At 44.3% G+C, this 260,909-nt stretch overlaps 5 protein-coding genes and 1 pseudogene across 7 annotated transcripts; 4 read left to right on the plus strand and 2 right to left on the minus strand.

The window, feature by feature from the left end:
• Nucleotides 1–6,060: 6,060 nt before the first annotated feature.
• Nucleotides 6,061–8,215, minus strand: LOC121584117 (annotated as a pseudogene).
• Nucleotides 8,216–12,144: 3,929 nt separating this feature from the next.
• On the plus strand, nt 12,145–14,438 carry LOC121584116 (P2Y purinoceptor 2). Its single transcript, XM_041899948.1, has 2 exons — nt 12,145–12,584; nt 13,096–14,438. Exon 2 carries the CDS (start codon nt 13,145–13,147, stop codon nt 14,171–14,173), a length of 1,029 nt encoding a protein of 342 aa, XP_041755882.1. The 5' UTR covers nt 12,145–12,584; nt 13,096–13,144; the 3' UTR covers nt 14,174–14,438.
• A 2,215-nt stretch (nt 14,439–16,653) lies between these two features.
• Nucleotides 16,654–24,563, plus strand: LOC121584115 (arrestin domain-containing protein 1). The gene is made up of 8 exons (XM_041899947.1): nt 16,654–16,835; nt 19,091–19,201; nt 20,976–21,026; nt 22,160–22,314; nt 22,430–22,615; nt 22,835–23,011; nt 23,129–23,714; nt 24,048–24,563. The coding sequence occupies exons 1-8, from the start codon at nt 16,718–16,720 to the stop codon at nt 24,089–24,091; spliced, it is 1,428 nt and encodes a 475-aa protein (XP_041755881.1). The 5' UTR covers nt 16,654–16,717; the 3' UTR covers nt 24,092–24,563.
• Nucleotides 24,564–29,677: 5,114 nt separating this feature from the next.
• Nucleotides 29,678–39,007, plus strand: LOC121584696 (histone-lysine N-methyltransferase EHMT1). 3 transcript variants are annotated; one of them, XM_041900743.1, is made up of 23 exons: nt 29,678–29,826; nt 30,384–30,841; nt 30,927–31,056; nt 31,239–31,309; nt 31,417–31,672; nt 31,990–32,135; nt 32,324–32,467; nt 32,616–32,932; nt 33,078–33,161; nt 33,335–33,423; nt 33,634–33,740; nt 34,015–34,137; nt 34,721–34,822; nt 35,297–35,401; nt 35,924–36,078; nt 36,363–36,530; nt 36,642–36,786; nt 36,931–37,008; nt 37,158–37,273; nt 37,491–37,577; nt 37,842–37,920; nt 38,303–38,478; nt 38,596–39,007. In XM_041900743.1, the coding sequence occupies exons 1-23, from the start codon at nt 29,694–29,696 to the stop codon at nt 38,765–38,767; spliced, it is 3,441 nt and encodes a 1,146-aa protein (XP_041756677.1). In that variant the 5' UTR covers nt 29,678–29,693; the 3' UTR covers nt 38,768–39,007. The 3 variants fall into 3 exon arrangements, with proteins under 3 accessions (XP_041756677.1, XP_041756678.1, XP_041756679.1); XM_041900744.1 differs by having other exon boundaries at nt 32,616–32,929; XM_041900745.1 differs by having other exon boundaries at nt 30,507–30,841.
• Nucleotides 39,008–49,583: 10,576 nt separating this feature from the next.
• On the plus strand, nt 49,584–211,174 carry LOC121584695 (voltage-dependent N-type calcium channel subunit alpha-1B-like). The gene is made up of 49 exons (XM_045225721.1): nt 49,584–50,507; nt 54,034–54,139; nt 56,341–56,480; nt 90,886–90,977; nt 91,185–91,337; nt 93,201–93,388; nt 130,068–130,171; nt 148,570–148,685; nt 149,022–149,111; nt 150,204–150,285; nt 151,563–151,783; nt 152,011–152,123; nt 152,245–152,357; nt 152,479–152,610; nt 163,943–164,015; nt 164,135–164,252; nt 171,258–171,325; nt 171,755–171,861; nt 173,050–173,112; nt 176,658–177,404; nt 177,610–177,803; nt 177,892–178,018; nt 178,592–178,721; nt 179,231–179,290; nt 180,696–180,802; nt 186,019–186,115; nt 186,261–186,421; nt 186,829–186,966; nt 188,174–188,375; nt 189,202–189,366; nt 189,617–189,727; nt 189,863–189,946; nt 191,032–191,037; nt 191,430–191,546; nt 191,721–191,786; nt 191,959–192,050; nt 192,959–193,109; nt 193,479–193,606; nt 195,062–195,158; nt 196,635–196,740; nt 198,319–198,426; nt 201,348–201,475; nt 201,683–201,858; nt 202,092–202,227; nt 202,432–202,548; nt 204,129–204,167; nt 205,269–205,473; nt 206,686–206,906; nt 207,551–211,174. Exons 1-49 carry the CDS (start codon nt 50,266–50,268, stop codon nt 208,121–208,123), a joined length of 7,110 nt encoding a protein of 2,369 aa, XP_045081656.1. The 5' UTR covers nt 49,584–50,265; the 3' UTR covers nt 208,124–211,174.
• LOC121584024 (cytolytic toxin-alpha-like) lies at nt 135,109–136,726 on the minus strand. Its single transcript, XM_041899856.1, is given in 4 exon segments — nt 135,109–135,992; nt 135,995–136,108; nt 136,469–136,558; nt 136,720–136,726. Coding segments are annotated over 4 exon segments (1,095 nt in total).
• Nucleotides 211,175–260,909: the final 49,735 nt, after the last annotated feature.

Consider the following 260,909-nt stretch of genomic DNA (forward strand, 5'->3'; position numbering starts at 1 on the left):
CAGAAACAGACTCCATGAGGGTGGTATGAGGGCCCGACGTCCACAGGTGGGGGTTGTGCTTACAGCCCAACACCGTGCAGGACATTTGGCATTTGCCAGAGAACACCAAGATTGGCAAATTCGCCACTTGCGCCCTGTGCTCTTCACAGACGAAAGCAGGTTCACACTGAGCACATGTGACAGACGTGACAGAGTCTGGAGACGCCGTGGAGAACGTTCTGCTGCCTGCAACATCCTCCAGCATGACCGGTTTGGCGGTGGGTCAGTCATGGTGTGGGGTGGCATTTCTTTGGGGGACCGCACAGCCCTCCATGTGCTCGCCAGAGGTAGCCTGACTGCCATTAGGTACCGAGATGAGATCCTCAGACCCCTTGTGAGACCATATGCTGGTGCGGTTGGCCCTGGGTTCCTCCTAATGCAAGACAATGCTAGACCTCATGTGGCTGGAGTGTGTCAGCAGTTCCTGCAAGAGGAAGGCATTGATGCTATGGACTGGCCCGCCCGTTCCCCAGACCTGAATCCAATTGAGCACATCTGGGACATCATGTCTCGCTCCATCCACCAACGCCACGTTGCACCACAGACTGTCCAGGAGTTGGCGGATGCTTTAGTCCAGGTCTGGGAGGAGATCCCTCAGGAGACCATCCGCCACCTCATCAGGAGCATGCCCAGGCGTTGTAGGGAGGTCATACAGGCACGTGGAGGCCACACACACTACTGAGCCTCATTTTGACTTGTTTTAAGGACATTACATCAAAGTTGGATCAGCCTGTAGTGTGGTTTTCCACTTTAATTTTGAGGGTGACTCCAAATCCAGACCTCCATGGGTTGATAAATTTGATTTCCATTGATAATTTTTGTGTGATTTTGTTGTCAGCACATTCAACTATGTAAAGAAAAAAGTATTTAATAAGATTATTTCATTCATTCAGATCTAGGATGTGTTATTTAAATGTTCCCTTTATTTTTTTGAGCAGTGTATTTTCCCTGACACCCAACAGTACTCGTTACATTTTGACTGCTTAGCAGGACAGGTAAAGGGTCCAATTCACGCACTTATCAAGAGAACACCCCTGGTCATCTCTACTGCCTATGATCTGGCAGACTCACTAAACACACAGTCCATTTGTAAATTATGTCTGAGTGTTGGAGTGTGCCCCTGGCTATCCGTAAATATATATATATTTTTTTATGATGCCGTCTGGTTTGCTTAATATAAGGAATGAGATTATTTATACTTTTACTTTTTATACTTCAGTATATTTAAAACCCAATACTTGACTTTTACTCAAGTAGTATTTTACTGGGTGACTTTTACTTGAGTCATTTTCTATTAAGGTATCTTTACTTTTACTCAAGTATGATAATTGGGTACTTTTTCCACCACTGATGTCGAGTGACATCACTGAAGAACATGGACTCGAATCTTGCTGTTTTCAGGAAGAGGGTGGCTTTTGGAGGACACTCTTTATCATCTGCTCATTTGTGTCTTTAAGTGTGAAGGTGACTTTAAGCTGGCCTGGAACCCACTCGTTAATGATGAAAGAGTCTGTCGTGTCCTTCGAACTGTCCTCTTTACTTGTGTCCTCTATTCTCCTGCCACTCGCACACCCTGTGTCCTTATGGGAGTCATTTGACACAATACTCTTGAAGAAAGTCTCTTTTACTGGGCGACTTGTAGGTAGTGAGCTACACTTCTTACCCCCACCCAGCTTCATTTACATTTACATTTTAGTCAATTAGCAGACGCTCTTATCCAAAGCGACTTACAGTTAGTGAGTGCATACATTTTTCCTACAGCTGGCCCCACTCCCCCTGCAGACACAGGCCCTCTAGCTGAAGCTGCAGGGCGTCTGGGTTGCAGCTAGGGACCTCCAGGCAGGAACCTGATGTAGCATTCTCTAGGTGTTCATAATCCATGTGACCTCTCAACATTCCTGATGTGTGTGTGCAGATCTATAGGAGGGAAACAATGATATCATGTTTGAGGGAAAGTGAAAATTACCAGTTAGCTAATCCTGCGAGCCAAACAAACTGTGACAGAGTTGTCAAAGAGATGTCAGTGCTTGCCTTTGCCTGTCTTGACGTCTCCTCTGTGGCTCCTCAAGCATCACCTCATAGAAGCGCCTGAACACAGGAGCTGTGTTGTCACCCTGGTGGTATTTCTCTTGCACATTCCTCGTGGGGTCTGAGGGGGAGATGTGATTATATCATCACATATCAAAAGGTGAAACAGTCTTGAACAACTACATTTTGTATCAATGGTTACAGTAGAAAGTCTGAAGAATGTTCCTGTTCTTTCATTTAAAACTGAGCAATGCGACTTTACCTGGAGTTATGCCAGTACACTGGAATATACTTGGTCTCTGTGGGCCAACAGGTCTCAAAGTCTTCAAACCACCGTTCCTCATATGGACTGATTTCCTGTACCGCCTGAGATCAATGCTCTTTAGGCTGGTATCAGCTCTGAGCTGACTCCGGCTGTCCTGCAGTGTGTCTGTCTTAGAATCATGAGTGTTGGGTCCTAGCAGTGGTTGCCCGTGAGACATTGGCACTCTAAAGGAAGAAACACATCATTGATGTTATCTTTCCTCTTTCCCCTCCATACTCATTAAAGAGTTTGAGTTAGCAAGAGTCAACTCACCCGTGATGCTGTGGTTGGTATTCTAGAGGGCTTGGACATTCGGGAATTCCTGATCCTCAGTGGCGGCTCTAGGCTGGGGCAAGACGGTGCTGAAGCATTGTCAAAAATAGGCCTAGCAACACCAAGAAAAAATGTAATAATGTTTTAATTTCAATATATATAACGAGTCTCCATATTTCTGTCTCAAAATCCTATTCTCACAAAGGGTCCCACCTACATAACACCGTGCCTCCTCATTGGCTCAGCCAGAATCTCTTGAATTTGAGTGGTTGAAAAATCCTGCTGATTTGACATGTCTTTGAACTATGTAAAATGTGCCTGTAGCTATCCCCTGATCCAGAGTCAGATCTTTTAAATCGCAAGCGAAATTAGTTTAAATCAGGATGTGTGGGTATCTGATCATTGATCTGTTTTTACAGGCAATGTGTACCGACCCGAGTCCTATCATTTCAAAATTGTTGCTCTTGACTTTTTGCAAATTGGTAAATGATTTAGCTAGTAGCTAAAGATTTGCAGATACCTGTGTTTCCTATAGCTATAACATTAGGCTACTAGCTGTAAAATATTGAACCCAAGCTGTTTTGGCATTGGAGTAATGGAGGGCTGTTGTTTGGGAGTTAAGAGTTGGTTTCTTGCAAACCCTGACATGATTTTCAATGACACATTGAGTACATGTGTAGATTCGACAATATGTTGTGTTTGAGGTCGACATCCTTCTCCCTTACCTCACTGGCGTGACCGCGTGTCTGCATGTAATCCACCCCTATGCAATGAACAAGCTACCCCATAGCTACCCCAGTGAAAAAATCCTGGCGCCGCCACTGCTGATCCTGTTGATGTCCCATTCAAACAGCTCACTTTGACTCCACTTCTCCACATTGACTGTCCCCGACCTGTTACAATGGAACACTTAGAACTCATCATAAAGAACCTTGAACTCATCGGAATGAACCGACATCACACATCCCCTGTAGCTGTGTTCCAACTGGAAAGGTGACAGCATCAGTTCCAGTTACTATCTCACACTACGTCATGTCTGGCCAGACTTGCATAGGCCTTCTCAAATGTACATCTCAAGCATTATTATATTTTCATCTGGTGTGATTGTTAGTCTCTAATAGAATGTACAATTTTGGTAGCCTACCGTGGATCAATTGAAAGCATTGATGTGTTCTCATGCTTTGAGGATGGCTTTAAGCATGCTGACCTGCTTCTGATAGTATATCTTATCTGCATAACAAAATAATATCAGAGGAAGAGACATGGCTATATATTTGCAGTTTAGTGCCTCTGACATCATGATCCCCTACCTGTTTCCTTCTCACTTGATTTGGAGTCTGTCTTGCTGTGTTGTTGTGTCTGGCTACTTCTGAGCTGGGCTGTAGCAGTGCTTTACCAATGCACTGTACAAAATGCAGGGGCGTTCCAGAGCTTTTTGCTGGTGCCAGTGGAATGGTTCGTTTGAGTTTCCACAAACTGGACATTTTTATCTGTCAAAGCATTGAATGTGAGATCATTTACAAATGTGTCTTTGTAGTGGGTAGGCTACATAATTATCCAGAATGAACAAACTTAGTGTATCTTTTATTGTCTCAAATCTTGAAATTATAATAAAATAAATTATTATTGCTGCTGTATTCTTGTGAATTCTTTGTCCAATTACCATAGCGACACCTATTCATTTAAAGTTCCTTGGCATTGCTATGGTAATTGGACAAAGTAAAGAATTTGGAATTCACAATGTAGAAATACTGATTCTATTATAATTTCAAGACATTAGAATCAAAATAGGGTACAACAAATCTAAATGATTGGACCTATAGGAAAGACATGAAATAAAGCTAAAGTTAGGATAATTGTTAAACATGTATTTAATTAAACATTTTTTCACTGTTTATTTATTTAAATCCATTACTCAAGAACTGTTCCATCAGCAAGTTTTACACAATGACGATGACCAACTGGGGTGGTCTTGAAAGTGAAAGTTTGTATGTCCTTGTTTGAAAATGCTACAATAAGATTTCAAATAAATTCATGTAAGCATTCAGTGAAGTGGTGTCACAACCTGGCTATAATAAGGTTAGGGGTCATGACTCTTATAACCACACAGGAAGAATAATTTGGGACTAGCGTCTGGTGATGCTCTGCCTGTACTGCAGCCATCTTCAGTTCCTGCTTGTTTTTCGGGGACTAATTGCCTTAAAATGCATGTTCAATTGGATTCAGATCCGGTGATCGACTCGGCCAGTCAAGGATTTTCCACTTTTTGGCCATCAAAAACCCCTTAGTTGCTCTAGCAGTATGTTTAGGGTCTTTGTCTTGTTGCATGATGAAGTGTCGTCCAATGAGTTTGGAGGCATTTGGTTTTATCTGAGCAGATAAAATATTTCTGTAGACTTCAGAATTCATTGTTCTACTTCTGTCTGCAGTCACATCATCGATGAAGACAAGTGAGCCTGTTCCACTGGCAGCCATACAGGCCCAAGCCATAACACCCACTCCACCATGTTTCACGGATGAGGTGGTATGCTTTGGATCATGGGCATTTCTTTTTTTTCTCCACACTTTCCTCTTTCCATCACTCTGGTACATGTTAATCTTTGTCTCATCTGTCCACAATACTTTTTCCAGAACTCTTGGGGCTCTTTTAGGTGCTTTTTAGCAAACTGTAATCTCGCCTTTCTGTTCTTCAGGCTTATCAGTGGTTTGCATCTTGTAGTGTACCCTCTGTAGTCCTGCTGGTGTAGTCTTCTACGTATGGTAGACTTTGACACATCTACACTTGCATCCAGGAGAGTGTTTTTGATCTGTTGGGCTGTTGTCAGGGGGGTTTTCTTCACCATAGAGAGTATTCTCCGGTCATCCACTACAGTGGTCTTCCTCGGTCTACCGGGTCTTTTGACATAATTTCGTTCACCGGTTGTTTTTTTCTTGTTAATGATGAACCAAACTGTTGACTTGGGCATGGCCAGGGTTTCTGCAATGTTCCTGATTGATTGATTTTTCATTTCTGAGCCTTATGACGGCCAGCTTCATTTGCATCGACACTGCTGTCTTCCTCATGTTGTCACACACCAACAACAACCTCCAAAGGCAATAGCAATGTCTAGAATCAATACTATTCATCAACAGCTCTCCTGCATTCACTAACGACACAAATGAATACACCTGCCTGACGACACTCATCTGTGAAGCCAATTTAACAAATACTTGTAGTACCTTAAAATGGGGGGACCATGTACAAAAGGTGCTGTCATTTCTAAACAGTTCATCCGATATGGATGAAAATACCCTCAAATTAAAGCTGACAGTCTGCACTTCACCCTCATTGTCATTGTATCCTTTCAAACTCAAAGTGCTAGAGTACAGAACCAAAATAACAAAAAAATGGTCACTGTCCAATGAATTATGGTGCTCACTGTACTTTGTTTCCCTCATTTACTCAAGTGTTTCCTTTATTTTGGCGCTTACCTGTACATTCTTTCTTCACAGGTCCCATGTCAATGTTATAGATACTATTTATATAAAAAAGAAAAAGACACTGAGCAAACACAATAAACAATAAGCCAATGTGATTATACTACTATGAGGTTCCTTATTCAAGATGTGTTAAAATGCTGGGTGTGGATGTCTTCTAAAACAATGGAGGGAGAATCAATAGCAGTATCGTATCTGATCTGGTCATTTGTGGCCAGGTCTTCTTTGAACTTGACATCAAATGTTCTTAGAGACCTATGAATAGCCTTGACAAAGTTGTGTGATCCAAAACAATAAAGCAATTGGTCCAGACAGCAGTTTGCTCCAGCCAAAATCCAGGAGACATAGTATGCGGTCTCCACCTGCAGGAGAAGACTGCATTGTTCTGGAAAGTACTTCTTTAACACAACAGCCACAGTTCGTATCACGTTCAGAGGCGTGAAGCACAGTGCAAATATCACCAGACACATGGCCACCATTTTACGTGACTTGGCCTATATACCACGGCCCTTAGACGTGTTGATATTGATGCGAGACATTGATCTTGCTAGCTGAACATAGGTCACTGCCACTGAGAAAGGCAGCAGGAACCCAGGGATGAGCAAAAATAAGTTGATGTAGACGTTAATGTAATCTTCCTGATGAATGCTGAGACATTGTGTGCGGTTTCCCATTGGGCTTGTATTTAATAAGAAGAAACAAGTAATCCCTTTGGCCAGCAAAACCAGCCAGACTCCAGCACACAGCTTCTGAACAAACGCCTTTCGTTTCATACAGGAGTCCCTTTTAAACTGGACAACTGCCATGTACCGATGAATGCTGTTGAATGTGAGGAACAGGATACTGCCATAGAAGTGAATGCTCAGCAGGGCAATGTTCAGCTTGCACAGAAAAGCTCCAAAGGGCCAGTGGCTACCCATAACAAAGTATGTTGCCATAAATGGTGCAACTGGTGTGACAATAGCATCACTGACAGCCAAATGAAACTGCAGGACAGTACCAGAGCTCCACTGTGGTATACGGCAGCAGAAGACCCACAGACTGAAACTGTTGAGGAAGAAACCAACTAGGAAAAGCAGGAGGAAAACAGTGATGGACACATGTTGGGGTTCCACTTTACAGGACTCAGGGAGACTGCGGTTATCCATAGGCAGCATGGACGGAGACACTGTGCTGTTCATCTTAGGATGGGATGTATGGGGGATGCAGGCTATAAACACTCACCTTAAGAAAAAAATTAGAGCAAATTGGAACAGATTACTAGTCAGACCACAAAGAATCTGTGAAAATGTAACAAGGATGTAACACATAATGCAGACATTGTGTATTACATCCTTGTTAATTCTTATAAGGTGGTGTTCAGTGTAGTCAGACAGTAGAACTGAAAACACATTGAACAGGATGTAAAACTTAGAACTGAAGTGAGAACAGATCTCACCATGAGTCAGCTACCGCAAGGACATCACGACTGTCACAAAATAGCTTTTATTCTAGCAAAACAAATAAAACTCCCTGATTTAAAGTATAAATATATTTGAAAATGAACATTCAATCAATGTCTTAACTGAGTTAGGCACAATATATGATTTAAAGCAACATCAAGCTTACATGTTTACATTTGTCTCCATACAAATTTTAGCTTCACTGTCCAGATAAATACAGAGGGAAGTGTAACTGAACACAACTGTGTAAAGTTTATCAGAATCCAATGAGTTGTAGGTTAAAATATCTCTACACAATGAAACTTTTAGAGGAAAACACTGCATTATGGAGAAGCTTGTGATCATGATGAAAGGTCATAAAATCTAATTTTGAGTAGGCTACTTACTTAAGCTTGCACTTGCAGTCCATCAGTGGGACAAGACCTGAATGACAAACTAGTTATAACTTCCCCTGACTTCTATGTGAGGATATGGACTGCTGTAAATCGCCCACAACCATGATATGTAATATATACAGCCAGAAGCAGAATTGGTCTTTCTCATAACCACATGGTGAAGCACAAATATGGGCTAGTCCCAAATGATTCTTCCTGTGTGGTTATAAGAGTCATGACCCCTAACCTTATTATAGCCAGGTTGTGACACCACTTCACTGAATGCTTACATGAATTTATTTGAAATCTTATTTTAGCATTTTCAAACAAGGACATACAAATCAAATCGCAGACTTCAAGCAGTCATTGCATGCAAAGGATATTCGACCAAATATTAACAATGATTACTTTATTCTACATTATGTTAAACTGTCCAATGTTTTTTGATGCCCAGAAAATTGGGGGGACCATGTACAAAAGCTTCTATAATTTCTAAACGGTTCATCCGATATGTATGAAGATACCCTCAAATTAAAGCTGACAGTCTGAACTTCACCCTCATTGTCATTGTATCCTTTCAAACTCAAAGTGCTAGACTACAGAACCAAAATAACAAACAACTGGTCACTGTCCAATGAATTATGGTGCTCTCTGTATATTGAAGCAGGTGCTTCCACACAGGTGTGGTTGCTGAGTTGAGTTAATTAAGCAATTAATATCCCATCATGCTTAGGGTCATGTATGAAAATGCCCAGTTGCCCATTATTTTGGCTACAATGGCTAGAAGATATCGCAGTGACTTTGAAAGAGGGGTCTTAAAGGAGCATAAGGGGTTTTAAAGTGTGTGTGTGTGTGTGTGTGTGTGTGTGTGTGTGTCAGTCACCAAATCTCAACCCAATTGAAACCTTATGGGAGATTCTGGAGCAGCGCCTGAGACAGACTTTTCTACCACCATCAACAAAACACCAAATTATGGAATTTTTCGTGGAAGAATGGTGTCGCATCCTTCCAATAGAGTTCCAGACACTTGTAGAATCTATGACAAGGCACATTGAAGCTATTCTGGCGGTCAGTGGTGGCCCAACGCCCTATTAAGACACTTTATGAGGGTGTTTCCTTTATTTTGGCAGTTACCTACAGTACCACTCAAAAGTTTGGACACACCTACTCATTCAACGGTTTTTCTTTATTTTTACTATTTTCTACATTGTAGAATAATAGTGACGACATCAAAAATATGAAATAACACATGGAATCATGTAGTAACCAAAAATGTGTTAAACAAATACAAATATTTTATATTTGAGATTCTTCAAATACGCACCCTATGCCTTGATGACAGCTTTGCACGATCTTGACATTCTCTCAACCAGCTTCATCTGGAATGCTTTTCCAACAGTCTTGAAGGAGTTCCCACGTATGCTGAGCACTTGTTGGCTGCTTTTCCTTCACTCTGCGGTCCGACTCATCCCAAACCATCTCAATTGGGTTGAGGTCGGGGGATTGTGGAGGCCAGGTCATCTGATGCAGCACTCCATCACTCGCCTTCTTGGTAAAATAGCCCTAACACAGCCTGGAGGTGTGTTGGGTCATTGTCCTGTTGAAAAACGAATGATAGTCCCACTAAGCCCAAACCAGATGGGATGGCGTATCGCTGCAGAATGCTGTGGTAGCCATGCTGGTTAAGTGTGCTTTGAATTCTAAATAAATCACAGACAGTGTCACCAGCAAAGCACTCCCACACCATAACACCTCCTCCTCCATGCTTTATGGTGGGAACTACACATGCGGAGATCATCTATTCACCCACACCGCGTCTCACAAAGACGCGGCGGTTGGAACCAAAAATCTCAAATTTGGACTCCAGACCAAAGGACACATTTCCACCGGTCTAATGTCCATTGCTCGTGTTTCTTGGCCCAAGCAGGTCTCTTCTTATTATTGGTGTCCTTTAGTAGTGGTTTATTTGCAGCAACTCGACCATGAAGGCCTGATTCACACAGTCCACTCTGAGCAGTTCATGTTGAGATGTGTCTGTGACTTGAACTCCGTGAAGCATTTATTTGGGCTGCAATTTCTGAGGCTGGTAACTCTAATGAACTTATCCTCTGCAGCAGAGGTAACTCTGGGTCTTCCATTCATGTGGTGGTCCTCATGAGAGTCAGTGTCATCATAGCGCTTGATGTTTTTTGCGACTGCACTTGAAGAAACTTAAAAAGTTATTGAAATGTTCCGTATTGACTGACCTTCATGTCTTAAAGTAATGATGGACTGTCGTTTCTCTTTGCTTATTTGAGCTGTTCTTGCCATAATATGGACTTGGTCTTTTACCAAATAGGGCTACCTTGTCACAACACAACTGATTGGCTCAAATGCATTAAGAAGGAAAGACATTCCACAAATTAACTTTTAAGAAGGCACACCTGTTAATTGAAATGCATTCCAGGTGACTACCTCATGAAGCTGGTTGAGAGAATGCCAAGAGTGTGCAAAGCTGTCAAGGCAAAGAAAGGGTGGCTATTTGAAGAATCTCAAATATAAAATATATTTTGATTTGTTTAACACTTTTTTAGTTACTACATGATTCCATATGTGTTATTTCATAGTTTATGTCTTCACTATTATTCTACAATGTAAAAAAATAGTAAAAATAAAGAAAACCCTTGAATGAGTAGGTGTGTCCAAACATTTGACTGGTAGTGTACAGTCGTGGTCAAAAGTTTTGAGAATGACACAAGTATTGGTCTTCACAAATTTGCTGCTTCAGTGTTTTTAGATATTTTTGTCAGATGTTACTATGGTATACTGAAGTATAATTACAAGCATTCCATAAGTGTCAAAGGCTTTTATTGACAATTACATTAAGTTTATGCAAAGAGTCAATATTTGCGGTGTTGACCCTTCTTTTTCAAGACCTCTGCAATCCGCCCTGGCATGCTGTCAATTAACTTCTGGGCCACATCCTGACTGATGGCAGCCCATTCTTACATTCTTGTCAGAATTTGTGGGTTTTTGTTTGTCCACCCGCCTCTTTAGGATTGACCACAAGTTCTCAATGGGATTAAGGTCTGGGGAATTTCCTGGCCATGGACCCAACATGTCGATGTTTTGTTCCCCGAGCCACTTAGTTATCACTTTTGCCTTATGGCAAGGTGCTCCATCATGCTGGAAAAGGCATTGGTCGTCACCAAACTGTTCTTGGATGGTTGGGAGAAGTTGCTCTCGGAGGATGTGTTGGTACCATTTTTTATTCATGGCTGTGTTCTTAGGCAAAATTGTGAGTGAGCCCACTCCCTGTGAAGCAACCCCACACATGAATGGTCTCAGGATGCTTTACTGTTGGCATGACACAGGACTGATGGTAGCGCTCACCTTGTTTTCTTCGGACAAGGTTTTTTCCGGATGCCCCAAACAATCGGAAAGGGGATTCATCCGAGAAAATGACTTTACCCCAGTCCTCAGCAGTCCAATCCCTGTACCTTTTACAGAATATCAGTCTGTCCCTGATGTTTTTCCTGGAGAGAAGTGGCTTCCTCGCTGCCCTTCTTGACACCAGGCCATCCTCCAAAAGTCTTTGCCTCACTGTGCGTGCAGATGCACTCACACCTGCCTGCTGCCATTCCTGAGCAATCTCTGCACTGGTGGTGCCCCGATCCTGCAGCTGAATCAACTTTAGGAGACGGTCCTGGCGCTTGCTGGACTTTCTTGGGCGCCCTGAAGCCTTCTTCACAACAATTGAACCTCCCTCCTTGAAGTTCTTCATGATCCGATAAATGGTTGATTTAGGTGCAATCTTACTAGCAGCAATATCCTTCCCTGTGAAGCCCTTTTTGTGCAAAGCAATGATGACGGCACGTGTTTCCTTGCAGGTAACGATGGTTAACAGAGGAACAACAATGATTTGAAGCACCACCCTCCGTTTAAAGCTTCCAGTCTGTTATTCTAACTCAATCAGCATGACAGAGTGATCTCCAGCCTTGTCCTCGTCAACACTCTCACCTGTGTTAACGAGAGAATCACTGACATGATGTCAGCTGGTCCTTTTGTGGCAGGGCTGAAATGCAGTGGAAATGTTTTTTTGGGATTAAATTCATTTTCATGGCAAAGAGGGACTTTGCAATTCATTGCAATTCATCTGATCACTCTTCATAACATTCTGGAGTATATGCAAATTGCCATCATAAAAACTGAGGCAGCAGACTTTGAAAATTAATATTTGTTTCATTCTCAAAACGTTTTACACAACTGTATATGTCCCCTGAGAGTGATCTTAAATGTATTCTTTATTGATGTGTTATAATATAATTAGATACTGTCATAAGGCATACTGTAATTGTAAAGCAAAACCTATAAATATGCTCTGTTTTAAACTAATTAAAGTGTATATTGTATGCATCTTTTCCACAGTCTTAATTTGTAATAAGTCCATTTTAGTCAGTTGTTATACTGGAAGGTTTTCAAATTTTTTTATGGCTTAATGATTGCACTGCTGATAAAGAAAATACTAAATTCCCCTATCAGTAAAATGTTGTCATTACTGTCCCTGCCTCATACAGGAAGTTACTAGAGGTGTTGTGAGAAGAGACGTTCACGTAGTCCCATTCTGAGAGCAGCAAGTGTGACTGAGGTAATGCTTTACAAGTCTTGGTAAGTTCTCTCTTCTTATGGACTTATAATAACAGGTTGTCTCTGACAAAGGCAGATGGTAGAGAGATACACATATTTGCTTACTGTCAACGATTTAGAGTTATAAATTGAGAATTGCAGTCTTGATCTTAAAATCATTGTTCATAAATGTTTAGTTTTAGGCTACCTTTTCTCACCTTTCGGATGTTATTGTTTAAATCCAGATCTGTACCTGGGTTTGTGAACTGGATATTCTTAGACAATCTTACAATTGTGAGATATAATTGTTGAGAGGTAGTGCAAAAAATTTGGCAACACAGGAAGAGTAAAATGCAATATCATCCTTTGACATCACCCCATGAAGTATTGCACAATACAATTGTTGAAATGCATGAAAATGAGAAACAACAATTTGATATATATATATATATATATATATATATATATATATATATATATATATATATATATACACATTGGTAATAATTTCCCCATCCTAAATATGACTCTTCATATGTTTTCCCTTCAAAAGGTGTTTTAAGCAGTAGTGTATTTCCACTCTACATCAATTTCTTCTCAAGATGACCAGCACAGAGTCACCCTCTATGTCCCTCCAGTCCCTGACCATCATCCCAGCAGACATAACCACCATACCAGCCAACCGCAGTCACATTGAGCTCTGTACAGTGGAATCCCAACATGTTTCCATCCCTGTGATCCTACTCCTGGTCTTTGTGGTTGGCTTCCTCCTCAACAGCTTCAGTCTGTGGGTCTTCTGTTTCCATATACCATATTGGAGCTCTGGCACCATCCTGCAGTTCAATTTGGCCCTGAGTGATGCCCTTGGCACCCCTGCAACTCCCTTGATGGCTGTATACTTAACCAACGGCAGCAAGTGGACATTTGGACCGTTACTGTGCGTATTCAAGATCGCCCTTCTAAGTGCACACTTCTTTGGCAGCATCCTGTTCCTCATGCTCATCAGCATTCATCGTTATGTGGCGGTTGTCCAATTCAACAAAAGCTCCCGTATGAAACAAAAGGAGTTTGTAAGGAAGTTATGTGGTGGAGTTTGGTTGCTGCTTCTAGTAGAAGCTCTTGTCCTATCTTCCCTTCTTCCACCCAGTAAGGAGGGAGGTAGTACCCAATGCCTGACCATCCATCAGCATAATCTGACAGATGTCTACTTTGTCATTAACTTCTTCTTATTCATTTTAGGATTCCTTCTGCCTTTCTCAGTGGCGGCAGAAAGCTATCGTCGTCTGGCAAACTCAGTGTCTCAACTCAATATCAACTCAGCCAGGGGCCTTGCCATTAAGATAAAATCACAGAGGATGATAGGTATCTGCTTAGTGATATTTGGGCTCTGCTTTCTACCACTCAATTTAGTGCGTACACTAGGGGTAGTGGTAAACAAATACAGTAAAGCGTGTACAATGCTTCGACATTTGGATACGGCATATTATGTGTCATTCATCCTGGCAGGTGTCAATAGTTGCCTGGATCCCCTGCTGTATTGTTTTGGGTCCCAGACGTTTAGAAAGGTATTTCAGGGTGGATCCTTCAGGGTGGGTCAGACGAACACTCAAAGAAGTACAACTGAACTTTGAGTGAGTTGGAGACAGAGGTTGTCAATAACACTGCAATGTTATTGAATATATCACATTCTATGTACAGCATGCTGCTTTCTCTGTTTCATATTCATGTCTCATTGATCATTTTTAACTGTTAAACTAATAATTGTTTTTTTATTTTCATTGTGTATGAATTGTTATCATATTTTGTAATATAATTATTGTTTCTGTGATCTTTTGCTTTTATTTGAGAAAAAAGCCCTTGCACTTGAAAATAATGTATGAGGTCAATACATGTTCAAAATCCAGATTAAAAGATAATGTACCTCCTATTTGTCTATAGTTGTCATTTCACAAACTCACTTAAGGTGGGAGTGTTGACTATCCACACAGTAGGCATATCAGACACCCTAATTTGTCTCAGTCCTGTAACCAAAAACAATGTTTTACTGAGCCAATTTCAATTTGATGTATGAAAATTACATTGAATTCAAATGGATTTACCCCAATCACTTTTTGACAGCACCCCTTTTTGATTTGAACGAAACCTTCCATACATACACACAACCAAAAGTATGTGGACACCTGCTCGTCGAACATCTCATTCCAAAATCATGGGCATTGATATGGAGTTGGTCCCCCTTTGCTGCTATAACAGCCTCCACTCACTGGGAAGGCTTTCCACTAGATGTTGGAACATGGGGACTTGCACCCATTCAGCCACAAGAGCATTAGTATGGTCGGGCACTGATGTAGGGCGATTAGGCCTGGCTTGCAGTCGACGTTCCATTTCATCCCAAAGGTGTTCGATGGGTTTGAGGTCAGGGCTCTGTGCAGGCCAGTCAAGTTCTTCCACATCGATCTCGACAAACCATTTCTGTATGGACCTCGCTTTGTGCACAGGGGCATTGTCATGCTGAAACAGGAAAGGGTCTTTCCCAAACTTTTGCCACAATGTTGGAAGCACAGAATCGTCTAGAATGTCATTGTATGCTGTAACGTTAAGATTTCCCTTCACTGGAACTAAGGGGCCTAGCCCGAACCATGAAAAACAGCCCCAGACCATTATTCCTCCTCCACCAAACTTTACAGTTGGCACTATGATTTGTCTGTTGGACTGTTAGATGGTGAAGTGTGATAGTCAGTCCATTGGCGGCAAGCTTTACACCACTCCAGCCGACGCTTGGCATTGCACATGGCGATCTTAGGCTTGTGTGCGACTGCTCAGCCATGGAAACCCATTTCATATATTTCCCGACGAACAGTTCTTGTGCTGACGTTGCTTCCAGAGGCAGTTTGGAACTCGGTAGTGAGTGTTGCAACCGAGGACAGACGTTTTTTATGCGCTACGTGCTTCAGCACTCGGCGGTCCCGTTCTGTGAGCTTGTGTGGCCTACCACTTCGCGGCTGAGCCCTTGTTGCTCCGAGATGTTTCCACTTCACAATAACAGCACTTACAGTTGACTGGGGCAGCTCTAGCAAGGCAGACATTTGACAAACTGACTTGTTGGAAAGGTGGCATCCTTTGATGGTGCCACGTTGAAAGTCACTGAGCTCTTCAGTAAGGCTATTCTACTGCAAGTGTTTGTCTATGGAGATTGCATGGCTGTGTGCTCGATTTTATACCCCTGTCAGCAGTGGGTGTGGCTGAAATAGCCAAATCCACTAATTTGAAGGGGTGTCCACATACTTTTGTATATATAGTGTATTTGCCCATTGTAGAAGTGCTCAGAAAGTGACCTTTTGGACTTGAATGCCAATACATTCAAGAGATAAAAGGTCTCAAAGTTGACCCCTTTGGCGGACATCTTTGTTGTAGTAATTAGAAGTTACAATTTCAGTTCAATTAAAATGTAAATGGTGTACCAGATAAATTGCAGGGGTCTGAAGGGATAGGTCCATTATATGAATTATATTTCTATGATTAAACTGACACCCACCCTGTAATCAAGAGCATGCGTCTCAACCAATGGGGGCACATCACAAAAACCTCAGATGATGTAAAATAGGGTCTAAACTACAACATATGCGAATATTTAACGTTAATAGATAATTGACGTTAAAGGTAAAAAAAAATAATGGCATCATTTTTATTAGAAAACGTTTTAATGATATTAAACTCAAACGTTTATATTTTCCAGTGATGAAGACATGGATGTCTCATGCTAGGGTGAAGTATGCAAAATGGGTCAACTTTGAGCACCTTTATCTAATTCAGGTCCAAAAAGTCACTTTCTGACCACTTCTTCCATGGGCAAACATGTAAGGAAAGTTTAAAACAAAAGGGATGCTGTCACAAAGTGATTGAATTCAAATGGATTTACCCATTGAAAAATAATATGATATTTTGTTTACAATACAAGACCCGTATGTATAACATTTCACTAGGTATTTAATTGAGATATGTGAGATACATTTTATGTGAGATATATTTAGATATTTTGTGTTTAAAATGTATTTAATACGAGACTGCTATATGAATAAAAAGAGCTGTTTCCTGTTAGTGACGTCACGTCGAGACCACTGCGCAGTGCGCACAGGTGATAGAACAGTCGGTGCCACCCGCTCGCGGTGGAAAACATGGGAAAACTCCAAGAATTCGACATAACTTTGAAAGACAATAAAGTTGTTTATAGTCCCGGGGAGTCAATTTCAGGCACTCTGAAAATCACAACCACCGAAGCGCTGCTATGTAAAGGTAAGGTTCTGAAAACGTCACCATTTAACAGTCATTGGCAACTTTCTTTCACCTGTCGTGAATCCGTCGTCTCCTCGGACAAGGAAGTAACATTAGTGTTCCACTGAAGCAAACACAATGGTCATGCCATGCAATTGTGATTTGTGACACGTTTTATTTACAGTAGCCTACATTGCATCTTTTTATATTTTATTATTTTCTGGTGATGAATGTGTACAACAAATGTGTAAATAATTCAGTTATGGGCGGCAGGTAGTTTAGTGGTTAAGAGCGTTGTGCCAGTAACCGAAAGGTCGCTGGTTCTATAATAAATAATAATAATATGCCTTTTAGCAGACGCTTTTATTCAAAGCGACTTACAGTCATGCGTGCATACATTTTTGTGTATGGGTGGTCCCGGGGATTGTACCCACTACCCTGGCGTTACAAGCGCCGTGCTCTACCAGCTGAGCTACAGTTCTAATCCCCGAGCCGACTAGGTGAAAAATATGTCGATGTGCCCTTGAGCAAGGCACTTAACCCTAATTGCTCCTGTAAGTCGCTCTGGATAAGAGCTAAAATGTAAATGTAGGTAGACTGACTTCTACCAATGTTCTTGGTGGGCTATCACTCGAACAGACACTATTTCTTTAGATATGTGTTGAAGGAAAAAAATAGGGTGATCAGTCTCTCGTGTTAGTGTTGTCAGAGAGGCAAATTCTACCCTCATTTTTGGGGACTGTTGATTAACATAATTTGTTGTAATTTACCATATCTTAAAGGTAAAACAAAAAAACAAACAAGATTTGTCTAGCTATTAACATTTATACCAAGGATTAAATGGCAATTGGCAAGTATATAAGTAGAAATGATAAGCTCAGAATTGTAGTAGGATATAACATTGAATTGTTCAATGGGCCAGAGCTGTGTGCCTTATGAAAGGATCTCAAAGTGCTGCCCCTGTCCCAAGTATCAAATAGCTATTGACAGCTGGTGGACACCCTCATCCCTATCACCTGTTGTTATAGTAGAACAAAAACACTAATCTAGTCATCAAAATTGCCCTGGGGGTGATCAAACATGTTTTGAGGTAAGCCCATTTAATTTTTTTTCATTGCTGTTTAGACAGTAGGTGGTGGAGTTAAAGAACAACCCCAAACAATATTCTCTGTGTTCATGGTAAAACACAAATAAGATACATTTTCTCTGAACCTTAGTGAACATGAAAACTAAATTGCCCTCTAAACACACTAAAGACGTTTTGTGTCATGGGAGTTTCGGCTCAATGTCTTGTGTTAAAGCTCCGGTTTGTTTACATTCCAGGTCAGGAATAGCAGATCAGGCTGAAGCAGCTTGAGTCATGCATTTAGATACTGAACACAGTCTCACTGGCTGCACTGTTATTGTTAACTGATGTCTTATGAACTTCATAACCTTCCCAAGTTACCACAGTATTGGTTATCTGACCCTTTGTGAGGACTTAACATTCAATTTTCACAACAGGTGGTACTCTTAACAATATCACATTTTTAGACTGTGTAAAGTGGATCCTCTCTCATGTTCTTAAGAAGTCTACTTTTTTCAACATTATATGATTGTCGTTATGAGAAGTTATAATTAAACTTATCTTGTATAATTTTAGCCTGAATATCTAGTTGAATATCAGAGTACTGAAGTTTATACTTCCACAGGGTTTGTTGATTAGTTTTTACTTGGCTGTCCTCCTCCAGGACTGTCAGTGTGTTTTTGGGCTCCATCCAGAATTATGATTGATTGAACTATGAATTAATGTGGGTGATAACCCACTACTGGCCAAGAGCTGTTTCCCCGCTAGGACTCCCATTTAGCACCCTTTAATTGATGTGCTCATTGGCTTGTGTGACTTTAGTGTGTTTGAGTTTCGCTGCCAGGTATATGACTCACATAACAAAAACAAACTGATCAAGTGTGTCACATTATGTCACGCCAGGAAAACTGTTTTGTCTGTTTGACTTTGTTTTAGGATCCCTCATTATTTGAGAGTTTGTTTTTTAGTTCTGTTTTTAAGAATATATTCTGTGTGACGTGTTAGGTGTTAACAATAGGTGGGTTGGGGCTTTGTTTGCAGGAGAATATCCCTTAGAATGTAAACTCTCCTAAAAGGGCTATCAATAATTGATTGATGTGGTCTGCATCTGTTTGTATCTGCCATTTGTTTGGCAATCTAAGGACCTTAAGTTATCTTATTTTCTTGTGAAGTTAATAGATCTGTGTTTTGCTGTGTATTATCCCTGCAGATATCAAAGTGAATTGCCAAGGCTTCTGTGGTGTCACCAGCAAGAGCAATGACACAGCCTGGACAGATGAAGAGCAGTACTTCAGCAGCACTCTCTCTGTGGCAGATAAAGGTACTGTCAACTGGGTCATGACCTGCTCACCTTTAGTTTTAGGCCACATATTCACCTCCCTTTTCCACTTCTTACTGACACACTTCAGTTATAGTGTAACTGTTTCCTTTGAAATGGAGATGTTATTTTATCACATACATACAGTACGAGTCAAAAGTTTGGACACACCTACTCATTCAAGGGTTTTTCTTTCTTTTTACTATTTTCTACATTGTAGAATAATAGTGAAGACATCAAAACTATGAAATAACACAAATGGAAAAGTAGCCTTTGACGGCTTTGCACACTCTTGGCATTCTCTCAACCAGCTTCACTTGGAATGCTTTTCCAAACAGTCTTGAAGGAGTTCCCACATATGCTGAGCACTTGTTGGCTGCTTTTCCTTCACTCTGCAATCCGACTCATCCCAAACCATCTCAATTGGGTTGAGGTCGGGGGATTGTGGAGGCCTGGTCATCTGATGCAGCACTCATCACTCTCCTTCTTGGTAAAATAGCCCTTACACAGCCTGGTGGTGTGTTGGGTCATTGTCCTGTTGAAAAACAAATGATAGTCCCACTAAGCCCAAACCAGATGGGATGGCGTATCGCTGCAGAATGCTGTGGTAGCCATACTGGTTAAGTGTCTTGAATTCTAAATAAATCACAGACAGTGTCACCAGCAAAGCACCCCCACACCATAACACCTCCTCCTCCATGCTTTACGGTGGGAACTACACATGCGGAGATCATCCGTTCACCCACACCGCGTATCACAAAGACGTGGCGGTTGGAACCAAAAATCTCAAATTTGGACTCCAGACCAAATAAAAAATTCCACCAGTCTAATGTCCATTGCTCGTGTTTCTTGGCCCAAGTAGGTCTCTTCTTCTTATTGGTGTCCTTAAGTTGTGGTTTCTTTGCAGCAATTCAACCATGAAGGCCTGATTCACATAGTCCACTCTGAGCAGTTGATGTTGAGATGTGTCTGTGACTTGAACTCTGTGACGCATTTATTTGGGCTGCAACTTCTGAGGCTGGTAACTCTAATGAACTTATCCTCTGCAGCAGAGGTAACTCTGGGTCTTCCATTCCTGTGGCGGTCCTCATGAGAGCCAGTTTCAACATAGCGCTTGATGGTTTTTGCGTTTGCACTTGAAGAAACTTTAAAAGTTCCGTATTGACTGACCTTCATGTCTTAAAGTAATGATGGACTGTCGGTTCTTTGCTTATTTGAGCTGTTCTTGGTCTTTTACCAAATAGGGCTATCTTCTGTATACCCCCCACACACACCTTGTCACAACACAACTGATTGGCTCAAACGCATTAAGAAGGAAAGAAATTCCACAAATTAACTTTTTAAGAAGGCACAACTGTTAATTGAAATGCATTCGAGGTGACTACCTCATGAAGCTGGTTGAGAGAATGCCAAGAGTGTGCAAAGCTGTCATCAAGGCAAAGAATGGGTGGCTATTTGAAGAATCTCAAATATAAAATATATTTTGATTTGTTTAACACTTTTCTGGTTACTACATGATTCCATATGTTATTTCATAGTTTTGATTTCTTCACTACTTTTCTACAATTTGAATGAGTAGTTGTGTCCAAACTTTTGACTGGTAGTGTATGTAAGAAGGAAAAGGTAAACAAACATTTAATCCCTATTCTGAGAGGTTCCCCTTCTACCCTGAAAGTTGAATGTGATTCATAGAAGAGGAACAACACAGCCATTGTTAAATGGACAGAATGTTTTCCAGCCAGCTGATCTGATGCTTATCTTTCTTCCTGTGTCCCAGGAACCCTGAAACAGGGAGATCACAGTTTTCCATTCAAGTTTCTCATTCCAGGTAAGGCCGCTGAGTGATGGAGCTTTGCACACTTGTTGCACCACATAAAATCGGTAATGCCCTGGCATGTGAATAGTTACTTTAGTTTTGACATGGCACGTTCATTATAAGCTGAAGTAATGTGAGAAATGTAGTACAATGCCATTTCCTGAGTCTCTACATGAATGATTATGAGGATGAGGATTACCATGGGGACCGTTGCCATGTGTCTAGAATGGAAATTGAGCTACAAATGACTGCACATTGGCAGAGTAATTGATGTGAGCCTCTAAAATAACTTACTCGTGCCAATGAGTTTATAAGAGGTTGAGGTAACACTGTACATAAAGGTATAGAAGGGTTATAAGTAGTTTATAAATGTTTCGTTATTAGCTTATATATATTAGTTAATCTGTAATAAACCATTTTAATGCATTAGTTGAGATTGTGCCCTTGTCATTAGCCTCCTTTTCCCTTGTTGACTAGTATGGTAGGGACTGAGAGAGAGCATTGATGCCCCGAGGTGTGTAAGCTGAACTGCTTAGTTCCCAATTCCACCTGTTATCATTGTTATGCTATCCCCTGTACTGGTATGGCAGTGGCTTCCTCCCTTATGTTATGTTTTGTCTCATGGTCATTTATGCTAACAATCTGTCATGGCCTACTTCTCTTTTTGTTTCAAAGTATGACTCCTGATTATTGAACCGTTACACTTTGCATGCTAAGGAAATTAGTCCGATAGATCATTATATAAACTATATCACGTATTCTGCCTTATCTATGCAATAGCTCACAGGGAGGGGAGCCCCATGATAACATCATAAACCCTCCACTCATTACTTATCGTTAAGATCTGACAGACTGCCTTTCCAGTTGAGAAGGGATTCCCTTTCACTCTGACAAAGCTGTCTTTCATAACAACGTATGTGAAACATACCACAGAAACACAAACCAACCTGACCAGAACTGTTCATTCTGATTTAAAATCTGTCATTTGAAACTTGCATCTGCTGTTCAATTTACACCGTCAAGACTTTCAATTGTAAAACAATTAGATACAGGCCATTTGTGTTGCCACTGTTTTTGCCAATATTCTTGCCACCGTGAAAAGACATCCTGTGCTAAATAACTTTACTCCTTCCACCCCCATATAGCCTCTGTTCCCACATCCTTTGAAGGAAACTATGGAAAGGTTATGTACAGAGTGAGGGCTTTCATTGACACTCCTCGCTTCTCTAAGGACTATAAGACTGAGAAGCCTTTCTACCTGCTGAGTCTCCTCAACCTCAATGATGTACCTGACATCAATGTGAGAGCTTCCCTGGCAGATTTGATACCTTTTCACTTTATCAGAGATATCCAAACCTCAGACACTGGACATTGGTGAATCTGGTCTTAACCTTATCTTTCCCATCTGTTTCCAGGGACCTAGTTCATCTTCCGTTACTAAGAAGTTCACCTACCTGCTGGGGGTAAAGACAGGAACTGTGGTGCTGAAGGCCCATAGTGACATGAAGGGCTACACACCTGGTCAGGTCATCCAACTGACCACAGAGATCCACAACCAGTCTGGGAAAACCACAGGGACTGTGATAGCCTGTCTAATGCAGGTATAGAGTACTGACCTAGAGTCTACAGTGCTTGAAATAAAGCAAGGCTAAGGATGTACAAGAGAAGAGCGTTTCAACAAAGTATGTTTGTGTCAATGGTGTTATATAGCTGCAATGTGGTAATTCTTGCCTCAATGTGTAGGTGAGATATAAAGGGATTGCTTTATTTTAGTCACTCAATCATTATCTACCATATTTCTGTGTGCTCATCTCCAACAGAAAGTGACTTACCAGACAAAGAAGCCTACCATTGACTTGAGGACTTTAGTGCAGGTGGAGGGTTCTGGGGTGAAGGCTGGCAAACAGGTTGAGTGGAAGGAGCAGATTATCGTACCTCCTCTGCCCCAGTCATCTCTGGCTGGCTGTGGTCTAATAAACATGGAATACTTTATTCAAGTAAGTAACTTTTCTCTTCATGATAACATTCCTCTACTGTTTCCTCTACAGCGAAAACCTTTGGTCCACAGTTTAGTGCCCATGTTTTGATAAAACCTTCTATCCCTGGTACTTTAGATCTCTCTGAAATCTCCTGAGGCTTCGTTTTTGTTGCCCATCCACATTGGAAACATCTCAGTGGATACCACGTCAGCACAACCCTCCAGACCCCCTCCGACCACCGATCCTGCTCGCTCCTCCGCAAAGCCTACCAAGCTAGAAAACAGCAGACGCTCTGAGCCATCCTCCCAATACCAAGGAACTCCTACTACTACCCCTGCCCCCCGCCCAGCCCCAAAACCTGTTCCCAGGATCAGAGTCTCCACTTCCGCCCCTGCCTCCCCCAGCGCCCCTCCAGCTGAGATGGACTATCTGGCCATGGGGGCCAGGGGGCAGGCGACCGAGGCCCTCCCTACCGAGAGCCACTCCCAGCTAGCTGCCTTGAGCCCTCAGGCCACTGTCTCCCCCAGTGCCTTCAGCTATGCCCCAGGCCTCACCTTCTCCCAGAACCAGTCCCGGAGTGACGCCTCAAACACATCGGGACCTTTGTTCTGTGTGTCCACAGGGGCCACCATCCCATTCTTCTCTGAGGGCAGTGCCAACCCCATGCCTACCCTCTACCCACTCCTGCCTCCAGAGTACAGCCCCTCAACACTCCCACATGGTCAGTCTCACACGCTGTTAAATAACCTGTAGTGACTGGCGGTGCTAATGCTATTTACTTTTTATCTTATTGCAGTTTGATATTAGTATTTGGGTAAGGTGTTTCTAGTATTGTATTGTCATCTCAATGTATCAGTTGTGGCTGGTTTGAGAATATTGGCTAATATCCAATATGAATGAAAGTCTAATTGCCACACCTTAGACAGTTATGCCTTTGCTTTGTAAGTTTTGCCGTGACCTCATGTCCTTTCTGATGGAAAGTATGTAGTTAGGTGGGTCTTGTGTAATAATGTCTCTGTCTGATAACTAATATCCTCTGTCCTCTCTGTTACAGAGGCTCTTCCCAGCTATGTGGAGAGCTGTAGCAGCAACACATAAACAATGTCATGACACGGTACACTGAACATGACAACCAACCTCTCTACTACTGGATCATGCTGCCAGATAGCCCTCTTAAGTACATCAGCCCAGGTTAATCAACACCTTTTTATGACTACTGATTGCTTTCACACAATTTTTGCACTTTCAGGACAGTAATGTGTTTTTACGTAAACAGTTTTTATAGCTGGAGACAAGTTTTAAAAGTTAAGTCAGGGTAATTTAGAATTAGTTTAGAATATGTTGAAATGGCATCTGTGATGTTTGAAACCAAGTGAAGATCCATAAAGTCCACTAGCAACTACCCAGGCTATGTTTTATGTAACCTGTATGTTTATTTGTTTTCACTTAACTGTCTATTCATAGTGAATTGTCTATGTTCTATATCAAATAATGTTGTATGCATAGGAAATACAGTACCTTGATAATCTACAATGCACAACCTAATAAAATTGTGTTGTATGTTTCACCATTTTTGTTTTGCTTTGTTTTATTATGCCAGGGTAATTGTACATCTCTAGTTTTAGGCCCATTTGTCAGTTGTAAACATGAAGGTTCTTGCAGTCCAACATAGAAGAAGATGTCTGCTCGACAGGGATTCTTGAAAGTCGGGACAATTATTGTCCGGCAGGGAAACTTTATTTTTATAGTTTAATTTTTTTAAGCTTGTCTGGAGCAGAGCATCCCAATTTCAAACTGTCCCAAAAAGTGTATAAAATTCTAAAAACGTGCTATTATGTATACTAACTGAAAAGGGATCTTATGTAGTTTCTTGAAATGGCCCTCTATGACTAAAGAATATATTTATTTAAACAGTGATTTTTTTTTTTTTTATGGAGATTTGGTCAACACCGTCAGATTTGTCTAAAATCCTAAATGAATCAGGAATGAGCAGGGTCAGCTATGCAATAAGGACCCCTTAATGTCCTCATTACATGTAGCCTCTATTTATGGTCTGTAAAGTGATCTACTTTTGATAGATTTAAACAAACAATATTGAAGTCGCCATGGTCACAACTATAAACTGCCAACTCCATCTTCCTGATAGAATAGGAATTGTGATTCAAATGTTTTTTTATTTTTTATTAGGCTTTCAAGTCAAAGCAACTGAGGAACAACTAAATTGCTACTTTGTATACCACTTGAATTAAAAAAAAGGCTAGTTTTGTCAACTCCATAAAACATCAACTCCATCAGATTTTTGTCTAACGTCAACTCTGTCAGAGTGCTGAAAGATCTGATAGAATGGTTGTTTTTATTGGGGATTTTCAAATGAATAATTGTTTATATTTTACAAACATTTGTATTGAATTTTTAGAGGCAACAATGACTGTTTTGAGTATCTGTTGTCAACTCCGTCACTGATGGCTAAACCTCTTTAAAATGGATTATTTTGATGCTCCCGCCTGCTGTGTACTGGAGTCCTAGCTAGCTAGCACACTGTGTTCTTCGCTCCTGCCTGCCAAACACCTGCTGTCTTTAACAGAACTGCGGGAAAGCAGTACCGGGGTAGTCACCAATTATTTATCCACTGCTCAAAAAAATAAAGGGAACACTAAAATAACACATCCTAGATCTGAATGAATGAAATAATCTTATTAAATACTTTTTATTTACATAGTTGAATGTGCTGACAACAAAATCACACACAAATTATCAATGGAAATCAAATTTATCAACCCATGGAGGTCTGGATTTGGAGTCACCCTCAAAATTAAAGTGGAAAACCACACTACAGGCTGATCCAACTTTGATGTAATGTCCTTAAAACAAGTCAAAATGAGGCTCAGTAGTGTGTGTGGCCTCCACGTGCCTGTATGACCTCCCTACAACGCCTGGGCATGCTCCTGGTGAGGTGGCGGATGGTCTCCTGAGGGATCTACTCCCAGACCTGGACTAAAGCATCCGCCAACTCCTGGACAGTCTGGGGTGCAACGTGGCGTTGGTGGATGGAGCGAGACATGATGTCCCAGATGTGCTCAATTGGATTCAGGTCTGGGGAACGGACGGGCCAGTCCATGGCATCAATGCCTTCCTCTTGCAGGAACTGCTGACACACTCCAGCCACATGAGGTCTAGCATTGTCTTGCATTAGGAGGAACCCAGGGCCAACCGCACTAGCATATGGTCTCACAAGGGGTCTGAGGATCTCATCTCGGTACCTAATGGCAGTCAGGCTACCTCTGGCGAGCACATGGAGGGCTGTGCGGCCCCCCCAAAGAAATGCCACCCCACACCATGACTGACCCACCGCCAAACCGGTCATGCTGGAGGATGTTGCAGGCAGCAGAACGTTCTCCACAGCGTCTCCAGACTCTGTCACGTCTGTCACATGTGCTCAGTGTGAACCTGCTTTCATCTGTGAAGAGCACAGGGCGCCAGTGGCGAATTTGCCAATCTTGGTGTTCTCTGGCAAATGCCAAACGTCCTGCACGGTGTTGGGCTGTAAGCACAACCCCCACCTGTGGATGTCGGGCCCTCATACCACCCTCATGGAGTCTGTTTCTGACCGTTTGAGCAGACATGCTGCTGGAGGTCATTTTGTAGGGCTCTGGCAGTGCTCCTCCTGCTCCTCCTTGCACAAAGGCGGAGGTAGCAGTCCTGCTGCTGGGTTGTTGCCCTCCTACGGCCTCCTCCACGTCTCCTGATGTACTGGCCTGTCTCCTGGTAGCGCCTCCATGCTCTGGACACTACACTGACAGACACAGCAAACCTTCTTGCCACAGCTCGCATTGATGTGCCATCCTGGATGAGCTGCACTACCTGAGCCACTTGTGTGGGTTGTAGACTCCGTCTCATGCTACCACTAGAGTGAAAGCACCGCCAGCATTCAAAAGTGACCAAAACATCAGCCAGGAAGCATAGGAACTGAGAAGTGGTCTGTGGTCACCACCTGCAAAACCAGTCCTTTATTGGGGGTGTCTTGCTAATTGCCTATAATTTCCACCTGTTGTCTATTCCATTTGCACAACAGCATGTGAAATGTATTGTCAATCAGTGTTGCTTCCTAAGTGGACAGTTTGATTTCACAGAAGTGTGATTGACTTGGAGTTACATTGTGTTGTTTAAGTGTTCCCTATATTTTTTTGAGCAGTGTATATACACTAGATGGCTTGTTTTGAAGCCACTGTGCCTCCATCTTGGTACTCCCCCACATTTATTTTTGGAAGCAATAGAAATGCATTTATAAACGTCTACCTTTTTGTTTTTGCCACGTTTATTCTATTACAGACACATTAATGCATACTTTAACTATATTGTGAGCTAAACATTTTTTGTTTGTATAAAATATATGAAAACATTTTCCTTAAAGTATATTTTTAGTTCTAATGTTACTGTCGCCACTACAACAACAACAATACTTAAATACATGTAATTTTGTCCTTAACGTTTAAATGAAATACTGTAGAATTCCAGTCATTACTATGGAGGACTGCGCCTTATGGGGCATGCCAATGTGGCTTCAAAATCTCTCATTGGCCAATACATAGCATCAGCAATCCAGGGTTTATTTCCATCTGTTGCTTAGTTTGTAAATCTGGAGGTGCCGGATCAAAAAGTGAGCGCTTGAGGGGAAGTTCTGAGGTACCGGAAAGCATGAGGAAATAAAATCACTTTTGTAAAAAGCATTGCATGCATATCATCGCTTTGCGTCGTGGTGTAGAGTAGAGGCATTTACCGAAGTTGCACACATGGGGAACATTAATAGTAGCCTAGGGTCCGAAAACAAATATATAAATGAATATAAACGCATTTCATGCTTTTCTACGTCCTTTTACATGACTGGAGACTTTGGCAGAATCTTTTTTAATACCACACAAATGATCGAAATGGCAGGCTACTTTGACACTGACAAACTGAGAATCTGAGATCAATAACAACGACCTTGTCTTGAATCCATCAATAGCCCAGGCCTAGGTGTGTGGAGACATATTGTAGGCTACAATATGACGAAATTATAGTCCTAAAAATGCTTTCCAGTTCACTGACTCACCCAATGATGCGCAGCTCACTCGCTGGTGATGACCGATGCGCTAGTGTCAAAAGCCTATCTCGTTTTACTTTCTAAAACAATATTTGGAAGTTGATCAAATATTTTGGTAGCCTACAGCATAGTCTGTGTTTGAAATATTGCGAAAGGCCTGTTTTGTCTGCATGCTGTTTGTTCATTGACATACTTGTCGCTCATTCCCGACCGTAGGCTATTCTTTGTTATTGGGCTACAATCCACAGCTAGGCTATTTAAAAAAAATAAGCTATTGATCCTCTGTAGTTAAATTATAGGCCTTCTCATGGTGTAGTAGGCTATTCTGATGATTTAATGTATGTCTGAACAGACAGCTGTAATTCCATAACTTTGGCAAATGTATTTCAATTTATCAGGAGTGCTGCAGTTCCTTCAGAACCCTTAGCGTGGCTATGATTCTATAACGAAATAAATGAAGTGTAACACTGGAGAGAATACATAATTGGTCGTCCCTAGTTACCACAGCCACAAACCTTAACTCTAACCACACTGCTAGTCTTATTCCTAACCTTAAATGAAGATCAAAAATATAAATTTTTGTTTTCATGAATTTTTATGATGGCCAATTTTGACTTTGTGGCTATGGTAACTTGTGACAACTCAGTGCCGCCCTTCTTCTGCTTCTTCTTCATTCTGTGGATGTCAACCGCCAGTAAACCACGAAGGTGCATTACCGCCACCTACTCTACCGGAGCGCCGCCGCGTCCATCATGTGTACTGGAGTCCTAGCTTAAAAATGGACCAATAGAAGTATAAAGAGGGGTTCCTGCAGATGCAAGAATACCCACATGCAAGAACGCCCCGAATTCCAGGCCGCAGTTAAACCCTTCTCGGAAAATCAGGTTTTTGACTGCACTGGGCCTTTAAGAGTTTTAGTTTTTTCCCCATTCCCACTTTTTTAAAAAATAGAAATCACAAATATCAGGCACAAATATTTGTTATACAAATAATCAGCAATCAACAAGTTACATCAAACACGTCTACAGCAAAACAAAACACACAGGTAAAACAAGAATACCTTAAATACATACACATAAAAATAAAGAGGGCAATTGGATTTACTCAGGAAAAAATCTAATTATGATTCAAGATGTCAGTATTTTTGTTATTAACTAGTGATGATATTTTAACTAGATGATTGAATTCGATCCGAAATATTTGTACTTACTTCTGGAATTTTTGTTTGTGTATAAAGTATTTGGCAACAAAAAAATCATACATTTCAATGGTCTTGTCATCATTGCAGTAGTATCATATTGCAATACGGATTTCCCCCTTTTAGTTTTCCAGTAGTGGGCGGCAATACACCTTTTCAGGATGTAGTCCGCTCTAAAACCCCACCGAAGAAGACAAATACATTGTTTAATGTGGTTGTAGAGTGAAAGGTCTTTGCTGGAGCTATACGGGTTTCGTTACAAATCGTTGGCTATATTACCCAATATTTCCATGGTACTGCTGTGCCACTCTCTGGCCGGCTGATGCACTGCTGCTTCTGAAAAGTAGCCACACATGTTGACTGAGCATGCTCCATCTGGGCTGTGCAGAAGGAACCAATAGAACAGCAGCTATTGTCACATGATCGTGGCTGAACGTGTGCGCCGGGTGGGGAAAGGAAGTGGAAGCAGTGTGCTTTGGTTCGGTTTTCTTTCTCTGCCCCCCCCCCTCCCCCCTTACTCTCGCTCAACAACTAAGGCCATCGAGAAAGCAGGTATAAAGCTACTCTATTTTTCTAAACTTTTTCAAGGGCCTTGTTCTGGATCTTACTTGTATTTGCATGTACTTTTTGGAAATATTTTCAGTGCTTTCCTCTGTGTGTTTTCCTAGTAGGTTGAGCTTTGTTTTTGTTTTGTTTTTCTCAACCCTTTACCTTCCCTCTTTTGTGAAAATGTGGTTTACGGATTTGAAGGTTGGGTTCCTGTAGTACAGCATCATTTTGTAGAAGTATTAAACATGGATTAGAGAAGAACTTGTCCAGAGGGACTGTTGAGTTCTGCCTATTCAGTAATCACTCCCACACTGGCCTCATTTACCCCTACCACTCTTTTACATTATGTTCTTATCCAGAGTAACTTGGGTTAAGTGCCTTGCTCAAGGGCACATCAACAGATGTTTCACCTAGTCGGCTTGGGGATTTGAACCAGCAAACTTTTGGCTACTGGCCCCACACTCTTAACCACTAGGCCATCCCACTCTTCCACTTAATGGTGTGTGAATGTGATTAATGTAGCATGTTATTTGATGGGACTAACAGCTGTCATCTTTTAGGTGACGATTTTGGATTGGCGAGGCCAGAGCCTTCCTCCAGGACAGCCATGGAGCGCAGGGGAGTCAGTCAGGAATCAGAGGCAGGGAAAATACATCCTAACCCCCCCTCTGTCATACCCACAGGGGCCAAGGGGAAGAAGGCTCTGAGTGCTAAATCACACGTCAACAAAAAAGCCAAAACCAAGATGACATCTGTTCACGGCTCAGTCGCTGGCTCCAATGGTTTTATTCTGCATAAAAAACAAGCGAGGGCAACCCCTCAAAGGAAAGGTGGTTCACCCCATGGACTGACCAAAACCCCTCCAACTCCTGCAGACAGTGGTAGAGAAGCTGTTATAGCAGGGATCTCAGATGTACAACCTCCTAGCAATCCATCTCTGGTCCCTGCCCCAGCATCCAGTACACAGTGTGCATGGAAGACTATGGGCAAACCTGCCTCCAATCCAGCAGCACTGAAGGTAATGTTCATCCAACCCCAGTCCATGGTATTTCATGCTTTTAAATGATGACTGGTGTCTGAACTCATAAGAGTCTGTTATGAAGCGTTTAACCAGGGACGGAGCAGAGTCGAGCATGGAAGTCATGGGGATGGAAAAGTCAATGGCACCTTCCCACATCAAGCTACCTCCGAGCTGTAAAGGAAAGAGAGTTGTCTCTACCAAGTCACAGCCAGGTTAGTCGTCTGCCTTGCTGGTAAGACTTCTTCTATCTACACTGTCTCTTATGTCCACTCTGTAGTGATGGCACTTGGAGTTAGTTGGCACCTGTACTAAGTTGGGACTAGTTATGAGTGACATACTGTACTTGCCTGCTTGGACCACCTTCTGCCACTTCACCGTCCCTATGTATCTGCAGGGTCTAGGAAGAGGAAGAGGAAGATGGGAATGTACAACTTTGTCCCTAAGAAAAAAACCAAGGTGTTGAAGGTAAGAGACCCATCTACTCTATTGTAAAGATTTGTGTAGAAATGCACTGTTGATGAACTTTGTTTTGCTCTAATAGTGTCTGAATGGTTATCCCCTTCTCTCTGCAGAAAGAAAGCTCATTTGTAAAGGCAGGGCAAGAAAGCGGCAGGGAGAAGAGAGTAGACCTGACGCACAGAGAGATTTGTGAAATAAAAGAAAGCCAAGCACTGTTAGCCAAGCAGTGTGAAGAAAAGGCAACTGACTTAAGCAAAGGAAACAAAATGGAGGAAGAGGACAGCAGCAGTAAGCAGGAATACACTGAACTGACTTTAGAATCTCTGGATCTGAAAGCCCAAGAGGAGCTGTTCTCTCCTCCTCTCTCAGGTAAGTTTTTATTTTATATTTTTTATTTTATTTTTATTTCACCTTTATTTAACCAGGTAAGCCAGTTGAGAACAAGTTCTCATTTACAACTGCGACCTGGCCAAGATAAAGCAAAGCAGTGCGATAAAAACAACAACACAGAGTTACATATGGGGTAAAAAAACATAAAGTCAAAAAATACAACAGAAAATATATATACAGTGTGTGTATATAGTTTACCCAGAGACGAGTTACACATTGCATCATTAGTTATTAAATTATACTTGTACAATGATGTACATTCAATCTGTTGTTGATCTGGATGTATTCTTTTGCAGGCTTTCCAGTTGATGGTGAGGTGACAGAGACAGACCTGTCTGAAGAGCTGCCTCTGTGCTGCTGTCGCATGGAGACCCCATGCAGTTGGGAGAGCCTGTCCCAGACTGAGCACACCTGCATGGCCACAGAGAGTGTGGATGGCCTGGTAAAGCTGACCTGCTCTGAAGCAAACTTTCCCTAGTCTTGCGCACCAGATTTTCTCCCCAAAGGGTGAAATAGCCTGGGGATGAGGTTAACCTTTCCCAGCCTTTGTGTGTTGAGCTAATGTCTAAACAACCCTTATTTCTCTGTTTATTCTTTCTATCAATCTCTCTGTTAATCTCTTCCCTATAGGTGAGTCGGTGTCAGAGGAGTGTGCTGAAGCATGAGATGATGCGTCCCTCCAACGCAGTGCATCTGCTGGTTCTGTGTGAGGACCACAGGGCCGGCATGGTCAAGCACCAGTGCTGCCCTGGCTGTGGCCTCTTCTGCAGGGCGGTAAGTGGAGGGATACAGCAGGGATCAACCAAAATAGACCTGGCAGGCTGGCACACCTGTCCCATTGCTTTATGATACATGTTCGTTGTTCATTCTTAAAGCACTCCTTTGCCATTTAATATCTGACTATTTAATGTATGTTATGCAGGGGAGCTTCATGGAGTGCAGACCTTATGGCAGCATCTCTCACCGTTTCCACCGTGGCTGTGCTTCAGTCATCAAGGCCCAGAGCTTCTGTCCCCACTGTGGGGAGGATGCCACCGGGGCCCAGGAAGTCACTGTTCCCAAAACGGTCTCCAATCATGTCACTGTCCCCAAAGCTGAACCTGTACTTCCTTCTGTGCCAGCTGTTCCTGCTGTTTACCCTGTGGCCCCTCTTCCAGTTGTGTCCACCAGGCCCCTCATTCACAGGGCTAAGAAGACCACTGAGCTTGAGAGGAGGCTGGACACCTCCCCCAACAGGCAGTTCAGACTTGACTCTTCCATTCTCAATATTATCCCCCTCTATCCTAATGTGTCTCTTGTATCTTTTTATCTCTGCATTAGTGCTAGCTTGGGTATTTAGCTTAATATGTAATGCTAATGATTGCTGTATGCTGTTTTGCACTAGCCTGAAGAGGGAGACGTTAGGTGATGGAGAGGAACCAGCTAAAACATCACTGGAGAGCATCCTAATGGCCCTGGATGATGAAAAGTAAAGTTACAAGGGAGCTATTTTAAAGTCATTCCTTAATAAACTTTTAACAATTTGGATGAGATAATACTATATAATGAACATAGCAGGTCATTATTGTTTCATGTCAATGATTAATGTAATAGGCACTCTACCCACCCCACCACACCACCCTCTCTCTTTTGTGTATATAGTATGAGGCCGAAGAAAGTGAAGTATCACACGAAGCAGCTGTACATCTCTGCCCATCACGGAGAGCTCCAGAAAGTCATCCATCTGCTGGGTATTTACACACCACATCTCTCCAGGGCTACTTTATAAGCCTAGTTAGTTCCTACATGGAGGCAGCTCTTCTAATATTTTAACTTAAATGAAAAAGGTGACAGCAACTTATTTATTTATTTTCATGAATGATATTAAATTATATACTTTAGTGTCCCTGAGGAGAAAGTTGTCAACATGACTCAAAGGGTAATTAACAGCTTTGTTCCAGTGGATGGAAAAGACCCTAACTACCTGATGGACAGCCAGAACAAGAGGACCCCTCTACATGCTGCAGCAGCTGAAGGACACCAGGAGGTCTGTCACATGCTTGTCCAGGTGAGGAGATGTACTCTGACATGTAGCAGGTATTGGCTATCTTTTCACAATATAATCACTTGGCATACAAGTGTAGCAGATGGCTAAGTTAGCTTCGCTACAACAAGAACATGACTTTGCTTTTCTGGGTCGGTATTGACTGTGCTTCTTGAGTACGTTGTGTTTACTGTGCAGAGGGTTGATGTTTTGCGTCCCAGACAGGACAGAATTTCCACTCTATTATACTGTGTAAGCATACATGTGGGAAAGGTTTCTGATTCCCCATCCCCCTTAGGCTGGAGCTAACCTGGACACGTTTGATGAGGAGCAGAGAACCCCCCTGATGGACTCCTGCGAGAACAACCATCTGGACACAGTCAAGTACCTGCTGAGGGCCGGGGCAGCGCTCAGCCATAAGGTCAGTGTGTGGAGCATAGCTCATTGATCATCCCATGGATAGGCCATGATCTTCTGTTAACCCAACCAGCATTGTTACCGTTCATATAATCTTCCGTGGGCAGATTCTGTGTGTAGACCGAGAGAATCTGCCAGGAATTAATGGAATGTGTGAGATCCGAGCAGCATTAGTTCAGTTTATTTATTTTTTGTCACTGGTTATTTGGACGTATTAGGATTGGGGAAGGCGGTGCTTAAACTGTTATGCGCGTGTGCCCACACGGATTGGAGGGGGAGGGGGGAGTTTCCTTTTGCGAGGGTGGAGACTTTGTTTTTGCAAGAACTCTCAATTTCTAACACATAAGAATACAGAAATTAATCATGCAGCTGACCAAATTACGCAAAATTGACAAGACCTTCGCTAAATGAGCTGGTTTTCTGGTGTACTGTAGATGGAAAGTGATCAAACTATTTTAAGTCCATGACACGCTCACGTCTTAAACTATTAACCAGATACTGTAGCAGCTCAAGATCTGTGCTTCTTTAAATAGTAATTAATAAAAGGAGTGACTAACATTTTGATTTTGATCTTCTTCTCCTGTCAGGATATCAAGGGCTCAACCTGTCTGCATTTGGCTGCTAAACTGGGACATTATGACGTAGTTCAACATCTCCTGTCCAAGGCATCCAAGCAGGTCAACTGTCAGGTATGTACCTATCCATGCTCTGCTCCCTCTTCTACTGACAGGTCCTGTTGACATTTTAACTGCTTAATTCAAACCGCCACTCTTTTATCCATCCATAATTCATGTGTACTATCAGCAAGGGTTTGGGAGGATGAGTTGGAGGTCAGTGCAGTTGGAAGTCAGCCCAGTTCAACAGTGCCTATTAGGATGTTAAATATGTTGTGGGTAATATTAAATGGATTGTAAAAGTCCTGACCTTAACAGGAAAGAGAGACTGAGATTGCTCCTATCTGTTATCATGATTCCAGGGGATTTACCATGTTTTGCCTTTCATTTTAATGCCTACAAACTGTTAGTAAATTAATGCCTTTTCACATAGTGTGTACAATAAGAGAATCTACAGCCACCTTTTTAGAACCATTGGTAAAAGCATACCTCCAAATATTAAAATGGGTAGCAGAGTTCAAAGCAGCGATTGGTTGTGCTTTGTTTCAGGATGACGGTGGGTGGACCCCCATCACCTGGGCTATAGAGTACAAGCACAGAGAGCTGGTCCTCCTGCTGCTCTCCAGAGGGGCTGATGTTAACATCCGAGACAAGGTCAGTACTGTATAGGACGCATACTGTTCATCACATCTCATCGCAACACTTTACACCTACCTTCTGTTCTCACACCTCTTACAGCCTGGGGAGGGGAGGCTAGACCCAGGCAAGGTTACAGTACTCACTGACAAGTGGGATGGATCCCATGGGGTGCATGTGTTTCACCTACAGTACATGGTGTAATCCAAGTTAAAGGGATGTTTCGGAATGTCACCTTGGGAGCATACTTACTAGTCCACTAACTGTCTTGAGGAAGAAACGACTTAACTCATAGCAATAACTATTGTATGTTTGAAAAAGGAGAACATATCAATTGGTCTGTATGAGGATAATTTCTTCCTCAGACATTTGTATACCGTAGGTGACATACCTGTATATTGTTACGCTTGACATAAATGCCTAAAAAACTGAAACATTTGCCTTCAAGATAGCTTTTAGATGTTGCGCTTTCTCTGTGGTGTTTGGGGAAGGTATTCCTCCTGGCTATGTTTTCCACGTTGACCTATGACCCCTGCCCAGGAAGAGAACATTTGCCTCCACTGGGCAGCCCTGTCTGGCTCCGATGACATTGCTCAGATCCTGCTTGATGCCAGATGTGACCTCCATGCAGTCAATGTCCATGGGGACTCACCTCTACACATCGCTGCCAGGGAGAACCAACTGGAATGTGTGACGTGAGTAGTACACCAGTCTCTGTTCTCCCAGAGCTGCAGCTTGACACCAGGTTGTTCTTGAACGATAGCCTATCCCACCTGGATAAGTAGATAGATTATCATAAGCGCACTAACCTGCAATGAGCCCAGTTTTTTATATATATACAACACATCATAGATACACACATCCAGAGACTGTGACTGCTCTAGCCTGGCCATTGGGTGGCAGTCATACTGCTGAACCATAGCCATGCTGGGGGTGTAAGAGATCCTAACCACATCCAGTATGATGTCTGCTCCTCCAGACTGCTTCTGTCCCAAGGAGCAGACGTGAACCTGAAGAACAGAGAGGGGGAGACCCCTCTGGACTGCTGTATCTACAACTCTAAGGCGTGGGTGTCCCTGAACACCAATAAGAAGCTGACAGATGCCAGGAGAAGCAGGGACAGTCATAGAGAGAAGGTCCTTTGCAGGTAGAACAGCATGGTCTAGCTTACAGAGGAAAGAGGGAATATGAAGGGGTCTAATACATTGTAATTATTGTAGATGTGTTGATTATTTGTCCTCCTCTCTGTCCTCTTCAGGGACATCTCTCGGGGGTATGAGGCAGTCCCCATCACCTGTGTGAACGGGGTGGACAGTGACTCCTGTCCTGATAACTACAAATACGTCCCTGACAGTTGTGTCACCTCCCCAATTAATATAGACAAAGACATCACTCACTTACAGGTGAACCTCCAGTGCTCTGTGAAACACAGTCAATGTCCAATCCCATCTTGTTCTGCTTCATAAGTTACTGTGGGCCAGAACAAGTGACATACTTACTCTCGACAAGTGTTGTTTAATAAAGATCTCACTCTCCTCCTATTTCAGCATTGTGTATGTACAGATGACTGCTCTTCAAATACCTGCATGTGTGCCCAGCTCAGCCTGCGCTGTTGGTATGACAAAGTAAGTACATAACTACATCAAGGCAAAGTTCACATTAGAAGGCGAAGTTCACATTACAAGGGAAAGTTATTGCTTTCATGTATTTCAAATGGACGTTATGGACTCTCGCAGCTCCCATATGTGATGTGTTACCTGTGTTGGTTGCTCAGGAAGGGCGTCTGCCTCTGGAGTTCTGTCAGAAGGAGCCTCCGGTCCTGTTTGAGTGTAACCACGCCTGCTCCTGTTGGAGGAGCTGCAGGAACCGTGTGGTTCAGAATGGACTTAGGTAACAGATCCTCCCTAACCCACCAGCATCTAATGTCTACCTTTCTGTTGAATACAGTATTTCAGCCAAGCACGATAACATTCGTTTCTCTGTACACTTGATCAAATATGGCTTCAGTGTGACACTGCACAGTCATATCTGACAATTGTATTTTTGTCTATTTCCTGTACAGTATTTATCAGTTAGTTGGACTGGATCTTCTCTTCTCTGTTTTCAGGGCTCGGCTGCAGCTCTATAAAACCCAGAGGATGGGCTGGGGTGTGAGGGCACTGCAGGATATTCCTCAAGGAACTTTCATTTGCGAGTGAGGCCCTGAATGTTATGGAAGACATGCTTGAATTGAAGTGTTTGGAAAAGTGCCCAACCATAACTATAAAAATGTCTTGTTTTATTGTAGTTTCAGAATCAGGAAGAACACTTACGATTTATGTTTTATGGTATACAAATGACATGAGCTAATATTGATGTCATGAACAGATAATGTTAAAACAGGAAGTATGTTTTTCACTTCATTTTAATGTTGTGGTTACACAGATTATATACAGCAGGCTTGCTCTTTATTGTGCAGGTATGTGGGTGAAATCATTACTGATGCAGAGGCAGATGGCAGGGAAAATGACTCATTCCTCTTCACCCTGGACAATAAGGTGATTTTTAAATTACGTCTATGAGAAACTCACATTTTTATTGGCCAATGGCGTATTCTGAAGTTGACAGTAGTATTGTTACTGTGGCATAATGTTTGTACAGTACTTTTGTATACCAATGGGAGGTGCCGCAGAGAACACAATGCCACAGAGTCCGAGACAACATTATTTTCATACATGTTCCTCTTACAACACTTCTCTACTGCATTCGCTCATAGTTTGCTTGATGGCTATTTGTTACACTAAAGCATATTGAAACTTGTACAATTTAATGACTGTCTATGCTACTGCCTCACAGGAGGGATCAACATGACAGCCTTAACTAATGTGTGATTCTATTCAATTATTTTAGTGAGTGATTGCTTCGTCTACTGTCTTGCAGGTGGGTGATGTGCACTGTATTGATGCGCGACTCTTTGGCAACATCGGCAGGTTTATTAACCACCTGTGTGAACCTAACCTGCTAGCAGTCCGAGTGTTCACTATGCATCAGGACTTGCGGTTCCCACGCATTGCCTTCTTCTCCAGCAAGCCCATTCAGTCAGGCGATCAGATTGGGTGAGACGCATAAAATAATTATTATTTTTTATTGTTAGGCTATAGAATCAATCAACATACTCAAGGAATAGGTTCCAGTACATGTGCATTGATGGCTACCCTGTGTTCCCCATTCAGGTTTGACTACGGTGATCACTTCTGGAAGGTCAAGAGCAAGTATTACAGCTGCCAGTGCTGCTCTCCAAAGTGTAGACACTCATCAGCCGCCATAGCCCAGAACTTAGAGAGGGTGGCCAGCCCAGCCCCAGCCCAACAGTCAGGTGCTCATACTGCCCAAACACAATCATAACACCCCCATGCCACCTCTGTCCTCCCCCAGCCATCGTGGGGGTCTCTCACTCTCCCTGATCACCACTATGACTCCTTTTTTAAATGTAGACTGATATTAAATGTCATTTTAATGGATTTGCAGACAGAAATCAAATGCTATGGGTAGCCTAGCCCTAGACTGTGACAAATGCTCACCTTTTCCATGTATCTGTTTTTATTAAGTGCTCAATATAGTAATAAAGTACATTTTAAAACATGATTTATTTGTCATTTGTTGATGGTTATTCCAGTTTACAAGAAAGATAGGGGTAGCCAATTAATAATGGCCTAAAGTAGGATAATGTAGGTATATTATTTTATAAACCGAATCCTCTATTTTATCAATAAATAATGTAATATACACTAGCAGTCAAATGTTTGGACACACCATTCAAGGGTTTTTCTTTATTTTTTAATATTTTTTACATTGTAGAATAATAGAGAAGACATCAAAACTATGAAATAACACACACATATGGAATCATGTATTAACCAAAAAAGTGTTATACAAATCAAAATATATTTTAGATTCTTCAAATAGCCACCCTTTGCCTTGACGACAGCTTTGCACACTCTTGCATTCTCTCAACCAGCTTCATGAGGTAGTCACCTGGAATGCATTTCAATTAACAGGTGTGCCTTCTTAAAAGTTAATTTGTGGAATTTCTTTCCTCCTTAATGCGTCTGAGCCAATCAGTTGTGTTGTGACAAGGTAGTGGTGGTATACAGAAGATAGCCCTATTTGGTAAAAGACCAAGTCCATATTATGGCAAGAACAGCTCAAGTAAGCAAAGAGAAACGACAGTCCATCATTACTTTAAGACATGAAGGTCAGTCAATCCAGAAAATTTCAAGAACATTGAACGTTTCTTCAAGTGCAATCGCAAAAACCATCAAGCGCTATGATGAAACTGGCTCTCATGAGAACTGCCACAGGAAAGGAAGACCCAGAGTTACCTCTGCTGCAGAGGATAAGTTCATTAGAGTTACCAGCCTCAGAAATTGCAGCCCAAATAAATGCTTCACAGAGTTCAAGTTACAGACACATCTCAACAGCAACTGTTCAGAGTGGACTGTGTGAATCAGGCCTTCATGGTCGAATTGCTGCAAAGAACCCACTACTAAAGGACACCAATAAGAAGAAAAGACCTGATTGGGCCAAGAAACACGAGCAATGGACATTAGACCGGTGGAAATGTGTCCTTTGGTCTGGAGTCCAAATTTGAGATTTTTGGTTCCAACCGCCGCATCTTTGGGAGACGCGGTGTGGGTGAACAGATAATCTCTGCATGTGTAGTTCCCACCATAAAGCATGGAGGAGGAGGTGTTATGGTGTGGGTGTGCTTTGCTGGTGACACTGTCTGTGATTTATTTAGAATTCAAGGCACACTTAACCAGCATGGCTACCACAGCATTCTGCAGCGATATGCCATCCCATCTGGTTTGGGCTTAGTGGGACTATCATTTGTTTTTCAACAGGACAATGACCCAACACACCTCCAGGCTGTGTAAGGGCTATTTTACCAAGAAGGAGAGTGATGGAGTGCTGCATCAGATCACCTGGCCTCCACAATCCCCCGACGTCAACCCAATTGAGATGGTTTGGGATGAGTCGGACGGCAGAGTGAAGGAAAAGCAGCCAACAAGTGCTCAGCATATGTGGGAACTCCTTCAAGACTGTTGGAAAAGCATTCCTCATGAAGCTGGTTGAGAGAATGCCAAGCGTGTGCAAAGCTGTCATCAAGACAAAGGGTGGCTACTTTGAAGAATCTCAAATATAAAATATATTTTGATTTGTTTAACACTTTATTGGTTACATGATTCCATATATGTCATTTCATAGTTTTGATGTATTCACTATTATTCTACAATGTATAAAAATAAAGAAAAACCCTTGAATGAGTAGGTGTGTCCAAACTTTTTACTGGTACTGTATGTAAATTATATATTACCCTAGGGATTGAACAGTTTTGACAGCAGCGATGACAGAGATACAGGTAGGCTATCGGCTGGTACTGAATTTGATGTAACCCCTACCCCACCCATTTAGCTATATATTTAAAGGCTCTTGAAGCACCACACAAGACAGTAAGCAGGCACTTAGTAAATTGTGTGTTCCTTTTTGCATATTGAAAAATAACATTATACAAGGCAGATTTCAGCTGAGTGTTTTGGGTTTACCAAATAATAAACATCAGTCATATTCTGCTGTAGCCTAAGCTACCCATATGGTGCGATTTCAGTGCCTACAAAAATTGTATTTTAATTCCATAATTTTGCATTTGTATTAGTGACATTTTTGTGTAACATTTTAGAATATGTAATGCACAAATTGTATCATAGAATTCATAATTTGAACTGAATTTAAGTGAATATTGAAATTCAATATTTATATATTCAGTTTCAATATGGTAGATATTGCGTTCAATTTATGAATTCAATTATTCCATTTGTGCATTAAACATTCAAAAATATGCCATTCTAATTCAATATCCTAATACAAATTCAAAATTATAAAATTCAAATGAAATTTCAGTTGGCACTGAAATCGCGCCATATATCCCACCAGGTCCAACACTCATGATAAGCCTAAATGCAGTGCTACTTGAAAGGGAGGGAGGATGCCCTCTATGATGATCACAGGCCTGTGATCATCATAGAGGGGAACAGAAAGCATATACATGCTCCAGAGAGTCGTAGCTTTCAGGAATGGGGTCATAATAGCTTATAGCCAAAGCGGTTCAAACGTTAGAGCCAAATTCATAGTAAGAAAATAAATTAAACATGCCACATTGGCTTCAGAAACCGCCAGAAGCTTCTGTTCACCACAGAGTGTTTGATTCTATCTGTTCTCCTCTAACTTTCCTGGCTGGCAAAGTACCAGGATGTTGTTTCTAGTTTTGATTCTGTATTTAGAGAACTGAATTTTAAAACGGAATCTGAATTCATCTGAAATGTTTAATAAATGAATGTTGATTAACTTGAAATGATGGTTTGCAAACTTGATACACAGACTTGAATGCAATATCTACCATATTTAAACTGAATATATAAATACTTAATTTTAATATTCAGTTCAATTGACATTACATTTTAAAACAAATACAATATTAATTAAATTTCTAATCATAAAATACATGTTCAATTTATGAATTCAATTATTCAATTAGTGCATTAAACATTCAAAAAATATTGCATTCTAATTCAATATCCTAATAAAAATGCTAAATTACAAAATTCTAATAATTTCTGTTGGCACTGAAATCGCAATATTAATTCAAAATGGGAAACATTTTCTGTGCAAAATTTCTAAATTACATCAGTTTGACCAGTTGTAAGGAAATAGATAGCTGTGAATACGTCCCAAAATGTTTCTGATAAGATTTAAATTCGGATTGGATGCATATTTTATGTGGTTGAAATACTATCAGCTTTTATGATGCCGAAAAGATAGCACCTCTACAGACGCATTCACATTCTCTAAAAATACTGAAATAAATAAATGATAATTCTCCTCTCCTCTTCCCGAGTCAAAATATAAATTTGGTGTATAATTTTACTGCAAGAAATGCTTAATTCTGCAGGAGTTCATATTAAGACTATGTGAGAAGTTATAGAAATACAGTGTCCATATTTCAGTTTTCATTTCACCTATCTGAACAGTAGGCTACAGTTCCCTTGACGTGCCCCCTAGACCTATTTGAAGTCCCGGTCTTGTGACTGTCGAATTTGTATAGCGCCTCACAATCATCACACATAACATAGCGGGCACTGCTGTCATGTTTTTTTTTACCACTTCACCAAATCTTTCCCGAACATTACTTTTCTGGCCCTACCTTCTCTTTATTTTCAACTCCATTTCGTATCTTTTCTCTTATTGAATAAACTCCGACTTTGTCCTTTTTGCCTCAGCGGATCTACATTAGCTTTTTCTGCCAGTTCCCAAAAGCGATTGGCGTGTAGGCTATTAATGCGCGTGTAAAGTTATGCCCTTAAGTTTAGGTTCTATATCGTGGAGCTCCGCCCCATAGGGGAGCTCTGCTCCTATTGGTTTACCCACTGCCCTAAGGCAGCATCAGCCTGAGACAAAATTATGCACACACCTGCAGCCAATAGGAGTACAGGTGTCCCTATAAGAGGGGATGCCTCCCCTCAATCAGCCTCCCTTTATCTTCAGCGACTGGACTAGACTGAAGAAGCCAAGAAGAGACGAAGAGAAGACTCAGGACGAAGAAAACGCCGTCGATTTTCCAGTCATCGACGTCGTCCTAAAATGAGCACACCAGGAGATTTTCCACCCCCAAAAGCTCTTTTCAGAGCTCAATGCAGATGCTCCTCCATGGCGGCCGGCGACTCCCACGACTTATGTTTCGTGTTTCTAGGGTCCCAGCATGCCAAAGAGGGCGTCTGCAGTCCCCCTAACTGCACCTCCTGCGCCCTCCTTTCTACAAAGGAGAGGAAGCAGCGCTGGGTGTTTTTTAGGGAGGATATCCCCCTAGAGGATGTGTTGTCAATACTAGCCTCTGGTCGTCTGACGGCGCAGACTCAGGGGATGATAGGGACTATGAGGAAGAGGCTGACATTCCTATGGAACAGTCAGACCCCGTCCCTCATACATTCAAGCCCCCCTTTCCTTTGGTTAGCGAGAGGGCTTGTAGTTCCTATGGCGATGACGACACGGGCGCTGAGAAATCAGAAGCCCTGTCCTTCGCCGCAGCGTCTCTGAGGACGGACTTTCCGGGTCTCATTGAGAGAGCTGCCAGACGGCTGGAGATACCGCTGCCCCCTGTTCCCTCCGCACCGGAGGTTGATTTAATGGAGGGCGGCCCGTATTCCAGGCCAAGAAGAGCGGCAGAGCCACTGGCTCCTGCCATGCCGCCTTTGGCTAAATACGTCGAGGGCTCATGGGAGGCACCTTTAGCGGCGCGTTCGCAGGTTAAATCGTACCTCCCATTCACTAGAGTGGAGGGAAGGTTCCAGGGCCAAGTCAAGGGAATCCCCAGGTTAGAGAGCGCCATGGCGGCGTATCTCGTACCGGGTTCGAGTCCCTGGCCCTCTTCCAGAAAAGCCACGTTGCCATCTCAGAAGGACCGTCTCACAGCACAGCTGTTAGAGAAGTCCTTCAATTTGGGAGCCCAAGCTGTAGCAGCAGCTAACAACATTGCCCTCTTGGCAGCCGCTCTGTCCCGTTTAACCACGGGTAAGACAGAGCTGGAGCCAGAGGAGGTGGAGGAGGCGTCCAGGATTTCTGGCGCCATCCTACACCTAACACAGGCATCGGCCGTCTGCTCGGGGAGGTCCATGGCCACCTCGGTGGTCGCGGAGCGACACCTCTGATTGTCCCTGACAACCATGAAGGAAGCAGACAGGACGTCCCTTTTGAACGCCCCCCTCTCTGACGACGGGCTCTTTGGAGTCGCCGTCAAAGAGGCGACTGAGAGGTTTTCGAAGCTGGACGAAGAAAATAAGCAGTTGGCCAGACACCTGCCATTTGCAAGGGGGTTAGGCCCTGCACCGTCACCATCCACTTCCGCCCCCCAGAGTAGACAAGGGTCTACGGTGAGGCGGCGTATCCGGCGCCAATCGGCGGCCGCAGGAAGCAGGGGAGCGGGCCCAGCCCCCCCCAGCAGCCACGGTGGCCCCGTTGCAGCCGGCGAGGGAGGTGGTGAGGACGCCGACTTGGGCTCCTAAGGGAGGCCACAAGAGGAGGCGCACATGACGGGACGCGGGGGAGCGAATGGAGGACACGTCGTCTTCGAACGTGACCACTGTTCCCCCCCACCCTTCGGTTGAAGGGATGGGTGATGATGGTATTGCTTTTGTTGATGTGTTTAATAAAGAGTTGGCTCCACCTGACTTTGTCAAAAAAGAGCCCCTTTTCCATAATACGTCCGAGAGCGTTCAAATCTCACCCTTTCTACCCTACCACTCTAAGCGCCGTTCAGCCCACCAAGGGTGCGTTGCTGGACAGGCATTCAGAGTAGGTACACATAACACTTCAGGTATAAGAAGTGCTTCACATAGCAGACAGCAGTCTCGGTCAAACTCTGACATGATGACGCAGTCGCTATTTGGGGATGGCGCACTATCGCAGACTAAGGTCTCGGTTAGTGCGATTCAGACCCATGCTGCGTTCACGGAGGGCCCGATTACCACGGTCACGAAGGTGCCCAGTGTATCGGCGCCCCCGCTTCTTTCTGAACGCGCCAATGCTCACCACACTGAGTGTAGTTCAGCCCACCAGAGGTGCAGAGCTGAACGCACACAGGAGGTGAAAGGAGGAAAGAGACCAAGACGCCGTCTTGGTTTATCTCAAAGAGACCTCATATTACAGACTCCTAGGAGTATTGTAGTGAGTGGCTCTAATAGCGGATTGCAGTCACCTACGATGACGCAATCGCTTGCTGGGGATGGTGCCCTGTCGCAGGCTGTGGCCTCGGTCAGTGCAATTCAGACCCGCGCTGCGTTCACGGAGGGCAGGAATACGACGGTTACGGGTTTAACTGACGTCTCTGCCCCTCCTTCTGGTTCAGAACGCACTAATGTTTCCTCTCCCTTTCATGGGAGGCCCGCCTTGGGCTGTTCCACCACCTCAGTGTTGGGGAACAGCGGCGGCAAGGGCCATAGAGGAATACAGGTCCTTCCTACTGAATGTACCACAGCTTCGCGCTCGGCCGCTTTCTCTGTATTGCTGGCAGTGGCAGCGAAGCTGCACCCTCTCACGCTGGCTACAACAGACATTGCAGAAGGGTTATGCTATCCAATTCCATCGGACTCCACCCCCATTCAGGGGAGTAGTGGAGACGGTGATGAAAACGGCCGAAAAAATGGCCGCTCTGGTTTCAGAGATCACTGAACTTTTGGCGAAGGAGGCGGTCACAGTGGTTCCCCAGGAGCAAAGGAACAAGGGGCTATATTCGCCCTACTTCCTGGTGCCCAGAAAGACGGGGGGAATGAGGCCGATATTGGATTTACGCATTCTCAACGAGAGCGTAACCAAACGGCCCTTTCGAATGCTAACGACAAAACGTCTGCTGGAATGTGTCCAGAACGGAGACTTTTGTACGAGCATAGACCTAAAGGACGCGTACTTTCATGTGCCGGTACAGCCGCGTCACAGGAAGTTTCTGTGATTCGCCTTTCAAGGGGTGGCGTACGAATACACGAGGATGCCATTTGGGTACGCCCTGGCACCTCGCACGTTTTCCAAGTGTGTGGAGGCGGCATTGGAACCGTTGCGTCGTCAGGGAATACGGCTACTAGCCTACCTAGACGACCTACTGGTTCTCGCCCCGTCAGCAGAGCTGGCGATCACTCACACAACACAGACAGTTATTCATCTCACACGTCTGGGGTTCGCTGTGAATTGGAAAAAGAGCACGCCCTGGCCCAGTCATCAGATTGTCTACCTGGGGATACAGCTGGACACTGTAATGATGAGGGCTCGAATTTCGGACCCCCGAAGGGTAGCCTTGTTGCTAGCCCTGAGGAAGTGTCGTCCGAATCACACGATGACGGCGCTGTCGATCATGTCACTCTTGGGTCTCATGTCGTCAGCCCACTCTGTGGTTCCGCTGGGACTCCTGCACATGCGCAGGATGCAGCGATGGTTCGCCCAACTAAGACTAGACCCATTGCGTCAACGTCATCGGTTGGTGGTGGTTCCCCTCTCGCTCAGTGCAGATCTGAACTATTGGAGAAACCCGCGCGTTCTCACTCACGGAGTCCCGATAGGCAAAGTGTCCTCTTACATCCCAGTGTTCACAGATGCGTCTCTGACGGGATGGGGAGGGACATGTCAGACCCAAGCGATAGGAGGTGTGTGGCCTCTTTCGAGTCGCCACATCAACCTCTTGGAATTGGAAACGGTTCGACTGGTTTTGACCCACTTCGCGTCTACCCTTCGGGGTCGCGATGTGTTGGTCTGGTCAGACAACCGGACCACAGTAGCCCACATAAATCGCCAGGGAGGAGTCAGGTCTCCTGCTCTCCATCGGGCGGCAGAGGAATTGTGGCTGTGGGCTCACGAGCACCTTCGCTCATTGAGAGCAGCACACATTCCGGGCTACTTGAACGTAGGAGCAGACCTCATGTCAAGAGGGGGTCCTCGAGACGACAAGTGGTGTCTGCATCCGGACATTGTTCTCCAAATTTGGGAACAGTTCGGGAGAGCCGAGGTAGATCTATTCGCGTCACGTGTGAACGCGCAATGTCCCCTATGGTTCTCTCTGAGGGAACAGGAAGAACCGCCACTAGGAAGAGACGCCTTTGCGCACCACCCGTGGCCGAGAGTTCTTCTGTATGCATTCCCTCCGCTGTCCTGCATTCTCCCACTGTTAGCCAGGGTGAGGTCAGGAGGGCTGTCAGTGATACTGGTAGCCCCCGATCGCCCAGGGGCTCCTTGGTTTGCGGAGATGAGTCAGATGTTGATTGCGCCACCTTGGCCAATTCCACATCGACGGGACACGTTGTCTCAGGCGGGGGGCACGATAGGGCAGTTGCCCATAATCGGCCAACCACTGAAGGCCTGGCTGCTGAGAGGGACAGGCTAGAGCGCCGTGGGTTATCTGATGCGGTGATCAGGACCATACAGGGTTCACGCGCCAGTTCCACTTCTAAGATGTATGCCAGTAGATGGAACGTGTTTTCACAATGGTGTGTCACACAAGGTGTAGACCCCATGAGCTGTCAGGTTGAGAGTATTCTCTCTTTCCTACAGCTTATGTTTGACGAGCAGAGATCGCCCGCCACCATTAAGGTGTTTGCAGCGGCGATTTCAGCTTGTCAGGAGGGGTTTGGCAGAGACAATGTCTTTAGCCCCCCTCTAGTGAAACGTTTCCTATTAGGAACGCGGCGGCTTAGGCCAACACCTAGAGCCACGCTTCCTCAGTGGGATTTGGCTTTGGTACTCGAAGCGCTATGTAAGTCGCCGTTCGAGCCATTGAATCAAATACCCCTCAAGATGCTGTCTTTGAAGACAGCACTGTTGCTCGCTTTGACTACGGCTAAGCGTGTTAGTGATTTGTGTGCTTTTTCGACGAGACCTGACTGCCTGGCCATTAATGGCGATCTGAGCAGAGCGGTGTTACGTCCTAACCCGGCATTTGTGCAGAAGGTTATTAGGAGTTCATATAGATCACAGACCGTGGAGCTATGGGCTTTTTCTCCATCGCCTGTGCCCAGTACGCGCCTTGGCGTGTTACGTTGAGCGCACAGCAGCGATTAGGTCATCGCCTCAGCTGTTTGTGTGTCATGGTGCTGCTGCACTAGGTAGACCACTTTCGAAACAGCGTCTGTCTCATTGGCTCTGTGAGGGCATTGAGACAGCGGGGCGACAATTGCCTCAGGGTATCAGAGCTCACTCCACTCGTGGAGTAGCAGCTTCTACTGCCCTTTTCAGAGGAACAGGGGTAGAGGATATATGTAGAGCGGCGTCATGGTCAACACCGTCTCCATTTATCAGTTTCTATCTCTTGGATGTGTCTTCTAACTCTTTGGCTCAGTCTGTACTCAGCGTGGCTGAAGGGAGACTTTGAGCTAGGAGGAGAGGAATGCAGGACTGTGGAGACAGGGTCTCTATCAGGTCCGCTTCTGATAGAAGGGCATATTTTTGGCATGACTCCTGACTGACAGGTTCAGTACAGTAGAGGGCATGTATTGATCTGCCCACCAGTGATTCACTGGAGTGAGGCGGGATGATGAGGGATAATAGTAGTAACCTGGGTTACGATACTATTAGACCGGTCATGACAATTTGACGGAATGTGACGTCATCTATCTGCTTGTTCAGATTAGTATGAATCATGTTCTGGGATCTGCCCACTAATCTCTGGGGTTCCATTGATTGAGTGAGGCGGTCTACCGTATACACAATGTAGAGTGACACTTTGTGTCATTCCATTAGTGGTCGGTAGTATTGTAACAGGATATTGAGGTACCATCTATCTGCTAGTACAGATTAGTATGGCCTGTATTCTGGTGATCTGCCCACTAGTCATTGGTGTTGCCATTGGACTAGGTGGGGTGGGTTTTTAACCGATGACGCAGTATATTGTGACACTTGTAGGGTGACAGTGGTTACAGTATTGCGGGAATTGGTTGCAGCCATTGCTAGGCCTGACCTTTTCATTTTGATGGGAAGTGTTGGGCTCGGCAGGGAGTACATTTTGGAGCGCTACGCTCCGCCTTAAACCAATAGGAGCAGAGCTCCCCTATGGGGCGGAGCTCCACGATATAGAACGATTAGTTACCGGAGTGTAACTCCAGTTCTATGAGTGGAGCGGAGCCCCATAGGACTTAAGGCCCTGCCGACCCTCTCTAGTCTCGCTGAAGATAAATATCTTGGGAGGCTGATTGAGGGGAGGCATCCCCTCTTATAGGGACACCTGTACTCCTATTGGCTGCAGGTGTGTGCATAATTTTGTCTCAGGCTGATGCTGCCTTAGGGCAGTGGGTAAACCAATAGGTGCAGAGCTCCCCTATGGGGCTCTGCTCCACTCATAGAACTGGAGTTACACTCCCGTAACTAATCGTTTACGCACTAATGCCAGATAGGGGAAGGGGAGGGGGGGGGGCCTTCATAATTTCAAAATGGTGCATTGTTTGACGCGATTTCTCAAGCAACCTCCTTGATTATTCTGTACAGAGAGAGAGGGGAGCTGCTTCCCTCCTTCTCCCTGGTGCTATGGATACAGAGACCGTACAGGTGGAGCCAGTGCCTGGCGTCTTTTTAGTCACGTGTGCCGATTCATAAGGAGCAGTGGCTGGAGAAAGTGGTTACAGTATACATTGCCAGCGTGTGATTTAGCGGAAGCAGAGGTGCCAACCCCGTCATTTTGTCGTTACACCGTGCACGAATTAATAGGGAGATTAATGGAACGGATTATATGAGGTACCTCGTTTTGATAAGGAACGTAGGCTGTAATAAAAAAATAGAAACTTGAACGCGCAATGACAAACCAATCGAGGCGGAAACAACAGATAAATGCATCTATTTTATTTGGACCGTATTTTAAGTCAACTATGCAGTCATAGCCCGCCTTATGTCATGCGTTATGCGAATGAGGCGAATTGTTATTGCTCGACGTGTTAAACTGGCTGTTTTTAAAGCTTATAGCCCAGTGAAAGAGGATATAGGCTATATATATATATATAGATATATGTGTGGCCATTCAGCCAGAAGAACACCAATGGACGAATATGTGACATGGAAATATAAACGTTCTCCTTCATGTTTCATATCATTTGGACATCTGGACAATTGAAAGTATGGGAAGTAACAAGGCGGAGACAACCTAACAGAATCTCTGAAGAAAATACTTCCTTTTATTTTTGAATGTTTGTTGAATATTCTATTGAACATTACACACACCGAAATGATCTCGTGGCTGGAACAACTGTGTGTGTTGTGATGCTTCTTCTCTATCTTTTATCTAGTGTCAGTTTAGATTTTTTGAGTAAGATTTGTGCGATTCTAGAATGGCTCGCTTCGAAGAGGAACTATCTAACCGGCGTGGAGGGGTCTCAAGAGGGGCAGGTAGGCCGGCAGGCCCCCCAAGCGGCCCCAGGGTGTACAAACAATCAATGGCCCAAAGAGCCAGGACAATGGCCATTTACAACCCCATCCCTGTCAAGCAGAGCTGTCTTACTGTCAACCGGTCTCTATTCATCTTTAGTGAGGACTGTATCATACGGAAATATGCCAAAAAGATTACCGAATGGCCATATCCTTTGTTGCTTAAAACAACCTATTTCTCGTACCAGTACATTATTTGATTATAAGCTTATCAGTGGGATTTAATGTCTTGACGTGATTGTGCAAGGTTCTAGACTATAGGGCATGGTTTTCATAAGTTAATTTGCTGTATGCTATGATATGGCATGGAAGACAACCAGCTGTTGACTTTGTAATACAGTATAATATAACCCCTCTCAGTATGCCTATAACCACTCCCGGATGAGAGGACCCACTACAATGGGGTAATTGGTGATACTGCTCAGTTTTTGGCAATAGTCCGGTTTTCTCCAGCTTTTGGCATAATTCTCTCTCTCTGGTAGGCCTACAGCTGCTGCATTTCCTACCAAGAACCTGTCAGGGTGTTGTCCCTTATCTATGGCATCAATTTGCAAGGTATAAATATAAAGCACAAATGCAGGTCTACAGTACAAGTGCTGTACCATGAAGGATAGAGGTGTGGTTTTTAGTTGTCTTTCTCAACCCGATCGGCAGTGTAGTGAAAATATTGTCAGCAGGATATTTTGATTGGTTTTTGTAAAGCACCATAAATCATAGGTGATTAGCCTACGCATTTTACGTTCTACTTGCCTAATGCAATTGATTCCGGTATATGGGCTAAGTAAACAAACCTGTGTAATAGCCTGCCCAGGGGACTATGCCACTGTTACATATCAAATAACTGCGGCATCGCTCCATTTGTTTCTGGGACCAAGTCTCTCCTAGCAACCAAAACAATTTTGGTGTTTTATATCACGTTGCCTACAGTAGCTACTGTGTACACGTTTCAGCACGAGCGCTCTCCAAGGTGCTAAACTTACCCACGCGCAAAATGCTGCTCAACAGTAAATGGGAAGCTAGCGGGAAGGCTGTCTATTAAATACAAACAGACAGGCTATTCTGCGTGGGTGTCCTGTCAAAGCAGTGATCCATAAGAATTCAATTCTGGTCGATTTCTCTCACAGTAAAACATAGAACGATCATGTTTAGACACTTACTCAGGTGTAGGCTATTATTGGTAGGAATTGGAACAAAATAGGGATAAACAGAAGCTTGGAAATTAGTTGTGTATGTAGTTTAGTTTTCAAAACCAATTGATTTCATGGCTAAATTGATTAATATTGTCCTTTATGTCCCATAAAATGCTATGGCAGTGTTGTCCACCTGTTGATATTAGATATTTTATATCATTTTCCAAATGAGGGATACCAATATCATCTGCAGCTTGTCAAAACTATGCATAGGCCTCCTAGAGAAGCAGTCACCCCTGAAGCACTATTTCATGAGATTTGGTTAATGAACCTTTGAGGTATTGCAATTAATTTGCATCCATTTGTTTTATGGCATCCATTACTTGCATAACTGCTTGGTTAACTCTGGTGCTGAGTAAACACTTCTCAGCCTTTAACTTACCTGTGCATTTCCAAACCACAAATGCAGTATTTCTCTTTTCTCCCTTGAGTTAGATTCTAGGGTCATGGGGCCATTGTAGCAGCCCTAGACCAGTGAATGATGTCACATTGGCTGTTGATGTACTGTAGCCCATTGGCTGAGGTGAGGTGCTAGTCCTCTGTGCACCAATGTCTCCTGAGGAGATATATAGCCTCCATAAACAACCATACAATTACAGGAACAGGAGCAACTGACAAATCACTCAGTTTCTCTCAGTTATACATGTTTAGTGTTGCATTCTGAGATCCAGTCCAACTCAATTAAGTTTTGGTAGCTTTTTACTGCATTCATTGTCATTATGCTTCAGTTCTTGTATAATTTATGGTACTCTTCTGTTGAGCAGCTTTTGAATGTGGTAATTGCAGAATACAGTGGGGAAAAAAAGTATTTAGTCAGCCACCAATTGTGCAAGTTCTCCCACTTAAAAAGATGAGAGAGGCCTGTAATTTTCATCATAGGTACACGTCAACTATGACAGACAAATTGAGAAAAGAAATTCCAGAAAATCACATTGTAGGATTTTTTATGAATTTATTTGCAAATTATGGTGGAAAATAAGTATTTGGTCACCTACAAACAAGCAAGATTTCTGGCTCTCACAGACCTGTAACTTCTTCTTTAAGAGGCTCCTCTGTCCTCCACTCGTTACCTGTATTAATGGCACCTGTTTGAACTTGTTATCAGTATAAAAGACACCTGTCCACAACCTCAAACAGTCACACTCCAAACTCCACTATGGCCAAGACCAAAGAGCTGTCAAAGGACACCAGAAACAAAATTGTAGACCTGCACCAGGCTGGGAAGACTGAATCTGCAATAGGTAAGCAGCTTGGTTTGAAGAAAACAACTGTGGGAGCAATTATTAGGAAATGGAAGACATACAAGACCACTGATAATCTCCCTCGATGTGGGGCTCCACGCAAGATCTCACCCCGTGGGGTCAAAATGATCACAAGAACGGTGAGCAAAAATCCCAGAACCACACGGGGGACCTAGTGAATGACCTGCAGAGAACTGGGACCAAAGTAACAAAGCCTACCATCAGTATCACACTACACCGCCAGGGACTGAAATCCTGCAGTGCCAGACGTGTCCCCCTGCTTAAGCCAGTACATGTCCAGGCCCGTCTGAAGTTTGCTAGAGTGCATTTGGATGATCCAGAAGAGGATTGGGAGAATGTTATATGGTCAGATGAAACCAAAATATAACTTTTTGGTAAAAACTCAACTCGTCGTGTTTGGAGGACAAAGAATGCTGAGTTGCATCCAAAGAACACCATACCTACTGTGAAGCATGGGGGTGGAAACATCATGCTTTGGGGCTGTTTTCTGCAAAGGGACCAGGACGACTGATCCGTGTAAAGGAAAGAATGAATGGGGCCATGTATCGTGAGATTTTGAGTGAAAACCTCCTTCCATCAGCAAGGGCATTGAAGATGAAACGTGACTGGGTCTTTCAGCATGACAATGATCCCAAACACACCGCCCGGGCAACGAAGGAGTGGATTCGTAAGAAGCATTTCAAGGTCCTGGAGTGGCCTAGCCAGTCTCCAGATCTCAACCCCATAGAAAATCTTTGGAGGGAGTTGAATGTCCGTGTTGCCCAGCGACAGCCCCAAAACATCACTGCTCTAGAGGAGATCTGCATGGAGGAATGGGCCAAAATACCAGCAACAGTGTGTGAAAACCTTGTGAAGACTTACAGAAAACATTTGACCTGTGTCATTGCCAACAAAGGGTATATAACAAAGTATTGAGAAACTTTTGTTATTGACCAAATACTTATTTTCCACCATAATTTGGAAATAAATTCATGAAAAATCCTACAATGTGATTTTCTGGAATTGTTTTTCTCATTTTGTCTGTCATAGTTGACGTGTACCTATGATGAAAATTACAGGCCTCTCTCATCTTTTTAAGTGGGAGAACTTGCACAATTGGTGGCTGACTAAATACTTTTTTTCCCCACTGTATTTATATCAGAGATGCTTCTTCTTCGAATGTATTGCAGATGGTAGGTATGTCTAACATTACACAGTCTGTTTTTCTTAACCGTCTCACTCCATTTGAATACCTGATCCTGGCCACCATTATAGCAAACTGCATCGTCCTTGCCTTGGAGCAGCACCTACCAGCCAGTGACAAGACCCCCATGTCAGAGCGCTTGGTAAGCGACCATCACATGGGTTACATGTACCATACCAATATGATATCATATTTGGTTGATTATTGCTTAACTACACTCCTCTCGCCAAGTGAATGATACAGTGCCTTGCAAAAGTATTCATCCCCCTTGGCTTTTTTCCTATTTTGTTGCATTACAACCTGTAATTTAAATTGATTTTTATTTGGATTTCATGTATTGGACAAATAGTCCAAATTGGTGAAGTGAAATGAAAAAAATAACTTGTTTCAAAAAATTCTAAAAAATAAATAACGGAAAAGTGGTGCATGCATATGTATTCACCCCCTTTGCTATGAAGCCCCTAAATAAGATCTTGTGCAACCAATTACCTTCAGAAGTCACATAATTAGTTAAATCAAGTCCACCTGTGTGCAATCTGTGTCACATGATCTCAGTATATATACACCTGTTCTGAAAGGCCCCAGAGCCTGCAACACCACTAAGCAAGGGGCACCACCACGCAAGCGGCACCATGAAGACCAAGGAGCTCTCCAAACAGGTCAGGGACAAAGTTGTGGAGAAGTACAGATCAGCGTTGGGTTATGAAAAATATCAGAAACTTTGAACATCCCACAGAGCACCATTAAATCCATTATTAAAAAATGGAAAGAATATGGCACCACAACAAACCTGCCAAGAGAGGGCCGCCCACCAAAACTCACGGACCAGGCAAGGAGGGCATTAATCAGAGAGGCAACAAAGTGACCAAAGATAACCCTGAAGGAGCTGCAAAGCTCCACAGCGGAGATTGGAGTATCTGTCCATAGGACCACTTTAAGTCGTACACTCCACAGAGCTGGGCTTTACGGAAGAGTGGCCAGAAAAAAGCCATTGAAGAGTGGCCAAAAGCCATGTGGGAGACTCCCCAAACATATGGAAGAAGGTACTCTGGTCAGATGAGACTAAAATTGAGCTTTTTGTCCATCAAGGAAAATGCTATGTCTGGCGCAAACCCACACCTCTCATCACCCAGAGAACACCATCCCCACAGTGAAGCATGGTGGTGGCAGCATCATGCTGTGGGGATGTTTTTCATTGGCAGGGACTGGGAAACTGGTCAGAATTGAAGGAATGATGGATGGCGCTAAATACAGGGAAATTCTTGAGGGAAACCTGTTTCAGTCTTCCAGAGATTTGAGACTGGGACGGAGGTTCACCTTCCAGCAAGACAATGACCCTAAGCATACTGCTAATGCAACACTCAAGTGGTTTAAGGGGAAACATTTAAATGTCTTGGAATGGCCTAGTCAAAACCCAGACCTCAATCCAATTGAGAATCTGTGGTATGACTTAAAGATTGCTGTACACCAGCGGAACCCATCCAACTTGAAGGAGCTGGAGCAGTTTTGCCTTGAAGAATGGGCAAAAATCCCAGTGGCTAGATGTGCCAAGCTTATAGAGACATACCCCAAGAGACTTGTAGCTGTAATTGCTGCAAAAGGTGGCTCTACAAAGTTTTGGGGGGTGAATAGTTATGCACGCTCAAGTTTTGTGTTTTTTAGTCTTATTTCTTGTTTGTTTTACAAGAAAAAATATTTTGCATCTTCAAAGTGGTAGGCATGTTGTGTAAATCAAATGATACAACCCCCCAAATCCATTTTAATTACAGGTTGTAAGGTAACAAAATAGGAAAGATGCCAAGGGGGGTGAATACTTTCGCAACCCACTGTAGGTGTCAGTCATTATCTTCTCACATGCATGAATACTATCTACTTACAGAGTTGAATGACACGTTGTGCATGTTACCCATGAAGGCAGCTGGGGTTTCTCACCAGTTGTGCTCAGTCAGCTCACCAGTATCACACAGAGCTGCCTTTGATTCCCTGTTTACAGCCACTTTAGGCTCCCTATTGAACTCTGTTGTTAAGTCGTGCCATTGAAAGGGTAAATGCTGTGAGCTCCTCTGTCCAGTCAAATAGACTTAGCTGCTTGGGGCACGCTGGTTGTTTTAAAAATGAAATGACACTCCTTCAGGCAAAGTGGCTCACAGCAGCACCCTCTAATTGATCCACTCCCCCAGATGGGCCAAGGCTCTGTCTGACATGACTCACTCTATCATGATATGAAGCCATCAAATAGCTTTTTAACTCACATTCAGCCCATAATTATAAAATCATGTTCACAAACTAATGATGATGGATATCAATGGTCACTTACAGTCTCGCCCTCTCTTGTCTTAACAGGACGACACAGAGCCCTATTTTATTGCAATATTTTGTTTTGAAGCTGGCATTAAGATCATCGCCCTTGGCTTTGCGTTTCACAAAGGCTCCTATCTTCGGAATGGCTGGAATGTAATGGACTTTGTGGTGGTGCTAACAGGGTGAGTACTGAGCTAATGGCTCATGCTAAATGTTCACGCGGCTTCAAACTGACAGACCTGATGCTCAGTGGATTAATAAGGAAGCACAATGTTAATGTGTGTGCGTGTAAGGTAATTTCACATTTCATGCAGCACTGGAGACAGGGATTGGCTGGATTTCTAACCCTGATTGGAAAGATAATCCTATTATTTTAGCCATAACTGTATGATTGCATATGCAGCAGGAAAATAACCCATGTGATTTCACATGTGGAAAATTTGTTTTTTGAACACTTCACGTTTTCACATTGGTAGTTTCATGTTATCACGTTGCTTTACATGTGGTCACATGTTATCACATTAACTTGTCTAGAATAAATATTCAGGAAAACAATACAGGATGTTTTAATGAACTATACCATAGACAGTATCTTTGTAAAAAACAATAGGGCCACATGAACAGAAGTAGAAGTGGTAGCACTGAGAGAGGAGATTGTATGGAGCTAATATGTCAATGCGGCAGTAGGAGTGGAACTACGGGTAGCGGAGGAGCATGAGGTAACTAGTGTAGGCCTTCACTGTGACCATTGGGGGAAAGGATGGAGGGAGTGGAGGAGGGGTAATGATGAGGATACTGTTACGCTGGAGAGATTCCCAGGGGAGTTGCTAGCATCACTAGGGAGCGCCCTGGCTTGCTGTTCCTTAATGGCTCTGAGATTTATTTGGCCCATCTATTGGGGCTTTACGCCAGTTTTGACACGTTGTTGCAATAAACAGATTCTCTGGAAGCCCTGCTCCACCCACTGGAAGTAATGCTTAGTGTTCAAACCTTTTGTTCCAACTCAGTGGACATAGGGGGAAACAGCCAATGGCAATGTAATAAGCCCAATTCCTGAAATTGGTCTTGTTTAAGAGTAACAAGAGCTGTAGAGAAAATGGTAGCGTGCAGTCTATCTGTCGATACAGTGTGTTGTTAGGGTTATTGACAGTTTGTTGTTAGGGTTATTGACAGTTTGTTGTTAGGGTTATTGACAGCTTGTCACATACTCTACTTGGACCTGTCACCATCACTGAACACACAGGACATCATTCTGCTCTACTAAATCCCATATTCACTGCCACTACATGTGGATAGGGCTGACTGGGTGGGATGGAGGGAGGAACGGAGGGAGAAGGTAGGAGTGGAGGCAGAGCGGATTAAATTGGGACAGAGCAACCTGACATGATAACCGTAATTGAAGGGCTGGGTGGTGGATGAGAGCCATTACTGGAGCAGTCTGGCTCTGTTATCAGTGCCATGCTACAGTGAGTGATTGACCCATGTTGTCAGTCTCTGATAGCTATTGGATCACTATGTGCTGCATGCACACCATAGCACTGCCTGCTATCCCTTCAGCCAACTACAGGTTGCTCCTTCCAGGAAATCAATCACCATAGTAATAACTAATTACCATTAACTCACTGATTATCAATGAAACATTGTCATTAAAATTATAAATATACTTAGAAATATAATATATACAGTACCCCAGTCAAAAGTTTGGACACACCTACTCATTCCAGGGTTTTTCTTTATTTTTACTATTTTCTACATTGTAGAATAATAGTGAACACATCAAAACTATGAAATAACACATATCGAATTATGTCGTAACCAAGAAAGTGTTAAACAAATTTTAGATCCTTCGAAGTAGCCACCCTTTGCCTTGATGACAGCTTTGCACACTCTTGGCATTCTCTCAACCAGCTTCATGAGGTAGTCACCTGAAATGCATTTCAATTAACAGGTGTGCCTTCTTAAAAGTTAATTTGCGGAATTTCTTTCCTCCTTAATGCGTTTGAGCCAATCAGTTGTGTTGTGACAAGGTAGTGGTGGTATACAGAAGATAGCCCTATTTGGTAAAATACCAAGTCCATATTATGGCAAGAACAGCTCAAGTAAGCAAAGAGAAACGACAATCCATCATTACTTTAAGACATGAAGGTCAGTCAATCGAAAAATGTCAAGAACATTGAACGTTTCTTCAAGTGCAGTCGCAAAAACCATAAAGCGCTATGATGAAACTGGCTCTCATGAGGACCGCCACAGGAAAGGAAAACCCAGCGTTACCTCTGCTACAGAGGATAAGTTCATTAGAGTTACCAGCCTCAGAAATTGCAGCCCAAATAAATGCTTCACAGAGTTCAAGTAACAGACACATCTCAACATCAACTGTTCAGAGGAGAGTGAATCAGGCCTTCATGGTCGAATTGCTGCAAAGAAACCACTACTAAAGGACACCAATAACAAGAGACTTGCTTGGGCCAAGAAACACAAGCAATGGACATTAGACCGGTGGAAATCTGTCCTTTGGTTTGGAGTCCAAATTTGAGATTTTTGGTTCCAACCGCTGTGTCTTTGTGAGACAGAGTAGGTGAACGGATGATCTCTGCATGTGTGGTTCCCACCGTGAAGCATGGTGGAGGAGGTGTTATGGTGTGGGGGTGCTTTGCTGGTGACACTGTCAGTGATTTATTTAGAATTATATATATACACTGAAGTTGCTTAACAACATGACATTGAATGTTCCTGAGTGGCCTAGTTACAGTTTTGACTTCAATCAGCTTAAAAAGATATGGCAAGACTTGTAAATGGCTGTCTAGCAATGATCATCAACCAACTTGACAAAGCTTGAATAATTTTTAAAAGAATAATGGGCAAATATTGTACTATCCAGATGTGCAAAGCTCAAAGAGACTTACTCAGAAAGACTCACAGCTGTAATAGCTGCCAAAGGTGATTCTAACATGTATTGACTCTGGGTTGAATACGTATGTATATTTTGTTTTTACAAATGTTCTTCCACTCTGACATTCTAGTATTTTGTGTAGATCGTTGACCAAAAAGTGACATTAAATCCATTGTAGTCCCACCTTGTGACACAACAAAATGTGGAAAAAGTCAAGGGGAGTGAAGACTTTCTGAAGGCCCTGTATCTACCTAAATGTGCTCACACCCAGATCAATACTGTATTGAAGCAAACACACAGGGAATATAATTCTCTCTCTCATGTAAAAAGCACTCAAAACACATGATTAAAAATGCATGAATCCATATCAACCAACCAATAACAAGCTACATAGGAGCATCTGAACACACTTCAGAATCAGGTACATTGTGAAACAGGGAAAGGCCCTCTTCTCAAAAAACAGCCTGACCTTCCATTCAAGACAACCCTGAAGAGCAGACTCAGCACAGTCCAGGGGTGAATCCATCAAACAATATGTCCAAGCTTCCCCTGACACAACAATAGAAGAGGAAGCAGGAACATGGGGGCATTACATTTTGAGGCATTTCCAGTTGAATGCATCAGAGAGAAACATGGTAGAAGAGATGACGGTGGTGGAACAGAGCTGAGGTTGATTAAGACCTCCACAGCCCACTGGAGAACCCACATCCCTCAGCTCTAGCTCTAGCTCTAGCTCTCTCTCTCTCTCTCTCTCTCTCTCTCTCTCTCTCTCTCTCTCTCTCTCTCTCTCTCTCTCTCTCTCTCTCTCTCTCTCTCTCTCTCTCTCTCTCTCTCTCTCTCTCTCTCTCTCTCTCTCTCTCTCTCTCTCTCTCTCTCTCTCTCTCTCTCTCTCTCTCTCTCTCTCTCTCTCTCTCTCTCTCTCTCTCTCTCTCTCTCTCTCTCTCTCTCTCTCTCAACGACCTGTCTAGAGCTCTAACGAACAGCAGGAGCAAGACTAGGTTGCTCTCAGAGCACATTGCCAGGGGATTTGTTAAATGAGGACAGTCACAGTGGCATCGCTCCATCCATTTCTATTTAGTTTGAAGCTATCATTGTGTTCAAGTTGCCTAAAATCTTTTGTTCTGGTTGTTCTCCTTTTCTGCCAAATAAATATATTTCTTGCAGCGTTTGCACTTCCTGAAACCAATCTCCTGGTTTCTCTATCCTCCTCTGTTTAGAGACCTTTGGGGGGGGGTGTATTATGTTGCTATTCAATCGTCAGTGGACTTTTACTTGTCAATACTGGTATACTGCAGTTGTACAATGGCTATCATAAAATCCCAGACGTTGTAGAAAACCTTCAGAGCGATTATAAAATCAAACTTCTTATGTGTAGGTTTTCAGTGAAGTAGTGTGTAATTTTTTGAGTACGTTCTTGCAGGTAGTGTATAGATCACTTTACACAGTACCTCCTAGATGTCTGAGAGACAGTGGATAAGCACTGTGAATAACCTGAAGTGAACATTTGAGCGTGACGACTGTTATCTTGCTCACAGACGTGAACAGTGATGACTGAGGTTGTAGAGAGAGGGAGCAGTGAGCTCTAGAGTTGAGGGATGTGGGGTCTGTAGATGGGGGGGGGGCAGTGAGCAGAAGAGCTGATGGAGAGAGAGAGAGAGAGAGAGAGAGAGAGAGAGAGAGAGAGAGAGAGAGAGAGAGAGAGAGAGAGAGAGAGAGAGAGAGAGAGAGAGAGAGAGAGAGAGAGAGAGAGAGAGAGAGAGAGAGAGAGAGAGAGAGAGAGAGGTAGAGCTGAGGGATGTGGGTTCTCCAGTGGGCTGTGGAGGTCTTAATCAACCTCAGCTCTGTTCCACCACCGTCATCTCTTCTACCATGTTTCTCTCTGATGCATTCAACTGGAAATGCCTCAAAATGTAATGCCCCCATGTTCCTGCTTCCTCTTCTATTGTTGTGTCAGGGGAAGCTTGGACATATTGTTTGATAGATTCACCCCTGGACTGTGCTGAGTCTGCTCTTCAGGGTTGTCTTGAATGGAAGGTCAGGCTGTTTTTTGAGAAGAGGGCCTTTCCCTGTTTCACAATGTACCTGATTCTGAAGTGTGTTCAGATGCTCCTATGTAGCTTGTTATTGGTTGGTTGATATGGATTCATGCATTTTTAATCATGTGTTTTGAGTGCTTTTTACATGTATACCCTACTAACCTTGTTCTGTAAAGTCAGAACCTTCCAGGAATATTGCTATGTGAAACATTAGAGGTGTGTATTCTGTGTAAATTCCATGTAATTATCATGGGAGCTTAACTCACTCTCCAGAGTCTCCCCTCCCCCAGTGCTAACAATAGGAACAGGTGTGTTACAGTTGTTCTACACTTCCCCACAGTGCAAGCAGTAGCAACAACAGATTAACTTCTAGATGTGTGAAACATGTAAGGGTTTTGAAACATTGTGACCGTTGTGTTGAGAATTGAGCAATATCACAAGCCTAGCAAGAGCTGCAGCTCTGAGGTAAGGCTTATACTGGCATAGCTTGTAAGAAGTAAGAGGAGAGGAGATGGAGATAGGAGATTGGGCCAAGTTCTGTTGTTAGGGCTAATGCAGAATACGGGCCAGATATTCATCAAATGAACTGTGGGATTGTAGTGTGTTCTAATCAGCCAGCCACTCTCAAAAGGAACAGCAATGGAACAAACAGCTGAATTATTAATGGTGTTTCACTGTGTGGATGATTAAGCCCAGTTAGTTGGGGTGTGCATTTGATCCACTATGAAAAGGTTAAGCACACGTTTTATAAACCATTGAATATTACGAAAAATATTGTAACACTATATTAAAAGGCTGTAAATAAATGAAAGGTCGTGGGAATTATTTTCTAGATTTGGGAGTAAGTAATTTGAGCCAGTTTGCTACAGCAGGAAAATAATCCTGCAGCAACAGGAAGTGTGAATTATTATGTGGATTATAATTAATGGACATTTTTGTATGGGTTGAAAATCAAGAGTGACATTTCAAAGTGGAAATTACAAACTTCAGAAGCCTTTTTAATCCTCAAATACACCTACAAGTTTAAAATGTCCTGCAACAGGGTGATCAAATTAAGATCCTACATCTGTACCATCATAGTTACATTCTTCAGTACTTCTACAATAGATGACTGACCGGCTCAGTGAAGCGTGAAAAGGTTGTTGCGTCTTAACCCCACCAATCCTGACCCACTTTGCTCTTGTCCTCAGCGCAATGTGAAGGTGTGATGATGAAGCTCTTAACTTGATTATGTTCTGCATTACCATCCTGAATCCTAATGGTAGAGATGAGATGGGGAGTGGGATGTGGTGGAGGCTCTCATTGCTGAGAGATCTGAGCAGCTTTGTTCCACGCATGGCGTTAGGTGTCATTTATTAAAGTGGGTGTTATTTCAGGAAACAAGCTATTACTCTCCAATGTCAATTGTACAGTGACACCTATGAGCTATGTGGAATTGGATGTGTTATCATGCGCTGTCCCCTTGCAGAGTGAACCCAGGTATAGCCCAGAGGTACTATCTGTTACTCATTTTACATTTTAGCAGACGCTCTTATCCAGAGCGACTTACAGTTAGTCAGTGCATACATATTTTTTTTTATTTTTCATACTGGCCCCCCCATGGGAATTGAACCCACAACCCTGGCATTGCTCTACCAACTGAGCTACATCCCTGCCGGCCATTACCTCCCCTACCCTGGACAATTGTGCGCCACCCCATGGGTCTCCCGGTCGCGGCCTGCTACAACAGAGCCTGGATTCGAACCAGGATCTCTAGTGGCACAGCTAGCACTGCGATGCAGTGCCTTAGACCACTGCGCCACTCGGGAGGTTTTACTCCTATACTGCAGTGGCGTAGCGCAGTTTCGTGGGGCCCCCCGCAAAGTCCGAGCAAGGCCCCCCCCCCATGGGGCAGAGAGAAAATTGTGCAGTATTATAGCAAATCTCATGCTATTTTATACATTTTGCCACGAATGTAATGAGGACATGAATATGGTATAGCTGACCCTGCTCATTCCTGATTAATTTAGGATTTTAGACAAATCTGACAGAGTTGACCAAATCTCCGGACACATCTTTTAGGAATCACAGTTTTGAGTCACAGAGGGCTATTGCAAGAAATTACATAAAGATCAATGTCCAGTTAATATCCATTATTGCCAGTGTTTTGTATTTTAAACACTTTTTTGGAGAGTTTTAAATTGGGATCCTTTGCATAGAGCCGGCATGGAAATGAATAATATTTTAAGTATTTAGAAAATTCCAAAAACTAATATTTTCCGTTATAAAATTCCCCTAAATGTAAATTGTGAGCTCAAATAATGCAACAAAATATTTATTTTCCAACTATAAAAATAAATGTTCCCCGCCGGATAAGGATTGACTTTCAAGAATCTGTTAGCAAATGTCCTGCTATTCTACACGTTTTACTATGAGGCTGAGAGAAAATGTTGCAGTTTTAAAGCTAATTTCCGGGAATTCTAAACATTTCTGTCATGGCTTATGATGTGTTTCTATGCTATCTGGGGGGCCTGACCTCCGGGGGGACCCCAACCCCCAACCCCACAAAAATAAAAATATATTATATGTTTTTTTGGGTGGCTGCGGAGTGTGTGCTACGCCAGTGCTGTACTGTACTGTTCTGTAGGTGGGCATCATTCCTCATGGGGAGAATGCAAAACAACTGATTGTTTTCTTAAAATAGATTTATTGTAAAAAATGTGTTAATTCCTTATTTATTTATTGAAGTTGCATTGAGATTGGCATCTCTTTTTCAAGTGAGCCCTAGAGTGGATTATTTATACACGTCATTAACACGATCTTCTGATCTTCTAGGCCAGGGATCATCAACTGGCGGCCCCCCAAAGTTTTCTGAGCAATATGCATTTGTTTTTTTGGACATACAAGACTGTAAAATTGCTAGGAAATCTAATCCCAAGTATTTCCACTTGTAAATAGAGAAATATATGAGATTGTGTACCAGTGTAAACAAGGTTTCAAATTATTATGTTTTTGTCAAATACAATATCTGTTTGGGCTTCTTGCGTCAATTTGCAGAGTGCTAATCATTTATAATTATGTTCTGGCCCTCCGACCATCAAGAAAAAAACGTCCCGGGGCTGAATCTAGTTGTAGGCCCTCTCTTTGGCGGAATAAGAAAGATTAAGAAATTAAACTATTTCATTGGCATGGCACTTTTTATTTCTCTTCTACCATTAAAAAAAAAGATTTGTCATTTAGCAGACGCTCTTATCCAGAGCGACTTACAGTTAGTGAGTGCATACATTTTTTCATACTGGCCCCCCGTGGGAAACGAACCCACAACCCTGGCGTTGCAAGCGCCATGCTCTACCAACTGAGCTACACGGGGCCTACCACTTGAATAATGATAATGTTTCACTGCAACGGCTTTGGAATTGCAAAGAACTGAGTCCTGATCTATAAGAATCATTCCAACACAAGGCAAGAGACTACCTGAAGTAAGCACTTTGTGATGAAGACCTATGAGCAGGAATAAAGTAATGGCATAGCAGCAGTTCCTTCTGTACGGATAGCTGAGGCGTGTTCTGTCTTAACCATGGTTTAATATAACATGCATTCTACTAGACTGACAAATTATGAAAGGTTCTGTATTATGTTAAGGTACGGTTGAACACACTGATCTTACTTCATTCATTCAACCTAATATAAAAGAGCCATGCGCTGCCACCTACAGAGTGTTGGTTTGATCCAGTATTTATTGGTGTGGCATGACATATTTCTGAGAAAGCTGGTGGAATGTGTGCCAGCTGGCTGAGGCTGTCCTGCTGAGTGGAGCTCCCACTGGGACCAGTGCCACTGCCACCTCTCAGCTGTGCTCTGTGTCTGATGGAACGGAGACGTCCTCTGTGTGTGTGTGTGCGTGTGCGCATGTGCAGGCTCTGATGGGAGTGGGTCTTCACAGGTAGACTTACCTGTAGATATTTTAGTCTGGGTTTAGGTCCTCCTGAAGCAGCATGAATAGTGCTTTACATTCCTGTGGATGACATTGAGTACTGAATAGGGAAAGCTCAAATATTACATGATCTGTGCTCTCTTGACTATGAGTTTGACAATTTTTTTACAATTTTTTACATTTTAGTCATTTAGCAGACGCTCTTATCCAGAGCGACTTACAGGAGCAATTAGGGTTAAGTGCCTTGCTTAAGGGCACATCGACAGATTTTTCACCTAGTCGGCTCGGGGATTAGAACCAGCGACCTTTCGGTTACTGGCACAACGCTCTTACCCACTAAGCTACCTGCCGCCCCATGTTCATGTTCTTTCGATTTTATATGCTTGCATATATGCTCTTAGCGACATTGTGTAAAGGGCCTGTGTTTGTGTGTTCGTGTGTGTATGCGTGTGCATGTGTGTTTGTGTGTTTGTGTGTGTGTGCGCATGTGCATGTGTGTTTGTGTGTAGAGTGTTTTATGGGCTGGATGACAGGAGTTGATGTCTCCTTCCCTCACAGCCCTCTCCCTCCTCACACCCATCGTTTCTATCAGACTATAGCCCTGCGGTGCTAATCACAGCTAAGGGCAGACTGTGGGAGAACAGCCTTATACCAGGAAGTGAGGTGGTCCTAACCAGGAAGTCATGATGCATTAAAGCTATTAACAAGTTGGTGTCGGAAAAGCTACCGATTTATTAGTGACATTGTCTGGGATCTGACCACCATGATTTCCGTTTTGTTTGTTCTTTTAAATGTTTCACAGAAACACATCAGTAACCACCTGACCAGTGAGGAATTTAATCAATTCTGATTAGGAGTTGGGACACTCTCAGGTCTGGAGCATTTCCAGGCGCTCTTTTCATTACCCAACACAAATCACTGTCCACTGGACAAGAATAGCTGTTCTTGTTCATTTTGACTTCTTCAAATGTCACAGGAAATGGAAGAAGTTGAATTAGAGAGGAGAAAGCGAGGGGGCTGCTGGTATGGAGGAAGCTCCTGGACTCGCACTCAGACAGGGACGGAGGCTTGATGTCTGGGGGACGGGGTGTCTCTCTATGGCTGGCTGGCTCTCCCTCCCTGGGGAAGGTGATTGATCTAGAGCAGGGATGGGGAACTTAGATGAACTCATCATGAGGGACCGCAGTTGCTTGCCGGTCTATGTACCCACATCAACTCTACATTATTCTACACATTTTGTTGCAGTTTTAAAGCAAATTTCCTGCAATTCTACACATTTTGCCATAGGGTGGAAATAAATGTTTGCAGTTTTTAATATGATATCTGAGTGAGATTGACTAACAAAACCAATGGGGGCCCCCTGGTCGGTAAGCTAGTTTTAGTTTTAACTAACGTAGCAATCACTTATTTTTTGCTGACATGGGCAAATTGACTGACTATTAGTGACTGACATACAGTAACAACAGAAAAACTGCTGATGCACAACCACATTTCGAAATTGCACCTTGTGTATTCTACTATTCTAACTCGCAACAGTAAGTTGAACCCCGACTGAGTTCCTAAAACAAAAATATATACAGTGAGGGAAAAAAGTATTTGATCCCCTGCAGATTTTGTACGTTTGCCCACTGACAAAGACATGTTCAGTCTATAATTTTAATGGTAGGTTTATTTGAACAGTGAGAGACAGAATAACAACAAAAATCCAGAAAAACACATGTCAAAAATGTTATAAATTGATTTGCATTTTAATGAGGGAAATTAGTATTTGACCCCTCTGCAAAACATGACTTAGTACTTGGTGGCAAAACCCTTGTTGGCAATCACAGAGGTCAGACGTTTCTTGTAGTTGGCCACCAGGTTTGCACACATCTCAGGAGGGATTTTGTTCCACTCCTCTTTGCAGATCTTCTCCAAGTCATTAAGGTTTCGAGGCTGACGTTTGGCAACTCGAACCTTCAGCTCCCTCCACAGATTTTCTATGGGATTAAGGTCTGGAGACTGGCTAGGCCACTCCAGGACCTTAATGTGCTTCTTCTTGAGCCACTCCTTTGTTGCCTTGGCCGTGTGTTTTGGGTCATTGTCATGCTGGAATACCCATCCACGACCTATTTTCAATGCCCTGGCTGAGGGAAGGAGGTTCTCACCCAAGATTTGACGGTACATGGCCCTTTCCATCGTCCCTTTGATGCGGTGAAGTTGTCCTGTCCCCTTAGCAGAAAAACACCCCCAAAGCATAATGTTTCCACCTCCATGTTTGACATGGTCATAGGCAGCATTCCTCCTCCTCCAAACACGGCGAGTTGAGTTGATGCCAAAGAGCTCGATTTTGGTCTCATCTGACCACAACACTTTCACCCAGTTCTCCTCTGAATCATTCAGATGTTCATTGGCAAACTTCAGACGGGCCTGTATATGTGCTTTCTTGAGCAGGGGGACCTTGCGGGCGCTGCAGGATTTCAGTCCTTCATGGCTTAGTGTGTTACCAATTGTTTTCTTTTGCGAATAATCACACCAACTGTTGTCACCTTCTCACCAAGCTGCTTGGCGATGGTCTTGTAGCCCATGCCAGCCTTGTGTAGGTCTTGGCCATGGTGGAGAGTTTGGAATCTGATTGATTGATTGATTGATTGATTGATTGCTTCTGTGGACAGGTGTCTTTTATACAGGTAACAAGAGGAGATTAGGAGCACTCCCTTTAAGAGTGTGCTCCTAATCTCAGCTCGTTACCTGTATAAAAGACACCTGGGAGCCAGAAATCTTTCTGATTGAGAGGTGGTCAAATACTTATTTCCCTAATTTCCCAACATTTTTGACATGCGTTTTTCTGGATTTTTGTTTTGTTATTCTGTCTCTCACTGTTCAAATAAACCTACCATTAAAATTATAGACTGATAATTTCTTTGTCAATGGGCAAACGTACAAAATCAGCAGGGGATCAAATACTTTTTTCCCTCACTGTATATACAGTACCAGTCAAAAGTTTGGACACACCTACTCATTCCAGGGTTTTTCTTTATTTGTACTCTTTTCTACATTGTAGAATAATAGTGAAGACATCAAAACTATGAAATAACACCTATGGAATCATGGAGTAACCAAAAAAGTGTTAAATAAATCAAAACAGATTCTTCAAAGTGGCCAACTTTTGCCTTGATGACAGCTTTGCACACTCTTGGCATTCTCTCAACCAGCTTCACCTGGAATGCTTTTCCAACAGTCTTGAAGGAGTTCCCACATATGCTGAGCACTCGTTGGCTGCTTTTCCTTCACTCTGCGGTCCAACTCATCCCAAACTATCTCAATTGGGTTGAGGTCGGGTGATTGTGGAGGCCAGATCATCTGATGCAGCACTCCATCACTCTCCTTCTTGGTCAAATAGCCCTTACACAGCCTGGAGGTGTGTTGGGTTTGTCCTGTTGAAAATAAAATGATAGTCCCACTAAGGGCAAACCAGATGGGATGGCGTATCGCTGCAGAATGCTGTGGGAGCCATGCTGGTTAAGTGTGCCTTGAATTCTAAATAAATCACTGACAGTGTCACCAGCAAAGCACCCCCACACCATCACACCTCCTCCTCCATGCTTCATGGTGGGAACCACACATGCGGAGATCATCCGTTCACCTACTCTGCATCTCACAAAGACACGGCAGTTGGAACCAAAAATCTCAAATTTGAACTCATCAGACCAAAGGACAGATTTCCACCGGTCTAATGTCCATTGCTCGTGTTTCTTGGCCCAAGCAAGTCTCTTCTTCTTATTGGTGTCCTTTAGTAGTGGTTTCTTTGCAGCAATTCGACCATGAAGGCCTGATTCACGCAGTCTCCTCTGCACAGTTGATGTTGAGATGTGTCTGTTACATGAACTCTGTGAAGCATTTATTTGGGCTGCAATTTCTGAGGCTGGTAACTCTAATGAACTTATCCTCTGCAGCAGAGGTAACTCTGGGTCTTCCTTTCCTGTGGCGGTCCTCATGAGAGCCAGTTTCATCATAGCACTTGATGGTTTTTGCGACTGCACTTGAAGAAACTTTCAAAGTTCTTGAAATGTTCCGTGTTGACTGACCTTCATGTCTTAAAGTAATGATGGACTGTCATTTCTCTTTGCTTATTTGAGCTGTTCTTGCCATAATATGGACTTGGTCTTTTACCAAATAGGGCTATCTTCTGTATACCCCCCCTACATTGTCACAACACAACTGATTGGCTCAAACGCATTAAGAAGGAAATAAATTCCACAAATTAACTTTTAAGAAGGCACACCTGTTAATTGAAATTCCTTCCAGGTGACTACCTCATGAAACTGGTTGAGAGAATGCCAAGAGTGTGCAAAGCTGTCATCAAGGTAAAGCGTGGCTACTTTGAAGAATCTCAAATATAAAATATATTTTGATTTGTTTAACACTTTTTTGGTTAATACATGATTCCATATGTGTTATTTCATTGTTTTGATGTCTTCACTATTATTCTACAATGTAGAAAATAGTAAAAATAAAGAAAAACCCTGGAAATGAGTAGGCGTGTCCAAACTTTTGACTGCTACTGTATATATACATACATACATACATACATGCATACATACATACATATAATATATATACAGTGTCTTCGGAAAGTATTCAGACCCCTTGACTTTTTCCACATTTTGTTACGTTACAGCCTTATACTAAAATTGATTCAATTGTTTTTTCCCCTCATCAATCTACACACAATACCCCATAATGACAAAGCAAAAACAGGTTTTAAACATTTTTGCTAATTTATAAAAATGTAATATTACATTTACATAAGTATTCAGACCCTTTACTCAGTACTTTGTTGAAGCACCTTTGGCAGCGATTACAGCATCGAGTCTTCTTGGGTATGACGCTACAAGCTTGGCACATCTTTATTTGGGTAGTTTCTCCTATTCTTCTCTGCAGATCTTCTCAAGCTCTGTCATATTGGATGGGGAGCGTTGCTGCACAGCTATTTTCAGGTCTCTCCAGAGATATTTTCGATCGGGTTCAAGTCCGGGATCTGGCTGGACCACTCAAGGACATTCAGATTCTTGTCCCGAAGCCACTCCTGCGTTGTCTTGGCTGTGTGCTTAGGGTTGTTGTCCTGTTGGAAGGTGAACCTTTGCCCCAGTCTGAGGTCTTGAGCACTCTGGAGCAGGTTTTCATCAAGGATCTCTGTACTTTTCTCTGTTCATCTTTGCCTCGATCCTGACTAGTCTCCCAATCCCTGCCGCTGAAAAACATCCCCACACCATGATGCTGCCACCACCATGCTTCACTGTAGGGATTGTGCCAGGTTTCCTCCAGACGTAACGCTTGGCATTCAGGCCAAAGAGTTCAATCTTGGTTTCATCAGACCAGAGAATTTTGTTTCTCATGGTCTGAGAGTCTTTATTTGCCTTTTGTTAAACTTCAAGCGGGCTGTCATGTGCTTTTTACCGAGGAGTGACTTCTGTCTGTGTCACGCCCTGACTCAGGGGACGTTTATTTGTTGAGTCAGGGTGTGTATATTCCGTGTTGTGTTGTTTCTATGGTGTAGTATCTGGTATGTCTATTTCTATGTTGGCCGGGGTGGTTCCCAATCAGAGGCAGCTGTCGCTAGTTGTCTCTGATTGGGGACCATACTTAGGTAGCCTTTTGGCACCTGTTAGTTGTGGGATCTTGTTCCGTATAGGTTTGTTGTGTGTACCTTAAGACTTCACGTATCGTTTGTTTGTTGTTTTGTCGTGTTTGCACATTTGTAATAAACATGTACGCTTATCACGCTGCGCCTTGGTTCAACCAATCTTTAAACGATCGTGACAGAAGATCCCACCAAATGAGGACCAAGCAGCGTGTCCAGGAGCAGACAGCCTGGACCTGGGAGGAGATCCTGGACAGGAAGGGATCCTGGACTTGGGAGGAGACAGTGGAGGCGCGCTATAGAGAAGAGCAGCGGCAACGCAGAAGGTGCCGGCCGAGGAGGAAGCCCGAGAGACAGCCCCCCAAATTTTTTTTGGGGGGGCTAAAAGGGTGGTTGGCGGAGCCTAGTGTTAGAGCAGAGCCAACTCCCCGTACTCATGCAAGGAAGCGTGTGACTGGGCAGGCGCCGTGTTATGCGGAGCTACGTACTGTGCCGCGAGTGTTCCGGCACAGTCCTGTACGTCCTGTGCTAGCACCACGCACGTGTCGTGCGAAGATGGGCATTCAGCCAGGACGGGGTGTGCCGGCTCAACGCTCGTGGTCTCCAGTACACCTCCTCGGTCCCGTATATCCTGCGCCGGTGCTACGTACTGTATCGCCAGTACGCGTGCACAGCCCCGTACGTCCTGTGCTAATGCCTCACACATATTGTGTGGAAGTAGGCATCCAGCCAGGACGGGTTGTGTCAGCTCTCCGCTCCAGACCTCCAGTCCGCCTCCACAGTCCGGTACGGCCCGTTCCTGCTCCCCGCACCAAGCCAGTGGTGCGTGTTCCCAGTCCGGCCCGGCCCGTTCCTGCTCCCCGCACCAAGCCAGTGGTGCGTGTTCCCAGTCCGGCCCGGCCCGTTCCTGCTCCCCGCACCAAGCCAGTGGTGCGTGTTCCTAGTCCGGCCCGGCCCGTTCCTGCTCCCCGCACCAAGCCAGTGGTGCGTGTTCCCCAGTCCGGCCCGGCCCGTTCCTGCTCCCCGCACCAAGCCAGTGGTGCGTGTTCCCAGTCCGGCCCGGCCCGTTCCTACTCCCCGCACCAAGCCAGTGGTGCGCGTTCCCAGTCCGGCCCGGCCCGTTCCTGTCCCTCGCACCAAGCCAGTGGTGCGCGTCGCCGGCCCGGCCCGTTCCTGCTCCCCGCACCAAGCCAGTGGTGCGTGTTCCCAGTCCGGCCCGGCCCGTTCCTGCTCCCCGCACAAAGCCAGTGGTGCGTGTTCCCAGTCCGGCCCGGCCCGTTCCTGCTCCCCGCACCAAGCCAGTGGTGCGTGTTCCCAGTCCGGCCCGGCCCGTTCCTGCTCCCCGCACCAAGCCAGTGGTGCGTGTTCCCAGTCCGGCCCGGCCCGTTCCTACTCCCCGCACCAAGCCAGTGGTGCGCGTTCCCAGTCCGGCCCGGCCCGTTCCTGTCCCTCGCACCAAGCCAGTGGTGCGCGTCGCCAGCCCGGTCCGGCCCGTTCATACTCCCCGCACCAAGCCAGTGGTGCGCGTTCCCAGTCCGGCCCGGCCCGTTCCTGCCCCTCTCACCAAGCCAGTGGTGCGCATCGCCGGTCCGGCCCTTCCTGTCCCTTGCACCAAGCCAGTGGTGCGCGTCGCCAGCCCGGCCCGGCCCGTTCCTGCCCCTCGCACCAAGCCAGTGGTGCGCGTCGCCAGCCCGGTCCGGCCTGTTCCTGTTCCTCGCACCAAGCCAGTGGTGCGTGTGTCCAGTCCGGCACGGCCCGTGCCTGTCCCACCGGTGCCTGGTCCGGCACCGGTCAGCTGCTCCACTCCGGAGCCAGAGCAATCCGCTCCACCGGTGCCCAGTCCAGCTCCGGTCAGCGGCTCCAGTCCGGAGCCTGTGCAGTTCGATCCACCGTCGTCGGGTCCAGCTCCAGTCAGCGGTTCCAGTCCATACCCAGACGTCAGCCCCTCTCCAGGTTCGGGGTCTCCCACACCAGGGTCCAGACAGGGCTTGGTACTTCGTGGGAGGAAGGAGAGGGGAAGCAGCGCGCCGAGGTCCAGACCAAACCAGGGGCGCAACAGGGAGGTGGAGAGAAAGTGGTGGTCACGCCCGGAGCCGGATCCGCCTCCGAGGCGGAATGCCCACCCAGCCCCTACCCTGTTATGTTTATGTTATTAATTATTATTATTTTTATGTGGCGCGGTCGGAGTCCGCACCTTTGGGGGGGGGGTTCTGTCACGCCCTGACTCAGGGGATGTTTATTTGTTGAGTCAGGGTGTGTATATTCCGTGTTGTGTTGTTTCTATGGTGTAGTATCTGGTATGTCTATTTCTATGTTGGCCGGGGTGGTTCCCAATCAGAGGCAGCTGTCGCTCGTTGTCTCTGATTGGGGACCATACTTAGGTAGCCTTTTTGCACCTGTTAGTTGTGGGATCTTGTTCCGTATAGGTTTGTTGTGTGTAACTTAAGACTTCACGTATCGTTTGTTTGTTGTTTTGTCGTGTTTGCACAGTTGTAATAAACATGTACGCTTATCACGCTGCGCCTTGGTTCGACCAATCTTTAAACGATCGTGACAGTCTGGCCACTCTACCATAAAGGCCTTATTGGTGGAGTGCTGCAGAGATGGTTGTGCTTCTGGAAGGTTCTCTCATCTCAACAGAGGAACTCTGGAGTACTGCCAGAGTGACCATCGGGTTCTTGGTCACCTCCCTGACCAAGACCCTTCTCCCCCGATTGCCGGGTGGGCAGCTCTAGGAAAAGTCTTGGTGGTTCCAAACTTCTTCCATTTAAGAATGATGGAGGCCACTGTGTTCTTGGGGACCTTCAATGCTGCTGAAATGTTTTGGTACCCTTCCCCAGATCTGTGCCTTGACACAATCCTGTCTCGGAGCTCTACGGACAATTCTTTCGACCTCATGGCTTGGCTGTGTGCCTTTCCAAATCATGTCCAACCAATTGAATTTACCACAGGTGGACTCCAATCAAGTTTTAGAAACATCTCAAAGATGATCAATGGAAGCAGGATGCACCTGAGCTCAATTTCGAGTCATAGCAAAGGGTCTGAATACTTAGGTAAATAAGGTATTTCTGTTTTTTATTTTTAATACATTGGTATATACTGTATATTTTGGGGAAATCTATCCGAGGGCCTTCAAAAGGGGGCCATCAGTTGCCCATCCCTGATCTATAGGCTTGTTGTCGTCAGGGAGTGGTGTGACTGTGTGTGTGTGTGTGCGCGCCTCCGTGCGTGAGTCCGTGCGGTGTGTGTGTGTGTCGTCAGGAAGTGATTTGAGTCTGCGTTGTGCCACTGTCTCTCTCAGAGACTGACTGGAGTGTCTCCACAGGCCTTCCTGCTATCATCATGTCTCAGAGAGAGACTAGCACAATACCTGCTGGGAAAACCAGCTTATGTCTCAGCTTTAAAAGAGCCTAGATAGAACTGATCCAGTCACACTGCAGATGCATTTTCAGCAGATGCCACTCGACCTTACAGACACGATGATGAACTGTTAGAATGTGTTAGTTTGACCTGATTAGCTAAGTTATCCCTCTGTCTACCTGCCAGATAGTAGGTTTATTGAGCAGCGCTGTCCGTATGTTATAATAATAATAATATGCCATTTAGCAGACGCTTTTATCCAAAGTGACTTACAGTCATGCATGCATACATTTTTGTGTATGGGTGGTCCCGGGGATCGAACCCACTACCTTGGCGTTTCAAGCGCCGTGCTCTACCAGCTGAGCTACAGAGGATCACATGTTAAGTTGATATCCATTACATGAATCCTGGCTTTGGCCCCAACGTCTGAACTCTGATCACTGATCTGCACTAACTGACGGCCAGAGTGTCATGTTATACTGTCTTCTACTACAGTATACTCAGTGGCCTGCACCAAGTCATAGGCCTTGTCGTTAGAGTGTCCGCCCTGAGATTGGAAGGTTGGGAGTTCGATCCCCGGCCGAGTCATACCAAAGACTGTAAAATTGGGATCTAATGTATCTCTGCTTGGCACTCAGCATAAAGTAGATAGATTGGGGGTAAGGCCCTGCGATAGACTAGCGTCCTATTCAGGGGGTGTACTTCACACTACAGAAACAGGTGATAGGCTCCTGCTCCTTTGAGCCATTCCGGCTCGCACATGCCATGGGTCGTGCATGGCTACTTACTTACTACAGTATACTGAAGGCACAACCATTAGGCACTAGAACTGTGTGGTGATTTGATTTAACATGGCTGATATGATATCATCAAGCAGATTTTCATGAGATATGTATACAGTTCCCAAAACCAATGTTTTGATAATGGCAAATGTAATTTATGTAATTTATTTTTCATGAATAGTGTGAGGAGAGGAGTATGGTTGGTTCCAGGCTGCCTACAGTGTGGGTGGCAGATGACTGGGTAGGGTGGCCTGGGGTAGGACTATGTTGGTTGACCTGTGATTGACAGGTTGATTGTGTCCTATTTCTCATATTTCCTTTATCTATCACTCCCTTATTGTATCTTGTCTTTCTTATTGACTCTGTTTTTGTCAAGGGGTGCTGAAGGTGGGTGTGGTGCATGAATCAAGCGCAGGACGCAGAAGCTCAGTCCAAAAGACTTTAGTGCAATATTCACGTAGAAAATAAGCACAATAAGCCCGAAGGCAAAATAATGGCGCACACAGGCGTCAAACAAACGGCGCACTAACATGTGCGAAAAACCTCTCCAAAACACTGGAGGGAAGTACGTAGCTCCAACACGAAACAGAAGAGCAATCACACACAAAGACAAACACACACAACGAGAACTAAATAGGACACTAACGAGGACTAACAAGACACAGGTGTACAACATCAAGACAAAACCAAACGAACATGAAACATAGATCGGTGGCAGCTAGTACTCCGGGGACGACGACCGCCGAAGCCTGCCCGAACCAGGAGGAGGAGCAGCCTCGGCCGAAACCGTGACAGTTTTAGACCTGCTCAGTCACATCAGTAGGCCTCTGGAGCGGTGCACCGTGTTGTCAAACACATCTCATGCTCACTGAGCCAAGGCTAATCACAACCATGTTCCATAATTGAGAAAACCATAAACAGCTAAATGGGGCAGAAAATGACCTGATTCTATTTCCCAGGCCCTATTACTGTAACAATATTTTCCCAATTTACCTTGATGGAAAGAAAGTCCATGTCGACGTTAGAATGTACATAATCATGCATCAAAGACATTATATATCATCATTCTGATCTGAGCTCATAGTCCCGACATTTGTTTATGATAATTATTGGTTGCTATAGAGACAAGCTTACCATGGTGGTGTCTTTCATCTCTTATTCAGATTCAGAGTTTGGGGATTGGGGAGATGGAGGATAGAAATATCAAGGGCATTTCCCATAACATTATATTATCAAAATAAATAATTGACTGACTTCCTTGGACAGCATTGTGTGTGAACATTGTGTTCTACTGTCATCCATGGAGTCATCTCTTTATCTGCTCCACATGTCCAGCTTTATTACGGAAAATCCCTCTGTTGTTAGCTTGGATTCAATCACATAAAGAACATGTAATCTCAGCAGCTTCTGTATTACAGTAGGTTAGTTTGCTTTTCCACATACAGTATTTCCACAACAACAAAGGCATATCAGAGTCAACAGCGATGTCTTTATGTTAATGGTTTGCTTTGCTTTCTATAACCAGTGAGGCCAACAATAACAATTATCTTCTCTCTGGCTTCTTCCTCCTCTTATTGTTTCCTCTTGCTCCCAGAATCCCCGTCTCCTGGCTGCTGTAGTCTAATGAGATCAGTGGAGACCCCTTTGTTTCCATGGTGACGCCTCCAGTCGTCTACAGTGTGGCTTTCCCTCCCAGTGCAGCCAATATAGACGACTTATCCACACTGCTATAACTGGGAGAGCCCTCTCGCTCTCTCTCTCGCTCTCTCTCTCCCCATCTCCCTCTGACCTCTCAGCCGTAAAGTGAGTAAGATACAACAGTTCAGTGGGATGGATGATAGGATCACTAACCTCTATAGAAAAAAAGTGTGCTTCACTGTAAGGAAACAAAGACCACATAATATGATTTGTAATGGAATTTCAACCTCCGTCATAGATTTTAACTTAGCGCCGGGCCATGTCGGAAAAATATTGCCTCACATGAATATCAAACAGATTTTCTTTTTGGCATCATCTGTAGATGCGTTGCATGTTCAGTCGCAGGTTCTGATACAATAACAGCATATTTCAGGCAGAATCACACTTTCTTTTTGAAGACTCCCAACCCCAGTGATACATCAAGGAGCGTGCTCCTTTCCTTCACCCTGCCTGCCAGCAGCCATTCCAGCCTTGTCGACATAAGGATCCTCTATTAAAACATGAGCAGGTGCTTTTTGCCAGCTCTCATCCTTCATCTCACTAGGGCTGATTCCACGCTACAGGATGCTCCCTTCCTACTGCTTCCACGGAACATGTTCTTCACATCTCTCAACCATAATTTAGTCCCAATTCCAGTCCTGCTATTGAAATGGATAACACATTATATGACTGAATGTGTATGAGATGCCTATTACAAACATTACATTGTTGAGATATCAAAAGTCAATGAGAATATGAAGGGAGTGTGTTATTTGTGAAATTCTCAAAGATTATGTCATCCAATATTTAAGATATTGACAGACAGACATACAAACAAACAGAGGAGATGGAGACAGAGAGACAGACAGGAGATGGAGAGAGACAGACAGACATACAGACAGACAGACAGGAGATGGAGAGAGACAGACAGACAGACATACAGACAGTCAGACAGAGGAGGCATCATTCTCGGGGGGGGATGTTGGCATTAGACCAACCCAGTGTAACCAATGCCCTGCCAGCTGACTGCTGAGTATGAGTATACAGTAGAGTAGTGCCGCCGGCCGGCTGGTCCTCCATACATAATGGGCTCTTTTCCACTTCACCTGCACTAGACTGGGCTAATGGGCCTCCCTGGTTTATGCAAGATGATGCTGCTGGCTGGCTGAGTGTGTGATGTGATGTTCTATTCCAGTGACAGGGTGAGACAGTGATCTATTTCAGCCTCTACTACTGATGCGTGGTGCTGGAAGTGGGAACTGGCTGAGGTGGGCTGTGTGTGCGTGCGTGCGCTGTGTGCTGTGCATGGGGCATATCTCTCGAGTGCTCAACCGTGTTCCACGCTGTGTAATTACTGAGTCACTGAGCGTCTCCTTGACTGCAAATAATAGAGTTGTAATGCATGTTGAATGAGTTGTTGTGCAAACTGGGAGGATATTTGCACTGCATTAAGCATTTGGATTCTGGGTGTTGTGTAGTGAGTCCTATTGTATGTATCTAAACATTATGAGAGGTAAGGGCCACTAAAAACAGGTTTAATGGTCTGTGAAGAATGCATACACTCACTAAATGTGCTGTAACACCAATGACAAAGCGACACATTCTGTGTAGAGCAAAGCTTTATGGATTCTCTCACGGTGCTACGCATGGCCTTTCACAGCTTACCTCAGAAATGCAGTGCTTTCTTCATTTTTCTAACTCTGTTAGAGTTGCACTTTATCTTACATTATTGTGGAGAATAAACTGATCAATGCTGGCCGGCTGATGTGTGATGAAAGGGCTGATATCGTCCTTTTCCATTCAGATCATTTCCATGGCTCTTGCTGACCTCCGTACACAGTCTACATCTCACATGTTGATGAACAGGTTGCTGTTTCCACCTGAAATCAGACAAAAGAGTGAAAGCGTCTCACACAGAGATGAGTATAGCATAGTATGATCAGTAAGAGCCCTCTACACACCCAGGCAGTATGATCAGTAAGAGCCCTCTACACACCCAGGCAGCATGATCAGTAAGAGCCCTCTACACACCCAGGCAGTATGATCAGTAAGAGCCCGCTACACACCCAGGCAGTATGATCAGTAAGAGCCCGCTACACACCCAGGCAGTATGATCAGTAAGAGCCCTCTACACACCCAGGCAGTATGATCAGTAAGATCCCGCTACACACCCAGGCAGTATGATCAGTAAGAGCCCTCTACACACCCAGGCAGTATGATCAGTAAGAGCCCGCTACACACCCAGGCAGTATGATCAGTAAGAGCCCTCTACACACCCAGGCAGTATGATCAGTAAGAGCCCGCTACACACCCAGGCAGTATGATCAGTAAGAGCCCGCTACACACCCAGGCAGTATGATCAGTAAGAGCCCGCTACACACCCAGGCAGTATGATCAGTAAGAGCCCGCTACACACCCAGGCAGTATGATCAGTAAGAGCCCGCTACACACCCAGGCAGTATGATCAGTAAGAGCCCGCTACACACCCAGGCAGTATGATCAGTAAGAGCCCTCTACACACCCAGGCAGTATGATCAGTAAGAGCCCTCTACACACCCTGGCAGTATGATCAGTAAGAGCCCTCTACACACCCAGGCAGTATGATCAGTAAGAGCCCGCTACACACCCAGGCAGTATGATCAGTAAGAGCCCGCTACACACCCAGGCAGTATGATCAGTAAGAGCCCGCTACACACCCAGGCAGTATGATCAGTAAGAGCCCTCTACACACCCAGGCAGTATGATCAGTAAGAGCCCTCTACACACCCAGGCAGTATGATCAGTAAGAGCCCTCTACACACCCAGGCAGTATGATCAGTAAGAGCCCTCTACACACCCAGGCAGTATGATCAGTAAGAGCCCGCTACACACCCAGGCAGTATGATCAGTAAGAGCCCGCTACACACCCAGGCAGTATGATCAGTAAGAGCCCTCTACACACCCAGGCAGTATGATCAGTAAGAGCCCTCTACACACCCAGGCAGTATGATCAGTAAGAGCCCGCTACACACCCAGGCAGTATGATCAGTAAGAGCCCGCTACACACCCAGGCAGTATGATCAGTAAGAGCCCGATACACACCCAGGCAGTATGATCAGTAAGAGCCCGCTACACACCCAGGCAGTATGATCAGTAAGAGCCCTCTACACACCCAGGCAGTATGATCAGTAAGAGCCCTCTACACACCCAGGCAGTATGATCAGTAAGAGCCCGCTACACACCCAGGCAGTATGATCAGTAAGAGCCCGCTACACACCCAGGCAGCCATTGGGAAAATGTATAATTAATTCAGCTGTAGAAAGTTCATAAATTACCAAGTAGTGACTGTGTCAATTCTCTAAAACCTCCCTCTCACACGCAACTGCATTAGATTAAATTGTAAAATATGCTGGCATTACACAATTCCACCCACCACCCTCTTCTGACATAATTTGTTTATGATCGGAGAGCTTAGTCCCTATGAAACCCCCCATCAGATTCACCTGTCAATGGATGTTTTGATGAGTGCTTTGATTCCTCCCCATTCCTGGCCATGACATTGATGATGGAGCGATTGTTCATGCTTGAGACGGATGGAGATGAGAAGCATAACACTGTTCTGTGGGCATAGCCATTAACTGCTGCTCAAGCACTTCACTGGGAGTTGATGGGCTTTTGTAAAGGAGTACTCTGGACTTTGAAATGTTGCTTGCACAGTTTCTGAACTGTCTTTTGCACTGAATTTTTTATTTTTATTTCACCTTTATTTAACCAGGGAAGCCAGTTGAGAACAAGTTCTCATTTACAACTGCGACCTGGCCAAGATAAAGCAAAGCAGTGCGATAAAAACAACACAGAGTTACATATGGGGTAAAAAAAACGTACAGTCAATAACACAATAGAAAATATATATACAGTGTGTGCAAATGTAGTAAGTTATGGAGGTAAGGCAATAAATAGGCCATAGTGCAAAATAATTACAATTTAGTATTAACACTGGAGTGATAGATGTGCAGAAGATGACGTGCAAATAGAGATACTGGGGTGCAAATGAGCAAAATAAATAACAATATGGGGATGAGGTAGTTGGGTGGGCTAATTACAGATGGGCTGTGTACAGGTGCAGTGATCCGTAAGCTGCTATGACAACTGATGCTTAAAGTTAGTGAGGGAGATAAGAGTCTCCAGCTTCAGAGATTTTTGCAGTTCGTTCCAGTCATTGGCAGCAGAGAACTGGAAGGAATGGCGGCCAAAGGAGGTGTTGGCTTTGGAGATGACCAGTGAGATATACCTTCTGGAGCGCATACTACGGGTGGGTGTTGCTATGGTGACCAATGAGCTAAGATAAGGTGGGGATTTGCCTAGCAGTGATTTATAGATGACCTGGAGCCAGTGGGTTTGGCGACGAATATGTAGTGAGGGCCAGCCAACAAGAGCGTACAGGTCACAATGGTGGGTAGTATATGGGGCTTTGGTGACAAAACGGATGGCACTGTGATAGACTACATCCAATTTGCTGAGTAGAGTGTTGGATGCTATTTTGTAAATGACATCACCGAAGTCAAGGATCGGTAGGATAGTCAGTTTTACGAGGGCATGTTTGGCAGCATGAGTGAAGGAGGCTTTGTTGCGGAATAGGAAGCCAATTCTAGATTTAACTTTGGATTGGAGATGCTTAATGTGAGTCTGGAAGGAGAGTTTACGGTCTAACCAGACACCTAGGTATTTGTAGTTGTCCACATATTCTAAGTCAGACCCGCCGAGAGTAGTGATTCTAGTCGGGCGGGCGGGTGCAAGCAGCGTTCGATTGAAGAGCATGCATTTAGTTTTACTAGCATTTAAGAGAAGTTGGAGGCTACGGAAGGAATGTTGTATGGCATTGAAGCTCGTTTGGAGGTTTGTTAACACAGTGTCCAATGAAGGGCCAGATGTATACAAAATGGTGTCATCTGCATAGAGGTGGATATGAGAGTCACCAGCAGCAAGAGCGACATCATTGATATATACAGAGAATCGAGTCGGTCCGAGAATTGAACCCTGTGGCACCCCCATAGAGACTGCCAGAGGTACAGACAACAGGCCCTCCGACTTGACACATTGAACTCTGAGAAGTAGTTGGTGAACCAGGCGAAGCAGTCATTTGAGAAACCAAGGCTATTTAGTCTGCCAATAAGAATGCGGTGATTGACAGAGTCGAAAGCCTTGGCCAGGTCGATGAAGACGGCTGCACAGTACTGTCTTTTATCGATCGCGGTTATAATATCGTTTAGGACCTTGAGCATGGCTGAGGTGCACCCATGACCAGCTCGGAAACCAGATTGCATAGCGGAGAAGGTACGGTGGGATTCAAAATGGTCGGTGATCTGTTTGTTAACTTGGCTTTCAAATACTTTTGAAAGACAGGGCAGGATGGATATAGGTCTGTAACAGTTTGAATCTAGAGTGTCACCCCCTTTGAAGAGGGGGATGACCGCGGCAGCTTTCCAATCTCTGGGGATCTCAGACGATACGAAAGAGAGGTTGAACAGGCTAGTAATAGGGGTTGCGACAATTTCGGTGGCTAATTTTAGAAAGAAAGGCTCCAGATTGTCTAGCCCAGCTGATTTGTAGGGGTCTAGATTTTGCAGCTCTTTCAGAACATCAGTTGTCTGAATTTGGGTGAAGGAGAAGCGGGGGTGGGGGGCAAGTTGCAGCGGAGGGTGCAGAGCTGATGGCCGGAGTAGGGGTAGCCAGGTGGAAAGCATGGCCAGCCGTAGCAAAATGCTTGTTGAAATTCTCGATTATTGTAGATTTAAAATCGGTGGTGACAGTGTTTCCTAGCCTCAGTGCAGTAGGCAGCTGGGAGGAGGTGCTCTTATTCTCCATGGACTTTACAGTGTCCCAAAACTTTTTGGAGTTAGTGCTACAGGATGCACATTTCTGTTTGAAAAGCTAGCCTTTGCTTTCCTAACTGATTGTGTATATTGGTTCCTGACTTCCCTGAAAAGTTGTTCGATGCTAATGCAGTACGCCACAGGATGTTTTTGTGCTGGTCAAGAGCAGTCAAGTCTGGGGTGAACCAGGGGCTATATCTGTTCTTAGTTCTGAATTTTTTGAATGGGGCATGCTTATTTAAGATGGAGAGGAAAGCACTTTTAAAGAACAACCAGGCATCCTCTACTGACAGAATGAGGTCAATATCCATCCAGGATACCCGGGCCAGGTCAATTAAAAAGGCCTGCTCGCCAAAGTGTTTTAGGGAGCGTGATGAGGGGTGGTCGTTTGACCGTGGACCCATTACGGACGCAGGCAGTGATCGCTGAGATCCTCGTTAAAGACAGCAGAGTTGTATTTAGAGGGTAAATTAGTCATGATGATATCTATGAGGGTGCCCATGTTTACGGATTTAGGGTTGTACCTGGTAGGTTCCTTGATAATTTGTGTGAGATTGAAGGCATCGAGTTTAGATTGTAGGACGGCCGGGGTGTTAAGCATATCCCAGTTTAGGTCACCAAGCAGTACGAACTCTGAGGATAGATGGGGGGCAATCAATTCACATATGGTGTCCAGGGCACAGCTGGGGGCTGAGGGGGGTCTGTAGCAAGCGGCAACAGTGAGAGACTTATTTCTGGAAAGGTGGATTTTTAGAAGTAGAAGCTCAAACTGTTTGGGCACAGATCTGGATAGTATGATAGAGCTCTGCAGGCTTTCTCTACAGTAGATTGCAACTCCACCCCCTTTGGCAGTTCTATCTAGATGGAAAATGTTGTAGTTGGGGATGGAAATGTCTGAATCTTTGGTGGCCTTCCTAAGCCAGGATTCAGACACTGCTAGAACATCAGGGTTGGCGGAGTGTGCTAACGCAGTGAATAACTCAAACTTAGGGAGGAGGCTTCTGATGTTAACATGCAAGAAACCAAGGCTTTTACGTTTTTTTACGGTTACAGAAGTCAACAAATGATAGCGCCTGGGGAGTAGGAGTGATACTGGGGGCTACAGGGTTAACCTCTACATCACCAGAGGAACAGAGGAGGAATAGAATAAGGATACGGCTAAAGGCTTTAAGAACTGGTCTTCTAGTGCGTTGGGTACAGAGAATAAAAGGGGCAGATTTCCGGGCGTTTTAGAATAGATTCAGAGCATTATGTACAGACAAGGATATGGAAGGATATGAGTACAGTAGAGGTAAACCTAAGCGTTGGGTAACGATGAAAGAGATAGCATCACTGGAGGCACCGATTGAGCCGGTCTCCGCGTGTATGGGGGGTGGGACAAAGGAGCTATCTGAGGCAGGTTGAGCGGGACTGGGGGCTCTACAGTGAAATAGTACAATAAGAACTAACCGAAACAGCAATAGACAAGGCATATTGACATGGGAGAGAGGCATAAAGCAATCACAGGTGTTATTCAAGAGAGCTAAGACAACAGCTGGTAATGGTGACGAAAGTTTGACTCGTTGGCTGGCTGTCTATGTCTGGCTATCTGTTTGGCTGACTGAATTTACTAAAATGTCAATGTAAAATGTAAGTGTCTTTCCGTTAGTGTTTGATTGACTGAGGGGGGTTAAGCAATTTTACATATTCAGTATTTACAGAAGTCTTACCTCAATTCTATCCATTCAGTCTCGTACAAACCAACGTACGTAGCTAGTTCTGATCTTTTTTCTTGATCCTAATCATGAAAGGCACATTGAAGGGCGTATTGTTTTGAACTAGTCCTCAGAGCCCAGACAGTACCCGACAGTACCAGACAGTACCAGACAGTACCAGACAGTGTCTGCTGTGTTTTAGCTCTCTCTCACCCGTCCGTCTTAGGCCACTCACATGGTTCCGCCTGTCATTTACAGAACAGGGGAGGGAGGGAGGGCAGGTCATTATGCTGCCAAGCCTCTTATAAGATCACATCCCATACAGTACAGACAGACAGCCAGTCAGCCAGCCAATCAAACAGACAGACAGACACCCACCCAGCCAGCCAGCCACAGACAGACAGACAACCAGCCAGACATCGAGTCAGCCAAACAGCCAGTCAGACAGATAGACAGCCGGCCAACGAGTCAGCCAAACAGCCAGTCAGCCAAACAGCCAGTCATTCAACCAGACAACGAGTCAGCCAAACAGCCAGCCAACCAATGAGCCAGATAGACCGATAAACAGGGTATGTCTGATAGGCTGCAACTTGCCTGTCAGTGAGGTAGAACCATAAGACATGTGGGCAGAGTAGTATCCCCAATAGAGCCTGGCTCAGTATCCTGTTCGTAATAATACTGCACCCCCTGGTATCCTGTATCACTCACATAAAATGGATGTGTTACACCTGGGCTTGTGACATAGCAAAAATATCCCCCCTGTTATGTCTTATACTGCACTGCACCCCTGGCTTGCTGTATCACTCACTTTCCACATGGATGTGTTACACCAGACAGAGCTTGTGACTGAGTTAGTTGTATACTATATTTCCCTGCCCTTGGAGCAGCAGAATGAGATTCTCTTCCCAGTCTTCTCCAGGGAGGTGCTGTAAACATACATAGTTGACTAATTGAGAATCAAGCTAATGGGTTTGACTTTTATACTCTTTCATGTCAGCAGAGTTTATGTATGTGAGGAGCAAAATGCATTATATGGCTCCCCCAGGCATAGGATATGATAAATACCTTCGCTACATTGCAGTTTGCTTCCAGGTCCCCTAACAAATTATCTATCAATTTAAAAAACGATTAATTCCATTATTCAGGCTTATCAACTACAGTCACTGTGTGATATTATGTTGTTTGTTTGCGTTCATTACCTAATTATTATTTGGAAAAAATACAGAACAAAAACAACCATACAATAATAGTCCCAGATAAAAGTATTGGTTGTTTCTTTAGTTAAGATGGTCGTTCATGTCACGATCGTCGGGAACAGAGGAGGACCAAGGCGCAGCGTGGAATGCGAACATATTTATTTATAGATGATCACACGAACAAAACAACAAAACGAAAATGTGACGTCCCTGGTTACATTCACAAACCAACACGGAACAAGAAACCAACCCAAATGAATGCCTCACGGCTACTTAAGTATGGCTCCCAATCAGAGACAACGAGCTACAGCCGTCTCTGATTGGGAGCTACCCTGGCCAACATAGAAATACAACAACTAGAACAAACACAAATGAAAACTCACACCCTGGCTCAACATACTAGAGTCTCCAGAGCCAGGGCGTGACAGTACCCCCCCCCTAAAGGCGCGGACTCCGACCGCGCCAACCAAATACCACAGGGGAGGGACCGGGTGGGCACTCCGCCTTGGCGGCGGATCCGGCTCCGGGCATGATACCCACTCCCTCTCTAACCCCCCAAAGTACCCCTGGTCCGGTCTGGCCCTGCTGACCGGAGCTGGACTGCACACTGGTGGAGCGGATTTCTCTAGCTCCGGCGTGAAGCAGCTGACCCGTGCTGAACCAGGCACCGGTGGAACAGGCACGGGCTGTGCCGGACTGACGATGCACACCACTGGCTTGGTGTGGGGAGCAGGAACGGGCCGAGCCGGGCTGACGAAACGCACCCCTGACTTGGTGCGGGAAGCAGGAGCGGGCCGGACCGGGCTGACGAAGCGCACCACTGACTTGGTGCGGGGAGCAGGAACGGGCCGAGCCGGGCTGACGAGCGCACCACTGACTTGGTGCGGGGAGCAGGAGCGGGCCGAGCTGGGCTGACGAAACGCACCATTGGCTTGGTGCGGGGAGCAGGAATGGGCCGAGCCGGGCTGACGAAGCGCACCACTGACTTGGTGCGGGGAGCAGGAGCGGGCCGAGCTGGGCTGACGAAACGCACCATTGGCTTGGTGCGGGGAGCAGGAACAGGCCGGACCGGGCTGACGACGCGCACCATTGGCTTGGTGCGGGGAGCAGGGACGGGCCGACCCGGGCTGGCGACGCACACCACAGGCTCGGTGCGAGGGACAGGAACAGGCCGGACCGTACTGGGGACACACACCACTGGCCCTACGCGGGGATCAGGAACGGGCCGGACCGGACTGGTAACACACCCCAGTACCTCTCGCCGTGCCTCTACACTTTCCTCCCCTTTTGTGACCAGTGGCCCCCGTAACCTGGCGGCCTCCTCTACTAACCGCTCCATCGCGGCCCCCTGCTGCCCCGTCGTCCACGGCGTGAGCCCCCCCCTAAAAAAATTCTGGGCGTCTCTCCTACCCGTGGACCAGGTCTCCATGTCCCTCGCCAGACTTTCGCCCTTCTGCTTCCAAGTCCGGCCCTTCTCTTCCTCACCCGGCTTGACCCAGTCGAGGAGGCGGAGGAGATCTGCTAGAGATCTCCCTGGCGATGGCTCCTGGACACGCTGCTTGGTCCAGTCTTGGTGGTTTCTTCTGTCACGATCGTCGGGAACAGAGGAGGACCAAGGCGCAGCGTGGAATGCGAACATATTTATTTATAGATGATCACACGAACAAAACAACAAAACGAAAATGTGACGTCCCTGGTTACATTCACAAACCAACACGGAACAAGAAACCAACCCAAATGAATGCCTCACGGCTACTTAAGTATGGCTCCCAATCAGAGACAACGAGCTACAGCCGTCTCTGATTGGGAGCCACCCTGGCCAACATAGAAATACAACAACTAGAACAAACACAAATGAAAACTCACACCCTGGCTCAACATACTAGAGTCCCCAGAGCCAGGGCGTGACAGTTCAGTAGCCATAGCAACAGTCTAACAGATGTTTGCTCTGCTGTTTAAAACAGAGAGGATGGTGTTTCTCCACTACCTGAAGGTCCATTAAGTAACTCATCTAGTGGTACATGCCTCTGCAGGGATGGAGATGGGGCGTTGGCCAGATGTTGTTTGGTGAAGCGGGACTAAGTTCTGTAGCATGCTTCACAGAGCGCCACAAGGTGGTATTTGAAAAACAACAACAAAGTAATTCACTCTCAAAGAGCAGAGTCACTATAGAAATAGCAATAATGCAAAGGTACTCTATACAATGCCTAGCTGCATTATCAGTGCTGTAGAGATGATCCCAGGACACAGGCGCGGTTAATCACATGCATGCCATCGTCAACAGGAAACAGTTGAATCACATGTTTATTTAGGTATTGCAGCTGAGAGGAAAACAACTATCATAAATATAACATAATGAAGTAAATTATATACTTTTATTTTCTGCATTTTGGTGTACGGCCATTCTTTTAGAAACCTGCTTAGCTATGGTCAATTTAGTTAATTGAATGGAAAGTAAGTTGAATAATGTAGCTTCTATATTCCTACTGAAGAAAGACATCTGACACGGTGTACCTCTTACAGCAGCTTAGTGTAGGCCTATACTTAAGGGACTAGCATTTTATGGTCTCCCTTACTCTGCAATGTTGGGGCAACATGTTAATGCTTCCTTTGGCTGGCGCTGTATTTTCACTGCCCTCACTGTGCCCCATCTGTCTGCTCTGTCTGCTGGCAGGCTTAAGTATAGATAGAGAGATGGCAGAGAGAGTCTCTGACCCGCTTAAAGAATGCCCCCTGGGAGCAGCCCAATGTAGGCCTCTCACTGCACTGTGTCCTCTGAGCCATGCTGGCCACTTTGGAGATGGGGAAACACACACACACACACACACACCTGCTTTATCCTCTCTGGTGGCTGAAGCAGTGACACAGCCAGAACTTAAAACCCAGTGATATCAGACTCAGATAGGACCTGGTTGGGTTGGTGTTGAACTTCAGCCAATCCAGGCCTTGATTACCTTTCCCACTGGTGCAGGCCCGTGCAGCATTTCACTCCTTTTGTTCAAGGAGTTTGAAAAAACGAAATCTAAACCAGATAATTAATCTAAACCGGATAATTGGGTTGTCAATATCTCCTCTGTCTAACTGAATTACATTCTGTTTTCAATTCTTTTAATCATTTTGTTCACTTTTTTTCCATCACTGTCATCACTTTCATCGTCTCAAACCTGTTTTTGGAACGTTAAACAATATATTGTAAAGCTACAATATAAGCCCTGAAAATGAGGCCATACCAGGGACCAGTGTGTTGGTCATACCAGTGTGTTGGTCATACCAGTGTGTTGGTCATACCAGTGTGTTGGTCATACCAGTGTGTTGCCTCATGCTGGGACTGGTTCAGTCAGGAGCATGTACCAGGACCTGAGGCTTTCTGTATTTTCTGTAGCGGCAGGCAGGCAAAAAGGCAGGGAGGGAGGCAGGGAAGCAGAAAAGGCAGGGAGGCAGGCAGAAAAGGAAGGGAGGGAGGCAGGGAGAAAAGGAAGGGAGGAAGGCAGGGAGGCAGGGAGGCAGAAAAGGAAGGGAGGAAGGCAGGGAGGCAGGGAGGCAGAAAAGGCAGGGAGGAAGGCAGGGAGGCAGGCAGGCAGGCAGGCAGGCAGAAAAGGAAGGGAGGAAGGCAGGGAGGCAGAAAAGGCAGGGAGGAAGGCAGGGAGGCAGGGAGGCAGAAAAGGAAGGCAGGGAGGCAGGCAGGCAGAAAAGGAAGGGAGGGAGGCAGGGAGGGAGGCAGGGAGGCAGGCAGGCAGAAAAGGCAGGGAGGGAGGCAGGCAGGCAGAAAAGCAGAGTGCTCTGATCAGAGCAGAGAGGAGAGGGAGTCTTGGGAGGCTGATTTCACTGAAGATAAGTGATCTATATTTCAGGATGCCAGCTGCAGTCTGGAACATTAGAACAGCAAGGCAAGTCATGCTAGGAGACAGGGTTATCTCACTGGTAGTGGCCATAAGCAAGCGATGATGGCCATCTCCTCTCCAGCGTACCATATATTTTCTAGAGTCTGATATGTACTAGTTGATGTGGGGAAAATGGGATTCACTTCATTTCCTAATTCTTTCCTTTGTAATGAAGGTAATCCCAGCTGGGAGTGTATTAGTAGGCTGTGATTAATTCACATCCAGGAGAAAATGAAGGAAATGTCAGTTTTAATGGAATGAACCACAACAATTCTAGGTTGCCCCACCCTGCAGTTAAGCTATACTGGCAGAGACCCCACTCCTACTTTCCTTATGTTAACCTATTTTCTGGGGGTATCACATCTTTGTTGCAGTACTAAAGTGGCATACATTTTATAGTAATCACAAAGCAAGGTATAATATTCTGGTTAATATGAAGGATACTTCATGATCGTATTATTCTAAAAACAGTCTGTGTTTTAGGTAATGCTCAAACCTTTCTTTTGCATTTACAAATTGGATTCACTAGCAGCTACACCAATATCTCTATCTCCCCCTCATACTTTCTGCTGTCCCCTCCCTCAGATTGGAGAGGCTGAGCAATGGAGCTATTGCAAATCCCCTCCTCCCTCCTCTCCTCCCTCTCTCCACTCCTCCCTTTCTCAATTCAATTCAATATAAGGGCTTTATTGGCATGGAAAACGTATGTTAACATTGCCAAAGCAAGTGAAGTAGATAATAAACAAAAGTGAAATAAACAATAAATATTAACAGTAAACATTACACTCAGAAGTTCCGAAAGAAGACATTTCAAATGTCATATTATGTATATATACAGTGTTGTAACAATGTGCAAATAGTTAAAGAACAAATGGGAAAATAAATAAACATAAATATGGGTTGTATTTACAATGGTGTTTGTTCTTCACTGGTTGCCCATTGGTCTTACACTACACAAAGATAAATAACATAAATTTTTCTGAACTAATCCCATCTGTAAGTGGTAGGACTTATTTCACCCGTTATTGAGATGGTTGTTCCAGTTTAGATGGTTTAGGTAGTGTCATCTATCAATCTTCCCTATCTAAACTCAATTGCAGGAGATTAAAAATTCAAATTGTTGGCTACCCTAACTCTGGCTGGATTCACATAGGAATTATAGAACACTTTGCAAGCCATCTTAATGTGACTTGCCGATTTGGCCTGCACACCAGGAGTTTCAGACCACGGTGTTAGGGTAAAACTGGGCTGTCGAAGTATGGTATTGTCAAAAAAAGTTATGTATTGTCATAAATAATTACATTTTATAATAAAATATTAACTTAGGTACTCACTTGGAGAAGGCTACAGGACAGAAAGCCATCAAATGCAACAATGTAGGCCGTCTTTTTCAGAGACATTTAGATTTATATCACATACAAGTCCTTCATGAATGTAGGAGAAATTCGACATTGACTTGAAATGCTAGATAGTGGTAATAAAAATACATAAGTAATCATTCCTCATTGTTTTCAGGAATGTAATGTTTGGAGATGGGAAAGAATGTTCTATTGAAGCTCTTGAATTTCCTCAATCGTTCATAATGTAAATTATATATTGTGTGTTTATGATGGATAGTGGTACAGATTGTAGTATTGTCAGTCTGATTGTTCATCTCCTGGTCTGTTGTTTGATTGTGAACAGGATGCTGGCTACAGTGGGAGCAGACTTTGACTTGAGAACTCTGAGGGCAGTACGGGTCCTGAGGCCACTGAAACTGGTGTCTGGAATCCCTAGTAAGTACAATGACTTTGGAAGTTTGTCATTTTAAGAATTAAAATATGTATTTATATGTTACATTTTTGTTCATGTCATCATATGTAATTCTGATAACCAGAAATGTTAAATAAAGGAACTTAAAGAGCCTTTTGGGATCTCTCCTATGATCAATGTTAATACTACAACATGAGAGTAAAGTGAGAATGTTGTGCTCTCTCTCTCAGGTCTTCAGGTGGTTCTAAAGTCCATCATGAAAGCCATGGTGCCTCTGCTGCAGATTGGCATGCTGCTCTTCTTTGCTATCCTCATGTTTGCCATCATCGGCCTGGACTTTTACATGGGCAAGTTCCACCGGACCTGCTTCAGGACTGATACAGGTACAGTGGGGAAAAAAAGTATTTAGTCAGCCACCAATTGTGCAAGTTCTCCCACTTAAAAAGCTGAGAGAGGCCTGTAATTTTCATCATAGGTATACGTCAACTATGACAGACAAAATGAGAAAAAAAAATCCAGAAAATCACATTGTAGGATTTTTAATGAATTTATTTGCAAATTATGGTGGAAAAAAATGTATTTGGTCAATAACAAAAGTTTCTCAATACTTTGTTATATACCCTTTGTTGGCAATGACACAGGTCAAACGTTTTCTATAAGTCTTCACAAGGTTTTCACACACTGTTGCTGGTATTTTGGCCCATTCCTCCATGCAGATCTCCTCTAGAGCAGTGATGTTTTGGGGCTGTTGCTGGGCAACACGGACTTTCAACTCCCTCCAAAGATTTTCTATGGGGTTGAGATCTGGAGACTGGCTAGGCCACTCCAGGACCTTGAAATGCTTCTTACGAAGCCACTCCTTCTTTGCCCGGGCGGTGTGTTTGGGATCATTGTCATGCTGAAAGACCCAGCCACGTTTCATCTTCAATGCCCTTGCTGATGGAAGGAGGTTTTCACTCAAAATCTCACGATACATGGCCCCATTCATTCTTTCCTTTACACGGATCAGTCGTCCTGGTCCCTTTGCAGAAAAACAGCCCCAAAGCATGATGTTTCCACCCCCATGCTTCACAGTAGGTATGGTGTTCTTTGGATGCAACTCAGCATTCTTTGTCCTCCAAACACGACGAGTTGAGTTTTTACCAAAAAGTTCTATTTTGGTTTCATCTGACCATATGACATTCTCCCAATCCTCTTCTGGATCATCCAAATGCACTCTAGCAAACTTCAGACGGGCCTGGACATGTACTGGCTTAAGCAGGGGGACACGTCTGGCACTGCAGGATTTGAGTCCCTGGCGGCGTAGTGTGTTACTGATGGTAGGCTTTGTTACTTTGGTCCCAGCTCTCTGCAGGTCATTCACTAGGTCCCCCCCGTGTGGTTCTGGGATTTTTGCTCACCGTTCTTGTGATCATTTTGACCCCACGGGGTGAGATCTTGCATGGAGCCCCAGATCGAGGGAGATTATCAGTGGTCTTGTATGTCTTCCATTTCCTAATAATTGCTCCCACAGTTGATTTCTTCAAACCAAGCTGCTTACCTATTGCAGATTCAGTCTTCCCAGCCTGGTGCAGGTCTACAATTTTGTTTCTGGTGTCCTTTGACAGCTCTTTGGTCTTGGCCATAGTGGAGTTTGGAGTGTGACTGTTTGAGGTTGTGGACAGGTGTCTTTTATACTGATAACAAGTTCAAACAGGTGCCATTAATACAGGTAACGAGTAGAGGACAGAGGAGCCTCTTAAAGAAGAAGTTACAGGTCTGTGAGAGCCAGAAATCTTGCTTGTTTGTAGGTGACCAAATACTTATTTTCCACCATAATTTGCAAATAAATTCATTAAAAATCCTACAATGTGATTTTCTGGATTTTTTTCCCTCAATTTGTCTGTCATAGTTGACGTGTACCTATGATGAAAATTACAGGCCTCACTCATCTTTTTAAGTGGGAGAACTTGCACAATTGGTGGCTGACTAAATACTTTTTTCCCCCACTGTATGCACAATGCACATCGCTATGAAATCTTAGTCACCTTTGTTTTGTGTAACTGCTATAACTTATAACATATGTAGAGTTTATATACATTATGTGCTGATCTAAAGCCTATAGTTCTGGGAGCTACTGTGTTTGCATGTTAGCGCACAGAGCCGACCTGGTTGTGGTTGTGTGTGTGTGTGTGTGTGTGTGTGTGTGTGTGTGTGTGTGTGTGTGTGTGTGTGTGTGTGTGTGTGTATGTGTGTGTGTGTCTCAGGTGAGCAGGCAGCAGAGTTCCCCTGTGGTATGGAGGCTCCAGCGAGGACTTGTGAAAATGGCACTGTGTGTCAGGAATACTGGATCGGCCCCAACTACGGCATTACCAACTTTGACAACATCCTTTTTGCTATTCTGACCGTCTTCCAGTGCATCACCATGGAGGGATGGGTGGACATCCTCTATAACGTGAGTTCACCCTACTGTACATATTACATTTACCTGTGACATCATAGAAAAATGCTGAAGTTGAGACTCAAGTGTGAGGAGGGATTAAGGCTGTGGTGATCATGATATTTTGTCAGCCAGTGATTGTCAAGCAAATAACTGCCGGTCTCACGGTAATTGACCATTAATTAACATAAACGCATGTATCATCTCCTGGCTTTCACGCATAGCCTACAAGCCACTGATGCAGACCTTTGGAACATCTAATAAATTCATTTAATATAGCCTACATCATCACAATAAAACCATTATTTATTTTAGACCAGTCTAAAGAAACATGATATGAAGAAAATGTAGTCTATTTCAGAAGAACAGAATAGCATACTCTGTGTTGTCCCTGATCTGGCTATGGGCTACACTAGTTCATTTAGCAGACAAGATTTGCTTAAAATTCCGTGGCATTATTTTATAGTATGAAGAATACAATTGAACATAGCTAAATAAAATAGAAAGGATATTTTCTCCAAACGATTTCTGATGGAGTGCGCACATGCAGCTATTCTGCTTAATTTAGAGTTATTTATGCAACTTTAGTTGTGATACAAACGTTGGGCTATATGTTTAGATTTGTAATATGTCTTAAGGCTGCATGATGCGACTCTAATGATGATTTGAAAAGGCATGATGTCACGATCGTCTATGTCGTCCAAGTATGACCAAGGCGCAACGTGTCCAAGAAACATGACTTTTTATTTAGCAAAGTAACCAAAATCCAAAACAAAAGACGACTCAATGAAGTCCACGGTACACAGACCGAAAAAGGAACAAAAACCCACAAAAACAAGGTGAAAACACACAGTTTAAATATGGCTCCCAATCAGAGATAACGAGCCGACAGCTGACACTCGTTACCTCCGATTGGGAGTCATATGACTAATACAAACAAGGAAGACAACCACCTAGACACCCCAACCAAACAGCACACAACAAAACGAACATACCCTAAACCCAACCTAACCCACATAACACCCAACAATACAAACACACCCTGGTTCAATAACAACGTCCCCGGAACCAGAGCGTGACAGTACCCCCTAAAGGTGCGAACCCCGGGCGCACCAACATAAGGACTAGGGGAGGGTCTGGGTGGGCGTCTGTCCACGGTGGCGGCTCTGGCCCCGGTCGTGATCCCCACCCCACCACAGTCACAACCTGCTTCAGTAGCCTCCTCCCAATGACCACCCTCCAACTAACCCCACCTGGACTAAGGGGCAACACCGGACTAAGGGGCAGCACCGGACTAAGGGGCAGCACCGGGATAAGGGGCAGCACCGGGATAAGGGGCAGCACCGGGCTAAGGGACAGCACCGGACTAAGGGGCAGCACCGGGCTAAGGGACAGTACCTGACTAAGGGGCAGCACCGGACTGAGGGGCAGCTCCGGACTGAATGGCGGATCCTGGCTGGCTGGCTCTGGCGGATCCTGGCTGGCTGGCGGATCCGGGCTGGACGGCTCTGGCGGATCCTGGCTGGACGGCTCATGGCTGGCTGACGGATCTGGCTGCTCGTGGCTGGCTGACGGATCTGGCTGCTCATGGCTGGCTGACGGATCTGGCTGCTCGTGGCTGGCTGACGGATCTGGCTGCTCATGGCTGGCGGAAGGCTCTGGCTGATCCTGTCTGGCGGACGGCTCTGGCTGATCCTGTCTGGCGGAAGGCTCTGGCTGATCCTGTCTGGCGGAAGGATCTGGCTGATCCTGTCTGGCGGAAGGCTCTGGCTGATCCTGTCTGGCGGAAGGCTCTGGCTGATCCTGTCTGGCGGAAGGCTCTGGCTGCTCCTGTCTGGCGGAAGGCTCTGGCTGCTCCTGTCTGGCGAAAGGCTCTAGCGGCTCCTGTCTGGCGGAAGGCTCTAGTGGCTCCGGTCTGGCGGACGGCTCTGAAGGCTCATGGCAGACGGGCGGCTTTGCAGGCTCAGTACAGACGGGCGGCTTATGCAACGCTTGGCAGACGGGTAGTTCAGGCGCCATAGGGCAGACGGGCAGTTCAAGCGCCGTTGGGCAGACGGGCAGTTCAGGCGCCGTTGGGCAGACGGGCAGTTCAGGCGCCGTTGGGCAGACGGGCAGTTCAGGCGCCGTTGGGCAGACGGCAGACTCTGGCCGGCTGAGACGCACTGTAGGCCTGATGCGTGGTGCCGGAACTGGAGGTACCGGGGCTGATGACACGCATCTCAGGGCTAGTGCGGGAAGCAGCAACAGGGCATGCTTGGCCCTGGGGACGCACCGTAGGCCTGATGCGTGGTGCCGGAACTGGAGGTACCGGGCTGAGGACACGCATCTCAGGGCTAGTGCGGGGAGCAGGAACAGGGCATACTGGACCCTGGGGGGACGCACCGTAGGCCTGATGCGTGGTGCCGGAACTGGAGGTACCGGGCTGAGGACACGCATCTCAGGGCTAGTGCGGGAAGCAGGAACAGGACGCACAGGACTCGGGGAACACACAGGAGGCTTAGTGCGTGGTGTAGGCACTGGTGGTACTGGACTGGAGACAGGAGGTGGCGCCGGAAATACCGGACCGTGCAGGCGTACTGGCTCCCTTGAGCACTGAGCCTGACCAACCTTACCTGGTTGTATGCTCCCCGTCGCCTGACCAGTACAGGGAGGTGGAATAACCCGCACCGGGCTATGTAGGCGAACCGGGGACACCATGCGTAAGGCTGGTGCCATGTAAGCCGGCCCGAGGAGACGCACTGGTGACCGGATGCGTGGGGCCGGCTTCATGACCTCCGGCTCAACGCTCAAACTAGCCCGGCCGATACGTGGAGCTGGAATGTACCGAACCGGGCTATGCACGCGTACAGGAGACACCATGCGCTCTACTGCGTAACACAGTGTCTGCCCGTACTCTCGCTCTCCACGGTAAGTACAGGGAGTAGGCGCAGGTCTCCTACCTGACTTCGCCACACTCCCTTTAGCCCCCCAAGAAATTTTTTGGGTAGTACTCTCGGGCTTCCAGCCTTGCCTCCGTGCTGCCTCCTCATATCGCCGCCTCTCGGCTTTAGCTGCCTCCCGCTCTTCACGAGGACGGCGATATTCTCCCGGTTGATCCCAAGGCCCCTCACCATCCAGAATCTCCTCCCATGTCCATGAATCCTTTATGGGAGTCCATAAATCCTGTGTAGGTAGGTCCTGTTGCCGCTTGACACGCTGCTTGGTCTTTTTGTGGTGGGTTTTTCTGTCACGATCGTCTATGTCGTCCAAGTATGACCAAGGCGCAACGTGTCCAAGAAACATGACTTTTTATTTAGCAAAGTAACCAAAATCCAAAACAAAAGACGACTCAATGAAGTCCACGGTACACAGACCGAAAAAGGAACAAAAACCCACAAAAACAAGGTGAAAACACACAGTTTAAATATGGCTCCCAATCAGAGATAACGAGCCGACAGCTGACACTCGTTACCTCCGATTGGGAGTCATATGACTAATACAAACAAGGAAGACAACCACCTAGACACCCCAACCAAACAGCACACAACAAAACGAACATACCCTAAACCAAACCTAACCCACACAACACCCAACAATACAAACACACCCTGGTTCAATAACAACGTCCCGGAACCAGAGCGTGACACATGAGCTCTGCTTTGTTTCTTGTGCAGGCTGCACATACTTCATCAGTCTCTCATTCACAATTTGACAAGCACTTGATAATGCCTCGAATTTTCCGGGGGCTTCCCCCTTGTGTGGCCGTTGTGCCCTTGGGCTGAATATAATAATTATAATTCCCTTCTCCCGTCTGCATGCTCCGAAGGACCTCACACTCACATGGCTGTCTCAGATATCTCAATTCTTAATAGCCAATGCCTGTCACGTGATCGGGTCTTTCTCACAGGCATCTCAGCTCCGAAGTAGGCTACATGTGAAGACAGACACATCGGGGACGCAACTGCGTGCGTCGTTCTTATCAAATTCTGAGGCAAATATTGAAGATGTTAGAAGAACTGTCCACATTTACTTTTCATCAGCCAACAAGATGAGTAGGCCTTACGAACAGCAAAAGCACTAGGCTATGTCAATCTACTATCCCCCATAGTACAAAAGTTCCCCTATTCTATTGGTCAACTTATCCTTCTGTGCGAGAAATAAATATTCCAAACATAGTCTGGGACAGTTGTGGGATGCGATAGTTCCCAAATGAATACACCCACTCACATCAAAAAAACGTTTAAAAGCCATGAGGCTGATGCAACAGATCAGAATGTTTAGCTTAAAATGTTGATAAACTATTAGGCTATTTCTTCACATTATAAGTGCAGCAATGTGCACATGGCACTAAACTATAAGCGCAAATGTTCCTAAATACAATCAATTAGAGGGAAAACTCCATTCTCAAAAGTGACCGCAAATGCAATTATGCATGTAATGCTTTATTATAAAGGTGCATTTTTATGGTGATCTTCCCCAAACTTGAAACTCACACGCTGCCTATGTATGCCAGAGAGGCGCTACACCGGTTGTAAAGCAGATTAATGTGTTTAATTTTAAGAAGTTATTTGGTCACTTTAGTTGTGATACAAACCTTATCAAAACATATAGGCCTATGGGCTAGGCTACATGAGGTGCGCAACTATGATTTGAAAAGGTGTACATTTACACACTCCCAGGAATGTCAGCTCAACCATCCCGTATACGGGACACCTGATAATAGCAAATTTCCAAGTCTTAATTTTGCTTAACTCTGAATAGAATAGGAATGGAGTTATAGGCCTACTCTGGCTGGTTATAGGCAGCCTATCACATTCGACCTATACCGTAGCCCATCTATCCTAAATGGGCTATATGGGACTGAAGCCTGAAACAGATCATTTGGTTTCATTTCAAGGTAGTGAAACCAAAGTACTGTAATGTATATTAATTAAATCAAATAGTCTAGTACACACACCAAAACTTTTCAAATCAAACATAATAAACTAAAGCACTGATCATTGGGAACGAGATCAGAATGACTGCTAAGGCTTGATCCAAAATTGTAAATCATTAAATAGGTAGCCTAGCCTACAAAACTAAAACAATCCATATGTTAAAATCAAAAGGCCTAAATAACATAACATCAATAAAGCAGCCACATCCTGAGTCCCCGGTGCTGACACATTCAGAAATCAAAAGATGGTTAAGTATTTAGTTTAAAAGCTCTGAGGAAGGCCAAGAGAACAAACACTTTTCAATGAGAAAAAATACTTCTGTTTTCAAAGATGTAGCCTATGATGCAATACTTGTGATCACTTTAAGGAGAACAAAAACTACTTAGCCTACATTTGAACACCACCGCAGAAGCTTCGCTATTCGGCATCTTCCCAATTAAGTAGCCTAGTTTTGTTGTTTGGCTACTTGAAGAGAACTAGGGCCTATACATTTACATTTACATTTACATTTTAGTCATTTAGCAGACGCTCTTATCCAGAGCGACTTACAGGAGCAATTAGGGTTAAGTGCCTTGCTCAAGGGCACATTAACGTCATTTAGCAGACGCTCTTAGCCAGAGCGACTCACAAATTGGTGCGTTCACCCTATAGCCAGTGGGATAACCACTTTACAATTTGGGGGGGGTTAGAAGGAATACTTTATCCTATCCCAGGTATTCCTTAAAGAGGTGGGGTTTCAAATGTCTCCGGAAGGTGGTGAGTGACTCCGCTGTCCTGGCGTCGTGAGGGAGCTTGTTCCACCATTGGGGTGCCAGAGCAGCGAACAGTTTTGACTGGGCTGAGCGGGAGCTATGCTTCCGCAGAGGAAGGGAGCCAGCAGGCCAGAGGTGGATGAACGCAATGCCCTCGTTTGGGTGTAGGGACTGATCAGAGCCTGAAGGTACAGAGGTGCCGTTCCCCTCACTGCTCCATAGGCAAGCACCATGGTCTTGTAGCGGATGCGAGCTTCAACTGGAAGCCAGTGGAGTGTGCGGAGGAGGGGGGTGACGTGAGAGAACTTGGGAAGGTTGAACACCAGACGGGCTGCGGCATTCTGGATGAGTTGTAGGGGTTTAATGGCACAGGCAGGGAGGCCAGCCAACAGCGAGTTGCAGTAGTCCAGACGGGGAGATGACAAGTGCCTGGACCAGGACCTGCGCCGCTTCCTGTGTAAGGCAGGGTCGCACTCTCCGAATGTTGTAGAGCATGAACCTGCAGGAGCGGGTCACCGCCTTGATGTTGGCGGAGAACGACAGGGTGTTGTCCAGGGTCACGCCTAGGCTCTTCGCACTCTGGGAGGAGGACACAGCGGAGTTGTCAACCGTGATGGCGAGATCATGGAACGGGCAGTCCTTCCCCGGGAGGAAGAGCAGCTCCGTCTTGCCAGGGTTCAGCTTGAGGTGGTGATCCGTCATCCATACTGATATGTCTGCCAGACATGCAGAGATGCGATTCGCCACCTGGTTATCAGAAGGGGGAAAGGAGAAGATTAGTTGTGTATCGTCAGCGTAGCAATGATAGGAAAGGCCATGTGAGGATATGACAGAGCCAAGTGACTTGGTGTATAGGGAGAAAAGGAGAGGGCCTAGAACCGAGCCCTGGGGGACACCAGTGGTGAGAGCACGTGGTGCGGAGACAGCTTCCCGCCACGCCACTTGGTAGGAGCGACCGGTCAGGTAGGACGCAATCCAGGAGTGAGCCGCGCCGGAGATGCCCAGCTCGGAGAGGGTGGAGAGGAGGATCTGATGGTTCACAGTATCAAAGGCAGCAGACAGGTCTAGAAGGACAAGAGCAGAGGAGAGAGAGTTAGCTTTAGCAGTGCGGAGAGTCTCCGTGACACAGAGAAGAGCAGTCTCAGTTGAATGACCAGTCCTGAAACCTGATTGGTTTGGATCAAGAAGGTCATTCTGAGAGAGATAGCAAGAGAGTTGGCTAAAGACGGCACGCTCAATAGTTTTGGAAAGAAAAGAAAGAAGGGATACTGGTCTGTAGTTGTTGACATCAGTGGGGTCGAGTGTTGGTTTTTGAGAAGGGGAGCAACTCTCGCTCTCTTGAAGACGGAAGGGACATGGCCAGCGGTCAAGGATGAGTTGATCAGCGAGGTGAGGTAGGGGAGAAGGTCACCGGAGATGGTCTGGAGAAGGGAGGAGGGGATGGGGTCAAGCGGGCAGGTTGTTGGGCGGCCTGCAGTCACAAGTCGCAGGATTTTATCTGGAGAGAGAGGGGAGAAAGAAGTCAAAGCATAGGGTAGGGCAGTGTGAGCAGGACCAGCAGTGTCATTAGACTTAACAAACGAGGATCGGATGTCGTCAACCTTCTTTTCAAAGTGGTTGACGAAGTCATCCACAGAGAGAGAGGAGGGGGGATTCAGGAGGGAGGAAAATGTGGCAAAGAGCTTCCTAGGGTTAGAGGCAGATGCTTGGAATTTAGAGTGGTAGAAGGTGGCCTTAGCAGCAGAAACAGATGAAGAAAATGTAGAGAGGAGGGAGTGAAAAGATGCCAGGTCGGCAGGGAGTTTAGTTTTCTTCCATTTCCGCTCCGCTGCCCGGAGCTCTGTTCTGTGAGCTCGCAATGAGTCATCAAGCCACGGAGCTGGAGGGGAGGACCGAGCCGGCCGGGAGGATAGGGGACACAGAGAGTCAAAGGATGCAGAAAGGGGAGGAGAGGAGGGTTGAGGAGGCAGAATCAGGAGATTGGAGGGAGAAGGATTGAGCAGAGGGAAGAGATGATAGGATGGAAGAGGAGAGAGTAGTGGGAGAGAGAGAGCGAAGGTTGCGGCGGCGCATTACCATCTGTGTAGGGGCAGAGTGAGTAGTGTGGGAGGAGAGTGAGAGAGAAAAGGAAACAAAGTAGTGGTCGGAGACATGGAGGGGAGTTGCAGTGAGATTAGTAGAGGAGCAGCATCTAGTGAAGATGAGGTCAAGCGTATTGCCTGCCTTGTGAGTAGGGGGGACGGTGAGAGGGTGAGGTCAAAAGAGGAGAGGAGTGGAAAGAAGGAGGCAGAGAGAAATGAGTCAAATGTGGACATAGGGAGGTTGAAATCCCCCAAAACTGTGAGGGGTGAGCCATCCTCAGGGAAGGAACTTATCAAGGCGTCAAGCTCATTGATGAACTCTCCAAGGGAACCTGGAGGGCGATAGATGACAAGGATATTAAGCTTAAATGGGCTAGTGACTGTGACAGCATGGAATTCAAATGAGGAGATAGACAGATGGGTTAGGGGAAAAATTGAGAATGTCCACTTGGGAGAGATGAGGATTCCTGTACCACCACCCCTCTGACCAGATGCTCTCGGGGTATGCGAGAACACATGGTCAGACGAGGAGAGAGCAGTAGGAGTAGCAGTGTTTTCAGTGGTGATCCATGTTTCCGTCAGCGCCAGGAAGTCGAGGGACTGGAGGTTGGCATAGGCTGGGATGAAGTCAGCTTTGTTGGCAGCAGAACGGCAGTTCCAGAGGCTGCCTGCGACCTGGAACTCCACGTGGGTGGTGCGTGCAGGGACCACCAGGTTAGAGAGGCAGCAGCCACGCGGTGTGGTGCGTTTGTGTAGCCTGTGCAGAGAGGAGAGAACAGGGATAGGCAGAGGCATAGTTGACAGGCTGTAGCAAATGGCTACAAAAATGCAGAGGAGATCGGAATGAAATGGGCTAAGCATCTGGGAGCGGAGAGAGCAGGGCCTCCCTCACCAAAAACTTCTACCTCAGAAACTAAAATTGTTTCACTGAACCACCCGAACAAAAACTCTCCCAACTTCCGCCTTTAGAAATCAGAATTGTTGTGAACCACAGCGGTTCAATGTTTAAAGGAATAGACTCAACCCACTTTATTCAGCTAGCCAACTATGACACCATAGCCAACTAGCAAGCTAGCATCCAATAACAATAACACACCGTTTAGCACCAACACTTGGTCACAACAAACCACCAATAATGTGATAACACACTAAACAGATCATTCGTGTCTGTGTCAAGTTCCTTTCATGACGCAGCAATGATTAGACGTTGGCTAGCTAGGACAAGTATATTGTAGTTAGCTACTACAGTACAGCTAGCTGGTCGTGTTGGGGAGCTAGCAATGGCCACTGTGTTGACTTTGTTTGAAGAACGGCTAGCTAGCTAGCTCGTGCTACACGCGGCACGGCCGAGGACACTGCCAAGACACAGTAACTACCCACAACAACCCACGAAGCCTAGCTATGACGCCGTAGCTAACTTGCAAGCTAGCATCCATTAACACACAATTTAGCATCAATACTTGGTTACAACAAACTGCCAAGAGTGTGTTAGCACACTAAACAGATAATTCAAGTCCGTGTCTAGTTCCTTTCATAACGCAGCAAAAAATTAAACGTTGGCTAGGACTACATTAACATTGGAAACAGCTCTCCAGCGTTGCTAATCGTTACCAGTAGCTACCCGCTAGCTAGCTAGCCTCGTGCTTCGATACTAACCTACAATTACCTACGGAAACCTACAATAACAACAATACTAACCTATAATAAATACAATACCTAACTACAGCTAACTACCTACCTACGATCTAATACATGGTTAAGCAAAAAATTAAACGTTGGCTAGGACTACATTAACATTGGAACCAGCTAACTACCTACCTACGATCTAATACATGGTTAAGCAAAAAACTGTGCTCCAGATGAACACAGACCCTAACTTCTTCTCCCTATCACTTGCAGCACATCTCTTCCAATGCATTGTGGAAAAGTGTACATCGAATTCTACTTGATGAAGAGCCGAAATTAGTATAAAATTCACATACTATAAAACATTCATGCGCGATTGCTTTGTTTCCCGCTATTTGTTGATTTCGGTAGCGCATCCCCATATCTAATTGATCAGCTGTTGTCAAAGCCAAAATGAGAATGACATCCGATCATTTAAAGTATACTCAATTTTCACATACTCAAACAGCCTATTTTTTAGGATGCAAGTATGGGTATTCGGACACGGACAGTGTCACAATTAGCATGATTAATAATCACATTGAATGAGTGCCAGAATTAGCCTTTGAGCACAGGAGGGAGGTCATACTGAGATCATCATTTTCATCATAAGGCTGTTCTGCTCTGTCTCTGCCTGGTCTAACTGACAGCCTGGTAATGTGGCCTCAGGTTCAGGAGGTCTGCTCAAATACGACGGCTGGTGTTTCTGATTTAAGTTTTGGGGCAGAGAGACAGCCCTCGTTGGCACGTCTCATTTCCTGTCTGTCTGTCTGTCGTTAGGGACCTGTGTTCTCTTCATCAGCCCTTTCATCCATCAGCCCTGATAACTGCTCCTAATGTACTGTACGTCTCAGTCTCAGACAGCACAGCAGATAGGACACTCAGATGGCATGGGAGTGCAGGCTCATATTGGATGTTCAATCCACATAAATAAATAGTGTTATATTGTATCTCTATGGTTCGATCTCTGTCATCTTGGGATACTTATATTCCTTTACATTTACATAATTTAGCAGACGCTCTTATCCAGAGCGACTTACAAATTGGTGCATTCAACTTATGATAGCCAGTGGGACAACCACCTTTTGGGGGGAAGAAGGATAACTTTATACTATTCCAGGTATTCCTTAAAGAGGTAGGGTTTCAAGTGTCTCCGGAAGGTGGTCAGTGACTCCGCTGTGCTGGCGTCGTGGGGGAGCTTGTTCCACCATTGGGGTGCCAGAGCAGCAAATAGCTTTGACTGGGCTGAGCGGGAACTGTGCTTCCTTAGAGGTAGGGGAGCTAGCAGGCCAGAGGTGGATGAACGTAGTGCCCTCGTTTGGGTGTAGGGTCTGATCAGAGCCTGAAGGTAAGGAGGTGCCATTCCCCTCACAGCTCCGTAGGCAAGCACCATGGTCTTGTAGTAGATGCGAGCCTCAACTGGAAGCCAGTGGAGTGTGCGGAGGAGTGGGGTGACATGAGAGAACTTGGGAAGGTTGAACACCAGACGGGCTGCAGTGTTCTGGATAAGTTGTATTGTTTTAATGACACAGGCAGGGAGCCCAGCCAACAGCGAGTTGCAGTAATCCAGACGGGAGATGACAAGTGCCTGGATTAGGACCTGTGCCGCTTTCTGTGTAAGGTAGGGTCATACTCTGTGAATGTTGTAGAGCATGAACCTGCAGGATTGGGTCACCGCTTTGATGTTAGCGGAGAACGACAGGGTGTTGTCCAGGGTCACGCCAAGGTTCTTTGCACTCTGGGAGGAGGACACAATGGAGTTGTCAACCGTGATGGCGAGATCATGGAGCGGGCAGTCCTTCTCCGGGAGGAAGAGCAGCTCCGTCTTGCCAAGGTTCAGCTTGAGGTGGTGATCCGACATCCACACTGATATGTCTGCCAGACATGCAGAGATGCGATTCGCCACCTGGTTATCAGAAGGGGGAAAGGAGAAGATTAATTATGTGTCGTCTGCGTAGCAATGATAGAAGAGACCATGTGAGGATATGACAGCCAAGTGACTTGGTGTATAGAGAGAATAGGAGAGGGCCTAGAACTGAGCCCTGGGGGACACCAGTGGTGAGAGCATGTGGTGCGGAGACAGATTCTCGCCACGCCACCTGGTAGGAGCGACCTGTCTGGTAGGACGCAATCCAAGAGTGAGCAGCGCCGGAGATGCCCAACTCGGAGAGGGTGGAGAGGAGGATCTGATGGTTCACAGTATCAAAGGCAGCGGATAGGTCTAGAAGGATAAGAGCAGAGGAGAGAGAGTTAGCTTTAGCAGTGCGGAGAGCCTCTGTGACACAGAGATGAGCAGTCTCAGTTGAATGACCAGTCTTGAAACCTGACTGGTTTGGATCAAGAAGGTCATTCTGAGAGAGATAGCAGGAGAGTTGGCTAGAGACGGCACGCTCAAGAGTTTGAGAGAAAAGAAAGAAGGGATACTGGTCTGTAGTTGTTGACATCGGAGGGATCGAGTGTAGGTTTTTTCAGGAGGGGTGCAACTCTCGCTCTCTTGAAGACGGAAGGGACATGGCCAGCGGTCAAGGATGAGTTGATGAGGTAGGTGAGGTAAGGGAGAAGGTCTCCGAAAAAGGTTGTTGGGCGGCCGGCCGTCACAAGTCGCAAGATTTCGTATGGAGAGAGAGGGGAGAAAGAAGTCAAAGCATAGGGTAGGGCAGTGTGAGCAAGACCAGCGGTGTCGTCAACCTTCTTTTCAAAATGGTTGACAAAGTCATCCACAGAGAGGGAGGAGGGAGGGGGAGGAGGAGGAGGATTCAGCAGGGAGGAGAAGATGGCAAAGAGCTTCCTAGGGTTAGAGGCAGAGGCTTGAAATTTAGAGTGGTAGAAAGTGGCTTTAGCAGCAGAAACAGAGGAAGATAATGTAGAGAGGAGGGAGTGAAAAGATGACAGGTCTGCAGGGAGTCTAGTTTTCCTCCATTTCCGCTCGGCTGCCCGATCGGACACAGTTGTGTCCATCAGTATTGTTGTTTCAATTGTCCAATCCCAATGGGTCCTAATCATATGGATGTTTACAGCTAACAAAGAGGTATGGTAGACTACTAGACTGACACTCAGTTGTCTTCTTCATGTTCCCTTCTCTTTCTATTAAATCTCCAAATGCATGCTACGAATGCATGCTGGGGCGGGCATGCCCTGAGCTCGCGAAGTTAGTGCTACTGGAGCTAAATCGGAGCGAGCGAGAAGGCCGACGCTCCAGCCTTTGGGAATCTTGCTCCACGCTCCAGTCAAATTGGGCACGCTCCGCTCCAGCTCCGGTCTGCTCACATACTCTGCCCCACAGTGACCGTACGTACATACCCCAACCAGAAGCCTTGAGTTACAGGCAACATCCGCACTGAGTTGAAGGCTACATCTGCCGCTTTCAAGGAGCGGGACACTAATCTGGACACTTGTAAGAAATCTCGCTACGACCTCCAACGAGCCATCAAACAGGCAAAGATCAAATCCTACTATGCCGGCTCTGATGCTTGACTGATGTGGCAGGGCTTGCAAACTATCAGGGATTACAAAGGGAAACCCAGCCACGAGCTGCTCAGCGACGTGAGCCTACCAGATGAGCTAAATGCCTTCTATGCTCGCTTCGAGGCAAGCAACACTGAACCATGCATGAGAGCACGAGCTGTTCCGGACGACTGTGTGCTCTCACTCTCCGTAGCCAATGTGAGTAAGACCTTTAAACAGGTTAACGCCTAGCTAGCACATTTGGTTCCTTGGAAATTGTGGGAATGTATGTTTTTTGTTTCCCATTAGTTCTGGGAACAAAGCCATATGTTTCCTGACCGGTTTTCCTCTGAGGTTTTGTTAAAGTTCTGAGAAAAGAAATTATAGGTTATTTGAGAACATGTTTCAGTAAGACTTTTCATAACACTGCTAGCTTAGGTTAACTGTTTTGAACTCATTAATCATGCAAACACATTTCTTTTTTATTGTGGCACGCCGTCAGTGAGATTCAAACCTATGATCTTCTATTCTCTATCCATGGAATTAGTCCACTGGACCACCAGGATGGAGCTAGCATGCCATGTGTTTTAGCTGTTCATTTTAGTCTATTCAAACAGACCCCATTTCAAAGGAAACAAGTTGTCACTAAGATCAGGTGTGGCCAATTAGTGGGCACGAGCAACACACCTGAACACACTTACCAAGATAGAAGATTTTTGTTGATGTTTTGTTGATGCTGAGAATGGAATGTATACGTTTTTGAAATAACATTCTTAGAATCTTCTCTGAACATTACTGAAGTATTCTTGTGGTTTTTATGGAAGGTTCTCTTAACGTTCTCGGAACAATTTGAGAACATGACTTTAAATAGAACCATGAGGAAACCTGAAATTCCCACAGAAGAACATTGTTTCTTAACATTCTCTGAACTATTTGAGAACATTCCCAATGTCACACCAGTTGGAGAACGTTCCTAGAACATGACCAAAATTGAAATGAAAGGTTTGAACTTTTAGGAAATGTTCTGTTAAAGTAATGAAATACCAATAAAATCTTTTTTTTGTTGTCAAGTTTCTTAAATGTGCTGAGAATGTTCCGAAGCCAAGCAACTATCCTGCACCATTCCCAGAAAGTTGTAGGAAGATTGCAAAATAACTATAGAACAACCGCGCTCTCACCAAGCTCTAAGAAACATATGGTTCTCAGAACGTTATGTGCTAGCTGGTAATTCGCAATGGCCGCGGGGCCAAACGGAAGACCAGGACGCGCTGACCAGCTGGCAAGTGTCTTCACTGAAATGTTCAACCTATCCCTGACCCGGTCTGTAATACCAACTTGTTTCAAGGAGACCACCATAGTCCCCATGCCCAAAAACGTTCACCCACGACTGCGTGGCCACACACGACTCCAACACCATCATCAAGTTTGCTGATGACGCGACAGTGGTAGGACTGATCACCGCAGTCCTACCACCTATAGCAACCTATACGGAGGAGGTCAGAGACCTGGCATTGTGGTGCCGGGACAACAACCTCTCCCTCAACATCACAAGACAAAGGAGCTAATCTTGGACTACAGGAAACCGAGGGGTGAGCATTCCCCATCGACATCGATGGGGCTGTAGTGGAGCGGGTCGAGAGCTTCAAGTTCCTCGGTGTCCACATCACGCAGGAATGAACATGGTCCACACACACCCACACAGTTGTGAAGAGGGAACGACATCGCCTCTTCCCCCTCAGGAGGTTGAAAAGATCCTCAAAAAGTTATAATGCTGCACCATTGAGAGCATCTTGACCAGCTGCATCACTGCTTGGTAAGGAAACTGCAAGGCACCCGACCACAAGGCGCTACAGAGGGTGGTGAGTAAGGCCCAGTACATCACTGGGGCCGAGCGCCCTGCCATCCAGGATCTCTATACCAGGCGGTGTCAGAGGAAGGCCCAAAACATTCTCCAGCCACCCAAGCCATAGACTGTTTTCTCTGCTACCGCACGGCAAGCTGTATCAGTGCACCAAGTCTGGAACCAACAGGACCCTGAACAGCTTCTATCCCCAAGCTATAAGACTGCTAAACAAGACTGCTAAATAGCTAATCAAAAAGCTACCCGGACTACCTACATTGATCCTTTTTTGCACTAATTCTCTATGCACACACACACTGGACTCTACACCCACACACACACACACACACATACACACATAACACATGCATACTGATGCCACACACACACACACACACACACACATTCCTCGTGTCACTATTTCAAATATATATATATTTTTTTGTATCTTTATATTTAACTCTGCATTGTTGGAAAAGGACCCGTAAGTAAGCATTTCACTGTTAGTCTACACCTGTTGTTTACGAAGTATGTGACAAATACAATTTGATTTGATTTGATTTTCCATTGTTATGAGATAATAAGTCATAATTATGAGATAGTAAGTCATTATTATGAGATACAGTGCCTTCGGAAAGTATTCAGACCCCTTGACTTTTTCCACATTTTGGTAGGTTACAGCCTTATTCTAAAATTTATTAAATTGTTTTTTCCCCCTCATCAATCTAAACACAATACCCCATAATGACAAAGCAAAAACAGGATTTTAGAAATGTTTGCTAATTTATTTTTATAAAAGAACTGAAATAATACATTTACATAAGTATTCAGACCCTTTACTCAGTACTTTGTTGAAGCACCTTTGGCAGCGATTACAGCCTCAAGTCTTCTTGGGTATGATGCTACAAGCTTGGCACACCTGTATTTGTGGAGTTTCTCCCATTCTTCTCTGCAGATCTTCTCAAGCTCTGTCAGGTTGGATGGGGAGTGTTGCTGCATAGCTATTTTCAGGCCTCTCCAGAGATCTGTCTGGGCCACTTAAGGACATTCAGAGACTTGTCCCGAAGCCACTCCTGCGTTGTCTTGGCTGTGTGCTTAAGATTGTTGTCCTGTTGGAAGGTGAACCTTCACCCCAGTCTGATGTCCTGAGCGCTCTGGAGCATGTTTTCATCAAGGATCTCTCTGTACTTTGCTCCTTTCATCTTTCCCTCGATCCTGATTAGTCTCCCAGTCCCTGCCGCTGAACAACATGCTCACAGCATGATGCTGCCACCACCATGCTTCACCGTATGGATGGTGCCACGTTTCCTCCAGAAGTGACGCTTGGCATTCAGGCCAAAGAGTTCAATCTTGGTTTCATCAGACCAGGTAATCTTGTTTCTCATGGTCTGAGAGTCTTTAGGTGCCTTTTGGCAAACTCCAAGTGGGCTGTCATGTGCCTTTTACTGAGGAGTGGCTTCCGTCTGGCCACTCTACCATAATGGCCTGGTTGGTGGAGTGCTGCAGAGATGGTTGTCCTTCCGGAACTCTAGAGCTCTGTCAGATTGACCATTGGGTTCTTGGTCACCTCCCTGACCAAGGCTCAGTTTGGCCGGGTGGCCAGCTCTAGGAAGAGTCTGACATATGGACAGGACTGACCATCCATGAGATCAAAATGAAAGTTTTAACCATGTTTTGAAGCTATACAGTTTTTGGTTACAAACAATGGAGAAAAACAAGCTTATATTTTGGGTTCTGATGGGGTAAGACTGTTACTCATAAGGCATTTTTAAGTTACATTCTTCAAGAATCAATGGCTATAATTTAAAAGTCCAGAAATTGATGTAACAATCCCAGATTGCCCCTTTAATGGATTTAATTGAATTAATTAAATCTGATGTCACCAGATGTTATCAAACAGGCACCGACCCACATCAACAAAACTCTACAATCCATTAATATGGAACAATATCACCACAAACCTTCTCACACACACACACACACACACACACACACACTGGCCGCCACTCCTTCCAGTTCTCTGCTGCTAATGACTGGAACGAACTGCAAAAATCTCTGAAACTGGAGACTTATCTCCCTCACTAACAGTTGTCAGAGCAGCTTACGGATCACTGCACCTGTACACAGCCCATCTGTAATTAGCCCACCCAACTACCTCATCCCCAAATTGTTATTTATTTTGCTCATTTGCACCCAAGTATTGTCACGCCCTGGCTCTGGGGACGCTTGTATGTTGAGCCAGGGTGTGAGTGTTCTTTGTTTATTCTAGTTCATGTAGATCTATGTTGGCCAGAGTGGTTCTCAATCAGAGGCAACGAGTGTCAGCTGTTGCTGGTTGTCTCTGATTGGGAACCATATTTAGACAGGCTGTTTTCCCACAGTGTTTGTGGGATCTTGTTCCTGTGTAGGTTTGTGTTTTGCACCTTTGGACGTCACGTATCGATTTGTTTTGTTCGTGTAATCATTTAATAAATAAGTATGTTCACCTTCCACGCTGCGCCTTGGTCCTCCTCGCTTCCCGACGATCGTGACAAGTATCTCTATTTGCACATCATCTTCTGCACATCTATCACTCCAGTGTTAATACTAAATTGTAATTATTTTGCACTATGGCCTATTTATTGCCTTACCTCCATAACTTACTACATTTGCACACACTTTCTATTGTGTTATTGACTGTATGTTTTTGTTTATCCCATGTGTAAGTCTGTGTTGTTTTTATCGCACTGCTTTGCTTTATCTTGGCCAGGTCGCAGTTGTAAATGAGAACGTGTTCTCAACTGGCTTACCTGGTTAAATAAAGTTTAAATAAATAAATAAAATAAAAACACACACATGATTGACTATAGGATATACATTAGGTTATCCTTGAAAGTTGAGGAGGGCCTGATGCAAAGTGCACATTGGATTCATGTGATACAGATCGCCTAAAGGTATCTCATAATTATGACTTACTATCTCATAATTATGGCTTACTATCTGCCAATTCATTCAACAATTTCAGTTGTCCTTATTCCTCTCACTGACAACATATTTGTTTATTTGGATCCCCATTAGCTTTTACAGAAGCAGCAGCTACTCTTCCTGGGGTCCACTAAAAAACACAACACATGAAAAGTAACAAAACACTGATACATTGATAGACAAGGACAGTCACACAAACAATACAACAAAACAATTATACAAACAATTCAACTAAAAAATGATGTGTGTGTTTGTGTCCCCTCACGGTCCCTGCTGTTTCATGAGTTATTGTTTCATGAGTTATTGTTTAATCTGTTTTTTAAAAGTTAATTTAGCTGTTTGCTTGAGTAATTGGAGATGGAGGATGGGAGTTCCATGCAATCATGGCTCTGTATAAAACTGTGCATTGCCGTGAATTTGTTTTGACCTTGGAGACTGTGATGAGACCCCTGGTGGCATGTCTTGTGGGGATGTATGGGTGTCTGAGCTGAATGTTATTTGATTATGCAATGTTACATTCCCACAAGACAAACTCAAAATGTCGCTTACAACAAAGGGAACTAACAAAGAAAATCACTGAAAAACAAAACAAAACGGGGTTCAAAAGGGGTTCTGAAAGGCACACATGTGGGTGCCCACTGAAAGTTGACAAAGCCACTAGGTTTGTTTGCCTCCGAAAATACAAACTTAAAGAAAAAACCACAACAACTTAGGATAGGGAGTAAAAAGAATATGGAGCAAAACAAACAGGGAAACCAAAAATCTGGCTTCTTTCAAACTTAAATAGGTTGAGCTTGAAATCTCATCTCAGCTGACATTAAGTGTAGCTCTCCCAACATCTCTCAAGCTCAACTGGAGCACTGGGCCAGCCACTCTTAAATATCACCTGGGCTAGCACAGGTGAAACACTTTCTGACTAACGAGATGGACAAGCCAGCACAGGTGTAACACATACTTACTAACGAGGTGACACCAATTGGTGCGCCCTACGTTCTACCTCAAAATATAAACGGAAAAACCAAAAACAAGAAGAGAAGCAGTTAATCTTTCGTCAACCCTCAACCAGGAAAGACTGGCATGCATGGTGTTGATGTTAGTTTGTATATGCAAGGCGTGCTGCTCTGTTTTGAGCCAGCTTTGCTAGGTCTTTCTTTCATGCACTTGACCATATTACCAGACAGTCATCAAGATGGGACAAGACCAGAGCCTGAACAACTAGTACAGTTGATTTTTGTGTCAAAAACGCAGAACATCGTTTTATAACAGACATACCCCTCCCGATCTTCACAACAACTTTGTCAGTATGACTTGACCATGATAATTGACCATCCGATGTTATACCTAGGAGTTTAGCTTCCTAAACTTGCTCAATGGTCACACCCTTTATGTACAACTCCAGTTGAGGTTTAGGTCTTAGAGAATGTTTTGAATCAAATACAATACTTTTAGTTTTAGATGTATTTAAGACCAGTTTATTATTAATCACCCATTCTGATACTGACTTATAACTCCTTGTTTAATTTTTTATTGATCTCACTGGCGTTAGGTGCTGGCATGTAGAGTGTGGAATCATCCGCATACATAGTCATTCTAGCTTTGTGTAAGACCAGTGGCAAATCATTTGTAAAAATAGAGAAGAGTAACCGCTCAAGGTAACTGCCCTGAGGTACACCGCACTGTACATATCTGATATTATAGAAGCTTCCATTGAATAACACTCTCTGGGTTCTATTGAATAAATAACTCTCCAACCATGTGATGGCAGATGTAAAGCCATAGCAAGTGAGTTTATGACTTACTATCAGTAAGTTTATCAGTAACATTAAAGGCTGTACTGAAATCTAACAATACAGCTCCAACTATCGTCTTACTATACATTTATTTTAACCAATCATCAGTCATCTGAGTCAGTGCAGTACAAGTAGAGTGCCCTTCTCTATATGCATGCTGAAAGTCAGTAGTTAACTTGTTCTCTAAAAAATAGCATTGTATTGGGTCAAACACAATCCTCTCCATCAGTTTACTAAGAACAGGCAGCAGACTGATTGGGCAGCTGTTAGAGCCAGCAAAGGGTGCTTTACTATTTTTAGGCAGATGAATTACTTTAGCTTCATTCCACACCTGTGGACACATACATTCCTTTAGGCTTTGGTTAAAGATATAGCAAATAGGGGTGACACTACAGTCCGCTACCATTCTCAATAGTTTCCCATCAAGGCTGTCTATACCTGGTGGCTTATCATTATTGATGGATAACAATAGTTTTTCCACCTCTCCCACATTAACTTGACAAACTCAAAACAGCAATCATTCTCTGTCATTATTAGATATTTTATTTAAAAATATATAATGGTTCACTGTTCAATGTTGTCATTTCACTTCTGAGTTTTTCCACTTTAGTAGTGAAATAGTAATTGAAATGATTGGCAATATCGAAAGGTTTTGTTATAAATGACCAATCAACTTCAATGAACGATGGAGATGAATTGGGTTTTCTGCCCATTATATAATTTAAGGTACTCCAAAGTATTTTCCCATTGTGATTTATGTAATTTATCTTTGTTTGGTAATATAAAATATAATTTGTTCCTTCTTTTTGTTACATTTAGTCACAAAACTTCTCAATTTACACTATGTCAACCAAGATGAGAAAAAATAAGAAACCCGCACACAGCTAGTATCACCGCTCCTCACCAAGCTTTACGAAGGCCTTGAGGCCGATGCGTAAAGCTTGGTGAGGAGCAGTGATACTAGCAAGAGCAGTGTGCGGGTTTCTTCTTTTTTCTCATCTTGTTCGGCTGTTGCCATGCACCTGTGAGTGCCTTTTGAATTTTGAATCACTGTATGTCAACCAAATAGCTGAGCAGCCTGACTTGTTTGCCACCGCTTTTGCATAATTTATTTGAACCATACAATTTTTCCATTTGTCATCAATCCAGGGGGCTGTAAGAGTTCTCATAGTTAGTTACTTAACATGTGTATGCTTGTCAACAATTGCCATAAATAATTGTATAAATACTTCCAGTGCTGCATCTGGATTCACTTCCTCATACACATCAGACCAACATAAATGTTTTACATCTTCAACAAAAGAGTCCTGAGAAAACATTTTGTAGGATCTCTTATGAATTGCTTTAGGCCCAACCTTTGGCACTTAGGCTTTCCTTGTTATTGCCCAAATGTTATGGTCACTACAGCCAATGGAAACTGATATTGCTTTGACACAAAGCTCTGCAGTATTAGCGAAGATAGATATAATTAATAGTGGATGTCACAGATCCAACACTATTGGTATGTACTCAAGTTGGTTAAGTGATAGCCTGGGTCATATTACATACATTAGCCACAGTTAGAAGATTCCTCTTGAGAGGGCAGCTAGTTGCTAACCAGTCAATGTTCAGGTCACCCAGAAAATAGACCTCTCTTATAACATCACACACACACACTATCAAGCATTGTACACATATTATCGAAATACTGACTATTAGCACTTGGTAGCAGCACCCCAAAAGAAAATACTTTAGATGAGGCAGGTGAACTTGCAACCACAACACTTCAACAACATTTGACATGAGATCCTCTCTAACCTATACAGGAATATGGCTCTGAACATATACAGCAATACCTCCCCCATAGGCATTCCTGTCTTTTCTGTAGATGTTATATCCCTGATTTTCTACTGCTGTATCATCAAAGGAATTACTTCAGAGAAGTCCTTGTTGAGGAAGATGTTGGTTCCTCTCAAGTTTTTGGCACTCTACAGAACAGCCATCTTGTCCTTTAACCTCAGGAACTTGACCACGGGCTGGTTACATGTTCTCCAGACCTGTGTGTGTGCTCCACCTCAATCTTCGTATGATCCATCTGCAGCTCTTCAGTAATCATTTTTCTTACTTTCTCCTCAGACTCGGCCCAGTTCTCATGTGAAGACTCTGCTATGCCATCCACAACAATGTTATTTCTCCTGGATTGTCCTTCTAGATCAGGCTGTCAAACTCATTCCATGGAGGGCCTTGTGTCTGCAGGTTTTTGTTTTTTCCTTTCAATTAAGACCTAGACAACAAGGTGAGGGGAGTTCCTTACTGATTAGTGACCTTAATTCATCAATCAAGTACAAGGGAGGAGCGAAAACCCGCAGACATTCGTCCCTCCGTGGAAGGAGTTTGACAACTGTGTTCTAGATAGTCTGTTTTCCCAGTCATTGTTAATAACGATTCACAGAAAGTGCTGATGTCATCTCGAGAGGACTCACAGTTTGTTGTCATCTTGCTGCAAGTCTCTTTCAGGACATCCACCTCTCCCTGGGAAAACTGAAAACCGTTCTTAAGGTCCTGGATCTCTCTAGTCAGCTCCTCCATTCTTTTGTTATTTGAGTCCATCACTATTTGGATAAAGCACTTGAAGCTTTTTTCCTGTTGTTGAAACAACTGCATGTAGAACCCGTTTTGTTTATTTAACATATCCTTAACCTGTGATAGAGAAACACTGTCCTCTCCATTACTCCCACATTTGGCTTTGCATGCCATGGTAGCAACGCTGGAACTCCACACAGTTCCAGATAGGGCAAGATGCAGGGCAGATTTAAACAGTAACTAACAGCAGGGATTTAGACAGCCACAAGCCTGGGATAATCCACGGTCCCAGCCACAAGGGTTAACCGCGTCACGGGCTGTGTTCAAGCTGTCAAGGAAACCTTGCTAGCTTGATTGCTAGTTAGCAGCTAGGCTAGCTGCTAGGCCAAGCAGCTCTTCAAACTTTTGGTTGTCAGGATCCCTGGACAGATATAGCGGTCCCACTAACTGAGGCTAACCGCATCACGGGATCCAAATTCAGATTTTCCTGATGTTTGCCCAGTTTTTACGACATTCAATGCATTTGCTGCCACACTGAATGACCACTGTCCTCAATGCTGTGATGGGTTAGGCTGTAAAACCACGTTAACTCTCCTGGATTGATGGCTGCCCTTTTAGGTGAAGCTCATTGGGGCTTATGGGGTTTCCTGTTGCTTGTGTATTCCCTCTCTTCTTTAAGCCAATGTTCAAATCTCTGTTACCAGCTAAGAGAACATTATAAGGAAGTAGCCTAGTCTCTAGTATTATGTGATTATTTAGTAACTTTATGTGTGTACCTTTAGTTAGCTGGACATATGGACCTGTTGGGAGGATGTTTGTTGTAAACGGTTGAGTCTGTGGAAATAGAAGGCCAGTCAGTATGCTGTGCAGTTGTGTCACCCACCCACCCACCCAGCCTGCTGCTCCTTGCTTTGTTGGTCTGCTTGCTGTATTGATTAATCACTCATGAAATGTTTTAGGGAGCAGAGATGGATGATGACTCCATGCTATGGAGAGAGCCTCACCTGTCTGGGTTGGTTAGCTAGCTACATCACTGGAGCAGCGGCAATACAAGGAGAGAGCCCTGTCTGTCTGGGTGGGTTAGATAGCTACATCACTGGAGCAGCAGCAATACAAGGAGAAAGCCCTGTGTGTCTGGGTGGGTTAGCTAGCTACATCACTGGTGCAGCAGCAATACAAGGAGAAAGCCCTGTGTGTCTGGGTAGGTTAGCTAGCTACATCACTGGTGCAGCAGCAATACAAGGAGAAAGCCCTGTGTGTCTGGGTAGGTTAGCTAGCTACATCACTGGTGCAGCAGCAATACAAGGAGAAAGCCCTGTGTGTCTGGGTGGGTTCGCTTGCTACATCACTGGTGCAGCAGCAATACAATAAAGAGTAAAGGAAAGGTGTGTCCTCTCCCCAACAGACATAAAACAGCACGCTCTGAGACTGCAAGCAATGCTTGGAAAGGAAAATAAATGCAACTTGGCTATATTGATGTCCATGGTGCTTATATTCTAAATGGCCCCATGCAACAGAGAGAGACTGGGTGTGTTAGTTAACTCATTGGTGCAGCAGCAGCCTGTAACAAAAGAACGAGGGAGAAAGACTACAGGAATAGGAGAGACTTGGCTTCATGTGTCTCTGTTCATTGTGCTGAAATGAAGTGATGGGGAATAGTGAACTACATGTAGTTCAACTAGTAATTTGATTACATTTTGCTGTGCTTTGTGGTAGTTGAACTATATTCAAATCTTGTTAGTGTTTTCAGTAGTTAATTACTTTTTTTGCCATGTAGTGGTGTAGCTAACTACTGGAACTACACAGTACTTTTTTTGCAAAAGTAAAATACACTGAACACAAATATAAACGCAATATGTAAAGTGTTGGTCCCCTGTTTCATGAGCTGAAATAAAAGATCCACGAAATGTTCCATACGCACAAAAAGCTTATTTCTCTCACATTTTGTGCAGAAATTTGTTTACATCCCTGTTAGTGAGCATTTTCCCTTTGCCAAGATAATCCATCCACCTGACCGGTGTGGCATATCAAGAAGCTGATTAAACAGCATGATCATTACACAGGTGCACCTTGTGTTGGGGACAATAAAAGGTAATTCTAATATGTGCAGTTTTATCACACAACACAATGCCATAGATATCTCACATTTTGAGGGAGCGTGCAATTGGCATGCTGACTGCAGGATTGTTCACGAGCTGTTGACAGAGAATTGAATGTTAATTTCTCTACCATAAGCCACCTATAACGTCATTTTAGAGAATTTGGCAGTACATCCAACCGGTCACACAACCGCACACCACGTGTATGGTGTTGTGTGGGCGAGCGGATTGCTGATGTCAATGTTGTGAACAGAGTGCCCCATGGTGGCGGTGGGGTTATGGTATGGGCAGGCATAAGCTACAGACAACGAACACAATTGCATTTTATTGATGGCAATTTGAATGCACAGAGATACCATGACGAGATCCTGAGGCCCATTTTCGTGCCATTCATCCGCCGCCATCACCTCATTACATTTACATTTTAGTCATATAGCAGACGCTCTTATACAGAGCGACTTACAGTTAGTGAGTGCATAATTTTTTTTTTTTTTAAATACTTCCCCCCCGTGGGAAACAAACCCACAACCCTGGTGTTGCAAGTGCCATGCTCTACCAACTGAGCTACATGGGGCAATTAGCTGTCTAGCTATGATATAATACATCACATTTCCTATTGAGATTTACGTTTAAATTGTACATGGTCCCTTCATCAAATAAATACATTTCAGAAATATGGCCATCATTGGTAAGATTGATCTTACCAAGGGTCAGGTGTCTGGTCTTGAGTGATGGTTGGATGGTGGTGGCAGCATTACCTTTCTTGACTTTGGGAGAGCCCAGGATGGGCACGTTGCTGTCTGGGCAGCTGCAGGACGTAGTGCTCTCGTTGCTGGTGACGACGACCTCCACACAGCTGACATGCCCGCCCTCCTCCTATCGGCTTCCACAGGCCTTGCAGCCACCACTCTCCACAGACTCTAATGAGGCTCTTGTCCTCATGTTTCAGCATGATAATTCACGACCCCATGTCACAAAGATCTGTACACAATTCCTGGAAGCTGAAAGTGTCCCAGTTCTTCCATGGCCTGTATACTCACCAGACAACTTTGCACAGCCATTGAAGAGGAGTGGGACAACATTCCACAGGCCACAATCAACAGCCTGATCAACTCTATGCGAAGAAGATGTGTCGCTCTGCATGAGGCAAATGGTGGTCACACCAGATACTGACTGGTTTTCTGATCCAAGGCTCTACCTTTTATTTAAAGGTATCTGTGACCAACAGATGCATATCTATGTTCCCAGCCATGTGAAATCCATAGATTAGGGCCTAATGAATTTATTTCAATTTATTGATTTCCTTATATGAACTGTAACTCCGTAAAATCTTTGAAGTTGTTGCATGTTGCATTTATATTTTTGTTCAGTATAAAATATGGGTAAAGTAGGCATGAATTTCCTTTCTTTTTCGGCATCTGACCCGTCTAATTCTCACTTGAAACATAGTTTTTGTGTTTAATAGGCTAAATTACATATTCTGTTAACATCTGACTCCAGAGTGATTTGTTCTTGCAATTTGTTGTCTATGACATTTCAGATTTAGATTTGATACTTTTTCACAAAGTAGTTTGAACTACTTTTTTAAAGTATATTTAGTTAAGTAAACAATACGTTTCTTAAGGGTAGCTTTAGTGTCACTTAACTTCTTCCAGTGTGAAGTAATTGGTAGCTTGGTAAACTGTATTTTCAGAGTAGCTTCCACAACACTGCTGAACTTCCACATCAATGCACATATACAGTGAAATTAAAATGATCCATCCTCTGTATCTGCTCTTGGATTCCCATTTGAATGCTGGTATAGGCCGTTCCTTGCCTGTAGCCTGTATTAGAGAGAGACACACTACTCAGGCTGTATGAGAAAGCATTCCCATTCTGTCCAGGCCGGGCCCTGCTGTGCTGCTCTTCTGCTGTCTCCCTGGGGGGCCTGATGAATAAGAATGGGGAGGAAAGAAGGCGAGGCGAGCGTTTGCCTGACCCTAGCTTTGCTCTCTCCCACTTAATCATGTTATCCTGAACAAGAACTTTGGGTCAATATGCCTCCGCTCCCCTCCATGGGCCAGAGCCCTTCCTTTCTCCGCACTCCAATTCAACAGCCCAAATGGACTGCTGCTACCACATCGATAATGGTATATAGATAATAGATATTATCACAAGTGTGGTTCAATGCAGTCTTTCTTGTGGTTAGATTTGTCTCTGTCTGGTGTGCTGTAGTACAGTAGCAGGCTGTGTACATGGCTGCCTTGCTGCCCACTTCCTGACTCCTCATTAGGCGTGCTCAGCATGTTATACTCTCATCAGGCATGTCCACATTAACACAGCACAAATTGCCTCTATGCTCATTTAGTCAGTGGCAGTGTATTGGAGGAGTTCAGTACATACAGTAATGCACAGCCTGATCTGGGGAGGTTTGATTCAGTTTTGAACAAGTGAAAAGCCTTTATATTCAGTGCCTTCAGAAAGTATTCATACCGCTTGACTTATTCCACATTTTGTTGTGTTACAGCCTGAATTCAATTTTTATTTTACCCATCTACACACAGAAACTATACAATGAAGTCCAAGGAACTGTCCGTAGATCTCTGAGATAGAATTGTGATAAGGCATATATCTGGGGAAGGGTATAAAACAATTTATAGTATTTAAAGTTTCCAAGAGCACAGTGGTCTCCATATGGAACTACCCAGACTCTGCCTAGAGCTTGCCGTCTGACCAAACTGAGCAACCGGGCTATCAATGCTTGGAGTTTGTCAGAATTTGTGGGTTTTTGTTTGTCCACTCGCCTCTTGAGGATCGACCACAAGTTCTCAATGGGATTAAGGTCTGGGGAGTTTCCTGGCCAAATGTCAATGTTTTGTTCCCCGAGCCACTTAGTTATCACTTTTGCCTTATGGCAAGGTGCTCCATCATGCTGGAAAAGGCATTGGTCGTCACCAAACTGTTCTTGGATGGTTGGGAGAAGTTGCTCTCGGAGGATGTGTTGGTAACATTCTTTATTCATGGCTGTGTTCTTAGGCAAAATTGTGAGTGAGCCCACTCCCTTGGCTGAGAAGCAACCCCACACATGAATGGTCTCAGGATGCTTTGCTGTTGGCATGACACAGGACTGATGGTAGCGCTCACCTTGTCTTCTCCGGACAAGGTGTTTTCCGGATGCCCCAAACAATCGGAAAGGGGATTCATCAGAGAAAATGACTTTACCCCAGTCCTCAGCAGTCCAATCCCTGTACCTTTTGCAGAATATCAGTCTGTCCCTGATGTTTTTCCTGGAGAGAAGTGGCTTCTTTGCTGCCCTTCTTGACACCAGGCCATCCTCCAAAAGTATTCGCCTCACTGTGCGTGCAGATGCACTCACACCTGCCTGCTGCCATTCCTGAGCAAGCTCTGCACTGGTGGTGCCCCGATCCCGCAGCTGAATCAACTTTAGGAGACGGTCCTGGCGCTTGCTGGACTTTCTTGGGCGCCCTGACGCCTTCTTCACAACAATTGAACCTCTCTCCTTGAAGTTTTTGATGATCCGATAAATGGTTGATTTAGGTGCAATCTTACTAGCAGCAATATCCTTGCCTGTGAAGCCATTTTTGTGCAAAGCAATGACGATGACACGTGTTTCCTTGCAGGTAACCATGGTTAACAGAGGAAGAACAATGATTTCAAGCACCACTCTCAAAACTTGCCATCATCAAAACTGAGGCAGCAGACTTTGTGAAAATAAGTATTTGTGTAATTCTCAAACTTTTGACCATGGCTGTACTACTTCCTTGGCTGAGATGGGAGAACCTGCCAGAAGGTCAACAGTTTCTACAGCACTTCACCAATCTGGGCTTTATGGAAGAGTGGCCAGACGGAAGCCACTCCTGAGAAAAAGACACATGACCGCACACCTGAAGTTTGCAAAAAGGTAGGTGAAAGACTCCGAGCATAAGGCAAAATATTCTGTGGTTGGATGAGACAAGCTCTTTGGCCTGAATGCAAAGTGCTATGTCTTGAGAAAACCAGGCACAGCTCATCACACATATAACACCATCCCTAACGTGAAGCGTGGAGGCAGCATCATGCAATGGGGATGCTTTTCAGTGGCAGGAACTGGGAGACTGGTAAGGATAGAGGGAATAATGAATGGAGCCAATTAAGGCAAATCCTTGATGAGAACCTGCTTCAGAGTGCAAACAACCTTAGACTAGGGTGAATATTTACGTTCCAACAGGACAATGTCCCCAAGCATACAGCCAAAGCAATGCTGGAATGGCTTCAGAACAAGAATGTGGAAGTCCTTGAGTGGCCCAGCCAAAGCCCAGACTTGAATCCCATCAACAACAAAAAGCTTATTTTTCAAACAATATAAACATATATAGACAAAAGACAACAGACAGACGCACACAAACATCAACAACATCACACCTGCCCAGACCCACATGTTCCCAACTCATCTCTCTCCAGTGCTTATAAGACTCTATGCCATATGGCCTCAAATTGCGCTATTCTGTTTTTCTCTGTCCCCCACACCTTTTCAATATTTAAATAATAATGCATTGATTGTTCCACTGTCTTAACGATGAGGATCATTTGATTTCCAGTTTTTAAGTAAATGTTTTTTCAAAATGCTTGATGAGAAATGTATGGTCCAACCCATTAGGTATTTCACCGCCCCCTCATATACAATGTCTTATAGTATGCAGATAGACGGATTAAAAGTAAATTTACATTGTAAAACTTCTGACAGACAACTTTCTAACTCTGCCCATAACTTTTGTACTTCATAGTATTCCTAGAAGGCATGAATTACTGAGTAATTTTAATTTGACACTTAAGACATAACTCTACTGTTGTGCTGTAGAATTTGTGAATGTTGTCTCTTGTATAATCAATTCTATACATTAGTTTATACTGGATTAAGTGTAATTTTGGATTAACTTTTATTTAGTTAGTTAAGTTCCAACACTCCCTCCATCTTGTGCCAATATCAGTTATTTTAAAGTCTTGGTTCCAATAGTTTCTATATATTTTTTGGACACACCTACTCATTCAAGGGTTTTTCTTAATTTTTACTATTTTCTACATTGCATAATAATAGTGAAGACATTAAAACTATGAAATAACACATATGGAATCATGTAGTAACCAAAAAAGTGTTAAACATATCAAAATATATTTGATATTTGAGATTCTTCAAATAGCCACCCTTTGCCTTGATGACAGCTTTGCACACTCTTGGCATTCTCACAACCAGCTTCACCTGGAATGCTTTTCGAACAGTCTTCAAGGAGTTCCCACATATGCTGAGCACTTGTTGGCTGCTTTTCCTTCAGTCTGCCATCCGACTCATCCCAAACCATCTCAATTGGGTTGAGGTCGGGGGATTGTGTCGCTAGGTCATCTGATGCAGCACTCCATCACTCACCTTCTTGGTCAAATAGCCCTTACACAGCCTGGAGGTGTGTTGGGTCATTGTCCTGTTGAAAAACAAATGATAGTCCCACTAAGCCCAAACCAGATGGGATGGCGTATCGCTGCAGAATGCTGTGGTAGCCATGCTGGTTAAGTGTGCCTTGAATTCTAAATAAATCACAGACAGTGTCACCAGCAAAGCACCCCCACACCATAACACCTCGGCCTCCATGCTTTACGGTGGGAACTACACATGCGGAGATCATCCGTTCACCCACACCGTGTATCACAAAGACACGGCGGTTGGAACCAAACATCTCCAATTTGGACTCCAGACCAAAGGACACATTTCCACCGGTCTAATGTCCATTGCTCGTGTTTCTTGGCCCAAGCAGGTCTCTTCTTATTATTGGTGTCCTTTAGTAGTGGTTTCTTCGCAGCAATTCGACCATGAAAGCCTGATTCACACAGTCCCCTCTGAACAGTTGATGTTGAGATGTGTCTGTGACTTGAACTCTGTGAAGCATTTATTTGGGCTGCAATTTCTGAGGCTGGTAACTGTAATGAACTTATCCTCTGCAGCAGAGGTAAATCTGGGTCTTCCATTCCTGTGTTGGTCCTCATGAGAGCTAGCGCATGATGGTTTTTGCGACTGCACTTGAAGAAACGTTCAAAGTTCTTGACATTTTCTGTATTGACTGACCTTCATGTCTTAAAGTAATGATGAACTGTCGTTTCTCTTTGCTTATTGAGCTGTTCTTGCGATATTATGGACTTGGTCTTTTACCAAATAGGGCTATCTTCTGTATACCCCCCCTACCTTGTCACAACACAACTGATTGGCTCAAATGCATTAAGAAGGAAAGAAATTCCACAAATTAACTTTTAAGAAGGCACGCCTGTTAATTGAAATGCATTCCAGGTGACTACCTCGTGAAGCTGGTTGAGAGAATGCTAAGAGTGTGCAAAGCTGTCATCAAGGCAGAGGGTGGCTATTTGAAGAATCTCAAATAGTAGTAAAAGTAGATTTTAATTTGTTTACGTCATTTAGCAGACACTCTTATCCAGAGCAATTAGGGTTAAGTGCCTTGCTCAAGGGCACATCGACAGATTTCTCACTTGGTCAGCTCAGGGATTAGAACCAGCGACCTTTCGGTTACTGGCACAACGTTCTTAACCACTAAGCTACCTGCCGCCCCACTTTTTTGGGGGGGTTACTACACGATTCCATATGTGTTATTTCATAGTTTTGATGTCTTCACTATTATTCTACAATTTTAAAAAATAGTGAAAATAAAGAAAAACCCTTGAATGAGTAGGTGTGTCCAAACTTTTGACTGGTAGTGTATATAAGAGATTGTCAGTTGATTTGGCTCTCTGCAAGATTTTGTATGTCTTACCTAGACTGGGGCGAAGATTTACGTTCCAACAAGTCAATGAACCCAAGTATACAGCCAAAACAACACTGGAATGGCTTCAGAACAATAATGTGAAAGTCCTTGAGTGGCCAAGCCAAAGCTCAGACTTGAATTCCATTGAAAATCTGTGGATAGACTTCAAGATTGCTGTTCAGCGCCGGTCCCCATTTAACTTAACAGAGCTTTAGAAAATCTGCAAGGAAGAATGGGAGAAAAACCCCAAATCCTGATGTGCAAAGCTGATACAGACATACCCAAGAGGAGTTACAGCTGTAATTGCCGTGATTCTACGAAGTATGACTCAGGGAGGTGAATACTTGTGTAAATGAGATATTTCTAAAACATGTTTTCACTTTGTCATTATGGGGTATTGTGTGTACATGGGTGAGAAAAAAAATCATTTTTGAATTCAAGCTGTAACACAACAAAATGTGGAATAAGTCAAGGGGTATTAATACATTCTGAAGGCACTGTACGCATAGAACATATTTTCTCTCTATAGAATAGTATCTTTCCTGCCTGTTTTGCTACTGTCAATGTAATTCACAGTGGAGCATGCTTGACCTACAGTGCCTTCAGAAAGTATTCACACCGCTTGTCTTTTTCCACATTTTGCTGTGTTACAAAGTCGGATTAAAATCGATTGAACTGTCAAAATACTTTTCTGTCAAAGTAGAAGAAAAATCCCCAAAAATATATTAATGGAATATAAAACAGTAATATACAGCTGCGGAAAAATTAAGAGACCACTGCAAAATTATCAGTTTCTCTCGTTTTACTATTTATAGGTATGTGTTTCGGTACAAATAACATTTTTGTTTTATTCTATAAACTACTGACAACATTTCTCCCAAATTCCAAATATAAATATTGTCATTTAGAGCATTTATTTGCAGAAAATGATAACTGGTCAAAATAACAAAAAGATGCAGTGTTGTCAGACCTCGAATAATGCAAAGAAAATAAGTTCATGTTCATTTTTAAACAACACAATACTAATGTTTTAACTAAGGAAGAGTTCAGAAATCAATATTTGGTGGAATAACCCTTATTTTCAATCACAGATTTCATGCGTCTTGGCATGCTCTCCACCAGTCTTTCACATTGATGTTGGGTGACTTTATGCCACTCTTGGCGCAAAACTTCAAGCAGCTCGGCTTTGTTTGATGGCTTGTGACCATCCATCTTCCTCTTGATTACTTTCCAGAAGTTTTCAATGGGGTTCAGGTCTGGAGATTGGGCTGGCCATGACAGGGTCTTGATCTGGTGGTCCTCCATCCACACCTTGATTGACCTGGCTGTGTGGCATGGCGCATTGTCCTGCTGGAAAAACAATCCTCAGAGTTGGGGAACAATGTCAGAGCAAAAGGAAGCACGTTTTCTTCCAGGACAACCTTGTACATGGCTTGATTCATGCATCCTTCACAAAGACAAATCTTCCCGATTCCAGCCTTGCTGAAGCACCCCCAGATCATCACCGATCCTCCACCAAATGTCACAGTGGGTGCGAGACACTGTGGCTTGTAGGCCTCTCCAGGTCTCCGTCTAACCATTAGACGACCAGGGGTTGGGCAAAGCTGAACATTGGACTCATCAGAGAAGATGACCTTACTCCAGTCCTCTACGGTCCAATCCTTATGGTCGTTCGCAAACCTCAGCCTGGCTCTTCTTTGCTTCTCATTGATTAAGGGCTTTTTTCTAGCTTTGCACGACTTCAGCCCTGCCCCTAGGAGCCTGTTTCGAACTGTCCTCGCCGTGCACTTCACCCCAGCTGCCGTTTGCCATTCTTTTTGTAGGTCACTTGATGTCATCCTACGGTTGTTGAGTGACATTCGAATGAGTTGGCAGTCATCCCGGTCAGTAGAGAGTCATTTTTTCGCCCTCTGCTGGTCTGTTGCTTTGTTGTCGCCAATGTCTTCTGCTTGACCTTGTTCTTATGAACCGCCGTCTTTGAAATTTTAAGGATGGAAGCAACCTGACGCTCACTGTATCCCTCTGCCAGTAAAGCCAGAATTGATCCCTTCTTTTCCTCACTCAAAACTTTCATTTTCAACTCTTTTGGCATGGTCAATAGTTATTTTTTGATTAAAATTACTTTTGAGGTACTATTAGCACTGTTTTTGCCATCCTGCTGGTCCTATTGCAAGAGGATAGGGATGACCACAGCAGTGGTTTTTATACTTTTCCTCATTAAATAAGATTTGGTTCAGGTGATCACCTAATCAAGTAGAATGAGGTGTGCCTGTGTTGGAATTCAACAGACACTGGAATGGAATGGCTGTCATACATGTAGAGATGCTGATTTAAGAAAAATTTGCAGTGGTCTCTTAATCTTTTCCACAGCTGTATATCTTGATTAGATAAGTATTCAACCCCCTGAATCAATGTTAGAATAACCTTTGACAGCGATTACAGCTGTGAGTCTTTCTGAGTAAGTCTCTAAGAGCTTTGCACACCTGGATTGTACAATATTGGCCCATTATTCTTGAAAGAATTATTCAAGCTCTGTCAAGTTGGTTGTTCATCATTGCTAGACATCCATTTTCAATTCTTGCCATAAATGTTCAAGCCGATGTAAGTCAAAACTGTAACTAGGCCACTCAGGAACATTCGATGTCGTCTTAGTAAGCAACTTCAGTGTATATTTGGCCTTGTATTTTAGGTAATTGTCCTGCTGAAAGGTGAATTTGTCTCCCAGTGTCTGTTGGAAAGCAGACTTAACCAGGTTTTTCGCTAGGATTTTGCCTGTACTCAACTCTATTCTGTTTCTATTTATCCTAAAAACTCCCTAGTCCTTGCCGATGACAAGCATATCCATAACATGATGCAGCCAACACCATGCTTGAAGAGAAAATATGAAGAGTGGTACTCAGTGATGTGTTGTTGGATTTGCCCCAAACATAACGCTTTGTATTCAGGACAAAAAAAATTGTTTCTTTGCCAAATGTTTTGCATTATTACTTTAGTGCCTTATTGCAAACAGGATGCATGTTTTGGAATATTTGTATTCTGTACAGGCTTCCTTCTTTTCACTCTGTCATTTATGTTAGTATTGTGGAGAAACTACAATGTTGTTCATCCTCAGTTATCTCCTATCACATTTTACATTTTAGTCATTTAGCAGACACTCTTATCCAGAGGGACTTACAGTTAGTGAGTGCATACATGATTGTTTTTTAAAAATATATACATATATATATATTATTTTTCATACTGGCCCCCTGTGGGAATCGAACCCACAACCCTGGTGTTGCAAACGCCATGCTCTACCAACTGAGCTACATCCCTGCCGGCCATTCCCTCCCCTACCCTGGGCCAATTGTGCGCCACCCAATGGGTCTCCCGGTCGCAGCCGGCTACGCCTGGATTCAAACCAGGATCTCTAGTGGCACAGCTAGCACTGCGATGCAGTGCCTTAGACCACTGCGCCACTCGGGAGGTTATCACAGCCGTTAAACTTTGTAACTGTTTTAAAATCGGCATTGGCCTCATGGTGATCCCTGAGTGGTTTCCTTCCTTTCCGGCAACTGAGTTAGGAAGGGCTCCTGTATCTTTGTAGTGACTGGGTGTATTGATACACCATCCAAAGTGTAATTAATAACTGCACCATGCTGAAAATATTCAATGTCTGCTTTTTTTTTTTTTTACCTATCTACCAATAGGTGCCCTTCTTTGCGAACCACTGAAAAACCTCCCTGGTCTTTGTGGTTGAATCTGTGCTTGAAATTCACTGTTCGACTGAAGGACCTTACAGATAATTATATGTGTGGGGTATAGAGATGGGGTTGTCATTTAAAAATAATGTTAAACACTATTATTGTCTACTGAGTGAGTCCATGCAACTTGTTATGTGACTTGTTAAGCAAATTTTTACCTTTGAACTTATTTAGGCTTGCCAAAACAAAAGGGTTGAATACTTATTGACTCAAGACATTTCAGCTTTTCATTTTTAATTCATTTGTAAAGATTTCTAAAAACACAATTCCACTTTGACATTATGCGGTATTGTATGTTGATCAGTGACACAAAATCTCAATTTAATCCATTTAAAATTCAGGCTGTAACACAACAAAATGTGGAAAAAGTCAAGGAGTGTGAATTCTTTCTGATGGCACTGTACATGCCTGTGGGGGAGTTCTGCATGTGTAAGCATTTCAATGACAATCCTTTAATGGCTTTATCCAGGAAGAAAACCCACCAAGACAGATTATTATCTTCCGCTAATGTCTCAGCTAATTTTCAGCAATCGAATTGCCCTCAGCAGTAGATTTCCTCACATAGAAAATAATTATATTGTTTTTACTGTGGCGTAGACATGAAGGAATAAATATATTTTAATACCTAGATAAGGTATACTAATTGATAAGGAGCCTCAATTGAGGCTCTCTGCTTTTCTCACAGGGGTCATGGAAACCATATGGGCCCTAGATCTCTTATGAGGAGAGAAATGGCAGAATAAACATTGTTGCAGTGGGGATTTGTATGTTAATCTGGCATACAGATCCAATTCACCACAGACAGACACAGACAAAGACTTCAGCTCCTGCTGTCTCAGTCCCCTGCTGTATATCTGCCCTCTTAGCATTAAACCAGTATCTCTAGGGGCTTGCATTCTGAATGTCATGATCTAGGGCTCTCTCAACTGAGAAAGCGTTTACTGAACACCTGGCTTTTATAGTAGATAGGTTTTGGAGTGGAGTGGACCTACTCAACTGGACTGTAATGTAGTGGCTCTCAGACTTTAGAAACAGTCACACTAGAACCTCTTGACATATAAAAACTGGATCAACTCCAAATAAAGCTTTTTCCTCTTCTGACTTTTTTAGTTTTCCAGTGGGACAGTTGTAATTCAAGCAGAAAAATATCTCTACACACCAGAAATGTAATATCTTGCTTCGGTCCCAAGGACTTTTACAGCTTGCAACTCTCCAACATGCATTGTGTATCCTACCCATACTGTGAAGCATATAATGTATCCCTCAACTTAACCCTTACATCTGCCTTTACAAGATGTTTAGTGCGTTGTGCATGAATAAAAATCAATAAAAGCTTACAGTAAGTTGACATACCTGAGGATGCTACTTTTGTGCTTTCCTTGCCAAAATATTGCCTTACAGAATAGATACACACATGCATAGCTAAGCGGACAGGGAAGAAGAGGGTGGAGATTTATCCAGTGTATTGGATGCTTTAGAGACAGCTGGGGGTGGGATGAGGGGGAGAGGGGGAAGGGGAGATGTCTGCAATTTGTATTTTCGTCTGCTGATTCAGCAGCCCCAGGTCCCTCTCGCAATTACAGACAATATACAATACATTGGGTTGCACTGAAATGGCCTAAGAGAAGATCTGACCCTGTAAAGTGTCTCTGCTACTCTTATCATCACTGCCATGAATTTCCAACCTGATAGAGTGGGATCATGAAGAACAGGAGAAAGAGAGGGGGGTCGGGAGTTGTGGTCGATGTGATGGGGTCGGCTGGAGAGAAAGAAGGCGGGGGGAGATGAGTCACAAATCTGAATATCACAGGAAAGTCATTCATCTGTGTCAGTCATCACTCAGCCCTCCAGTTAAAACACACTTTGAGTCCTCCCCCATTATGTCATCATATTGATAGCAATAGTAATAAAACAGAATCTTATAATTTTTATAGCACACCAAAAGAAAACGTTATTGTTTATTGCTACTATTTTTCTTCCCCAAGCACAATGTTCAATAAGTACTGTCTTTAATGTAAATAAGTATCACCCGTCCTTCTCTCTGTGTGTGTTTCTGCAGGCCAACGATGCCTCAGGGAACACCTGGAACTGGATCTACTTCATCCCCCTCATCGTCATCGGATCCTTCTTCATGCTCAACCTGGTTCTGGGAGTCCTGTCTGGGTGAGTGTCAACATCACACATGTCCACATGTCCTGACACCATCTCTGTATGTGGGAAAGGTGTTGTTATCAACCCACTATTATGAAGCACATACAGTACAGTGCTCTTTACAAGTAATTTCACTTCCCTGCTGGCTCTGTTTAACATGAAGCTTCTGTCTGACTATATCGGCATGGCGTTAGTCTAATCGAATGGGAGTATTAATTTACATAGTTTACAGTGTTTGTATTTTCCCTGTTTTCTCCCATTTTAAGTAGTGTTTTGTGAAAGAGATGCTTGCCCACCAAGAGTTTGCATTGGGAGTGACCTGACCTGGACTGTTTTCACATACACAGTACAGAACAGAACAGTAAGGAACAGTACAGTACAGTACAGCACAGAACAATACAGAACAGTACAGAATGGTACAGAACAGAACAGTACAGTACAGAACGGTACAGAACAGTACAGAACAGTACAGAACGGTACAGAACAGTACAGAACAGTACAGTACAGAACAGGACAGTACAGAACAGTACAGAACGGTGCAGAACAGTACAGAACAGAACAGTACAGAACAGTACAGAACGGTACAGAACAGTACAGAACAGTACAGAACAGTACAGAACGGTGCAGAACAGTACAGAACAGAACAGTACAGAACGGTACAGAACAGTACAGATCAGTACAGTACAGAACAGTACAGAACAGAACAGAACGGTACAGAACAGTACAGATCAGTACAGTACAGTACAGAACAGTACAGAACAGAACAGTACAGTACAGTGTTGAGCTGTACTAGACTCCCTCCTTTAGATTCATTAAACAGCAGATTAAACCAGGACAACGCTAGCCCTACATAGGCAATATCAGAGGTGTTTTCTGAATGTATCATCCACTCTGTACCCTGTTCAAATTACTGTCAAGGGAAATTAGGCTTTTATTGCTTCTGTTAAATTGGTTTACAGCATTTACTCTCCTTACACTACAGTACAGTAGTCCCTGGATTGAAGGCAGCTACTCCCTCACGTATCCCTATTCTGTCAATGTCTGGTGAATCATGCCGTAGACTTGAGTGTAATGCCAATGCTGTGTAATTTGGAATGTATATGTTTTTTTCTGTTCATTGTTTTGAAGCCAAGGGGGCATGTTTGCACATATACTCTCTCTCTCTCCCCCTTTCTCTTTCTCTCTCTCACACTTACACACACACAAACACATACACTGACAGAGCTTAATGGAAGGCCTCCTGATGAGTGCTATGTTGTGTACTAGGCTGTGCTCTAGCTGCTATTGGAAATCTTTGAAAATGAGCAATAATTTATTATTTGAGGAATTTTGATCGGCAGCGCCAATCAGAGCACAGATATTGGTGATGTGATCAGTCTGCCATTCTATAATATTTTGGAAAACATTGCAACCGTTTTTGAGCTGAAGTGAGAGAAAATCAAGTTAAGTTTTGGAGTGATATTTTGGACTTTCACATCTCAAATGATTTCTCAGTACAATATACACTGAGTGTACAAAACATTAAGGACACCTGCTCTTTCCATGACAGACTGACCAGGTGAATCCAGGTGAAAGCTATGATCCCTTATTGATGTCACTTGTTAAGTCCACTTCAATCAGTGTAGATGAAGGGGAGGAGGCAGGTTAAAGAAGGATTTTTTAAGCCTTGAGACAATTCAGACATGGATTGTGTATGTGTGCCATTCAGAGGGTGAATGGGCAAGACAAACGATTTAAGTGCCTTTCAATGGTGTATGCTGATAGGTACCAGAAGCACCGGTTTCTGTCAAGAACTGCAATGCTGCTGGGTTTTTCACTCTCAACAGTTTCCCATGTGTATCAAGAATGGTCCACCACCCAAAGGACATCCAGCCAACTTGACACAACTGTGGGAAGCATTGGAGTCAACATTGGCCAGCATCCTGGTGGAACGCTTTCGACACCTTGTAGAGTCCATGCCTCGACAAATTGAGGCTGTTCTGAGGGCAAAAGGGGGGGTGCAACTCAACAAAGTCAATGTGACAAACTGGCTAAATTAGCTCTGCCCTACCAAGCAAAAGAGCAGTAACTGCACATTTGGTCAATACATTAAATACATGCTTTATCATGTGGACAAATATCCTGCCTCCATTGTGTTGTATTATGGAGAAAATGGGGGTCATGTTTGCAGTAACTGCAAAAAGTTCAACTGAAACCAAGAAAAAAGGCAGTAACTGGCATCACTCATGTCAGTTACTGCCTTTTACCTTGGTTTCACTGAGCTTGGGCTGCAGTGTCTACGGTAAACCTTGGTGTTATTTATTAATCTTTGCTGATACAAGTATCAAACTATATGACACTGACTGCCACATACAAATAAATATAACGCAAGTTTGCATTAAAAAAATATCGGAATGGAAACGTATTCCAGTGGGTGTACCAACCAAGAAGGCAGTAACTGCCGTCTAGGGTCAAAGGTCATGTAAGAGGTCAGGGTCAATATGAATAAAAAATAACCTCATCGTAAGACAACAGATAACCACATCTCCAGTGATCTGCCTACAATGTGTCTGGACAATAAAAAAAGTAATTTTTCTCAGTTTCACTCTATGAGCAGTTACTCGCTCTTTTGCTTGGTAGGGCAGAGCTAGCTAGCTAGCTAGCCACGTAGATTGTTAGCTAGCTATAGCCATTTACATTACATTTTCATTTTTAGATCGTTTTTTTTGTATGTTTAACTGGTTAGCTAACTTAAAACCATTCACATCTTTCTAGTTTATGATTATGAAGTTGGAAGTTTGCTAAATGTATCTAGTTATCTTTGTCTGCGTGGCCATTGACTTGACTGGCAGCAGGTTGAGTCGATGGACTGAGCAGGGGCAACACCTCTTTATTGCTTGTTTGTTAGCTGATGAATTTCAGTACAGCTGTGGCAGTCAACTGGCAATAACAAGCTATAGGAGATGAGTAAATAAATGGTGAAATTAAGTTTTAAATTGATCTGTGCTTCATATGAAATACAGTATATTATTCATGTCCATGTTGCTCATTGCTCATCATTGCTCCAGTGTCTCATACCCCACTCCATTGTCAGCAAAATTGCTCAGCAATATTGCCTAAAACAATTGCCAGTGTATCATGGCCTATAAAGTCTTGTGTGTTACTTTATCAGAAAGTCAGTCCCTCCTACCTGTTGTCTCCGCACTGGCTGCACTCAGTATCCCCCCTGTGAAGATAGAGTAAACTCTGACTCTGTAAGACTCTGTGTACTTCATACTATCCAGTGATGTAAAGTACTTATGTAAAAATACTTTAAAGTACTACTTAAGTAGTGTTTTGGGTATCTGTACTTTACTTTACTATTTATATTATTCGCAACTACTTTACTTCACTACATTCCTAAAGAAAATAATGTACTTTTTACTCCATACATTTTCCCTGACACCCAAAAGTACTTGTTACATTTTAAATGCTTAGCAGGACAGGAACATTGTCAAATTCACGCACTTGTCAAGACAACATGCCTGGTCATCCCTACTGCCTCAGATCTGGCGGACTCACTAAACACAAATGCTTCGTTTGTAAATTATGTTGGAGTGTTGGAGTGTGCTCCTGGCTATCAGTAAATAAAACATTTAATACAATTGTGCCGTCTGGTTTGCTTAATATAAGCAATTTGAAATGATTTATACTTTTGATACATTTACATTTGAGTCATTTAGCAGACGCTCTTATCCAGAGCGACTTACAGGAGCAATTAGGGTTAAGTGCCTTGCTCAAGGGCACATCGACAGATTTTTCACCTAGTCAGCTCGGGGATTAGAACCAGCGACCTTTCAGTTACTGGCACAACGCACTTAACCACTAAGCTCGATACTTAAGTATATTTTTGCAGTTACATTTACTTTTGATACTTAAGTATATTTAAAACCAAATACTTTTAGACTTTAACTCAAGTAGTATTTTACTGGGTGACTTTCACTTTTACTTGAGTCATTTTCTATTAAGCTATCTAAGTATGACAATTGGGTACTTTTTCCACCACTGATACTATCCACAGTGAAGACTGTCTCATCTCCATTGGCCAAGTGGCTGGACCACAAAGCATGTTTGCTGTTTTTATACTCCACTCTGTACTGCAGCACAGACAGCCCCTCTTCAACAGCAGCCGGCTTCTCCCAGCTCACCCGCACAGAGGAGCGTCCAACTCTCTCTACTGAAAGCTTTCCATGTGCACTTCTTTGACTGGGTTTGGTCTGGATGTCAATGGCTTCACTGGCTTCACTCACTAAGAGAGCTTCGACTGCCCTGTACCTGATCTGGTACTGTGTGGCAACTTGCAGCCCGGTTAGAGTCCAGACCTCCTGTGTGTCGGGAGTGTCTGTGACTGTCCACTCCTGCTCTGTGTCTGTCTCAGCTGCTCTCTTCACTGCTCTGTGCTCCACTCTGTACTGCTCGCTCTTCCCAACCTGGGGTGGCAGCAGCTTCAGGGTCAGACTGTTGGTCTGGATGTCACCACGGGGGATGGGGTTTTGATATGCATTGAAATTGAAGATCCACTATTTTCCCACGTCTATACAGGCGAATGGAAGCTCCAGGATAGGAGGTGTCTGAGATGGAGGCCACAATGAATCTGATTTTCTTCTGGTCTTTATTGGCCTCTGAAATCCCTCTAAACAACTTATGGTTCCTCCTCATTTTGTCTGAGAGCTCACTGGAGGTGAACCATGGCTGGAGCTCCTCTTTAGAAGCACTCGGTACAAAACTGTAATTGTTCTTCAGTATCATGAACTCATCAGACTTGAGGTACTGAGTCAGAGTGGAGAGGTACGGTTCTTCATACCGTAGTGAGGTTAAGGTGAAGATGACCACAGTCTCAATCTCTGGATGGAAAAGCACACTGTTGAGTTCCTGTGTTGTAAAGATGGGACATTGTTTATTTGCTCTGTGTATTGTCTCAATAGATTTATTTAATTATCTTTCTCATCCAGCCACTTGTTCATGTTGTCCTTGGTGAATGGAGAGGTGTTGTGGTTCTCCAGGATATCAAACAGAGCTTGCTCCTCTTTCTCTCCACCCCGGATAGCTGGAAGGACCCTGTACACAGACTTCTCAAAGACAAACTTATACTGGTGGAAGTTGTGTTGGAACTCTATCAGTTTGTCTTTCAGATCTACAAACCGGTTGATAAAGCTGTCACTGATCAGGTCGTTTGATCTCATGTTGACATCCTTAAGCAACTGCAGCACCTCCTCCACCTGGGAGACCAGACCCACTCTGATCTCTTGCACCAGCCAAGCTGCTTTGGAATCCAGCTTAATTGGAGGGTAGAGCCACACTTTCACAGGAACAGCCTTCTCTCCCAGCAACTGAGGCAGGGTTTTACACACATTAATGTCTTCCAGAAAAGTGGTGGGATTCTGTTTGATGTCAAAATCACAGTGGAACGTGCGGTCGAATTTCTCTGCAGTTTTCTTTTCCTCATCTGACAGTTTCAATGCTGCCTCTCCTTCGATGGACAGCAGCTGGATCTTCTTGACCATCACCTGCAGGGTCCTCTGGATATTCTGCATGCTCTCTACTTTAGAAGCCGACTGGTCGAACACCAAGAAGGCTTGAGCTCCATACTGCACTCCTGTGGCAACGTGAGTGGCCGTCTGCTGATCAAATACCTGGGGGTACGTGATATTGCCAAGATGACCCATGGTCAGCTGCTCATAGCGTCCGGTCATGCTGTACTTCATAGTAACTCTGCACTGCCGCGCAGAGGAGATGTCGTTCTTCAGATATTTGGCCGACCCCCACACCTCTATCAGCCCTCTAAGGAAGCTTGCTTTCAGTGAAGGGCTCACGCCAGAAGCTTAGAGTTCTCCCTGATTGAGTCGGATGTTGAGATGGTGAAATCAGCGCTTGGCTTCTCATGAACACAAAGGTAATTTTCTATAGCTTTGGAATCCTACAGAGTGACACCTGAGAGGTGGGGGGTAGACAGTAGTGAAATAAGTATTAATCAGTGAAAGCACTACAGTGAATTGCACATGATGCAACCTTAGGCCCAAAAAATGACACTAATAAATTGAATTGTTTTACAATCTGAATGCATTATTGTCACTTCGCCAATGAGTTCTCAGCATGGGACTCTGTACCTCCGTAAGTACACAGGTTGACAAAGCCCAGAGGACCCATAGCCCAGCTAAAAGCACTTCTTTGAGGATTTAATGCAGAAGGAACTGCTAACAACTTCAACCAAGTAGGAGCCCCAGGCCACAGGACTCATGTCTCACTAGCCGTCACAGTGATAGTGTCTGTTTTGAGGGGGGGTTACAGTACCTGGGATGAAGGTGTTGCTACCATAGTCATACAGCATGCCTGGGAACAGGGCCCTGCCCAGAGCTGCCATCTCAATTGGTGAGTCTGTGACTGGAAAACAAAACAGAGATGATGAGGATGGGCTTGCTGTACGTTGTCGGGAACTTGTTTCTATCCAAGCAGTAGAGCGACCAGGAGCGCTCTTTAAACATCATACTATGCTGATGTGCCACTGAAAGTCGCTTTACATTGTTGTTATTTGAGGAATTTACGTGTCATCCGTAGATAGTGGATAGCAACATATTCCCAACAAAGTATGGCAAGCCCATCTGGACAAACCTAGTAAGGATTTGTCTGTGTAATGCAGTTATTGTAATTCTGTGGTACTGTTTGAATTTAACACTTAAATCAGAGCATTTAATGAACAGAATGCTGTTCATTGACTATAGCTCAGCATTCAAGCTCATCTTTAAGCTCAAGGCCCTGGGTCTGAACCCCGCCCTGTGCAACTGGGTCCTGGACTTCCTGACGGGCCGCCCCCAGGTGGTGAAGGTAGGAAACAACACCTCCACTTTGCTGATCCTCAACACTGGGCTCAGCCCACTCCTGTACTCCCTGTTCACCCATGACTGCGTGGCCAAGCACGCCTCCAACTCAATCATCAAGTTTGCAGACGACACAACAGTAGTAGGTTTGATTACCAACAATGACGATTCAGCCTACAGGGAGGAGGTGAGGGCTCTGGGAGTGTGGTGCCAGGAAAATAACCTCTCACTCAACGTCAACAAAACAAAGGAGATGATCGTGGACTTCAGGAAACATCAGATGGTGCACCCCCCTATCCACATTGACGGGACCGCAGTGGAGAAGGTGGAAAGCTTCAAGTTCCTTGGCGTACACATCACTAACAAACTGACATTTCTACCAGCATGTTAAATGTTCAACCAGAGGGGAAAAAAACTCTAGACCGCATTTACTCCACACACAGAGACATGTACAAAGCTCTCCCTCGCCCTCCATTTGGCAAATCTGAGCATAATTCTATCCTCCTGATTCCTGCTTACAAGCTAAAACTAAGCAGGAAGCACCAGTGACTCGGTCAATAAAAAAGTGGTCAGATGAAGCAGATGCTAAGCTACAGGACTGTTTTGCTAGCACAGACTGGAAAATGTTCCGGGATTCTTCCGATGGCGTTGAGGAGTACACCACATCAGTCACTGGCTTCATCAATAAGTGCATCGATGACGTCGTCCCCACAGTGACTGTACGTACATACCCCAACCAGAAGCCATAGATTACAGGCAACATCCGCACTGAGCTAAAGGGTAGAGCTGCCACTTTCAAGAAGCGGGACTCTAACCCAGAAGCTTATAAGAAATCCCGCTATGCCTTCCGACGAACCATCAAACAGGCAAAGCATCAATACAGGACTAAGATCGAATCGTACTACACCGGCTCCGGCGCTCGTCTGATGTGGCAGGGCTTGCAAACTATTACAGACTGCAAAGGGAAGCATAGCCGCGAGCTGCCCAGTTACACGAGCCTACCAGACGGGCAAAATTACTTCTATGCTCGCTTCGAGGCAAGTAACACTGAAACATGCATGAGAGCATCAGCTGTTCCGGACGACTGTGTGATAACGCTTTCCGTAGCCGATGTGAGTAAGACCTATAAACAGGTCAACATTCACAAGGCCGCAGGGCCAGACGGATTACCAGGACGTGTACTCCGAGCTTGCGCTGACCAACTGGCAAGTGTCTTCACTGACATTTTCAACCTCTCCCTATCTGAGTCTGTAATACCAACATGTTTCAAGCAGAACACCACAGTCCCTGTGCCCAAGAACACTAAGGTAACCTGCCTAGATGACTACCGACCCGTAGCACTCATGTCTGTAGCCATTAAGTGCTTTGAAAAGCTGGTCATGGCTCACATCAACAACATTATCCCAGAAACCCTAGACCCACCCCAATTTGCATACCGCCCCAACAGATCCACAGATTATGCAATCTCTATTGCGCTCCACACTGGCTCATCACTAAGCTAAGGACCCTGGGACTGAACACCTCCCTCTGCAACTGGATCCTGGACCTCCTGACGGGCCGCCCCCAGGTGGTAAGGGTAGGTAACAACACATCTGCCACGCTGATCCTCAACACAGGGGCCCCTCAGGGGTGCGTGCTCAGTCCCCTCCTGTATACTCCCTGTTCACTCATGACTGCATGGCCAGGCATGACTCCAACACCATCATTAGGTTTGCCGATGACACAACAGTGGTAGGCCTGATCACCGACAACGACGATACAGCCTATAGGGAGGAGGTCAGAGACCTGGCCGTGTGGTGCCAGGACAACAACCTCTCCCTCAACGTGATCAAGACAAAGGAGATGATTGTGGACTACAGGAAAAAGATGAGGACCGAGCATGCCCCCATTCTCATCGACGGGGCTGTAGTGGAGCAGGTTGAGAGCTTCAAGTTCCTTGGTGTCCACATCACCAACAAACTAACATTGTCCAAGCACACCAAGACAGTCGTGAAGAGGGTATGACAAAACCTATTCCCCCTAAGGAGATTGAAAAGATTTGGCATGGGTCCTCAGATCCTCAAAAGGTTCTACAGCTGCACCATCGAGAGCATCCTGACTGGTTGCATCACTGCCTGGTATGGCAACTGCTCAGCCTCTGACCGCAAGGCACTACAGAGGGTAGTGCGTACGGCCCAGTACGTCACTGGGGCCAAGCTTCCTGCCATCCAAGGCGGTGTCAGAGGAGGACCTAAAAATTGTCAAAGACTCCAGCCACCCTAGTCATACACTGTTCTTTCTGCTAACGCACGGCAAGCGGTACCGGAGCGCCAAGTCTAGGTCCAAGAGGCTTATAAACAGCTTCTACCCCCAAGCCATAAGACTCCTGAACATCTAATCAAATGGCTACCCAGACTATTTGCATTATCGCCCCCTTTACGCTGCTGCTACTCTCTGTTTATTATCTATGCATAGTCACTTTAATAACTCTACCTACATGTGCACTACCGTTCAAAAGTTTGGGGTCACTTAGAAATGTCCTTGTTTACGAAGGAAAAGCAATTTTTTGTCCATTAAAATAACATCAAATTGATCAGAAATACAGTGTAGACATTGTTAATGTTGTAAATGGCTATTGTAACTGGAAACGGCTGATTTTTAATGGAATATCTACATAGGCGTACAGAGGCCCATTATCAGCAACCATCAGTCCTGTGTTCCAATGGCACATTGTGTTTGCTAATCCATGTTTATTATTTTAAAAGGCTAATTGATCATTAGAAAACCCTTTTGCAATTATGTTAGCACAGCTGAAAACTGTTGTGCTGATTAAAGAAGCAATACAACTGGCCTTCTTGTGACTAGTTGAGTATCTGGAGCATCAGCAATTGTGGGTTCGATTACAGGCTCAAAATGGCCAGAAACAAATAAATTTCTTCTGAAACTCGTCAGTCTATTCTTGTTCTGAGAAATGAAGGCTATTCTATGCGAGAAATTGCCAAGAAATTGAAGATCTCGTACAACGCTGTGTACTACTCCCTTCACAGAACAGCGCAAGCTGGCTCTAACCAGAATAGAAAGAGGAGTGGGAGGCCCCGGTGCACAACTGAGCTTTTTGGGGCGTTGGCAGTCACAATGTAAGTAACCTATGTTGATGATGTAAAGAATATTTGTTGGTCTGCGGTGTGTAATGTGGAGCAACCAGACGCTGCACTTGACACATTTATAAAAAAAAAAAATCCAGTTATAATAAGCATGCACCCATTAATAAAATGACTGTAAGAACTGTTAGATCCTTGTGGATTGATGAGGAATTGAACAATTGTATGGTTGAGAGGGATGAGGCAAAAGGAATGGCAAATAAGTCTGGCTGCACAATCGATTGGCAAACGTACTGCAAATGAAGAAATCATGTGACTAAACTGAATAAAAAAAATTAAAAAATGATATAAAGAATGAGATAAAAAGCTTTGGAGCACCTTAAATGAAATCAATTGGCAAAAAAGCAAACTCAGCTACATCATTCATTGAATCAGATGGCTAATTTATCACAAAACCCACTGATATTGGCAACTACTTTAATGATGTTTTCATCGGCAAGATTAGCAAATTTAGGCATGACATACCAGTAACAAATGCCGATACTTCACATCCAAGTATAACTGACCAAATTATGAAAGACAAGCATTGTAATTTTGAATTCCGTAAAGTGAGTTTGGAAGCGGTGAAAAAATTGACAACAGACTTTCAGCATGCTTATAGGGAAGGACATTCAACATGCACGGCACTTACACAAATGACTGATGGTTGGCTGAGAGAAATTGATGATAAAAAGATTGTGGGAGCTATTTTGTTCGACTTTAGTGCGGCTTTTGACATTATGAATCATAGTCTGCTGCTGGAAAAACTTGTGTTATGGCTTTACACCCCCTGCTATATTGTGGATAAATAGTTGCCTGTCTAACAGAACACAGAGGGTGTTCTTTAAAGAAAGCCTCTCCAACATAATCCAGGTAGAATCAGGAATTCCCCAGGGCAGCTGTCTAGGCCCCTTCCTTTTTTCAGTCTTTACTAATGACATGCCACTTGCTTTGCGTAAAGCCAGTGTGTCTATGTATGCAGATGACTCAACATTATACACATCAGCTACTACAGCGAGTGAAATTACTGTAACGCTTTACAAAGAGCTGCAGTCAGTTTCAGAATGGGTGGCAAGAAATAAGTTAGTTAATTTGAGGAGACTAAACTGCTTGGAGTAACCCTGGAATGTAAACTGTTATGGTCAAAACATATTGATGCAACAGTAGCTAAGATGCGGAGAGGTCTGTCCATAATAAAGCGCTGCTCTGCCTTAATAACAATATCAACAAAGCAGGTCCTTCAGGCCCTAGTTTTGTCACACCTGGACTACTACCAAGTCGTGTGGTCAGGTGCCACAAAGAGGGATTACAACTAGCCCAGAACAGGGCAGCACAGCTGGCCCTTAAATGTGCACGTAGAGCTAACATTAATATTATGCATGTCAATCTCGCATGGCTCAAAGTAGAGGACAGATTACAACATCACTACTTGTTTTTGTAAGAAGTATTGACATGTTGAATGCACCGAGCTGTCTGTTTAAACTAGTAGCACACAGCTCGGACACCCATGAATACCCCACAAGACATGCCACCAGAGGTCTCTTCACAGTCCCCAAGTCCAGAACAGACTATGGGATGCACGCAGTACTACATAGAGCCATGGCTACATGGAACTCTATTCCACATCAAGTAACTCACGCAAGCAGTAAAATCAGATTTTAAAAACCTGATAAAAATGCACCTTATGGAACAGCGAGGACTGTGAAGAGTCACACACACAGGTACAAACACACACATACACACTATATACACATAATATGGACTTGGTCTATTACCAAATAGGGCTATCTTCTGTATACCACCCCTACCTTGTCACAACACAACTGATTGGCTCAAACGCATTAAGAAGGAAATCAATTCCTAAAATGTACTTTTAACAAGGCACACCTGTTAATTGAAATGCAACCATGAAGCTGCCAAGAGTGTGCAAAGCTGTCATCAAGGCAAAGGGTGGCTACTTTGAAGAATCTCAAATATAAAATATATTTTGATTTGTTTAACACTTTTTGGGTTACTACATGATTACATATGTGTTATTTCATAGTTTTGATGTCTTCACTATTATTATACAAAATAGTAAAAATAAAGAAAAACCCTTGAATAAGTAGGTGTGTCCAAACTTTTAACTGGTACTGTATATATATAAAATAATTATTATTCTACTGTTTTTAATCCTACAACAGATTTCACTTTTATTAATACGGCTTAGTTTGGGTGAGAATAGCTCTCATCGTCATTCTATTTTTAAGGTGTGGTAGCTGAAACATAATCAACAAATACGCATAATCTGTAACTGATAAAAACCCAGGACTGGAAGAGCTAAAAAGCTGTCTAGCAAGGATGAGCAATACTGTATATACATATCTATCAGTTGTCGTGACGTGACTTTCATTAATATGATGACTGTTATTTATCGAATCAACTAACTATGTTTAATTGTCACTCGATTAAATTAATGGAACAATTAACTCATTAGGAATTTGGGGCACCACGGAAGAAGTTGTTTAACGAGTTACCATCTCCCGAATTAAACTCTTAGAAGATATATATGTTATATATCGATAACAGTCACTTATTAAATAATTGCCTCTTATCAGTCTCATTCTGAGCGTCGCATAATCCTTGAACCTGCAAGAACCCTAACCTTATTGATGAATCAGCAATACACAAATTGGCTTAATTATTTATTTACTAACTAACTAAATAATAACACAGAATACAATCACACACACGATATAGGTTATTGATTACTAACGTAATACAATGAAAACAGGTCCCTAGTGGACTGGACTAACAATAGCATGACTGCGTGGTTAGGAGAAGGAGGGTCAGAGTGGAAGTGAGAGACAGATTCAAACTATTGTTGTTACATTTTGGAAACTACGCTCACAGTAATCATAATACTTAGCACCCTAACCACCGCTCATTCGGATAAGAAATGCAATGTATATATTTATGCGTAGCTGTCCTTGATCGTCGTATCTCTGTTGAACCACTTTCTCAAAAAGGGTTTGTGTGTCCTGGTTCCACTTTGGTGAGACTCGGCTTGTCTTTGAATGGAGTGTTCATTAGAATAGATACTTCAGATGTACCAACGGTTGTCTGAGATGGGATTGTCCTTCCCAACTCGTGTCTTTAGTGAAAGTTCTCGACTCTTTACATGTACAGCTGCAGACTGATATGATAAGGTCTAGTTCGTGGTCTCATGTAGAGATTGAGATCAAACTTATGGACTACCATCTCACATTTCTGGTCTGTAGAGGGTCAACCCTTTTAAGCCGTGTATCCACAGCTTCATGCTTCCTGGTCTGGTAGACATTCAACCATTTGCAACATCCAGCTTACACCGTAGTCTGCTTGGTCTGGTGTGAATTTCGTCACGAGGGGTTTTATACTTGAGTAGAAAAGGGGGGGTTTCATCATGTTTGTGCTCATCTGGGCGTGGCCACTGACTGAGAACAAGTCAATATGGAAAACAATCATCTCATCTAGAATGCTAAAATCACATTGTTATCTTCACAAAAATATTATTGTACTTAATCATTCGTTTTATACAACAATTAGATGCAAACCTCATAACTGGGAAGTGTACACCCCCAGAGATACAGTTATGTTGTTCCACCGTCTTTAATGACATCACAACATAGTAACGAATTCGACATGATTGTTCTTTAAGTCCCCACCGACCATTTCCCACATTCTTTGTGTTAGAAATATTGTTTCATTATCCACTATTATCCATTATGGATGTTGGTGTTTTGGCGGGAAGAATCTCTGTGTTAACAATGGGGTCCTTTCTCCCAATACTTCATGGCAAGGAAGAGAAAGTCTGCACTGTATTTACGACCTGTTGTTAAGTCATAAAACTGTCCAATCTGATAACATTGGCCAGTTTAACAAAATCTGATAACATTCAGTATCAAAAATGTGCAAAAGTAGAGAAAATTAGAAAGGGGGCAAATACTTTTTCACAGCACTGTACACTGTTGTGTAAAAGTCTATGATAACCGATTAGCATGCACCCAACCATGGATATTTCCATCAGTTAAACATGACAAACTGTACACAGTATGTTTGTATTAACATATCATGATCATATATTGTAGTGAGAAATAATTTGAGATGTGAAAGTCCAACATTTCACTCCAAAACAGGATTTGATTTTCTCTCACAAGCAGCACAAAAATGTTTGCCATCTTCTGATGGTCACCAAGATGATAAATTATATACTAATTTGAGAATTTACAAGCTGCGAAGTTTATGATTGTGGCTGTTATTGTTGTGTCTGACGTTACCACCTGTTTTGTCCAACGTCTGCCTTGAGTACCTTATACTGTCTCTCTTTATCTGAGCTGTCTGTGTTCCTGTATCCTTCTTTAAACAGCTCAAAGCATTCCCTAGTCTCATGTCTTCCCTGTTATCCCTGGCCCCAACCCTGGCCCTGCTTAGGCCCTGCTCTGGGCCTGCTCTCTCCCTGCTCTGGGCCTACCTGGCCCTGGTCTGGGCCAGCTCTGGCCTTGGTCCTACTCTGGGCCTGCTCTGGGCCTGCTCTGGCCTTGGTCCTTCTCTGGGCCTGCTCTGGCCTTGGTCTGGCCCTTCTCTGGGCCTGCTCTGGCCTTGGTCTGGGCCTGCTCTCTCCCTGCTCTGGGCCTGCTTTACTCTCTCTAGTCTCGCCAGACCCTGTCAGCTGTGTTTACTGTGGTCAGGAGGGTGAAAGGTCACTGATGCACTGTGAAGGTGCTGTGTCACATTCTAAAGGCCACTGTCTGTCCTGCAGGGGGCCAGGGCTGCAGGCTGCAGCCACACACAGGGTTTAGAAGCCACAGCCGCAGGAGCAGCGGTCAGAGACAGCAGGCGGGGGCAGCAAGGCTCATCTTTTATCTCATCACCCCTCCTAATGTCCCCTGCCCTCCTGCCCTCCACCCTCAGATCACCCCATCAGGTCACTCTGTGAGGGCTTTCAGTAGGACAAAGGGAATGCCACAGACAGCCCAGCTTGAGGCACCACACTGCCTTTTAATATTTTTTCTCGACCCCCCTCCCTTCTCTCTCTCTCCCTTATTTTTTTCTCCTCTGCTCGGTCCTCATCTTTTTCCTGTAGTCCACAATCATCTCCTTTGTCTTGATCACGTTGAGGGAGAGGTTGTTGTCCTGGCACCACACGGCCAGGTCTCTGACCTCCTCCCTATAGGCTGTATCGTCGTTGTCGGTGATCAGGCCTACCACTGTTGTGTCATCGGCAAGGTCAGGTTTTTCAGATCCTTCCCAGAAGGGTAATGTCTGTCTGTCAGTCAGGTGGAGGCCCATGCTGTGTCCAGTAGCTCCACAACTCCCAGCTGTACACTAAAGCAATATACACATACTGTACCACCCGGTCTGAACCTTGACTTCTGACTCATGTTCATGTTCTTGTTGCTTATATTGTGTGGCATATGTAGGCTACAGCGTTCAGTTTCTTTAGATTTTCCAGGTCCTTTATTATAATGCTGTAGCTTTAACTTAAAACAGTTTCACATTTTCAGGCATAGTACCCCAGCTCTGAGCAGTTTGATTGTGTGTGTGTCCAGCTCTGAGCAGTTTGATTGTGTGTGTGTGCTCAGCTCTGAGCGTGCGTGCATGCAAAATGTGTCTATGAGTGGTTGTTTGTTGTGGGTGTGTTTTACTCTGCATTCTCTCTGCATTTGGTGGAACTGTATGTGATGTGCAGGCTGAGTGAGAGAGTGTGTAGCTGGGATCGCCTGTATGTCTAATCTGTTTATGTGTATAAGAGAGATGAAAGAGAGAGAGAGAGAGAGAGAGAGAGAGAGAGAGAGAGAGAGAGAGAGAGAGAGAGAGAGAGAGAGAGAGAGAGAGAGAGAGAGAGAGAGAGAGAGAGAGAGAGAGAGAGAGAGAGAGAGAGTTCAGTGCTGGTATAAAGCATGCTGAGGAGTGGTTTGACTCACTCCCCCGCCTGAGGGGCTGCTGTGGAGCTTGCACCACGCCCTCACAGCCCGCACACACACACAGCCACTGCAATGCAGGAAGGAGCTTCCCTCAGACCTGCGTGGGAGAGACACCAATCACTGCTTGGCTCTCACAGAGTGAGCTGTGGTGGCAGACCGTTCAGGGAGGGGATCCCTCATTTCTCTTCATCTGCCTCTCTCTCTCTTGCTGTGTCTGTCTCTGTGTATCTCTCTTTCTCTCTCAATTCAATTCAATTCAATTCAACAGTGTTATAACGATGTGCAAATAGTTAAAGTACAAATCAACATAAATATGGGTTGTGTTTACAATGGTGTTTGTTCTTCACTGGTTGCCCTTTTCTTGTGGCAACAGGTCACAGGTATTTCACCCAATAGATATGGGAGTTTATCAACATTTTATTTGTTTTCAAATTCTTTGTGGGTCTGTGTAATCTGAGGGAAACATGTATCTCCAATATGGTCATACATTTGGCAGGAGTTTAGGAAGTGCAGCTCAGTTTTCACCTTATTTTGTGGGCAGTGTTTACATAGCCTGTCTTCTCTTGAGAGCCAGGTCTGCCTACAGAGACCTTTCTCAATAGCAAGGCTATGTTCACTGAGTCTGTACATAGTTAAAGCTTTTCTTAATTTTGGGTCAGTCACAGTGGTTAGGGATTCTGCCACTGTGTACTCTCTATTTAGGGCCAAATAGCATTCCAGTTTGCTTAGTTTTTTGGCAAATCATTCCAATGTGTCAAGTAATTATCTTTTTGTTTTCTCATGATTTGGTTGGGTCTAATTGTGTTGCTGTTGCTGTCCTGGGGCTCTGTGGGGTCTGTGTTTGTGAACAGAGCCCCAGGACCAGCTTGCTTAGGGGGCTCTTCTCAAGGTTAATCTCTCTGTAGGTGAGGGCTTTGTTATGGAAGGTTTGGGAATCGCTTCCTTTTAGGTGGTTGTAGAATTTAACGGCTCTTTTCTGGATTTTGATAATTAGCGGGTATCGGCCTAATTCTGCTCTGCATGCGTTATTTGGTGTTTTACGTTGTACACTGAGGATGTTTTTGCAGAATTCTGCATGCAGAGTCTCAATTTGGTGTTTGTTCCATTTTGTGAATTCTTGGTTGGTGAGCGGTCCCCAGACCTCCCAACCATAAAGGGCAATGGGTTCTATAACTGATTCAAGTATTTTTAGCCAGATCCTAATTGGAATGTCAAATTGTATGTTCCTTTTGATGGCGTAGAAGGCCCTTCTTGCCTTGTCTCTCATATCGTTCACAGCTTTATGGAAGTTACCTGTGGTGCTGATGTTTAGGCAGAGGTAGGTATAGTTTTTTGTGTGCTCTAGGACAACAGTTTCTAAATGGTATTTGTGGAGCTTTATCCCTATCTCCCTCTCTGTCTCTCTGCTGTCTCTTTCTCTCTCTCTCTCTTTCTCTGTCTCTTATCTCTCCACTCCCCCCTGCCTCCCTCCCTCTCTCCTCCTCCCTCCCTCCCTCCCTCCCTCCATCCCTCCAACCCTCTCGTTAACAAGTCTTAAGCAGCTAGTACTACACAGAGAAGTTGTGGGTGGAAGGAGGAAGATAAATAAAAGCATGTCCTCAACCTCAGCGACTCAATCCAGGGAGATGACGACAGTGGTGTTGTGTTTGTGGCTTCACAGTGTAGATTAATGAGTGAGGCCTCCCCCTCTTTGTCTTGGTTATCCATTCCATCCTTTACCCAATCAGCAGTAGGCCTAGCTATTCCTGTGTAAGAAAAATGCAAATGGGCCTATTTAATTGGCTAGATAACAGATGGTGGGTCTGTGGTTACACAAACTACCACATGCTCCTTTCAGCTTCTTTCCATTGACTGTTCCATAATGTGAGTGCATTCGGAACAAGCACTGATGAAAATGAATGACGCTCATTTGATTTCCAAAGTCAAAGTGTAATTGCATTGTGTAGAGCATTGTTTCCCAACCCTGGTCCTCCAGTACCCATAACAGTACACATTTTTATTGTAACCTTGGACAAGCACACCTGATTCAACCTCTCAACTAATCATCAAGCCCTCAATGAGTGTGTTTGTCAAGGGCTACAACGAAACGGTGAACTGTTGGGGCACTTGAGGACCAGGGGTTGGGAAACACTGGTGTAGAGTGCAGTTACAGTATACATATGGTCCTTTACTGTACAGTGTGGGACACTTTAGCTTCCAGCTAATGATCTGTGGGCCTGTGTCTGGGGTAAATGTTTGTTTATTAAATAGGTTGGACTATATGATTGCTTCATGGTGTAACCATAGAGATCTGATGTTTGCACACTCCCCTGACTGTATTGCCAATATGGACTCGCAAAATCATGTAGAGGAAGCAAAGACTCTAGAAATGTCTCTCCAAAAAGATTCACCCACAGCCAGTTCCACAGCTGGGAGGCAGACTGCAGCAGATGAGTGCTCCAGACTCTGACCTGTAGCTACAACTGTGTGTGTTGCTCCCAGGCTTGTTCGATAAGTGTGTGTGTTTGTGCCCACAGGGAGTTTGCCAAGGAGCGTGAGCGTGTGGAGAAGAGGCAGGAGTTTCTGAAGCTTCGCAGGCAGCAGCAGATCGAGAGAGAGCTGACTGGATACCTGGAATGGATATGCAAGGCAGGTCAGACTGCCCTCTACTCCTTCTCCATTTTACTTTTAATACTTAATAACCTTTTACTTTAATACTTAAGTTTACTTAAATACTGCTTAAGATTTTGCTCAAGGGTAAGTTACAGGCAAATGTGATTTGATACTATATGCAGTAATCTGCCACACATTTTCTTATATATAGCTAGAAAGATACAGTATGTTACATTATGTTGACATAGCATTAGTCTTAGGGCGTTATGATATGTAATATGAATTATGCTGATGGTTTGGAAATCTGTGTGTGTGTGCGTGGTGCATGCGTGTGTGCGTGTTCATGTTATGGTGTGTGGCTGTGTATTTGTTTCAGAGGAAGTGATGCTGGCAGAGGAGGACAAGCATGCTGAAGAGAAGTCTCCTCTGGATGGAGCGTGGTACAAGAGGAAACACAACAACCCAGGTGAAGAGTATACTAGGGCCCTGAGTTAGGTCAGTCAGACCGCCTGATCTGATCAGGGAAAACTCAGGACCTTGGGGATGAGTGGCACAGTGGTCTAAGGCACTGCATCACAGTGCTAGCTGTGCCACTAGCGATCCTGGTTCGAATTCAGGCTCTGTCGTAGCCGGCCGCGACCGGGAGACCCATGGGGCAGCGCACAATTGGCCCAGCGTCGTCCAGGGTAGTGGAGGGAATGGCCCGGCAGGGATGTAGCTCAGTTGGGTTCGATTCCCACGGGGGGCCAGTATGAAAAAAAAAAAATGTATGCACTCACTAACTGTAAGTCGCTCTGGATAAGAGCATCTGCTAAATGACTAAAATGTAAATGTAATGAGATTTGTCTGTGTTGTCTCCCTGGGTCTGCCCAGGACTGTCTTCCCAGGCTCCTCTCTGGCTGTGGCTGTGTCAGGCTTTGGGCTGATACCACCCACCCTCTCTGGTCTAGATATTGTGCTGCTGCTTTTAGCCTTGTTAGCCCAGCACAGAATTAATCACAGACCGAGTGTGAACCCACAGCAATTATGTGTGTTGGGGCCACATGTAAATTGGATTACAACAGGAAAGAAGTGCACAGCGCCACAGTTCAGAGAGAGCCTGCCTGGGAGAGTGTGTGTGAGGGGGCTGTGTTGCCAGTCAAGTTTGAATGGTCTATTGAGCCAACAAGACCTGAGAGGCCTCCCATGAGATGCTGTTTCACAAGTTGTCATAAATGTGAAGGGCTGAAGTTGTGGGCTTCTTTTTTGAAAGTAAGTTAGTTGCCTGATAGAAGTCCTGTATTAATAACCTTCTAGAGTCTAAGCCCTGTCTAAGCAGCCCATGCAAAAAAACAGATGTCTCTAGCTTAAACAGATGGATTTTGATGGGAATTGTTGTATTATGTTAATTAGATGTAGGCCAAGGGTTTTAATACCCCGAGAGCTGATGTCATATCCATCAAACACACATACTGTATACATTATCTGCCTGGAATATGGTTATACTGATATACTGTTCAAGGACCTCTGGTCTGGTGCTAAATACTAACCCTACGGTATTGTTCTAATGTGTGTTCAGTGTTGAAAAGAGCCAAGAAGAGCAAGAATGACCTGATCAATGCTGAGGAGGGCGAGGACCACTTCACTGACATCTCATCTGTTGGTAAGGCCAATGCCCGTGACCTCTCAACCAACCTGTCAGCTTTCACACGGCTCACTGCTATATACTGGTCTACCTATCTACTGGCTGTCTCATGTCTCTAATGTTGGTCTCAACTGCAGGTCTGGAACAATATATTTTGAAACTGTCCTTCGATTGAGGAATGTTGCATATTTAATCATTTTGTATTTTTAGCAGTTTGTCTTTTTAGCAGTATTGGCCCAATTGCCTACAATATGTATCAATTTGGGTTGAATACTAGCCTTTATAACTCAATAAGTAACTACACTTCCTATTATTCCCATTATGTGACATAATGCGTCCTGGTTTTGTCTATTCTGTTAGACAAGTGACCTTTAAGAATGACTAATGACAGAAGCATTGCAATAGCCTCTTATTAAAAAATAATAAAGTCATCTCCAACTGTTCTCTCCTTCTTGGCGGTCGGTTGGCAACTACTATCTGTTTGAACTCCTCAGTCCTGCTGCATAAGTGATTATTAATACTCCTCAATTAGATCTGCATCACTGCACAGTAATTAAATGGAAATGATGTGTTTTGGCTCAGTATTAGAATCCCATAAAAAGAGATATGACAGGGAGAAGGAGAGGGAGATGGAGGGAGAGAGTGAAAAGGAGAAAGGAAAAGGGCAATCCTGACTTTGTGCTGAGTTTATGAGGCTTCATACCAAATTAAAATTGGAGATGAAAATAGCCCAGGAAATGATGATTCTCCCTCTCCTCCTGGGCCACTAACGAGATGCTAATAGAACCATTTTTCATCTTTCTTTTTTTGGTCCAGCCCCACTTTACATTTTAGTTTAATTTAAGTTACAGAGGGTTTATTATGGCACAGGGGCTAGGAGGTGTAGGAGAAAGGAGGAGGGCAGTGTACAGAGTTCTTTACGGATACCAAGAACTAGCCAGGAGGACACTGAGAAGGATACTGTCCATCTGAACAATATGATGCAGCATTATTTAAGAGAAATGTAAAGAACAATCTGCAATTGATCATATTATAAATGACCTCTAATTTGCATACAAGTTGCTGTATTTGGCATGCTATTATGTGGTTTGTTTTAGCCATAGTACAGATCTGGAGTTTATTAGCTGTCATTTTGTAATCTTTCCTCTCATCAAGTCTAATGATGTTTGGAGGCTGTCCCCACCAAGTGAAAACCTTCAGGTCATCAAGTTACATTAAAATGATTTTTATGAGAAATACTGTATTGGTGATTGTGTGACTTTATCTCCAGTGTGTGTGTGCTATTCCCCCCACTGCTCCCCCAGGGTCTCCGTTCACCCGGGCCAGCCAAAAGAGCAGCAAGAACGACAGTGCCTCCTACTTCCGGAGGAAAGAGAAGCGGCTCCGCTTCACCATCAGACGCCTGGTCAAGGCCCATAGCTTCTACTGGACAGTCCTGTGTCTGGTGGGCCTCAACACACTGTGTGTGGCCATCGTCCATTATGACCAGCCTGAGTGGCTCACCTATGCACTGTGTAAGTCCTGCCCAATGCCCGCCCTGCATCTGAGGGAATACTGTACAGTATCGTTCATTTCCCCACCAACACCAACCAAACCTATCGTTCTATTTATTTGCTGTTTGTACAACGCAACCACTTATATAGTGTATTAGTTGTATTTAATCAGTGCCTTCACTTCAGACATCAGGGGGGTCATATTTGACTCAGTGAATGTATCTGTGTGTTTTACCTCTCCCTGGCAGATTTGGCAGAGTTTGTATTCCTGGGCTTGTTTCTGACTGAGATGTCTATGAAAATGTATGGACTAGGACCTAGGAACTACTTCCATTCCTCTTTCAACTGTTTTGATTTTGGAGTAAGTGAGACTAAAATTCAATCAAACCCGCACTGCTGAACTGTATTGTGGAGAATTACATTACATTGCATTGCATTAAGGAGAAGCACATTTTAAGTAATTCAATGTACTCTCCTTCTAGGTGATTATAGGCAGTATTTTTGAGGTGATCTGGGCAGTTGTGAAACCTGGGGCCTCCTACGGCATCAGCGTCCTGCGAGCTCTCCGTCTGCTCAGGATTTTCAAAGTCACTAAGTGAGTGATCTGTTACCCTGTCATCCAAAACATGACATGAAAACTATACATGACACAATCTTATATGTGTAGCACCTCCTCTCGTATTCCCCCTCCTCGTCCTCCTCCTGTGTCCCTGTAGGTACTGGAACTCTCTGAGGAACCTGGTGGTCTCTCTACTCAACTCCATGAAGTCCATTATCAGCCTGCTCTTCCTCCTCTTCCTCTTCATCGTGGTGTTTGCCCTACTGGGCATGCAGCTCTTTGGGGGAATGTGAGTCAACCCCCCAGTGCCTCTCACAGTATTGAATTGAATTGAATGTATTTGGGTAACAGACATATACAACAAAATGTACAATGTGGACCCAGAGGATATCACTTACAGTGCATTGCAAAAGTATTCATCCCCCTTGGCGTTTTTCCTATTTTGTTGCATTACAACCTGTAATTTAAATTGATTTTTATTTGGATTTCATGTAATGGACATACACAAAATAGTCCAAATTGGTGAAGTGAAATGAAAAAAATAACTTGTTTCAAAGAATTTTAAAACATAAATAACGGAAAAGTGGTGCGTGTATATGTATTCACCCCCTTTGCTATGAAGCCCCTAAATAAGATCTGGTGCAACCAATTACCTTCAGAAGTCACATATTTACTTAAATAAAGTCCACCTGTGTGCAATCTAAGTGTCACATGATCTGTCACATGATCTCAGTATTTATACACCTGTTCTGAAAGGCCCCAGTGTCACGGATTCTGCCGAGGCTGCTCCTCCTCCTTGCTCGGGCAGGCTTCAGCGTTCGTCGTCCCCGGAGTACTAGCTATTGCCGTTCGATGTTATCGGTGTTTGTTGAGTTTTGTCTGTATTGTTTACACCTGTTCGTCATTATGTTAATTGTTTCCCTTATAATTACCCCTGTCTGTCATCTGTACTTTGTGTGTGATTGTTTTCCCCTTCACGGTTGTCTATTTTGTGAGCGGGTTATTTCCTCCCTGCGTGGAGTTATTTTCTGTGTCCTTTTGGATCCTTTTCGTATTAAAAGTACGTATCCGAGAGTTCTGTGTCCTGCGTCTGACTTCGTTTACCGCATCTCACAGACAGTCGTGACACCCAGAGTCTGCAACACCACTAAGCAAGGGGCACCACCAACAAGTGCCACCATGAAGACCAAGGAGCTCTCCAAACAGGTCAGGGACAAAGTTGTGGAGAAGTACAGATCAGGGTTGGGTTCTAAAAAAATATCAGAAACTTTGAACATCCCACGGAGCACCATTAAATCCATTATTTAAAAATTGAAAGAATACGGCACCACAACAAACCTGCCAAGAGAGGGCCGCCCACCAAAACTCACAGACCAGGCAAGGAGGGCATGCAACAAAGAGACCAAAGATAACCCTGAAGGAGCTGCAAAGCTCCACAGCGGAGATTGGAGTATCTGTCCATAGGACAACTTTAAGCCGTACACTCCACAGAGCTGGGCTTTATAGAAGAGTGGCCAGAATAAAGCCATTGCTTAAAGAAAAAAAGAAGCAAACACGTTTGGTGTTCGCCAAAAGGCATGTGGGAGACTCCCCAAACATATGGAAGAAGGTACTCTGGTCAGATGAGACTAAAACTGAGCTTTTTGGCCATCAAGGAAAACGCTATGTCTGGCACAAACCCAACACCTCTCATTACCCCGAGAACACCATCCCCACAGTGAAGCATGGTGGTGGCAGCATCATGCTGTTGGGATGTTTTTCATCGGCAGGGACTGGGAAACTGGTCAGAATTGAAGGAATGATGGTTGGCGCTAAATACAGGGAAATTCTTGTTTCAGTCTTTCAGAGATTTGAGACTGGGACGGAGGTTCACCTTCCAGCAGGACAATGACCCTAAGCATACTGCTAAAGCAACACTCATGTGGTTTAAGGGGAAACATTTAAATGTCTTGGAATGGCCTAGTCAAAGCCCAGACCTCAATCCAATAGAGAATCTGTGGTATGACTTAAAGATTACTGTACACCAGTGGAACACATCCAACTTGAGCAGTTTTGCCTTGAAGAATGGGCAAAAGTCCCAGTGGCTAGATGTGCCAATCTTATAGAGACATACCCCAAGAGACTTGCAGCTGTAATTGCTGCAAAGGGTGCCTCTACAAAGTATTGACTTTGGGGGGGTGAATAGTTATGCACGCTCAAGTTTAATTTTTTTTGGTCTTATTTCTTGTTTGTTTCACAAAAAAAATTGTTTTGCATCTTCAGAGTGGTAGGCATGTTGTGTAAATCAAATGATACAAACCCCCAGAAAATCAATTTTAATGCCAGGTTGTAAGGCAACAAAATAGGAAAAATGCCAAGGGGGGTGAATACTTTCGCAAGCCACTGTAAAATTATTAATTAAAACACTTGTTTCCAAAGTGGTCCTTGATGGTAAAAAGCTCCTGTCCAGAACACACACTGTACTGTATTACCCATGGAGATACTCAACATTAGCCAGTTGTATTATTGTTAGCATTACCATTTAGCTTGTGATGTAATATAGATGTAAGTTGTTTTTACTACCATGCATTGTTGCTCTAGTATTATGGAATGCAGAGTGGGTAACGGTGTGGAGTAGCAGTATGGAAAGGAGAGATTTTCATTACTCCGCTCTATGAATTATTGATCGCACTCAGAAACAGAGTAGATGGTCTCTGTGTTTTTCAACTTCAGCCGTGGGCTTAATAATTAATTTAAATTCAGAAACACTACAGTCATGTGATCTAAATGCACAAAGCGCAGGCAGAGAGGACATTAAAAACAAATAGACGAATGCAGCTGATCCAGAGAGAAATTAGGTTTGCATGCCTTGACATTGGGAATATTAACTACAGTAGAATCACTCCCTTGCTGACATAATGGAAGCAGGATCTGTGTGTTGTTCAGGCTCTTTCAGTGCAGTGTTCAGTCTGTTGTTCAGGCTCTTTCAGTGCAGTGTTCAATCAGGATATGTGTTGTTCAGGTCCTTCCAATGCACTGTTCAATCAGGCCATGTGTTGTTCAGGCTCTTTCAGTGCAGTGTTCAGTCTGTATTGTTCAGGCTCTTTCAGTGCAGTGTTCAGTCTGTGTTGTTCAGGCTCTTTCAGTGCAGTGTTCAGTCTGTGTTGTTCGATCTCTTTCAGTGCTGTGTTCAGTCAGTCTGTGTTGTTCAGGCTCTTTCCGTGCAATGTTCAGTCAGGATGTGTGTTGTTCAGGCTCTTCCAGTGCAGTGTTCAATCAGGCTGTGTGTTGTTCAGGCTCTTCCAGTGCAGTGTTCAATCAGGCTGTGTGTTGTTCAAGCTCTTTCAGTGCAGTGTTCAGTCAGTGTGTGTGTTGTTCAGGGCCTTCCAGTGCAGTGGTCCGTCTGTGTTGTTCAGGCTCTTCCAGTGCAGTGTTCAGTCAGTCTGTGTTGTTCAGGCTCTTTCAGTGCAGTGTTCAGTCTGGGCTGTTCAGGCTCTTTCAGTGCAGTGTTCAGTCAGTGTGTGTTGTTCAGGTCCTTCAAGTGCAGTGTTCCATCTGTGTTGTTCAGGACCTTCCAGTTCAGTGTTAAATCAGGCTGTGTGTTGTTCAGGCTCTTTCAGTGCGGTGTTCAGTCTGTGTTGTTCAGGCTCTTTCAGTGCAGTTTTCAGTCTGGGCTGTTCAGGCTCTTTCAGTGCAGTGTTCAGTCAGTGTTGTTCAGGCTCTTTCAGTGCAGTGTTCAGTCAGTCTGTGTTGTTCAGGCTCTTTCAGTGCAGTGTTCAATCAGGATATGTGTTGTTCAGGCCCTTCCAATGCAGTGTTCAATCAGGCCGTGTGTTGTTCAGGCTCTTTCAGTGCAGTGTTCAGTCTGTATTGTTCAGGCTCTTTCAGTGCAGTATTCAGTCTGTGTTGTTCAGGCTCTTTCAATGCAGTGTTCAGTCTGTGTTGTTCAATCTCTTTCAGTGCTGTGTTCAGTCAGTCTGTGTTGTTCAGGCTCTTTCTGTGCAATGTTCAGTCAGGATGTGTGTTGTTCAGGCTCTTCCAGTGCAGTGTTCAGTCAGGCTGTGTGTTGTTCAGGCTCTTCCAGTGCAGTGTTCAGTCAGAATGTGTGTTGTTCAGGACCTTCTATGCGGTGTTCAATCAGGCTATGTATTGTTCAGGACCTTCCAGTACAGTGTTCAATCAGGCTGTGTGTTGTTCAGGCTCTTCCAGTGCAGTGTTCAGTCAGTGTGTGTGTTTTCAGGCCCTTTCGGGTGGTTTTCAATCAGGATGTGTGTTGTTCAGGCCCTTCCAGTGCAGTGTTCTGTCTGTGTTGTTCAGGCTCTTTCAGTGAAGTGCTCAGTCTGTGTTGTTCAGGCTCTTTCAGTGCAGTGTTCAATCAGGATATGTGTTGTTCAGGCCCTTCCAATGCAGTGTTCAATCAGGCCGTGTGTTGTTCAGGCTCTTTCAGTACAGTGTTCAGTCTGTATTGTTCAGGCTCTTTCAGTGCAGTATTCAGTCTGTGTTGTTCAGGCTCTTTCAATGCAGTGTTCAGTCTGTGTTGTTCAATCTCTTTCAGTGCTGTGTTCAGTCAGTCTGTGTTGTTCAGGCTCTTTCTGTGCAATGTTCAGTCAGGATGTGTGTTGTTCAGGCTCTTCCAGTGCAGTGTTCAGTCTGGCTGTGTATTGTTCAAGACCTTCTGTGCAGTGTTCAGTCAGAATGTGTGTTGTTCAGGCTCTTCCAGGGCAGTGTTCAGTCAGGCTGTGTGTTGTTCAGGCTCTTCCAGTGCAGTGTTCAGTCAGAATGTGTGTTGTTCAGGACCTTCTGTGCGGTGTTCAATCAGGCTATGTATTGTTCAGGACCTTCCAGTACAGTGTTCAATCAGGCTGTGTGTTGTTCAGGCTCTTCCAGTGCAGTGTTCAGTCAGTGTGTGTGTTTTCAGGCCCTTTCAGGGTGGTTTTCAATCAGGATGTGTGTTGTTCAGGCCCTTCCAGTGCAGTGTTCCGTCTGTGTTGTTCAGGCTCTTTCAGTGAAGTGCTCAGTCTGTGCTGTTCAGGCTCTTTCAGTGCAGTCCCTTCCAGTGCAGTGTTCCATCTGTGTTTTTCAGGACCTTCCAGTGCAGTGTTAAATCAGGCTGTGTGTTGTTCAGGCTCTTTCAGTGCAGTGCTCAGTCTGTGTTGTTCCGGCTCTTCCAGTACAGTGTTAAATCAGAAATATACTAAGGACTAGTTGTTGTGAAGCTGCTTCACCTAGCCAGATCCAGCCAAAGCCTGACCACTCAAAGCTGTTCAGGAAATATATGCTAGACAAATCGACTTGAGCTGAGGTGTTCCATCCAGTGGCATGGATCATTATGCGTTATGCACTCTTTGAATATCATCTACACTGAGCGTACAAAACGTTAGGAACACATTCTTAATATTGAGTTGCACCCCCTCTTTGCCCTCAGAACAGCCTCAATTTGTCGAGGCATGGACTCTACAAGGTGTCGAAAGCGTTCCACAGGGATGCTGGCCCATGTTGATTCGAATGCTTCCCACAGTTGTGTCAAGTTGGCTGGATGTCCTTTGGGTGGTGGACCATTCTTGAAACACACAGGAAACTGTTGAGTAAGAAATACCTTATTTACATAAGTATTCAGACCCTTTGCCATGAGACTCAAAATTGAGCTCCGGTGCACCATGTTTCCATTGATCATCCTTCAGATATTTCTACAACTTGATTGGAGTCCACCTATGGTACATTCATTTGATTAGTGATGAGCTTTGTGGGCACTATGGTGTTGAACGCTGAGCTGTAGTCAATGAATAGCATTCTCACGTAGGTGTTCCTCTTGTCCAGGTGGGAAAGGGCAGTGTGGAGTGCAATAGAGATTGCATCATCTGTGGATCTGGGGGCGGTATGCAAATTGGAGTGGGTCTAGGGTGTTGATGTGAGCCATGACCAGCCTTTCAAAGAACTTCATGGCTACAGACGTGAGTGCTACGCTTGGGGCGTTTGATATATGTGAACGCATTAAACTCTGGACTTCTGTATTTTACCTCCTGCGCCTGACTCCTTCATTTCACCTCGTCACAGAATCACTCACCTGATATGGAGCCAGCAGGAGAAGACCGCATGCCTGGAGTTGTAACAAGGGTTCAGGAGCATTCATCGATGCTAGCCAGCTTGGGAGAAGCGATGGATCGGGTCCTTCAGGCAGTTCAACGCCTGGAGAGAGGAGGACCCGATCTCTCGAGACCAGCTGGTCAACCGGATCCAGCTACATACACCCCAGCCCCTGAACGGATCCAGATATCCCGGCCACCGGCGTTTGATGGGACGACGTTGCTATGTAAGGGATTTTTACTCCAGCTGGAGTTATTCTTCTCCAGCATCAGACCGGCACCCCTGGAGCGGGAGAAGGTATCTGTCCTCGTTTCCTGCCTTTGTGGGAAAGCCCTGGAGTGGGCCAACGCGGTGTGGAACGAGGGAGGTTCCGCGCTGGAGGACTACGGGGAGTTTGGGCAGTTTTTGATCACCTGCCTGAGGGTCGAGAGGCGGGTGAACGACTGGTCCATTTAAGTCAGGGGACGAGGACCGCACAGGACTACGCACTGGAGTTCCGGACGCTGGCAGCGGGGTCTGGGTGGAATGTTTGGCCCTAATCAACCATTTCCGGTGCCACTTAAGAGAGGACGTCCAACGGGAGCTAGCCTGCCGGGATGCCATGCTATCATTCTTCCAACTGGTAGACATGGCCATCCGGCTGGACAATCTGCTGGCAGCCAGAGGACGTCCTTGTAGGGGTCTGCCCGTTCTCACTCCGGATGATTCTGACCCCGAGCAGATGGAGCTGGGAGGAGCCACCGGTTGAGAGAGCACAGGAGGACAGCGACAGTGCCCCACTGGTGGCACGAAGGGACAATCCACTTCACGTCGCTGTCAACGTGCTTTTGGGTCTGGAGGCGGTAGGCAGGGTACTCACGCATCACCCCAGGTAACGAACACCCAAACATGTTCAGAGCCCTTTGCGGCGCAATGTACTTTACCTATCTCCTTCCCCGATCACTTGATAGGTTCCCAGTGTAAGGTGCTAGTCGATTCAGGCGCAGCTGGGAACTTCATGGACAGGGCATTTGCACGCCGTCACTGCATTTCACTGGTTCCCCTATCCATTCCACTCTCCATCAGAGCACTTGATAGTCGACCATTAGGGTCCGGGTTGGTTAAGGAGGTTACGGGTTCAGTCACCATGATTAGGAGACGCATGTTGAGCAGATCAACTTTATGATTATTGAGTCTCCTGCTTACCCTGTAGTCTTGGGTATCCCGTGGTTAGCCCTGCACAACCCCAAGTTCTCATGGCCACAGAGGGTTCTTACGGGGTGGTCGTGTGAGTGCCGGGGTAGGTGTCTAGGTGTTTCCGTTGGTGCAACTACGGTGGAAAGTCCAGACGGTATCCCCACCGTGCGCATTCCCCCCGAACACCATGATCTGGCGCGTGCGTTTTCCAAGACGCAAGTGACTAAATTACCACCTCATCGGGAGGGGGATTGCGCGATAAACCTTCGGGTAGACGCTGTACCTCCCAGGAGTCATGTGTATCCCCTGTCGCAGGCTGAAATGGAGGCTATGGAAACATACGTCACCGAGTCCCTGCGGCAGGGATATATACGTCCCTCCACTTCACCTGCCTCCTCAAGCTTCTTCTTTGTGAAAAAGAAAGATGGCGGTTTACGCCCGTGCATTGATTATCGACCACTGAATAATGTGACGGTACGATTCAGTTATCCTCTTCCCCTCATTCCTTCAGTGATTGAGTCAATGCTTGGGGCCCGTCTTTTCACAAAATTAGACCTCAGGAGTGCCTACAACCTGGTGCGTATTTGGGAAGGGGATGAGTGGAAAACAGCATTCAGCACAACCTCGGGGCATTATGAATACCTGGTGATGCCCTACGGTTTGATGAATGCTCCATCCGTTTTCCAGTCCTTTGTGAACGAGGTGTTTCGGGACATGCTTGGTCGCGGTGTGGTGGTCTACATCGATGACATCTTGGTGTATTCCGCTACGAACGCCGAGCATGTGTCCCTGGTTCGCAAGGTACTGGTCTGACTGCTGGAGAATGATCTTTATGCCAAGGCAGAAAAGTGTGAGTTTTTCCAGCAGTCAATCTCCTTCCTCGGATACTGCATTACTACCACAGGTGTGGAGATGGAGGGAGACCACATTTCAGCCGTGCGTAATTGGCCGACTCCAACCACGGTAAAGGAGGTGCAGCGCTTCCTTGGCATTGCCAACTACTATTGAAGGTTTATTCGAGGCTTTGGCAAGGTCTTAGCTCCCATTACCTCCTTGTTGAAGGGTGGGCCATCCCGGCTCCGCTGGTCTGCTGAGGCATATTTGGCCTTCAATAGATTGCGGGATCTGTTCACCTCAGCCCCGGTACTGGCTCACCCCGATCCATCACTACCGTTCGTAGTGGAGGTGGATGCGTCCAAGGTAGGGATAGGCGCTGTACTATCCCAACGTTCGGGCACGCCACCCAAGCTCCGCCCCTGTGCCTTCTTTTCTAAGAAGCTTGGCGGAGCAGAACTACGGCGTTGGTGATCGGGAGCTGTTGGCTGTTGTCCGAGCTTTGACGGTGTGGAGATATTGGCTCGAAGGGGCGAAACACCCTTTCCTCGCCAGGCCAGGTGGGCCTTCTTCTTCACCCGGTTTGATTTCACACTCTCATACATTCCGGGTACAAAGAACCTGAAGGCAGACGCACTGTCTCGGCTGTATGATACAGAGGAGAGGCCCAGAGACAACACCCCCATACTCCCGGCCTCATGCATTGTGGCACCTGTAGTATGGGCGATGGATGCGGATATAGCGCAGGCATTACGCACAGATCCATCTCCACCGCAGTGTCCAGCTGGGCTGCAGTACATGCCTGCGCTTATCCGTGATTGTTTGATCAACTGGGCACACACGTCACCCTCCTTTGGTCATCCAGGTATCGGTCGTACAATGCGCTGCCTGACCGAGAAGTACTGGTGGCCTACCTTGGCTAAGGACGTGAGGGTGTATGTGTCCTCCTGCTCAGTGTGCGCCCAGAGTAAGGCACCTAGGCATCTCCCAGCGGGTAAGCTACAACCTTTACCAGTTCCACAACGACCATGGTCTCACTTAAGTATTGATTTCCTCACAGATCTTCCCCCCTCACAAGGTAACACCACCGCTTTTCAAAGTCCTGCCGCCTCCTTCCTCTGCCTGGTCTCCCCACGGCCCTGCAGACTGCGAAGACTCTGTTTACTCACGTCTTCCGGCACTACAGGGTACCAGAGGATATAGTGTCTGACCGGGGTCCCCAGTTCACGTCTAGAGTCTGGAAGGCGTTCATGGAACGTCTGGGTGTCTCGGTCAGCCTGACCTCTGGATTTCACCCCGAGAGTAATGGGCAGGTGGAAAGGGTGAATCAGGATGTGGGTAGGTTCCTGTGGACCTACTGTCAGGACCGGCCGGGGGAGTGGTCGGTGTTCCTGCCATGGGCAGAATATACTCAGAACTCTCTCCGCCACTCCTCCACTAACCTAACACCCTTCCAATGTGTTTTAGGTTACCAACCGGTTCTGGCAGTAGCCAGACCGAGGCTCCTGCGGTGGATGATTGGTTTCGGCGCGCGGAGGAGACTTGGGACGCTGCCCACGTTCGCCTCCAGCGCGCCGTGCGTCGTCAGAAGGCCAACGCTGACCGCCACCGCAGGGAGGCCCCGGTGTTCGTACCGGGGGATCGGGTCTGGCTCTCGACCCGGAATCTGCCCCTCCGCCTGCCCTGCCGGAAGCTGAGCCCGCGGTTTGTGGGGCCGTTTAAAGTCCTGAGGAGAATGAATGAGGTGACATACAGGTTGTTACTCCCCCTGATTACCGTATTAACCCCTCATTTCATCTGTCTCTCCTCAGGCCGGTGGTAGCTGGTCCGCTCCAGGAGTCTGAGGTGCGGGTTGTGCCTCCACCTCCTCTGGACATTGAGGGGGCCCCGGCGTACTCGGTCCATTCCATCCTGGATTTGAGGCGTCGGGTGGGGGGCCTTCAGTATCTTGTGGAGTGGGAGGGGTACGGTCCGGAGGAACGGTGCTGGGTCCCAAGGCGGGACATCCTCGATCCCTCCCTGTTGAGGGATTTCCACCGTCGCCATCCGACTCACCCTGCTCCGCGTCCTCCTGTCCGCCCCCGAGGCCGGGGTCGGCGCACTGCTGGAGCCGCGCGTCAAGGGGGGGGGGGGTGGGGGTACTGTCACAATGTCCACCGAGGCTGCCCCTCCTCCTTGTTCAGGCAGGCTACTGTACTAGCTACTGCCGATCTCATTCTCATCACTCCACTTGTCATGTCTTGTCAATCACACACACCTGGTGCTCATTCCCCTAATTAGTATGTGTATAAGTGTTCCCTCTGTTCCCCTTGTCTTTGTGAGTGATTGTTTATTTTGAGAACATGTTATCTCGGTTGAGCTACTCTACATTGTATTTACCAAGGTGGATGTTTTCCCTTGAGCTTGTTCCTTTTGACGCTTGGGGCGTTTGATATATGTGAACGCATTAAACTCTGGACTTCGGTATTTTACCTCCTGCGCCTGACTCCTTCATTTCACCTCGTCACAGTAATCACTGCCAAAGGTGCTTCAACAATACTGAATAAGGGGTCTGAATACTTATGTAAATGCAATATTATTATTTATTTATTTATAAATTAGCAAATATTTCTAAAAACCTGTTTTTGCTTTGTCATTATGGGGTATTGTGTGTAGATTGATGGGGGGGGGGGGGACGACAATTTAATCAATTTTAGAATAAGGCTGTAACGTAAGAAAATGTGGAAAAGTCAAGGGGTCTGAATACTTTACCAAAGCACTGTAAATATAGGGTAAACGCCAGTCATGTTTGAGAAATATAATGAAGGATAATTAATGTTTTGTACGCTCAGTGTATATTCAACGTCATGCCTGTCCCAGTGAAAAGAAAAGAAACACATTTAGTGAGATACATACAGTATTAGATGCACACTATACTTGTTTTATCTATTGTCACTTGTTTTATCTATTGTATTCTATTGTATTTATTTGTCCTGTTTGGTAGTTTATGATGATTCATTTGTACAGATGCACATATTTTTACCAGACAGTAGAGTGGATTAAACAGGGTTTTATGCTGACCTGCATTGTCTTTTCTCTAGTTGGGAAACTAATGAGACATGTACTAATGAATGTCTGTATATGCACCAAGGATTTTAGCAGGCAGAGAGAGGACCCACTTAGTTTGCTTTCTGCATCACTCTCATTGTTGGAAGGTGTAATGAGGTCCCTGTAGATTCACACAGAGCAATATAGAATATCAAGATTAGTTTGTGCTTATCTTCAACTCCCCCATTAGCTAGGAATGTGTTCTACTGTGCTGCTGTGAAATCAGCCTTGACAGAGAGGTTTACGGTAGCCAACCAAGCTGTTAGGGCTCTGACAGCAGCAAGATGTACTATAAATATTGTGCTGGCGCAACACAATAATACATTATGACTAAGTGGGATTCTTCTAAATATTTCAATGGTCACAAAAGTGATGAGGGATTATGATATATAGTGTGAACCTGTGTGCTAGCAAGGCATAGCTCAAAGTTAACAACCTCTCTAATCTGTTTCCTCCTGCAGGTTTAATTTTGAAGAGGAGACACCAACAACAAACTTTGACACCTTTCCAGCAGCCATTCTCACAGTTTTCCAGGTGATGTTTACAAAATGCTCAATGAAGTTGTGCTTTGTTTGCCTTTTGAAAATCACTTTATATTATAACTACTGTAATACCATTAGCTAAATCTGTGACAATATGTTTGTGTCTCCTAGATTCTGACAGGAGAGGACTGGAATGCAGTGATGTATCATGGGATAGAGTCCCAGGGGGGCGTTCGGCGGGGAATGTTCTCCTCCATCTACTTCATCGTTCTCACCCTGTTTGGAAACTGTATCCTATCTGGATGATCGACCTGCATTGATTAAATCAAATCACATTTTATTTGTCACATGCTTCGAAAACAACAGGTGTAGACTAACAGTGAAACGCTAACTTACGGGCCTTCCCAACAATGCAGAGAGAGAAAAAATATTAAAATATTAAAAATAATAACACGAGGAATAAGTACACAATGAGTAACGAATGATAATTTCTCTATAAGCATCATGGGGCCTGTGATAGTAACATGATTTAGCATAGATTTTTACACTATAACAATGTTGCGAGCTCACAGAACAGGGCTCCGGGCAGCCGAGCGGAAATGGAGGAAAACTAGACTCCTTGCCGACCTGTCATCTTTTCACTCCCTCCTCTCTACATTTTCTTCCTCTGTTTCTGCTGCTAAAGCCACTTTCTACCACTTTAAATTTCAAGCCTCTGCCTCTAACCCTAGGAAGCTCTTTGCCACATTCTCCTCCCTGCTGAATCCTCCTCCTCCTCCCTCTCCCTCCTACCTCTCTGTGGATGACTTCGTCAACCATTTTGAAAAGAAGGTTGACGACATCCGATCCTCATTTATTAAGTCAAATGACACCGCTGGTCCTGCTCACACTGCCCTACCCTATGCTTTGACTTCTTTCTCCCCTCTCTCTCCAGATGAAATCTTGCGACTTGTGACGGCAGGCCGCCCAACAACCTGCCCGCTTGACCCTATCCTCTCCTCTCTTCTCCAGACCATTTCCGGAGACCTTCTCCCTTACCTCACCTCGCTCATCAACTCATCATTGAACACTGGCTATGTCCCTTCCGACTTCAAGAGAGCGAGAGTTGCACCCCTTCTCAAAAAACCTACACTCGATCCCTCCGATGTCAACAACTACAGACCAGTATCCCTTCTTTCTTTTCTCTCCAAAACTCTTGAGTGTGCCGTCTTTAGCCAACTCTCTTGCTATCTCTCTCAGAATGACCTTCTTGATCCAAACCAGTCAGGTTTCAAGACTGGTCATTCAACTGAGACTTCTCTTCTCTGTGTCACGGAGGCTCTCCGCACTGCTAAAGCTAACTCTCTCTCCTCTGCTCTCATCCTTCTAGATCTATCTGCTGCCTTTGATACTGTGAACCATCAGATCCTCCTCTCCACCCTCTCCGAGTTGGGCATCTCCGGCGCGGCTCACTCTTGGATTGTGTCCTACCTCACAGGTCGCTCCTACCAGGTGGCGTGGTGAGAATCTGTCTCCGCACCACGTGCTCTCACCACTGGTGTCCCCCAGGGCTCAGTTCTAGGCCCTCTCCTATTCTCTCTATACACCAAGTCACTTGGCTCTGTCATATCCTCACATGGTCTCTCCTATCATTGCTACGCAAATGACACACAATTAATCTTCTCCTTTCCCCCTTCTGATAACCAGGTGGCGAATCGCATCTCTGCATGTCTGGCAGACATATCAGTGTGGATGACGGATCACCACCTCAAGCTGAACCTCGGCAAGACGGAGCTGCTCTTCCTCCCGGGGAAGGACTACCCGCTCCATGATCTCGCCATCATGGTTGACAAACTCCGTTGTGTCCTCCTCCCAGAGTGCAAAGAGCCTTGGCGTGACCCTGGACAACACCCTGTCGTTCTCCGCTAACATCAAAGCGGTGACCCGATCCTGTAGGTTCATACTCTACAACATTTGCAGAGTACGACCCTACCTTACACAGGAAGCGGCACAGGTCCTAATCCAGGCACTTGTCATCTCCCGTCTGGATTACTGCAACTCGCTGTTGGCTGGGCTCCCTGCCTGTGCCATTAAACCCCTACAACTCATCCAGAACGCTGCAGCCCGTCTGGTGTTCAACCTTCCCAAGTTCTCTCATGTCACCCCACTCCTCAGCACATTCCACTGGCTTCCAGTTGAAGCCTGCATCTGCTACAAGACCATGGTGCTTGCTTACGGAGCTATGAGGGGAACGGCACCTCCGTACCTTCAGGCTCTGATCAGTCCCTACACCCAAACAAGGGCATTGGGTTCATCCACCTCTGGCCTGCTGGCCCCCCTACCTCTGCGGAAGCACAGTTCCCGCTCAGCCCAGTCAAAACTGTTCGCTGCTCTGGCACCCCAATGGTGGAACAAGCTCCCTCACGACGCCAGGACAGCGGAGTCACTCACCACCTTCCAGAGACACTTGAAAACCCACTTCTTTAAGGAATACCTGGGATAGGATAAAAGTAATCCTTCTACCCTCCCCCTACCCCACCCCACCCCACCCCTTTACAAAAATTGTTTTTTTGAGGGGGGAGAAAGAAGTCAAAGCATAGGGTAGGGCAGTGTGAGCAGGACCAGCGGTGTCATTTGACTTAATAAATGAGGATCGGATGTCGTCAACCTTCTTTTCAAAATAGTTGACGAAGTCATCCACGGAGGAGGAGGAGGATTCAGCAGGGAGGAGAAGGTGGCAAAGAGCATCCTAGGGTTAGAGGCAGAGGCTTGAAATTTAGAGTGGTAGAAAGTGGCTTTAGCAGCAGAAACAGAGGAAGAAAATGTAGAGAGGAGGGAGTGAAAAGATGACAGGTTGGCAGGGAGTCTAGTTTTCCTCCATTTCCGCTCGCCTGCCCGGAGCCCTGTTCTGTGAGCTCGCAATGAGTCGTCTAGCCACGGAGCAGGAGTGGAGGACCGAGCCGGCCGGGAGGATAGGGGACATAGAGAGTCAAAAGATGCAGAAAGGGAGGAGAGGAGGGTTGAGGAGGCAGAATCAGGAGATTGCATAGGCTGAGATGAACTCTGCCTTGTTGGCCGCAGAACGGTAGTTCCAGAGACTGCCGGAGACCTGGAACTCCACGTGGGTCGTGCGTGCAGGTACCACCAGGTTAGAGATGCAGCAGCCACGCGTGTGAGGCATTTGTATGGCCTGTGCGGAGAGGAGAGAACAGGGATAGACAGACACATAGTTGACAGGCTACAGAAAAGGCTACACTAATGCAAAGGAGATCGGAATGAAATTAACTAAACATCTGGGGAAACGAGGCCTCCCTCACTAACCTTTCACTGAAACACTCAAATACAACTCTTCCAACTTCCACTTTAGAAATTATAATTGCTGTAATCTACAGTAGTTCAATGTTTCCAGGAATAGACTAACTTAGTTTATTCAGCTAGCTAACTTGGTACAGTATTCTTCTGTGAAAACCGCCCAGGGCACCGTATCCTATGACGCCATAGCTAACTAGCATGCTAGAATCCAATAACACACGGTTTAGCACCAATACTTGGTTACAACAAACTACCAATGGATCAGTCATGTCCGTGTCTAGTTCCTTTCATAACGCAGAAGTAATTAAACTTTGGCTAGCTAGCACAAAGTCAGTCATGCTAGCTACACAAGTGGACTACACATCTCGAATGTTCAGAAAGTGAAGCTTACGTTGCAAAATTCTCATTGACTAAAATGATACAATACTGCTAGCTGGTAATGTTGGCTAGCTAGCAGTGGCTGCGGTGTTGACTGTTTGATAATGTAGCTGGCTAGCTAACCTCGATAGTTTCTCTATACTACACCTTTGTCTTTGATACCAAGACAACTATGTAGCTAGCTAACTTTACACTAATCATGCTGGTAGAAATGAGGTAAAACGGATTTAAGTTTTCCTGCATTAAAGTCCCCGACCACTAGGAGTGCCGCTTCTGGATGAGCATTTTCTTGTTTGCTTATGGCCTTATACAGCTCGTTTACTGTGATCTTAGTGCCAGCATCGGTTTGTGGTGGTAAATAGACAGCTACAAAAAATATAGATGAAAACTCTCTTGGTAGATGGTGTGGTCTACAGCTTATCATGTCGTACTCTACCTCAGGCGAGCAAAACATCAAAACCTTATTGACAAATAAACACAGACCACCGCCCTTCGTCTTACCGGAGGTAGCTGTTCTGTCTTGCCGATGCACGGAAAATCCAGCCAACTGTATATCTATGTTGTCGTTCAGCCACAGTGTTTAATGTCCCGTTGGTAGGATAGTCTCAAACAGAGCTCATCCAGTTTATTCTCAAGTGATTGCACGTATGCCAATAGGACGGATGGTAGAAGTGGGTTACCCACTCGCTGACGAATTCTCACAAGGCACCCGGATTTGCGCCTCTGTATCTCCGTCTCCTCTTCATGTGAATGATGGGGATTTGAGACTTGTCCAGAAGCAGCAGTAAATGCTTCGCGTCATACTCATTAAAGAAAAAATCTTCGTCCAGTTAAAGGTGAGTAATCGCTGTTCTGATATCCAGAAGCTCTTTTCGGTCATAGGAGACGGTAGCAGAAACATTACGTACAAAATAAGTTACATACAATGCGAAGAAACACACAAAATACCACAATTGGTTAGGAGCCCGTAAAACGGCAGCCATCCCCTCCGGCGCCATTTTCTTTCCTATGATCTTCTATGTAGAAGAACCCCTTACCTTCTAACAACTCTTGCGTAGCTTGTAAACAAAACATGTTGAATGTGCAGGTTCATGCGAGTCTCAGTTTTTGATAGATAGCTTTTAATAGTTTGTCGCTCAAGCCATTCGGACTCTACAGACATTTTTGCAAAAAGACCCAGCCCCGGTCCCCTTCGGGATCCACCCTTGTCTCACCAACACCGCTCTAGCTCTGTCCCCGTTTATCACATAAACTAATGGTCTTTAGCTCAAACACAAAATGTTTAAAAGGGGTTAGATCATTGGGTTAAAGGCTCCTTAACAGCTTCTACCCCCAAGCCATAAGACTGCTGAACAGTTAATGAAATGGCCACCCGCTGTTTATTATCTATGCATAGTCACTTTACCCCTACCTACAGTGAGGGGAAACAGTATTTGATCCCCTGCTGATTTTGTACGTTTGCCCACTGACAAAGAAATGATCAGTCTATAATTTTAATGGTAGGTTTATTTGAACAGTGAGAGACAGAATAACAACAAAAAAATCCAGAAAAACGCATGTCAAAAATGTTATAAATTGATTTGCATTTTAATGCATTTTGACCCCTCTGCAAAACATAACTTAGTACTTGGTGGCAAAACCCTTGTTGGCAATCACAGAGGTCAGACGTTTCTTGTAGTTGGCTACCAGGTTTGCACACATCTCAGGAGGGATTTTGTCCCACTCCTCTTTGCAGATCTTCTCCAAGTCATTAAGGTTTCGAGGCTGACGTTTGGCAACTCGAACCTTCAGCTCCCTCCACAGATTTTCTATGGGATTAAGGTCTGGAGACTGGCTAGGCCACTCCAGAACCTTAATGCGCTTCATCTTGAGCCACTCCTTTGATGCCTTGGCCGTGTGTTTTGGGTCATTGTCATGCTGGAATACCCATCCACGACCCATTTTCAATGCCCTGGCTGAGGGAAGGAGGTTCTCACCCAAGATTTGACGGTACATGGCCCCGTCCATCGTCCCTTTGATGCGGTGAAGTTGTCCTGTCCCCTTAGCAGAAGAACACCCCCAAAGCATAATGTTTCCACCTCCATGTTTGACGGTGGAGATGGTGTTCTTGGGGTCATAGGCAGCATTCCTCCTCCTCCAAACACGGCGAGTTGAGTTGATGCCAAAGGCATATTATGCCAAAGAGCTTGATTTTGGTCTCATCTGACCACAACACTTTCACCCAGTTCTCCTCTGAATCATTCAGATGTTCATTGGCAAACTTCAGACGGCCCTGTATATGTGCTTTCTTGAGCAGGGGGACCTTGCGGGCGCTGCAGGATTTCAGTCCTTCACGGCGTAGTGTGTTACCAATTGTTTTCTTGGTGACTATGGTCCCAGCTGCCTTGAGATCATTGACAAGATCCTCCCGTGTAGTTCTGGGCTGATTCCTCACCGTTCTCATGATCATTGCAACTCCACGAGGTGAGATCTTGCATGGAGCCCCAGGCCGAGGGAGATTGACAGTTCTTTTGTGTTTCTTCCATTTGCGAATAATCGCACCAACTGTTGTCACCTTCTCACCAAGCTGCTTGGCGATGGTCTTGTAGCCCATTCCAGCCTTGTGTAGGTCTACAATCTTGTCCCTGACATCCTTGGAGAGCTCTTTGGTCTTGGCCATGGTGGAGAGTTTGGAATCTGATTGATTGATTGCTTCTGTGGACAGGTGTCTTTTATACAGGTAACAAACTGAGATTAGGAGCACTCCCTTTAAGAGTGTGCTCCTAATCTCAGCTCGTTACCTGTATAAAAGACACATGGGAGACAGAAATCTTTCTGATTGAGAGGGGGTCAAATACTTATTTCCCTCATTAAAATGCAAATCAATTTATAACATTTTTTACGTATTTTTCTGGATTTTTTTGTTGTTATTCTGTCTCTCACTGTTCAAATAAACCTACCATTAAAATTATAGACTGATCATTTCTTTGTCAGTGGGCAAACGTACAAAATCAGCAGGGGATCAAATACTTGTTTACCTCATTGTACATATTACCTTAATTACCTCGACTAACCTGTACCCCCGCACATTGACTTGGTACCGGTACCCCCTGTATATAGCCTCGTTATTGTTATTTAATTGTGTTACTTTTTTATTACTTTAGTTTATTTAGTAAATGTTTTCTTAACTCTTATTTTTTCTTAACTGCATTGTTGGTTAAGGGCTTGTAAGTAATAATTTCACAGTAAGGTCTACACCTGTTGTATTCAGTGCATGTGACAAATAAAATGTTTGATTTGCGTTAAAGGGGCAGTGTTGTATTTTGAGACCTGCTTGAATATGCAAAAAAGCCAATAGGCAGAGTGTAGCCTACATTTTTGTCTGATTCTCTATGGTAAAAAATATTGTAAAGTGTTTTATTTTGTAAAGTGCTTCCTTGCATCATACAATGCCGTAAAAATGGTGGTACAGACCTTTTTCTTTGTTGGGACAAGTAACTTGAGCTTTTGGATAAGTAAAAAATCTGTCCTACTTGTGTCATAAAATAGTTAATGTCAAGCCTTGCTGTATAGGATGATTAGGATCCGATGTAAATATTGATTGACTGATTAACTGTTTGAACTTTCCTGACCCCTCACTGATCAGACACTCTCCTCAATGTCTTCTTGGCCATCGCTGTTGACAACCTTGCAAACGCACAGGAGCTCACTAAGGTACAGTACATAGTACAGTCGGGCTTTCAGCCTCTGAACGAGAGCGAGAGAGCGAGAGTTCAGCTGATGATCCATCATAAAAGTCAGCTGTCTAATCAAACGCCACATGGAATTTCATCCCTGTATTTATGCTTGTTGAATTAGAGAGGTAATATTCCTATTAGGATATATAGTGCCTTACTTTACTGGTTCTTTAACCCTGTTGTCTGGGTGCTGTTCTGGGATGACTGATGTTTATCCTGGTCAATAACTCAAGGCAATGAACCTCCTAACTGGAGGGAAGAGGCTTAAATCTTAGCGGCCACTCCAGAAAGAGTTGATGGCGTTGATTTGTTGGCTTGTGGCAGGGCTTATCATCATGTCTCCATTGATGGCTCTCCTACCCACCCCTGGGTGATATTATTTCCTCTGTGTGTATGTGCTCCCCAGGACGAGGAGGAGCAGGAGGTGGCCATCACCAAGAAGATGGCCCTCCAGAAGGTCAAGGAGGTGAAGGAGGTTAGCCCCATGTCGGCAGCTAACATCTCCATCACAGTGTAAGTCATGATCTGGCGTTTGATCCAGTTTCCCCCTGCTACCCCCCTGCCCTCCCCCCAAGCACACCACACTGTCTCCCCCTCCTGAGAGATGCTCTTTTATATTATTTTAAGTTTGTCTACATGAGATGTTGTGTTGTTTGTGGCTCTGCATACTGTAAGTTGTATTATCCTGTCTGTAGGCCCAGTTTTTTGTTGATTGTGTTCTTCTGAGTTTTGTATGATTTAACCCTTCTGTTCCCAGTGTTTTGATAGATCATGTGTTCTCTCTTTGAGTCACTGTAGGGCTCAATGTTGTAAATGTGTGAGAAGCAATTAGTAAAAGGCTTTAGAAGGGTCAGAGATACCTTAATACTCTGGCTCCCACCCCTACATAGGCTACACAGTATGCTGTACACAGGCCAACATGGAGCGGAGAGGGCAATGCCAGCAAGGTAATTTAATAAACAATGAGCACAGATTGAGCATGCAACGCTGTACATTCAGACACATGGTTCTGTGGTTCTGTGGTGTATACCATTGTTGGACCCCACCACTAATCTCTTTCGCGTGACAGGCACTTAACATAAAATGTCAATTGAGCTAGCTAAATAGATAGTCCACATGAGATTTCGAGCATATCAGTCATTGTATGTGGCATATCAGTCACTGACGTTCACCTGTATGTATAACACCTGCAATTAGTGTCTTCATAGTAGATGGTAGCAGGATATGTGATTCTGTTATTGTTTTAAATGTTTTGTCTTAAATGTTTCAAAGCACTGTTTTATCTTGTTATTTAAAAAATGTGATGTAGCCATCAATTTGTAGAACCTTATTAATATGGGTTTTGAGAATTTTTTCCTCCATATATCCTCAAACAAATTATAAATGTAATGTAATCGGACTTGAAACATGCCACCTATAAATCTCTTGCATAGAGATTTTTGTCTCTGCAATGTGAGATATGACTATATTCACTATTGTCTTGGAGGTTGAATGTCTCAAAACTGCTGCTATCATTCCTTTGTTTCCTCAATCTGTTGGTCTCAAACTGAGATTCCCATTGAGTTGACGCCTAATGGGAAAGTACAGGGACAGACAGACGGATGGATGAATGGAAAGAGGGTGTCCTGGCCTCCTTCTGACCCTGAACTCTCCCACTCTTTTGTTCTCCCTCCCCCAACTTTTGTTTTTTTGCATGTGCAGTTTTGTAAAGCAAAGTCAAGGTGCAATCTCTCGCAGCTCGTCCGTCTGCAGCGTTAATTCACTGTGAGTGTTTACTCTCCGTTACACTTTACTCCATCACCCTCCTCCTCCTCCTCCTCCTCCTCCTCCTCCCTAGCCTGGGTCCCATTCACTATGTACAGTAGCCAATTAATCTATCGTTATCATGCCTAATGTTGAGCTTGGCTGTAAACGAACACTGGACCAACAGCCTACCTCCCCTCCCCCTGTCTCCCCCTTGACTCTGAACTGTTCTCCTGAGCATGGTGTCATACCATTATGAGTATTCCACTGTGTAGAACTGTTGCAGATGAATGTGGAAGCCTTTCTCAGAAACAGGTGTCATGATATGGTATGCTCATGCTGTATCTACATGTGTTTGTCATGATGGACCAGTGAATATATTGAATACTGTACATCTGCACTTGTTGCAGTGACTGAGCTCTCCTCGTGACTCTCCCTCTCTAAAGAATGACTTCCTGCCTATGCTGGGTTCACCACTCAGAGGTGGTGTGTTGTGCTGCTGGGCTGGGCTCAGTTAACAGCAGGCCCCTGTTGTGTAGAGCAGACGTTCTGTAGGGGAGGGACTGAAAGCCGTTCTCACTCCCTGTCTTAATGACCCACAGCAAAGCCACTAGAAACTGTTGCTGACGCTCAGTGAGTCAGCAGTTCCATCTGAGCAGGTTTGTAATGGCCACCATGTGCCACGGGACCAGATGCCACTGCCAGGCAGCTGGAGAGGCAAAACACACACACAAACTTGCACGGATGTACACACACGCACACACACACACACACACAACTGAAATACCCTTTGTTTGGCTGAAGTGCCATGCCACTCATTTATATTAGGGACTAGTGTTTCATATTTACAAGGATAATATAACCTGGGGGTAGGATTGTTTAAGATAACGTCAGGTACTAAGTATCCTTATTGTTGTGCAATACCAACATCTGGGTCTTTCCCTTGGCTTCTTTATTTTCAGTTCTCCTCTCAGTGAAGTAAGTTCTTTGGTTTCTGTGTTATTCGTGTCGCCCCATGTTTCTCCTCTTTCAGTCTTTCTAAACTCTTGTTTCCCCCTGTGTTTGTTTTCAATGTCTCCTAACCTGTTGATGGCACTTTTAGGGAGCTTACTCTTAGTCTGCCCCTTGTTTGTTTCAATGTGCTCCTTTATGTGTTGTAGGAGTTATGTCTGCACCCCAGTCCATCACTACTTGAGGTAAACTAACTTATGGTGGCCATGACAATCTACTTGTATAACATACAGTGAGGGAAAAAAGTATTTGATCCCCTGCTGATTTTGTACGTTTGCCCACTGACAAAGAAATGATCAGTCTATAATTTTAATGGTAGGTTTATTTGAACAGTAAGAGACAGAATAACAACCAAAAAATCCAGAAAAACGCATGTCAAAAATGTTATAAATTGATTTGCATTTTAATGAGGGAAATAAGTATTTGACCCCCTCTCAATCAGAAAGATTTCTGGCTCCCATGTGTCTTTTATACAGGTAACGAGCTGAGATTAGGAGCACACTCTTAAAGGGAGTGCTCCTAATCTCAGTTTGTTACCTGTATAAAAGACACCTGTCCACAGAAGCAATCAATCAATCAGATTCCAAACTCTCCACCATGGCCAAGACCAAAGAGCTCTCCAAGGATGTCAGGGACAAGATTGTAGACCTACACAAGGCTGTAATGGGCTACAAGACCATCGCCAAGCAGCTTGGTGAGAAGGTGACAACAGTTGGTGCGATTATTCGCAAATGGAAGAAACACAAAAGAACTGTCAATCTCCCTCGGCCTGGGGGCTCCATGCAAGATCTCACCTCGTGGAGTTGCAATGATCATGAGAACGGTGAGGAATCAGCCCAGAACTACACGGGAGGATCTTGTCAATGATCTCAAGGCAGCTGGGACCATAGTCACCAAGAAAACAATTGGTAACACACTACGCCGTGAAGGACTGAAATCCTGCAGCGCCCGCAAGGTCCCCCTGCTCAAGAAAGCACATATACAGGGCCGTCTGAAGTTTGCCAATGAACATCTGAATGATTCAGAGGAGAACTGGGTGAAAGTGTTGTGGTCAGATGAGACCAAAATCGAGCTCTTTGGCATCAACTCAACTCGCCGTGTTTGGAGGTGGAGGAATGCTGCCTATGACCCCAAGAACACCATCCCCACCGTCAAACATGGAGGTGGAAACATTATGCTTTGGGGGTGTTTTTCTGCTAAGGGGACAGGACAACTTCACCGCATCAAAGGGACGATGGACGGGGCCATGTACCATCAACCTTGGGTGAGAACCTCCTTCCCTCAGCCAGGGCATTGAACATGGGTCGTGGATGGGTATTCCAGCATGACAATGACCCAAAACACACAGCCAAGGCAACAAAGGAGTGGCTCAAGAAGAAGCACATTAAGGTCCTGGAATGGCCTAGCCAGTCTCCAGACCTTAATCCCATAGAAAATCTGTGGAGGGAGCTGAAGGTTCGAGTTGCCAAACGTCAGCCTCGAAACCTTAATGACTTGGAGAAGATCTGCAAAGAGGAGTGGGACAAAATCCCTCCTGAGATGTGTGCAAACCTGGTGGCCAACTACAAGAAACGTCTGACCTCTGTGATTGCCAACAAGGGTTTTGCCACCAAGTACTAAGTCATGTTTTGCAAAGGGGTCAAATACTTATTTCCCTCATTAAAATGCAAATCAATTTATAACATTTTTTACATGTGTTTTTCTGGATTTTGTTGTTGTTATTCTGTCTCTCACTGTTCAAATAAACCTACCATTAAAATTATAGACTGATCATGTCTTTGTCAGTGGGCAAACGTACAACATCAGCAGGGGATCAAATACTTTTTTCCCTCACTGTACATAACTTCCTGGTGATGACCATCATCATCATCGTGTTTACATTATTGAAGCAGGATGGAACCAAAATCTTGTCCCGCTTCTTTACTTTGCCCTACATATTCATTTATCATCTCCTCCTTATAGTGTACCGTATACTATACTGTAAATTCACTCAAATAATCCCCTGCCACCTCTCCATTCACCCCTAAGTCAGAGACTTCATAGTTTAGAGCTATACTCTGTTCTCAGGTAAGTAATGGAGGAAAGATTGGAGCCCTGGGGTTGAACATGACTACTAGGCTATAACAAGTAGACATGATAGAATATATAGTTTTCATACCGTTGTAGGAAAGTTAATACTGTTTTCTACACAGCAAAGGAAGTCATGTTTGATGTATTGGAATACGTGTGGTAGGTAGACTACTGATTTAGAATGCATGTGTTCAACCATTTCAAAGTACTCTACAGACACGCAAATGAAGCATGTCAGAGCATGGTCTTGGTCTACCATGCTTGGCCTGTCCATAAAGACTCTCTTTTTACCTGTGGTAATGGAGTGGGACCGGACTGTTTTGCTGTGAAGAAACCTCCATACTGTATATAAATTGTATGTCTTATTATCCTTCTCTTCAAATACATAATAAATACATATAACTCATGCAGTAAAGGACACTTTTTCAGTGTACCCTATTAAAGGTGAACTACGCTGTCCCTCTGACCTGTCTGTCCACCTGCAGTAAGGAGCAGCAGAAGTCTCTGAAGATGATGTCAGTGTGGGAGCAGCGCACCACTCAGCTGAGGAGACACAACCTGCGGGCCAGCAGTGAGGCCCTGTACAGCGAGCTGGACCCTGAGGAGAGGCTGCGCATGTCCTCCGCCCTGCACATCCGCCCTGACATGAAGACCCACCTGGACCGGCCCCTGGTCGTGGAGCCCCACGACGGCCCCGGCCCCATGGGCCACCTCAAGCCCCGGACCCCTGAGGAGACAGATATCCCTGGGGACCAGGCCGGCCCCCAGCCACGCAGGCGCCACCGGGACAGGGAGAGACCCATCGATGAGGCCAATGAGAATGGAGATCCAGGCAAAGAGGGTAGGCACCATGTCCATCACAGTCGCAGCAAGGACCCCGACGGGACTCGGGGTAAGGAGGGGAAGAGTGAGCGGTCGCACAACCGAGTGGGTGGCAGGAGGCACCACCACCAGACCTCAGTGGACGAGGAAGGAGGAGGGGGAACTGGAACGGGGGAGAGAGAGCACCGCCACCACCATTCCCACAGACAGGCCAGAGAGGGTAACGGCACTGTCAACAGCGGACGCAAGGACGAGCGCAGGTCACGCCACAAAGATGGCCGCTCGGGAGAGAGGTGCTCCAGGGGAGAGAACGGGGCCAATGGGGAGAGGAGGAGACACAAGACCCACAGCTCCAGGGGCCAGTCCACACTGGAGGGAGAGGAGCACAGTGAGAGGGGGAAGGGCCACAAGTAAGACTGTCTCAGTCCCTGTCTCTCTGTTACTTCTCCTGATGACATCTACATGACTATATTGGTTAACTACTGCAAATCTATATGGTACATCATTTCGCAATGATGAGAGCATATCCTATAACGTTATTTTAGAGGAATAGATGTATTCCTAGTACCAAAGATCAATGAGTTGTGCTATATGGTCATTCCCTCTGTTTCCCAGGGACAAATATGTGGAGTCCGAGGGCGACTCCCTGGCCACTAGCCCCCAGCAGGACCCTGGAGATCAGAGGTGGGGCACAGAGATAGCTGAGGACTCAGACAACCAGAGGAACGTCAGACGGACAGGACAGACAGCCGTCCACATCCCCCCTGACACCTTCACCTCCCCGCCTGGAGAGACCACCCTTATCCCCAGTCAGTACCAACCTTAACCCTAACACTCATTCCCAGTCAGTGTCCTGTGTTGCTAAGGTATATCTAAACCTTTGTGTCTGTGTCCCAGTGAACAGTATAGACTGTGAGACCATGCCTATGAACGAGGAGAAGAAGACCCTGGAGGAGCTGACTCGGAGCGGACCCAGACCCATCCTCCCATACAGCTCCATGTTTGTGTTTGGCCAGACCAACGTGTGAGTGGGCCACGTGGACAGCTCTACTATATGCTACACAACTCACACCATTCAAACCACACACACTCTGCCTTCCATTTAGTCCCAGGCTACATGATAACATTGTCACATGGCCCCACGTTTAACTCCTGTTAACATTTTAGTGCATATCTTAAAGGCAATTAACAGCCAGCCACTGTGATAGCCTGTCTATATGCAGCCAGCCACTGTGATAGCCTGTCTATATGCAGCCAGCCACTGTGATAGCCTGTCTATATGCAGCCAGCCACTGTGATAGCCTGTCTATATGCAGCCAGCCACTGTGATAGCCTGTCTATATGCAGCCAGCCACTGTGATAGCCTGTCTATATGCAGCCAGCCATTACTAGGAACAGTGTTTAAATTAGCTGATGTCTCTCAGGTGAGCTGTGTATGGACTATAGGATCTATTTCTCTCTCTCTCTCTCTCTCTCTCTCTCTCTCTCTCTCTCTCTCTCTCTCTCTCTCTCTCTCTCTCTCTCTCTCTCTCTCTCTCTCTCTCTCTCTCTCTCTCTCTCTCTCTCTCTCTCTCTCTCTCTCTCTCCCTCTTTCCAGGGTGCGGCGTCTGTGTCATTACATTGTGAGTCTGCGGTACTTTGAAATGTGTATCCTGGTAGTGATATCTATGAGTAGCATTGCATTGGCTGCAGAGGACCCTGTCCAGGCCAACGCTCCACGCAACAATGTGAGTCTACACACACACACACACACACCACACACACAGGCAGACATGCCAGACACACACACACACACGCCCCCTCAATCTGGCAGCCATAGTCAGTACATCTACATGTATACCAAGGATGGGCAACTTTGATGGGGGTGGGGGCCACAAAAAATATGGGGCGCAGTCCCAACAACAACAAAGAATACTGATCTAAAATGTTTTTGCTGACACGGGCTAATTGAGTGACTGTCAGGGACTGACATAACGAGATAAAAACTGCTGATGTACAACATTTGGGGGAAATTGATCTGCGGGCCGCCAGTTGCCCATCCCTGATTTACATCTACACGGTCATGACATCTCCGATGACTCAGTCAGAAAAATAATGACAGGTGTGACAACAAAGTTAATCCAAATCTATCTGTAAGCAAGGAGAGGATCAGACAGCTGTTCAAATGAGCTGGAGGAATAATTACATTTGCATGGCCTCTTTTTTATTACTAATGCACTCTCGCTCTCCTGTTCAGGTGCTCAAGTATCTGGACTACGTCTTCACGGGAGTTTTCACATTTGAGATGGTGATTAAGGTAAGAGCTTGGATAGCACTGATGTTTACTACATGTGAAATGACTGAACAAAAATAACATGTTTTCAGATCCCTTTTGGCAGCTGTCTTAGACTTCCACTACGTTTGACTAGAATTGATTTCTTTGTTTTTCACTCAGTTACTTCTATAGTTGTATTGGCCTCATGCCACATACCATGTTAAATTAAATGCATTACTAAATGAGAGCACTTAAATAATAATAATAATGATTTATTACTTTTCTATAGCGCTTTTCATAGAATCTCAAAGCGGTTCAAGAGCAAAAAAAACTAAACAAGCAATAGACCTATACTGTATCATGACAGGTCAACTAATAGAGGCCAAGTCTATGATAGCTGCATCCTCCAAAGATGGAGAGGGTCAGTTCATGACTTGAGTGAAGGGAGCTGGACAGAGGATGGTAGATGATTGTGATGGAGTCTGCTGATGATCTTGTAGAGGGCAAGTCTGGGAACCAGCCTGAGTCTTATAGCCACTGGACTTCTCCTCTTCCACTCTGTGTAGCACCCACTTGGGTGATGCCTCAGCAGCTCTGGGGCGCCAGAAAGCTCACAACACAAAGTTCAGAATAGTAGCCAGTCGTCCTCTCTACGAGCCCTCTGCCTCAGGACTGCTGTATTCCTCTGTCTCCCATTCCTCTCATGCTTCAGGCGACTCCTCAAATGATGTTCTCAAAAGATCTGGAATTGGCAGCCAGGTGAAACAAAAAAGATGGTACTGTGTCCAGATGCATAAAAAAAAGCTAGCTAGCCAAGACAAAAAGTGTTAACCAGTCAGTCTATTTGCAAATCCATGGCTCAAAAACGCCAGATATTTGCAATAAAACTTGATGTTAACAAAATGTTTCCAGTTTTTTTTAATGATATTTCCACACTAGGAGGTCGAAATAACACTCTGAAATTGTGAAAATGATGATAATGCCCTTTTTGTGTAAGAGTTGTTTGAAAAAAATGCCTGGAATTTCATCCTGTTCAGGTGGGGTGGAACTTTTAGCCCACATCATGATGTCACAATGTGATCTGATTATAATAGACCAATGCCTGTTCATCTGGGTAAGGGGGTGGGCTCTAGACCATCCTATGAGCCAGTCAGGGCTGTGTATGTAAATATCTTCACATTTGTTTCCTAAAGCCCACATGAACAGACTGAGCATTTCAACGGCCAAAAGAGGCTCAGGGAAATAAATGATAAAAATATATATTTTCGAGTTGTTTTCATGAAAATAAACACACACAGTGATTTATTAGACATACAGTTATGATTTAAAAATAAAATTACAAAGACTGCATTGGGGCTTTAATTTAATACATTTGGAGTAGGACTATGGGAGGTTGCGCCACCCTCAGTGTACTGTAGCATCTAACCCTGCTCTCTAATTGGTCCAGATGGTTGACCTGGGCCTCCTGCTCCATCCTGGTTCTTACTTCAGAGATCTCTGGAACATTCTGGACTTCATTGTGGTCAGTGGCGCACTGGTGGCATTTGCATTTTCGTAAGTTTAATATTTTCTTACTAACATTCATAATTTCCCCATCCCCCCCAAAAAAGATAAGTCAACTTTTACTAAAGAAACTGATAAACTGCACTTTCCCAGACACTGGTTGTAAAATATGTAGACATGCTGTGCTTGCTTTTTTTTTTACATGCACTATAATTAGTCTGTCATTTCCCATCAGAGAAATTCCTCATCATGAAATTCCTTGCATCAATACAATAGAATATGTACTCCTGAAGGATGATGTCTGCTACTTCTTACTGCTGCAATATTGTAATCATTATTGGCTCAGTGTCATGTGTCAATGTGCAGCGGTAGGACGGAGTCAGGTGTAGGACACAGAACTGAGTAAACGACGTACTTTACTCGAAGAATAAACAACACTAATTTCCACGCAGGGAAAACACACCAGCTCACATAAGTCTCACGCACAAAATGTGGGAACCAGAGGGTTAAATAGGGAAATAATATAATGTAATGGGAACCAGGTGTGTACAATCAAGACAAAACAAATGGAAAAAGAAACGTAGATCGGTGGCAGCTAGAAAGCCGGTGACGACGACCGCCGAACGCCGCCCGAACAAGGAGAGGCACCAACTTCGGCGGAAGTCGTGACACTCAATCTTTGGGCCAAGTTTTTGGTCCAACTGTTTTTGTTGTGAGAATGAGAATAGGGCCATTCAGGTGAAACACTATGTTTAGTCCTGTATGCCTGCTAATGCTGCTGCTGCCTGGGGTATTGACTGAACCTACCATTAGTTCCATAAAAACACAACTGGAGAATAGGAATACATAATGTCCTAGTCGTTTATGTGCTGATAGAGAAACCGGTTGGGGTGTTTTGCAGTAGGGGGTGTAATTGCGTTAAATTAACCTCCACAAAATGCTCTGTTTCATGCTATGTGTGTGTGTATGTGTGTGTGTGTGTGTACATGTGTTATGTGCGCTATTGACTTAAAATTACTCTTCTGTTTCCTTGTGGCTTGGATCTCTTGAAGGAGCTTCATGGGGTAATGCTCTCTCTCTCTCTCTCTCGCTCTCTCTCTCTCTCTCTCTCTCTCTCGTCTTGCCTGTCTGTGTGTGTGAGCTAACAGGGTCTATGCTCAGTCCATAGGCCTGTTCTGTTCTGGGACACACTCATCTCTCTCTCTTCTGTTCATCTTTTCATAATCCACTTGTCTTCTCTCACATTCATCTGCTTGACCATAGATCCTCTGTGGTGTCCAAGTTCCTCTCCGCTACAGGGGGCATGTCACCTCAGTGTTCGTTCTCCTTGTTTCTTATCATGACTACATATTCACCTGGACTGCACTAGACAAATACATCTGTTGCTGTGATGAGAATGATCATTCTACTCTATATCAGCTCATGGTTTCATTACAAAACACACATAGTTAAGCAGTGACTACTTGTACAAGGTAGTAAGGTAGTAAGAAAGAAAGCCACTTTCTCTGCATGGAACTTTAGAGTGTCTTCGAAACTGTTATGGTGTCATCAAGGTATTTAAATTGGTGACTGCTTACTGACCATATAGTACCAGCCTCCATTCCCACTCGTTTGTTTGTTTACAGCACTCCCCCCTAGCCATTCTGACAGACAGCCGGCCGTGTTGATGTTGATGGATGGACATTATTCTCCCTGCATGTCCCGGGCCTCATTCTGCCTGTCATCTCCATGTGATCCACTGCCTCATTGTGAATGAACCGTACCGCCACCTTGATGCGTCATCCACTACTGTACACGGTCTGGGGACTAACTGCCTGGCTCAGTGTTCTGCAGCTGTTGTTGTGTTGGATGCACCGCTTGACATCCATCCTGCTGCTACACACTGTGGAGCTAGCTGCCTTGAACGCCACTCAGGAGATGTCGCTTCCTTAAATCTCTCAACAACAACATATCATTGTTCTGTCTTCCTTCAGACATTCCTCATCTGTCAGGTGTCTTCTGTCCTTTAGATACTGTATGTCTGATCGTACAGAAGAAACAAACTGTTACTGTGCAACCCAAACAAGTGGCAGGAGTATCTTTTTGGCAAATACAACTCGGTTTTTGTCTGTTTTATGAACATTGACTTTAACAATGAAAGCCATTATGCAACTCAATTATCCTTGATGAAGTGTCATTATGGCCTAAATTGCTATGTGGCATAGGGCCTTTTCTAGTTGGATCAGTTCCTCTCACTTTCACAATAGCATTCAACTGTCTGTCACTGACAAACAAGTAGTACAGTAAACGAGAAACGTCTAGGTTTCATATATTATAGGCCCATTTCCATTCACAATATTATATTGTTTAGATTGTACCTGTTTATGCAGACATGTTCATATTTTCTTTGTGTGGGAAGCCGCCGTAATTGTGCTCTGTACTTTGTGTTTTTTCACTGTTTTCCCCATCAGACCGCCACAAGGTGTGCCCAGGTGGGGAACCCCTTCTCCCCTCTTACCCCTCTTTCTTCTGCTTAGACCAGGATCACGTCTCTAAACCTGTATGAGTAAAGGGTTTCCTTTACAGACCAGGAGCCTCTGCCATGTCCCTCTGATAGCTTTCAAAATAAACCTCTCTCTCTTTCTGGGAGTTCACTCTCCAATCTGAATGTAAGAGACTCAAGTAAAACGTGTTCATAATTGATGATTGGCCTAAATTCCAGCATCATCACTGGCTATACTGGCCATTCTAATCATTATGCAGACTCTTTGTATTTATTTTCACTCTTTTATGCCCAAGTCAAATACTCTCAGCTAATGTAAACACAAATTCATGTTTATTCTGTTAACTCTTTTCCCTGGGTGACCCACCAAGCAGAGACCTATCGGTGCACACATTAAAACATAATACAGTCTTGTTCCACATGGACAGAGAGAGAATCTAAGACTACCATTAGAGTAGTGGTAAAAATAGCTGGTGCTGACAGAACATGGTGGTTTTGGTTCTCCTTCCAGGGAGATGAAGTATGGTACAGACCAGCCACCTGTACCTGATAATTATGCCTCATTAAATATTTAACAAGCTTCTCTCATAGCTCTGTCACCATCCAGACCCTGCAGAAAACTCCAAACGCTCCCAATGAACCTCCCAAGTCACATGTGTTTTTCTACAAACTGGTCAAGATTTATTTGAAAGCTATCAGAATGTCATGTGTGGTTTGTCATGTGTGAGTGTTGTGTGATCTCAAACCACAGGCTCTACTTACTGTGAAAGCATGCTGGACTAATGTGCATCAGAGCATGAACGTTGCATGCTGCTGTGGTAGAGTAGAGCTATACCAGAGCCCCACACCATCATATCACATGACCATGCTGTGTTGGGAATACTAGAGTTACAGGATGGCCTTTATTCCCAGTTGGATGGGAAGTGATATGTCTGTTTGTGTGTGTGTGTGTGTGTGTGTGTGTGTATGTGCCTGTGTGCGTGCGTGCGATTCCAGCTGCCAGCAGACAGGGAGGAGGCGGGGTAGGGAAGGGGAAGATGTAGTGTGTTGGCAGATTTGTTGCTCTCTGTTGTCATCTTCCTCCTTCTGGACTGTGTTGTTGGTGCCGTGTTAGTCATTTCCACTAGAGGCTGAGGTGTTTACAAGTCTCTCTTTATCTATTAGTTGATGAGAAACATAGGTTACGGCCAGTGACTGCTGTGTTGGATTTACTTTAACAACAGATTAATTAATGTTGTATTTAAGAGCAGTCTCCAAATTTAGAGAGATGGAGATGAGATTAAGTGACATTGGTGTGGAACATTTTACCCTGTGTTATGATATCGAAGTTGACTGTAATGTATATTGATAAGGAGCATTTATATGACATGTATTGATGTGAAGTATCACATACTGATAGTGTCAATTTATTTATCAGTTGTTGACTCTTTATTGGGGTCATTAAAATCCCTAATTGTTTCACCAATGGGATGCTTTACCTTAAACCAATTACCATTTTGTGTACTGTACCATACATTGGTACATGATTTTACACCATGATTTTACATAATATGCAATATGTTGTATCACTTCATTTTACATTTTACAGTTTAATCATTTAGCAGACGCTCTTATCCAGAGCGATTTACAGTTAGTGAGTGCATATTTCGTTTTATTTTTTTCATTTTTCATTTTACATAATATGCAATATTATGTATCACTTCATTGTATTTCATTTGGAGATGCCTGCATTGTGAGGCATTTGTATTGCTATTCTCACAGCTCCCCAAGGTGCTGATTCAGCAAGAGATTTTCTGAGTCTGTAGGGAACATTAATGTACATGGAGAGTTAATGGGATTCTGCTCAGAATTCTTGACGTTGGTTCAGAAGATTTTCTGTTCTTCCACCCATTGTGTCTGAGAAAGTCTATTAAATCACTTGTTCCTGTATTTCCCCATCAGTCTTAATACTCTACATCCTCACTGACATCCTGTCATCTTCTCCCTCAGTCGCCTGTCTGTATCACCATCCCATCTTAACGACTTAGCGAGGATGTGTGTATGAAACAGCATTGGTTCCTTTAAAAAGAAACATCACTGTGTCTTTTGTATCACTGGTTAGCGTTATTCTGCAGAAACCTGATGCACAGTCTATAGCGTGTATTTACTTGATTTCTTTTCTGGTGTTATTTGCATGGAGAAATATGTGTTGAGATATAATGCTATAAATCCAGAAAGTGTCTAATTCGCTCATGTAATCCAGGATTACATGCTACGCTTATCTGAATGATTTGGAGAGGCATGATCCTATGTGAGATTACTAATCCATTCTCAGTTGGGGCTGGGTGTTGGTTGTCACAGACAATTTACCGTCCCAAGGGCATCTACAGCTTTGACAAAAATGTTTACCCATGTATTATGCGTTGTATTTTTCTACCATCATTCTGAATGTCTTCTATTGAATACAATGTATTTAAAGTAGTGGGAATATAGTACCAACCGTTCTCCTACAAATCTAATTTCTTTTTTTTAGAATGAATATTTCCAGTCACGTTTGGTCAAGACCACTAGAGAGCATTCTTCAAACACTTTCTGTTTATTAGTCTAAGCCTTACGATTCATGAAACATTTAAAAGCAACAGTGATTTATCAACAATCTACTGACTTCTGTCACAAGTGGTTTGCCTCTTTTGTAATGCAATTGTTGTTTGAGCAATTTATGAATACAACTATCTTCTCACAGGTTTTAGTAGTTGAGTGAAGACCTTACAGATTTGTTGTCTAATTTAGTGTTTTTCTTGTGCAGAGGGTCCAAAGGAAAGGACATCAGCACCATCAAGTCCCTCAGAGTGCTGCGAGTCTTACGGCCCCTCAAGACCATCAAACGCCTGCCAAAGCTGAAGGTACCGTATGGGACTTACACTACACTACAGTCACATGTATTCACTGCTGTTGACTTATTAATGAGTGTTGTCAGGACATAATCATCAGTGTGTACAGTATCTAATCCAGCCCCATGTTTCTGTGTGGGGGGGTGTCCTTTCTCAGGCTGTGTTTGACTGCGTGGTCAACTCCCTGAAGAACGTCTTCAACATCCTCATTGTCTACATGCTCTTCATGTTCATCTTTGCTGTCATCGCTGTGCAGCTGTTCAAGGGAAAGTTCTTCTACTGCACCGATGAGTCTAAGGGACTGGAGAAGGACTGCAGGTAGGTCTACAGCATTTTGAAATGAAACAGGAGAAGGCATATGAACAACGTTGGCACCAAGGCACTGGGCCCAACAGTCTGATAGAGCAAACCATGGAATAACGGTAACAGCACTAGGCAGGGCTCCCCCTCCTGCCTGGCTCTGGCTTGCAGCTTTGAATGCCGCTATGCCAGTGTACAATTATCTTCCCCAATAGAGAGAAGCACAGCCCAGTGCTGCTTTGAAAATGATTACAGTAATTATGTGTTTTTGTTTGGGGATCTTATTAATTTGTGGACGGTGTCAGTCTAATCAAAAGAGTATCTCAGTATTCATATTCCTGTGCAGTAAGTTGTACGCCACTCCCCCCCGTCCCCCTCCCCCCCGTCCCCGTCCCGTCCCGTCTCGCTCTCTCTCCCCTAAACAGAGGTAGTTTCCTGGACTACGATAAGGATGAGGTGGCTGCCCAGCCCCGGGTGTGGAAGAAGTATGAGTTCCACTATGACAACGTGCTGTGGGCCTTCCTCACTCTCTTCACTGTGTCCACCGGAGAGGGCTGGCCCGAGTAAGTCCACTTTCCAGGTTCCTTTTGAGTAGCTCTGTAAAGTTGAGGTCTCTGGTGGACTGGTCGCTCTCAGACAGACAGGCAGTAGAACGGGTGAACGGGCCTGGGGATATGTTCGGACAATATGCTGTAGCTCTCAGGCAGATACACAGACGGACAAACAGACAGACTGACAGACAGACAGACATACAGTAGAACAGTAGAGGGTGAACAAGCCTGCCCTGGGGATATGTTCTGAGAATGTGCTGTGCTAGTCTCTGTAATTGTCTTTAATTGTCTGTAATTTATATAATATCTAAGCAGAAACCAAATTACTAGGGGTGCAGCTAGACAACAGCTTATCATGGTCGTCTCAAATAACTCATCTATGTAAGAAAATAATTAAAACTACATGCAAGATCAGAAGGATAGAAAAATATTTACCGTGAAAGATTATTAAGCAAACAACCCAAGCATTAATTGGGAGTCAGGTGATCTACTGTTCTGTGGTCTGGGGAAATGCATCAGCAAGTGAGATTAAGAGGCTGCAGATTGCCCAGAACAAAGCAGCAAGGATTGCTCTAAGGTAGAGATATTATTATTATGTTGTAGTCATGCACAATGCTCTTGGGTGGTCATCAATCAACAAGATAATAAAAAAAAAAACATGCTTATTTTATTTCACAATGTACACCATTTAAAATGGCCAAACATTCAGTGTGCCGGCTTGTCGGGTCAGCACCCCAGAGAGTGTCTTCTGTGCATAATTCTCTTTCTTATTCCGGCTCCTCTGTCCTCCTCAATGAAATCATTGAATTAGCTATGTTATTAAACAATCCAGTGATTTATGATATGTAAAGATTATGGACTGGTGAGTCCTTTAGGTCAGGGGAGAAGTCCATTAAATAAGCCTCAGTCCTCATAACCTGGAGGGCTAATTGGCCAGGCTCTCTCTCTCTCTCAGATGGGTTATTACTGTAAAGACTATCTTAACACGGCTGATGAAAATGAACCTTTGTATCAGCAGCGTTGAACATTAATCACATGCCTATTACATTTTAACAAAGGCTTTTAATTGACTATGTCCCTAATTTTAGACATAGAACTTTAAATAGTTTATTTTCCAGTTAGGTTTTAGTCATAAACTGTCCCAGCAGTTTAACCAAAGTTGACTGTTGTGGTAAGTGGTTCCATATATTGACAGCATGGTTCCTGTGTTCCTCTCCAGTGTTCTGAAGCACTCTGTGGATGCTACCTTTGAGGACCAGGGTCCCAGTCCAGGCTACCGTATAGAGATCTCCATCTTCTACGTGGTCTACTTCGTGGTCTTCCCCTTCTTCTTCGTCAACATCTTCGTGGCTTTGATCATCATCACCTTCCAGGAGCAGGGAGACAAGGCCATGTCAGAGTGCAGCCTGGAGAAAAATGAGGTAGAGTACGGGAAAAAACTCACTTCGAAGCAATAACAATTCATATTTCTTCCAAGTATACTTTCTCCATTTGTGATGTGTTGGTCATAAGTGCCCTGTGCAGTCCAAAGCTCACTATGCTCTGTAGATATTACCACCCTTACATAATGCTGAGTACTCAGTGCAGGTACAGTCTTTCTCTCACTGCTGTTGTTGTTGTTTTTTATGCTGGGTTCAGTTGTGCGTGTTGAGGCGGTGAGGCTGCAGTGGATCCTGCAGTAGCAACAGATGCAGTACAGCCTCCCAGGTGAGGGCCAGTGTGACAGGTCCACAGGTCCACGATTAATTCTGGAGCCCCGTCTGTGGTTACACGGGTGGACACCAACCCAGCGAGCCATCCCCTATCCCCCCTACCTCATGTCTACCAGGACCCTATTAGATAGATATACAGTATCTCCCTCCGTCCTTATTCTGAACTAACACAACAGATACGTCTCCCTGTGTCTGTTTGTATGCTAACCTAACTTGACTTGGCTAACTGGAGCCAGAACACAGCCAGGAGGAGCTAGCCATGTATCCATCCTCTGGATTCAGACATCTCCTCTGCACATGGCTCTGATAGAATCATGACTCTCTGCTTGCTGTCTAGTAAGATATTCATTGTTTTCTTCACAGTATTTCCTTCTGAGTTGATGATACAGATGCAGTGGTCCTAATGAAGGCAATGGTTGAAAGAGTGATGGATTGACAACTGATGATTGTGCTGATGGTCATGATGATGAGGAAATGGATGGCGATTATGAAAGGGAATATTGGATGCATGTCATTTCCGTCTCATTCTTTTCAGAGGGCCTGCATTGACTTTGCCATCAACGCCAAGCCACTGACCCGCTACATGCCAGAGAATGTGCAGTCCTTCCAGTACCGGATGTGGAAGTTTGTGGTGTCACCCCCATTTGAGTACGCCATTATGATCATGATCGCCCTGAACACCGTGGTGCTCATGATGAAGGTTGGTACAGTCCATCTCAGTCACCATAAAATATAGTAGGATATGACTAGGGCCTGGATTTTTTCCTAGTCTGATCGCGTGGCCAGGAAAAACTCCTACTCACACAGTGTTGGTGTTTTAGGAGGTATAGCTATCTGCTTATCAAGTCTCTCTCTCTCTCTCTCGCTCTCTCACTATCTCTCTCTCTCTCTCACACGCTCTCTCTCACTCTCACTCCTACTCACTCACTCATTCACCCACCCTGCACCAGTTCCATGGAGCTCCAGACTTCTACGAGGCCATGTTGAAGCACTTCAACATCGTCTTCACTGCCCTCTTCTCTCTGGAGTGCATTCTGAAGATCATCGCCTTCGGTCCGCTGGTCGGTTTGCTGTCGTTCTTCCTGTTTATCTGCATGCTGTCAATATGGCAAAGGTTATCAATGATTTGAAGTTTATTGAATTCATGCACTGCATGCCTTGAGTTTGTGAGTGATATTCAATCCCTCTCATTCCAGAACTACCTGAAGGATGCCTGGAACGTGTTTGACTTTGTGACGGTGCTGGGAAGTATAACTGACATCGTGGTCACAGAAATCAATGTAAGCTAAGAGTCCAGCAGAGCACACAATGTGCTTCTTCCACTTTCCTCGATATACATTACAATACATTCCTGCAGTCAAATGACCAAATCACCCTCTAGTGGCCCCATGGGTGGAATGTTATTAATATTTTCCATAATTTCATAATTAATAAACATGATTTATTAAACGCAGAAAATCCGGAGTTTCTATGTCTATATTTTAGTATTCTGTGGTGTATATAAAGTATAATATTGGGATCCAAACTCAAAACTGAATAAATGTCAACTCTATATCTGACATGGTGTCTTATGTTTTTAAGCCCATAACCATTTGTGTGAGGTGTATACTTTTGTTTCAAAGTAGATTTGTTTAAGACTACCAAGAAACACTCTGTGTGACCCTGATTTTGCCCACTGCAGTAAAAGGTTAATAAGGCAGAGTACTGGGAGTTTAGTGACATGCAGAGACATAAGGCTGTATAGGCAGTTTGTGTATACAGAGTGGGCTTGGCCTGATGTGCTGAATAGCCGTCTCAGCAAAGATGGCTTGGCTCGGGCCCAGAGGGGGAGAGAGAGAGTTTGTGAACAGAGCTACATGTTAACATTATTGATTCTTCACTGATGCCTGATATGGGCTCTGAGTGAGAACGTGAGAACGTGAGGCAGTTCAGCTGAATGCAACAGGGAATAGGATTTGTGTGTGCGTGTGCATGGGTGTGTGTGTATCATTATTACCATCTCCTAGTAATTATATGTGAATCATTCAACATGTTTCTCTCAGTCCCTGTAGTACTTGTTTTTTAATGTTCTCCTAGTAATACAGTATCTGTATCTGTCCAGTATCCTACAGTATCTGTCCAGATGTCTGTATCATTGTCCAATGCTCTGACTGATTTAAGTGTGTGTTTTGAGCTGACAGGCTTTCTTTATGTCTCTCTCTCTCTCTCTCTCTCTCTCTCTCTCTCTCTCCCTCTCTCCCTCTCCCCCTCTCCCTCTCCCTCTCCCTCTCCCCCTCTCCCTGTCGCCCTCTCCGCATTGTCCTCTTGTTGAATGTCTTCACTGATGTGCCCACCATCTGCTACGGCTAAACAACTGCTCTTATAGACAACGGTGAGTGACTACCCTCTTCCTGTCCCATTGCTCTTTCTCCTTCCATTCTTCTGCTCTTTTTTTCTCAACACTTTTTTGTTGTTGTTGTTTTATTTTACTTTTTGCATTGTTGGTTAAGGGCTGTAAGTAAGCATTTCATGGTAATGTCTACACCTGTTGTATTCGGCGCATGTGGCAAATACGATTTGATTTGATGATCTACAGCACTGTGTCTACAGGTTTGAATGGATGTATTGTTTGGCCTCCTTTAGCAAGCTAAACCTGGACCAACCAAATACAATCATGTTGTTTAATCTGCATCATTGTCATTATGTAGTGATTTGGGGTCATATTTTGAATGCCTCCAATGAATGGGCTGTAGTGTTGACTGTTTTTGTCTCCTGGCCCCACAGGACCGGCTTTTGAACCTGAGTTTTCTGAGGCTGTTCAGAGCAGCTCGTCTCATCAAGCTACTGAGGCAGGGCTACACCATCCGTATCCTGCTGTGGACCTTCGTCCAGTCCTTTAAGGTGACACACACACAAACACCTGCACGCACGCACGCAGGCACGCACACAACACATACACGTGCACACAAAGACAAACACACACACACATACCCACCCACACACACACACACCTCACCCACTGCCATGGCCCTAATGGTCCCACCCACTCAACCCTAAAACATCCTCTACTTCCAGGCCCTGCCCTATGTTTGCCTTCTGATAGCAATGCTGTTCTTCATCTATGCAATCATCGGTATGCAGGTGGGTGCTGCTTCCATTATCTCCTCAAATGTTCCCTCAAAATAATTGGATTATACATGCCTACAGACTAATGGTGTGAAATTGTGTTTTTTATTGAATAAGAAAATTGTTATGGAATGTAATGCATTTACTGTCATGATCAGTGGGTATGATCAATCTCTTACTTTTCCAGGTGTTTGGAAACATTGAGCTCAACGAGGACACAGCCATCACTCACCACAACAACTTCCGCACTTTTCTCCAGGCTCTCATGCTACTGTTCAGGTATATACACCCTTTCCTTAGTTACTCCTTCCTCTTCCTCTCTCTCCCTCTCCCTCTCCCTCTCCTCTCCTCTCCTCTCCTCTCCTCTCCTCTCCTCTCCTCTCCTCTCCTCTCCTCTCCTCTCCTCTCCTCTCCTCTCCTCTCCTCTCCTCTCCTCTCCTCTCCTCTCCTCTCCTCTCCTCTCCTCTCCTCTCCTCTCCCTCTCCTGTAACTGTAAGCCAGGGTTGGTATGTATTCTCTTGTAATTGGGGCATGCAGCAGAGTGGGCTGTGCGTACTGTACTGTGCCAGGCACCCCCCCAGGTTACACGTCTTCTGGGTAGTGCTGCCTGGAAATTAAAGTGGTCTTGTGTCCTCCTCTCCCACTCTGCCACAGCATCCCTTTGTTCTCTCAGGGCCCTCCAGTCCAGATCATCATGATAGGTTTATATTAGTCAACAAACTCCAGGAAACACAGAGATCATTTGAACAGCCACCCTGCTCTGGCCTCTTCTCTGTTCTGCCAAGCAGCAGAGTGAGCATGCAGTTTGAATTGCTACTCTGAAGGATCCTCCACCATAGTTGGAACAGGAACTAGGAACTGGGAACATGTTTTAGTACACTGTGAACATCTTCCAAAATGACTCAAAAGGTATCTTTCTTTTACTGTATGTCACTATGTCTGTCTGTCTGTCTGTCTGTTCGCTGTCTGTCTGTCCACTGTCTGTTCGCTGTCTGTCCCCTGGCTGGCTGGCTGGCTGTCTGTCTGTCTGTCTGTCTGTCTGTCTGTCTGTCTGTCTGTCTGTCTGCCTGCCTGTCTGTCTGTCTGTCTGTCTGTCTATCTGTCTGTCCACTGTCTGTTCGCTGTCTGTCTGTCTGTCTGTCTGCTGTTTTTCTGTCTGTCTGTCTGTCCACCCCTGTGTTCTCCAGGAGTGCCACGGGGGAGGCGTGGCATGAGATCATGCTGTCGTGTTTGAGTCACAGAGCCTGTGATGAGAGGTCAGGCAACCTGGAGAAGGAGTGTGGCAGCGACTTCGCCTATTTCTACTTTGTCTCCTTCATCTTCCTCTGCTCCTTCCTGGTCAGTACTGATGTCATCCAACATACACACATAACCGTTAGATTTGTGTTGATGTGCGGCACAGGACGTTGGTGGCACCTTCATTGGGGAGGACGTGCTCGTGGTAATGACTGGAGCGGAATGGGTGGAATGGTATCAAATACATCAAACACATGGTTTCCATTTACTCAGATCCAGCCATTATTATGAGCCATCCTTCCCTCAGCAGCCTCCACTGATGTGCAGTCTGGAATAAGTGATGTTAACTTTAGGCAATGATCTGAAACGTAGGATTAGTAGTTACCTAATGTTGTGCAAAACTATTTAGCTGTCTATTGTGCTGTCATACTGCGTCTATTCCCATAAGTCCTTGTTAAACCTCTCTTCCAGATGCTTAATCTGTTTGTGGCTGTGATCATGGATAACTTTGAATACCTGACTCGAGACTCGTCTATACTGGGGCCTCATCATCTGGATGAGTTCATCCGTGTTTGGGCTGAGTACGACCCTGCTGCCTGGTATGTGTCCCCCTCCCTCCCTATTTCCCTCCCTCTTTCTCTCCCTCCCTCCCTCTCTCCCTCCCTATTTCCCTCCCTCCCTATTTCTCTCCCTCCCTATTTCCCTCCCTCCCTCTTTCTCTCCCTCCCTCCCTCCCTCCCTCCCTATTTCCCTCCCTATTTCCCTCCCTATTTATCTCCCTCCCTCCCTATTTCCCTCCCTCCCTCCCTATTTCCCTCCCTATTTCCCTCCCTCCCTATTTCCCTTCCTATTTCCCTTCCTATTTCCCTCCCTCCCTCCCTATTTCCCTCCCTCCCTATTTCCCTCCCTCCCTCCCTATTTCTCTCCCTTCCTCCATCTGGCTGGGGCACCTACTTTATCTCACCCAGTCAGAATGGAATCTAGTATTACTGCTGCTAGTATGGAGGGGACTGACTGACACTGCCTGACACTTTGTGGCTTTCTGACAATCATCTATGTAGATGGTATGGTAGCATACCTCCTAGTACCCAATCAGCCCTCTGATTATCATTGTTGTCTTGAAGCTGTCCTGAAGTTGTTGTTTCTATATCTGCTTGTTCTTTTTGCAGCGGACGGATTCGCTATAACGATATGTACAACTTGTTACGAATTATCTCACCCCCCCTTGGCTTAGGGAAGAACTGCCCTAATAGGGTAGCATACAAGGTTTGCAACCCCAGAACATTTCCTCCACTAGGGTGCTTTGTGTACCTATGCCAAGAGACGTAACTGAATGGCTGTGCACCAATGACTCGCCTACACACTAGCACCCGCCCTTCCAGACTGACTGGCTTTGGTTAATGATGTCGGACAGGAAACAAAGCTTTCAAAGCCCCAACTTTGCCTGACATTGGAATCCCTATGCAATGACTACTTTCTATATGGTGGGTCGAGGTATAAAGTGAATACATTCTGGTCTGTACCTGGTCCGTCTTCTATCTTTGTACAGTTAGATTAAACACTGATGTTTAGGCCCAAACGCTAGATGTAAACATTGTAAAGAGAAGGGAAGGCTTTAATTAATTCTGGCATTGAAACCTTTGTTTCCGTGCTCCTGGTGAACCCCCTCCCCCTGGATGTCTCTCAGCATGCAGAAGCAGACATCCTCACTACGTACGATGCTGTCATTCTCTCCCCATTAGCATCCTGTGTGTTCTGCTTCTCACTACAGACTCACTTCCATCCCATGTCTCCCCTCAGGGATCTGAGCAGCTCACTTCTTCCTGAGCTGAGTTTACCACTGTACCGATGCATCCCTGGTCCACTGTGGCCAAAGATGGCATCCATCTCCATGTCACTACTGGAAATCTAAATAACACAGATTTCTGCTTTTGTTTTTTCCTTTTCATTTTGTTTTATTTTTTATTGATTTATTTATTCCCTTTTGTTCCTCTCCTCCTTGTCTAACTTCCCCATCCTTCTCTATTTGGCTTTTTGTTTCCTACTCTGTGAAGTGGCCGTATCAAGTACCTCGATATGTATCAGATACTCCTCCACATGTCCCCACCCTTAGGTTTGGGAAAGAAATGTCCGCCAAGAGTCGCCTACAAGGTAGCCACTCACTCTGCTTGACCTGTCTTCCCATTGGCTTAACCTCCAGCCAATCTCTGTGCTCTGCAGCGTTCTCTTGTTTATTTTGTTTGTTTTGCTACTGCTCTGATCTTTTTCGTGTAGCCACCTCCCTCCCCCTCTTTCTTTGGGCATAGCTACTTTCTTTGGAGCAAGCTCAGCTGGTGTGGTGATGTCCACTAAAGGCAGAGAGAAACAGTAGACCCTGAGATACATACAGTATCCACACTATCTGAAAGCTTGTTACTAAGCATTTAGTTACATTTACGGTAGTAGGTGTTAAACTCCTAAAATATGGATAATGTATACATCATATGATTTCATATAATCCATTCTCTGTCATTTAATACATCCAACACAGCAGACATGCACAGATTAATAATTGGAATAATATTTATATGTTATTTTACAACGCATACAAAAAGTCATATTAGACCAATCCAGCACTGTCCCCAGACAATTTAAATCATGTATCAATCAATATACAGTCTTATAGGAAAGGGGTTTAGTATTGCTCTCCCTCTCCTTTATCTTATTTTAGTCAATCCCCTGAGTTGTGTGCCTACTGAGGGTTTTTGTCTTGCCAGTGTGTGTCGCTTCTGTGTGTGTTTTACCCTCTCTGATCCTATCTCTCATTCTCTCTCATCCTGTCTTTCATGTCTACTTTCTCTCTATTGATGGGTGTTCCCATGTGTGGGTAGGGGTGTTTGTCTCACCCCTCCCCTCCCCTCCTCTCCTCTCTCATTCTGACTTGGGTCAGCCTTACTTTTGCACTCCCTCTGATCGTAGGTGAATGCTTTTTGTGTTCATGGGAGCTCAACTCTACCACAATAACTTAAATATCAAACATAGTGTTATATATGCATGTAGTGGTGTAGTTATCATCCCTTTGATAAGCAGTTCAGGTTATTTTTTTATTTTTTTTGCTCAGTCTTAGTCCTCAAGATGTTATTGACATGAGCAGAACTGATTATTTTTTAACTCAGTTTAAGATTGTTAGGAGGCAACCACAGAGTCGAGCTCCTGAGATCTTTGAGGCACTTCCATGGTTATGCGTACATGCCTTTTCTCACCATTATTTCGATCAATGTCAGTCTTGCACCGGTGCACTTTGACCTGCAGCATGGTGCATACTGTAGCCAATAGCAGTGAATGTTTACTTTGCATCCTCGTTGTACTAGTTGAGAAAGCTTTTTGTGTGCTGTAGCAAAATTATCCACAAATAATCCTAAAACCTTCCAAATGATTCATTTACAAGAATAAATCTGAAGAACAAACAATCACATCTTATTGTATTGTTGAAATAAAAGCAGGTAAAGCACTCAATATACTGTACATGAGTCCTCTGTGAATATTACCAGCAGCACACAGACTGGTTTCTCCTGACTGGTCAATGGTCTGGATGAAGTGTTAAACAGTAAAAGTGTGTTCTAACCTCCGTCCACACACTCTCTCCAGCGGCTAGTCAAGATGAACATGCCCATCGCTGATGACAACACAGTTCACTTCACCTCTACTCTCATGGCCCTGATCCGGACGGCCCTGGAGATCAAACTGGCCTCAGGTGAGACTGCTCTGTCCCCTCTCTCTCCCTATCCTCAGCCCTCTCCCTTGTCCCCTCTCGCTCCCTATCCTCTGCCCTCTACCCCGTCCCCTCTCTCTCCCTCTCCCCTGTCCCTCTCTCCCTATCCTTTTACCCCTCCTCTGTCCCCCCGTCCCCTCTCTCTCCCTCTCCCCTGTCCCCTCTCTCCACTCACCCCTGTCCCTTCTCTCTCCCTCTCCCCTGTCCCCCTCCCCTGTCCCCTCTCTCCCCCCACCCCTGTCCCCTATCTCTCCCTCTCCCCTGTCCCCCTCCCCTGTCCCCTCTCTCCTCTCCCTCCCCTGTCCCCTCTCTCTCCCTCTCCCCTATCCCCCTCCCCTGTCCCCTCTCTCCACTCACCCCTGTCCCCTCTCTCTCCCTCTCCCCTGTCCCCTCTCCCCTGTCCCCTCTCTCTCCCTCTCCCTGTCCCCCTCACCTGTCCCCTCTCTCCCCCACCCCTGTCCCCTATCTCTCCCTCTCCCCTGTCCCCCCCCCCTGTCCCCTCTCTCCTCTCCCCTCCCCTGTCCCCTCTCTCTCCCTCTCCCCTCTCCCCCTCCCCTGTCCCCTCTCTCCACTCACCCCTGTCCCCTCTCTCTCCCTCTCCCTGTACCCCTCCCCTGTCCCCTCCCCTGTCCCCTCTCTCCTCTCCCCTCCCCTGTCCCCTCTCTCTCCCTCTCCCCTGTCCCCTCCCCTGTCCCCTCTCTCCCTCCCCTGTCCCCTCTCTCTCCCTCTCCCCTTTCCCCCTCCCCTGTCCCCTCTCTCCCTCTCCCCTATCCCCCTCCCGTCCCCTCTCTCCACTCACCCCTGTCCCCTCTCTCTCCACTCACCCCTGTCCCCCTCACCTGTCCCTCTCTCTCCCTATCCTCTGCCCCTTCCCCTGTCCCCCCTCTCTTCCCCCTCCCCTGTCCCCTCTCCCCTGTCCCCTCTCTCTCCTTATTATCTTCCCCTCTCTCCCTCCCTATCCCTGCCCTCTCAGTTGCTGGGCGTCTGCTAAAATTCCACTGTCCAACACACCCTTGGAGTGTGTGATACATGATAGGAGTGGTGCATACTGTGCCTCTGAAATCTATCCTTACTTTTAATGAGGCCAACTTGATTAGAGACAATGCATTCGAACTCAAGCAAAAGCAAAAAACACTAGTTGTAAATGTTAGATGTAGCTATCCGTCACATGTTGTCTTCCCAGACAGACAAACAGACAGACAGACGTTGTTATGTCCCCTGGATGTGTAGCAGGTGCAGATGCTGCTTGTTTGTTGCTTACAGAGGGGTTTGCATTAGTAGATATGGGTCCCATTTGGTCTCATTAGGCTACTCTGTGGTGGGCTTTGTGTTTAGGGCCTGTACTGCAGAGTGAAGGATGGCACAGTACATTATGCTTTTCTCTAGCTTCACTGCTCACTGAGCTATTCTCTATTCTCTGTCTGCTTCTCCTCCACAATGACTCTGAAAACTCATGTTTACTTTCCTGTGTTTGTTGCTTGTTGCTATACTTCTTGAAATAGATCATTGTGTGTATTTGATGCTAGAAGATTCTATTTTCTCTTGTGATCTTCTCATCAGGGATGGTTGCCCAGCGTCTCTCTGATGCTGAACTGAAGAAAGAGCTCACCCAGGTTTGGCCAAGTCTCTCACAGAAGACTATGGATCTGTTGGTGACACCACACAAACGTAAGCACCTCTGCATGGCAGTTCTCTCGGATCCTTTTCACTGATCCTTGTCCTTGTCACTGATATAGTCAGGGGTGCACATAACTTTTTCAGTGAGTTACTCAGGTGAGTACCAGCAGATGGTGTTTGGTACTCACCATATATGTAGCGTGGTCTTAATAAGTGCAGTCTTCTTCACTGTCCTCCTCAGTGCCGCCACCACTGTCCTCCTCAGTGCTGCCATCACTGTCCTCCTCAGTGCTGCCACCACTGTCCTCCTCAGTGCCACCACCACTGTCCTCCTCAGTGCTGCCATCACTGTCCTCCTCAGTGCTGCCACCACTGTCCTCCTCAGTGCCACCACCACTGTCCTCTGCTTCAGCTTCCTGCATGGTAGATGATGAAGATGCTGCAGATGCACCTCCCTGTCCTTGGTTGAGCCTCCGATTAGCTGTCTCCATCCACAGGTCAACAGCAGGCTTTGGGTCAAATGTCTCTGTGGTCTGCTTTGACAGGTGAATGTGCATCAGTGCTGAGAGACGAGCATGTGACAGACAAGATCTGTACTTGGTTTTTATAATGTTGAGATGTGAGAATCCCCTCTCACAAGCTGCACTGCTTAAAGGCAGTGTAAGAGACAGCTTAACCACCTTGTTGATGTTGGAATAAGCATCTGGGTTACTTGTACTTACTATTTGGACCAAGTCATACACAGAAGAGGCTCCCAGGCGTTTTCCTGCCTGCTTTAAGCGCACCCATTCTGTCACAGTGGTATCTTTGTCAAGTTGCAAGGTGGCCTCATATTTCTTGAGAATGCTGCAAACTGTTGTGTTTCCAAAACTGTGGAGGTCTTGCATTTCCTGAGGCCATGTTGAAGGATCAAATACTAAGAAATGATCACATGACTTGAGGGAGTCATATCTGATTTCAAACTCTTCAATTAACCCCCTGAGTATTGTCTCTGTCAGCATCAGCATTGGAAACAGTGTGTGCCCTATGGCTTTCACCATCAAGCAGAAGTGTGAACTGTCCAATGGCCACCATGAGTTCATCCTTACATTCTCCAATGGTCAGCTTTTCCTTCTGAAACCTAATGGATGTGGTGTTCAAAATGTTGCAAATGTCAAGCATGTTTGACAGAAAGCACTGAAAACGCTCTGTGCAGATATGCTGCAAGTCACTGTTATCACTCGTAACCAGTTGCATTTTAATGGCTGGCAATAGTCTTGATATTTTTAACAGTGTTTCATGCCTCCATGCAGACCATCTGATATTATGAAACTTACCCAGTTTCACAAAGGAGATCACATTTTCTTCACATAGCTTATTCAGTGCAGCAGTTTTTTTTTGCTCCACCTTTTTGTAAATAAAACTGCAGCAGCTTGACCACAGAGCGATTAAATGTCTCACAGTAAGGAACGTTGCGATCAGCTGATTTCGCGCAATTCTCCAGTGTGTGTGCGGTGCACAGAATGTGCACAAGGGAGTCTCCAACCGCAGCAAGTTGCCGGAGTTTAGGCACAACGCCGTTGTAGATACCCACGTTGACATCAGCAGTCTGTGCACACAGCGACCAACTTTGTTGTCCAGTCATCCAAGCCTGTGTCCTGGAAAAGTCTCACAAGTCCGTCTGTTATGGCCTGTGCGGTTCGGTCAGCACCCAATTCAATCAGTCCAATAAAGTCCGAAGTAAACTCTCCGTTGCTGGACACAGACACACTGTAAACGATTTCCTGCTCAGTTTTTGTGATGTCCTCAGATCCATCAAAAAGCAGCCCCCCAAAATTCAGCAGACTGCAACTTGGCTCGTAACTCCCCGCTGATGGTGTGAGCGATGCTCTGCATGATCCGTGTGCCCTCTTCACGTGAATGATATGCACCTCCGACATTTACTTCTAGCCGCTTCAGTAAAGGAACATCCTCAGAATAGGAAGACATGGGACGTGCGTGTTTAGCTTTATGGAAGGCGAGGAGAAAAATATTAAACAGAGCTTGCCGCTGTTCTTCATTCAGCTTGTCTCGCCATCTGGCAAGTGGGCGACTGGACATTTATTCTCGGCTAGCTTGTTTAGCAATGGCTTGCGCTACATTCGTGTGCTCCTTGCTCTTTTCATGTTTGTCAAATAAAGGATGGTTGAAATTCTTTGAGCCTTTATAAAATGCACCTGTTTTGTCTGCTAGATGTGGATTTGAGTGGCAAATCTTGCACCACATTTCAATGCGCTCATCGTTAGCTTCAAGCCACTGCACATCTTGGAGCCACTTTTCCGAAAAAAGTATTTTCTTCGGCTCTGGCTCCAGTTGGCGTTTCTTTGTAGCCAAAGAAGCTGCTTAATGTCTGTTGCTTTTTGGACATCCCTGACAGTAGTTGACAAGCAACATGTAATGTGTAAGGTTAGATGAGAAGATCGGTCAAGTACGCAAAGGCGCGTAGTAACACAAGTGGCATTACGCATTCCTGATTTTTGTCGCGCTTGCGTACCTGCGTACCAGTTATGTGCACCCCTGGATATAGTTAATCTTTACAAGAAGGATACTTGGAGTATGTGTGTATCTTTTCATGCTACATCTTAAAGTGGCAAGCCCCCGACTCCTCACTCTGAAACAACATTACACATAGGTTGCCATAACAACCAGAACCCTTTCTCTTACTTGGCCATCAGTTAAGATTCCAGTAGTTGGCTTTGCCTCCACTGACATCTTGTGGCAGGATCTAAGTATCTCACCTGAGAACAATGGTATTTTAGACAGATGCTCCTTCTCTCAAGCCTGGCATGCACCAATTTTCTTCAAACAGCTAAATCACTCTTTGTTGCAAGTGATACCTTTGGGTTGACTGAATTGTATTGGAGATTAAGTGGCATCAGAGGGTCTGGATGAGACCAATAGAGATGGATGAGACAGCAGTTTTCGTCACCCACTCCCCTCTGTCCCTCTCTCAGCCAATGAGCTTACTGTTGGGAAGGTGTATGCAGCCCTGATGATCTTTGACTACTACAAGCAGAACCGAGCCAAGAGGCTCAAGGAACAGCAACAACAGCAGCAGCAACAGAATGCTACTGGCTCCCAGGTAACACACACACACACACACACATTATTGCTGATACCCAGGAGTCACAAATCCCCCCCATGAAAATGTTTTAAACATTTTCTGCCAAAACCAATATGTTGATTCAAATTTCCAAGTTTTGATTTACTATATTTTGGAGGTAGAGCCCTGGATCAATATTGTGCAGTATGTTCAGTATATCAGCATCTTGCCGTCTTTCATCCACAGGGGAAGGTGGGGGCTCTGTTTAAACCGATACTGCCCCTGACTCACAAGCAGGAGAATGTGAAGGAGAAGGCCATGACCAACGTGGAGCCTCCCTGTGAGCTACTGCCTCAGCCCCAGTCTCAGGCCCTACCTACACCTAGACCCAGGTCCACCCTGCTCAATAATGGAGGCACACTGTGAGTTCACTAACATACAGCCAGTGGCAATGTCGCTCTTGTCTTGGGGTAAAACACTATAATACTTTATAATTTTAAAGCTTTAACTTTAAAACAATCATATAAAAGTTCTATGACCGGACTTCCTGGAAAACAGTGGCAAATGTTACTGAGTGGAGTGGACTATCCTGGCAAAAAAAATATTATAATAGAATGACAATAACATCTACATTTGTTTATGTCTAATAATTCAGGCCAGGCCATGATGGCACCATGAAAGGATCGTCCTCCTGGGTGTCAGAGAAGTCTAGAGAGGTCCACAGACCCAGGAGTAAGAGAACTGTCCAAAGGGGCCAGTCTGAGGATGTCCCAAACATAACCATTCCCCAGGTACTGTAGCCAGGCCAGACTGCCCTCTGCTTTAATACACACACATGAACATCATGGCATGCTACCTGCATTTTTTCTCCTGATGTATCTGTTCGCAGTACTTTACTTGACTGGATGTACTTATCTCTATGCAAGCACTTATCTGTGTGTGTGCGTGCATGCATTCATGTTTTTGTGTACGTATGTGTGTGTTATGTCCCTCAGGAGTCAGTGGAGATGAGGAAGATGGACACCAGTGGCAGCACAGTACCTGGTCCTGGGTCTGGACTGGAGAGCCAGGGGAGAGCTGTGTCCATGCCCCGCCTCAACGCAGAGCTGAAGGTACAGACACACCCTAACACACACACACATAATTTGTGAAGCAGATGCTCCATGCCATAACTAAACTCTCTTGGAGAAAGCATGGTTGCGTGGTGTTTCGCATCAGTGGCTATACTGCGGGCAGATTACTATGGTCAGGTGGCTATCTCATCTAATATTGCTGCAGTATAACTGCTAAAAAAAAATTAAAAGATTCCTTCTATTCGTCCAATGAAATATAATCAGCTCCTAATTTCCTGAGTGATATTGATGTTAATCGATTGTTGTGTTTAAGTGCATTCCTTTCAGGTTAAAATGAATGTGTGTTGATCCTACTTTTAGTGCACAGAAGAAGTCCTGGATAATTTGATTAGAGCCTGGCAGACCGCCAACTGCTTGTCCCGTATCGTTTTTCCTTTGCTGCGAACAGAAGAAGAAAAAAATAAATGATAGTGGCTCAAAATGGATGGGTGTAGAAAATCAGAGTGTTCATCCCTCATGCGTTCAGGGAGGAAGAGAGTAATCATGTTACTAAGGATAGACAATGTGAAGAGGGGGATAAATGGAATGAGAGGAGAAGAGGATTGCCTCGTGACTTGCTGTCTAATTTTTCTCACCTTTTCTAACGAGGGCAGGAAATCCTTCATCAAATACAATTAGAGATGGCCTTTCTGAGATTGCTTGCTATTGTTAGAGTGAAATGGGGAGGCATGTAGCCTGAACTCTACCCTGAAACAGACTTGGTCTCCGGCTTGGTTTTCCATGGCTTAATTAGATTTGTTCCCTTCCTTTTTGGGGCAATGCCTCATTTCTCTCTCCCTGGCGATGCCAGCACGATCAGGGCTGTAAATCTCACAGCATGCCTCCACCTCCTCAACATCCTCTTTGTGCACTAGTGACATGTGACACCCAGGGTAGACATGAACCCTCACATGAAGCCTCTCGGAGAGGGAAAATGCCCCTTGTTTCATTCTCAAAGAAGCCCAGTGAGAAGCTAAGCCCAAATCCCTTTAAACTAGAGTGCTGGATGATAAGAGGCAGTACTTGTTGATTTAGTGGTTTCAGCACCTTTTAATATGTATGAAACCCTTTTGATTCCCTAGGGGCAGCTCTGGCCCATAGACTTGCCCCACCTGGCTCTCTGCCAGTTCAGAAGCTTGGCTCACTAGAACAAAAGCTAAATAGCCAGATATGTTTTCTAAGATATCTTAGTATTAATGGTGAAGGGGGCATTGAGTGTCAAAAGACATAGAGACATGGGGGAGTTCTGTCTGCTTGGAATGGGTAATTATGTCTTATTGCCAGGTGCTGAAACACACAATGAGATATCACATATTTACCTTCCTTTAAAAAGAGTATACTGAAAGCCAAATGCCCTCAGTGGCCATTTAAACATAATCATGTCATATTTACAAGCAGATCATTTATTTTTAATCACCATGTTAAGACACCTCTGTAATTGTCCTGCTACTTCTCCTCTATTCTTCTCCTAACTGTTCAATGTCACCTCTCTCAGTCTACCCTCCTCTTTTCTCCTGTCTCTCTGGCCTGATGCTTTCCCATGGTCCTCTTCCTCCTCCTCCTCCTCTGCTGTGTGACAGAGGAGCAAGTCGCGTCACTCCCCGGGGACCCTGCTGGCTGTATGTAGCCCTGTCTCCTCTCCCTCATTATCTCCTCTGCACCAGCTCTACTCTGTTTGTTGATCCCAATGTACTAGTATGTGTCAAACTAGATTATATTTCGTATTAACTGGCCGCGCAGGTGTGTAAAATGCTAGGTTCTGCAAGCATATGATTGTACAGTATTGTCAGTGTTTGACACCAGGTAGAACATTAACAACCCAGTCTACATGTTTTTTGTTCTATAATATACAATGTGGGGGATATACTGTGTGATTTTAGGATGAGAGTTAAGCTCACTGTGAAACTGTAAATCAAAGGTCTAGCCAAGTACAGTGTCTCGTGGAAGAGACTCTTCCTTTGATCATTCTATGGGGACTGTACAACACTCATTAAAACACAGCTGCTGATGCCAAGCTGCTCTTAGATACCAAGCCTATGGAGTTTGTCAGTAGTAAACTAGTGATCAGATGGAGCTGTTTTGGAGAGAGAACGGTCTGCTGCTACAGGTGGAAACATAGCCTCAGTTTCCTCTTTGATGCTCTTTTCCTCAAGCAGCCATCTAAGACTCAGGGAAATTGGTAGCAGTGTCTATGATTTTACCAACAGCAATCTAGGTAGGTTGCTCTGTTTTTGAGGACACTGAAAATGTGAATAGTATATTTTGCAGCAAGGCTCTGCAGGATATAAATGGTGTTTCACAATGGAGTCAGAGAGGTGTACAGTACACCAGAGGAGGCTGGTAGGAGGAGCTATAGGAGGACGGGCTTACTGTAATCCCTATTCCACCATGGACTAGTCAGTGATTCCTAGTTCCCATGGACTAGTCAGTGATCCCTATTCCTCATGGACTAGTCAGTGATCCCTAGTTTCCATGGACTAGTCAGTGATCCCTAGTTCCCATGGACTAGTCAGTGATCCCTAGTTCCTATGGACTAGTCAGTGATCCCTAGTTCCCATGGACTAGTCAGTGATCCCTAGTTCCCATGGACTAGTCAGTGATCCCTAGTTCCCATGGACTAGTCAGTGATCCCTAGTTCCCATGGACTAGTCAGTGATCCCTAGTTCCCATGGACTAGTCAGTGATCCCTACACCCCCCTATTCCTATTTGTCCCACACAGCCTGTTCCTGCCTGCAGCCCAATGAAGCGCTCTGCGTCCACCCACGCCCCCCAGCGCCCCCAGGAGGTGAATCTGCGTGACTTCACCCTGGAGAGGCCCAGCACCCAAGAAAGGCCTCAACACCACCACCACCACCGCTGCCACCACCACCGCCGAGAGAGGGACAAGAAGCAGCGGTCACTGGACAGGACGCCAAGCACCGCTGGTTAGTGCACAGATACACACTATAAACACATCATGTTTTCAATGTGGAATTACAGGGATCTCTTTTTCATTAAAGTTACAGGGTGTCATATGTTATATGAGTGCCGACCCACCATTACCCTGATTACAAAATGTGGGTGTTTAACCATACAGTCCTGCAGCTCACTGTCCCCTGGTGTCACTAGAGTCTGAATGTATAGCCCTCTCTGCCTTATTGCCTTCCATCCAGTCAGAGGGTGAGAAGCAGACCACAGCCCAGCTGGCTGGGGCTCATCTGTTATAGAGATGCGCTCTGGGCTCCATGGAGGCATCGTTCAGGCCTGGGTGTTACAGTGGAGCTCTGCAGCTGATCTTTATTACACAGATAAAAGGGACTGACAGACCAAAGGCTACCCAATGACCTGCTAATTTATGGGCACCTCTTGTCTCAGCAGGGCAATGCTGAGGAGAGGATATTTTTTGGGAAGAAAAGCCTTCGGTGTGCTAGTAGTCTGTCCTTTGCACGTTTTTAAGAATCTTCTGTTTCAGAGTGAGGTAAAGACTGGGTGCAATCAGGGGTTGAATTGGGAATTCAGAGGTGAAGGGGGGAATTCAGAGGTGGAGGGGGAGTTAGGGTTAGGTTGAGGCCAGGTTTGAACATAGGCTAGGGTTAGAGTTAGGATTATGCCAAGATTGGGGTAAATTTATGCCAAGATTATGGATAGGGTAATGCTAAGATAAGGGTTGGGCTAGGGCTGACCACATCCAACCCACATCTAACTCTAGCTTTATGTCCACATCACGGTTCAACCCTAGTCTCAACTCTAATCCTAACTCTAGCTTTATGTCCACATCACGGTTCAACCCTAGTCTCAACTCTAATCCTAACTCTAGCTTTATGTCCACATCACGGTTCAACCCTAGTCTCAACTCTAATCCTAACTCTAGCTTTATGTCCACATCACGGTTCAACCCTAGTCTCAACTCTAATCCTAACTCTAGCTTTATGTCCACATCACGGTTCAACCCTAGTCTCAACTCTAATCCTAACTCTAGCTTTATGTCCACATCACGGTTCAACCCTAGTCTCAACTCTAATCCTAACTCTAGCTTTATGTCCACATCACGGTTCAACCCTAGTCTCAACTCTAATCCTAACTCTAGCTTCATGTCAACATCCCGGTTCATTCTTAACCCTGGCCTAACGCTAACCCTGGTTTGTATTTTTACTAAGGTACACAAGAAGAACCGGCTGCAGAGCCCTCGTCTAGAGACAGGGTGCAGGACCGCGGCCGCTCCCATGAGAGGAAGCACCACTCGACGGTGGGGGAGAAGCAGCGCTACTACTCCTGCGATCGCTACAGCAGCAGGGAACACTGCAACACCACCAAGTCTGCCACCACCAGCTGTGCCACTTCCCCCAGCGAGGTGCAGGAACCCAGCATCAACAAGCAGGTGGGAGGGCATGGGCAGAGTAGGATAGGATATGGACAGGGCAGGAAACAGTATCGGTCTGGCAGGGTGGGGCATGACAAAAGCATGCCAGGGTATAGCCATGGTATGATATGGGCAGGGCATGGAAAGGAATCAGGGTATGCAATGACTGAATGAGAATCAGAATAATAAACACACTAGACACTATCAGTAAGTTTATGTCTGTCTGATTTAGTACAGCACAGTGTATATTGTGTGCAACTCTCTTAGTGATGATCTGTCTGCTCTCTGTTTCTGTCTCTTGCTGAAACTCAACTTTCTCTTCTTTCTGCCCTTTAGTGCAACCACTCATGGCCTTTCAATTCTCTTTCCACTTTTCTTCTTCTTCTTCTTCTTCTTCTTCTTCTTCTTCACCATTTTCTGTCCATTTTGTCTGTCTTCTTCTCTTCTCTTTTTCCTCCCATCAATGACTGTCCTTTCCTTTCATCTCTCTGTCCTTCCTGGTTGTTTTGTCTGTCTTTTCCCACTACCCTCTCTCTCCTCTCCATCTGATTATGGTGTCTTTCCCTTCGTTCTGGTGACCCTGTCCCCCTGTCACCTCCTCTCCTGTGCGGTCTCCTCATCTTTTTTATCGTTTCAAATTGCTTTTTCCAATTTTCATCTAGGGTAGTGGTTTGGTTAAAGGCAGCCCAGTGATGTTGACCTCAGGGGCTAGCACACCCAGCCATGGACGCAGGCAGCTCCCACAGACCCCCCTGACCCCTCGCCCCAGGGTGGCCTTCAAAACGGCAAACTCCTCCCCTGTGCACTTTGTGTCTGCCAAGTGTGGCAGCGGCCTTCCCACCCTGAGTCCTAGCCGGCTGAGCCGTGGGCTGTCCGAGCACAACGCCCTGCTGCACAGTGGCACCTCCCACATCCCCTCCCCCATCACCCACATCAGCTCTGAGCCCTTCTTGGGCTACAGTCACAGTGACCCCCAGGGCCAGGGCAGCCCGTACTGCAGCCTCTGGGACGAGCTGCTGAGCCCTTATGCTGCCAGAGCACGCTCCCCTTGGACTGCACGGCCTCAGATGCGGCCGGGGGCCATCCACCTGCCTCCGCCACCCCAGCAGAGACGTGCGGTGCCCAACGGATACCACTTCACCTTTGGTGGTAATGCCAACGCCAGCCTGGGCTCTGGCTCTGGTGCCAGGGCACCCAGGTACTATCACAAGGCAGAGGAGGATGAATGGTGCTAGCACGGCTTTGAACAGATGTTTTTAATGCATTTTTGAGGAATCGTGATGAGTTTTATCATCTTTTTTGAAGGTTTTAGTTTACACTGTTGTTGTACGATAAGCTAATTATGGGAAATAAATCAAGGAAGGTTGGAATTCATTTGAATGTGAACAAAGCAGCAGCATTTTTAGGACCTGGATGAACATGAAAGTGGATGTGTATTCGGTGAATTGTTGGTAATTTAGTTGGCTCCGACCAACTGTAAGGCGTCTTTGTCTTATTCACTGAAGACAATGGCATTTTTCATTGATGGCACTTTTGCTTTGCTTCTTTATCAACTTAATTATTTTGAAATAAAACGTATCCGAGTTTTTTCAGTCTTGATAGTGACCGAAATAGTGGCATAAGAAACCCTCCTACAGGTACACACAGTAGAGATGGGTGAGCAGCAGCCCTCTTTGCTGTCTCTGCGATGAGCAGAGTGAGAGGCTCAATGGAAAGTCCCATGACAATACCTAGACACTGTTAAGTACGTGCAACAACATATGATTAGGAAATACTTATTCAAACCTCGCTAAGAAACACACTTGAAAGTATCCTAAACGGCTATTGCTTTGCTTTGGGACTCTTACCATTCGATGATATAAAGGAATTTACAGTTGCCCAATCCATTATATGACATTCCCTTTCTGTCAGAAGATACAGCCTGATAGAGCAGAGGGATCGATGTTGTCATTACAGACAATGATTGTTGATTTGCTGCTGTTTACCATCAAACTTCACTACACTACTAGAGAGAAATTAGGAATGGAAATTAAATGTAATTTGTTTTATATAAAACTATTGTAGATGTTATCTTTTCATTGTCTGCATTTTTTGTATGATGTAAAAGCAACTTTGTTTATGTAAATTGCTTAAGATTTGTCATCGTTTCAGGTCTAATGTTTCTTACATACTGTCTGCTTCCGATGTTTAATACAAAGTGCCTATCCTTTTTAGATATATGGTAGTAAAGATACAAAGTCAACCGTTTTTTGGAATGCATCAACACTCAAGTAGTGGTTTGGTCAATTGGGTAGTTCTGCAGGAGAACAAGATGTACAGCAAGCCTTATCTGAGAAACGAGCACTTTTATTTCAGAAAAAAAAAACTATTATTATTATTACCTTATAATTGCTGATATTTTTCTTGTATGATTTTCTTTTTGGTAAATATATATATATGGTAATATATTTCATCAATTTGAGGGGGGACAACGAAAGCTAGTGCAAAAGCATATATCATGAACACTTATCAAACGTAGCATATCAATCCAGTTAGGAAGACATAATCAGAGGAACACAACTGCATGTTTAAATCATAAACCTGGTTGACACCAGTTATAAAGATGTAGTAGTGTATATTTATTTTCCTGGTGAGGATACTCAACTGCGATAGCATTGCAAGCTATTGTATTGCCTTCTGTTTCAATGTTATAACTGCAGACTTAGTAAAGAACACAAAGAATCTGATGATAAACAAACAGTGTGCACTTTTTGCGCTTGAGAAGCAAAGATGAATACAGATCCCTGATGAGAGAGTGTGCTAAGTGGTGCTGAGTGCCCTAGCACCAGCACACCAGACCCCTCTGTGTCTCTCAATTGGCTCAGACCCCTCTGTGTTAAGGTTTAAGTCTCCCCATTGGCTCGGACCCATGTGACCAAGATCTGCCCTCCGATCTCTGCTTCCATTTTGAAGGAGAGAATTTCACAGCTGTCAGATCATAATATAAATCTGGTTCTTTCTATCTACCCAGCCATGGTAACCGCTGATGTTGATGGTTCACATCTGCCTCTAAAAAGCTTCAGATATTCTATATGGATAGTAATACAATATGATGCCCTGGGATGGATGATCTAATTCTTGGATAGCTAAGAGCTTCTGCTCTTTTCTATTCTACAGTACATTGGGTGTGTAATGTATCAAGGTGTGCTGTATAAAGGATGCTCTACTCCAGTGAAGGTTTTGCTCAATTATTGATAGTAGCGGAGACACATTAGGTGGGACCAGGTGTTGCCATGACCACACACTCGTCAGGGTTCTGTACTGCATATTTCCCAGAAGCAGGGTTTTGACGACAGGGAAAGTAGGGCTATGCAACAAGACACTAAGGTCATATACATCCATTCTGTAGCTTTACATGCTGAGATCTCCAGATTCAGGCTTCAGCATGATTGTGACCAAATCTTTTATATAAAATGTTTTTACAAAATTATAAAAATGTATTTAAAAATGAATAATGGCACAACAAGTAAAGCGGAAATTAATAAAATATTTGGAAATACAGCAACTTTATATATTTGCATGCATACAATTTGCCCACTTTGACGATGTCAATAGGTAACCTGTGTCTTAAAAAGGAAGTAAACAATGTTATGGTTATTTCTATCTGTTCCATGTTAGGTGATCGCGTCAGAGGAGGGTGTTCATAAACATTTAATAAACTGTAATGGTTTTGTTTTTGTATGAGAAGGGAGCAAATTCTCCACATTCTTGTACAGATACATGAATTGACTTCCCCTTGACATGTTTCCATAGTGGGTCAAAAACATACATATACTATCAGTCTCTTCCTTCATCTCTGTGGCCTCTGTATTATTTATTTAAAAAGAAACATATCCACACCCTAGTCTCTAACAGTTGGTTGCCAAACACTGAACTGTTCCTATTTCTCGTTCTGCATACCAACTGCAGTGTACATGTGGCTTCTGGAGAAAATAATGTTTGCATGTTCTGACAATGTATGTGCATGTAAATCTTAGTACTTTTTTCATACCATCTGTTCATTTCTTGTTAATGTTTCTTGATCTTTGATATCAACTGTGGGGTTTGTTGAAAAAAAACTTTATATAAAAACAGTATTGAACAATGTTGATAGTTCCAGCCATGCAACAGAGCTGGAACATTATTTGGGACTTGAAAGTGAGTTGTTTGTTGCCTGATTATGTTTATTGGCCAGACTTTGAATTCTGCAGTTGTTTCTACGTTTACATTTTGTATGCAACCAAGTCCCTTGAATTAAAAAAATTATATGAAACAAACGTGCTTCAATATGTGTAATAGCTGGAATATGTTTCGTTTATGGAATAAGCAGACAATGACCAGTTGATGTTTATCCATTTATAGTATCGGAGGGGTGTTGGACTTGGATGGGTGAAGATGTACCTTATGTTGGTGTCAATGGCGCAATGTTATTGGTCTACAGCCTACAGTGGGCGGAGACATTTCCCAAAATACACAAGGTTGAACATCCCGGTGATGCTCAAGTCGCGGGAAACAGTTGAAGCATCAACTTTCTCGAGCCTGCCTAAGACAACACTTTACCAACAAACATAGCTAAAATGTTTTCCATGTAAAGTAATATTGACAACCTAACATATAGAGGAGTCTTTCCACAAGATATTCGAATTAATGATAATGTTTTGGTACTTTTGTTGTCATTGCTGTTGTTTATCCAAACAGAACAAGAGCTATGTTATATCCGATAGAATTGATGATATTATCAGTGTCTATTTACTCTCTTGGAGCCGCTATTGATGATTTTGAAAAGGATATGGGCTCGGAGAATCTTGGGAAAGGTAAGACAGAGCGCATCAATGTATCACACACGTACTTTGTATCGTTATTCTTTTATGTTATTTCTCAATTTTCCCTTAGGTTTTTCAAACAAGTCATCATGATACTTCTAAAACGTTCATATGAATTTGGTCTTGGCAAATGTGTTGTCTCAACAGGTGTCTGAAAAAACTAATCTATTCTGCAATATTTTTCAATGATAGAATGAAACATTTTAGACAGTCCGTGCACAGTTTTAACTCGACTGCTAATATTACGAACTGAAGTAGCCCGTATTTCTTTACCCCAGTCTGTTTAGACATTGATATTCACGATGCAGTAATACCATACTCAACCACTTGGAGCAGCTGTTGATCGGTTTTAGTCAACTACATTGTCACCACAAACAAGCATGTATTACAGTTATAGGATAATAATAAATTGTATCATGTTGAGGCAAGATGGGAATGATGTGTTTTACTCTGGAAAGTCTGCTTAGTTCTAAAAGAAAATCAATGCTTTTCCAAACATTCCCTGTTCTATCATTGAGGGGAAGAGGCCAAGGTAGGCACTACTAGGCATGCAGGTTGAGTTGTTTAACCTCCATTATAAACTGGGTGGTTCGAGCCCTGAATGCTGATTGGCTGACAGCTGTGGTATATCAGACCATATACCACGGGTATGACAAAACATTTATTTTTACTGCATTAATTACGTTGGTAACCAGTTTATAATATCAATAAGGCACCTCTGGGGTTTGTGGTATATGGCCAATATACCACGGCTAAGGGCTGTATCCACGCACTCTGCGTTGCATTGTGCCTAAGAACAGCCCTTATCCGTGGTATATTGGCAATATACCACACCCCCTCAGGACTTATTGCTTAATTATACAATGGTTGGGTCTAATCCTGGATGATGATTGGTTAAAACCGCATTCCAGCAGATGTCTATTCCACAAGTTACTACCGGCTAAAGCTATGACGTTGAAATGCCTATTTATTATTTTCCATCTGACTGCACAATCCACTGTCTCAACAGCCCAGCTAGGCAATTTATAAACTTTATCTCCACTATAAAAAGCATCTAGACATTATCTCCCATTTCTTTTAGACTAGCATTTGGTTTTCAACAGCGGAGATTTGTGTAAACCTTGCTGTCTGTCTCTCGGGACGAGACAGACAGGCAGACAGCTTTTCTCAGCCAGTCGAAATCATGAATCAGCTGGAATCATTTTTATGGATATATACAAAGAAATGTCAATAGAAACAGGTTAAACGAAATGTAGCTAGTTTGCAGTCTTTCCAGCTTCAGTTTGAAGTGATTGTGTTAGCTGTGTTGTTGGCTAGCTCCTCTGAACAACAGTGACCTGACAAGAGAGCACATTTTCTATGCCAGGCTAAATCGAAAAAACAGCTTAAACAAAGCAAATGGAGCTACTTTGCTGTTATTCTGTCTGCACTGTTTGACGTGCCTGAAAGGTTAGCCGTAGTTGGCTAGCTAGCAAGCAAGGGTTAAGAACGTTGCCAGCCAATATGGCAATGAAACATTTATAACAAACATTTATAACAAACAAACGTCAATAGATACAGAACAAAAATACTTAACGACTGGATCGCGTCTCTGGCAACCGAACAGATAGAACGAATGACCAGCCAGCTTGGGTAGCAACCTTAGATTTGTGTCGGGACTATATCTTGTGGAAGGATGAAATAGTATGAATAAATTCATCAAAATAACAACACCAATGCCAATATATCCTCCAAACACTGGCTTCTCAGGCATTATCACTTAATTATCTGCTGTACCTGTGAAAATCAATAAGTATAGAATTTGGTTCACATAGGCTACAGAATATGCATAGTAGCCTCACACAGTAAACACAGAGTTAAGTAATTACCATCATTTCCCATACAATGTCACCACCTCATTCCACCATTACATAATATCTGGTCTTATATAATACTGTCCATATGTGAAGGGAAAATATGCTGATAATGTTTTCTAATAGTGCTTGTGTTACCATAAGATCTCATGAGCCACATTTAATCCAGCTGCTCCCAGTGGAGCTCTGGGAGGGAACAGGCCCACAGTCTCAGGGTCAGAACTGATTGGTCTGGCCTGGGAGAGCCAGTTATAGACTGGACTGTATGAGAATGAGGGAGGAAGGGAATAATTATGTGTCATTCTAAGATCCCCTTCCCATCAACTATGACCTGTACATAATCACATAATGATGTTGGTCACCAAAGGGAAAGAACTGAAGTGTCTCGTTCTGCTCAGTCGTTTATGTGGGGTGTTTCCAGTTGAGTTGTTTGGTTTGAAGCTCCTTCATGACGTCTGGTTCTGCCTCTTGGCAACCATGTTGGTTCATTGAATAGAGCAAGGGGCAGCTGCCCACATCGTTACAAGAGGGTCCCTTGGGTTAGGTTGGATTGCAGAGCCCAAGCCCACTTAGCACAGTGCTGCTTTAGCAGCTTTTTCTGTGAATAGACTTTCGATTAGCCTGTACAAAGATACTGGTTCCATTGGACCATAAGGATAATAATCTCAATCTTTAAAGAATGCTCTATTGCAGGATATCGACCATAACCTTATTTAAATGTATTTATTCACATTTTAGTTATAATTATTGTGCTAATAAATGTCAATATCCATGAGGTAACAGCTCCATAAATATGTTTTTCTAATCTATCTGTTATTAAAGCTTTGATATGTGACAGCGTAATGTCATGTTTTAATTGTATAATTAACTCTCTGTTCCCATATCGTGTCATTGAGTGCAGATCAAAGCCTCTGCGCTGTCTGGGTCTGAGGGGCACCACTCCAAAGCCAGACTACTGAGGCCTGAATGCCAGACATACAGACAGTAATTCATGTTATCCTGGTTTGATAACCATAACTATGTGTCCAGGAGAGAATAACGTCTGCCTGCTGATTGTGTGTCTGGACAGCATTACATAGGCCAGGCCAGGGGCACCTGGTGGAACTATGGCTAAGTATATTATAGAAACTGGACGTTTGGGGGGAAAATGAAAGAGCTTCATTTTCTGAGTGATTGTCAGATTGAGTCAAAATAATTATATCATAAGTTTGGTAGGGCTATCTGTGTTAGACATGCAGGTTGGCATTTATTGTTATGAATATTGCCTTGGAGGCAGCTCTGCAAAGTGGTCACTAGCTGGCACAGCCACAAAGTCATACAATCAGATTTGAAACCTAACCCTAACCTTACCCACGCTGCTAACCCTAATGCCTAACCCTAACTTTAAATTCATTTTGTTCTCATTAATTTTTACAATATAGACAATTTTGACTTTGCAGCTGGCCCATTTAGCAGAAATCACTCAGTTCTGCCTCCAGGGCAAGCAAGATTCATGACAATAAACGTCAACCTGCGTTAGACATGCTGGACAAAACAATTATATTTTCAGGTTGCTCAGTTTGGAAACCAGCAGTGGTGGCTGGAAACCCTCTGAAATGTCAGAAATGTCCTCACAATTTTAGAATTTGCTATATGCCAGGCCATGTTGAATTATGCCGCTGTTATGCGTGGTTAAGTACTGTATTGGAAGTTGCAGGTAAAACTTTACAGTATTTGGCTTTAGCCATCCAGCTGTCCCAATGTCATCTCTTGTGAGTTATCATCATGCCTGTCTGCTTAGGTGGCCTATTTGGTGAGGTGATTGCTAAATAACTTTAAGTAGGCAGGATAATTGCAGTTCTGCTGTTGGCAGAAATCTACAAACATTTTTATGCTGTGGCTTAGAATGAATAAATGCTCACTGTCATCTGTGTGAATTTTAATAATGGGTCAGGAACTCAAGGCAGTGTTTAGATTCATTAACCTTGCACATGTGGAAAGAGCATAAATATTCAGAAGCATTCCAATTTCTTATTTACACTTACACACACAGATGGTGCTGCGGTGGATAGTAACCGTCTTACGGGCTCCTCTTGACCAATTCTGTTGGGGGGGGGGTTTTACGCTGAGCTCAACTTTGTTTTGTACATACTTTCTCCGCTATGATTTCCTATGACCGTAAACAGCTTCTGGACATCAGAACAGCGTTTACAAACCTTGATTTGGATTAACATTTCTACTTCAACGAGACGGCAGATCTGGACGTTCTGCTTACTCCGGACCAGGCATTAATCCCGGGACTTGAAAGAGAGAGTGGTGGTGAAAGAGAGGCAGGCAAGGCAGCATCCTGACGAGACTACGTCGGCAAGCAAATAGACCGCCATTGCCCTCTGTTCTATTGGGGAATGTGCAGTCACTGGAGAACAAACTGGATGAGGTTCATTCGAGACTATCCTGTCAACGGGACCTGAAAAACTGTAATATTCTATTTTTCTCAGAGTCGTGGCTGAACGAGGACATGGAAATATACACTGAGTGTACAAAACATTAAGAACACCTTCCTAATATTTACTTCCACCCCTCCCATAGCAGCATTGTAGTTCTTGACTGGCACCTACTACCATACCCCGTTCAAAGGCATTTAAATATTTTGTCTTGTCCATTGACCCTCTGAATGACACAGATACACAATCCATGTCTCAATTGTCTCAAGGCTTAAAAATATTTGTTTAACCTGTCTCCTCCCCTTCATCTACACTGATTGAAATTGATTAAAAAAGTTAAGGGATCAAAGCTTTCGGGATTCACCTGGTCAGGATATATCATGGAAAGAGCAGGTGTTCTTAATGTTTTGTACACTCAGTGTACATCTCGCTAGTTTTTCTATGCATTCGTCAAGACCGGATGGCAGACTCAGGTAAGACGAAGAGAGGAGAGTGTGTCTCTTTGTTAACAACAGCTTGTGTACAATCTCTAATGTTAAGGAAGTCTCAAGTTTTTGCTCGACTGAGTTAGAATTCCTCATGATAAGCTGCAGACCATACTCTTTTTTGTAGCTGTCTATTTACCACCACAAACCAATGCTGACACTAAGACTGCAGTCAACGAGCTGTATAGGGCCATAAGCAAACAAGAAAATGCAGAGGCGGCGTTTCTCTAACGCAGGGAAACTGAAATCCGTTTTACCTCATTTTTACCAGCATGTCACCTGTGCAATTAGAGGCAACAAAACTCTAGATCCACACCCAGAAACACATACAATGCCCTCCCTCGCCCTCCCTTTGGCAAATCAGACCATATCTCTATCCTCCTGCTTCCTGCTTACAAGCAAACTCAAACAGGAAGTAGCAGTGACATGCTCAATATGGAAGTGGTCCAATGACGTGGATGCTAAACTATAGGACTCTTTTGCTAGCACAGACTGAAATATGTTCCGGGATTCATCTTCCCCACATGACCATACGTACATACCCCAACCAGAAGCAATGGATTACAGGCAACATCCTCACTGAGCTAAAGGCCAGAGCTTCCGCTTTCAAGGAGTTGGACACTAATTCGGATGCTTATAAGAAATCCCGCTACGACCTCCGACGAGCCATCAAACAGGCAAAGCGTCAATATCGGACTAAGATCGAATCCTACTACACTGGCTCTGACGCTCGACAGATGTGGCAGGGCTTGCAAACTATCACGGATTACAAAGGGAAACCCAGCCACAAGCTTTCCAGAGACGATTGCCTACCAGACGAGCTAAATGCCTTCTATGCTCGCTTCGAGGCAAACAATACTGAACCATGCATGAGAGCACCAGCTGTTCGAGACGACTGTGTGATCTCGCTCTCCATAGCCGATGTGAGTAAGACCTTTAAACAGGTTAACATTCGCAAGGCCACGGGGCAAGATAGAATACCAGAATGCATACTCAGAGCTGATCAGCTGGCAAGTGTCTTCACTGACATTTTCAACCTATCCCTGACCCAGTCTGTAATACCAACTTGTTTCATGCAGACCACCATAGTCCCCGTGCCCAAGAACGCCAAGGTAACCTGCCTAAATGACTATCACCCTGTAGCACTCACATCTATAGCCATGAAATGCTTTGAAAGGCTGGTCATGGCTCACATCAACACCATCATCCCAGACACCCTGGACCACTCCAATTCGCACACTGCAGATCCACAGATGACGCAATCTCTATTGCACTCCACACTGCCCTCAGCCACTTGGCCAAAAGTAATACCAATGTAAGAATGCTGTTCATTAAATACAGCTCAGCATTCAACACCATAGTCTCCTTCAAGCTCATCACCAAGCTCAGGACCCTGGGACTGAACACCTCCCTCTGCAACTGGATCCTGGACTTCCTGACGGGCCACCCCCAGGTGGTGAGGGTAGGTGACAACCATCTACCACACTGACCATCAACACGTGGGCCCCTCAGGGATGTGTGCTTAGTCTCCTCCTGTACTCCCTGTTCACCCACGACTGCGTGGCCACGCACGAATCCAACACCATCATCAAGTTTGCTGACGACACAACGTTGTTAGCACTGATCACTGATGATGATGAGGCGAGCACAGAGGGGCGAGCACACCACCATCCACATCGATGGGGCTATAGTGAAGCGGGTTGAGAGCTTCAAGTTTCTCGGTGTCCACATCACTAAGGAATTAACATTGTCTACACAAACCCACACAGTTGTGAAGAGCGCCTCTTCCCCCTCATGAGGCTGAAAAGGCATGGGCCCTCAGATCCTCAAAAAGTTATACAGCTGCACCGTTGAGAGCACCTTGACTGGCTGCGTCACCGCTTGTTACGGAAACTGCAAGGCACCCGACCGCAAGGTGCTACAGAGGGTGGTGAGTATGGCCCAGTACATCTCTATACCATGCGTTAGAGGAAGGCCCAAAATATTGTCAAAGAGTCCAGCCACCCAAGCCATAGACTGTTATCTCTGCTACCGCACGGCAAGCGTTACCAGTCCACCGAGTCTGGAACCAACTTGACCCTGAACAGCTTCTACCACCAAGCCATAAGACTGCTAAACAAGACTGCTAAATAGCTAATCAAATGGCTACCCAGACTACCTGCATTGACTATGCACACACACTGGACTCTACCCACAAACTCACATATACTTACACTGACACCACAACACACACATACACATCCCAACACACACATACACTTTTATTTATTTGTATTAGATTTTTTTTAGGGGGTAGATCAGCTTTAATATTGCAGAGAGATCGTGGCTTCCATCAATGTAATTGTCTGCATCATTTCCAATCCCCCATATCTTTTTTGTTGTAAAATATATATATATATAGATATTTTTTACATATATTTTCCTTTATTATTTTCCCCTAACCCTACCACCCTTCCCCTAATTGGAGTAAACTAATGGACAACAACACTTAGGCTTCTACTTCCAGCTTATACATACTATATACATTTTACGGACAGTATATTTTACAATAGTTATCTTTTGTTTGTTTTTAGTCCCATCCTTCAGTTACCCTCAACCCCTCCCATATAAGACCATCCAGTTTTGATTTCTATTTGCCATATATTTTTCAACTGTGCTGTTTCACAAAAGTTCTGAACCTATATACATTTTACAGACACAGTATATTTAACATTAGTTATCTTGTTATTTTTTGTCCCACCCTTCAGCTCCACTCAACCCCTCACATCTATCTCTGAACACCATCCAGTTTTGATTTCTATTTGCCATATATTTTTCAACTGTGCTGTTTCACAAAAGTTCTGAACCTTTCTATTCTCATAGTTTCTACAGATTGTAAATTAAAGATAATTTTTTTTGCTAAGAGTATTATTATATTATTGATTGATTGACTATCACCCTGCATTTCTATTTGCAGAGTTAGCTCCAGTAAATGTTGCAATTCTTCAGCCATTCCAGAACCTGCGACCAAAAACAAGCTACACATGGACAGAACCAAAACAAATGATCTAATGATTCTGTCTCTTCACAACAAAATCTGCAGAGCTGGGATGGTTGTATCCCCCATATACACTGTGTGCACAATTATTAGGCAAATTGTATGTTTGAGGATTAATTTTATTATTGAACAACTACAGTGCTCTCGGTCAATCCAAAATGTTAATAAACCTCAAACCTGAATATTTAAGAAAGTAAAAGTGAGGTTTTGGCTTTCTTTGGAGAATATCTATGTGTGCACAATTATTGGGCAACTATTAGTGTGCAGAATGATTATGCAACTAAATGAAAAACGATAAGTTCCCCATCTCACTTGTTTATTTTCATCTGTTAAAGTGAGAATAATAAACAAACAACTCAAAATTTACAAAGAAACATTTCTGACATTTAAAAGAAAAATCAGTGACCAATATAGCCACCCTTCTTTTCAAGAACAGTCATAAGCCTTCCATCCATGGAGTCTGTCAGTTTCTTGATCTGTTGACGATCAACTTTTTGTGCAGCAGCAACCACAGCCTCCCAGACACTGGTCAGAGAGGTGTACTGTTTTCCTTCACCGTAAATCGACTGTTTAAGAAGGGACCACAAGTTCTCAATAGGGTTTAGTTCAGGTGAGGAAGGGGGCCATGTCATTATTCTTTCATCTTTAAGGCCTTTACTGGCTAGCCACACAGTGGAGTACTTCGATGCATGTGATGGAGCATTACCTGCATAAAAATCATGGTCTTCTTGAAAGATGCAGACTTTTTCCTGTACCACAGCTTGAAGAAAGTGTCTTCTAAAAAAACTGGCAGTAGGTTTGGGAGTTGAGTTTGAGTCCATCTTCAACCCGAAAAGGTCCAACTAGCTCATCTTTAATAATACCAGCCTATACCAGTACCCCACCTCCACCTTGCTGGCGTCTGAGTCGAAGTGGAGCTCCGTGCTTGTTACTGATCCAGTCACGGGCTCATCCATCTGGTCCGTTTTGAAAAATCTGTCTTCAGATATTTCTTGGCCCAGTCTTGACGTTTCAACTTATGTGTCTTGTTCAGCGGTGGTCGGGTTTCAGCCTCCCTTACCTTGGCCATGTCTCTGAGCACTGAACACCTTGTACTTCTGGGCACTCCAGGTAGGTTGCAGTTCTGGAATATGACAGCACTGGAGGATAATGGGTTCCTGGAAGCTTCACGTTTGATTCTTCTCAAATCTTTGGCAGTTAATTTGCGTCTTTTTTTCTCAACACGGTTCTTGCGACCCTGTTGACTATTTGCAACAAAACGTTTGATGGTTCTGTGATCACGCCAAGATATCTTAGCAATTTCAAGAGTGCTGCATCCCTCTGAAAGACTTTAAAATCTCAGTTAAATCTCTTTTTTGGCCCATTTTGCCTGAGGAAAAGAAGCTGCCTAATAATTATACACACCTTGATATAGGGTGTTGATCTCCTTAGACCACACCCTCCCTCATTACACAAATACACATCACCTGATATGCTTAAATCCAATAAGCATTCCAGTTTATACAGCTTGTAGTTGGGAAATATGCATAATAATGATGATATTGTCAAAATACTGACTTGCCTAATAATTGTGCACACAGTGTATATACAATTTTAGTGGTTGCAAGAATTTTGTATAATAACTTAAATTGAAAAACTCTAAGTTTTGAATCCAACGTCGTTTTGTGTATCAGTTCATAAACCAAGTGCCATGGGATCGGTACATCAAAAATCTCTTCCCAACTATTTTGCAATCTGTATGGCACAGCTGTCATGTTTTGGTCCTTAAATTAAACTGGAATACTTTTTTATTTATCACAATTTTCTCCAAAAATATTGTTTTTCTAATCAATTAGTATATTTGAGTTTAACCATAATATTTGTTTTCATATTTGTCCTGTCTTTTTCTGTTGGATTAAACTGAAATTGCAACCAACTTTCTCTGGCTTGTTTTAAAAATAGCTATATTTTGGAGATTATTTCAATTTCAAATAACCCAAAAGTGAGAGTTTTAAATTGAATAAAGGGAAAAAGGCCATTCTTTAACATGGGGTGAGACATTCTTACTAATCTGCTAGAGAACAAGTTCGGATTTAAGTATAACTTTTGTTTGACTGAAGCCTTTAGTGAGAGGTCTAATGCTTTAATATTGAATAACGTCTGCCCTCCGAATTCATATTCATTATATAAAAGGTCTGTTTAATTTTGTCCGGCTTGCCGTTCCAAATAAAATTGAATCTTTTTTGCTCATATAATTTTAAAAACAAGCTGCTAGGTGTATGCAAGGCCATAAGCAAGTAGGTAAACTGGGATATGACTAAAGAGTTCATCAGGGTGATTTATTCCACAAATAGACAGGTATTTTCCTTTCCATGGTAGCAAGATCTTATCTATTTTTCTAACTTTCTATTAAAATGTATTGTAGTGAGATCATTTTTTTCTTTTGGGATATGAAAACCGAGTATGTCCACTTCACCAGCAGACCATTTTATTGGTTAACTACACGGTAATGTTAAAGTTTAATTTTTTAGTGATCCAATACGTAATATAGTACACTTATCATAATTTGGTTGTAATCAAGAGAGGTTAGAACAATTATCTAGATCCTCTATGAGGCTGTGGAGGGATCCAAATTGTGTATTTAAAAGAAAACATTAATTATCATCGTACAATTACACCTTTGTTTTTAAGCCCTGGATTTCTAGCCCCTTGATATTATTGTTGGATCTGATTTTAATAGCTAACATTTTGATGGCCATAATAAATAGATATGCCAATAGTGGACAACCTTGTTTTACTCCTCTTGACAGTTTAATACTTTCTGAGAAGTAGCCATTATTTACTATTTTACACCTAGGGTTACTATACATAACTTTAAGTATAAGAGATTCTCCAAAATTGAAATATTCCAGGCGTACTTTATCAAAAGCCTTTTCAAAGTCAGCTATGAATATCAGGCCTGGTTTCCCAGATTGTTCATAGTTTTCTATTGTTTCCAGTACTTGTCTTATATTATCTCCAATGTATCGTCCATGTAAAAAACCTGTCTGATTAGGATGAATAATATCCAACAATACCTTTTTAATTCCTTGCGCTATGCATTTTGCTAGAATTTTTGCATCGCAACACTGAAGTGTAAGGGGTCTCCACTTTTTTAAAGGGACTGGATCTTTATATTTACCACTTGGGTCCTGTTTCAGTAATAATGAAAACAGACCTTTTGTTGAGTATCTGCTAATCTACCATTTTTATAGGAGTGATTAAAACATGCTAATAACAGTCCTCTGAGTACATCTACAGTGCCTTGCAAAGGTATTCATCCCCCTTGGCGTTTTTCCTATTTTGTTGCATTACAACCTGTAATTTAAATAGATTTTTATTTGGATTTCATGTAATGAACATACACAAAATAGTCCAAATTGGTGAAGTGAAATGAAAAAAATTACTTGTTTCAAAAAATTCTGAGAAATAAATAACGGAAAAGTGGTGCGTGCATATGTATTCACCCCCTTTGCTATGAAGCCCCTAAATAAGATCTGGTGCAACCAATTACCTTCAGAAGTCACATAATTAGATAAATAAAGTCCACCTGTGTGCAATCTAAGTGTCACATTATCTGTCACATGATCTCAGTATATATATACCTGTTCCGAAAGGCCCCAGAGTCTGCAACACCACTAAGCAAGGGGCACCACCAAGCAAGCGGCACCATGAAGACCACGGAGCTCTCCAAACAGGTCAGGGACAAAGTTGTGGAGAAGTACAGATCAGGGTTCGGTTATAAAAAAATATCAGAAACTTTGAACATCCCACGGAGACCATTAAATCCATTATTAAAAAATTGAAAGAATATGGCACCACAACAAACCTGCCAAGAGAGGGCCGCCCACCAAAACTCATGGACCAGGCAAGGAGGGCATTAATCAGGGAGGCAACAAAGAGACCAAAGATAACCCTGAAGGAGCTGCAAAGCTCCACAGTGGAGATTGGAGTATCTGTCCATAGGACCACTTTAAGCCGTACACTCCACAGAGCTGGGCTTTACGGAAGAGTGGCCAGAAAAAAGCCATTGCTTAAAGAAAAAAATAAGCAAACACGTTTGGTGTTCGCCAAAAGCCATGTGGGAGACTCCCCAAACATATGGAAGAAGGTACTCTGGTCAGATTAGACTAAAATTGAGCTTTTTGGCCATCAAGGAAAACACTATGTCTGGCGCAAATCAAACACCTCTCATCACCCCGAGAACACCATCCCCACAGTGAACCATCCCCACAGTGAAGCATGGTGGTGGCAGCATCATGCTGTGGGGATGTTTTTCATCGGCAGGGACTGGGAAACTGGTCAGAATTGAAGGAATGATGGATGGCGCTAAATACAGGGAAATTCTTGAGGGAAACCTGTTTCAGTCTTTGAGACTGGGATGGAGGTTCAGCTTCCAGCAGGACAATGACCCTAAGCGTACTGCTAAAGCAACACTTGAATGGTTTAAGGGGAAACATTTAAATGTCTTGGAATGGCCTAGTCAAATCCAATTGACTAGGCCAATCCAATTGATAATCTGTGGTATGACTTAAAGATTGCTGTACACCAGCGGAACCCATCCAACTTGAAGGAGCTGGAGCAGTTTTGTCTTGAAGAATGGGCAAAAATCCCAGTGGCTAGATGTGCCAAGTTTATAGAGACATACCCCAAGAGACTTGCAGCTGTAAGTGCTGCAAAGGGTGGATCTACAAAGTATTGACTTTGGGGGGGTGAATAGTTATGCGCGCTCAAGTTTTCTGTTTTTTTGTCTTATTTCTTGTTTGTTTCACAATAGAAAAATATTTTGCATCTTCAAATGATATAAACCCCCCAAAAATCAATTTTAATTCCAGGTTGTAAGGCAACAAAATAGGAAAAATGCCAAGGGGTTCCTCCTCGGTTGCATCAAGAAGTTCCTCCTCTGTAATTTGGGCTTCACATTAATCTTTCTGTACAGCTGTTAATTTTATTATGAATTATTATTTATTCATAGAAAAAAATCCTTACAATTAACTTCGGTTAGTGAAGATGGAGGAGACTGAAATTAAAACATATGCTTAAAGTACTTTGCTTCCTCTTTCAAAATATACAGTGGGGAAAAAAAGTATTTAGTCAGCCACCAATTGTGCAAGTTCTCCCACTTAAAAAGATGAGAGAGGCCTGTAATTTTCATCATAGGTACACGTCAACTATGACAGACAATTTGAGAAAAAAAAATCCTGAAAATCACATTGTAGGATTTTTAATGAATTTATTTGCAAATTATGGTGGAAAATAAGTATTTTGTCACCTACAAACAAGCAAGATTTCTGGCTCTCACAGACCTGTAACTTCTTCTTTAAGAGGCTCCTCTGTCCTCCACTCGGTACCTGTATTAATGGCACCTGTTTGAACTTGTTATCAGTATAAATGACACCTGTCCACAACCTCAAACAGTCACACTCCAAACTCCACTATGGCCAAGACCAAAGAGCTGTCAAAGGACACCAGAAACAAAATTGTAGACCTGCACCAGGCTGGGAAGACTGAATCTGCAATAGGTAAGCAGCTTGGTTTGAAGAAATCAACTGTTGGAGCAATTATTAGGAAATGGAAGACATACTGATAATCTCCCTCGATCTGGGGCTCCACGCAAGATCTCACCCCGTGAGGTCAAAATGATCACAAGAACGGTGAGCAAAAATCCCAGAACCACACGGGGGGACCTAGTGAATGACCTGCAGAGAGCTGGGACCAAAGTAACAAAGCCTACCATCAGTGACACACTACGCCGCCAGGGACTCAAATCCTGCAGTGCCAGACGTGTCCCCCTGCTTAAGCCAGTACATGTCCAGGCCCGTCTGAAGTTTGCTAGAGTGCATTTGGATGATCCAGAAGAGGATTGGGAGAATGTCATATGGTCAGATGAAACCAAAATAGAACTTTTTGGTAAAAACTCAACTCGTCGTGTTTGGAGGACAAAGAATGCTGAGTTGCATCCAAAGAACACCATACCTACTGTGAAGCATGGGGGTGGAAACATCTTGCTTTGGGGCTGTTTTTCTGCAAAGGGACCAGGACGACTGATCCGTGTAAAGGAAAGAATGAATGGGGCCATGTATTGTGAGATTTTGAGTGAAAACCTCCTTCCATCAGCAAGGGCATTGAAGATGAAACGTGGCTGGGTCTTTCAGCATGACAATGATCCCAAACACACTGCCCGGGCAACGAAGGAGTGGCTTCGTAAGAAGCATTTCAAGGTCCTGGAGTGGCCTAGCCAGTCTCCAGATCTCAACCCCATAGAAAATATTTGGAGGGAGTTGAAAGTCCGTGTTGCCCAGCGACAGCCCCAAAACATCACTGCTCTAGAGGAGATCTGCATGGAGGAATGGGCCAAAATACCAGCAACAGTGTGTGAAAACCTTGTGAAGACTTACAGAAAACATTTGACCTGTGTCATTGCCAACAAAGGGTATATAACAAAGTATTGAGAAACTTTTGTTATTGACCAAATACTTATTTTCCACCATAATTTGCAAATAAATTAATTAAAAATCCTACAATGTGATTTTCTGGATTTTTTTTTCTCATTTTGTCTGTCATAGTTGACGTGTACCTATGATGAAAATTACAGGCCTCTCTCATCTTTTTAAGTGGGAGAACTTGCACAATTGGTGGCTGACTAAATACTTTTTTTCCCCCACTGTATTTTGGTGAATCATTGGTGACTCCACCATTTGTAACAAGTTTCAGTAAACTATATTTGGTAGCATTTCTATGTTGAAGATGAAAAAATAATTTAGTGCATTTTTCCCCGTATTCCATCCAGTTCGCTTTATTTTTATAATATATTACACTTGATCATACACTTCTTTCCACTACTCTCCTGCACTGACCCAACTCTATGCACACACACTGTACTCTACCCACACACTCTCACATACTTACAATGACACCCCAACACACACATACACACATACACACAAACACTACATACTCCCACACACACATAACACACACACACACACATGCATACTGACGCCACACACACACACACACACATACATACACATTCACCACATAAGCTGCTGCTACTGTGTATTATCTATCCTGTTGCCTAGTCACTTTAAACCTACCTATATGTACATAGCCACCTCAATTACCTCTTATCCCTGCACATCGACTCAGTACTGGTACTCCCTGTATATAGCCATGTTATTTTTACTCATTATTGTTATTCGTTATTCACTGTGTATTTATTCCTTGTGCCACTATTTCTATTTTTTTAATCTTTAACTCTTGTTGGAAAAGGACCCGTAAGTAAGCATTTCACTCATAGTCTACACCTCTTGTTTTTCGAAGCATGTAACAAATACAATTTGATTTGATTTGATTGACTTGACTGTATCCTTACTTCACTTTCAACTGACCTCCATAGCCAGCCCTCTCCCCAGGGCCACGTTTGGTTTGTGTGGGTTTGTTACTTAAATCCTCCCTAACCTGAATTATATCGCTATCTCCTGGTCTGGGGGTCTCGATCCTGACATCAGCGACCTGGCTCTCCAAACACCAGTCAGAGCTGTGAAAAGCTCCACTAAGAGTTGCAGTGTCTTTTCAATTATGGACCGACGGTTCGGGCCAGGGATATCCAAGAACAACAGTTGGCTGAGCTGAGGTGCTGAATGGATTTAGCCTGGCAGGAGTCAGACAGAGGCTGGCCTGTTAGAGACTAAGGGAGATCTGTTGTGGTTAATAATAATCACTGACTTTCCTTGGAACCATTAGCTAGCTCATGGGAAACCCGAAATTCCAAGTAGGTTATTTAATTTTCAACCTTGAATTCAGATGCAGCAATTTATAATTGATCACTAATCGGTTTAGGCAGACAGAAATGACATACATTATACTATTATGATCTGCCTGCCTTGTTTCTCTGAATATACCATATGGCATTATTTCATATTGGCGTAGACAACCCACCAACCCCTACCCAAAACTTTTATGATGTCTATGATGTCAATCCAGATTAAAATTAACATGACATTATTCTAAAATGTATAAAGGGGACATATGTCAGTCTGGATTTCCTTTATGGATGCCAAATGCAGAGTATTGCTTTACTTTGCAAACACACTTGGTGGATTTGGCTGCAACAACACTGACATTCAGACCTAGGCCTACCTCCTTGCTTTGAGAACACACAGGGCTAGTGTTCCCTCAATTATTGTTGTGGCCTACTCATAAATGAGCCCCCCCACCACTATGATGGATACTCCACCTACAATGTCTAATAAGTGATGAGACCATTTAAATGTTTCAAGTTAAACCTGCATCTCATAACTGCATTCTTGTAAAACTATTGTAAAACTAGTTTTGTCCAACTGCAGCAACTAGAAAGGGCTAAGCAGCTCAGTAGCTCTCAGGCTCACTCAGATTGAGTTATTGCCTGTGATCCACAGTGCAATGTCCTGTAAGAATGATGGATTTCCTCCTGATGGTTTTCAAGTGCACAGTGCCATGGCTGTATGGCTCCGCCAGGGCAGGTTCTACCCAGCTGGGGCCCTGGCATACTGCAGGCATGCTGTAATGTCATGTTGGAGCAGTCTGGCCCCCCAGCCCCTGTCAGCCCCTGAGGAGGACGGGGCAACACAATGCACAAGGCCAGCCCTGGGGGTCAGCACGGAAATCATGTGTCAACATCAGAGGTCAAGTCCTATAAAGATCTACAAAGTACTTACTTGACAGACCTCATGCCAGCTCTGTTGGTGGGATGCTTGTGCTTTGTGCTTGTAAAGGTGGACTATGAAAGACGATTTGGGTACATTTCGTAATATACTAGGCCTATAAAATGATTTTTTTGTGTAAAGTGAAATCCACCTCAACGGAAATGTTAAGAAACCAGTAAAACATGATCAGTGGTAAAACCAGTAAAACATGATACTAGTTACTGACTTGTGTAGTAGCCTAGTCTCTTGTGACAGCCTTAAAGATACACTATGCAGAAATCGCTCTGCCATTTCCTGGTTGTCTAAAATTATAATAGTTTGCCTCATTTCAGTTTATGTGACAAAACAAGCAAATAGAGTGTAGAGAATCGTTGTACCATCTAAACCGCTGTGAAATATATTTTCCATAACCAAAAATATTGTATTCAATTACTTATTTCCCTCATTAAAATGCAAATCAATTTATAACATTTTTGACATGCGTTTTTCTGGATTTTTTTGTTGTTATTCTATCTCTCACTGTTCAAATAAACCTACCATTAAAATTATAGACGGATCATTTCTTTGTCAGTGGGCAAACGTACAAAATCAACAGGGGATAAAATACTTTTTTCCCTCACTGTATACCACTTCTTAGACTTGCTTTCAATGAGAATGATATATCTATAACACACATTTCTATGTGAATTTGGTTAGGTCGCCCAAAAAGTTACATATTACATCTTTAACATTAAAAGTAGCTGATTTGGTTCTGGGTGCAGAGATGAATACAGTCAAATCCTAAATTATTGTCACCCTTGATAAAGATGAGCAAAAAAATCTATATTGTATTTTCAAAAAAATTGAACAATTATAATATTTTATACTGATACAATTGCTCAAAGAAAGAGATTTTGTTTAACTAGTTAAACACGTCTCAAAAAGGTAAGTGTCAAAGTTATTGGCACCCCTAAAGATTCTTATGAATACAATTCATATCAGCTTATGGAACTTTATTGTGGCCTATCATGGCTTCCTATAGAAATGAGGTAACATGCATGTAAAACAATTTGTCATCCATCACCATGGGGAAAGGCAAATAACTCACAAATGATAAATGGTTGTTGACTTTCATAAATTAGGCAATGGGTACAAAAAAACAAATAAACCACTTACCACTATTAGGGCAACAATTAAGAAGTTTAAAACCACTGGAACAGTGGCAAACTTCCCTGGTAGAGGACCCAAGTGTATCTTGTCCCCACGCACAGTGAGAAAGATGCTTCGGGAGGCAAAGAAAAGTCCAAGTGCCACAGTTGGACAATTACAGAACTTGGCCGCATCTTGTGGTCACCAAGTCTCCAAATCTACAAAGACGCCACCTCCATGCCAATAGTCTATTTGAAAGGGTTGCCAGAAAAAAGCCTTTATTGAGAGCAATCAACAAATGTAAACACCTGGAGTTTGCTAAACGGCATTGGCACTTGGATTGGAACGGGGTGCTATGGTCAGATGAGACAGAAATAGAGCTCTTTGGCCATGCACACCAGTAGTGGGTTTGGCATCGAAATGAGAATGCAGAAAAGATGTAGAAAAGAACCTCATACCTACTGTAAAATATGGTGGTGGATCTTTGACGTTATGGGGCTGTTTTGCTTCCACTGGTCCTGGGGCCCTTGTTAAGTAAGGTCAACGGCATCATGAACTCTACCAAGTACCACAATTAAATGGTTAATTGACCACAAAATCAACATTTTGCAATGGCCATCTCTGCAGTCCATAAGCGCAGACCAAAGGATATCAAGGATCGGGAAAAATTCTCTATAGACTAAGGAATGGTATAAGATCCCTCCCAATATGTTCTTCAATCTCATAAAACATTATAGAAAAAGGCTAAGTGCCGTTACCTCGCAAGTGGACGGTGCGCAAAATATTGAAAACAGGGGTGCCATTAATTTTTACACCTATCTTTTCCTCTGAGCAATTGTATTAATATAAAATAATATAATTTCCCCAAAAATGTTTGGCATACAATATAGCTCAGTATTTGTATTATTTATTTTAAACAGTATTTTTTGCTCATCTTTATGAAGGGTGCAAATAATTTCGGATTTGACTGTTCAGTATATCAGCACCTTTATAGACTTAATTTCATCCCCCCGCCCCCTTATTTCCTAAGAGTTCCAATAACCAGATTCATTAATTGTGGAAATGTACAGTACAGTGGTTCAAGCATCTTGACATGATCTCATGGTGAATGTTAATGCAAGGTGGATAGTTGAACCCCTTCCAAAAATATAAAGTCGCTATTTGGCCAGAGGCCAGGAAAGAAAGCTTTTGACAGGTCAATGTCAAACCAACCTCCGCAGTCTCCAATCTCTCCATGTGTGTTCAGCACCCTGGATTCATTAAATGGGAGGAATATGCACCTTCTTACTGTACACTGCCTCTGATCCCATCTCTCAACAAAGAGCTTGCCCAGACTGACCCTGACCCGTGGCCATCGCCACTGAAGAGCTGGAGAGCTACTTGTCTACGTGACTCCTCACAGGAACTTGAATATCCTCACTATGTAGAGTTGCATACTTTAGTTGCAGTCAAAGCATAAGCCATGCATAAAGAAATGTGCCAGTAGGCTACATATAAAAAGGCTTCCGTTGAAATAAATTGTGTTGCTGAACAGGCCAGGTTTTCTAGGGAACCAACAGGCGTTTTCTAGGGAATCAAGTTGTCATGGTAACATCTGGGAAATGCATCACTAATTATTCTGACTGAGGAGCAACTACCGGATGGTGATAATGAGTTGTGAATGTACGTTTCTTGGCAGAACAACGTCCTTTCCATCTTTGAATTCTCCTTCCCTTGCCCTAGCTGTGTGTGTTCCACATCAATCACCTTTTCTCCAGGGAGTCTGGGCACGAAACTCCTGTTTTTATATCCCATTCTTCTGTTGTTTGAGATTTTTCCGAAATGTATCTAGTAAGTGTCATCTGGCTTGTTTTCCTTCGAGCGCCTCACCCCTGAGAGGGCTCTGTTTCACTTGATTGCCACTGAAATATCATTACCATCTTAGGGTCTCCTGTAGGACTTTTTGGCATTGTACTGTGTATCCCTTTTAAGACGTGCGATGTCATCGAAACATCTCTAAAATGGTTGATTTAAGGAATGTTGCTAGAATGGCTGGTGGAGCAGTGAGTTTACATTTTGACCTTAGCATATTTGGATGTTGGGTCTGAGAGAGGCCTCTGCAGTCTGCAATCAGCTGAGATCAGCATTTGGGTTACAGTTTTAAAATACTGTATGTTGATATGATTTTTTATTTAAACCATGTGGATGTGATGTTCAGTGGAGTCGTTCCTACAGCAATGTCCATATAGGGGAACCTCTTGCCTTTGTTCCTCTCATCTGTTCCCCAGCAGGCCTACAGAGAGGCAGCCAGTGCTCCTGCTAGGTCTCAGCAGTCAGACAGCACTGAGACAGACATGATATATGACTTTCAGACTGTCTCTGTCTGTCCCCCAAGTGTGGCGACACCTGTGAAAATAATATGCCAGAGCACTTATGCACAGCATGGCTTTGTTCTGTCTGTTATCTGACATAGGATTCAGCAGGGGATTCCTTCTGGCTGACATAGATGAGAACATGTTCAAAGTGACTAAAGTAGTGCATCACTGGATTTCAAAACATCCTCGTAATGTATTCATTCGTTGTACTTAATACATTAACCATATGGTATTAATTAGTAGTAGTGTACTGAGTTCGTGAAAGGATGCCTCTCTCTAACCTCTACTTTTCAGTCTTGGCTACTGGGCCCTATGTGACAGACTGGACAGTCAGAGTAGTGTGAGAGGCTGTGGGAGCCCAAAGCCCAAAGCAGACAGACAGCTGATGGATGGGCTGCAGAGCCCTCCTGTAACCCAGCGTGAACCCAGATCCAGGCAGCCTCGGAGCCCTAAACCAATCACTGCACTGCACTGCACGACCTGATCCTGGCCTCACTGATGGACTAAACAGGACATGCCCCAGGGCTCACGGCTCATGACTCTGCTCAGGTTCTATCAGGGCAAAGCTCAGTGCTAACCCTCATTCATTCCCTATTTGTCACAGACCAGAGGCCTTATTTATCAAAGGTGTGTGCGCAAAAAAAATACTCTAAACCTCAGTTTACCCACAGAGGTTGTTGGTATTTATAAATGTTGAACTTGACGGGAAAGTGTGTGTATCTCCACGCAAATCTCAGACCATGCTTACGCACAACTTCTAGTGGTTGATCAACTGTATTGCAAGCAAATACTGTTATTTTGGGGGAAATTGAGTTGTTTGATGCACAGGAATTATAATACTGGTAGGCTAATAAAAACATAAAAATGTAGGCCTAATAATAAAACAGATGCATTTCCCATTGGTAAGAAGATCGCATAGCATCATGTCGCCTAATATATTGTAACGACCTTAAACCAACATCTAGCGACCTCATAAAGGGGTTCGGACCTCTTGGCGTAATGGTTAAGTTGTTCGCTTGCCAGTCGCTGGACCTGGGTTTGAGTCCTAGTCGAGGTTACCCCTCGAATTCGCTACAATATAAATTGTATTTTTATCAAAATCATATTGCAGGGTATGGTATGTCTCTCCTTTTCTGACATGACTGGTTTATTCCCGCTCATTCAATAGCCAACCATGCTAGAAAGTTAATGCACTATACATACAAAGGTATGTGGACACCCCTTCAAATTAGTGGATTCAGCTATTTCAGCTACACCCGTTGCTGACAGGTGTATAAAATCGAGCACACAGCCATGCAATCTCCATAGACAAACATTGGCAGTAGAATGGCCTTACTGAAGAGCTCAGTGACTTTCAACGTGGCACTGTCATAGGATGCCACCTTTCCAACAAGTTAGTTCGTCAAATTTCTGTCCTGCTAGAGCTGCCCCGCTCAACTGTAAGTGCTGTTATTGTGGAGTGGAAACGTCTAGGAGCAACAACGGCTCAGCCGCGAAGTGGTAGGCCACACAAGCTCACAGAACGGGACCACCGAGTGCTGAATTGCATAGCGCGCATAAAAATTGTCTGTCCTCGGTTGCAACACTCACTACCGAGTTCCAAATTGCCTTTGGAAGCAACGTCAGCACAAGAACTGTTCGTCTGGAGCTTCATGAAATGGGTTTCGATAGCCGAGCAGCCGCACACAAGCCTAAGATCACCATGCGCAATGCCAAGCATCGGCTGGAGTGGTGTAAAGCGCGCAGCCATTGGACTCTTGAGCAGTGGATACGCGTTCTCTGGAGTGATGAATCATGCTTCACCGTCTGGAAGTCAGATGGACGAATCTGGGTGTGGCGGATGCCAGGAGTCTCTACCTGCCCCAATGCACAGTGCCAACTGTAAAGTTTGGTGGAGGAGGGATAATGGTCTGGGGCTGTTTTTTATTGTTCGGGCTAGGCCCCTTAGTTCCAGTGAAGGGAAATCTTAACGCTACAGCATACAATGACATTCTAGACGATTCTGTGCTTCAAACTTTGTGGCAACAGTTTGGGGAAGGCCCTTTCCTGTTTCACCATGACAATGCCCCTGTGCACAAAGCGAGGTCCATACAGAAATGGTTTGTCGAGATCGGTGTAGAAGAACTTGACTGGCCCGCACAGAGCCCTGACCTCTACCCCATCGAACACCTTTGGGATGAATTGGAATGCCGACTGCGAGCCAGGCCTAATCGCCCAACATCAGTGCCCGACCTCACTAATGCTCTTGTGGCTGAATGGAAGCAAGTCTCCTCAGCAATGTAACAACATCTAGTGGAAAGCCTTCCCAGAAGAATGGAGGCTGTTATAGCAGCAAAGGGGGGACCAACTCTATATTAATGCCCATGATTTTGGAATTAATGTTTGATGAGCCGGTGTCCTCATACTTTTGGTCATGTAGTGTAGACCGGTAGCCTATGACAGTATGGGTAGGCTACAGTATTGCTGTGCGATAGGAGCGGGACATAATAGCCTATTTAATCTCAGAGCCTATACCAAGGCAGGAGATAGAAACACAGTCATGTATTGATAAACAAAATATTTAACAACAATTCATATTTTGCATTGAAATGTAGGCTGTAGGCAGCATTTAGTTTTAAATTGTTCAATAGTCAATCAATCTTGCAGAATGCGTGGCCAATGTTTGGCACTCGCTATAGGCAGCATGCCTTATTTATTTTTTGAAGTCACTGCAAAAGATTACAACATTCTGCTCACACCTCTACAGAAATTAGATCAAATTTGCCATTTGCGCTTTCTTTTATGAACTGTCATGGCCCAGTTTCAACACCTCCAAATCATACAGCAAATGAGGTCATTTTTGTTACCATAAAAGGTGAATGAAAGAGTGTATATGTTGCGTGCGACAACAATAATTTGTTGCGCACGCAAATTCTAGAATCTCCACCATGTACACCAGAATGTTGTTAGAAATGGATGCATGGTTGATACTGTAAATGAGGCCCCAGTTGTTGTTGCATGATACTGATGAGTGATGTAGGCTACTGCATTTAGAGTGGTTATGTGGATTTACTAATGGTTTAGGAATGGGTTCATTTTGGTAAATGAACGGTTTATTGTTTTAATAATTGTTCTAGGAAGCCAGGGGCCTCATTTATAAGCATTGCATACATTTTACACTAAATATCTGCACGCGCAATTTCTGAAAAGACTGCGCACACACACATTTAGATTTATAAACGTGGCGCATGCAATACGTAAAACTGTGCATGCGTGAACGAGCATTATAACTACCACGCGCCGAATACAACAGGTGTAGACCTTACCATGAAATGCTTACTTACGAGCCCTTAACCAACAATGCAGAGTTTTAAAAGTAAATAAGAAAAATGTGCTAAATAAACTAAAGGAAAAATAGTAACACAATTAAATAACAATAACGAGGCTACATACAAGAGGTACCGGTACCGAGTCAATCTGCAGGGGTACAGGTACGTTGAGGTCATATTTACATGTAGGTAGGGGTAAAGTGACTATGCATAGATAATATAATATAATAAGCCATTTAGCAGACGCTTTTATCCAAAGTGACTTACAGTCATGTGTGCATACATTATTTTATTTTTTTGTGTATGGGTGGTCCCGGGGATCGAACCCACTACCTTGGCGTTACAAGCGCCGTGCTCTACCAGCTGAGCTACAGAGGACCACGAGAGTAGCAGCTGCGTATGTGAAGAGTGTGAAGGAATGTGAAAATTCAAGGTACAGTTGAAGTTGGGAGTTTACATACACCTTAGTCAAATACATTTAAACTCAGTTTTTCACAATTCCTGACATTTAATCCTAGTAGAAATTCCCTGTCTTAGGTCAGTTAGGATCACCACTTTATTTGAAGAATGTGAAATGTCAGAATAATAGTAGAGAGAATGATTTATTTCAGCTTTTATTTCTTTCATCACATTCCCAGTGTGTCAGAAGTTTACATACACTCAATAAGTATTTGGTAGCATTGCCTTTAAATTGTTTAACTTGGGTCAAACATTACGGGTAGCCTTCCACAAGCTTCCCACAATAAGTTGGGTGAATTTTGGCCCATTCCTCCTGACAGAGCTGGTATAACTGAGTCAGGTTTGTAGGCATCCTTGCTCGCACACGCTTTTTCAGTTCTGCCCACACATTTTCTATAGGATTGAGGTCAGGGCTTTGTGATGGCCACTCCAATACCTTGACTTTGTTGTCCTTAAGCCATTTTGCCACAACTTTGGAAGTATGCTTGGGGTCATTGTCCATTTGGAAGACCCATTTGCGACCAAGCTTTAACTTCCTGACTGATGTCTTGAGATGTTGCTTCAATATATCCACATAATTTTCCTTCCTCATGATGCCATCTATTTTGTGAAGTGCACCAGTCCCTCGTGCAGCAAAGCACCCCCACAGCATGATGCTGCCACCCCCGTGCTTCACGGTTGGGATGGTGTTCTTCGGCTTGCAAGTGCCCCCTTTTTCCTCCAAACATAACGATGGTCATTATGGCCAAACAGTTCTATTTTCGTTTCATCAGACCAGAGGACATTTCTCCAAAAAGTACGATCTTTGTCCCCATGTGCATTTGCAAACCGTAGTCTGGCTTTTTTATGGCGGTTTTGGAGCAGTGCTGAGCGGCCTTTCAGGTTATGTCGATATAGGACTCGTTTTACTGTGGATATAGATACTTGCGTACTATTGTTTGTACAGATGAACGTGGTACCTTCAGGCATTTGGAAATTGCTCCCAAGGATGAACCAGACTTGTGGAGGTCTACAAAAAAAAATTCTGAGGTCTTGGCTGATTTCTTTTGATTTTCCCATGATGTCAAGCAAAGAGGCACTGAGTTTGAAGGTAGGCCTTGAATACATCCACAGGTACACCTCCAATTGACTCAAATTATGTCAATTAGCCTATCAGAAGCTTCTAAAGCCATGACATCATTTTCTGGAATTTTCCAAGCTGTTTAAAGGCACAGTCAACTTAGTGTATGTAAACTTATGACCCACTGGAATTGTGATACAGTGAATTATAAGTGAAATAATCTGTCTGTAAACAATTGTTGGAAAAATGACTTGTGTCATGCACAAAGTAGATGTCCTAACCGACTTGCCAAAACTATAGTTTGTTAACAAGAAATTTGTGGAAGGGTTGAAAAACTAGTTTTAATGACTCCAACCTAAGTGTATGTAAATTTCCGACTTCAACTGTATGTGTGTGTGTGGGGGTGTCAATATGCATGTGGGTGTGTGTGTTTTGTGTGTGTTTCCATGTGTGTCTGTGTCTGTCTGTGTGTGTGTGTGAGAGAACGGTATGCAGTGAGAAATTGGCATACTTATGGCAACATCATAAATCTAAAGCGATTGACATTATTCTGAACAACAGTGCATACCCCAGACCCCCACCCATTACTAGTAATGTTGCTAATGTACAGAACTACTGTAATGACAGATGTCAAGCCCCATCTGATAGTGTACCACTGACCACGGCCTCTTGGTGTGAAACTATTGAAACATTACAACCAGACTATTTCCCAGATACATGCAATTTCACCCATGAAGAGGTAGATATATTTTTTAACTTCCCTACCAAACAAAAAGGCAAATGGATCAGATGGTGTCACTTAAGAGACTTTAAAGGCCACAAGGCTCCAGTCCTCCCATGCCCTCATACATATCTTCGATGCCTGTCTGATTAATGGAAAGGTACCTGACTCATGGAAGGGTGCTCTTATCCACAGAATACCCAACAAAGACAATGTTCCAGATGATCCATCTATACTGAACAAAAATATAAATGCAACATGTAAAGTGTTGGTCCCATGTTTCATAAGCTGAAATAAAAGTTCCCAGAAATGTTTCATACGCACAAAAAACGTATTTCTCTCAAATGTTGTGCACAAATTTCTTTACATCCCTGTTAGTGAGCATTTCTCATTTTCCAAGATAATCCATCCACCTGACAGGTGTGGCATATCAAGAAGTTGATTAAACAGCATGATCATTACACAGGTGCACCTTGTGCTGGGGACAATAAAAGGCCACTCTAAAATGTGCAGTTTTGTCACACAACACAATGCCATAGATGTCTCTAGTTTTGCGGGAGTGTGCAATTGGCATGCTGACTGCAGGAATGTCCACCAGAGCTGTTGCCAGAGTATGTAATGTTCATTTCTCTACCATAAGCCACCTCCCATATCATTTTAGAGAATTTGGCAGTACGTCCAACCGGCCTCTCAACCGCAGACCATGTGTAACCACACCAGCCAAGGACCTCTAAATCTGGCTACTTCACCTACGGGATCGTCTGAGACCAGCCACCCGGACAGCTGATGAAACTGCGGAGTATTTCTGTCTGTAATAAAGCCCTTTTGTGGGGAAAAACTCATTCTGACTGGCTGGGCCTGGCTCCCAAGTGGCTGGGCCTGGCACCCACAGAAGCAATCAATCAATCAGATTCCAAACTCTCCACCATGGCCAAGACCAAAGAGCTCTCCAAGGATGTCAGGGACAAGATTGTAGACCTACACAAGGCTGGAATGGGCTACAAGACCATCGCCAAGCAGCTTGGTGAGAAGGTGACAACAGTTGGTGCGATTATTCGCAAATGGAAGAAACACAAAATAACTGTAAATCTCCCTCGGCCTGGGGCTCCATGCAAGATCTCACCTCGTGGAGTTGCAATGATCATGAGAACGGTGAGGAATCAGCCCAGAACTACACGGGAGGATCTTGTCAATGATCTCAAGGCAGCTGGGACCATAGTCACCAAGAAAACAATTGGTAACACACTACGCCGTGAAGGACTGAAATCCTGCAGCGCCCGCAAGGTCCCCCTGCTCAAGAAAGCACATATACATGCCCGTCTGAAGTTTGTCAATGAACATCTGAATGATTCAGAGGAGAACTGGGTGAAAGTGTTGTGGTCAGATGAGACCAAAATTGAGCTCTTTGGCATCAATTCAACTCGCCGTGTTTGGAGGAGGAGGAATGCTGCCTATGACCCCAAGAACACCATCCCCACCGTCAAACATGGAGGTGGAAACATTATGCTTTGGGGGTGTTTTTCTGCTAAGGGGACAGGACAACTTCACTGCATCAAAGGGACGATGGATGGGGCCATGTACCGTCAAATCTTGGGGGAGCCAGTGCATTGAAAATGGGTCTTGGATGGGTATTCCAGCATGACAATGACCCAAAACACACGACCAAGGCAACAAAGGAGTGGCTCAAGAAGAAGAACATTAAGGTCCTGGAGTGGCCTAGCCAGTCTCCAGACGTTAATCCCATAGAAAATCTGTGGAGGGAGCTGAAGGTTCAAGTTGCCATACGTCAGCCTCGAAACCTTAATGACTTGGAGAAGATCTGCAAAGAGGAGTGGGACAAAATCCCTCCTGAGATGTGTGCAAACCTGGTGGCCAACTACAAGAAAGGTCTGACCTCTGTGATTGCCATCAAGGGTTTTGCCACCAAGTACTAAGTCATGTTTTGCAGAGGGGTCAAATACTTATTTCCCTCATTAAAATGCAAATCATTTTATAACATTTTTGACATGCATTTTTCTGGATTTTTTTGTTGTTATTCTGTCTCTCACTGTTCAAATAAACCTACCATTAACATTATAGACAGAAAATTTTTTTGTCAGTGGGCAAACGTACAAAATCAGCAGGGGATCAAATACTTTTTTCCCTCACTGTATGCCAGATAGGCTCTACACCGGTTGTAAAGCTGATTAATGTGCTTAATTTTAAGAAGTTATTTGGCCACTTTAGTTGTGATACAAACCTTATCAAAACATATAGGCCTATGGGCTAGGCTACATGAGAATATGATTTGAAAAAGTCGCAAAAAAAGGCATGCGCTGTTTCTTGCCTTACTTACTGCACACACTGGTCATCATTCTCAAGTGATAATACATCATTCACAAGTGAGATCTCCCGAGTGGGGCAGTGGTCTCCCGAGTGGCGCCGCCCCATGGGTCTCCCGAGTGGCGCAGTGTGCCACTAGAGATCCTGGTTCGAATCCAGGCTCTGTAGTAGCCGGCCGCGACCGGGAAACCCATGGGGCGGCACACAATTGGCCCAGCGTCGTCCAGGGTAGGGAAGGGAATGGCCGGCAGGGATGTAGAGCATGGCGTTTGCAACGCCAGGGTTGTGGGTTCGATTCCCATGGGGGAAAATAAAAAATAATGTATGCACATTACTAACTGTAAGTCGCTCTGGATAAGAGCGTCTGCTAAATGACTAAAATGTAATGTAAATGATAATACATAATTCAGAAGTGATAATACATAATTCACAAGTGATAGTATATCATTCACAAGTGATAGGCTAATATTGTCACCCATCAGACTATTCTTAATTTAATGTTGTCTTTACATATACTAAATAATATATGTGTGAAATTAGTTTTGATTTAGAATGCGCCATTATCATGCACCTGTCTCGGAACAGGGCGTAAAAAAAATTACACGTCATCTATGCACTTAAATAGCGACTGGAGGACGCTTTTCCCATGGTTCATTTTCAGGCCAGCCAGGTAGGCTATACTCTTGTTATAAAGCAATGTGCTTTATATTAGGAAAGTTAATAAATAAATATAGTAGGCCTAGCCTATAGAAAGCTGATGGGATTCTCCTCTTTTTATTAGAGGCCATCAAAACTCTGTTTTCTCATGCAATTACATAGCCTGTGGAAATGTTGCACAACATGAGTGTTTGATTTGATTTTTGAAACCATTTGCATTGATGTCAGAGTGATTAGAGGGACAATAGAGTGCTGAGTCCCAGGCTGTTAGAAAGTTTGGTAGGTAATGACCATCAGCAGCATCAGAGCTTGGAGAAGCCTAGTTACTGTGACAAAGCGGTCACGTGGAATTTGACTGTGGTCATGACTTGTGGACACTGGTGTGGCGGTAATACATTCACCGTAACAGCCCTACATGAAAACATCACAGTCAGGTAAGGAATTTATTCTGCAATAGATTTCTAATTATTTTAGAATGTAAAGTTAAAATAAATAGATTTTCGCTCTTCTCACTAACAGCAAATGATTGCATCTTGTTATTATGAAGTCAAATCAAATCACATTTTATTTGTCACATGCGCCGAATACAACAGGTGTAGACCTTACAGTGAAATGCTTACTTACAAGTCCTTAACCAACAATGCCGTTTTAAGAAAGAATACCAAAACAAATCACACAAAAAATACAATATAAGATCATCCGAAATGAAAGTAAAAAATAATTAAAGAGCAGCAGTAAAATAACAGTAGCGAAGCTATATACAGGGGTTACCGGTACAGAGTCAATGTGCGGGGGCACAGTCGAGGTAATTGAGGTAATATGTACATGTAGGTAGAGTTAAAGTGACTATGCATAGATAATAAACAGAGAGTAGCAGCAGCGTAAAAGAGGGGGTGGGAGGAGTGGGGGGGAACAATGCAAATAGTCTGGGTAGCCATTTGATTAGCTGTTCAGGAGTCTTATGGCTTAGGGGTAGAAGCTGTTAAGAAGCCTTTTGGACCTAGACTTCGCGCTCTGGTACGGCTTACCGTGCGGTAGCAGAGAGAACAGTCTATGACTAGGGTGGCTGGAGTCTTTGACAATTTTTAGGGCCTTCCTCTGACACAGCCTGGTATAGAGGTCCTGGATGGTAGGAAGCTTGGCCCCAGTGATTTACTGGGCCGTACGCACTACCATCTGTAGTGCCTTGCGGTCGGATGGCGAGCAGTTGCCATACCAGGCGGTGATGCAACCAGTCAGGATGCTTTCGATGGTGCAGCTGTAGAACCTTTTGAGGATCTGAGGACCCATGCCAAATCTTTTCAGTCTCTTTAGGGGGAATAGGTTTTGTTGTGCCCTCTTCACAACTGTCTTGGTGTGCTTGGACCATGTTAGTTTGTTGGTGATGTGGACACCAAGGACCTCAACCTGCTCCACTACAGCCCCATCGATGAGAATGGGGGCGTGCTCTGTCTTATTTTTCCTGTAGTCCACAATCATCTTCTTTCTCTTGATCACGTTGAGGGAGAGGTTGTTATCCTGGCACCACACGGCCAGGTCTGTGACCTCCTCCCTATAGGCTGTCTCATCGTTGTCGGTGATCAGGCCTACCACTGTTGTGTCGTCGGCAAACTTAATGTTGGTGTTGGAGTTGTGCCTGGCCATGCAGTCATGGGTGAACAGGGAGTACAGGAGGGGACTGAGCACGCACCCCTGAGGGGCCCCATGTTGAGGATCAGTGTGGCAGATGTGTTGTTACCTACCCTTACCACCTGGGGGCGGCCCGTCAGGAGGTCCAGGATCCAGTTGCAGAGGGAGGTGTTTAGTCCCAGGGTCCTTAGCTTAGTGATGAGCTTTGAGGGCACTATGGTGTTGAACGCTGAGCTGTAGTCAATTAATAGCATTCTCAAGTAGGTGTTCCTTTTGTCCAGGTGGGAAAGGGCAGTGTGGAGTGCAATAGAGATTGCATCATCTGTGGATCTGTTGGGGCGGTATGCAAATTGGAGTGGGTCTATGGTTTTTGGGATAATGGTGTTGATGTGAGCCATGACCAGCCTTTCAAAGCACTTCATGGCTACAGACGTGAGTGCTACGGGTCGGTAGTCATTTACATTAGTGTTCTTGGGCACAGGGACTATGGTGGTCTGCTTGAAACATGTTGGTATTACAGACTCAGTCAGGGACAGGTTGAAAATGTCAGTGAAGACACTTTCCAGTTGTTCAGCGCATGCTCGGAGTACACGTCCTGGTAATCCATCTGGCCCTGCGGCCTTGTGAATGTTGACCTGTTTAAAGGTCTTACTCACATCGGCTACGGAGAGCATGATCACACAGTCATCCGGAACAGCTGGTGCTCTCATGCATGCTTCTAGTTGCTTGCCTCGAAGCGAGCATAGAAGTAATTTAGCTCGTCTGGTAGGCTCTTGTCACTGGGCAACACACGGCTGTGCTTCTCTTTGTAGTCTGTAATAGTTTGCAAGCCCTGCCACATCCGACAAGCGTCGGAGCCGGTGTAGTATGATTCAATCTTAGTCCTGTATTGACGCTTTGCCTGTTTGATGGTTCGTCGGAGGGCATAGCAGGATTTCTTATAAGCGCCCGGGTTAGAGTCCCACTCCTCGAAAGCGGCACTGATGTGGTGTACTCCTCAATGCCATCGGAAGAATCCCGGAACATATTCCAGTCTGTGTTAGCAAAATAGTCCTGTAGCTTAGCATCTGCGTCATCTGACCACTTCTTTATTGACCGAGTCACTGGTGCTTCCTGCTTTAGTTTTTGCTTGTAAGCAGGAATCAGGAGGATAGAGTTATGGTCAGATTTGCCAAATGGAGGGCAAAGTACTCAGTACTTTGTTGAAGCACCTTTGGCAGCGCTTACAGCCTCAAGTCTTCTTGGGTATGACGCTACAAGCTTGGCACACCTGTATTTGGGGAGTTTCTCCCATTCTTCTCTGCAGATCGTCTCAAGCTCTGTCAGGTTGGATGGGGAGCGTCGCTGCACAGCTATTTTCAGGTCTCTCCAGAGATGTTCGATCGGGTTCATGTCCAGGCACTGGCTGGGCCACTCAAGGACATTCAGAGACTTGTCCCATAGCCACTCCTGCGTTGTCTTGGCTGTGTGCTTAGGGTCGTTGTCCTGTTGGAAGGTGAACCTTCGCCCCAGTCTGAGGTCCTGAACGCTCTGGAGCAGGTTTTCATCAAGGATCTCTCTGTACTTTGCTCCGTTCATCTTTCCCTCGATCCTGACTAGTCTCCCAGTCCCTGCCGCTGAAAAACATTCCCACAGCATGATACTGCCACCACCATGCTTCACCGTAGGGATGGTGCTAAGTTTCCTCCAGACGTGAAGCTTGGCATTCAGGCCAAATAATTAATTATTGGTTTCATCAGACAAGAGAATCTTGTTTCTCATGGTCTGAGAGTCTTTAAGTGCCTTTTGGCAAACTCCAAGCAGGCTGTCATGTGCCTTTTACTGAGGAGTGGCTTTCGTTTGGCCACTCTACCATAAAGGCCTGATTGGTGGAGTGCTGCAGAGATGGTTGTCCTTCTGGAAGGTTCTCCCATCTCCACAGAGGAACTCTGGAGCTCTGTCAGAGTGACCATCATGTTCTTGGTCACCTCCCTGACCAAGACCCTTCTCCCCCGATTGCTCAGTTTGTCAGGCGGCCAGCTCTAGGAAAAGTCTTGCTGGTTCCAAACTTCTTCCATTTAAGAATGATGGAGGCCACTGTTTTCTTGGGGACCTTCAATGCTGCAAAAAATTGACACAATCCTGTCTTGGAGCTCTACGGACAATTCCTTCGACCTCGTGGCTTGGTTTTTGCGCTGACATGCACTGCCAACTGTGGGACCTTTATATAAACAGTTGTGTGCCTTTCCAAGTCATGTCCAATCAATTGATTTTACCACAGGTGGACTCCAATCAAGTTGTAGAAACTTCTCAAGGATGATCAATGGAAACAGGATTCACCTGAGTTCAATTTCAAGTCTCATAGCAAAGGGTCTGAATACTTATTTTTAATACATTTGCAAACATTTCTAAAAACCTCTTTTCGTTTTGTCATTATGCGGTATTGTGTGTAGATTGATGAGGGAAAAAAATAATTGAAACGATTTTAGAATAAGGCTGTAATGTAACAAAATGTGGAATAAGTCAAAGGGTCTGAATACTTTCCGAATGCACTGTATATTCCCCATTTGCACAAGGCTACTAGGCTACTGTTGCCTTCTTGCAATGCAATACTTCAACCACTAGAAACTGTGCGTACGCAGGTTTAAAGTTTGCGGGAGGAGAAACACATTCTCACGTCAAGTAAAGTTTTTATAAACGCCAATTTTGCATGAAAACTGCCACACACATGTTTTGGGGCACATTTTGTACATACACAACTTTTATAAATGAGGCCCCTGGCAAGGTAATTTATAAACACACAATGCCCAGAGGTATTGGGCTACCTTCTGGGTACTTTGGATCACCCTTTTGTATTGAAATATTACCCTTCTGGAAAATGGGAAGTTTGAAAATATTTGATGGGTGTATTTTTATTGGAAGAGAATGTTGGGAATTTGAAAGAAGAATGCCCCTGTGTGCTGACAATAGGTACACAGATCCGGTCAAATCTGAGAGAAGAGAGTATTGGGGCACAGTCTCATAGCAGTGTAGCAGATGCCATTCCATATGTGTGTCATCTCACTCTGGGGAATGGTGCATAGCAAAACTCCACTGCAAGCCTAAAATGTCACTCATACCATTCATAGCCATGAATGCACAATCAACAAGGCCTTGAGGAATTTGAAGATCTGATAATCTGCAAGGAGGTCAAGAGTGATGGAACCCCAATTAGGACCCATTATTTACATTTTAGTCATTTAGCAGACGCTCTTATCCAGAGCGACTTACAGGAGCAATTAGGGTTAAGTGCCTTGGTCAAGGGCACACCGACAGATTGTTCACCTAGTCAGCTCTGGGATTAGAACCAGCGACCTTTTGGTTACTGGCCCAAAGCTCTTAACTGCTAGGCTACCCTGCAGGGACCCCATTAATAATCATATAAACTGTGAAGAGATATAAAATAGATTTAAAGTTACAGTGTTGCATGACCATACTGTTTTACAGGCTATCCTATGTTTGAGTTAAATGATGCCATGTGACCCAGCAATCCCATCAAAAAGTTCCCTAGTCAGACAGTGCACTCGATCCATCCTTGATTACCTTTAAGAGCACAATTAAGGGAAAGAAACACAGCTTTTATTCCCCTTTATTCCCCAGACAAACATAATGGGTCCCACAAGACTTATTCAGTTAACCGTCCATGTAAATGAAACACACACCAGTGCAGGGGGAGCAAATTGACCATTAAATGGCAACTGCAGCCAGACGTTAGACCCAAAGGCTTTACTGAACTCTTCCAGCTCAATGGACTGAGATTACTATTTGGCAGTCAACACTGAGTTCATGTCTACGTGTTCCTAACAATTTACTAGTAATTCAAGATGAACCAGCCAGAGTATACAACCCTGGCAACGATTCCCTGTTTGGTTTGCCAGACAGACATGACAACTGAAGCATGTTCTGTTCCTGTGTTGGAACAGCAAAGGCTACAAGGCGTTTTTCCAATAGCTCCAATCTGTCAGTCTGTCTAAACAAGAGGATTGTGGTCAAGTAAACTCCTTAGGTATTAGATGTTATCCCCTTCCTCCACTGATAATGCAGCCTGCTCTCTCTCTCTCCATTCAATTCAATTTCAATTTAAGGACTTTATTGGCATGGGAAATGAATGTTAACATTGCCAAAGCAAGTGAAGTAGATAGTAAACAAAAGTGAAATAAACAATACATATTAACAGTAAACATTACACTCAGAAGTTCCAAAAGAATAAAGACATTTCAAATGTCTTATTATGTCTATATACAGTCGTGGTCAAAGGTTTTGAGAATGACACAAGTTTTGGTCTTCACAAAGTTCGCTGCTTCAGTGTTATGAGATCTTTTTGTCAGATGTTACTATGGTATACTGAAGTATAATTACAAGCATTCCATAAGTGTCAAAGGCTTTTATTGACAATTACATTAAGTTTATGCAAAGAGTCAATATTTGCGGTGTTGACCCTTCTTTTTCAAGACCTCTGCAATCCGCCCTGGCATGCTGTCAATTAACTTCTGTGCCACATCCTGACTGATGGCAGCCCATTCTTGCATAATCAATGCTTGGAGTTTGTCAGAATTTGTGGGTTTTTGTTTGTCCACCCGCCTCTTGAGGATCGACCACAAGTTCTCAATGGGATTAAGGTCTGGGGAGTTTCCTGGCCATGGACCCAAAATCTCGATGTTTTGTTCCCCGAGCCACGTAGTTATCACTTTTGCCTTATGGCAAGGTGCTCCACCATGCTGGAAAAGGCATTGTTTGTCACCAAACTGTTCTTGGATGGTTGGGAGAAGTTGCTCTTGGAGGATGTGTTGGTACCATTATTTATTCATGGCTGTGTTCTTAGGCAAAATTGTGAGTGAGCCCACTCCCTTGGCTGAGAAGCAACCCCACACATGAAAGGTCTCAGAATGCTTTGCTGTTGGCATGACAAAGGACTGATGGTAGCGCTCACCTTGTCTTCTCCGGACAATATGTTTTCCGGATGATCCAAACAATTGGAAAGGGGATTCATCAGAGAAAATGACTTTACCCCAGTCCTCAGCAGTCCAATCCCTGTACCTTTTGAAGAATATCAGTCTGTCCCTGATTTTTCCTGGAGAGAAGTGGCTTCCTCGCTGCCCTTCTTGACACCAGGCCATCCTCCAAAAGTCTTTGCCTCACTGGGCGTGCAGATGCACTCACACCTGCCTGCTGCCATTCCTGAGCAAGCTCTGCACTGGTGGTGCCCCGATCCCACAGCTGAATCAACTTTAGGAGACGGTCCTGGCGCTTGCTGGACTTTCTTGGGCGTCCTGACGCCTTCTTCACAACAATTTAACCTCTCTCCTTGAAGTGCTTGATGTTCCGATAAATGGTTGATTTAGGTGCAATCTTACTAGCAGCAATATCCTTGCCTGTGAAGCCCTTTTTGTGCAAAGCATTGATGACGGCACGTGTTTCCTTGCAGGTAACCATGGTTAACAGAGGAAGAACAATGATTTCAAGCACCACCCTCCTTTTAAAGCTTCCAGTCTGTTATTCTAACTCAATCAGCATGACAGAGTGATCTCCAGCCTTGTCCTCGTCAACACTCTCACCTGTGTTAACGAGATAATCACTGACATGATGGCAGCTGGACCTTTTGTGGCAGGGCTGAAATGCAGTGGAAATGTTTTTTTGGGATTAAGTTCATTTTCATGGCAAAGAGGGACTTTGCAATTAATTGCAATTCATCTGATCACACTTCATGACATTCTGGAGTATATGCAAATTGCCAAAATCAAAACTGAGGCAGCAGACTTTGTGAAAATTAGTATTTGTGTCATTCTCAAAACATTTGACCACAACTGTACAGTGTTGTAACAATGTGCAAATAGTTAAAGTACAAATGGGAAAATAAATAAACATAAATATGGGTTGTATTTACAATGGTGTTTGTTCTTCACTGGTTGCCCTTTTCTTGTGGCAACAGGTAACAAATCTTGCTGCTATGATGGCACACTGTGTTATTTCACCCAGTAGATAAGGAAGTTTATCAAAATTGGGTTTGTTTTCGAATTCTTTGTGGATCTGTGTAATCCAAGGGAAATATGTGTCTCTAATATGGTCATACATTTGGCAGGAGGTTAGGAAGTGCAGCTCAGTTTCCACCTCATTTTGTGGGCAGTGTGCACATAGCCTGTCTTCTCTTGAGAGCCAGGTCTGCCTACGGTGGCCTTTCTCAATAGCAAGGCTATGCTCACTGAGTCTGTACATAGTCAAAGCTTTCCTTAAGTTTGCGTCAGTCACAGTGGTCAGGTATTCTGCCACTGTGTACTCTCTGTTTAGGGCCAAATATCATTCTAGTTTGCTCTGTTTTTATGTTAATTATTTCCAATGTGTCAAGTAATTCTCTTTTTGTTTTCTCATGATTTGGTTGGGTCTAATTGTGTTGTTGTTGTTGTTGTCCTGGGGCTCTGTGGGGTCTGTTTGTGTTTGTGAACAGAGCCCCAGGACCAGCTTGCTTAGGGGACTCTTCTCCAAGTTCGTCTATCTGTAGGTGATGGCATAGGATAGCCTGTAAGACATCTCTCTCTCTCTTGACACTCGGCGCTGGGCCTGCCATTGGGCCTCTGTCAGATGTTTGGGATCAAGCCAAACACAACTCTGCCAATAGTGGAAGAGTGGAGACAAGATGGGGTGTGTTTGTCCTGCAGACAGGTTTAAAACACATTATTCAGCTGAGGTTATCTTCCAGTTTCCCAGCCTAGATGTTTCACTTTGTACAAAAGCACACTCCACTCTACTGTGGTCTTACTTGTTAGTTTGTCAGGTATTTTGTGCTGTTCCCTGTGGTGTACGGATGTACTGTAGTGTTGGCACTGGCAGGGACCTATAATCTCCTCTCCACTTTGTTCCTCTCCTCTCCTCCTGTCTCTCCTCCTCTCCTCTCCTCCTGTCTCTCCTCCTCCCCTCTCCTCCTGTCTCTCCTCCTCTCCTCCTCCTGTCTCTCCACCTCTCCTCTCCTCCTCTCTCCACCTCTCCTCTCCTCCTGTCTCTCCTCCTCTCCTCTCCTCTCCTCCTGTCTCTCCTCCTCTCCTCCTGTCTCTCCTCCTCTCCTCTCCTCCTGTCTCTCCACCTCTCCTCTCCTCTCTCCACCTCTCCTCTCCTCCTCTCTACACCTCTCCTCTCCTCCTGTCTCTCCTCCTCTCCTCTCCTCCTGTCTTTCCTCCCTCTCCTCTCCTCTCCTCTCCTCTCCTCTCCTCTCCTCTCCTCTCCTCTCCTCTCCTCTCCTCTCCTCTCCTCCTGTCTCGCCACCTCTTCACCATCTCCTCCTTTCCCAGCTCCTCTCTCAACACATGGGCTCAAGATGCTTGTCAGAGTTTTTCTGTTCCCACCTGTATGCAAGTCATTCAGTCGGCTTTGAAATGCCCTTTTCCCACTCCACAGATATGGCTGTGTTCCCTTTTGTTAGCCTCTACATGTCATACTGAGCTGTTTAAAAAGAGCCGCTGACGACTCTACGGCATTTACCTTGATACATGCATAAGAAGATTTGTACAGTATAATAATGTTGTATTACAAAAATACATACTCCACGTAATGGAACATAACAATACAGTAATCAATGGATTAGGCTTAATACAGGCATGCTGGAATGTCCAACCATAAGCACCTTGTTTTCAACACCTTGCTCTGTTCAGTACCGTGCTGTAACTGTACAGTGGACTATATGCCCTGGTGAGTTGTGGAATGCTGAATGTGGCTCACAGCAGGCTTTTCATCAAGTTATCAGAGAGTAGTCATGTGTGACTGGAGTCCTCCAGGTCTGGAGGGAGACTGCTGCAATGTGAGAGACAGGCGACTGAAAGATTAATGTGATCTGCAGTTAACATGGGAGTGTTTTCACCACACACACACATGCACGCAGGAACACACATGCACAGGCATGCACGCAAACACACATAGTCACACACACACCACAAGAGGTTGGTGGCACCCTAATTCGGGAGAATGAGCTAATGGTAACGACTGGAGCAGAATCAGTGGAAGGGTATCAAATACATCAAACACATGGTTTCCATTTACTCAGTTCCAGCCATTATTATGAGCTGTCCTTCCCTCAGCAGCCTCCTGTGACACACACACACACTCCAGATATGTCACGGTTCAGACAGACGACAAGAGGACCACAATTGCGTCACACCAGAAAGTTTATTTAAACTTAAGGGGAAAGGGATGTAGGGAGTGAGTGAAGGCTCCAGGGGTTATCCCGTCCGATGTGCTGGGTCGGTGCCTCCCCCCAGTGGCAGCGATGCGTCCGATGACGCCGGTGGTTGGTGGTCCAGAAGTCCTGGGGGGGGGAGGAAACACAGACACAACGGGGCGGAATGAAACCAGGCAGCAGTACAGTTCAAGGGAAATCCAAAATACGTAGTAGCAAGGCAGAAGGCTGGTCAGAGTTACCGGGATTGAAGAGTAGTCAGGAGTCGTAATGGCAGAAGCAGGTCTGGATCTCCTGAGGCAGAAGAGTATCCAAAAACCAGGCAGGTCCGGGGTCACAAAACCAGGGTGAGCCAGAAGCGCGAGCAAACAGGTTCCGGGTGTGAGCTTTGCAGACGATCTGACACCGGAGAGCTGAAAGACAGGGCCTTAAATACTGGGAGAGGTTAGTGGGTAATGCAGCGCAGCTGGCAGAGTAATTAGAGCCGAGCAGAGCAGGGACAGGTGGAGCTAGTTAGGCTGAGTAGAGAGAGGGAGGTGAGCAGAGTGGAAGATAGTGGAAACCAATTAAGGTGGTAACCCGGTGGAGTGAGAGGGCTCATGACAGAACCCCCCCAAGGGACGGCCCCAGAAGTCCCAAGAGCAACACCACGCCGGGCGGGAGGAGGGGAGCCGGAGGAGGGCTAGAACTCCTCCGAACGGTCCCGAGCGAACGTCCTCATCCTCGGAGGAAGCCGGAGGGCCGTGGTCGGGAGATGGGACAGGTCCCGAGACAGGATCAGGCACAGGACAGGAAGCCGAGCGGGCCGGACGGTTAGGGACCCCTCTGGGGCGGCCCCTACGGATTGCAGGTTGATCAGGATGCCGTTGGTGGAAAGCGGTGATGAGAGTCCTATCCACAATCCGACTAGCTGGCACCCAGGTCCTTTCCTCAGGTCCATAGCCCTCCCAGTCAATGAGGTACTGGAGACCCCTACCCCTCCGTCTGGACCGAAGCAGGCGGCGGACGGTGTAAACCAGACCACCATCGACGAGCCGTGGAGGAGGAGGACAAGGCGCAGCAGGGACCAGCGGACTCCTGGGCACAGGCAGGGGCTGCAGCAATCCGGCTGGGGGCTGGCAGAACGACTTGTGTTGGTTGCAGATGGGGCAGGCTTGGACGAATTCCCGTACATCCTTCCTCAGAGAGGGCCACCAGAACCTCTGGGCGAGCAGGTTGTAAGTGCGGGTGGAGCCAGGGTGACAAGCTAGGCGGGAGTCATGTCCCCACTGAACGACCTGGGACCTCAGGTCTTCGGGGACAAAAAGGCGGTCAGCTGGGCAAGTGCTGGGACCTGGCTGGTTACGGAGAGCCTCCAGCACCTGTTCCTCAACAGCCCAGGTCAGAGCTGCAACGATGCAGGGACTTGGCAGAATCGACACAGGGTCCTTGGAGGGGTCAGGAGCGGAGTTAGTAGGTACTGGCCGAGGGGGTAGTGCGCGGCAAGCAGGCAGGTTCGGTGGCAGTCCTCTCCCCACTCCCTGATCACCCCGGTCACCCAGTCGAGCTGAGGGTTGTGCCGGCGGAGCCATGGGTAACCCAGGATGAGGGGTTGGCCTGGAGAGGGGAGCAGGTGAAACTGGATAGTTTCTTGATGGTTTCCGGACAGACCCATCGAGACCGGGGCCGTGACATGAGTGACCGATCCGAGTAAGTGTCCGTCCAGTGCCCGGGCAGGAATAGGAGGTGTCAAACGGAGGTTCTCCAGTCCCAGTTGGCGTGCCAGCTTGATGTCCATTATGTTGGCTTCGGCGCCAGAATCCACCAGAGCAGCCAGGGTGTGAGTTGAGTCAGGGAGGCGGAGGTGAACTTGCAGCAGGGGTTTGCGGTCGGAGGACTGGATGGTCATTGAACTCAACCGGACTCCCCCTATGCCCGGTGAGCTTCGGCCCTTTAAAGGGCAGGTTACCACACGATGTCCATCACCTCCACAATAGAGGCAGAGGTTTGAGGTGAAGCGTCGCTGGCGCTCTGCAGGAGTGAGAGAGGCTCGCCCAATCTCCATAGGCTCAGACTGATCAAGCTGACCTGGGTGAGTGGCAGTAGATGACAGGAGCCCAGTCGGATCTCTCCGAATGCCGGTAGTAGGTGGACCTTGGCGCCCCCTCCCACGACGACGGGTCTGTATCCTACTGTCGATCCTGACAGTCAGTGCGATGGCTTCATCAAGAGTGGAAGGCAGTTCATGGGAGACCAACTCGTCCTTGATATAGTCAGCCAAACTATGGAAGAACGCGTCCACCAACGATGGTGTGTTCCAAGAACTTCGTCTAGCCAGGGTTCGGAAGTCGATGGAATGGTCTGCGACTGTACGTCTGCCTTGTCGAATACTGAACAGTTCACGAGACGCCTCTGCGGTTGGGGAATCCAGGTCAAACACCTTCAGCATCTCCTCAGCAAACAGGTCGAAGGTTGCACATGCGGGGGTTTGACGTTCGAACTCTGCTGTTCCCCAGAGTCGAGCTCGGCCCGTCAGGTGAGTGATGGCATACCCAACTTTAGCCCCCTCCGTGGCGAAGGTCCTTGGCTGCAAGGAGAACTGAAGTCGGCAGCTAGTCAGGAATGGCCGGACCTGGGTTGAATCGCCGTTGAACCGCTCGGGGTTTCCAATCTTGGGTTCGGAGCAGCGGCTGCAATGACCGGGGCAGGTAACTCGGGGGCAGGGCTGGTGGGCAGACTGGCTGGGGTCAGGTTGGTGAGGAGTTGAATGATCATGGCGAGTTGTTGTTGCTGCTGCTGGGACTGCTGCTGGTGCTGCTGGAACTGCTGATGCTGTTGGTGGCCGACCTGAAGCAGAGAGGAGATGACGCCGCTCATGCGGCCTAGCTCTCTCTCAGTGTGTTCCAGGCGTAGCATGGCGGTGGGTTGCTCAGGCTCTTCGGTTTCCATGTCGGGGAAGTGTGCGCTGAGTCCATGATGGTCAGATCGTACTGTCACGGTTCAGACAGACGACAAGAGGACCACAATTGCGTCACACCAGAAAGTTTATTTAAACTTAAGGGGAAAGGGATGTAGGGAGTGAGTGAAGGCTCCAGGGGTTATCCCGTCCGATGTGCTGGGTCGGTGCCTCCCCCAGTGGCAGCGATGCGTCCGATGACGCCGGTGGTTGGTGGTCCAGAAGTCCTGGGGGGAGGAAACACAGACACAACGGGGCGGAATGAAACCAGGCAGCAGTACAGTTCAAGGGAAATCCAAAATACGTAGTAGCAAGGCAGAAGGCTGGTCAGAGTTACCGGGATTGAAGAGTAGTCAGGAGTCGTAATGGCAGAAGCAGGTCTGGATCTCCTGAGGCAGAAGAGTATCCAAAACCAGGCAGGTCCGGGGTCACAAAACCAGGGTGAGCCAGAAGCGCGAGCAAACAGGTTCGGGTGTGAGCTTTGCAGACGATCTGACACCGGAGAGCTGAAAGACAGGGCCTTAAATACTGGGAGAGGTTAGTGGGTAATGCAGCGCAGCTGGCAGAGTAATTAGAGCCGAGCAGAGCAGGGACAGGTGGAGCTAGTTAGGCTGAGTAGAGAGAGGGAGGTGAGCAGAGTGGAAGATAGTGGAAACCAATTAAGGTGGTAACCCGGTGGAGTGAGAGGGCTCATGACAAGATAAGGAACCTGCTAGTAAGCATTTCGTTGGACGGTGAATACCATGTGTATCACGTACATATGACTAGTACAACTTGAAACTCAGAAAAAAGCAATGGGCTTCCGTATGTATATCCGGGTTGTTCTTGAATTGCTGTGGTATTTGCGTCCCTTGACTTTGCAACCATGAAATACACTTTAAAATACAACTAGTTACAGATCATACATGTTTTTGTTTATATTGAACTGTTTTTCAATTATAAAGCATAATGCAAGTCCTTTATACTGCAAAACTTTATGCTTATGCATTGTTTAATGTACTTAGGGTAAGCAAATTGGCTTGTCCCAGTAGTGATGTGTAGAGGTGTAGTGACATGTTTTGGGGATTTAGAGATATCTATTATTTTGAACAAAAGTATTTAATATATTATATAGATCAATAAAAACAAAGGAGGCTATTAAAATGGGGAAAAATTAACAAAATTATTTTTTAATCTTCAACATAGGAATGCTACCCAAAAGAACTTAATGAAACTGGTTACAATTGACGGAGTCACCCATAATTCACCAAATGATATTTTGAAGGAAGAAACAAAGTACTTTAAGCATATGTTTTCTTTTCAGTCGCCTCCATCTCCTCTAACTGAAGCTAATTGTAGAGATTTTTTTTCTATTGATAATGTCAAATTAACAGCCACACAGAAAGACTCATGTGAAGGTGAAATTACAGAGGAGGAACTTCTGGATGCAATTAAAGACTTTAAGTCTGGGAAAACTCCAGGGTTGGATGGCACACCAGTCGAGGTATACCAAACCTTTTTTGATATACTAAGAGGACCGTTATTAGCATGTTTTAACCACTCCTATGTAAATGGTAGATTATCTGATACTCAAGAAGAAGGTCTGATATCATTATTACTGATCCAGTCCATTTACAAAATTGGAGGCCCCTTACACTTCAGTGTTGTGATGCAAAAATCCTAGCAAATGTATAGCGCATAGAATAAAAAAGGTATTGTCGGATATTATTCATTCTAATCAGACAGGTTTTTTACATGGAAGATACATTGGAGATAATATAAGGCAAGTATTGGAAACAATAGAACACTATGGAAAATATGGGAAACCAGGCCTGCTATTCATAGCAGACTTCGAAAAGGCATTTGATAAAGTTTGACTGGGGTTTATATATAAATGCCTGGAGCATTTCAATTTTGGAGAATCTCTTATAAAATGGGTCAAAATCATGTATAGTAACCCTAGGTGTAAAATAGTAAACAATGGCTATTTCTCAGAAAGTTTTAAATTGTCAAGAGGAGTGAAACAAGGTTGTCCACTATCGGCATATCTATTTATTGTGGCCATCGAGATGTTAGCTATTAAAATCAGATCCAATAATAAGGATCTGAGGATTAGAAATACAGGGCTTAAAAACAAAGGTGTCATTGTACGCTGATGATTCATGTTTTCTTTTAAATCCACAACTAGAATCCCTCCACAGCCTCATAGAGGATCTAGATACATTTTCTAACCTCTCTGGATTACAACCAAATGATGACAAATGTACTATATTACGCATTGGATCACTAAAAAATATAAATTTTACATTACCATGTAGTTTACCAATAAAATGGTCTGATGATGATGTGGATATACTCGGAATACATATCCCAAAGGAAATAAATGATCTCACTTCAATACATTTTAATAGAAAGTTAGCAAAAATAGATAAGATCTTACTACCATGGAAAGGAAAATACCTGTCAATTTGTGGAAAAATCACCCTGATTAACTCTTTAGTATTATCCCAGTTTACCTATTTGCTTATGGTCTTGTCTACGCCTAGCGAACAGTTTTTTAAATTATATGAGAAAAAAATATTCAATTTTATTTGGAACGGCAAGCCAGACAAAATTAAAAGGGCATATTTATATAATGAATATGAATTCGGAGGACAGAAATTATTAAATATTAAAGCATTAGACCTATCACTAAAAGCTTCAGTCATACAAAAGTTATACTTAAATCCAAACTGGTTCTCAAGCAAATTAGTAAGATTTTCTCACCCAATGTTCAAGAAAGGCCTTTTTCCCTTTATTCAGATTACAACAACTCATTTGCAGTTATTTGAAAAGGAAATCATCTCCCAAATATCACTATTTCTAAAACAAGCCATAGAAAGTTGGTTGCAATTTCAATTTAATCCTCCAGAAACAACAGAACAAATAATGCAACAATTATTGTGGTTAAATTCAAATATACTAATTGACAAAAAACCTTTATTTTTTGACAGAATGTTTAAAAAAGGTATAATCTTCGTAAATGATATCATCGGTAGGACTGGTGGAGTTATGTTGCACATGCAGCTAACAAAAACATATGGAAATGTCTGCTCTACCCAAAATTACAACCAAATAATTGCAGCCTTACCGCAAAAGTGGAAGAGGAAAGTGGAAGGGGGAGAAAGTAAGGAAGTTGTCTGTCGGCCTTGCATTAAAGAACATAATTGGTTAAGGAAAACTGTAATAAATAAAAAAGTATATCAGTTTCACTTAAGGATCAAAGGATTGACAGCCGTCCCATATAGATTGCAAAATAGTTGGGAAGAGATCTTTGACGTACCGATCCCATGGCATAGTGTTTATGAACTGACACGCAAAACGACACCGGATCAAAAATTAGAATCTTTCAATTTAAATTATTATATAAAATTCTTGCTACCAATAGAATGTTATTTATATGGTGGATACAATCTTCCCAGCTCTGCAGATTTTGCTGTGAAGAGACAGAATCATTAGATCATTTGTTTTGGTTCTGTCCATTTGTAGCTTGTTTTTGGACACAGGTCCAGGAATGGCTAAAGGATTGCAATATTTACCTGGAGCTAACCTTGCAGATAGCATTACTGGGTGATCTGAAAAGTCATAGTCAATCGATCAATAATATAATAATACTTTTAGCAAAACATTTTATTTTTAATTCACAATCTGTAGAAGCAATGAGAATAGAAAGGTTCAGAACTTTTGTAAAACATCACAGTACGGTTGAAATATATATGGCAAATAGAAATCCTATATGGATGGTGTTAAGAGATAGATAGGAGGTATTGAATAGAGATGAAGGATGGGGCTAATAACAAATAACAACAAATGATAACAAAGATAGCTAATAATGTAAGCATACTGTGTCCATAATAAGTATATAGGTTGTATGTTGGGAGCTTTTGGGAAAGAGCAGTTAGAAAGATATGGCATATAGAAGCAAACCGGATGGACATCATGAAAATGATCGGAGAGGTTGAGAGTAGAAGAAGTTCAGGAGCAAAAAAATTAAAATAATAATAATATATATATATTTATTTATATATATATATATATATATAATTATTGGAAAATTAACTGTGTCCATAAGGTGTAGATAGTAAGTATAGACCGGAAGTAGAGGCCTGGGCATTGTTGTTCACTAATTTACTCCAAGTAGGGAAAGGATGGCAGGGTTGAAAAGTAATAAAGGGGAGTATATATATAAAAAACATGGGGGATTGGAAGTGTTGCAGACAATTACATTGATAGAAGATACAATCTATCTGCAATATTAAGCTGAACCACCCCCCCCCAAAAAAAAATTATAATAGTAATAATAATAATAATAAGAAGGCTATTAAAATACTTTTTTTTTTTACTTGTATAATGTCTGTCCCTCAGTTTTATGTCATTGGTGTTACCGCCTTAAAAATAACTCATTACAAAGATATACAAGGACCTTGAGCATTCCCTCCAGTGGCAAACTGTTATCGGGGGAGGGGTCTATATTAATGAAAATGATTAGCTAATCACACCCTTTTAGTATGTCATAAATTTGAGGAATCCATTGATCATTTTCTGTGTCTAAATCAAAAGTGTCACTTGGTGTTACTCAATTTAAATTAAGGGAAATAACATTGTGAGCTAAATTATTAATCATATCAATTGAGTAAATTATTTTTTAAGGGTTAATGACCTTAGATTTGATCATCTGTGGCCTCCATTTAAGAAAATCCTCAATAACCTAATATGTCTCATTGGTGTTACCATCATTGGTGCTACTACTCCTACTGGTAGCACAATGTTATCAGAATGGTAAGATGTACCCAAAAACATTTAATAAATAAAACATCTAGAAAATACAAGCACATGTTTTTCCAAAATGCCAATGCCAAATGCTACCGTAATTCAAGAACGACCCATCTGCCAAGAAGAAAGGGTCAAATTAGATGCTTTTGGAACTCTTGGCAATAAAGAAGGAGAACCCTGAGGCCTGTGATGTCTTGATCCTCTCAGTACACATGTACAGACATCATTATCTATCTATCTATCTATCTGTCTATATGTCTGTCTGTCTGTCTGTCTGTCTGTCTGTCTGTCTGTCTGTCTGTCTGTCTGTCTGTCTGTCTGTCTATCTATCTATCTATCTATCTATCTATCTATATATATATATATATATATATATATATATATATATACAGTACCAGTCAAAAGTTTGGGAACACCTACTCATTCAAGGGTTTTTCTTTATTTTTACTATTTTCTACATTGTAGAATAATAGTGAAGGCATCAACACTATGAAAAAATACATATGGAATCATGTTGTAGCCAAAATATATTTTATATTTGAGATTCTTTAAAGTAGCCACCCTTTGCCTTGATGACAGCTTTGCACACACTTGGCATTCTCTCAACCAGCTTCATGAGGTAGTCACCTGGAATGCATTTCAATTAACAGGTGTACCTTGTTAAAAGTTAATTTGTGGAATTTCTTTCCTTCTTAATGCATTTGAGCCAATCAGTTGTGTTTTTACAAGATAGGGTTGGTATACAGAATATAGCCCTATTTGGTAAAAGACCAAGTCCATATTATGGCAAGAACAGCTCAAATAAGCAAAGAGAAACAACAGTCCGTCATTACTTTAAGACATGAAGGTCAGTCAAGACAGAACATTTCAAGAACTTTGAACGTTTCTTCAAGTGCAGTCGCAAAAACCATAAAGCGCTATGATGAAACTGGCTCTCATGAGGACCACCACAGGAAGGGAAGACCCAGAGTTACCTCTGCTGCAGAAGATAGAGTTACCAGCCTCAGATTGCAGCCCAAATAAATGCTTCACAGAGTTGAAGTAACAGACACATCTCAACATCAACTGTTCAGAGGAGACTGTGTGAATCAGGCCTTCATGGTCGAATTGCTGCAAACAAACCACTACTAAAGAACACCAATAAGAAGAAGAGACTTGCGTGGGCCAAGAAACACGAGCAATTGACATTAGACCGGTGGAAATGTGTCCTTTGGTCTGGAGTCCAACCACTGTGGCTTTGTGAGACGCGGTGTGGGTGAACGGATGATCTCCGCATGTGTAGTTCCCACCGTAAAGCATGGAGGAGGAGGTGTTATGGTGTGGGGGTGCTTTGCTGTTGACACTGTCTGTGATTTATTTAGAATTCAAGGCACTCTTAACCATCATGGCTACCACAGCACTCTGCAGCGATACACCATCCCATCTGGTTTGGGCTTAGTGGGACTTGCATTTGTTTTTCAACAGGACAATGACCCAACACACCTCCAGGCTGTGTAAGGGCTATTTGACCAAGAAGGAGAGTGATGGAGTGCTGCATCAGATGACCTGGCCTCCACAATCCCCCGAGCTCAACCCAATTGAGATGGTTTGGGATGAGTCCGACCACAGAGTGAAGGAAAAGCAGCCAACAAGTGCTCAGCATATTTGGGAACTCCTTCAAGACTGTTGGAAAAGCATTCCAGGTGAAGCTGGTTGAGAGAATGCCAAGAGTGTGCAAAGCTGTCATCAAGGCAAAGGGTGGCTATTTAAAGAATCTCAAATATAAAATATATTTTGATTTGTTTAACACTTTTTTTGGTTACTACATGATTCCATATGTGTTATTTCATAATTTTGATGTCTTCATTATCATTCTACAATGTAGAAAATAGTAAAAATTTAAAAAAGCCTTGAATGAGTAGGTGTGTCCAAACTTTTGACTGGTACTGTATATATACACTACTGTTCAAAAGTTTGGAGTCACTTAGAAATGTCCTTGTTTTCCATGAAAACATACATGAAATGAGTTTGAATAGGAAACATAGCAAAATGCATAGGAAATGTAGTCATTGACAAGGTTAGAAATAAGGATTTTTAATTGAAATAATAATTGTGTCCCTCAAACTTAGCTTTCGTCAAAGAATCCTCCATTTGCAGCAATTACAGTCTTGCAGACCTTTGGCATTCTAGTTGTCAATTTGTTGAGGTAATCTGAAGAGATTTCACCCCATGCTTCCTGAAGCACCTCCCACAAATTGGATTGGCTTGATGGGCACTTCTTACGTACCAAACGGTCAAGCTGCTCCCACAACATCTGGTGACTGTGCTGGACACTCCATTATAGACAGAATACCAGCTGACTGCTTCTTCCCTAAATAGTTATTGCATAGTTTGGAGCTGTGCTTTGGGTCATTGTATACACTAACGTTCAAAAGTTTGTGGTCACTTAGAAATGTCCTTGTTTTCGAAAGAAAAGCAATTTTTTTGTCCATTAAAATAACATCAAATTGATCAGAAATACAGTGTAGACATTGTTAATGTTGTAAATGGCTATTGTAGCTGGAAACGGCTGATTGTTAATGGAATATCTACAGAGGCCCATTATCAGCAACCATCAGTCCTGTGTTCCAATGGCACGTTGTGTTTGCTAATCCAAGTTTATCATTTTAAAAGGCTAATTGATCATTAGAAAACCTTTTTGCAATTATTTCTCAGAACAAGAATAGACTGACGAGTTTCAGAAGAAAGTTCTTTGTTTCTGGCCATTTTGAGCCTGTAATCGAACCCACAATTACTGATGCTCCAGATACTCAACTAGTCTCAAGAAGGCCAGTTTTATTGCTTCTTTAATCAGCACAACAGTTCTCAGCTGTGCTAACATAATTGCAAAAGGGTTTTCTAATTATCAATTAGACTTTTAAAATGATAAACTTGGATTAGCAAACACAACGTGCCATTGGAACACAGGACTGATGGTTGCTGATAATGGGCCTCTGTACGCCTATGTAGATATTCCATTAACAATCAGCCGTTTCCAGCTACAATAGCCATTTACAACATTAAGAATGTCTACACGGTATTTCTGATCAATTTGATGTTATTTTAATGTACAAAAAAATTGCTTTTCTTTCGAAAACAAGGACATTTCTAAGTGA

Source organism: Coregonus clupeaformis, chromosome 16, assembly GCF_020615455.1.
Source record: "Coregonus clupeaformis isolate EN_2021a chromosome 16, ASM2061545v1, whole genome shotgun sequence".
Lineage (NCBI taxonomy): Eukaryota > Metazoa > Chordata > Actinopteri > Salmoniformes > Salmonidae > Coregonus > Coregonus clupeaformis.

Bases quoted from the DNA above. Each gene is read 5' to 3' on its own strand.
- LOC121584116 (XM_041899948.1), top strand. From the start codon at position 13,145: ATGACCAGCACAGAGTCACCCTCTATGTCCCTCCAGTCCCTGACCATC.
- LOC121584115 (XM_041899947.1), top strand. From the start codon at position 16,718: ATGGGAAAACTCCAAGAATTCGACATAACTTTGAAAGACAATAAAGTT. The intron at 22,315-22,429 runs GTGAGAGCTTCC...ATCTGTTTCCAG, and splicing joins ATGATGTACCTGACATCAAT to GGACCTAGTTCATCTTCCGT. The intron at 22,616-22,834 runs GTATAGAGTACT...CATCTCCAACAG, and splicing joins TGATAGCCTGTCTAATGCAG to AAAGTGACTTACCAGACAAA.
- LOC121584696 (XM_041900743.1), top strand. From the start codon at position 29,694: ATGATCGTGGCTGAACGTGTGCGCCGGGTGGGGAAAGGAAGTGGAAGC. The intron at 29,827-30,383 runs GTATAAAGCTAC...GTCATCTTTTAG, and splicing joins TAAGGCCATCGAGAAAGCAG to GTGACGATTTTGGATTGGCG. The intron at 38,479-38,595 runs GTGAGACGCATA...TTCCCCATTCAG, and splicing joins CAGTCAGGCGATCAGATTGG to GTTTGACTACGGTGATCACT.
- LOC121584695 (XM_045225721.1), top strand. From the start codon at position 50,266: ATGGCTCGCTTCGAAGAGGAACTATCTAACCGGCGTGGAGGGGTCTCA. The intron at 186,422-186,828 runs GTAGGTCTACAG...TCCCCTAAACAG, and splicing joins GGACTGGAGAAGGACTGCAG to AGGTAGTTTCCTGGACTACG. The intron at 201,476-201,682 runs GTAACACACACA...TTTCATCCACAG, and splicing joins AGAATGCTACTGGCTCCCAG to GGGAAGGTGGGGGCTCTGTT.